This window comes from Pinus tabuliformis, chromosome 1_1 (assembly GCF_031772625.1).
Source record: "Pinus tabuliformis cultivar Carrire ecotype Pingquan chromosome 1_1, CPIR1, whole genome shotgun sequence".
NCBI lineage: Eukaryota > Viridiplantae > Streptophyta > Pinopsida > Pinales > Pinaceae > Pinus > Pinus tabuliformis.
The window spans coordinates 146,120,513-146,408,870 of NC_142297.1; the positions used below are offsets into that span (position 1 = coordinate 146,120,513).

Genomic DNA, 288,358 nt, shown 5'->3' on the forward strand with positions numbered 1-288,358 from the left:
TTTCGGTCGAAGGCCAGTGATGTCAACTTATTTCCAGAAGCGAGAAACTTGCCATTAATGTATGCAAGCCTCAAGGTACTAGAAGGGTGTTTCTAAGTTAACTTCCTGGATAATGTGTTGATATCGACAATAAGTGACTCATCGCAGGAGGGCCTTGATGTATCCCACTTCAATGTCACGAAACGAGTGTAATGATTTTGGAGACAGAATTTGACTGACAACAGAAGGCTCAGGAATGGCGGTCACGAAAATAAAGGTTTATGAGTATTGCAAATGATGAATTTTAACTAAGAGACTTCTCTTGAACATGTCGACGACACTGAAATGAATTGGTAGCATTGACCCAAAACAAAGTGATGGATGGTGTGATATACCAATGGTATGATAACCATCAATCTGATAACCCAACCCAAATAGTCATGGTGATGAAGTGAAAGTGTCATATTCAAGAGAGACCTGCTACCAAAAGTGGTTTACCCCTTTTTCCATTTTCCCCGGTCATTGTTGACCAATACCTCTTTATTTTTAATCAAGCTTGAGGAGGATAACATATGCTTGTTGTATAATTCCACCCTTTAGGTGAATCCATCGCTATGTGATGTTTTAACGAGTCTAGTGAAGGTGAAACTCGGTCTTATCATGATCGACAAGTTTGTCGCTATTTGATGTTTTAACGAGTTTAACGAAAAAGATAACTATTGGGTGCAAAAAGGTATCTTTTAAAACTCTTAATTACCTCACATTAATTATCAACCCGGGCAAGTCATCTTATTTCAAGAGTGTACACAATATGTGCACGCTATAATCCCAGAGAGTAATGTTTCTTAAATTGCAGTATAGATCTTTCAAATACAAGAGTAAATGGATGCTTTTAATAAATCCCACTTGCAACTAAAGGAAACTCAATGCTCTAAAACTAAATCATTCATTCAACAAAGTAACAGCAATTATCAGTCAAGGATACAGTAGCAATAACTCATTCCTCTTTTAACTGATGTAAACTACATCAAGCACAAATAAGATCCCCAATCTGAGAGCTTTGATAGCAATAGCCAATGTTATTTACAGTTGTTGACCTCACACACAACACACTAAATAACCAAATTGGAAATGACAATGAAGTAAATCAACAATACCACTGCAGATGATGTAAATAAGATAATTATGTTAACTGTAAGAATGCTAAAAGGAAAAACTAGATGATTGCAGAAAGTAAATGAGCAGCAAAGCTATATAATAGAAATGAACAACAAAGCTTATGTGACTGTAATGAACAACAAAACTAAGTTATTGAAATGAACAATGAAGCTTTGTAATTAGAATGAACAACACAACCATATACTTGCAGAAAGCAATGATCTTGTTATGATGGAAATGAACAGCAATGCAATTCAATTGCAGAAGGTAATCATTTAAACAAACCACACTTGCAGAAATGAGAAATTAGGCAAACCACACTGTATGGTACAAGAGCAGCAAGTAGATCCACCAGGAGCCGGGCCCTTAGCCGTCGGTGAATACCACGGGATTACTTCAGGAGATGCGAAGAAACAACAACTGTTTTTATATATTAATCATTACATCAAGTTCGTGCTTTGCTTCAACAGTGAGAGTCAATGATCAAAGTTACAATCTCAATAGTAATTCTTCCATTCCTCCTATCCTATCCTATCTATCTTTAATCTAATAATCCATCTAATTCTCCATAATTCCCCTTCCTCCCTCTTTGATCTCTGTTTTCATTTAAATACACAAAGAGCAGAGAGAAGTTACAACAAAGATGATTACAAAATGATTCTCATTACAAAATTGGATTGTTCGCAACAAATTGATCAGCAAGATCATATCTGAAATATCTTTCCATCAACATTCAACAAGAACAGGTCGAATTTGATATTGCAACTAAGATAATTTGGAAAACGGCCACAACAACGAATCTAAGAAAAACGTCTTCAGAGAACCTTCCGTTTATCTTAATACGGACCGAATTTGGGAAAACGGCTCAATAAAAAACTAAATTGGTATGTTTTGGACAAAACCCATGTTTCAGATTTTCCATATTCTTTTCCATTTTCCCAAAACTTCCAATGTAAAATTGTCACTTCTTATTCCAACGAATTTCTAAGTTGGCACATTTAATGATGAGCTGGAGATCAAATCTGCAATATGGAAAATATCTTGGAGGCTAAAATGGTGAGTGATGTTACAACCAATTTATTAATAAACCATCATTGGTAAAATCATGCATAATAATCATCAATTTATTAAAAATAAAGGAGAAGAAATAATATTTATCCATAAGAGCATAAATAATTATAAGATGGAATTATATGATAAACCATGACAAATGACGTGATAAAGAATGGTAGAAATGGGTGAAATAGGCATTAAAGAGTGATAATAATAATGACATATTAGCGGCCCAACATACCCCCAAACTGAATATATTGCATGTCCTCATACAACCCAAAGACTCTGTGTTAACTAAGCAATGAATTCTTCCTCAAATAATGAATATTCCATTTTAGCAATGTTGATGAAGGCGTAACAATTTTTCATTGACGTTCAACTTATGTGTATATGAAGTTGCAACAAAATATGATATAAGTAACAACAAACTTCATTAACCATTTTCTAAAAAACTACAAACCAGATTTTGCTGAAATTTTGCAAGTAGATTTATAATATAGTAATGCTTCTATGATTCAAAAATCAGATCGTTTTGATGCACGGATCATGAGATATAAACAAAAACGTTGTAGGTGATAGTGCATGATTTCCGAAATTTTATGAACTAATTTAACTTGAAATTATCCGGGTTTGTGTATTTTAATGATACGTCTTTGTTTTCCAGAAATCACAAGAATTGAGTTCATAGTTTTAAAAATATATGGAAATCAATTTCTGTACTGTATGAAAATGAAATTGTATGCCTTAAATGAGAAAGAAAGTAGAAAACATCCATCATGCGTAGCAATTCCTCCCCTAGACTGAAGAATTAGCACGCCCTCATGCAATGCTAGAAAAGAAATTGAGGTGGTCGCTACCATCTGTTGAATTCTATGTTTGGTGTAAAACAACATGGAAAAAGGGAGGTGTTGAGAATGAATAAGAATATCAATGGATGATAAAGAATATTAATGACATTGTTATAACAAATAAATGAATGAAAGCAACACTCCCCCAAACTGAAAGATGATATATCTTTAAAAAATGGGAAGTGGTAAAGATGTGGAATGAATGATGATAAATAATGCTCAATGGATTTTCATGAAATTCTCCTAAATTTGTAATAAATCAGAAAATTATGTTATTTTACCTCCGAAAAAAATGTAGAATGACATGTATGCACTGGCATTTGTTGAAGTTGATGTAGGCAGAGTTGGTGCTGAAAGTGATGCAAAAGGTGGAATCCAGGCAAGCACATCATGTCTGAATAATTATGCACGTTCGCGAGTTGCTCGAGCCTCTTTTGTTAGTTGCAATAGTGTGGTCGTGCTTCGAATAGAATTCTGCCCATACTTGTTGTTCTCCTGTAAACAAATCACTATTTTGCATACAATGTTCTTGAATTCATAGTGTTAGTTTTGAATAGCAACAAATAAGATGCATGCAAAAATTTCAATCAGAAAAACATTTTTTTATATCCAATACTAATATTTTGTCAAATCAACAAGTTGTGGCGGAGTACTATAATTATATCGCATGTTATCCCATAATGCATACATTCCCCCCTCCAATTAAAAAAGGGATTCCATGACCATAAAGCATATGAAAGGTGTTGTGCTGATGACAAGGCAAGGAAATGAACAATACGAATGTAAATGAAATAGAGGACACATATCAATGATAGGACGACGAGAATTATGGTTATAATGAGAGCAGAGTGTGTAAAGATAGTTATGAATAAGAGATAGGATGCTTTGGAGTGATGATAAGTTATGCGAAAAAATAAAAAGGACAACAATATGCCAAAAAGATGCTTTGCTGACAGTATTCTAGCTCAAAATGATGCGATTGATCATAAAACAATTTCTCATGCGTAAAGGTTCAAAACAGGGAAAAATTAAGGAAATAACTTTTCCGATAAAAAGAGAGAATAAGAAAAGGGTATTATAGTAATAATTGACGATAAGATATAACTTCAATACCATAAGCAGAGCCTCTGCTGCCAGCAGGCGTCCATAGTCTCGGCATGGTTGCTTTTTAACCCATATGAGCTAGGATCCTCAATTTATAAATGGAAAGTTTTAGTGTTGTTCTACAGAAGAGATCAGTGTGCTGGGGTGGTAACCAGATAACCACACTGCCATTCACTGGGATGTAGCAAAAGTGATCAGGTCGGCTCGTGATGAGACCTTCTGTTCCAAGGATAATTTGGCTATCCAATGGATCATAACCCTGGTGTGGTGGCAATAATGGGAATGTCACTTTGTTACAGCCTTATGAACATGGTAAGTTGGCTCATAATGAGACCCCCTATCCTCCATCTGCGAACAAAATTTTGCTTACACATTTTTATGATAAAAAGAGGGAGGCTCAGTACTCCTTAAGAGCGGGGATGGTGGAAGAAGTTGAAGATGTCAATAGAAAAAAAATACCCATAATCTCATTTATTACAGACAGAGAAGATTATAACCAGGAAGGGTGGAACCAGCATGGTATTAAGATGATTAATTAGAATCATGTACAACAGAAAACAATGCAATAAAGAAGTGCATAAATAATTGTGTCCCTTTTGAAAATAATCTATCATCAAGGAGCTGTCATGTTAAAGATCATAACGTTAAGGGTATTCACCTGCCTCAATAGACTCCATAGTTCTTGTCCTCATAAAAGTAGTGTACTTCATGCTAGGAAAGGGAATCAGTAAAATGTGGTTGAGATGAACTAGGAATAATCCCACAAGAGGAAGGAAAGGTTGTTCTCGAAAATACTCCCAAAGTGTTGTTCCCTTGAAGGAACAACAAAAACACTCGAAAAATTGTTGTTCTTTGTAGGGAACAGCAAAGGGGATGCACGCTAAAAAGTGTTGTTCCCTATAGGGAACAACAAAAATAAAAAGTATGCGAAAAAGTGTTGTTCCTTATAGGAAACAACAAAAAATACACACAAAAGATTGTTGTTCCTTATGAGGAACAACAAAAGAATGCATGTGAAAAAGTGTTGTTCCCTAAAAAAATGCATGTGAAAAAGTGATGTTCCTTAAAAGGAACAGCAAAAAATACACCCAAAAAAAGTGTTGTTCCTTAAAAGAAACAACAAAAAAATGCATGCGAAAAAGTGTTGTTCCTTAAAAGGAACAGCAAAAAATACACCGAAAAAAGTGTTGTTCCTTGAAAGGAACAACAGAAAAATGCATGCGAAAAAATGTTGTTTCTTTTAAAGAATAGCAAAAAATACACCCAAAAAAGTGTTGTTCCTTAAAAGGAACAACAAAAAATACACCCAAAAAAGTGTTGTTCCTTAAAAGGAACAACAAAAAAATGCATGCGAAAAAATGTTGTTCCTTAAAAGGAATAGCAAAAAATACACCCAAAAAAGGTGTTGTTATGTTATTCCTTAAAAGGAAAAAAGTGTTGGCCCTTAAAAGGAACAACAAAAGAATGCATGCGAAACTGTTGTTCCTTAAATGGAACAACGAAAAAACAAACACATGAAACTATTGTTCCTTAAATGGAACGGTTGATATTCCTTAAGAAGAACAACAACTGTTCCTTAAATGGAACAGCAAAAAAAGAAAGAAAAGTTTATATACAAAATTCAAAAATGAATGAATTGTTCACTGAATTGATGCTGAGGATGGGTTACAATTTGAAGGAAGCAACACCTGAAACACAAAAACATAAGAGAAATCAGAAAATAAACAACACTTTATTTAAAAATAGTATGTAAATAAATAAATTAAGTTACAACAGCTATGATGTTATTTCCTAAGGCAAAGAAAAAATGATCTCTTTGAAAAATGTTTTGGCAGCAGTGACATGACATGAATCTTCAAATGGAAATCAATTCTTCATTTCTTTTATTATGAATCCGTTGGGTAATGAATTGGATGAAATTCCCTTGTTTCATTAAAATTTCTTTCAAGAATCGCTCGTCCATAAATTGACTTTCTTTATTCTTCTAGGACTTGCAAAAAACGAGTGTCTACCTGCATTAAATCATGGAGAAAGAGAGGTGATCGAGCTCCCCTAATCCAAGAATTATGCAAAAAAACAAGTAGTTACTCTGTATAACAAATCCACGGAGAAAATAACAAAGTAAAATTTATTTGTCACTTGCGGGAGAGCAGTGGCCAATCATGCTAACCTACAGTGTTTTAATCACAACTTCTTTGTTTTTCGTCCAAATTGAGTGATTCCAAAGCCATATGAGAGCTAATTTAAAGGTATATCTCCAATAGAAACATGTTTTAAAAATTCAATGACATGATATGTCAATTTTACTTAGAATAACCTGCATAACAGAGTCATTTTCGATTACCCCACTTAGAACAGCAATGGATATTTTAAGCATAGATTTATCGTTTGATGTCGGATTCGAATGATTCAAATTGGAAATTCCAACGAATTTATGAATTGGCACATTTAATGAAGAGCTGGAGATCAAATCTGCAATATGGAAAATATCTTGGAGGCTAAAATGGTGAGTGATGTTACAACCAATTTATTAATAAACCATCATTGGTAAAATCATGCATAATAATAATCAGTTTATTAAAAATAAAGGAGAAGAAATAATATTTATCCATAAGAGCATAAATAATTATAAGATGGAATTATATGATAAACCATGACAGATGATGTGATAAAGAATGGTAGAAATGGGTGAACTGTGCGTTAAAGAGTGATAATAATAATGGCATATTAGCAGCCCAACAATAACTCGGTCCTTTTCATGTTTAGAGAGTTTGAAAATGGACAAAAAGAAAACTCCATAAGTTCTTTTTCGTAGATTTGTCTCTCAAGCCTAAAAAAGCGTAAAACAATACAAGAGAGAACCTATTGACCATGTTCGGTCAACGTATTCCTTTTTCGTAAATAATCTATCTCAGCCCAAAAAAGGGTTAAACTTATACTAAGTAGATGTCATTTTCAATCCGTTAACAAGCTAAAAAGAACAAGCGCTCGACAATCTTTTCATATTTCGAGAGTCTGAAAAGAGCTTAAAGAGGACTCCATTTTGAGGAACGAGTGGTGTCTAGGATAGCAATTGGTTCCGATGATATTGGAACTTCTCAAAACATATTGATTTATGTGAAGAGGTTGGCTAATAAGACCACTCATTGCAACTGTTCCTCAAAAAGGGTAAACCAACCAAGTGAAAGCGTATGATCAGCCAAGCAAATAGTGACAATGGAAGGAGAAAAACCAAGGCTCATTTGATGGAAAAGGCTGATAGAATGACAATCACGAGGGTTAAAATGGAAATGGGTTCATTTTTACACAAGCTTGAAACAAAAAACTATGCTTGGATTCAGTTTCATCTCTAGACAAGCTTGAAACGAAGAACTATGCTTGAATTCAATTTCATTTTTACACAAGCTTGAAACAAAGAACTATGCTTGAATTCAGTTTCATTTTTACACAAGTTTGAATCATAAAAGACTATGCTTGAGATTGGTTTACATGCCCTCAACATGATGACTCGATTCTAGGTGCATGCCCCCCAAGCTTCATTACATTCACCTAAGTAGGCTACTCGTGGCTATCTAGTGGATGGAATGAAGGTTCAATTACGAGATCAAGTGAAAGACTTGACTTGGATTTTACGAGATCTACTCAAACACTCGAATTGGAACTTTGCTCAAGGGGCCTTGTTTCATTTTTAATGAGCTTGTCACAAGACAAGGAACTCTGCTTAGATTCCTTGTTTCATTTTTTAACGAGCTTGACACAAGACAAGGAACTATGCTCATATTCCTTGTTTCATTTTTTAATGAGGTTGACACAAGACAAGGGACTATCCTCATATTCCTTGTTTCATTTTTTAACGAGGTTGACATAAGACAAGGAACTCTCCTCATAAACTTTGTTTAATTGTTTAACGAGGTTGACACAAGACCAGGAACTATCTTCATGGGAGTTGTTTCATTTTTTAATGAGGTTGACATAGTAAAATATCTATCTTCATATTCCTTGTTTCATTTTTTAACGAGCTTGACACAAAATAAGGAACTATGCTCATGCCCTTTGTTTCATTTTTTAACGAGTTTGACACAAGACAAGGATCTATCCTCATATTCTTTGTTTCATTTTTTAATGAGCTTGACACAAGACAAGGAACTATGCTCATGCCCTTTGTTTCATTTTTTAACAAGGTTGACACAAGACCAGGAATTATCTTCATATCCTTGGTTTCACGACCCATAAAAGGTCATGACTTCCAAGAGGTTCTCATCAATTGGAAGAACAATGCTTTGGAAGGGATAATTAGAGAAATTTGGTTCCAATGCCCCCAGTACATAATGTACAACATTACAAAATGGATTCGTCAGTTGATGTAGCCATGGAATGGGTTGCCACATAATTGACATATGGCGGGGAAGATACCATTGGGACAAAAGGACCATTCAAGGAAGATGGTTGACTGGAAGCCATATTTGGACCGGGAAATGAAAGTTTGTCAACGGTGACAATTCTGCCTTCATGCGAGAAACAAATCACTCGAAAGAGTGTTAAAACAATAGCTCCCATGTCATAAACATAGTCATGCCCAAGAAGTAAATTGTAATTTAAAGGGCCTGGGACTACCATCACATTCAGATAAACGATTTTTCCTCCCAAAGTAATAGGCAACTGAGGAAGGATCCCTAATGGTTGACAGGTTCCTCTATTAAAAGCCAACAGATTTTGGGTAATAGGAACAAGTGGCGACGAATCGAGTGCTTGCCAAGCAATGGAGAAAAGGATACTCACATATGCACCTTCATCTATAATAGTGTTAGATACAATCATATTACAAACCTGTATTATGATCTGGAAGGGCACATAAGAAGGAAGACGACATCCTGCCAGTTGATTCCAATCAAAGGAAGTGACTAGACTACTTGGAGGAGGTACCATAGAAATGAGAGTATTACCCCCTTGAGTTATGAAAGCGGGAGGATTTTCCTCCTGTCTTGATGGAACAGGAGGATTGCCCCCAAGCTCATTGGAATCTGAAGAAACAAAAAGAACCTGAGTGGTATCATACTCACTCTCTATGGGAAAGATACGATTATCTGAAGGTGAAATTGGGTCGACTATTTCCTCAACCTGCGATTGGTCAGGTATAGACTCTTGGGATTCACATTCAGAGAGAGTGGGTTTGACCGACGGTTGATTTTGGTCAGTCAATTCATCAACTAGTGAAGTATTAAGGGAGAGTCTCCTGTAACCAGATGGAAGTCGTTGCGGAGAAGCAGGACGGTTATCCAACACTTTTTTGGCTTCATCCAGATAGGTATAAAGGTGAATGGGGTGATTCCCTTCACACCCACAAGGAAACTTAACTTTACCCTTCTTTACATGAACTTTACTACCACTAGTTGATGGTGTGTCACCAGCATGATCTCCAGAAGTTGATGACACAGGACAATGTGAATGAGAAGACCATTCTTCTAATATCTGAGGAATATCAGGACAATTTCGAATAAGATGGTCTCCCGTACAAATTTTGCATTCATATCGAACTTTGTGAGGCTTATGGGATGGTTTTTCATCAGAAGTTGCATTTGAAGCAATGATTGTTTGGTTGCCCCCTGCTGAATTTGCTTCTTCTTCTTCTTCTTCCCTTTCTTGTTCTTCTTAGGCACCTAGTTACTAGTATCAATACTTTCACCAGGCGAGGAGGAAGAAGGGGAGGAAGAATCAACCGACGAAGAAGGCAAAGGGTTAACATTAGGATACTCTGGAGGTTGATTTTGTCCAGTTGGAGGTGTACTCTATTGTGAAGAAATCACAACATTTTGAACCAAGGAGGTTGAAAACAACCATACTGGTAAGCCAATGGTAAATCCCGGTAGGGATAATGTAGCCATATAAGGAGCACCAATATTTCCGAAAGGAGGAAAAGGACTAGGATTCCCATAAAAAAGAATTCCTTGATCGGTGGACTCCGGATTTGTCGCCATATGTTTCAACCTAAGATCAACTAAGGAGCGAGCATGGAGGATGTTATCTGCAGTCAATTAATTTTATTTTAATCAAAATAACATAACAAAACAAAAGAGTGATGATCAAAGAAAAATGATTACCAAGCAACTGTGAACTATAGAATACATCCCTGTGAATCGAGAAGAACAGGTAGGCAATCTCCCCGAATGTTGTGTTTGGTGTATCACAGTGTACAAGGTGGCCGACTCGGTTACCTAAGGATGGATAACAACCTAGTGTTGTCCTCCCATATATACCTGAAAGTATATGGAGGCCCAATCTGTATTAGCGCTGTCTAATGCAAAACCGCATAGTGAGAGCATTCCCATATACTTTACGTACTGTAACACCACCCTATATACCCAAAGGTATGTGGACGAGCTATGATATACTCACTTACGTGGAATGAGATATCACACTTGTGATGTATTGCAGACAAGTTAGCGATAGCTACTATGTTTTACGACACTAGAACACGTCTCTAGCCTAGAACCTCTAAATGTTATGCGTTAAGTTACAATGCTCCATTAAGTTAATTAAGATGAATTTTAAGTTGATCTTCTTAACAATTTTTTTGAAACCACTCAGCCATATTAAACACACAGCAAATTAACGCACAATAATAAAACCAGCAACACACAAAAGACAAACTGGCAGAAAGGCAGAGAGCCATCATGTGGTCTCTCATACTCATGTAATTCCCTCTTATTCAAATAATTTAATAATACATTTAAATACATGAGCAAGTGGTCTTAAGATAGTGCGTCTATCTTAGACTCACTTGGTTGAGACATTTTCTCAACTTACACACTAATTTAGGAAAGCTAGTTGGAGAGAATCTCTAATCCAAAACTAGAATCCTTGGTTTGAGGAATTCTCATGATTTTATTTATTTAATTTAATAATTGGATTTATTATTGATTTTTAAGAGAGTGAGGCTAACATTCCCCCCCTCAATGATAAATCCAAAACAAACAAGGAACCATCTTCCAAGTTCTCAAGTTGATCCTCACAAAAACATTTGCCTGAAAAACTGCCAAAGTTGGATGCTCAAATCTGAAGAGAACATGAATCAACTACATGTCTGATTCATCTCTGAATGTTGCTTGACAACTCCATCATGTGCTAAGCTGCAAAAGGATCCAACAGTCCTTTGCTTGAAAACAGCATCCGATCTCCACTGACACAATTTGATGAATGCCCACTGGCGTATTTGTTGATGATGATCGCCCACTGGCGTATTCGCTGATGATGATCGCCCAATAGCGTATTCGTTGATGATGGTCGCGCAATGGCGTATTCACTGATGATGATTGCCCACTGGCTGCTTCGCTGATGTTGTCGAGACTTTTAGTTTGACAACCATTTGCCAATTTCATTGACATTTTCCCCCCTTTGTCAGCTGAAAGGAGAGGCAATCTTCTCCAAAATATATCTGAACTCTGAACTCCCCCCTTCAAGTGTAAGAGAGTTTCACTGTGGTACTCCCGCTTTTAGGTGCATGAGAGTACCATATCCAATTGACTGTTGGCTGCAATATGTGTGAGTGAATCCGATTGTAAAACATGTAAAATCTTCTGGATATGGATGACCATTCCCAGGGATCAATCCATGAATAATTTATCTTCAATCTGGCAGGTTGGTCTTGTTTGCAGCATTTCTCTGATGAATGATTCTACTTGCCACAATGGTGACAAGGATGGAGATCAAAACACTGATCTTCCAGATGACCGGTTCTTTGACAATGAGAACATGTCGGTTTGTCTGCAACTTGAGTTTGTGTGCATTAACGTCGGTCTGCAAGTTGCTGAGAACTTGTTGAGGTGATTTGTTCAAGTAATCCGGCACTGACGAATTGAATGGGCTTTGAATAATCAGGGATATGTAAGTTTTCGTTATCTTTGACATATCCTAAGCCGCGTCGATTTCGATTACTTTGAATTTCTTCCCATGGCTTGATGATTGGTTTGGAAAAAATTTGAACTGGAGAAACTTCAACACTTGAAGCTGGTTGGATGAATGAAGTCGAATGATCAACTGTCTCTGGATTGGTCAAAGACTTGGAAGCAACATGCTTCTCTTGCAACTCATTTCTCTGCAATTGTGACTCCAGTTGAAGGAACTAAATTGTTTCATGTGCATGTTGAATACGCACTTGAATGTCAGCAAGAGTGGTTTTGCTGATGTGCACCATGTCACCGGTTGATGATAAAATTAAATTGTTAATAATTTGGGACAACTGAATGTGTGTTGCCATGTTGCCTTGCTTACTTTGAAGTTAGGCTTGCTTGGTGTAGAAGTCGTGCTTGAAAATTGCACACTTGAGTTAATCACTGAAATGACGGGCTCGCTTGTACTATGTGTTGATTGCTGATGCTTTAAACACTTTCTTGAATTGTTGACTTAACGCTCGCTTGATGACGATCACCTTGCTTGAAAGGAACTTTATGAATGTTGTAATGAACTTTACACAAGCTCGCTTGTTGTGCGTTGACCTGTCACACTTGATTTGGTCATTTGACACACTCACTTGATCTTAGTGCGCTTGCAGCAGAGACATGCTTGTTTTAATGCTTACTTGAAGATTAGAAGTCACGCTCGTTTGATGATGATTGCTTGCTCGATTATTTTATGAACACACTCGCTTGCTTGATTGTTTTTACTTGAAATACTTGTTTGTTTGATTGTTTTTAATGACATGCTCGCTTGTTGATGATTGTTGTACTTGCTTTAAACACCTATTGTCTTGAACTCTTGGGTGATTACTGCACTTAGTGATGCATTGAATGTGCTGAAAAATGATGGGTGTCGAACACTGTCAAAAATGCACCCAAATGACAAATGATAAATTCAATGTTCAAGTAACAACTGACTTGACTTAATGATGCACTTTAACAAATCAAATGAGGGTGTCAGTTACAACCGAAAATGCACTCGGACAATTTAGTTAAAACATTGCAAATGATATAGAAAAGTGTTCATAATGTTGATGTCGTTTGGACTTGAAATGCTTGAGTGTGTGGCGTCCTTAACTTGATGGCATGAATTAGCTGTTGTGAAATGTTGTTGTAGAATATTGCTTTTATCAAGTCGATGATGTGACATGTTGTGCTTATGAACTTAATTGATTATGGGATCTTTGATTTCAGGAGCTTGATCGATGACATGTATATGTAAACTTTTCTTATGTGCATGTAGTTGCTTTGTTGAAGCATAAGAAAAAGAGCATTTTTACAAAAATGACACAAGTCATGCAAGCACATTCACGACACAGTGTGTACCTATGATCTCCTTATTCAATTTCGGGCGGATCTAGGACACGATCACCACAAAAAGATATGTTTTTATTAATATTCAAGATACATCATCATGACAATGGCTTCAGTGAGGCTTCTCAAGCACAGACTGAGAACTCTTTGGCATCAATTTGTCTTCAAAAATTGACTCGACCGCTTTCTTCAATAAAATAGGAAAATGACCTTCTTAACAAATACACCTTATCACTCCATTACAAGGAAATAATCCCTTTCTTTATAAAAAAATCTCACTTGTCACTCCACACTTAAAAAAATATTTTCACCTTATTACTCCACAAAATCACACTTTATACCCTTTTAGACTCCCATTAAAAAATAATTAGTGAAGTTCCTTTTAAAAGTGAATTAACTTTTATAAAGTCACTTTTTCAAGTAAACGAATCTCTTAAAAGTCAAAACACTTTAAAAAATCAAAAGACACTTCAAATTTTTCATAAAGTATACCTTTTCATTGGAGAAGACAAACTGAACATCTCCTCTAGCATTGTAAAAGTCTCAGAGATCTTTTCTTGAACTCCATCACTTGAAATGTTGCTGTCCTGATGCAATCTAACAATCAATCATTCCAAAAGGTACAAGAAAACACAAGAGGATCATCCTTCGAGCTGGAATAAGAAACCCCAATATATATTCAAGGGTTGATATTTTAGCCAATTATACTCGACACCATAGAAAACACTGCAGAGCACCAACGTGACATTCTGAATGTCTCACCAGTTTGCTTCTTTCAAACGTCAATTAGAGGCACTGCTTCATCTGTCCTAATCGAAGCAATTTAAATGCAGTCCATGCGTCTGAGGTTCTTGAATTCGCGAAAATATCGCAGATATCTTATTTGATCAGTGGAGATGAAAAAGCTTACGGCATTGTGGAGAAAAGACTCATGAAACTGCTATCATCTCTGCAGCAAGAAGGAAATGGACAGGGGAACCGTTCTTGATCCGAGTTAATGGGTCACTCTCGCATCTAAAAGGTGAATTTCATCAGCTCCCAGTTTCCTGCATTTAAATGATCACATTCAATGGAATTCACAAGGATTGCAGCTTCTTTATTGTTGATCCTCTGCAATCTTTCCAGACACGCTTCGGCCAACGATTCTGATATCATAAAGAAGGCATTTCTGAGTGTCTCGGGATTCAATATCTCGGACGTTTGTGGGACCACGAGCGGCTGTGACACCATCCGAGCAATTAAATTAAATTCTCGGAACCTGTCAGGAGCTGTGAACTGGCGAGTGCTCGCTCAATTAGCCCATCTGCAAACCCTTGATCTCTCAAACAATTCCCTCTCTAGGAATATAAAGCAGGACCTATGGACTATGAGCAATCTGACAGACTTGAATTTGGCGAAGAATGTATTCGGTGGAAGCCTGAACTTCAATTGGGCCATCGAAAATCATCCAATGTGCTCAACTTTACAGGCTCTAATACCACATCTTGAAACCACTCAGCCATATTACAAAGCCATAAAACCATATGTACAGCAAATTAACTCACAAATAATAAACTGGCGGAAAAGGTAGAGAGCCATCATGTGGTCTCCCATACTCATGTAATTCCCTCTTATTCAAATAATTTAATAATACATTTAAATGCATGAGCAAGTGGTATTAAGATAGTGCATTTATCTCAGACTCACTTGGTTGAGACATTTTCTCAACTTACACACTAATTTAGGAGAGCTAGTTGGAGAGAATCTCTCATCCAAAACTAGAATCCTTGGTTTGAGGAATTCTCATGATTTTATTTATTTAATTTAATAATTGGATTTATTATTGATTTTTAAGAGAGTGAGGCTAACAAATTTGCCTTTCAAAGTTCACCATGTGATGTATGTGAAATTCCTAGAATGCAACTAATATGATAAGCATTCTTTTCATTCAATTTTAACAATGAAAACCTCAGCTAATAGGGATAGAGCAATCAGATTCTTTTAATCAAAGAACAAAGAACACATCTAATGCAATTTCCCTAAACTATTCCTATGAGCACACACAAACTTTTTCAATGCACGATGCAAGTTTTTATTTTCAATTCCCTTAATGTTATCATGAACAAAAGGAAACTAATGCACATACAATCAATCAATCTTTTTACAAGAACGAAGACTTTACGACAGTTCTGTTTCGAAGGAAAATAAGACTTTTACGACACTTTCTTTTGAACAAAGATTAATCGACTATAATCTAACTTTGACGATGAATCAATAATGACAAATAAATCATTTAAGAAACATTAATCAATCAAGTCAAAGTCAGGCTAGCAAAGGAAATAGAAGCTTGGTTTCAGAGATGTGACAGTCATTGATCATTCAGCAAGCAATAAAACATAAGAAATTTAGTGAAAAACCCTATCCAAAGGTGTAAAACTGATCCAAGGAGGATCAGCACAGCCCTGAATGAGAGACAGTGCGCTTTAGAGCATTGTCCCTAAGCCAAGGGTGCTCTGCAACACACAATGTCCCTCACAAGCCTGCACTGGTGACAGTAAGCCATGTCAAGAGGCAACTAAACACAGTTTTTGACCAAAATTCACTTCAACAAGACTGAAATACAATCAATGAAAGGGAGTAAGGTCTGCTAGAGTGTCCTAGGATATGATAAGCTACTTGAAACAAGGATCGTTCCCCAGTGGAGTTGCCAATTTTTTTATGAGGAATTTGGTATCTATGGATAAATACTAATTCCCTAAACAATAGCTATATTTAGAACAACAATTTAAAGCATTTTAACCTTTTCCTATAAACAATAGATAAGACAAAGAGAATGAGAGGACCTACTTGTACTTTCGCATTCTTCTTGTCTCCTTTGTATCAGTCCTGACGCTCCTTCCTGTACTTAACACGCTTGAGAAGTACCTGTAAACATCAACAGAAGACAAAGAACCAATCAAAGCAAAAGATCTATTGATTACAAGTAAATGGAATTAGATACATTCACACATATAAGCATCACATATCAAGATACGCATATGGAAAACGACGCAAATACTTTATTGAATAGAAGGAAGAATTACAATCATGAAGCTTGATTCGAAGTCACTCCTTGAGCATTGGTTCCATCCACATCACATCATAAGCATGACAATCCAGCAGCATAACGACACTTACAATAGTTTCAATTCGCAAACTAACATTATCTTCTTACAATCATCAAAGTCCAACCCCTTGATCACCCCTTGATCACTTAGATGAGTGCTCAATTTATAGGAATATGGAGGAGTTTTTGTCATCAATGAGGGTATTGAATGGCCTTCCATACTTAGAATTAGTTCCATGGAGGAAGGGATGAGAGGATAGGAAGTATCTTAACTCATTCCTCATCCATTTTCAAGCTCATAGGAGATGATAAGTGTGGGAATATTCTAGAAGGCTCCAGAAGATAAGAATATTCCCCAAACCCTATGTGAATTTCGCTCAAACTCGCCCAATGCAGGTCAAAGAGGGCCTAAGTGCTTTGCAGAGCACCCTGGCATGGACTTAACTTCTTTGCAACACACCCTTGCATGGGCCTAACTACATTGGTCCCTCTAGAGGTCATTTCAGGATGTCTTCAAGCGATGAAATGGTCTAGGAAGGAGGCATTCAAAAGGTTGACTTGTTTAGAGCATGTAGCAACTGAAATTAGGGTTTGATGAGCCCTAAAACACTGATCTGGATGATGGGAGTGATGTGACCAAATGGATCTGTAACACATACCCAACAACATACTGTATGATTCCAATGGAAGCACATTCAAATGTGTTGATGTAGGCATACCATTCAACTCAAATGCACAAGCTCTTACCTAGTGATGAACACTCTTCTTAGTACCTGTAGTCGCCTGCACTAACCAAGACTCTGCATGCATTTCTTTATTCAAACCATACTTATCCACCATGTTAGGGTTAACATAGCTATAATTAGATTCAGGGTCAATCAAAATAGAAACATCTTGATCACAAAGCTTACCGTCCATCTCTATAATAGAAGTTTGGTGATCTGCTTGCATGCTATCCAATGCTGCATAGATTCGAGGAATGCTCTTCCCAACATACCCAATTATCTGTGCCTCTTCAGCACTATATATATGAGGCCTACCACCCTGATACTACAAGAAATCCTTCTTGAAATGTTACTTTCCACATATCCAACACTACAACTGTCCCTTACCATCACCTTTATCTTGTTGCCCTCCAGGCTGTGACTCATGTCACTGTCCAACTACATTAAAATTCTTGTAACAAACCACATTATCTTTTTGACCTGCATCTTGAGGTCTTGTTCACTTTGATGGTCATTTTCCCTTAGCTTTGTATTTCCGTTTCCAACCTTGTCAAGACTTTGTCTTATGCTTCGATTGCTCATAACAATGTTTCAACTTTCTGATGGATTCCTCCAATGATCTAGGCTCATCAAACTCAATCCTTCCTTTGAATACTACCGACAACCCATTTATGAATCTCTGAATATTTGTTTTCTCCTACTATACATAAGGCACATACCTCAACAACTCCAAGAATCTACTAGTATACTCCTCATCAGTTATAGACCCCATCTTCAACTCATAGAATGCCTTTGCCCTGCCATCATAGTATCTCTCAGATAGATACTTCTTCTTGAAAACTCTTTCAAACTTCCTCCAAGTTAACTTCTCTTCTCAAATTCCTTTGACGTTCTTCACATCTTCCCACCAAATGTTTGCTTTACCTTTAAGACTGAAGGTAGCTATCTTGGCTTTCATGTTCTTTGAGTAGTCATGCAATTTGAAGAACTTATTCATTCCAAGCAACCAAGCTTTTTCATCCTATGATTTCTTCATTTCTCCACCAAATGTAGGTGGCTTTGATTTCTTGAACTCATCCGAAAAATATTCCCTGTCACTCCTCTTGTAAGGATGATATTGATGATGACCATGGTACTTATTTGAACAAGAACTAGAATAAATCCCATGTCCACTGCCTCTCCTATTAGGTGTGTCCAAGAATATGCCATTCCTAACAGTATCATCCATGTCTGACCTGTGCCCATCATGAGATCTGCTACCATAGGCTCCATTAGTCTTGTCCTCCGATTCATGACTGATCCTAAGCGGTCCATGTCTCTGCGAATCTTACAAACTCTGAAGGATAACTGCATTGAACTCTGCATGTTTCTCCTGTTCTCTAGCAAGTATTTCTTGTGGCTGAATTATCCTGTCATTATCTGCTTTGCAACTTCTTATCTTTCCCTTCAAACATCTAAAAGTGTCTGCTATGTGAGGGGAGTACTCATCACCATGCTACTCATATAATCTGTAGGGAGAATCTCGTGAACTATAATCCATCATTTTTCTAGTCTTCCTTGATCCTCTTCTTCCTGCAAGTATATCATGTCAGCTTAAGAAAAATATAAACATAACTGCCATACCTCATTATAATTCAAGGGAGGATATCTCGTCTACAAGATCGACAATATTAGCAGAATACATGTATAATCATAATCCTAACAATATATAGACATAATCTCAATCATCATCTAATTACCATGGATGATGTCATAAACTATAACACCAACTAGACACAATGAATGCATAACAACATATATACACTAACATGTATAACAAACACATATATCATCGACATGCATTCACGACAAACACATAACAACGTCATCAACTTCTATATGACAACAAAATTGTCGCAATGACCATCACCATACATACACATCAAGCACATATACAACCTACATGCATGCATGACAATCACATTCTTCCCATCCAATCCAAGGGGTGAACCATGCTCTGATACCACTCTATGACACCTTCCTTCCTCCCACACTAACCCAAGATTATCGGTCCGTCGCGGTAAATATGTGATGAACAGTTACTATGATATGATTCAACTCCCCAAATCACCTTAAGGAAGTGGAACCGATGAACCAAGACTTTACAAACCTCCCTCGAGTGCTACAGGACCCCCAAAAGCTAACCAACCACCCCAGCGGCCCAACCCTGAGTTAACTTAGCCTTTCATTGAAATAAACTCCCAGTCGCTCCTATGACAAGGCCTCCATGCGACTGAAACCCTCTAGGTGCTCCCACAGGCCTGCTTCCTAGCAACTGGAGTCTTTTCTAGCTAGTTCCGTGTCAGCGACCACGAGATCTAAGCCACTTTTTCAGGGCTAAGATGCAGACCTCTGCCCAAAACTTGATGAAACACTCAGAAGTGATAAATAACAAGAAGACACGACCTCTAATGAAAAAAATGAACAAGGACCTAGCTTGACCCATCCTAACCATGACAATCATTTCATCTAACACATCATGCACATGTAATGTACAGGTCATAAATACACATATGAACATAGGGGCCTCATACTTATCTAAGATTTGTCAAGAAGGTTTGATTCCTTCTCGTAATAGCTACATTATCATTTATTAGGTCATACATTCATTAACATTTCATCTACTAATCAAAACATGATGAGAGCCATAACTCAAGTTTTTTATTAGCCATGCTTATAACCAACATATAACCAGAATAATAACTATGATAAAACAACCATCAAAGCCACATAATAGCAAGTAAATTTACTCATAAAATACAAGGGACAAAGAGCTCTTATTAACATAAGTAAAATCCAACCAAGTCAGGGATTTCCACGTACCACCTGACCATAGATTGGGTTGAACCAAATCCTTCTTTCAGCCAATCACCCCCGTGCCATATTCTAAGAATGAATGTGGGACTCACAATAAAACCAACCAGGGCTTCTTAGGCTTTACCGTGTATCCTGCCATTATTGGTCAAGGGGTTCCTAGGCCCAAACAAAGAAAAATACATTACAGGCTTTATCGCAATCCTGTCATATATCGATCAAGGGATCACTAGGCCCTAATTAAGCATGGATTCCTCTAGATCTCTCCACCTAAACCGTGAGGAATTTTCCAATCTCCACCCTTAGGCTTTACCGTGTATCCCACCATTTATCAGTTAAGGGATTTCTGGGCCTTTGGGAATTTTCCTAAGACCACCCCACTCAATTTCGAAACCATCCGACCATCTAGCTCAACCAAGTAAAAGTACTTGATTACTCCATGGCTATCCATAAATGGAAAAGTAAGGTTGAAACCATTGTCACACCTGACGAAACCCATGAAAAATCACATAAAGAGAACTAAATACACACATGCATGTACCATGCATGCCAAAACTAGTAAGGAAATCATACATGCAACTCGATACTTACAAAAAATCTCGTGGTAGCCGCTTGATCCAACTCTTCCTTGCTTGATCTTTGCTTCCTTGTCCTTCCTTTGCTTTCATTTCTCAAAAACTAGAGTGCTCCAAGAATGCTCTAAATGTGTAAGAGTATGAGAGAGAGAACTCCAAAACTGAACTGGCAAAAGGTTAAGCTAACAAAAGATGTTATTGATCCTCATAAGCCTTTTTATTAATGAGGCCTCTAGTTTCTTCAATTTCCTCTATTTTTCCTTCAATTTCTTCCTCACATGCAACCTATGACCTTTCATCTTCCTTTTCTCCCAATTTCATTTATTTTCATAAATAAAATGCCAATTAATGCCTCCTTTCCAAAGCCTTTGTCATTGCCTTTTCCAATTTCCCCTTGGCCATAATAAACCAAATGAACACCCACTAGGATGTTTTCCCAAAATTTAGCTTGGAATACGTGTCCCATTTTCCCTTATTAACTTTATTACATGAACTTTTAACTTGAGGATGTTGCAAATGATAGAACTGTCATTGAGCTAGCAAGAAAATAAAATTTTAACATTAAGACAACAACTTCAAACTCTCAAAATGCATAATCAAGGAAGAAATATAGTAACTAAGAGTGTTAAATCTCATAAGTTTTATTCAACCTCTACTTGTCTATCTCATGTAAATGCATCTTGTTGAAAACATTTGACAAAATCCATCCTTTCATTCATATATATGTAGAAGAGACTGTGGGTCTAGTTGTATGTGTTGTTTCAAAGTAATATAAATCCTTAAGAATGTGGGGGACCTTTTTATCTCAAAAATTTGAAACATCCTTTTTCAAGTATTTAATACTCAAGTTATTCACTATGACCAATTTTCCATGGACATGGTTCAATTTATTGATTGATTTATCATGGAGTTCACTATGACCTATATTTTATAATTAACTATGTGAAGTATTCAACACTTCAATTATTCATTATGACATCGTTTTTAATGAGCATCATTCATTAATGGAATTCAGTATAACCCATCCCCCGCGAACATCATTAACTAATGACCAATTATTCAAGGAATCCATTATGACCCATATACAATAAGTGTATCTAATAAAACTCTTGGGAGATTTACCCATTTTCATATGGCTCTAGCTCAAGCACATTTAACCATGAAGTTTTCCCCTATAGTCAAGTATAAAACAACTTTGACCCAAGTACACTTAACCATGGAGATCTCCCCCATAGTCAAGTTTAATATAACTTTAGCTTAAATGTGTTTAATTATAGATTCACTCCCAAATAAGCAACCCTCCTAGCTTACTACCCTATATGCAAAACTTTAGCGAGTATGCACAACCTTCTCAAGAAGTACTGGTTACTAAGTGCCAATTTTGGAGTGACGCTTGGGGCATTTGATTCATTTTTTTAGTTTTAATCCTACATCTTCACCTTGTGAGCATTCATATATTGGTGCAATGAGTTCTTAGTTCCTATTCAAGTTCATAAGAATTGAGAATTGGTGAGCGCTCATGAAAGATGGACCATATCAAATGACTTGAGTAGTATTCAATCTCATAATAAATTGAGAATTAGTGAATACTCATGGAAGATGGTTCATAGTAAATAAATTTGAGTAATATATACTCCACATAGTGAATCTCAAAAAGTGTTTTTTCTTAGAAACAAGATAAAAGAGGCCAACCAAAAGTGAGCATCATCCCTAGCTAGGTCCCGTAGTCAAATCATTGAACAAGCCTAATCATAGAACCTTTTCGAGGAGGACCAAAGTCCTCTCGAATCACCAACAAACCACAACATTGGATATGATTGACACAAAACTTGCAAGAGTGTTGGAAAAGAGCATATTCATTTGTGGACAAACTTAACCTGTTAGGCCCCTATACTACTAGCATAACCCCCTATTGTTATTAGTACAACCCCCTTATTATATTGATGTACCCATGTAGTGCCCATATTGTTACTATTGTGCCCCATAGAATCCCACTATTGTTATTATTGTGCCCTTACATTATTATTGTTATGTCGGCTTTGATTATATTATGACCCCTTAGAATCCTATATATAGAAAGGAGGTCTTTTCATTTGTATCATCGGAGAATTGTTCATTTGTGTAATGTAAAGGAGGTTGCCCCCACGAAGAGGCTAAATTCTAAGGCGTTGATCTATCTTTTCTATCTTTTTGTGAGCTGGTTTCATAACATTTGGTATCAGAGTTGTGGATTCTAGGGTTTCGCTTCTCCAAACAGGTCATCGTGGGATTTTTGCTATAACTATTTCGCTACGAAGTTTCAAAAGCTAAGAAAAAAAAACCATTTGGGACGAAATTGCACTGAACCTCGGGTCCGAATTTCAGAGCTTTTCGCGCTATATTTTTGGAGATATGATCTGAGGAAGTTGGTCTTTTTGCAGACTCCTGAATTACATTCCAAACAGGTGACCTGGGGAAAATTGTCATAACTTTCTCTCTGAGCATCAGATTGAAATTTCATAAGAAGGTACAGAAAGAGGACGAACTGTAGTTTCTTGTATATATTTTTAAGAGCCAAAGGTCGAAATAGTGACACATGGCACCTCATACAAGTTCGCTCTACTGAACTAGTCTATAATCAGGTCACTGTGGGAGATTTGGCATGACTCTTCCTTGGAGAATCCAATTTGGATCAGACTAGTGGCATTGGAAGGAGGACGAAGAGGGCTACTACAGGTCGCAATTTCAAAACTTAAAGATCCGAAAGTACAGAGTTACAGTCGTTTCAAGATCGAGCTCCTAAAATCAAGAAAAAACAGGACGAGGAAGTTTGATGGCAAGGATCGGGTAAATTGGATACTTCAGATGGAGCAATATTTTGATCTACATGGTGTACCACTATTACAAAAGGTATGTATTACATCTTCATATTTAGAACCAGATCAATTTTTATGGTATAAAGGGCTTTGTTCTCGTAAACAATTTGTTACGTGGTCAATTTTCATGGAGGAAATGATAGCACATTATGAGGATACAGAGAGCAACACCTTCTTTAGAGTAACACCAAAACAATTGGAAAGAGTAAAAGGGCTTTGTTACATAGTGGAAAGTAAAATTATGGCAACAAGGAAGTCTACCCCTCACAACTATAAAGATGGAAGTGTTGTTTCTTCTAGCCTTCCACAACCTACAAGGGTTACACCACAACAATTGGAAGAAAAAAGAGAAAAAGGGCTTTGTTACAATTGTGATAGAAAATGCACTGAAGGTCATAAGTGTACTGAGAAGAAATGAGTATGAAGAGGAGGAAGAAAAGGATCAAGAAACATCAAAAGAAGAGGACATACGCTAGGACCCAACCCTAGAGAAAGAAGAAATGAATTAGACCATATCTTGTAAAGCATTGGTAAGAATTACCACTCCTCAAAATCTCAAGATAGAAGCACATGTCAAGAAGAAAAAGGTGCAAGAAGTGAAAGATCACATCAAGAAAGAAGAAATGAATCCAACCATATCTTGTAATTCATTGGTCGGAATTACCACTCCTCAAACTATCAAGATAGAAGGGCATATCAAGAAGAAAAATGTTCAAGAAATGAAAGATCACATCGAGCATCAAGAAATGAATATGACCATATCTTGTAAAGGATTGGAAGAAATTACCACTCCTCAAACTCTAAAGATAGAAGGACACATCAAGAAGAAAAAGGTTCAAGCAGTGAAAGATCACATCGAGCATCAACAACAAGTTCTCCAACTTTTAAAGGATAACACCACTTTGGTGCAAAATCGAATGAAACAATAGGTAGATCAACATTGTAGTGAAAAATGTTTTGATGTAGGTGATTAGGTATTTTTACTGCTACATCTCAAGCAAGCTATTTATGAGAAGGAAATGTTGGCAATACTATATGCACTTAAGAAATGGCGACCTTACCGAATGGGAAGACACTTCAAGGTAAAAATGGATCATGATAGTCTTAAATATTTTTTAGAACAACTATTATCTTTAGAAGAACAAAAAAAATGGGTCACAAATATGCTGGGTTATGGCTTTGACATCATCTATAGAAAAGGGAAGCAAAATTTTGTTGCAGATGCGCTCTCAAGAAAGGATGAGGATGTGGAAGCATTGTTTTGTGCTATTTCTATTATCCAACCAGATTGGATAAATGAAGCAAGGGATGAATGGAAGAAGGACAAAGAAGTATGGCCACTTATTCAAAAGTTTCAAAAGATCCCAATTCAAACAATATTGCCAGAAATTAAAGAGGAAGGAAAAATCATATTAGAACCTGGAGCAGTCACAGAAACAAGAACCCGACAGCTACGAAATCGATCAATTTCAGAGTACCTCATCAAGTGGAAGAACTTAACCGCTGAAGATTCCACATGGGAGGACAAGAATTTTATACAGAAGCATCAAAAACTACTCAAGCGTTGAGGACAACACTTTTTGAAGGAGAGGGGCATGTTAGGCCCCTATACTACTAGTGTAACCCCTTATTGTTATTAGTACAACTGCCTTATTATATTGATGTACCCATGTAGTGCCCATATTGTTACTATTGTGCCCCATAGAAGCCCACTATTGTTATTATTGTGCCCTTACATTATTATTGTTATGTCGGCTCTGATTATATTATGACCCCTTAGACTCCTATATATAGAAAGGAGGTCTTTTCATTTGTATCATCGAAGAATTGTTCATTTGTGTAATGTAAAGGAGGTTGCCCCCTCAAAGAGGCTGAATTCTAAGGCGTTGATATATCTTTTCTATCTTTTTGTGAGTTGGTTTCATAACATAACCTTTTTTGTAAGTTCCTTTTTCCCCACTTAATTCATTATTTTGCCCCGATCAATTCAATTTTTCAAAATTTTAAGGTTTTAGGTCTTCGTAAAAAGAACCAAAACACTTTAAGGTAGAATTCTATTAATAAAGTTCCCTTCAATTAAGGTAAAACTACAAACTCCAAAAATAAGTTTTGCAAAATTGTAATAAAGTTTTCACTATAATAAGGATGGGTTTGTCCACAATCCTTTAACAATACACTAACAAACTAAATAGACATATTCCATAATAAAACATACCTAAACAAAAACCATATAAAACTTTAACTATGAAAAAAACTCCATAATTAAATCAAACAATAAATATTAAAATTAGATGAAAACTTAACTATAAAGTAAACTATATAATTAAATCAAACATCACCTAAGATAATGATTGTGTTCAACCATTTTCATTATAGAGAAAAACTTTACAATTGAACCAAACATCACCTAATATAATAAATGTCTCCATATTTATAAACATCCAAGTATGTAATAAATGCCTCCATCCTTCTGAGTATCCCCATTGTAATGAGTATGAGCTAGATCCAAACATCATAGAACCTTTGAGAGGAGGATCAAAGTCCTCCGCAATCACCAATGAACCACAATATTGGATATGATTGACACTAAACCTGCTAGAGTGTTGGAAATGAGCATATTCATTTGTGTACAAACTCGAATTTTCTTATAAGTTCCTCTCTCCCCACTCAATCAATTATTTTGCTCTGATCCACTCATTTTTTCAAAATTTTAAGATTTCAGGTCTTTGTAAAAAGGACCAAAACCCTTCCAGATAGAATTCTATGAATAAAGTTGCCCTCAATTAAAGTAAAACTACAACTCCAAAAATAAGTTTTGCAAAATTTAATAAAATTTCACTAGAACTAGGGTGGGTTTGTCCATAATCAACCAAATTAAATGAACATATTCCATAATAAAATATACTTAAACTAAAATGATATAAAAATTTAACTATAAAAAATCTCCATAATTAAATAAAAAAACAAGTAATTAAATTATATGAAAGGTTAACTATAAAGTAAAATTTATAATTAAATCAAACATCACCTAATATAATAAATATGTTTGTCCATTTTCATTATAGAGAAAAACTTCATAATTGAACCAAACATCACCAATACAATAAATGTCTCCATATTTATAAACATCCAACTATGCAATAAATGTCTCCATCCTTATGAGTATCCCAATTGTAATGAGTATGAGATAGATCCAAACATCATAAAATCTTCCAGAGGAGGATCAAAGTACTCTCCAATCACCAATGAACCACAACATTGGATATGATTGACACAAAACTTGCAAGAGTGTTGGAAATGAGAATATTCATTTGTGGATAAACTCAACCTTTCTTATAAGTTTCGTTTTCCCCACTCAATCCATCTTTTTGTCGAGATCCACTCATTTTTTCAAAATTTTAGGACTTTAGGTCTTCTTAAAAAGGACCAAAACCCTTCCGGGTATAATTCTACGAATAAAGTTCCCCTCAATTAAAGTAAAACTACAACTCCAAAAATAAGTTTTGCAAATTATAATAAAATTTCACTGGAACTAGGATGGGTTTGTCCATAATCCACCAAACAAAATGAACATATTCCATAATAAACTATACTTAAACTAAAATGATATAAAAATTTAACTATAAAAAAATCTCCATAATTAAATCAAATAACAAATAATTAAATTATATGAAAGTTTAATTATAAAGTAAATTCTATAATCAAATCAAACATCACTTAATATAATGAATGTGTTCGTCCATTTTCATTATAAAGAAAAACTTCATAATTGAACCAAACATCACCTAATACAATAAAAGTCTCCATATTTATAAATATCCAACTATGCAATAAATGTCTCCATCCTTATGAATATCCCCATTATAATGAGTATGAGCTAGATCTAAACATCATAGAACCTTCGAGAGGAGGATCAAAGTCCTCTCCGATCACAAACGAACCGCAACATTGAATATGATTGACACAAAACTTGCAAGAGTGTTGGAAACATTGCATATTCATTTGTGGATAAACTCAACCTTTCTTATAAGTTTCTTTTTCCCCACTCAATCCATTATTTTGCCTAAATCCACTCATTTTTTCATAATGTTAAGATTTTAAGTCTTCTTAAACAAAGACCAAAACCCTTCCAAGTAAAATTTTATAAATAAAATTCCCTTCCATTAAAGTAAAACTACAACTCCAAAAATAAGTTTTGCAAAATTATAATGAAGTTTCACTAGAACTAGAATAGGTTTGTCCATAATCCACCAAACTAAATGAACATATTCCATAATAAAATATAACATAAAAATTTAACTATAAAAAAAAAATTCTCCATTATTAAATCAAAGAACAAGTAATTAAATTATATGAAAAGTTAACTATAAAATAAGCTCTATAATTAAATCAAAACTGTTAGTCCATTTTCATTAGGGAGAAAAACTCCATAATTGAACCAAACAACACCTAATACAATAAATGTCTCCATATTTATAAACATCCAACTATACAATAAATGTCTCTATCCTCATGAATTTCCCATTGTAATGAGTACGCGCTAGGTCCAAACATCATTGATTCTTTATAAAGAGGACGAGCATGCCTCTAATAGGTCCATGACCATAATTCTTTTTTTTCTTCCAAAAAAAAAAAAAAAAACTGAAAAGGACGAAAATTGAAGGCATAATAAAAAAAGAGACGATAAAACATAAATGGTGTCCATTCATTTTCTTTAGTACAATATAAAGAGACTCCACTTGTAGCGAAAAATAATCCCATTATGACTTTAGAAATGGAAAGTAGTTAGGGAATTAATACCTCGTTACTAGATTTGGCAGAAGTTAGATTTGGTTTCACTAACTAGAACGCCGCTAGCTGTACTTGATGAATGTATTCCCTAGATCATCGACGATTTAGGGGTTTCCGCTTGTTTCCCCATTTTGAGAACTAAATTTAACCATGGTTAGTGAGCCCTCCAGCCAACGGAACGGAAAACAGACCCGCCCCCACTACACTTCAATGCCCGTGACGGAAAGAGCTAGTAGGTGTGCGGTCGCTGTCGCTGTCTGTAACGTGAAATTTTAGATGCCGGCGTAACAGAAAATTTCAATCGGTGCCTCGACGGTGGCTGATGCGCGCAGTTTCCGCGCAAATTTGGTGGCACTTGACGTTGAGTCGTCGGAAGGCGGAGTGATGTGAGGCTTTCGTGCAGGACCGCGCGACTGGGTTAACGGAAACGTTTAAAAGACGTCCCTCCGATGAATTCGACAGTGGAGTCCACAAAGAATGATGCGTACGTTGAATGCCACGTGTCTATAGTTTGCCCATACCTTTCAAACATACTCTGTACGCAGATCGGCGGACCTGAAAATTTTCTTCGTATAAATCGTCTGTGTTAAGGATATTTGACCATCGGTCCGAAAGATGCGACTGTCCGACTGCATCTCGTCTCCGGTAATCTTTTTTTTTAAATTTATAAAGATTGTTTTGCATTATTATTATTTATCATGTTGCGTAGAATCTGGTGAGCAGTATTATTTGTCACTTTGTGTGGAATCCCTTATGAAAATATATATTTATTGCAGAAAAGTATTTTAGGTTGTCAAATTGTGTGGAATCTGGTATAAGTGCCTGTATTTATCAGACGTATTATTTGTTAAATTGTGTGGAATCTGGTGTAAATTTATATACTTCGTGAAGAAATGTATTTATTAGCAGTATTACTGGTCAAACAGAGTGGAATCCTGTATAAATTTATCATATTTAGGAACAAATGTATTTATCAACGTTATTATCTGTCAAATTGTGTGGAGATGCGATGACTTTAATTTTTTGATAGTAGGCGGAGCGTATAGGTACGCTGTAGTAGTGTAGACTGGCATGTAGAGTACAAAGTTTAGATATTAACCTAGATTATTTTTGCTATTCGCAGGCTATCGCGTACTCATGGTGAAATGCGTACAGTTTCAAAGTAAATGGTTGATGTTGAGGTGCAGTGGCGGGGGCAGACACACAAATAGGAATCGGAGAGCGAGAGTACTGCAGCAATTGTTGTTTACTTTTTGAGCAAGACGAGGATCAAAGAAGAATAAGGAAGAGGCCGAGAGAGGGAGATTATCGTCGAGCAGGAGAGGGAAAGAAAGAAAGAAAGAAGGAAAGAATGGGGCGAGGGCGCGTCGAGCTGAAGCGGATCGAGAATAAGATTAACCGTCAGGTCACGTTTTCGAAACGCCGGAATGGTCTGCTGAAAAAGGCGTATGAACTTTCAGTGTTATGTGATGCAGAGGTAGCACTGATAATATTCTCAAGCAGAGGAAAACTCTATGAGTTCGGAAGCGCCGGGTATGGTATTGAAATCTCTGGACTTTTTTCTGGGATTTTGTGTTATAATATTAGAGTTGGAGAAGGCTGTGAGGGAGAGAAGAGAGGTTGTAAAGTTTATTCCGTGATTTGTTTTAAAGGAAAATCTTAAATTAGCTAAAACTTTTGTGCACGTTCAAAAGGCCTTTAAATTTTCTCTCCAGTTGAGAGTATTTTGAGAAAATAAGTCGAATGCGCCTGGGAGCCACACAATTGTAGCAAGCTTCAGTTTATTTTCAAAGCATTTCTCCGAATAAGCTAGAAATGCTAAGAATTTTGTGAATCGGTAAAGCATTTGTAACATATAGCGCAGATATGAAAAAAATAAATAATTTATCGGTAAAGTGCTTGATAAGATAATCTAGACAAGTTAAATCTTCAATATTGCCTGTAAGACACTTGGAAACATCGGTAATTCTATCAATATTTAATGTATTGTCGACAGCACAAAGTCCATGCTCGAAACGAGCATAACCCTGCGTAGACTAAAGAAACCGTCACTGAAGTATTTTGACAGGGTAGATAATCTTGTTGAAGGTCTCCAGCCACGCAGAATGAGCTAATCCTTTGACAAGTAGGGCTTTGCTGCGTCTTATTTGCCTTTAAATTGATAAGCTTGTTTGATACGACTTATCAAGCGAAAACTTTAGATACCTCACCTTTGTCTTTCAACAAAATCAAAATATTTGAGCCAAATTTCACAGCCGATTCTAGTGTTTCAGCAATTTCTCCGTTTTGAATCAAATCTAAAGTGAAAGTCAAGGCACAGCAGGAAAATAGCACATTTACATGTCGGCAATTGCTGAAACGCCAGTTGTTAAGATTTGGCGATATTCCTTTCTTAACTGTGTTAAAGGCCTTTTCGACAACATGCGTGCGAAGCTTTGTCTCGTCACATATCACCACCGGTACTCATAGGACTAAATACAGAGTCCAGGCTATTGTGCACCTTCTCTGCAAACCCTAACCAAGCTATTAACTCCGTCTTCCAGTCTTTCCAGTAGTTTCACGTGTTTGCTTTGCTTTTCAGCGCACTGTACAGAAGTACTGGCAGAATCGACGAATAATGCAAGATGACTTCACAGACATAAAAGTGTTTGGCCATACCCATTAGCCTTCTGAATAAACAGGGCAGAAATTGCTTATCTGAAAATTATTAACTAGCTTTCAAATTGTTTAGAAATTTTTTTGGCTAAATCACATAATTGATCATTTGTCTACGTCTTTCGAACCAACTAGTGTGGTTCATCGTCAGGACAAGTTGAAGATACAGATCCAGTATAGCGAGTTAAATAGTCCAAGCAGAGACTCCAACGGTTAAAAAAACTAACGACTATTTTTCAACTTAAGGACCCAGTCAAACCCTTCAAATTGTTTAGCTTTCAAATTTTCATTTGCATTGCGGAAAATGCAAATTCTGCCCGAAACCATTGTGTGAGAACTGTCATATAGTCTGAACAAAATCAGAAAGTGAACGCCTCAGATCATATGTGAATACCACAAGTATGACGATTCTTGATGCCTCTGATGTCAATAGAACCCCTTTTTATGTCAATAGAACCCCTTTTTTTTCACAGGTCGCACAGGAATTCTTGCTTTATGCCTCCTCTGCCAATAGAACCTATTTTTTCTTCTCAAGAGAGGGTTACGGATTATCTATAAGCAATTAAGTAAGGCCACCAAAACCTTGATTGCGAAAACATTGATTTTGGTATACGCTGTCAAAGTAAAGCAACCCCAAACCCTGTGTATTTAATTTGGATGGATAATTAAAAATGCTTAAACCTGGATTGCGAAAATTTTGGTTTGAATATTTTTATGGAGAGTATCAACATCTGTATGATATATAAAACTTATATATATAAAAGATAGATTAAAAATTAAAATTAAAATTTTGGAAATAAAATATTTTTACGAGAGAAACCAATTGTAATCCACCATGTTGAAAAAACATATGTATGATAAATAAAATTTAAATTAATAAATTATATATATATATATATAAAATGATTAAAAAATAAAATAATATATTTTATAAAAATATGAAATATATATAAAATTAAATTTATGTTAAAATAATTTTGATATTAATAATAATTAAATTATATAGATGTATTAATATAATGATATAAATAAATGTTTTTCATGTAATTTTTAAATAAAAATTTTAAGATTATCAAATGATAAATAAATTATTTAAATTATTTATATAATTGTTAATTGGTTTTAGATGAGTTTATTATTAAAAAATTTATTATATTTATAATGAGTTTATTATTGAAGAATATATTTACATTTAGGAATTTATCTAGTTTCGGTTGAAATTTAAATAAATAAAAATAAAATTTAAATAAAGTATAATAAATTTAATATATAAAGAAATATATTCCTGTGTAAATAAATAGTTTAAACATTTCATAAGTTTTTTATTTACTTTCTGCTCAAATCAGGTTATATAATTTTTGTTAAGATCTTGAATTTAAGTGGTTTAAAATGTATTTTTGAGTATATATAACTTGTCTAAAATGTATTTTTCAGTGTATAAATAATTTTAACTATTTAGAAAATCCCTAAAATACTAGATTTTTGTAAATTACATTACTGAAACTTAAAATTTCAAAACTTCTTTACCAAATTTCTAAAATTAAAGGAAATAATTACCTTAACAAAAAAAAACCAACATTTAAACTTCCTTATTTAATATATTTCTATTTACAAATATATTTTATTACATAATATTTCGTTAAGTTCACAAAATACATTTTTATAATCAAATAGTTAAAATTAATATTATATATATATATATATATTAGAATTAAAAAAATATAAATTTTTTATTTAAAAATATAGATTTGAATTTGTTAAAATTTCATTACATGTTAATCTAATTTTCCATTCATTATAATCTATGCTATGCTAAACATGCCATTTTACTATTTAATTTAATGTATAACTTAGTAACACGTGGTGGAGGTTACTATTCAATGTGGTGAGAAAGAATGTATAGATGAATTAAATGGTCTTTATAGGTAAATGCCAGTTGCGTGCAAATACCTACATATGAAGAAGAATAAACAGGCCATCTGGCACCAGGTTTTTATGTTTTTATGGGTGATTTTTTGATTGTAAGTTTATATAATTATTAAAGTGTGATTTATTATATTTATATTTAATTTTTTTTGGTCAAATAATTTATTATTTATTGAAATGATTTTTTTTCTTTGCATTTTTATTAATCAGGTTTAAGATAAGTAAACAATTCTATTGTAAAGATAAACTGTTTTATGGGGCCCGAGTGAAATAATGTTTAAGCTACTTGGAAAGCTTCTTCTTTACAGGTGAGTAACTAATTCTACTTGCTCGGAGAGAATGGCAGAGATAGCTGTTTTATTGGCTTCCAGGGTAAAGCATATTTAAGCTATTTGGAAAACTTGTTTACAGTTTTTGAATGCCAACTAGGTAAAACATTTAGAAAAGGGGTTTAGTTTTTGAAAATTTTGAATCTTTTTCTTTATTACTATATAAATGAAGGTGGGAGAAGTGTGGAGTAGGGGTGAGGGTAGAGACTAAAAATTGTAGAGTTTATAAATAAATTAAAGTGAGAGAAGTATGGACTCTGGAGTAGGGTGAGAGTAAGGTGAGAGTAGAGACAAATTTGTGAAGTTTATTTCGTAGGGAAAAGAGAGAGAGGGGTGTGGAGGTTTGCTTTGACGCCAAAACTTGCAGGTATTGGTAAACATTACAATCCAGTAACTAGGATCCCTAGGGTGGAAATTACGGATTCTATAGAGGTGCGGTGATTCTTCCAACAAGGGGTTGCAAACCCTTGAAATTTTCAATTCTTTTCAGTGTATTATATAAATGAAGGTGGGAGAAGTGTGGAGTAGGGGTGAGCATAGAGACGAAAAAATTGTGGAGTTCATAAATAAATTGAAGTGAGAGTAGCATGGACTCTGGAGTAGGGTGAGAGTGGAGACATAAATTTGTGAAGTTTATTTCGTTCTCAGGGGAAAGGAGAGATAGGGGTTGCAAACAGGAGAGCTGGGTCCAAGCTCTGATACCATGTGGAGGTTTTCCGTTAACATTACAATCCAGTAACTAGGATCCCCAGGGCGGGGCGGAAATTAGGGATTCTTCCAACAAGGGGTTGCAAACGCGTGAAATTTATCCTTTTCTGTGTTATTATATAAATGAAGGTGGGAGAAGTGTGGAGTAGGGGTGAGAGACGAAAAAATTGTGGAGTTCATAAATAAATTGAAGTGAGAGAAGCATGGACTCTGGAGTAGGCTGAGAGTGGAGACATAAATTTGTGAAATTTACTTCGTTCTCAGGGGAAAGGAGAGATAGGGGTTGCAAACATGAGAAGTTTATTTTGATATTTTTTAAAATTTAACTTTAGATTAAATTTTTTCTAAAAAATTATAGAAATTTTGGTAAGATTTTGATAAAATCAGGTAGGGATTCGTGTAAATCTAAGTTATAGTTGTTAAATTTCAAGATCTTGGGTGCCTAAAAGTTTTTGATGGTGCTGAATCTATTTCCACTATCAAAAATATAATTCAAACACCTTAATTTTTTGATTTTTTTAATCCAGATTCTAACCACTTTTAACTATCTAAACAATTCCTTATCTAAACAATTCCTTAACCTAAATCTCATTTTTCAAAACCTTGTCCTTCAAGTTCACAGGCCTTGGCCTTTTGGCATGGAGAGTATTTTGAGAAAATACTCTAAATACGGCCCAGAAGCACACAATTATCCCGAAGTTCGTTATTTTTGCAAAGCATTCCCAACGTATAATGTTGGGATGAAGGGTCTACCGTTGATAGTTTAAATGAGTAAAGGGTATTGGCTTTATATTCGACCGTCTCTGATACTTTGTCATTTATAAAAATAAATTAATTATAATATAACATTTCAAACAATTAATTATAATATGTATCTTCAATGTTGCATATATTGCACTGAGAAAAATCGATAATTCTATCGATCACTGTATAGATAATTCTTTAATTCTATCGATCACTGTATAGATAATTCTTGAAGGTAATGTAATCCAGGGTAGATTGAAGAAATCATCACTGAAGTAGTGGAAAGACTAGCTTTTGTAAAAGATCTGGAGCTATGCAGACTAAGGCGGTCTCTTAAGTAGGGCTTTGTTGAGTCTTGTTAGACTTTATAGTTAAAGAAGTTCATGATAAATTTCCATACTGTTGTATCGTGGAAAACTTCAATAGTTTGCCTTTATCAAGGTCTTATATAATATACTATGCTTCAACACTATTTATCTAGCGAAAACTTTGGGCAGCTGCTCCTACCTCTGGCCGTCCTTATTGGTGATTGCTGTGAGGATTGGCGACGTTCCTTTCTGAACTTTGCTAATGCCTTTTCGCGCACAAGCGTGCGAAGCTTTGTTCTGTCACATGACACCGCTGAAATCACGAGACTTACTGACAAAAGTCATTTAAATGCGGTCTCTGCTAATGTCTCTACAATTCTAACTACGCTATTAGCTCGGATTTTACGTCTTACCACTTACCAGTAGTGTCACGTGATTGTTCCGTTTTCACCGTTCCGCAGAGAATACTCTATGAATGATGGAAAATAACTTTATAAACAAAACTTCTCTGCATTTTTGAACGAGGAATAACCATTTGACCAGACAATGCAGAAAAACGTATTTTTTTTACACTTATCTAATTTTAAGAAAATAGGACAGTGACCTCCCACATCAACATTTTCCTATTGTAATTTATTATCTAATCTCCCTACAAAAACCCACCTTTACATGAAAATGAAGAGCTGGCGTCTCCTACATGAAAATGGAGAACTGGTGTCTCCGGGTGGGAGGATTGGGTGGTTGTCTAGATGCTATTCGTCTACCTGGTTTCAAATTTCAAATCTTATTGGGACACTATGATTTTTCACAGTAAAGTTGGAAGTAGTCACTAGATTTCATCCCTAGGCCTCGTCCATATTATTGTGATGAATTACCAATTCACTACTGTTTAAAAATTACCAATTCACCATTGTTTAAAAAAAATAGAAAACCAGCCTGCAATGACCTTCATTCAATATGAGCACATCTCACAGTGATAATTAGAAAAATGGAAAACCAGCCTGTAGTGACCTCCATTCAATATGAGCACAATCTCACAGTGATAACTCTAATGCCAGAAATCAAACGCTAAGATCACTGGTATGTTAGTAATACTTGGCCTTATTTCTATTGGTTTATGGCAGGCTTTGATTTAGATACATAAAGTCTTCCAGTATTTTGTGTTCGATGATCTAAAACACTGAATATTAGATTGGAAATGGGCATGTTAGCCGTTATGCACGACCTCACTGACGGTTTATTTTCCCGTGTCGTTAAATTTCTGTTTTTCAAAAAACATTTTAAGCATAAAAACCAAAAATTAAATTGCACATGACGTGCATGATGTAATAGTTGGGGCGGATGGCTTTAGCACCCCTCAGCCATGTTCGATTCCTGGAAAGGTGCATATTTGATGACCTCCACGCTATGGAGATGTTTAAACGATATTTGTAACGGCTATGCTGTCTTCGACCATATGATGATTTCTCTCTTGAAAAAAACAAAAATTAAACAAAAATTAAATGACACTATGATTAACAAAGTTCTGTTAACATATAATATAATATATAGGAGTGGTCTAATTTAAATGACACTCTAATTCACGAAGTTTCCGACGAAATTAGTTTATAAACCATAGGAGTGGTCTAATTTAAATGACACTCTAATTCACGAAGTTTCCGACGAAATTAGTTTATAAACCACATATTATAATGCACAATTAGCATGTTTGGATAACAGCAGTAAATTGCACATATTCTCACCCCAGGATGTGTTATGAGGCTGCAGAGATGCTAAAGAAATCAAATAGCACTAAACTTGTAGGTTTAATTTGGACCTTCTTTCAAATTTCAATTAAGAGCTATTACGTTCCACCATTCAATTTTCAATTAAGATAAAGGACTAGTTTTACTTAATAATGAGAAGGAAAAATTAAAAAGTAATGATAAAGATAGTAACAACATACAAGATTTTGGATTTAAGAGATCTGTGGCTTGTGTTTTTTGAATCAGTGATCGGAGAATCCACAGTTTGAACATCTTTATACCAACGTTTCAAATCCCAAGTGGGATCCATCATCAGGGTTGAATCCACAGTTTGAACATCTTTATACCAACGTTTCAAATCCCAAGTGGGATCCATCATCAGGGTTGAAGAATGATGAAGCAAGAAGAGCAAAAAACCCTAATAAATACTAATTTATTAGGGTTTTTTTGCTCTTCTTGCTTCATCATTCTTCAACCCTGATGATGGATCCCACTTGGGATTTGAAACGTAAAGATGTTCAAACTGTGGATTCTCCGATAACTGATTCAAAAAACATACAAGATTTATCTAAAAAAATTTAAGATAATTATTATTATTATTGATTTAATAATATAATAATAATTATTATTATTGATTTAAAAGCGGTTATTAAGTTGGTCAACACCTTGGCTTTCATCAAGCAGGCTAAGGTTTCAACTTTAACACATTATAGGGAGTATCTTTAAAGTTTTTAAAGGTTTTAAGTACATGTAATACTATGGGCCACCTATACAATGAGTCAACCAACTGTGAATATAACAATTTTGACTCATTTATCCGATCAAATTTACTTAACAATCCTTCGTTAAACTTCTTTTGAGAAATTATGCTCCTATTCCCTATCACCCAGGTTGCAACCATGGGTAAACATGCCTAACAAGTGTTACAATGGTACGCAGATTTATATATAATTTAAACAAAATATTTCAAATTTTTTTTTCTAGACACTTATTCTGCCATTCTATTGCCTGTGGACTTGCTCACACTGCTGGCTCTTTCCATGCACCTTCATCGCAACCAACATCCTGATATGCTTTGGTCTTTGTCTCTGCATCTGCTTGCTAAACCAATTATCTCATGTAATCTCAACGCTAGTTGTCCATGCATTGCTCTTGGCCTCTTCACAGCTTGATCAAATCGAACACTACAGTTATTTCTTCACCAACAACAACTTCTCATTTTCGGTCCTGAGTGAGAACCGGGTTATTGTTTGTTGGATTTGCTTTCCTCCACAATCCGTGTTGAGTGTGGGTTAAGGGAAAAGCTTAAAAGAGGGTAGAGGGAGGGTAGTGGAAAACTGCTTGGGATATGTAGAGATTTTGTGTTGGGTTGGTTTTCCATCCCAACTGGAGTCAGAAACATTTGGGACCATGGTTTTGGATTTTGAAAACTTTGCGGCTTTTTTGGGCTTTTGTTTATGATTACAAATTAGAGTAGGAGAACCGCTGATGAGAAGTTTGTGTTATTAGAGTGGGATAACCGCTGATAAGAAGTATGAGGGAGGGGAGACCTCAGACTGATCTGAAGTTTACTCTGAGATTTTTATAAAGGAAATCCTTGAAGTAGCTCAACCTTTTGATAATGTTCAAAAGGCTTTTAAGTTTTTTAACTTAAGCCCAATACGCCCGAGCAGAACACAGGTGTAGCAAAGCTTATGTGTATTTGCAAGGAGGTCGGGGAATAAGGTAGAAGTGTTCATAATATGGAGAAATTGGATATATATATATATATATGTATGTGGCGAAATTGGATATATATATATATATATATATATATGGGGCTTATATTTAATATAGTTTTTTAAAAGAATTTTAAAAGTATTTATTATAAAATATTTTTTATTTTTATTTTTGATATTTAGTGGAATTGGCAATGGTGGTGATATCATATTCTGCGTTATATGGGGTCAAATCCCACTTATAACCCGGGGAGAAACCGCCCATCCGGCAAGAACAACCCTCAGGTTAAAACGAGACTTGAACTTGTGACCTGTACAACGGAACGAACGACTTAATAGATCGTCCGCTAGCCACGAGAGTAAATCCCTGCGCGCATTTATTATAAAATATTATTCATAATATAAAATATAAATAATTTAAATTTGATATAAAAAGTTTAAATGTAAATAGTATAATTAAGTCTTTAAATATATTAATTTTAGTTATAGAAGTTTTATAGGATTATGTGAAATTTAATATTTAAAATATTATTATGTTATTATTCTTATTATTATTATTAAATAATATATATAGTTTTACATTTATATTTTAGTTATAGAAGTTTTATAGGATTATGTGAAATTTAATATTTAAAATATTATTATGTTATTATTATTATTATTATTAAATAATATGTATATTATTATTATTAAATAATATGTATAGTTTATATAAATGTAAGAATAATTTTTTTAATGTTTAATTATTATTATATATATTTTTTTAAATTTTAATATTTTAATTTAATAAATTGATTTTAAATTAATTATTTTTCAAAAATTTTAATAGTTTAATTTAATTAATTTATTTTAAAATAAGAAAGTTAGCATAATGTTAAATTGAGATTTTAATATAATCAAATATTTTTGAAGATTGTATTTGTGGGTATATAACTTTTATTAAGAAATAGGAAGAAACAAAAGTATATTAGAAGTTAAGTAGAAGTTAAAAAAACAAAATTAGGATGTGTAAAGAGGATAATAACAAAAATAAAATAATATATTATAATAATAATATAATTTTAAGGTTACATATTAAATTGGTGTATGAGATTTTTTTTGTTTGTGGAAGAAGGGATTTGTTTCCCACAACTATTTCAGTGCTAAAGTTTAAGGAGGTGTATATACTTTATCTCTTTTGGATTTGACCCTGTGACCTCTTAGGATGAAACAAATGTTCCTATAGGTTTATTTTGACTAGTTGGATAGAATCATTGTTATCTTCCCTACCCAAGTTTAATTCCCACAAATGACATATTGAGCTCAAGGAGAAGTACTTTTGGCTCTTCTATAGTAACTTGGATAATTATAATTTATGTGTCCACACACATGGAATAACTTACGCATGCTCTTTCAAAAAATATAAGCTTCATAAAATGCCAAATAAAAAATCCAAACCAATACTTCTTATAGGTTTTTTACATAAAATAACATGTCATCATTTATCAAACCATCTTTGGTATACTCAACTTGTAAAGGAATTTAGAGAAAAACAAAAGAGCATAAATGAATTGGTGGAATTCCACATGCTTATGCTTCCAAGTGATGTGGCATCCAATGCATACTAGAAGTACTGAGGTGCACATCCTATCCTCATAGCTTCTAGCATTATCAAAGGACTACTTCAAACAAGTGCAACAATATGAATAGTTTGAGTGTTATCATAATCCTAGATTAGGTATGTAATATACTTCTACCACTACTTTTGTGCACATCCAAGGAATTTGATTGACATAACATCCCCCAAATCCTACATCTTGATACACTAGGCACAACTCTAGCCTTGCATGGGATGTTATCTTTTTGATTTGTTGCCCACCACCAATTGATGATGATAGATCAAGGTCACAAGTGGCATATGTGGCACAAAAAACCTTCTAATAGTGTGGAGGTCTAACCATAGTGTGCAACACATCTTAATGGTGTCAATATCCCACTAAAGACCAATGATTCCGTAAGAGGATTTACGTAGTGATTAAAGGCTTTGTTCATGGTTATTGACTCTAAGAAATTTTGTCATGGCCTAAGGTCCTTGTTTTGCTTCCTTGGCCATAGTAGAGGTCTTGAGACCCATTTTTATTATGTAAGACATACTAATGGTGTACATATTCCTAGTGGGAGGCCTTGTTCATTGCCATTGAGCTAAACAAGTTTTGTTTAGGGCTTAAAGACTTTATTTTCCTTCCTTGGCCATGTTATAGGCCCCAAGCCTCATATGTGGTGCAAAAATCCTCATAATAGCACTCATACCCATCACCTAGAGGCCAAATCTCCCTTAGAGAGGGATCCATGTGGTGTTTCAAAGCCTAGTTCATTGTTGTTGATCTCAAGCAGCTTCATTTAGGGGGAAAGGCCCTTGTTTTCCTCCCTTGTCCATGGTATAGGTATGAGACCCATTCTTATAGTGCAAAACATGTTGATGGCACCTATCTTCCCAACTAGAGGCCAAAGATCCCATACACATATCTTATGGTTGTTCAAGGATTACTTCCTGAAACTTGATCCTAAGAGCATCCAAATAAGGCTTGACCACCTTTGGTTCCTTTTGTGATCATGATCAAGGCTTTGAGTGCAATATGTCTTGTGCAAAACCTATTGATGGCGCTAAGGTCCAACCCAAATGCCCTTAAGACCCAACTATGATGTGCAACACTACCTAATAAAACCTATATCCTACACCAAGGATCAAGATCTCTTAGAGAGGATCTATGTGGTAGTTTGAGACCTTGGCCCTTGAGCTTAAGAAGCTTATTTTAGGGCTTAAGGCCCTTGTTTTGTTTCCTTGACCATGGTAGATGCCTCGAAACCCATTTTTATTGCATAAAACATTCTATGGCATCCATATTCTAAATCAAAATTCTTGTTTTTGGTTGTTTAGCTTGAGAAGATTTTTTTAAGGCGTAAAGCCTCTATTTTCCTCTATAGGCCATGGTACAGGCCTTGAGTCCCATACCTTGTGGGAAAAGCCTCCTAATGGCATCCATATCCCACCTAAAGGCGAATGATCCATTAAAGAGGATCTATGTGATTGCTTGATGCATATTTCATAGCCTTTATGCTCGAAAAGCTTCATTTAGGGCCTAAGGTCTTTGTCTATTTCTCTTAGAATTATACAAAACCCAATACCCGTTCTTATCATGCAAAACATACTAACACTGCCCATATTCCTAGTGATAGGCTAAAGTCTGCCACTATAAAGATCTTGTTTGGTTGTTTCAGGACTACTTCATGAAGCTTGATCCTAATATGATTTGTATAGAGCTTTATCACCTTATGTTTTAACCTTGACCATGGTCAAGTACCATACATAGTGAGAAAAACCTCCTTATGGCATTGAAGTCCAACTCAAAGGCCCCAAGACCCACTTGTGGTGTGCAAAACCTCTCAATTATACCCATCACTGATTTTGGAGGCCATCCTTTAGAGGTGATCTGTATGGTGTTCCAAGGCCAAATTCATAACCATTGAGATTGAGAAACTCATTTAGGTCTAAAGCCCTTGTTGTCCTCCCATAACCAGGGCAAAGCTCCCAAGATTAATTCTTATTGTGCAAATTATGTTAATGGCTCCCACATTCCCATTGGGAGATCTTGTTCATGGCCATTAGCCATGAGGAGCTTTGTTTAAGGCCTGAGGCCCTTATTTTCCTCCCCAACCATGATTTAGGCCTCAAGTATCATACGTGGTGTGAAAAGCATTCTAATGGTGCCCATATGCCACTTGGAGGCCATAAATTCCTTGGAGAGGAACTATGTGGTTGTCCAAGGCCTAGTTCATAACCCTTAAGCTCGAAAAGTTTCGTTTAGGGTGTAAGGTCTTTGTTTTCCTCCCCTGATCATGTTATAAGCCTCGAAACCAAGTTTTATTGTGCAAAACATATTAATAATATCCATATTCTTGATTGGAGGCCAAAGGTCTTGTGTGGTCGTTTGAGGACCACTTTGATCTATAGAGGCTTCAGATAGGGTCTAAGCACCTTAAGTTGTTTTTTTATCATGATCAAGGTTTTAGTGCCATATGTCATGCATAAAACCCCTTGATGGTGTTGAGGTACAACCCACAAAACCTGAAATCCAATTGTGGTGCACAAATCCTTCTAATGGTGACCACATCTCACTTGTAGACTAGGTATCCCTTAGAAAGGATCAATGTGGTGGTTTGAAGCCTTTTTCATTGTTAAACTTAAAAAAACTTTGTTAGTATCAAAGACCTTTGTTTTTCTCCCCAACTATAATAAAACTCTAGAAGCTAGTTTTTATATAGTAGAAGTCTAGAGGCTAGTTTTTATATTATAAAAAATAATGAACGATAATAATGAGAACTTCACTAAATTCTCATCATAATCCTATCCATTATAAGCTATTCCAAAATATACCTTTTTCTTATAAAACAATGAAGAATAAATGACCTATTAACACATACACAAAATCAATGAAAACTAAATGACCTATTAACTCAAAGAATTTAATGTACACATATTCCATGGAAGCCAACTTGAGAGACGACTTGGCAAGTTTGAGTGATAGTTAAAAAAGACACATGCCAATGTAAAAGAAATTTGTGCAATGGCTGTATACACTGAACTTGAGAATACGATAAATCCATTCAAATAAAAAATATATTAATAAAAAATAGTTAATAGAAACGGTCAAGTACTTGCAGCCCAGACGAGTTAAGTCTTCAATATTGAATATATTACACATTGGAAAATTCAGTAATTTTGTTTTGTCTTTAATGTAATGATGATAATACACTTCGCATTTCATGAGTAGTGGAGAGCCGTAATCTCGTAAACGGTTTGAAAATGATCCGTAGCTGCCCTGCCTTTTCTTCTGGCAGTCTTTATCGGAAAACCTGAAGCACCGGTTTCGGGCAGGAAGCGACTTACATCAAAGGCATTTAGGGCACCACTGTCCTGGATATTTGTTGTCCTTCTGAGAGGCCAGCTGTCAAAGTTGGCCATGTTCCTTTATGAGCTGTGACCACATGCATGCGAAGGTTCCTTCTGTCATTTGACACCACCTACTCTCATTGATTGCACGGTTGATTTGAAATGGAGTTTTTATCTTTGAAAACCCTAATGACGCTATTAACTCCCGTATTACCAGTAGTTTCACGTGATCGCCCTGTTTTTCATCTCTCTGCACAGGAGTACGGTCAGAAAACTAGGAATGGTGAAAATAACTTCATAAATAAACCTTCTGGGCTTCTCTGTCTTTTTCCATACGGATTAACCTTTTGAACAGACCACGCAGAAAACGCATTGTTTAAATAATATTCACTGACTTTCAAGTCTTCATTTGCACGTTGCAAGTTGCAACAGCAATAATGATACTTAAACGTCCATTGATTATGGGCATCAATCAATGACATCAAGGGTAGGAAAAAATTGAAGAATTACTTAAAAATCACTTTATCATAAAATTTTAACTTTAATTTTTAATTTTTAATTTTAACTTTACATAATATTTCATAACTATTAATTTAACTATACTTTAATTAGCATTCACATTTAATATGCATTTTTCATATAATTTAACTATGCTTTAATTAACTATTAATTTAACTATAATTAGCATTCACATCGAATATGCATTTTTGATATAATTTAACTATGCTTTAATTAACATTCACATTCAATATCCATTTTCCCCGTTCTAACTTTTAACTTCTATCTTCCGGCCACATAAAAATGACTCTGTTTATTTGAATATAGCTTTAACTTTTACGGAGGCGATGTCTAGAGTATATCAATGTCGCTGTTTAATTTATCATCTTCCTGGCATACAAAAATGAATGCCTATCTGTAGATGGATTTGGCGATGTGGTAGGTAATAACATGAGATAGGAACACAATTTTAATTTTTTTTATAAATGGTAAGACAAGTGTTTTTAGCTTTCAAGTCAATGTATCAATTTTTTTAGTTTTTATTTTTATTTTTTATTTTTATTTATTTATAACATGTTTGGTTATTTACATACATATTCTCTGTTTTTGTTTTTTTAATAAAAATAAATAATAGGCTTTCTGTACCCAATACATGAAAGAGATATTTTCACTTAATTTTATATTAACTTTTTAAAAATAAATGTCAATTAATTAATGAAAATAAATAATAATATTGAATATGTTTACTCAATTAAATTTTTTAACTATAAATCTATCAAGTATCTAAAAGAATCAATTTTTTTTTAGAGTGAAAAGAACTTTGATCCCTCTAGAAGAGTTAAGATGGATCTAAGTTTGTGAAGTTTAGATTGTGTAACTCCAGTAATTATATAAGATACCATTTTTAGTTAAAATTAATTAAATTAAAAATTTAAAGATTATTCCAAAATCTAGATGAGGGAAGTTAATTGTTTGACATAGTTGGTATGGAAAAAGTTGTATTGAATATTTGACTTCCAAAAAATTCATATGATAAGAAATATAAATCAAACCACAATCAAATGATATGGATAATTAGGTTTTATTATGGGTTTGGAGTATGTTTTAAAATTACACTGTTTTTGTTTAGTTAAGAGCTAGTGTTTTTTGGACTTAAGGAAACAGGGTAACAGCCCAAGACCAGACACATGGAGTTAAAGACCCAAAAGTATATGGAGTCAAAGTCGACCTTCTTAAGGATTACAATCTAGTAATTCCAGATAACATAATTTTCCTTGAATAACAGTAATGAGTTAACTTGCCTCTAGCAATCAATGATGATTAGCTCCACTATTAATTTAAAAAATCAATTATAATAAGTTTTCCCATTATTTTATAAAATAAAAATAAAATTAAGTTATATTATAAACATTTTATATATTATTGGAGGGAGCATTATGCTTGGACGCCGAAATTTTTGGCGTGAAACACATTCCGGGGAATAAGAACATGTTTGATAAGAGCAGCAAATTGCATCCCAGGAGGTATTATCAAGGCTGGAGAGATGAATCGAATGCAGAAGCAAGATCCCCAAGGAGATATTCACTGGATGCGAGAGAAGAGGAAGACGCAGGCAGCATGAAGGAGATGGCAGCGGGGAGATGTGTCGGGAGTGTACGAGAGCTAGTGTGTGCGAGAAAGGCTCGGACAAATGTCGCGATGGTAATAGCGGGGACGCGGCCTGTGATAATCCGTATCGGACGAACATAATGGGTCGAGCATGTGATATTTGTCTGTACAGAACTGTTAGATGTCTATGTACAGAAATTTACAGGTGCATACACACTGCATGTTTGTGACATTCATTGCAGTTACGTGCAGTGTACATATCTTTACATTTTTGTGTATATAAATTGAAGAGCGTATTGAGTTATCGTACATGCTTTACAGTTTGAACGTTGATGTGTATTATTACGGAAGGCGTGCACTGAGGTTTAAGTAAGATTTATGAAAACATAACACTCTTAAACTGAAGTGTCCCGAGAAGAAGAGAAGAGTAGCTTTGGGATGGAAAAAGAGGAAGTTGTGCTTAGAATCTTGCGAGAAGCCGCAGAAGGTGGGCAGGTATGTTGTAAGATATTTGTTTTGTACAGTTTAGTGAGAGAGGAGTTGGTCGTCCTGTAGGCACCGAGGCTTTGGTCATATGTGGCAGACGTCGTTTGGAGAGATATATTAGTTGTGATTGTGAATGATATCCAAAGAGGTGGCTTAGCATATGTCCGTGGAGGGGAGTTGAGAGTCGAGACTTGACAGCGACGTTGAGACGGTTGGGGGTGTGAGAATGTGATACGACTTCTTAAGAGGGGAGTTCTCCCTCCTCCTTTTTGAGTGGCCGTAGGTACACTTTAACGTGGTATCTCACATTTGAGTGGCTGTAGGTACACGTCAACATGGTATCTCATATTTGAGTAGGCTTTAAGGACACTTCAACATGGTGTAATGGGAAGATGGCAAAGAGGGTGGTTTTTGTTCACTAGTAGTGACAAATTGATTGGGCTAGTTGTAAATCTTCTTTGCATGTTTTCAGTTCCAAGTGGAGAGCGTTTTGATTTCAAGTTAGACTACCTACCGATTGTTTCATCTTTTTCCACTAGCACAATGCAACCTGGACGCCGCCATTTCTAGGACAATAATGCTAGGTTAGAAAACGGGCAAGATATTAGAATGGTAAATTAGACAGAAATTACATTCACAAGGCTAAATTGGGCATTGGAGTAGAATTGTACAACCCGAAGCATGTTCCATTGAGAGGGTTAATAAGGAGATGTTTACAGAGAAGCTTTTAGCATAAATAATATTTAAGAGGTTGTGTTTTTTAGGTTAGAGTTTAGGATGATATTTAGATATTTAAGAGTTAGTTAAGTTTAATTTGGTCTATGTGTTTATTAAGTAAAAATGTATTTTTTAGTGTGTTTTTTTAGGATGCATTAGTTGCATTATGATAGGATGGTCACTATATGTTCTAGACATAGAGAGATTAGATTAATCATATTCTCCCCCATACTAATGGCTATTGATTTGTGGTTTAACATCCAATTGGTCCATGATCTCTATTTAAAGAGCATGGAGGGCCTGGCTAGATGATCAATTGTGAGAAATCACTCATACAACTTTTTTTCTATTCACTTATGCAACTTTTTTTCTTTTGCATTAACAAAATTGCCTCAGATGACTACCTTAGATGGGGCCTCCCACTTAGAGGGTTTTAACCATGTAAATATATTGGTCTTTTTATTTTTGATCTCGTTGTGTGAGTGGTTAATGAAGGTGTTGGTCCTATACATAATACCTTGTTTACTCAAACATGGTGTCACAACTTGTTTGAGAAACTACTCCCATTGGTGATCAAAATCTTAAGCCTATGTTGTTGCATTTCCAAGATCTGTTATTTCTATATTGTTCTGGTCTGAACACACTTGGGAATGTACTTCCTTTATCGTTTGGACATGAGGACTTAGGAATGTAGGGTGTGGGCCTAGGAGACCACTTGATGTCAAGTTGCTAAAAGTCAGTGTTGACAAAAATTATAATGAAATTCGTGAGGGCATTATCATCGTATCATGATTTGACATCAATTTAGTTCCAAATTTATAAATATGTTGAATATTTACATATATGCAACTTTTTTTTGGTGTTTTTTGATGGTAATTATGTACCATATCCACTAGCACAAATATCTGAATTAAAAGTTCCCTCTTCTACTTGATGCTCTTGAATTCTAGAAGGCGATAAGGATTTTTAGTACTCAACTCTTGGGTTTTTAATTCCAAAGGACAAGGTGATTTTTAATAACTACTTTGTAACATCCAATCAATACCACAATTAACCAATGGGGTGTTTATCAATTTCAACGAGTATAAATATGAGATCTGGATTATTGAATTGAATTTGATGAGAACTAAGCTTAGTGGAGATTGTAGCATCCCTTTAGACATGGTATTCTTATAAACTTATAAGATTCTGTGAAATTTGTTGGTCATGTGTGTAGTTTGTCATACTAGTTTCCTTCAATGCGATTGAAGATAGAGAAGATATAGATATCCTTTGTCTTAGACATGTTTAGGTAAGGCATTGGGTTGTCATTGGTTCCTCAGCATGTGTATTATGCTTTGGTTCCTTTGTTCATTGGAGCTGTAAGTTAAATCTATCCAAGCAATTGGTCTAAGCTAACGGGGAAGTGTATGGCTATGAAACACTAGTCAATATTAATTATCACATTTGTGTGAGAGGGTAAAAAAAATCTAATCATAATAAAGAGAAGGTCAATATTTCTATTTTTGAAAAGGTCAATTTTGTATCTTCAAGCAAATTTAATTAGACAGAGTTAACATGAAGAGCTTTTTAATATGCAAAGCCCATTGTATAGTTATAAAAGGGTTATTCATACACAAAGTTTTTTGGAGTTATATGTTAGAAAGAGTTATTAATTATTTTTCATGTGATAGTAGAAAGGTTTTTTTGTGCCTTGTAAAGGGTTTGGATTAGAAAAAGAATTTAAGGAAGGGCATTTAGCAACAATTTAGGATAATCTTGCGGGCGAATGTTGATACGGTAAAATTATGAACTTTAGTCAATCGAGATGAATAACTTTCTTTGTTCCTAGGATTGTCGGGATGTAGTTGTAAATGAGTTCATAAGACTAGATCATGTAGCCATACATGCTATGACAAATACTCAAAAAGCTCAATTAATTGAAAATATAAAGGAGGATTCAAAGGCACTATGACTTATTCAACAAGAATTATAAGGTCTAATTTTTTCGAAAGTTGTTACATTAGATTATGCGAAGCAAGCATGGGACACTTTATAAGTTCTATTAAGATGCTGATAAAGTAAAAGTAGTAAAGTTGCAAACTCTTAAGAGGAGTTTTGAGAATATGAAGATGAAGGATTTTGAGTTTGCTGACCAATTTATGACTTAGATGATGGTGTAGTAAATTGGTTATGAACAGATGGTGAAGATATATTAAACCAGAAAGTTGTTGAGAAAATTTTGAGGAGCTTGCTGACCAAATTTGATGTTGTAGTTGTTACTATTGAAGAATTGAAGGATCTAACACAACTTTCGATAGATGAGATGATGGGATTCCTACTATCCCATGAGATAAAGATGAATAAATATGATGGTTTCTTGGAAAATTCCTTCAAATCATAGGCATATCTTACCAGAGGTAGAGAAAGCAATAGTAGAGGCAGGGGTAGACATAACAAACTCAACTCACAAAAAAATGGGAATTCAAGATCAAATCAAGGTGATATGCCACAACAAAACCCTTAGAGCTTAAAGGGGGGAGGGTAGCAAAGATCATCAACCAACAAGACAATATGTCAAATCCAAAGCTCAATATTGTTATTATAAAAGGTATGTGCATTGCGCTGATGACTGTAGGAAAATGCATGTAGATGTAAACAATGATAAAGTGAATTTTACCTTAGAAATTACTTTCTAGTTTGTGTTTATTAGTTGTGATGTTTTCCAAGAGAGTAGCAAAGACCTTTGGTTGCTAGATAGTGGTTTCAGTAACGATATGCCCATAAATATGAATTTATTTGCAATAGATAACTCTGTTAACATTGAAGTCAAATTGGGTGATGACAATATTGTTAATTTTGTTGGCCAAATTGGGTGATGACAATATTGTTAATGTTATTGGTAAGTGTATAATTAATATGTTTACTATACAAAGTGAAAAGAAAATATTTTAAATGTATATTTAGTAAAGGATTAAACATAATCTTATGAGTGTTGGTTAACTTACCCAAATGGTCTTACAATTATTTTCATCCACAGTATTTTTACTATATTGAACAAATTTCTTAGTAGGAGACTATGAAAATGAGTAGGATGTATCCTTTGACTATTAAAATGTCAACCAGTCAACCACATTTGCCTATAAAGTAACTAGCCTAAGTGAATCTTGGTTTTGGCATTTGAGATTTGGCTACTTGCATTTTGGAGGACTCAATTTGTTACAACAAAAGAAATTGGTTAAAGGCCTACCAAGAGTACATGAACTATCTAGCTCTTGTGAGAGCTATATAGTGGCAAATCAACACATATACAACTTTTCAGCTAGTGCATATTACAAGGCAAAGGCACCAATGGAGTTGGTGCACACTGATTTATGTGGCCATATGATAACCTAATCTCTTGGATGAAACTTTTATTTCTTGACATTCATTGATGATTTCAGTCAAAACACTTGGCATGCTTCTTAAAACTCATATATGAAACTTTTGACAAGTTGAAGGAGTTTAAATCCTTGGTTAAAAAGTAGAATGGTCAATATATTCAAATCTTGAGATGTGATTGATGAGGAGAATATGATTCCAAAGAGTTTACAACATATTGTAAACACCATGGAATCAGAAACAATTCACAACCACATAGACACCACAATAGCATGATGTAGTAGAAAGGAAGGATAAAACAATCATGGACATGGCTAGATGTTTGTTAAAATATAAGCATTTATCTGTGCCATAAGATGTCTGGAGCGTGTGAAGTTTTGTTTATCACATATTAAGGTGTTTCCATCTATGGCATATGCTCATATACCTAGACAACTAAGAAGAAAACTCGATGGCAAAAGTGAGAAGTGTATTTCCATAGGTTAGAATAAGTAGTCCAAATCATGCCTATTTACATTCTAGTGACAAAGAAGTTTATAATTAGTAGAGTTGTAGAGTTCAAATAAGTTAAAACTTGGGATGAAATTGCAGACAAAATTATGAATATTGGAGCAATGATTCCTTATTGACAAGTTGATGTAGAAGAGAAGAGTGAGCAAGAAGAAGAAAAAGATAAATAAGCTTAATCACTTTTTTGAGGGTCTCCAAAAAGGACTCCAAGAATTTAAGTTCAAGGAGAGTCATCAAGGCAATTAGGTTAGCCTACTCCTAGTCCTTAATGACGTAATGATTTGTACCCAAATACTGAAAATACTAGAAGCTTGCAAGAAATTTATGAAGAATTATATAATCATTCAAATGTTGCATTATTTACATGTCAACCAAAAAGCTATAAAGAAGCTATCAAAGAAGAGAATTGGATCCAAGCCCTGAATGACGAGATAGTTTCCATAGAAAATAATAATACATGGGGTCTGCTGGATTTACTAGCAGGTAAGAACAATATTGGTGTGAAGTGGGTTTATAAAACCAAATTTAATGAAAAGCGTGAAGTTGAAATATTTAAGGCAAGACTAGTAGAAAAGGGGTTTGCACAGTAACTTGGAATTGCTTTTGGAGAAAAATTTGCACTGGTGGTCCTATTACATATACTAATGGAAATTTTAGAAATAATTTCTTAAACTAAATGGATGTGAAATCTGTATTTTTTTTTAAAGTTCGGCTAGTGAGAAATGTCCAGGGGGATTGAACTTATGATCACTTGGATTCACAAGGGATTGCCAACATGCTTTTTCCCAATTGTGCTATTGTTTGTGGATGTGGAATTTGCATTCTTAATGACATTCTAGAAAAATAAGTTTATGTGCACCAACCACTGGGATATGAGATAAAATACGAAAAGGTAAGGTAAATAGGTTGATGAAATCCCGTTATGGGCTCAAGCAAGCTCTAATAGCTTAGCGAAATAGAATAAACTATTATTTTATCAATCATGTATTTAGCAGAAGTAGCAACGAACCCACTCTATATACACAAGTGAACCAAGGGGAAATTCCAATTATTTGTTTATATGTTGATGATATGATTTTTACTAAAAACCTCTTAGTAAATCAATGTAAATCAGTTAAGAGACAATAATTTGAGATGACCTATTTGGGCTAGATGAAGCACCTCATTTGCATAGAGATAAAATTAATAAAATTCTAGAATTTTTATATGTCAAACAAAATATGCATTGTATTTGCTGAAAACTTTTAGATTGGTGAATTGCATGGTAGCATCCATACCAAAAACTCATATTAGAGAAATAATGGTTCAAATGTAGATCCTACATTGTTCAAGAGATACGTTAGCAGTGTCATGTATCTCACTTTCTGGATGTGAAGTTGGCTCTATGTTAAGAGATGTTGTAGAAAAGGTTTGATGTAAATCAGTTATATTTTGAAATCTTTATATATCAAACAAAAAATGCATTGAATGTGTTGGAAATGTTTAGAATGATGAATTACAAAGCAACACCGACACCATTAGCAACAATAAAAAACTTAGCAAAGAAGATAAATGTTCAAATGTAGATCCTACATTATTCAACAGATTAGTTGATAGTCTTATTATATCTCACTTAGTTGATGTGAAGCCATTCCTTTGTAAGGAGATGTTATAAAAAAGGTTGTGACACCCCCTTGGAGGTATTGCAACCTTGAAAAATAATGTAATCTCTTTTGGCTATGGTATCCCACTAGTTGATTAGGTTTTCACTTTGCTTTATAGTTAAAATTTACAACTACACCCTTTTAATGCATTTTCTACATTGTAACCTATGAAATTCAAGGCATTATAATCATGATTCATAATTTCCATCATTAAAATTGTTGTTTTATATGTGGAATTGAAACATATCATTGTGAAAAAATATTAATAACTATATATATTGATGAATCACTTATATAATAGGAGCTCACAGTACTTAACTAAACCTAGTAGGTGGCTTTTGTTAGAAGTGTTTCTAAGAGTACTTGAATGTGGTGGGTGTTACCTATATGATTGTCAGTACTGTCAAGGAATTTTCATCAGCTGCAAATATCCCTCGCATGTAGAAACCAATGTTGAAAACAATTTCAATTTTGTTAGTGGTTTCTCTTTGTGTATGCATACCCTGAAATTGATGGAGTTTTTCAGCCCAAGTTTCATAAAATGGTCATTTTTCTATGGGATATGGCTAGTTGAACATTCAAATTCGAACCACCTAAGGCTCAAATATGATGGCCGATTTAGGTGAGTGAATTAAATGAATATGCATTTCCAAAGAAGTTGTAATTTGTGACAGAACATTAGTTGTACAAGACCATTAGATTTAATTCTTGTATCATCGTTGTGTGCTCTCTAGTTTTGGCTCAATCACTTCCTCTCCCCTTGTAGCAATTCAATTCAATTGGAAAAATTATTTTAGAAGTAGATACCAACACTAGCTCTCCCAACCTCAATGTCATAACGCAAAGTGATAACAAGATATTGTGACCAAACAAATTAAAAAACATTGTCAAAACATAAATTACTAACTAATTTCCAAAAAATAATTATAAGAAAAACATAATTAACAAAAAAAATAAATATATACATACCTCTCGCAGTAAAATTGAAATATATATTATTAAATTTAAAAATAATATACATCTCATAATAAATATCTTATATATTAAATATAATATATCTTATCTATTAAATACTATATCTATTATAAATTATTAGATTTAAATACTTACACCATTAAATTTAAATACTTTTAAATGTAATCTAATAATATATATTTATATAGCCCCACGGGGTAGGTGAGTTGGTAATCACATCGCGGGAAGTCGTTAGAAAGGCGACTCCGCACTGAAGGTCACGAGTTCAAATCCCCTGGAGGACGGAGCTGTGGAGAGGGGCGGGCGCATGCTCCAAGTGGTTATATAGGTAGCGATCAGAATCGACCCCGTGTAACGCGAGTCGCGAGGCTGCCCCTGTTGCCGATTCCACTGTATAAAAAATAATAATAATATATATTTATATATTTCGACATAAACCTTATATATTTACTGCACTAAATGCATCTATTGTTTACCAACAAATTACAGTAGAGTAACACAAATGAGACTAGAAGGAACACAATTGATATGTAGTTTCTTAAAATACTAAAAAGATATCAACAGTTCAGAAGTTTTATTTAGTACTAATATGACCCCTTTAATGCCTTCAACGTCAATAGAGTAGACACAACTGCGACTATAAGGACAACAATTAACATGTACTTTCTTAAAACACAAAATATATCAATAATTGAAAAGTTTTATTTAATAATGATACGACTCCTCAAAAGCCTTGGCCAGTATTAGTTGGCAAAAAATATATATATTATATTATGTTTTACATTAACATGCTTAATAACATTTATAAATTGCATCTTTTCTCAGCCTAGAGTTTTTATAGGTCAAAGAAACGTCCAAGTTTCTTTTATTTAACATAAATTTGAAACTTGCTCCATTTCAATTTCTGTTTAGGGCAGTCATATTTTTGCCCTTGGTTAACGATAAAAACATGTCATATTCCTATTTACGTGTTAATTATTGGGAAGAGGCTATACTCTCAATTCTTTGAAAAGAATGCATCATTGGATTGATGTATTATTTGTTCTTTTTATTTATTTATTTGAGTTTTTCTTCTGAAATGTATGCAAATATTTATGATGAGAATAATATAGGGCTTATTTAACATTAGGAGAAGAGGTTATACTTTAATTTTTTTTTGGGAAAAGAATGCATCATTTGATCGATGTATTATTATTTTTTCTTTATTTATTTGAGTTTTTTTTGAAATGTATGTAAATATTTATGATGAGAATAATATATGGGTTATTTAACATTAGGAAAATTGCAGAGGATTTGGAAATTTGATTGTAAGAAAGTTTGATTAATAAGGGTGGAGATTTTTTTTGCGGAGGATTTGGTAATCCGTATTTAATTGACAAAGTAGAGATGCTTTTTATGTAGAGGATTTTGAGACTTAGTTTCTGTGAATGTTTAAGAAATAAGGGTGTAGTTGCGTTTTGCGTTTGAGATTTTTAGATTTTTGGTTTTTAGTATGCTTGATTAATAAGGATGTAGATGCCTTTGTATGGATTCTTGTCGTGAGTATTGAATTTTACTTGTAATTTATTTTTGAGCATTGGATTTTATCAACATATATTGTGGAATTGGTTTGTGTCTCTCTTTAATAAATGCATTTTAGTAAAAAAAATTCAACATTGTAAAATGGAAAGAATTAAAGATGACAATTGATGAGCAAGGAGTGAAAAACGCTTTTCATATTATATTTTTTCTATTGTTTCATCTTTGTTGATGCCGTCCCTTACAATATGACACATACAAACATTATTGCTCCACAATTTTAATAAATATATTTAATAACAGTTTTAAATATACTACCACCACATACAAAACATAATGTCTCCATAATTTTAATAAACATATTTAATTTCATTTTTAAATAGACGGTCACAACAATCCACAATAAAATTGAAAACAAGCATAAGCACATTATAATATAAACCACTCAACACAAATAACCACACAATTTTGAAATTCAATTGAAAACAAACTAAAATATCACAACACAAAATATGCACTATTTATTAAATAGATTGGCCAAAATCTCATGCTTCCCTCATATTCACAAATGCATAGATTTATGGAATCCACAACGATCAATGTTACACAACCAAAATCAAGAAAGATGGGGTTTTTCTCATTCACAATTTTCATATTTATGCTTGCGTTGTTTGGTCTCTAGATGTCATTTCTTTTACCATGGGCATCTTCCCAACTTTTGAAGCTAGCCACAAAAAAATCATTATAATAGCAACACAATATTTCCCAATTTTAGCTTATTAACTCGCACAATTGAGTCAGTGTCTCTAGTAAAGACCTCAAAATAAAGCCTCAAGGACCTAAGATTATACCGACCAAGGTTCCTTAACTTGGTAATAATGGCATCCCCTTGAAGCTAATAATCCCCATAATATCATTTTTTACACATAGAGAACACAATTTTCAATGTAATGTACACACTCCCTTTTGCAATATTCTCCACGAATTTATTTTCTTCTTTTGCAATTCTCTCTTCCACTACAATATCGATATCAACATTTTTACAACCTTCTCATGTAGATTCTTCAACACCTCATCCATCATGACCTCTATCTAATTTTGTCAATGAGGCACACTTCGCTCACATGTTCAGGAAACTATGTAGCATCACACCTTTGATGGATTCATCTACACTTTTAATACCCAATATATATGAATCTCTAGGTCTCTAGATGTCATTTCTTTTACCATGGGCATCTTCCCAACTTCTGAAGCTAGCCACAAAATAATCATTAGAATAAAAACACAATATTTCCCAATTTTAGCTTATTAATCCGCACAATTTAATAAGTCTCTCCAATAAAGACCTTCAAAATAAAGCCTCAAGGGCCCAAGATTATATCGACCAAGGTTGCTTAACTTGGTAATAATGGCATCCCCTTGAAGCTAATAATCACTATAATATCAATTTTTAAACATAAAGAACAAATTACAACAAATGTAGAAGAATCTATGACAGAAAGATATTTAAAAGAAACAAGACATTAAAATAATAATAAGACAACCATGGTAAAGAAGAAAAAACTTTTTTCCATCATGGGCAAATTATTGTCCACCTTATTTCCGATTCATTTACAAACAATGTAAAAACATAGAAACAACATTACTCCTAAATTTAGAGATATAGTTTGGAAATAACTATGCTTCAAAAATACAAGAAGGAAATGGTTCTAGAGGTTTCTTTACATATTCCATATAAAAATGGAAATTTCTAGTTTCATAGACGGTGTAATTAAAATATCTTAACAACATTATCTTTGATATATTGATTTTTCTTCGATTTTATTCCAAATTTACATGTATGGAACATATGTTTTTCACAAATTATTATGTTTGGTGTGATCCACTTCAATAAGTTTATGAGACATGAATTCCCCCTTGCAACTCACCTATTTATGTTGGTTTATAATGCTCTTAGGTGTCTTCTAGTAATATTTTTGCTTTTTTGGGTCATATACTTAGTTTGTGATTGGTGGAAGCAGCAACTAGGGTAGTCTCGTTGTGACATTGGGTCAATTTCCTTTGTTATCACTATAACCACTAGTTGCACCACACCTAACCCTAATGTGGACACATGTTAATTAGGGGAATGAACTATTGATTTGTAGTAGCATCGGATGTGTTCTAGCCATGAAAATTGGTGGAGAGGCTAAAGCACATGAGATCTCCAAAACCCAGAAATCGTTTGGAGAAATTCTACTCGGATGAGGAGATATTAAAATAATTAATATTTTTAATGGGATCCTAAGTATAAACTTAGGAAAATTAAATATTAATGTGTATTAATATAATTTTGAGTTAGAAGGTTCCAAGAGATGAGGGTCAAGCCAAATATAATCTTAGTTGTTGATTAGAGGCTTAATCTCGGTCGTTGAAGACTCAACAAGAAAAGTATAAGAAGAGGCTTGAGGGTCAGTTGGAGATACACTAAATTGATTAGTTAGTTTGATTTTCTGGAGCGGGGTTTGTTGAGAGAATCGAATCAGTGATTTGTTGCATCGAGGGGCAGTTTGGTAGAAGGCCAAGAATACATAGCAGAGAGGCAGAGGTAATGCCAAAGAGACAACACAAAGCCTGGGAAGGCTGATGCAGTGGCAGCTGGGACTGGAGCAGAGGCTGAGGAGGCTAATGTGGGTGACGCAGACGGCCAGAGTGCTGACACAGAGGCAGCAGTAGCTACGCAGGGGATAGCATAGGGCTAAGAGGCAACGTTGGATATTTTTCATGGGGCAGACTGAGCGCTTAGAGGTAGATGCAAAATATAAAAGGGTGGCACAATCCTTGGAGGGTGACACAGTTCCAGAGAGGCTTGGATCAGTTTTCACTGTCTAGCTAAGGAATTGTCGAAGTTGCTGTGGGATCAATCATTTAGTTGCTAATTAGCCGGAATATTTGTCTCCGAGGAGAGGTACTTCTGCCAAGGAAATTCCTTGAAGGGTGAGCCATTTCTGGCACCCTAGTTGTATTAAAAAAACTGCATAATAATAAAACCCTCATATCTGCTGCATTGATTTTCCTGCATTGGATTTTTCTGGGGACGATTGTCCAAAAATAATGGTGTCCCTTGTGTGATTGTCTCAGTTATTTCAGTTGTTGATTTGTATATGTGTTGAGGTTGCATTTGTGTTTACTTTGGTATTTATATTTATAAATAACTTGTTAATGGAAAGAACAAGTAGGAGATAATAAACCAGATAATGCAGTAGGAATTTTTGACATGTCAGACTTAGAAATTTCAACATGAACCAAGGACCTCATATTATTTCACATAACACATTTACATGATTTTCCAAGTGAACTACCCTCAGGGATTGTGTGTTCTAGCAATATTTGGGAAAGGTATTTAAATGCTAGAGGATAAGTTGATTTTTAATGGTCGCTTTCTTGATTATCGAATGCTTTCCATTGCAAGGGAGGTGAGACTTAGTCAATGAGAAATTGAGTAGCTCAAACACATTCTAACAACTAGTGAGCATAAATTTGAGTTTGGTTTATTCCACTAGATGAGATTTGGGCATTGTTGGATTGGTCATAAAGGAGAGTGAGATTGGGGAAGAATGGTTGGCCATTGAGAATTAAGTTTTATGTAAATACGAGAAGAGGTCTTGACACTTCCAGAGAACCACGTGAGAAAAAATTGCCCATTGAGAATTTACCTTAATAAGACAAGAAGACATGACATTCAAAAAATAGATATTATGGAGATCATGACACTTTAAGATTACCCGAAGAAAGAAACGGGATTGAGGATTTGTTTTGACAATATATGAAACCATAGAACTCAAAGAAGACATTTTAGGATTGTTAGCGACCCAAGTGGGTAACCCATAGGGAAACAATTTCCCTTATTTGTTTAAATTGCTTGCTAGCATCACTATTATGATCCACATATATCTAGCCCAAGGCCTTCCATCCATGCTCTGATCAATGCTTTATTTCATTTAGCTTACTCATTAGGAGAAGGTAGGTCATTGTTGATCTTTTTTCCTATAAGGTAAAATGTCAACCTCATAGAGCTTGTTTCCAAGGTCCCTCTATGTTTTTATAGTGCTAGTACTCATATATTGATCACAATTTGATATACATATAGCTTGAATATTAAAAAGAATAAACATTCAACACATGCACCTGTGAGTGAACCAAGTGTTTTTTAAGGTAAAAGTAAAATGATAATAAAATAAATTATGTACTCACAATACCGTTCCACATTGTCATCCATGAACATACAAGAAGAACCATAATTGAAGCAAATTCATATAGAAAAAATAGAAAGTATAGCGCCAGATACTTAGAGAATTATAAAATGATATCACACATTTATTCATGAGATTCTTCTTATTTGAAAATTAGTTTCAGAATCACAAATGACGTCTTCCAAAAATAAGTTGTCTACAAGAGTTAAAAGAAAAAATTACGGACTTATAGTTTTAGAATAAAGTCGAATGGTTAAAGCACATTCATAAAATTCAATTATTTACATGTAAAAGGAAATGCATTAGTCCCTAAGGGTCTCCCATAGATCGGGATTGGGCTCCCATGGACCAAATAGTAATGATAATGATACCTGGAAGAAAAAAAATGCATTTAGGGATTGACTTTAGAAAACATGCATTAGTTCAACAAGTTTGGATTAATCAAAGACTGAAAAGAGAAGAGAGAATCACTTCAAAGGAAAATAAACACTCACAAAATTGCTTTTCTCGAATTTAATTTTCTCCTCTTATAATCTTGTTTTTATCTTTGCAAATACTTGACGATTAGGTTTTTCATCTTTGTTTTAAATGAATAAGATAAATTTTTAGAAATATGAAGTTATGAATTCACCCTCCAAACTGGGTCCCACTTAGATTCCAAATTTCTCTTTTTTATAAATCATTTTCAAAAATAATTTGGTGATAGTTCCAATATAGGTTACAAATTTTCTTTAAATTTTTCGAGTTGATATCTATAATTTTATCCCTAGAGACCACTCCCAATGTGTTCTTCATTCTTCTAGCCTTTCTACAAGCTCTTGTTTGTCGAAAACAAACATCAAGAACTCATGTTATGGTCTTCAAAAATTTATGACTCAACCACCATTGTTTTACTCCACATAAATCTTGTTTTTTTATTATTTATAACTCCACCCTACTCATCCACATGCATTATGAGAGGGAATTTATAATTATTTATAATGAATTTGACTCTTCATATTATTTGTATATGAAGTAGAAAGAGACATGGTACTTTGCATATCTTATACATAATGTAGTTTTTGGTTACTACCTCATTGCTTAGTCATTGTGCTAAGTTATTGCCAAGTCATTTGTGTCCAAGCAATGCCTTTCAAACGTCCTAGTGGAATTCCACGTGTCATAAGGAGATATGCCTAAAGAAATTAAGATAAACATGATATGATAAATATTAACAATGTGAAGGTGGCATGTGGAAAATTGAAAAATAAGCTAAGTGTGAAAAGTAAAAGTAAATAACTATATAATTGACTAAGTAATAAAATAATTGTGCGCATAAAATAAATAAAGCTAAAAATGTTAAGTAATAAAACATGGAGTGTGAGAAATTTGTGAAAGTTAGGTTGTGCGGAGGTAATGGTTTGTGGAAGATGTGGTATGCAAAATTTTATGCACATCCTTAAAAATTCTTAAGTATATAATATAATAAAATGGTTGTGTGAGGAATGTGGAGAGGAATATGAAGTGGGGAAATATGTCAACACAACTTAGAAAATGACTAATTAAAAAGGGAGAATAGGTAAGATAATTCTACGTGAAATAATAAATAGCTAGGAAAATGGAAAATAGAAAAATAATATGAATAATAGAAATAATGATAAGTGGAAGTAATGGAGATATGTGAGGGAAAATAGTGATATCCTTGGCAAATGGCCTTTATTTTTGATTCTATAAAATGTTCAATGACCCTGACGCATAGTGCTATTTAATGAGAAGATGAAAATGAGCAATTTATTCCTTTATGATGTCTTTTATTTTCTTCTCTTTGTTAAAGAGGAGAAACCATCCTTGTTGGCCTTGCATGAAGAAGAGTTGCATAATTAAGATTGATTAAAAGCTTGTTGTTTTAGAATCACTCTATTTGATGTGTGACATGAAAACATATAAACAATCATCTATTATAAGATACACTAACCATTTTTGTAATCAAGTGCTTTTAGTTAATGTTTAAGGGCATTCTAGTATCGATCACAGGTTGAATTGGATGATAGACTATTTTTGGTTGTATTCTTGTTCCCATGCTTCACCTTAGTGGTTATCCTTTGCCCCTAGTCTAAGACCTTTCTTTCCACTATCCGAGACATGCACAAATAAGAGGCATTAATTGATTTTAGGGATATAATTGCAACCATTTTGCAGACATAGGGAAATGAAGGGGCATAGATTTGCTTTAAAGTTGGAAGTTTGTAACACCCAAATTTTGGGAAATATGGTTAAGCACCCCTCTTAGATATAAGTGGAGGCCACAAGTCAATAAGGATCATCTCATTAGTAGAAAATATATCATACAAATGATAGCTAAGGTTAGAGAATGAAGGATTGAATGATGAAGATAAATTTGGTCAAGTGATCATTTTGCAAGTTGCCTTGGAGAAGTATATGGCTAGGGGAAGGCTTAGTAAATTTTCAGGGTATAGCAGAATCATTCAAGTGTTTAAAGAAGTGGAGTTTTAAATATTGTCAATAGTGAACAACTTAAGAAAATGGTTTCTTCATTGTTGAAGACCAAATGATGTTGATGTATGAGTTGTGGTGACGATTTTGGATGTGATTGTTGTCATAGTGAGGGGTGCCTAGAGTCATTTGTATCTATGTTCACGATTACATTGGTTGGTGGAAATTTTCTTTTGTAAGATATTGTAAACTTCTTTTTTATTAATAAAGTTTAGGTGTCCATCTAAGGCACCACCTTAACATTGGTGTTGTGGCTGCTTTATGATTGAATGGTTATTTAAGTTACAATATGATAAGATGACTAAGTGATAGAGTTATATTTGTCAAATGTTTTAGATGGTGGTTGTTGGAAATTGCCTTGCATGATTGTTAGAGTTGTATCACTGTAGATGTAACCGAATGGTATTGGGTTTGGTCCTACTTGAACATACATAGTTTTATTACAACTGTCTTATGGTGAATAAGTAATTAAGATTGAGGTAAGTGCGTGACATGCACCTGGATACTACAAAAACAAAAATTTGGTTGGACCTCTCTAGGGCCATGATAGGTGGTACTAGAGCTATTTTAAAGAAAGTTTTGAAGCTCTTCACCATTTGTTACCTTTGTGATAAGGAGTAATATACATGAAAATTACTCTTCACCATGATATTTTGGAGATAATAGGTGGTGTTCATAGTGCAATGAACAATTCTTGAACATTCTCCTCCACATAATGTCATTGGTGATAGGTGACATCAATGGAGAACAATATGGGCTAAATTAAAGTTCAATGTCTCAGAGAAGTAGAAATAGTTGGAATGAGTTACTTGATAAGGATATTCGACAAGCCATTTTTTGTTGTTTTAGATGGAATATTATGCATTACACTGAGGTAGGAAAAATTCTTGAAGACTGTGTTTAAGAAGACTTAAAGTAACAAGGAAGGGTCACTTCTAAATGTGGCTATGAATGTGAAGGTGCCAATGTCAACCTTAGATGGTTAGACATTGCCATAGGTTCCAATCATGAAGAAAATGATGGTGGTCATACTGTGAGGGTTGTAAAGACTAAGGTGAGGCTTCTTACTTTGAAGAGGACAATGGATCAATTTCTATAATCCTCCTAAAGGTAATCAGAATTGATAGAAGTGGAAATTGTTAAGGTTGATCTTTGGGATGAAGATTGACCTAAATCATCAAAGTTTGTAAAAACATTGTGGTAGAGTGCCATCAAATGCCAATCTTGTGGTTAGAAACAAAAATGTTGTCCAATATCTTGGATAAAAGACTTGGGATGATGAAAGACTTCTTGAACTTGGTGGTTGTGAAGGTGCACAACCAAGAAGAACCCATGAGTATATTGAAACAAGTAATTTCTAATGGTAGTGGATTGGTTTCCCCTATGAGGATTAACATCAAAGAGCCAAAATTTTATGATGGAGCTTGTGACAGTAAGTTACTTGGTAACTTTTGTCGCTGACATGGAGTAGTACTTGGAATAAAATAATGGAAGTTTTGATGAGACTAAGGCGAGTCATGTAACAATGTTCTTGAATGAGATCTAATATTCTAAACCCTACACTATTAATTGATTTACTTACATTGTAAGTCAAGTAAGATCTAATAAGCAAAGGTAAGATTTTGGATTCAGGATTTGAAACGTTGACGGAAAAATGGTTTTTACTGTGGATTCTCCGGTAACTAAGTCAAAAGATATAAACCATATATGTCTTAAATCCAGAATCATTTCTCTATACGGAGGGGATACATAGAGTGAAATCATTTTACTCGAAAAATTTAGAGTGAAGATAGCAAGAAGAGCTGCATCAATTAAGCTCTTCTACTATCAACATTCAAGAAGTCCCGATGATGGATCCCGGTTGGGATTTGAAACATTGACGGAAAAATGGTTTTTACTGTGGATTCTCCGGTAACTAAGTCAAAAGATATAAACCACAGATGTCTTAAATCCAGAATCATTTCCCTATTCGGAGGGGATACATGGAGTGAAATCATTTTATTTGAAAAACTTAGAGTGAAGATAGCAAGAAGAGTTGCATCAATTAAGCTCTTCTACTATCAACATTCAAGAAGTCCTGATGATGGATCCCAGTTGGGATTTGAAACGTTGATGGAAAAATGGTTTTTACTATGGATTCTCCAGTAACTAAGTCAAAAAGTAAGATTGTCTGAAAATTACATCGTTTGATCATTACTTTATTGTAATTCAGTTTTCAAATGTATACATTTCTTATAAAACTAACTTAATAAATTATATTTTGAATATTAAAAAATGTATTCAAAACTTAACATTGATAGAGGAAAATGAAACTGAGATAAATATCATGTTTAGAGATAAATTTAACAAAAATATTTACTTAATAAACTTGTCTACTTATGTTTATTAACGAGTTTAAAATATATGCAACCTCCAAAATATTACCCAACATAACATATGAACAATCATATCCAAAATATTACCCAACATAATATATGAACAATTATCAATATAGTACAAGTTAATATAAATTAAAACTAATTTGATTTGCAAAACTTTCTTGGTCCTAAACCATACCTTTATTTGCATAAAAGCATCATCAGAACACGTGTGTTTCAACAAACTTAAAACTTGAGCACCAAAAATGGATTATATATTCCAAAACTGGTCTATCATGGCAACGGGGGCTTTTCACTAAAAATCTTAAACTTGGAAAGAAAGTTAACACCAAACAAGCCGCGCCCAATTTAGTTGACAAATGGCCAATTCTTATATGCTTTTCCATTGAAGAGAGAAACTCACATGTCTCTCGAATTCAAGGCAAATGAACATCATGCAACTTACGAAGAGTTCATTGATGAGGCAAATACTGGAAATGGAACAGATTCTGAGGTATTAAAGTAGTCATACAGACCCTACTTTGCACTTTTCCACTGCATTGATCAAGTGAAATACCAAAAGAAATATGATGCATTCCAAGCCAGTTTAGCTAAGCCTTCCCCTAGCCCTATACTTCTCCAAGGCAACTTATACAATGGGTTAGTAAATGGCTTAAACTTATACATTGAATGACGACACTTATCTATCTAATCATTTTATCAATTTACAAACACTTTAAATAAACAAGTAAAATGAAATATAAATATGGAAACGATTTAGTAAAGTTTGTGACCAAAAGCGTGCAGACAATTGCCTATGTATGACTATGGATGGCATGACTATTATGTTTTGAGACCAGAAGCATGTTATGTAATTGGTTGGCTATGTCTAAGGGATGACATACTTATTTATGTTTTGTATAAATTTCTTGGTTACCTCGCTTGCTTGTTAGGTTGAAAAACTAAATTCAATGTCGAAAAGTAACCTAGAAAGTCACTTAATCAGTATATTATGGTGTGGGAGGTTCTCATACAATCTGTGGAGATAGCCCAGTGAGCCTAGCTAACCATCATGAAACTTTTCTCCCAAATTTTCTATCATTGTTGTTGTGTTCCAAAGGCAAAGGTTTATTTCCATGTCTCCTTTCTCGGTTTTATGAGGAAACAAGTCACATAAATTTTGAAAACAGTTAAATAAAACCAGCTTTCAAACAGTTAAATAAAAATTGCAGATTATATATATATATATATTTTGCAATGAAAATAGATATATTTCTAAATTATAAGTTTTTAACAATAAATGTTTGTAGATGTATAAAGTTCACATTTATTAATCCATGAATATTTGGTATTTATAGAAAAAATATAATGTTGTTTTCAAAAAATAGTAATTTATATATTTAATATTTATATTAAATGTGGATTTCAAAAAAATAATAATTTATATATTTAATATTTATATTAAATGTGGATTTTAATGTTATTATTTATTTTACTATACGTGTGTGAGTGCAAATACATGAATTTTATATCTTATTTTGTGATTGTTTAGTATGGATAGAAAAAATATAACATTTTTTCTAATTATCTGGTACATATAAAAATTTATAAGAACGATTAATTTAAATATTTTTGTTTATTAGAAAAAGATGTTGGGCCATTAAAATTGAATCAATAATTATAAAAATACTAAATTTTATTAACAATTCAAACTATGATTTTGGAGTTTTATGGAATTGAATGATAAATATATAGAGAATGATGTTATTGGTAAAAACATTGTAACATGTGGATATTAATTTGGGCACACAAATAAAATTATATGGAATCTTCATTATCATGAACATGTATTAGTTACACATTAGATGCAATATTTTTTGTTAATTTATACCAATATGTCTTCTTCTTCTTTTATTGCTAAGGTGACTTTCATAGGTGTCAGATCCATACTAGAATAATAGAATAATGTCTGATGGTATGCTTATTCCCATAATATAATCAAATAAAAATTATGAATCTTGTATTGGAAATTTAACATAGACAAAGAGATCTCATATCAATAGTTCTTTCTAAATACTCAACCCTTCCTTTAGAATTCTAAGGGCACACTTGAATTATCTAATGCAAACATTACTTCTCTCAATTACTAAAATTTTATAGAAACTTTACTATGAGGGTATGCATTAAATCATCCAACCCAAATGCCAAGATGTTCCACAAGTGGAATAATTGCATGCCATATTCATTTATCCCTAGATGGAAGATAAAAGGTTTGTTAACCCTTAGACCCTATATCACAGCACATGGTCAAGATGCCTTATAAATTTAGTAATATGGATTGAGATACTTATAAAAGTATTAATATCATCAAACATGTAAAAACGAGTTACATAATCGATGGTGATCAACAATCATAGTTAAATAAATGAAGGTGGTTTTCACTTATCCTTTTTATCAACCAACGTAAACCATGAAAAAACACATCATGTTGAAGAGTGCTTCTATAATCTACTGTAATATTGTCGTATTAAAAATAAAATGAATAATGTCTTATCATTATTTTATGAGTAATCCTCTACACATATAAGACATGATTGCATGCATGTGTATTCTATTGGGAGTGAAAATAACAATACTTTCCATTTATAATGGATGTGTGTACACACATGCATCAATCACATTGAGAGTGAAAATTGGAGTGTATAATATTTTTTTTCACATATGTATTAGAGAGAAGTTGATTTGATAGAAAGATCATATTAATCTTGTTTGGTAATTATATTCAACAATAAATAAGTGGAAACTCTTATACATTGTGTATAAGAGGGAAATGATTTGAATACAAGGGAGCTACTTTTATATGGTTCTAGCTTTTACTTGTTTTTCAATCATTCTTCAAGACCGATCATTTGTCTTAGTGTATGCATTAGTTTGCCATTCTTGTTAGTTATGAACATAACTATTCTACTATTTTGCATCTTCAATATTAACTTTTAAACCTCATTCTTAAGCTCATATTAGGCCTCTTCCATATAATAAATTTCTCCTTTTGGGTAAAGGGTAAACTATTTGTGAGATGAAAATATCTACAAATAAAGGCACACTAGAATGGTCTTTAAGTTGCTATATCTAGAATCTATATCTAGATAATGATGATGGTATTCATCATTATCTACTTAAGAAACCTACATGTTCCCTCATCATAAGTGTGAGAAATTCTACAAAACATTGTGTTGTTGACATACGTTAAAAAACTTTGAGTCAAAACAACTATTTGTTGTTGATCATACATCTCTTTGATATGACTTGTAGAAAGTCGAACCCTCTTTATAACATATGCAAACAAGAAATTGGGCACTTTCACCTCAATTTCTAACTTTGTTATTGATTTATAGCTTAAATGAAATTCTAAAAGCTAACTACAAACTTAACAAAATTCTAAATTTTGTTATCATTGCGGTTATCTTATACCAAATATGCAATTATAAATCCAAACCATATCAAAGTTGTGGCTATTTGAACATGCTAAGTAAATTTCCTACTATCCATAAGCAATCTTACATTATAGCTACTACTACTCCCACGTCAAAGGCATGGAATGACACTGGAAATATTCTCTCTCTTTCTCTCTATCGAAATGCTCATAATGTGACAATATGATTTTCTCTCCATAATGAATCCATCCTCCAAGGTCCACTCTCCAAGTAATCATGATGAATGGAGAAAATTGAGTCCCTACAAAAGGAATAATTTTCTTCCCATCCATAAGTAATCTTACATTCTATCTATTGCTACTCCCAAGTCAAGGGCATAAAATGATACTAAAACTATTCTCCCTCTCTCTGAATGCTCTTAAAGTCCCCTATAATTTTGTCTCCATAATGAATCCATCCTCCAAAGCCTATTATCTAAGAAATAATGATAAAACATAATAGAAATCTACTTACATTAACATTGGATGGCCAAAATTCGTAGGCCAAGTCCACTCAAATTAGCATTGGATGCCCATAATGCTTAGGATAGAAGATTTAATCCCATATAAGGAGTCATGGATCATGAAGGAGAAATTACAATAATATGGTGAAGAAAAAATCCCCATTCCAAATAAATTTAATCATATTCTATACTTAATAATGTTTTGTATTTAATTATATTTTCTACCAAATGATATTTTATATATATGCCTAAGTCCCATCTTAAGTACCTAGGAATTGATATTCATCACAAGCTCAACTGGAACTATAGCATTGAGAAAAGGATTAATGGGGGATGGAAAGCTTATTTTGGTCTTGAAAATATTGTAAAATGACAAACCTCGTAATGTGGGATAGAAAGAAGTTCCTCTTTGAAACTTTAGTCACTCTGGTTATTTTATATGGATGTGAGATTTGAGTTTGTAGCATCTCTAGAGAATCCTGGAGAAAGATTGAGCAAATCCAGAAGCGTTTTATAACGTATAACCTCAAAATTAAAAGCAACACACCCTATCCTATTCTCCTTATAGAAGTGGGTCTTTCCCCTTTCGAGAGCCTAGCTATGACTAGGCTTCTGTTGTACAAGCACAAACTCAATAATATAGGAGATCATACACTTCGTAAGCTAGCTTTAAATTCCAGCCAAAACCACCTAAGGCTCAAACGAGCTTAGTATAAAGACACCAGGGCCTAGTTAAACCATTGGGAGATCGAGGAGAATGTTGCATTGAAAAACATTAATAACATTAAAAATATTGTTACTTCTAAGTTCGAAGAAAAATGTGGTGTGAGAAAGATTTAGCAGCTAAAAGAAAATTAAGATATTATAAGGAGGTCATCAACCCCACCTTAGAAGATCAAAAGTATCTCTCTGTTTTATCTAGCTCAAAGAAGAAAATTAATATAGCCAAGATTAGAAAGAACTCTCATGAGCTCCATAGTGAAATGGGTCATTGGGCAGCTCCTAAAACACCATGGATGGAAAGGTTCTGCCATCTCTATGAGAATACGAACATCGAGGATGAAAATCACTTCCTCTTAGAGTGCCCTGTGTACAACCACATTAGATCTTAGTTTCAAAATCTTTGTTGCAATACTGACCTTTCTAGCCTTTTACATTGTCAAAATTACAGTGAGCTCGGGAGGCTTCTCTCCAAGTTTTTTGAGCATAGGAATAAAATCTTAAATCAAACTAAATAATTCGTTTATTTAGGTCCGATAGACCAAATTTTGGTCTCAATAGACGTTAACCATCATCATCATCATCAAGAGTTTACATAAAATTAAATCTCAGCGTATTCACTGAAAATATATTCCCAAAATAATAAAATACTAGATGTAGCCTCTCCTACCACGGGTGCCTCCTTAATTGGTTCATAAACGAGTGCTTCATAAAGTGTAAAAATCGGAACAACCTGGAATGTATCATAATTCGGAACAAGTGTTGATATACCAAAAGTTGAAACTCTCATTAATATATCACTTTATGTCCAATTCCTTTACCGTGCATTTATTCAATATTCATCACTATACTAGAACTTAATATAACCAATATTAAACACATATACTACATATTAATTACACATTTGTTAATGAGATCCCATATTAAACACACATACTACATATTAACTACACATTTGTTATTGAGATCCAATATTAAACGCATACATACTGCATGTTAATTACACATTTGCCAAGTGAGATCCAATCCTAGGTCCTTCACTACGACCTCAATATAACCACTTATATGTTTTCGCATACTTATATTATTCATATATCAACGACAACATTAACTCAATATGAAGATAAAAATTAAAGCTACGCATAAATCATGTGGTCCACGTCCAAATACAATAAGGTCAAAGTAAGGTGTGAAATCCATATAGTTATGGAGTGTGGACCAATGCATTGAAAAGTTCACCCCCAAATTGCTCCATAATTGTACACTGAGTTATGAAAATAACACTATGTTTCCACCCATAACTTTTTTGCAATCGAAAGATGTTATGAAACCAGCTCAAGAAAAGATAGAAAAGATAGATCAACGCCTTAGAATTCAGCCTCTTCGAGAGGGAAACCTCCTTTACATTACATAAATGAACAATTCTTGGATGATACAAATGAAAAGACCTCTTTTCTATATATAGGAGTCTAAGGGGTCATAACATAATTAGAGCTGACATAACAATAATAATGTAAGGGCACAATAATAACAATAGTGGGCTTCTATGGGGCACAATAGTAACAATATGGGCACTACATGGGTACATCAATATAATAAGTGGGTTATACTAATAACAATAAGGGGTTACACTAGTAGTATAGGGGCCTAACATGCCCCTCTCCTTCAAAAAGTGTTGTCCTCAACGCTTGAGTAGTTCTTGATGCTTCTGTATAAAATTCTTGTCCTCCCATGTGGAATATTCAGCGGGTAAGTTCTTCCACTTGATGAGATACTCTGAAATTGATCGATTTCGTAGCTGTCGGGTTCTTGTTTCTGTGACTGCTTCAGGTTCCAATATGATTTTTTCTTCCTCTTTAATTTATGGCAATATTGTTTGAATTGGGATCTTTTGCAACTTTTGAATAAGTGGCCATACTTCTTCGTCCTTCTTCCATTCATCCCTTGCTTCGTTTATCCAATCTGGTTGGATAATATAAATAGCACAAAATAATGCTTCCACATCCTCATCCTTGAAGAGTCTTCCCATTCGGTAAGGTCGCCATTTTTTAAGTGCCTGTTGTTTCGTTTGATTTTGCACCGAAGTGGCGTTATCCTTTAAAAGTTGGAGAACTTGTTGTTGATGCTCGATGTGATCTTTCACTGCTTGAACCTTTTTCTTCTTGATATGTCCTTCTATCTCTAGAGTTTAAGGAGTGGTAATTTCTTTCAATCCTTTACAAGATATGGTCGGATTTATTTCTTGATGCTCGATGTGATCTTTCACTTCTTGAACATTTTTCTTCTTTATATGTCCTATCTTGATAGTTTGAGGAGTGGTAATTTCGAACAATGAATTACAAGATATGGTTGGATTCATTTCTTCTTTCTCGATGTGATTGTTCACTTCTTGCACCTTTTTCTTCTTTATATGTCCTTCTATCTTGAGAGTTTGAGGAGTGGTAATTCTTGCCAATGTTTTACAAGATATGGTCTGATTCATTTCTTCTTTCTCTGGGGTGGGGTCCTGGCGTATATCTTTTTCTTTTTTTGTTTCTTGATCATTTTCTTCCTCCTATTCATATTCTATGTAAAATAATTTCTTCTCAGCACACTTATGACCTTTAGTGCATTTGCTATCACAATTGTAACAAAGCCCTTTTTCTCTTTTTTCTTCCAATTGTTCTGGTGTAACCCTTGTAGGTTGTGGAAGGTTAGGAGAAACAACACTTCCATCTTTATAGTTGTGAGGGGTACACTTCCTGGTTTCCATAATTTTGCTTTCCACTATGTCACAAAGCCCTTTTACACTTTCCAATTGTTTTGATGTTGCTCTAAAGAAGGTGTTGCTCTTTGTATCCTCATAATGTGCTATCATTTCCTCTGTGAAAATTGACCACGTAACAAGTTTTTTACGAGAACAAAGCCCTTTGTACCATAAAAATTGATCTGGTTCTAAATATGAAGATGCAATACATACCTTTTGTAACAGTTGTACACCATGTATATCAAAATATTGCTCCATCTGAATTATCCAATTTACCTGATCCTTGCCATCAAACTTCCTCATCTTTCTTTTTCTTGATTTTAGGAGCTCTACCTTGAAACGACTGTAACTCTGTACTTTCAGATATTTAAGTTCTGAAATTGTGATCTATAGTAGCCCTCCGTGTCCTCTTTCCAATGCCACCAGTCTGATCCAAATTGGATTCTCCAAGAAAGAGTTATGCACAATCTCCCAAGATGACCTGATTATAGACTAGTTCAGTAGAGCGAACTTTTACGACGTGCCACGAGTCATTATTTCAACCTTTGGATCTAAAAAATGAATACAAGAAACTACAGCCCGTCCTCTTTCTGTAACTTCTTACGAAATTTCAATCCGATCCCTAGAGAGAAAGTTATGACAATTTTCCCCAGGTCACCTGTTTTGAATGTAATTCAAGATTCTGGAAAAGGATCAACTTCCTCAGATCATATCTCCGAAAATATCGTGTGAAAATCTCTGAAATTCGTACCCAAGCTTCAACGCAATTTCTTCTCAAATGGGTTTTTTTGCGACTTCTGAAACGTCACAGAAAAAAAGTTATAGCGAAAATTCCACGATGACCTGTTTGGAGCAGCGAAACCCTAGAATCCAAAGCTCTGATACCAAATGTTATGAAACCAGCTCAAGAAAAGATAGAAAAGATAGATCAAAGCATTAGAATCCAGCCTCTTCGAGGGGGCAACCTCCTTTACATTACATAAATGAACAATTCTTGGATGATACAAATGAAAAGACCTCCTTTCCATATATAGGAGTCTAAGGGGTCATAACATAATCAGAGCCGACATAACAATAATAATGTAAGGGCACAATAATAACAATAGTGGGATTCTATGGGGCACAATAGTAACAATATGGGCACTACATGGGCACATCAATATAATAAGTGGGTTATACTAATAACAATAAGGGGTTACGCTAGTAGTATAGGGGCCTAACAAAAGAACTACGGTGATAAGAAAATTGACTTCATTAGATAAAGTATTTTGTTTAATCAATTTGAAAAAAACATTTCCGGTTATTTAACCAAACACAATCAAATTAAAAATACAACAATAATGTTAACATCTTGTGTATGACTTAAAGGCCCCAATAGAATGTGTATCATTGACATGCCAACTCCAAAAAAGTGTATACAAATAAAAGTTTCTGATAAGATTGTATATAGATCACGGCGTCCTTAAAATTTTTGTATGGCTCTATGACCCTATTCAAAATTCATTTTCTTTGATTTCTTAGGTTGTCAAGTTAGTTCAACACTTCAGCGTATCTCACCATTTTGATCACAAAGTGTTGGTGATTGACTTGGCTTTCACTTTTCTATATATTGTCTCCTAAATTTATTTATTCTTCAATTTAAGAGATATTATTCTCATTGGTGTGTTAAATTTGACTATATCTAACAACTTTCTGGTAAATGTTAATCCATGGTTATTCACTTTAACTTGGTTCCTGTTCGTCTTCAATATTTATTCCTTTGCAAAATTAAGAAGTATATATTTGCAACTCAAATCTATGCATATTATGCTCCATCGCTCTTTTAATTTTTTCCTCTATGCATATTTTAATTTGTGGATCTCTTCCCATTTTAACCAATTTATGCACTTATCAAACTATGCAATATTACGTTTCACTTTGTGAATATACATTATTTCATGTCAAACATTTTTATAAAGTTAAATTATGTCTTCACTACTGTGCCTTGGTAGTTTTGTGATCAACTTCTCAAAATTGTAATTTACCTTACACTTCACTAAAGTGCCTTTGTAAATTTGTGATCAACTTCTAAGTCTTGCAAAATTGTAATTTACTCTATCCTTATGCAATTTCTTTGAAAAATGAAAATGTATTTCAACATGTTGTAGCACTGCAACACCCTCCAAAATTTTGGTCTGCATCCAAATTTCAGAGCCTTCCTTAGTTTTTACCTTGTTGGTTGCAAACACTTGAGCTCATCCCATGGGCTATTGTTGAGTTTTCGCATTCTCTTTGCTTGATCGATCATCGATTATCTTTTAGCATGTTGATCGATATGTCATGCTTGCGAGTTTGTTCTAGCATTTTGAAGGTTTGTCTTTGTGTGTATGAGTTGTTTTCGCTCTATCGACATCGGTCACATTCACACACTAAGTTGTAAACATTGTCGCGCAAGTGTCGTCACAGTCATTCGAAGACATATTTCAACTGTCGCACTTGTCGCTCTGAAGAGTCAGTCTCACTAAGCAAATGTTGTCTTATTGGTTTGAGGTTTCTTGTCGTTGAATCATGCTAAGTGTGTGATCACATTGTCGTGTCTGCACGAGTACACTTGCTATCACACTTAGTTAATTTTCCTGAAAATCTATTGATCGGACAACCCTTCGTCAATTGAACCCAATCTCAGTGACCTTGCATTGCTGCCCAGAACTGCGCAAAGCTTGAGGTTGTCCTCCAGGCAGCCTTCTTTACGCAATTCTGGAAATGAGTCAACTGACTAACTTCCATAACTGCACAAAAGTTGTCCCAAAAGCTGATCCACTTTGCACTTCTCGCAAGACCTTCCATCAAGCCTCCTGTTGGTCAACCGGAGAAAGAACTTGAGCTGTGATCTTGGGCTGTACTGAGCTCCAAAATTGCGCAGAGCTATCCTACCATGCCCATCTTGCCCGCTCTGCAGCCAACCCAGGAATTGCGCAGAGCTGTTCTGTCCTGCCCTTCCTGCCTGCTCTGCAACCAACCCAAGAATTGCGCAAAGCAGTCCTGTCATGCCAGCCCTTCTTCCTCGCTCTGCAACCAGCTCAAGAATTGCGCAAAGTTGTCCTGTCCAGCCCTTCTTCCCTACTCTTCAACCAGCTCAGAAACTACGCGAAACTGTCTGAGCCCGGATTGTCTCTCAGGATTGCGCAGTTTTGACCAGCAGCTCCTGCAACCCGACTTTGTGCTCCTCTGGAAACCTGCACAGCTTTTCTGCCAGTGCCTCTTGCTGCGCACACTGTCCTCCTCGAGGAAATTGCGTAGATCCCATCTGGGTGACCTACCCAATGCTCCCTTGAAAAATTACGCAGATTGGCCCAACAACTCCCCGACACCCCGCCTAGCCTTCCTCTCGGAAACTATGCAATTTTGCCTCCTAGCTAGGTTTTGTCCTGCAACTCTCATTGTTGCCCTAGATTGCAAAAACCTGTCTCTGAGTTACATCTGCGTATTTTTCCACGAAAGTGATATGGAGCCCTGCATCTCGACCTATGTTACGCTCCCGCAATCTCAGCACCTTGTCCCTCTCCCGATCACCTGCATTGAAATGGAAAACAATGTATCATGGTAGGCTAGGGGATTTTTGGATTTGATGTCGTCTCATCACGAGTGATTGTAGGAACATGTACATCGATGAAACATGGCGTGATGACGAACGGGATGGATAAGAGGTGCATGCTAGAAGACTTGCTTGTGGTTGAACGAACAAATGAAGCACATCGAGCAAGTGAGCGAAAGGGACACATGCACATACACCATCAAGCAAGACCAAGACCATTGAAGACCCCGCACACTTTGTCATGCAGAGGTGAAGTCATGTTACACCGAGAGCATATCATCACTCAGCGACACATCAACTTGACATGGACACCACAGCCAGCCATTACATGTTAGCAATGTCATGTCGAGTTGTGTCATGAATTGTCTCGCCCACATCACTACTACGAGTCATACTTGTTGTAATCAATGTAATGTAAAGTGGAAGTCCAAGGGACCCACATATGAAATCGAAGAGTCATGTAAAGTCAAACAGTCATGAGGGAAGTCAAAGAGTCACAAGGGTCATTTATACCCTTGGCTATATATACTACCCCCTCATTGTATGAGAAAAACTTTTCCCTTGGCTCCTCCTACATAGCCTTGAGAGTCTGCAATCTGTTCTTTGAGGAGCGAGGAGTGACTCCATTGTCCCACTACTGGGACTAGTGATGTATGGTGTAGAGATGTGTTTTGGATCTTTTTCTTAATTCAGAAGCCTGTTTCAGGCCAACACATTTTCATGCATGTTTTGTATACGTTTGTAAAACTACTCTTTAAACGTTTGTAATGCATGCTTGCTGAACCTGTTCAGAGATAGTTGAACTACTTCGGTTATTTTAGTACTCATATTTTTGAAGATGTGTTGTATTGTTTATCACTGTTGTCTTGTCCATGTGCACTACTCCGCTAGAAATTAGACATACCATCTTTGTGTATTTCTTCGTGTTAATGACTGTCACCCCCATGTGGACTATTCCGCTGGATGGCGTACGTGTTTTCCCTTGAGCTTTGGTTTTCACGACTGCCACATCCTCTTTGGACTATTCCACTGGATGATGCACAAACCTTTCCTGTTATTTGCATGTGTTTATTCGTGGGTTGAGACTATTCCCTCTCATCAAGAGGCTCACTTTTACCTCCCTCCTTTTGACAGTAAGAGAGCCTGGACAAAAAGTTACATTACACACTCACCATGCACACTCACCTCTCTTTCTTGAAGTTACAAGCATAACACTCTCATGTGCTGAACAACAAGAGCTAAGACAAATCCCTAAGATAATGGCAACCGGGCCATCATACCGAATGGGACTCCTACATCAAACGGTGTGAGGTCTAGTTGGGACTTCATACCCCGAAGATCCCCTAAATGTTGGTGGGTCCAGCATTGTCAACATTTCTGGCGCTAGATGGAGGGGCGCCAGCTGTTTATGGCTGAATTTCCTCTCAACCCCACGTATCTATCATTTGGTCAAGGCCGTAACACGAACTCCCTCTCTGCCACGTGCAACTCTGAAGTTGGTTACTCCTCACCTCCCACACTTGAACAAGAAATCTCATATTATTACCTTCGCTCAGTCCCTCCCATCACTTGTTAGTTTTCCAAAGCGTTTGTATTGGTCTCAGGAGTACATAACCTTCCCTCTTTGCAGAGGAAACAAAAGACTACACCCACAAGAGTGGTAGTCTTGTTTGTTGAAGAAGTAATCCTCGCCACTCTTGAAGAGCTAGTTGAAGCTATTGAGAACGAAGAGGAACCTCATGTTTTCTTATAAGGAGAAGAAGTTAACACCACACTCTTGGGCTCAGGTTCCAGCGGAGGTAGCAGAGGGTAATGCAACAGAGGAGGCGGAGGCGGAGGCGCAGACGAATCAACAGATTCAGAGGTTGAATCGTTTGATTTAGAAGAAGAGGAAGAGTACGAAGAAGAAGAAAAAATTGCCGATCAAAATTTCGAATGGATTACACAAGGCCCATTGGAACTCCATGGTTCCTTGCACAAGATGCAAAGGCTCACAAAGAAGTTGTTAACAAAATATGACCTTAACAGAGCAGTGAAGGCGGAAGACCATATGGACACATTCTACCTACATCTATAGATACTCGAGGTACGTTATGATGATGTTGCATGTAGATTGTTTCCATATACCTTGGATGGTAGAACCAACTATATGGTACCACAACCTTCCTGTCTACTCCATTCAGAACTGGGGGATGTTCAAAAGAATTTGTTGATGACAAAACCCCCGCCATGTTGTTGAAAGAGTTGGGTAGTCTTAAGATGGAGTCGAAAGAGAAAGTGAAAGACTTCAACAAGAGGTTTAACCATATCCTGAACAAGTTCTCTACAGATACTAAAACTCGTGACCCCATCAGAGTCGATTACTACACATCTGCACTGCCGACCAGTATTACGTAGTTTGTCAAGCAAGCTACGAAACCAACACTATACGAAAATTCCAAGAAGCAATTGATGTGGAGAAGGGCCTGCGTGCGATTAGACTCAGTATAGATGATGAATCGAAGAAGGATTCCAAAGACTCAGGCAGAAAGTCCCAGGCTGTTGTGAGTAAGGTGAAGGAAAATGAAACAAGTGAAATTAAGACCCTTACTCGTCTCCTTAAGTCCTTGAAAACTAAAGTAGAAAAGCTCAAACAACAGACAAACGAGACAATACTGAGCAGCAGACCTTCCGATTTCGTGTGTAGAAAGAATGGGACATCATGTAGTAGCAGTAGTCACCTGACTAAATCTACGCAGAGTTCAAATATTGTGTTCCAAGAGGAACAACTTGGTAAAGATAAGTTCTGTTATTTCCACCAAGCGCGGTACCCAGAGAAGACCTGTACATATTGGAACCGAGTTGTGGGCTTCGTGGCTTCAAGAATGAACAATCATCTTAGTGCCAGTGAGCAGGTTCAACCAGAAGATGAAGTGATGAAGAGGATGATGCATCTAATGAAGCTCCCAATTTTGGGCACGTGGTTAACATCTATCAGTGTCTAATGCTGCCCAAAAGAAAACAACCACTGAGAAGGAAGCCCAAAAACAGAACGGTTGATATAACTTAAGAAGTCAAGGGGATCCTACTGTGATTGATGTACCGAAAGAGAAATTCAAGCAAATGTTCAGAAAAGTTGAACCACTGGTACCCTCAACATAGAAAACAAAAAACAAGTCCAGGAAGACAACTCCAACAAAAGATATGTTCATGAGCAGCTCACTTCAGAACACTCCACCAGATAACACAAACACAAGTCTTCCCTCGGACAGCTCAGTGAGCCTTCCTGCTTTAGACTACAATCTTGTCGAAGACATGAAGAAGACCCATGCAGACATTTCTCTATACGAACTCACCAAACTCATGGGTCAATGGATATTTTGTTGCGTGTAATGGGGAAAAATTGCACAGATAATGCTCCCTCTTCTAACACGGGATCACGTAAGTCTCTCGGATCACTTGCATCTGTACTCAATGCGCTTCTCAAAGAAGAAGAAAACTCGCTCTGCCCACCATTTTTGTCATCTTTCAAAATTTTCAACTTCAATGTCCATAACTGTTTGGTTGACTCTGACGCATCTGTCAATGTCATGCCACTCTCCATTGCTAAAAGGATCAATGCGCAATGGAGTAGTACAGCCACAGAGATCATCCAACTTGATCGAACATGTGTACCATACATTGGTGAACTCCGGGATGTCATCATCCGGTTATCATCCGACGGATGAGTTCAACAGTGCATCAATGTTGTGATAGTGGACATACCAGAAGCATACAACTTATTGATCAGTAGAGATTGGTCCAATAAATTGCAAGGATATTTTTCTATAGTCTGGTCACATTTATGGCTTCCGTATTTGGGCAGAAGAAATCAAGTTTGAGTGTTGTCCGAGAGCTATATGAAGCACAACATTACTCCCTTCGATGGTTAGAATGAACTGTTGGATTTCACAGAACTTTTGTTTGGAAATTTATTTTTGGAAACATAGTTGGGGTGCTATCTTGCACAACCAAGCCCCACCCCACCAGATACATAGTTGGGTCTCCTTCCTTGCCCAACTAGTGAAAATGAAACTTCTACAATACTTTGTAATAGTAGTAATGATAGTGTTAGCAGTACTAGCGTGGAAAGTGACCCTTGTACAGATGATTTGTGGACCTTGTATTTTGACGGATCAAAAACACAGGATGGCTCTAGAGCTGGGTGTGTTTTGATCGACCCAAGGAAAAGAAAGCATTTAGTCTCAAGTTGCTTGGAGTTCGAGTGCACAAACAACACTGCTGAATATGAAGCACTTGTCTTGGGTTTGCACAAAGCCCTTAGCCTCAATGTCACTATGCTTAAAGTGGTAGGTGATTTAGAGATTGTGGTATGACAGGTACATAACACCATACATTGTGTCTCACCTCGTCTTAAAGGTTACCAACAAGAGGTATGGAAGATTATTTCTAATTTTCAAGCTTTCAATATCATATTTGTACCAAGAATGCGCAATGCAGCAACAAATGCTTTGGAAAATGTAGCTGCTAGGATGACATCGCTTGGGGATAGATTTAGAATTGAGATTTTGTATAAGCCATCTATCCCTGACAACATAAATAATTTGTGTGTTTTTTATTACGATGAACAGATACTGCACTTTATGGCCAATGTTGATGTTTTCAAAGACACAACCATAGATAAATACGTGCACGAGTAGTCTCTACAAGACACACCTAATGACAGCAAAGGTAACCCCATCCCCAAGGGTGTGGTTTTGATGTTGATTTAGACTAGACAACATCAAATCCAAAAATCTCCTAGTCTACATCAAAACCAATGTACATATGTGTCTTGGATCTTTTTCTTAATTCAGAAGCTTGTCTCAGGCCAACACATTTTCATGCATTTTTGTATCCGCTTGTAAGACTACTCTTTAAACATTTGTAATGCATGTTTTCTTAACCTGTACTAAGATAGTTGAGCTACTTTGATTATTTTAGTACTCATATTGTTGAAAATGTGTTGCATTGTTTATCACTATTGTCCCATCCTTGTGGACTACTCTGCCGACATTAGACATACCATATTTGTGTATTCCTTGGTGTTAACGACCATCACCCCCATGTGGACTATTCCACTAGATGGTGTACGTGTTTTCGCTTGAGATTTGGTTTTCACGACTGTCGCATCCGCTGTGGATTATTTTGCTGGATGATGGACATACCCTTCATGTTATTCGTGTGTGTTTCTTCCTGGGTTAGGACTATTCCCTCTCATTAAGAGGCTCACTTTTACCTACCTCTTTTGACAATAAGAGAACCTAGACACAGAGTTACATTACGCACTCACCAGGCACACTCACCTCACTTTCTTGAAGTTACAAGCATAACACTTTCATGTGCTGAACAACAAGAGCTAAGGAAAATCCCTAAGATAATGGCAACTGACCATCGTACTGAATGGGACTCCTACACCAAACGGTGTGAGGTCTAGTTGGGACTTCATACCGTTGAGATACCTTGAATGTTGGTGGGTCCAGCACCGTCAACACAATGTTTCCTATTAGCATGACACATAAATATTCTTTGTTAATTAAATTTCATTCTAATTATCAAAAAATAAAATAGTATGAGTTCTTATATAACTTTTAGATTCACTATGATTTATCTTAGCTAAATTACTTTACATGTTGTAGTTGCTTCTCCTTTATCTTCATCTTAATAAAAAATAATGTAGCGATATATTACTTTTTCTTGCTCAATGAAATTGTTGTAATTCCTTTTGAAATACATAGTTTGTAGTTGTTTTAAGGGGGTTATGAATAGGAATTAGAGGTGAATACATAGGTATCAACTTGATACTTTTTTGGACCAGATAATGAACCATTATCATGGGTAGAAACAAGACTATCTTCTTAGAGCGAACAAAAGAAAAAAATGTGCCAAGAGATATTATGTAATTAATCATTAATGAGAAGAACCTATCAACATAATATGAAACTTAGAAGGATGAGTTCTTTATGCAAAAGCATCTAGATCTAATCAATCATTGCTTGATAAGTGCTTGTTTTAAATGGTAGGGCATTTTGAGTCCTTATTCTTGGGTCATTACTACTATTATATTATTATGGTCATTATTGGTCAATTATACTAATTTGTAATTTTTCCTTTGTTTCCTTTATATAACAAGGATATGTATTATAGGAATTATCAAGAGTTGTTTGTAAACTAAGGTTTGAAGTGATTCTCCCCCATGAAGTAACATTGTTATTCATTCTATTTTCGTTATTCTCAAGGAACATCATTACTTATTCTATCTATTTTCTATGCTATTTGGGTTGTTCGGTCCATAACAACTATTATTTTTTTATTACCCATTTTGAAGGTAAGGATGGATCACTATTGCTGTTACACTAACGTTGGTCAATGTTGTCATTAGCCAAGGGATTGATCCCATAAATAATCTAGTTTGGTTGTTATTTGATTTGGATGGCCATATCCTCGAGCTAATCAATAACTATGACTCTAATAATATGGATGAGAGAATGATCTTGTGGGACTACATGGCCAAACAATTCTTGGAAGCCACATGGATATTGTGTGGTGAATTTAACAACATGAATACGCAAGAGGACAGGGAAGGCATGGTATCGTATCGAGTCCCTTAAATGAATAATATCTTAGAATGACTAGAAGGATAGACTTGGGTTCTATGATTTTAATAATTTTTGGCCAAGAGACTCTCGTGAGCTTTAGTTTTTATCTTGTGGAATTTCAAAAAGGGTACTAATAAAGTGTTGAAATGAATTGATAGAGAAATTTTTATTGAAAATGACTTTTCTATTTTAATTATAATGGAAGAAAACCAATGTAGGTTCTATTTTCACAAACTCTAGCATGTTAATTCAAAGCCTTCACAAGGCACTACGAATAGTGTAACATGGAAGTGATTCAACTATCATTCAGGAAGCAACTTCCCTCTCTTTGGTAAAGGATGGATCATATATGAGGGAGACTTCCCTAGTAGCTTCTAGGTTTCCTCAAGAAAGAGACAATTACGTCTAAGGCTTCCTATGTAGCTACCAAATATCACCACTAACTAGGTATGTTTAGCAAGTTAAGGATTAGGTATTTATTAAAGGAAAATTCCATATTTTAGTAAATGAAGAAATAGTGTTATTTAGAATGATTATTACTTCAATATATAATGCAAGATAATCCCCCAAAAATACAATTATAGGAATACTATTAGATGTAAAATTTGAAATAAAATGATAAATTACAAAAACATAACAAGATATGATAGTTGTTGGGTGTGTGTTATATTCTTTCCACGACTAGTCGCACACATGGGGGGGTCACAACCCATCAGGGGATTTTCAGGAGAGTGGTGGTCCCCTGCACGAGGTCTGGGGTAGTGCCCTGAGTTTTTTTTTTTTGACCCTATAATAGGTGGGCAAACCTACCTATGGTTTTGTGCATGGGTTTTGCACATGGTTTTGGGCATGGTGGTTTTATGACCATAGTATTTTGTAGATCAGGTCAAGGGAACTACAATTATGTTCTAATCCAAGGTTAATGGATTGGGGTTTATGAATGCTTCGACATGTATATATATGTATTGTAACATTGAAAGGAATATGATGAAAAATCAATCTGGTAATCTTGGTTTTGGGATCTAGGGGATAATCTTTGTGTATATTTGTTTTATGTTCTTGCCTTGTATATTTTCTATTTTTAAGAATTCGTTTACAGAATTCTTGTATAGGGTTAAAACCCACCTATGGTTTTGTGCATGGGTTTTGCACATGGTTTTGGGCATGATGGTTTTACGACCATAGTATTTTGTAGATCAGGTTAAGGGAACTACGATTATGTTCTAATCCAAGGTTAATGGATTGGGGTTTATGAATGCTTCGACATGTATATATATGTATTGTAACATTGAAAGGAATAAGATGAAAAATCAATCTGGTAGTCCTCGGTTTGGGATCTAGGGGAAAATCTTTGTGTATATTTGTTTTATGTTCTTGCCTTGTATATTTTCTGTTTTTAAGAATTTGCCTATAGAATTTTTGTATAGGGTTAAAACCTAGAATAGAAACAATAATTCATTCCCTTACTCAAATAATATACCGGTAAAAGCAGGATTAGATGATGGATAAAATTAGGTTTTTGAATATACAACGATAACAAAATTTTTAAATGCATATAAGTACTAGAAACCTTAGATATCTAGCTCTAAATGGGCCTAAAATAAAATTAGCATATGCAATTTAGGGTTTTAATTAGACTTCCAAGTCAATCATGCATAATTATCATAAGATCCTAGCCTTTTATGGCTAAAATGAAGATATTTCTATTATAATCCCTAACTATACCTTAAAACAATAATTTAAAAGTTAATTTTGGGTTTTATGATTGACTATAGGGAGAAGATGATCACCTAATATTTTTTTTGGGGCATATGGAGTCACCTAAGGTTATGTCTGGGGTTGTCCAATATAAAACCTCGAAGATCCACCTTTACAAGCTTCAAGATAAACTCAAGGGAAGGTTCCCCACTAGAAATATTCCTAGTGTTTAAAACTTAGGATTTATCCAATAATAATATATAAAGAACAAACCCTCACTACAAGATAACATTTAATTCTTTAAACCCAATTACAAATTTACTGTCTCAATAAATAATCAAAGATCTAAAACAAACAATGCTTTCTAATATGATTTGTAACAATCAATATTTTGGGCATTTTGTTACAAATCACATGAAATAGAGAATAACATAAATATACCCTGGAAACCCTAGTGTGGGGAAAACCAACATACATTGGGCTTCTTATTCTGCTTTAGTAAATATATTTCTTTTATAGTAGTCTTACAAGAATTCACTCTGACAAATACACAACAAAATATCTTGGCCCAGTCTCTCTCGCTTGGTTCTTGTGCGACCCACATGCACGACCTAGCAAAAAACTTCTACGTACAAAAAAACTCGGTCTTTTTGTTGATCTCATTTGCCCTAATATTGCTCTAGTTACCTTAATCTATCCTTTTCTCACTCTCACTTCCAAATATTGCGTTCCACTAAATCTAAACTCGTTCCAATCAATTGTATCTCTCCTTTGGGTCAAACCTCCTATTAAAAAGTTCAAAGCCTAATCTCAGGAGAAATCCCTAATCTCAACAATTGAGATTAGATCTCACTTTCTTGATATCAACGGTCATGAATTAATCTACCATTAGCTTGTTTTACCTTTTATAAAAAGGTACCCAACAATTAAATTAATTTTTTGTCTAAAGTCTTGACTTATGAAATTCATTAATTAACTATTGCATGAGATAATTAAGGTGACTTTTTGCATGTCATGACACCTGATCCATGCAAAGTCACCTTCCAAGCTACAATCTCAACACTCCCTCTTATTGAGGAAGGTGTTATGCAAAACAATCAACTTATCCCCGAAGAATAAAAATTCCCCTTATATCAAGGCCTTCTTGAAGATGTATACTACTTGCTCATCTATGGGAATGTACTGCAGCTTCATTGCCCCCTTCTACACACAATCTATAATGAAGTGGTACTTGAGCTCAATATGATTCTTCTTGTCATGAATACTGGATTCTCAAAGAGTTTAATACATCTCTGATTATCATAGTGAATGAAAATTAGATCCAACTCATGATAAAAAATTCTAATAAGGATTTTATGAAGTGAAATAGCCTCTCATTCCACCATACTCAAAGCCAAGTATGCGGCCTTTGCAAAACTTAGTGCAACTAACCTCTTCCTCCTCCTATACTAAGAGACTGCTCCCAATCCTAGACTGAAACGACATCTAAGAGTGTTCTACTTATCACATCTACTTCCTACCCAATCCACATTAGTGCACCCCTGTAAATTCAATCCAAACATGCTTTACAACTACCTAGTGCACTCACTTAGGCTCTATCATAAACTCACTGAGTGTGTTCACTGCAAAAGAAATGTCTGACTTGGTGTTGACCAAATACATGAGAGATCTAATCAACTGTTCATACAAGGTAGGGTTCATTGCCTCTGATATGGAAGTATCGATATTCTTCCAGTTGGCCAAATACATGAGAGATCTAATCAACTGTTCATACAAGGTAGGGTTCATTGCCTCTGATATGGAAGTATCGATATTCTTCCAGTTGGCCAAAGTGGCATAACCTTGGGTCTATATTCCTCCATCTTGAAACACTTCACAATACCAACTGTGTATTTCCCTTGTCCAAGGAAAATCTCTCCTTTTCTCTGCCACACCTCCAACACCAGAATGTAGTGCATCAACCCCAAATTTTTCATCTCAAGCTCTTATGCAAGATCCTCTTGCAGTGTGCTATGAGATCCTTAGACCTTGTGAGAACCATGCCATAAATATATAACACCATTATGAGATGCTCACACTTCACTTGGATATATTACAAGTTTGATTCTTCCTCACTCTTGGTGAAGACCACTGCCTAAAAATAACTATTAATCCACACATACCATGCGTGGGGAGCTTTCTTGAGCCCGTACAATGCTCACATCAACTTGAACACATGGGAATCCCTCCCATGCATCTCAAAACCCTTCGGCTACTCTATGTAGATCTATTCCTCAATAATACTGTTGAGGAAGGTCATCTTGACATCCATTCTGTGAATCCTCTAATTCATCCATGCTACTATAGAAATCATAGCACTAATGGATCGGTCTTTAGATACTAGAGTGAAGGTCTTGTCATAATAAATCCCTTCCTTTTGCAAAAACCCCTTATCCACAAAACATGCTTTGAAATTCTCCATCCAACCATCTGTAACATGCTTGATCTTGTACACCCATTTAGAGACAACCATTGAATTTCTCATTGGTCATGGCACAACCTCCCATATGATGTTATTAATGATGGAAGAATACTCTTCCACCATGGCATCCATCCAAACTTGATGCTCAGAGGCCTCTTGAAAGCTAGTAGGTTCAACCTCAATCAATTCACTCATCAATGCCATATACCTAGAACAACGTTGAGGATCCTTTCTTTATGTGACTGAATATCTTAGAGTACCAACATACTGTTGGGCCTCTTTTATTTTCTTCTCTTCCCACTTGGATTCCTTCCTCCCTCTATGTGGAGTCTGAAGTTAGGTGTGAGGAATCCATTGTTCCTCATGCCAATCTTTTTTGCTTAGCATGCTCACTCTTCTCACCAACCTATGTGACTATACTTTGAGGAATAGATGATAACTCAATCTTTGTTGCCTTCTCTTCATGAACCTCAAGAATAGAAGAACTCATGTTGTCAAACTTCCAAAGAGAGCTCTCTTCTTCAAACATCACATCCCTTTGCACAACTATCTTCCTGAGAGCATGAATGTAAATACAATAAGATTTTGAAGTCTCATTATACCCCACAAGAATACTTTCCTTTGTAGTAGATTCCAACTTAGTCCTTTTATCCTTAGTAACATGGAAATACACAAAGCATCCAAATATACAAATTTGCCTTAAATCTGGTTTCTTCCCTGCAATCACCTCCTTTGGTGATAATCTGCCCAACACCTTGTGTGGGATTCTATTTTGTAGATATACAACAACATTGTGAGTTTTTTCCCATAAAAGCCATTGCAAATCCTTGTCATGGAGCATGGCCTTAGTTGCTCCAACAATAATTTTTTTCTTCTACTCTACAACCCCATTTTATGGATCGTTGTAGAGAATTGTCAACCCCTTCTTGACACCTTCCTGTGCATAGAAGTACTTGAAGGAATTAGATGTGTACTCACATCAATTTTCTAACCTCAACATTTTAATATTTCTCCCTATATGATTCTCAAATAGAGCCTTGAACTCCTTTAATCTATTGAAAACCTCATCCTTATTCTTTGGAAAATATATCCAAGTCTTCTTAGAAAAATAATAAATGAAGGTAACATAATACTTACAATCACTCAAGGATACTATTGACATGGAGCCACACATGTCATAGTGTACTAGATCTAAAATCCCTTTGGACCTAATGTCACTGCTCGGAAAATTAGTCTTGGCATATTTATCGAGTGCAAAACCCTTGCACACCTATGCTACTCAACCTTCAATTTTAGAAACCTTGTCACTATCTCTGGTAGCACATTAAGTGCTCCATGATGAGGATGTTCCATCTTCCTATGATGTTAATCTCCCAACCATTTTCTACAACTCACCAATGCATGTGTTGGATCAAATTGCAATCAAAGCAAGTTTCCCTTCCTAACCCCTATCACTTTCATTTTCTTGGAGTTATTAGGCCAAGTATACACTTTACCCTCCTCAAAGGTCACAATGTAACCCTATTCCTCCAAGGTAGCCACTGATATTAGGTCCTTTGTCACACCCATACCATACAATGCGTCCTCCTCTAATAAAGGTTTGCTAGACTCCCTTTGATGCCAATACAATTTGGATGAAACTTGTCATTGTTTCCAAGATCTATGTAGAAATCCAAATCCTTCTCCTTCAAAGTGATGAAATACTCTTTTACTCCCATCAAGTGGCAAGAAGTCCCACTACCAATGTACCACATGTTGGTGGAAATTGATCTCGAGAGACATGCAATGAGTAAAAACTCATTCTCGAACCATGTTGCACACTCATCCATCTCTGTAGTAGCAACACCTTTCTTCTTTTGCTTTCCATTCTTCTTATTCAGGCACTGGTTGGCGTAGTGACCCAACTAATGGCATGCAAAGAATTTAACCTTTCTTAGATCCCTCTATTTCTCCCTCTTGGAAGAGGACTCCTCACTTGACCTTTTCTTGGTCTTCTACTTACCCTTGCTTTCCAGAGCAAGGTTCTCCTCTTCTTCGAACCTCTTCCTTTGATCTCCACTTTTGCAGACCACTTTCTCATATCTCCTCTTAGAAGAAATCATCCCAAAACCTCGCCCAGTTAGGTAGGTGATCTCAACCCATAATCGAATTGGAAAATACCTCCTAGTGTGTCAAAAAACCATTCAAGGCTATACACACTATCTCCTCCTTGGAAATTGTCTCGCTAACAATAGCTAACTCATCCTTGACCTGTGTGAGTCTGGACAAGTAAGATGTCATGCTCTCACCCTTAGAAATTCTTGTGCCATGCAACTTTTCCTTGAGCATCATCTTTCAACTCTGATAGTTGCTTTGATATAGCTTCATGAACGTATCCTACATATTCTTCAAATATCCTTCTTTGACAGATGGGGTATGAGATGATATTTGACCTCATCAAGAATAATCCTCTACACCTTGGCCTCCTTGAGCTCATGTAGATCAATTGCAATTGGAATTGAGCTTGGTGGCACCGTTGTCGAATTAACAAAATTCCACAGCTTGTTCTCCTCAAGAACAATTGAGATTCAAATCTTCCATTACAAATAGTTCGAGGAACCCTCAAGCCTTTACTAATATCGAACACTACTTGCAATTGTAGAATAAAACCCTTGAAGAGACCTCAAGCCTTTCCTAATATCAACCATTACTTTCAATTGTAGAATAAAACCCTTGAAGAGATTTGAAAACTGAAATCTAAATTTTTGATCCTAAAACATGTGTCAAGTATGCTTGGCTTCGTATTCAAAGTTTATACCTCTAACGCCATGTTAAATTATTTAAAGCCAGTTACAAATTTACTATCTCAACAAATATGAAATAAATAATGCTTTCTAATATGTTTTGTAACAATAAATATTCTAGGTTTTTAACCAAATAAATAACAAAAGCAATTTTTTTTTTCGAAACTAATCACATGCAATAGAGAATAACATTGGTATACCCTAGAAACCCCAACATGGGGAAAACATGAAAACATTGGGCTTCTTATTCAGCTTCAAGATAGATATTTTTTTACAACAACTTTACAAGAATTTACTCTAGAAAATTTAAAATAAAATATCTCGGTCCACTCCGTCTCACCTGGTTCTTGTATGACCCACATGCATGGCCTAACAGAAAAAGTATATGTACAAAGAATATTGGCCTCTCAGCCCAAGAGAAAACTCAACCTCTCTATTGATCTTGCTTGCATTGATCTTTCTCTATCTAACTCGATCAAGCATTTTCTCACTCTTGCTGCCAAATACTACACTCCACTAAATCCAAACTCATGCCAATCAATTGTATCTCTCCTTTGCCTTGAACCTACTATTGAAAATATAAAACCCTAATCTCAAGTGAAATATTGAGATTAGATCTCACTTTATTGAGATCAATGATCACAACTTATTATGTCATTGACTTATTTTTCTTTTTGAAAAAGTTACTGAACAATTAAATTAAATTCCCTCTCAAGTCTTGACTTAGGAAATTCATTAATTAACTTTTGTAGGAGATAATTAAGGTGACTTGTTGCATTTCATGGCACTTGATCCATCTAGAATCACCTTCCAAGCTACAATATCATCAGATAAGTACATTTGAACTTAATATTAATCCTAAATAAATCGAACAATACTTAGAGAGACCGCTTACATAAGAAATCATGCACATATATAAATTCTAGCTATGAAAAATGGAAGTTTAAGAGTCATCCGAAAATCATCTCCTCAATTAGGCACATTTAGTCAACAATCCATAACTAATAATAAGAGTAAAAGTAGACAAGTAGTGATATATTTCCACAAGTAGCCATGATATACAAGTAAGGAATGCTCCCCCTGTTTATATGAAAGATATAACAATTTCTCATCCACTAAAAACCCAACAAACATAAAATAATGGGTTCATATCATACAAACCCTAGAGATAAGGCAAGGACACATAAATATCCACGATATAAGAGTAGATAGGTATCAAGCCCCAGCGATGTCTCATAAATGAATAATAATGTCCAAAATATCAAGTTGTCCTCATAAATGTCCAATCCAAGGCCACATATGTGGCATAAATGCTATTTGAAGTTGGATGATTAACTCCAAGTAATGTGTAGGGGCTCCAAAAGTGAAACATTACCTTAGAACGTTGCAACATTTTATCATCAAGGGTCACATAAAGATCCAAAATGTGTGATATCATCATCAAAGGTATACAATCATCATGGAAAGTGCTATATCGAATATCAAGGTGCAACATACATAATCAAAAGATGCAATATCTCATCATAAGGGCATAATATCACCTCCAATATGGGCTAGTATGCCTCAATAAGGTGTCATGTCATCATAGAGTCAAATGTTCTCAAGTAAGTAAGGAACAATTCATCATCAGTATCCTCTAATAAACCACACCTACGCAACCATCGTCATCAAATAGGGGCTACAAGCATCCAAGTGTGGGCATATGACATAGTTACAAGAGTCAATGCAACATAAAAAGTGAGCCAATTCCAATGTAAAATTAATTGGGTAGATCACATTAGGTATTTTCTTCAAACTTCACCCTAGCTCATGAATTTATGCAATTTCCAACTTGAGGTATGGGAGGATCATCATAAAACCCTAATAGGTGTGTCAATACCCATGTGTTAAATTTATCTAAACCTAACACCCACTAATTCATTAACCTACCAAATTGTAAATCTATTGAATATATGTGCAGTTAAATGCTTAACACATTTAACAAAATAAAAAAATACACCAATCTTAGTCACAAGTGATACATACAGATTCTTCCCAATCAACAATTCTTCATTAATATCTTAGAACCCACTTGGGCTCCTGTCTTGATATAATGGCCCAACTAAAGAAAATTATAGATACATTATACGTTATATCTGATCTATCATATCATGCCCTATATCTATCCTTGATGTCCTTCGCTAATTTGCATCTCCAATGCTACACTTTTGCACTTCCTTAGATGTGATAGAATTACAGGGGCTTCACTGGAGGAGCAATAACATACCACGTGGGTTCATATTGTGGGATATATATTGAGGAAAAAATGACATAATATATTGGGGGATATATAGGGGGTAAAGGGTTTCTATATTGGCAGGTATAAAAAATGGACCTTAAAGTTAATGAAAAAATATAAAGGGGTATAAAAAATGTTAATGAAAAAATGGATACCTACAATATCTACTGAAAGTGGGGGGTTTAAATTGGGAAGGTGTATTGGTTTCATATTGGTAGGGGGGTAAGTAATGTGAATTTTAGAGGTATTTTCTAATATGTAGTCAAATTAGGGGTATTTTTTTGTATGCCATGAACACACGTGATATGTCAGAGGTATAGACACACTAGATTATCACATTCCTCTCTTGAGAGAATCCCACTCTCAAAGGCTAGTTCCATTGTATGGTTTGTCTCTCTCCCCTCCTTAGCCTTAATTTTATAACTTTACATGGAGCTAAATCCATAACCCTAATTTTCAAAGCGATTGACAAGCGAGATTAGATATTGTGTCACTTAAGATCAACGATTGAGATTAAAAAATAATCACTAAATCAAATTACTTTAACTTTCCTAAGATTGTTTAGTTCAATTAGCCAACATAATAATTATGTGCTTTTCCTAACTTAAAACTTAGGCTAAGTTACATTAGCAACTTGATCACACTTGAGCAAGTGTCCAAAGGATACCATGAGTGATTTTTACATAGCTAAACACTTAGTCTTGTGTAGAAGTACTTGCTCAAGCTACAAATATCAACCCTCTCTCTTAATGAGGGAGGTACTTCTGCACTTTGGAACTAGATTTGATCTTAAAACTGCATTTTCTGTCATGGATTCTCCCTCTAAACTAGAAGCTTTCCCTATCAACTAGTATGGAAACATACTTGAAGTCCTACTCCACTTAGACTAGTTCCTAGAAGCCTAATGCTCCTAAACATCTTGTAAGCTCATCTCGTACCAAGAGACCTTCTTGATAGACTTGGAGGAATATGTTTACTTCTCCTCTCCACTTGAATCTAGAGGTTGAATCCCTTTGAGTTACTCAATCTTCATAGCTTCCCACTTCTTTTTCTCAGTCACTTCTCTTCTTATTTCCATCGTTTGAATGGGTTATCCCTTTAGCCTATATAGTTTACTCTCTCTAACTCAAATAATGTGGACCTTGTCAGAGTGATATCCCATGGGCTTGATCAGTGCTTGCTTGTCCTAAAACACTACATATAAACCTTTCTCCTCTATCTTAGATACTAAGAGAAAACTCCACTTAAGTTCTGGCACCCATAACATGTCCTTTACCTCCAACTAGCCTCCTGACTCAAGCTGCAATCTCACCATTCCAACCTCCTTCACTTAATGTTTAGTATCAACAAGAAACTCCACATGTAGTTATGATTCCCTCTCGGTTATATTGTCAAACAATTATCGTGTCCCTATTATATGATGTGTGGTTCCACTATCTATTAGCCACACACCAATTAATAAGGTGCATGAGGAAAGGTAGGAAACAAGTGAGAACTCAATTTCAAAATTCCTAGAAAATGCTTCTTAAGCTTTTACCAATGTAGCTACAGTTGACTGCATGCCTTTTCATCCTTCTTCCTTTTTTGACAGTATGAAGTATAGTGTCTTATATTATGATAAGAAAAACACTTGACCATAGTTAAATCATTCTTCTTTTTTGGTTGCGAGGTTGAATCCTCAACCCCACTTCTCAAATGTTTTCCTTTCCTCCTCATTTCTTGACTGGAAAGAACAAGATTCTCATCATCCCTACTATTACGATATCTGCTACACAATGGATTCTCCTAGATTTCCTTATGAGCGAACTCATCCCATAGTATGCATTAATCAAGTAGTTTCTCTCATGGTAGTACATGAGTCACAAAGGTATCCATGATTTTGTGAACCTGCTCAAGGTTGTCCTTACAAGTTTCTCATCTAACATAGCGACCCCAATAGCTCAAAGATCATCTAAAACTTGTTGAATCTTAGTGATATATGATGCCATTATGTTTGATCTAGTTAGTTTTGTATTCCTTAATTTTTCTTTAGCACCATTTTTCGGTTCTAGAAATCACTCTGGTAAAAATTCATTAAAGCAATCCACATCTCATGGTAATTATTCTTTCTTGATATGTGAGATATCACATGATCCTTCACCACATTCATGATGATAAATTTGGATTTCACATCCTTTAAATTATGGGTGGTTAGTGTTGTTGCATCTATAAGAGGTGTAACTTGAGTTTATGCAAACTCCCATAGACTATTCTCCATGAAAACCAAAACTATTCTCTTCTTCCATGGATTGAAGTTATAGCCCCCCTCCAACCTATCCTCAAAGCTTAGAATGGTCACTTCCATCTCGAAATAAAATTCAAAGGTTTTTCCTGGTATTTGTTGTCCCACCTTTAATCGATATGGTCTCCCTCTCTCCCTCTAAGGGTTGACCTTCACCAATCATGCAAGAAACTTTGTACACTCTATTCACTCCACTATAGAGAATTCCTATACAACTACATTCAAACACAATAGTTGTAGCTATCGTTGGTTCCCTTGACCAGCCATCACACTTGTCTTCCCATACTTCCACACATTGTTCCCGAGTCTTATTTGGTGCAAGCTTCCCTTAGCCAACTAATAGCTTGTGGTTTGCACACCTCTATGGAATATACAATCCATTGATGCACGATTCCTTGGAATCAACTAGAGGCTACAAATTTTGTCTTGTGGTTCCCTCATAATAGTTGGGTGGCTGATTTTATGCGGCCTTCCTTCTCTGTAGCCTGACATCTAATTTCACACATTATGGATTTAAAAACACTTTGTCTGTTGGTAATTATCTTGCCCAGTGTCTGTAGTCACAAATTTTTCTACAATTACTGAACTTGCACAATTTTTTTGCCTCTACCTACTAGCTTTCATCCTACTTCCTCTTGTTCTTGCGTACCATACCAATCAAAGCTTCCATGTCTCAGCCACATATTTCTTCATCCCCATGTGTGGTGTGTTGACTTCTTGTAGCCCCGTGATGCTTGCCGTAGTTAGTCATGGGTTAGTTGTGCATGCTATCAACTAGCCTATCAACCACCACATCTCTCGATTCCTTGGCAGCTGGCCCACCGAGTCACCTCACATTGTTTTTATTTTTATTTTTATTTTTTATTTTAATTTTTACTTTGATAGTCAACCATTGGAAAATTTTATTTTTTCCCCTGCAAACTTCCTACATTTTTCAACATTGTACTTAACCCACATACAATGTATAGCCCCTAGTTCTCAACTTGAAAAAAATCACATTGTACAATCACAAATGAACTTGGACCAAACGATCCTTTGTACAAACTTGGCTTCTTGCATGATTCAAAGATAATTTTTCAGAGTTTCTCATACTAATAGCATGCTAAATTTATTTGAACCTTGCACTTAACAATTCATTAACTTAGTAAATTGCATATCTACTGAATAAATGCATAACTAAGTGCTTAACAAATTTAACAAAACAAAAAATTACACCAATTGTAATCACAAATGGCACGAAAAAATTCAACCCAATTAATGGTTCTTCATTAATAACTCAAAAACTACTTGGGCTCCCATCTTAGGATAATGGCCTAACTAAAGAAAATTAAAATTACAACATACCCTAGAATTGATTTAGCAGATCAAGCCCTAGATCTATCCTTGATTTCTGGGACTAAATTGGATCTCCAATGCTTCACTTATGCACTTCCTTAGGCCCAACACACTAGAATATCACATTCCTCAATTGAGAAAATCCCTCTCTGAAAGGCTAGTGTTGTTTTACGGTGTGTCTTTATCGTTTTATGAGCCTTGATTTTATAACTTTACACTCAACTAAATCCCTAACCCTAATATCCAGTGATTTATGGTTGAGATTATATATCACCTCACCTGAGATCAATGGTTGAGATTAAAACATAATCACTAAAGTAAAGTACTTTACTTTTCCTAAGTTTCTTTAGAGTTTAATTAGCCAACATAATAATTATGTGCTTTTCCTAAGTTAAAATTTAGGTTAAGTTATATTAACAACCAGATGAAACTTAAGCAATTGTCCTAAGGAGACTACGGGTGAATTTTGAATGCTTAGAAACTTAGGCCTATGTAGAAGTACCTTCCCAAGCTACATATATCAACACCACAAAGCGGAGTATTCCCTGATAAATTGATTAATGTGTAAGTGTAAATGGAAATAATATGAGTTGGGGTTTATTTCATGGGAATGGTGTCATTGACATGCAAGGTTACATAGGATATTCATCCTCATGAGTGATTTTGTAGAAGAAGCACTTATGCTTTGAGTTATTCTTTCCTCAACACTATGCCCTAGAACCTATTTTATTTCCATTTTATTATATTTTTTATTTTGATTTACAAGCTTCAATTTATTGTATATGTGTTCTAGTGTATATAGGTTGGGATGATTTAACTTACTCCTTCTTCATTTATGCATTTTATTGCATAGGATTTGGGGTAGTGGCCATATATTGAGGGGTTATAACTCAAGCTTAATTTGAATTTGAATTTATCATTAGTATCGTTTTCATTTTTAAATCCATATCATTCTCTTTCATTTTTTATAGAACTGCATCCACCTCAAGCATCCAAGTCCCTTCTTCTCATGGGATTATGAAGCATGAACCCTTTTGGGGTACATGTAACATCCAACCCAAAGTAAAGGATAGTAGGAAGGGGAATAGGAGTATTGTAAGTATGAAAATACATGGGAATGTTACCCTTATCAAGCTCCCTTGGTAGTGCCCCTTTTCCAAAGAATGGAAACACTTATTAGAATATCAATGATAACCACCAAGGTCAGACAAGGAAAAAATGCATAACTTAAAAACATCATGATTCATTATATTATTCAACCTGTGATACCCATTTTCATTCCATATACATTTAATGTAAGCACATAGTATGAAGCCATGGACAAATGTACCTCATATGTGTAGTGCACGAATGTCATGAAATGATTGAGCTAAGTGTGATGTGAGAGGCATATCTGGGATGATGCCTATATAGAATATTGAATGTCATCACCAGGGCCACTATATATGATGTGGAATATCTCATAAAATATCATATAGCTACCCATATAAGTGAAGGGCTAATAGATACTATTAGATCTTACCATTTTAGACCACCAATTGATTGTTTTTGTATCTCCTAAGGAAATGAAAAAAATTAATTCCCAAAAATTGGTTCATGATTATTTTTTCTCGTATTAGGTAGACAACTTGTATTAATGAAGTCATCAAGAATATATTTAATTTAAATCATATTCCCAAAGGAGATAAGAGATGACAGATATGGTGGGAAGGCACTACCAAGTAGTTTGTAACCTTTCTACATGGATATGGAATTAAATTTAGTATTGTTTTTTCCAAAGATAAAAAACCATAATTTATATTAATATAAATAAAAATTACATTCTTAGACACACATAGTCTGTGTGCATATAAAGTCACTCAAGATACTTGGATAGATACAAAAAGAAATATGAGAAATGGAATGAGGGTTCATAAAACACAATATGCTTCAGAATATAAAACGAAAAATGACATAATATGGGAAGGAAAATTTATGGCTGACTTGTGCAAATGTTTTCTCTTTTTCCTTTACGCTTGTGCACTTTTTTGCCAACTATCGAGATTTGGTTCAACAAGAACCAAAGCCAATTCTTGTCCCACATGAGGAACATCTTTTTCAGAATCTGAACTTTCTGAGACATGTGCTCTTTTAGAGCCTCCAGATCCATTTAGCGTCATAGAGTCTTTGAGTTCCTTCTCTGCCTGTTATACAATACCAAGGGTCGGTGGAACCAAAGCACTCCCATCTTGAACAACTTCCTGTAGGTATGTTTCATTAGTTTCTTCTTGTTGTGGGTGCCATTTTTTTTGTCATCTTATTCATCCTTAGAAAGATAGTTCTCTATAAATTGCCATCCTTTTGGTCTATTTGATTATCTCTTCTTCTGATTAGGAGTATTCCTTGCCTGGGGGCATGAATGTTGTAAATGACCTATTTGATAACATATATGACACCTAAATGTCATGTTTTTAGAATCTAAAACTTGTGACCAATATAAGTTTTGATGTTTCATATTTATATGATCGGGAAGTCATTTACCGAGATCATTATCCACACATATTCTAGCATATGTGAAGATACCATTTTATGTTATTTCCAAATCTAATTTTTTGAATTTGTCTAGTGTGTCACTTATATCTTCAATAACTTCATGATGCCAAAACGGAAGGGGAATATTTTGGAGCCTCATCCAAACCGACATAGTAGAGACCACCACAGAGTTGGCATCAATCTTAGGGAACCAAGGTGTAATGAAAAGCCAAACTCTACCTGAAAACCAGGGCCCTGCATCTAGAACATTGTCCAAATCATTATGTGTTTCAAACTATACTATGAAAAATCCTTTTGAGAATAAAACATTTCAAAATCCGGAGTTTAGGTTGAGATTATCCATTGAATAAGTACTTATGGTTTGGGCTAAAACCCGTTAAATCTACATATGACTTCTTTTGATTGTAGAACAAAGAACATGGAATTAACCTCAGGAAGTTTTACTTCCATAGAAGGAACTTTATCCATTTTTTCAACTATATATGGGCTCGAAATATTATGAGACTATTTGCAGGGGCAATAACCTTTCTTTGTGCAATTTCTTTAAAGGACACATAAAACCCATTAGTTTATTTTGGACCAGGATCCCCTCCACGGAGTCTAGTGTTCAGAATAATGGTTGAATATTTTGATATGTTATAGTCTTTCAGCTTGGAGGAGTTTGTTAAAACCTTCCCATTAAATTGAAGGCATTGGTAACAGATTGATATACCCCAAATTGATTCAATGGATTATTTTATAGAGAATATAGGAGTTGTTAACCCATATAAGTTTAGATTTTTCACTGAATATTTTAATGAAAATTTGAAAAGAGGGTGCCTTGCTGGTCCCTTACAAAGGCGTACATGTCTCAAAATTGGGCCATTTTTTAGGGGGCACCATACTGGAGGTCACTGGGGAAGTCTCAGGAGACAAATCCACTCCCAACTTAGTAGAGTGTATGACCAGAAATTTAGGTGGGATGACAATGAAAGGCACAAAGGTTGTCGAGCACACCACTAATAAACGCTCATTTAAAAAATGGAACATCCACACACCAAAAATGCAGACCATAGGAAAAGTATGTGAGTGTGAGCGACAAATAGAAGTTACTGTGGCAAAAAGATGGTACCAACTGAAAGAATGCCCATAGTCGCCAGTGCAGGACAAAATCCCAAGAGATTTTGAGTATGCAAATTTCCTTGAAGTCGTCTACATCAAATAAACTTCTTCTACAACCTCAAGGTAGTCATATGTCCCCTCACGACTCCATAGATACATTGTATGGGGAGAAGCATAGTCTAGGAACCCTATGATGACTCCATGAGAAGAAACAACAATAAAAATAGTGTTAGCCTCTGTCGCGCGAGCCATCCCTCCATCCTTTCATTAAACTTGCTATTGCTACAAGACATAGGGCACACATTCATAAGTTAGAACAATTGGCCAGACAACTACAACTTAGACCCTTGAGTAGATTCTAGCCCAAGTATATAAATTGAGACACTTCCAAGATGAAAAGCATGTACAAATCATAAGGTACACAAATTTGATCTAGAGTGCATTAGATTAAGTTGGATATAAGATTACTAGATTATTTTCAAAGTTGTGGCCATGAAGGAGGTGAAAAAGCAGAAAAGAGACCTAGAAGCCTCTATGAGGTAGGTGACATATTTTAAAGAGATTGAAGTGGACTTTTTCAATCATCATAAGTTGGAATTTAAATTGTAGTGAAGGACAAAAGAAATAAACATGGTCATGCAAACTATGTTCATACATGAGTCCCTCACCCATTATCACTTGAACAAATTGTCTCTATGAATAAGAGATGACCTTGGATAGATTGAGAAGTTTGATACAAGAAATGGTTGATTCTAATTTATAAGGCCACGATGGATCTTTATGCAAGTTGGATAAAAACACATGGAAATTTGTTGGTCCCTTCCTACTACAAATATATAATAAATTTGTATAGGCTCACTAACTAATAAGTTACATCAATAAAGGGATTATCGTTTTCATACAAAAGCTTAAGGACCTTGTGTTGATTACCATATGGTGTATAAACTTTGTTGAACATGTCATATAAAATCCTAGCCAAAGCTTTTGTGTTGTGCCTAAAAGACATTCACCCTAAGATCATCACGTCTAAGTAGACATGTTTTACTTGAGGCTAATACACTCTTCATAATATAATTGCAATTAAGGAAGGGATAGAAATGGAAAAGAAGGTTATGATAAAGTGTAATGGTCATTCATCATTAACATGTGTTAAACTCTTGAGTTTGGGATTTTCTTCATCAAGGTAGTAAACACTCTATTTGTAGAGGCTAACATTGGTTCTCCTCAAACCAAACATGATATGAATAACTAACCCTCTATAGGTCTATTTGACAACACTACCCTCTTGCACTAACTACAATAGTTGTTGAAGCTCTTGCTCCTTTAGAACAAGATGGCTCAAGGACTTATCAAAGGCATCCTCCTTTAAAGGCTTGATAGTGAGCAATTTGGTAAATACCTACTTTGTAGAAAATTCCTTTTTGTTTATTTTGGAGGAAAAGGAAACCCTCTATAGTATGATGGATTCGGTGCAAATCTAAGTATGAGGCCTCTTGGTTATAACTTTAGAGAGATAAAATTCAATACTTACATTTGAGCTAAAAGGAGACATTGGATAATGTTTTGCTCCAAAGATGTGCTTGGATTCAACATGACGAAATGTTTAAGTTTCTAGGTATCCCCTTTACCTTCCATGCATTCCCATTAGGAGTTTTAGGAGGTTGTGCTTCACATAGTAACAAAGAAGATTAATAAATGGTATAATAAATAGATTAATAAATGGTATAATAAATAGTTTATCAACTTATAACCCTATTTATGTCAAATCCATGATAAAATGTTAGAAGCCACTCATGTGTATTATTATTCAACATATTCGGTTTACTATGGTGTTAGGAGTTATATATGAGAAAATTTACTTAAAATAGGGAAAAAAAATTATTGAGTCATTTGCAACGTTTGTTGTGACTATAAAGATCAGGGATGAGAGTGATCTCCACTCATTCTCAAGCCCTTTGTGTTAAATCAGTTATCAAGGTACTAGATGGACATTACGCTTGGAAAAGTATTAGAACTTGTATTACTTAGACGGACATTACGCTGGGAAAAGTACTAGAAATTGTATTACTTAGAAAAGATGTGGAGAAACTTGACTCTACATGTCCAATTGACCACTCCAGCCAATTATTAAAAAAAAGACACGTATAGCTAAGAGCGTTTGGAATGTCTTGTACGGGCTATAAGCTTAGGGCAACGCCTAACCAGCTATCTATAGAGTTTTTAATGTGCGGGGATATACACCCAACTTAGCCCGATAACACGGGAAAACCCAAATATTATTTAATGCCGAAACTCCACGCTCCTGTGTTATCGCATTAAGTTGCGTGTATATCCCCGCGCATTAAAAACTGTATAGATGGCTGGTTAGGCGTTGCCATAAGCTTAGTGATAGGATAAGATATAAAATGAGTCAAAAGTTTGAAGTAGTACAAGTATACAGAGATGGTTATAAATAGGTGGATTTCAAACCTACGTTGGATGTAAAGCTAAATAAGATTTGAGGTTTGAATCTAAGCGATCACAGACCGAAATTCATCCAGAAAGCTCTTTCGGGAGACCCTCTACTTAATTGAAGGTGTCCTGCTTGTGGGCCAAACACTGGAATATCTAAGTGTTTTGCAGCTTAAGCGTCCTTCGACAAGGAAAAATGACACCATGAAACATTTGTTATGAGCTCGGAAGTTTGCTAAGTGTACGATGGGATTAGGCCCAAAAGCTTTGCAGCAAGTTTGCACTGTCCAACATTTCCCTGAAATTCAGGGTTTATGGAGATTCTCCCTGAAATGTATACCATTTTCCGGAAATCCACCATTTCGGGAGATTGTCTTCCTTGGGCAGTGGACTTTTGTATTGCACGGCAACTGAGGAGTTATTTGGAAAACACATATTGAATCTATGTTCACAAATGCACAATGTAACACTCTTTTTACATGACATAATGGCTTCATGATCTGTGGCTTCATGATCTGTGAACATCCAAGTGTAAGGGATAGAAAGTAATGATGGAGATAGAATAATTAAGTAGATAATGGAATTGTATTGGAGGTTTTAGATTGAAGTAAGTATATATTTTTAAAATGTCAAACCAAATTGGACCAGGAATTTTGGTTTAGTAAAAGGAGAGTACATTACTATAGTGGCAACAACAATGGAATCTAGAACTTGAGTCAGATACATGAAGAGATATATGGCCAAATGTGTTTTGGGTAAGACAAGCAAATGTTTGAGTACAAAATCATCAACCATCTCTAGCTTATATAGGTACGCTAATTGATGTACTGCATTCTGTTTATTCAAGTTGGTACCGGTCGAAATGGAATATGCACCTAATATAGTCAGGATGGCGAAGAGACTAGGAATCGTCACCATAACTCCTTCAGCAAGATGAATTAGTGTTAAGAAAAGGAACATTGGAAAAATAAGACCGTAATGTGAAACACCAATGAAGAATGGTTGGTTCACTGTATTAATCTGGTACTAGTTATGTTCAAAAACAACATCTATCTATTATTTCTAGAAATTTTTAAGAATTAAAGTAGAAAATAACTCTACTATTTCTAGAAATCAAAGTAGATAATAATCTTACAAACAACGATATTGTAGTCTTAACTTAGAATAAAGATAGAAAGGAAAACAACAAACCATCCACCGACTTAGAATATAGATAGAAAGGAAAACAACCAACCATCCACTACTGCATGTGAGCGTTATTGCATCCAAACCCTTATTCGAGAAAGTGCAACATTCCGATAGCCATGAGATATTTCTTCCCAACGATACAGTATGTTCAAGTGTTTCAATAAATGCACATGGTATAATAATAAATGACTGTATGTAGAACTCAACAGTTAGCTGTACGTGAATTCCATCTTCGACTCGACCAATGTTGCAGCCACAGCGTTTTGAACGAAAAACATTCTCATTTATAATAAGTTGTAATTATAACGCACGAGGAAAACCATGCCCCTGGGGCTGAAAACCCTAGAAAATATTGCTAGAAGTGTGAGAAGCTCAATCAAGCTTGAAGGTCCTTGATAATATACAATAATGTCCTGTAACCAAAACACCAACTTTTTAGTTTTAAAAAGGGGTTATGTATAACTGCTCATGTAGTGTTATTGGTTTGTAAAACAGTTGAAAATAACAAAATTATTTTTAGTGTGATTTTTGGATTTTTTGGTGTCAGAATTTGGTGGAAAAAATTTAAGATCAAATCTTGATTTGTGTTACTTAAACTAGTTTTTTGACAGTATATATGGATTCTGCATCCTAAAAAACCCGTAGGGCACATCAGTTGTTCAGAGGTTACCCATCAAACTTGTGATTTCAATAAATTACTGCAGGATTTTAGAAAAATTAAACAGAAAAAACCCACTGGAAAAACTTCCAAAAAATCTCACTAAAGACTAACCAGCCTGTCAATAAGTCATAAATACACAGAGCTGTATATACCCACCCTTAAATTTTGCCAAACCAGTGATCCAACTGCCCACACATAATTCCATACATTTATGGCCATAAGCAAGCTGGTTGTTTATGGCCATAAGGAAACTTTGATATGACTCATCATAAAAATCAATGGAAAGGTAACTCATTTTCAAGAAATTTCAATCATAGTTATTTGTTGCCGTGCAGAACTGTGAAGCCTGTCAGTTTCAGTTATGACTTCTCATAAAATCAATGGAAAGGTAACTCATTTTCAAGAAAATTTAATCATATGCAAGCGTGACGGCCGCAGCAGATTGTGAATGATAATAAGCATGGATAGGCGCGTCAGTACTGTACAGAGCAAGAGAAATTGTCCCGTAAAATACGTTGAATGGTTGACAAATATGTAAACTCTGAACCAAACATTTTGAACTGAAACAGGCTGTAATGGGTGTAAATGTTATTAGTATTGTTTTTGGTGTGATTTTTTGGAAGTTTTTTGGTGGATTTTTTTTGTTTAATTTAAAAGTGCCGGTGCTGAATCATATATATAGTTAAAAAACTAGTTTAAATAACATCAATCAAAATTTCACCTCAAAATTTTTACTGAATCACTAAAAACTCCAAAAAAAACCTCACTATAAACAACTATCCAAAGGCGGTTAGCGAAATAATTTTGTGATACGAGTCCACCCTATCTCGGATTTTTTGAAAAATATTTAATGGGAATTGAACCTGGATTTCTTCGTGCATTTGTATAAAATAAACGTGACGTTAAAATTTTGTTTCAATTAACAAAAGTGTATTGGTTAACAGTAATTTTAGAAGTATTAATAATTTTAAGATTAATCTTAATGCAAGAGTAAATAGTTCTGAAAAAGAGAGGGAATTTTGTTTTTGTTTTTATTTTTATATTTATTTAAATTTTGTAGGTATTAGATGGGTAATTAACTTTAGTGATAATATTTTTATTTGTCTAAATCTTATTGTTATATTTTATAGTTTTTATATCAGGTTTCTATATTAAAGTTGTTTTTTTTCAATTCTATAAAAGACAATTTTATTGTTTTTCTTTCAATTATATAAAGACATTTTTAATTATTATTTCTCATTGTAAAATTGTTAAGCCCTATAGTATGTTAGCATTAGGGTTTGGATTTGGCTTACATTTTCCCTAATTCTATGGAGATCTTTTATGGGAGACTTGAGAAATCTTAAATTCAGTTGATTTAGAGAGGCAGTTATGAGTTTTCCAGATGGTGAAAACCCCTCCCACAACAAGGTGGTATTTGGTAACCAACAAAGAAGGTTTGGCAGTTTTGACAACCCGGGGGGTAGTGGTAACCATATGGAGACCCCAATTTTGGGGGTGCAGTGGTAGTCTAGACTTAGGGAAGATGTATTCTCAAGGTGGAAAATAACCCAAAATTTGTGATCCCCCCCAGTAGTTTGGAGGAACATCAAAGACGGATGAAGGACCATGCATTTATTTGTAACCTCATTGGTGGATGGCTGACATAGAAGGAAATTGAGAAGTGGATTCAACTAAAGTGGCAATCGAAAGGAGAAGTAGACCTAAGGCTTGGCCCAAAGGTTTCTTTATGGTGATTTTTTCAAACCTAGAGATTAAAAATAGGGTGTTTGAGGGGGTTCCCTACTTTATGAATAATGTTGGCCTATACATGAGACATTGGGAAGAGTGTTTTAACCCACATGAGGAAATTTTGGCTACTCCTATATGGGTCAAGCTTTATTCTCTTCCGAAAAACTTATGGATTCTAGAAATTTCTGAAGGTATTGGCAATGCCATAGGAAATTTCGTCAAAGTTTCGAAGGTAACCAAAGGGGGGTGGAACATGCCATCTGCAAGAATATGTCTGTATATGAACATCTCAAAACCTGTCTTGGAATCCATTGATTTAGAGTATCAAAATGAGGTGTAGTAGCAACGCCCTAGATTATGAACATGTGCCATTCAAGTGTCATTGGTGCCATGAGCATGGTCCCCTGTTCCGGGACTACCCACTAAGGAAAAAGGAGCAACATGGGATGGGACCACAAGAGATAGTTTCACTAGAGTTGTGAATAGACATTGAAACCCTAAGGTGCAAAGGCCAAAGAAACAACAAAATAAAATGGTGTAAGAAAATACTTTACAATTTTGGAAGACATGGCTGAAGATTTTGCATTGCCTAAAGTCATTACTATGATGGAATCCACTTTGGAGAATAATGGGGATAAACAAGCCTAAAAAAGAAAAACCTTGGAAGAAGAGTCAGGGCCGGAATGCTTCCTGAAATTACCAAGTGTTGGGGAAGTCATGTCCTAGATGAAGGAGGATTTCGAATATCTCAGAGAGGTGGAAATTTTCTTGGTGACTTTCCTCAATAGCTAAGTGCAACAATACTTGTCAGAGCTTCCATCAAACTAGAAGGAGCAGTATGCATAGGTATATCTGCGCTAGAAAAGTCAAGGAGGCTCGTGTGAAATTAGTGGCAGCGACACAACAATTTTGAAGGGTTCAAAAGAAAAGGGTAGAGATTTAATGGCGAAGGAGGTTAAAGGGAAAGGGCGCATAATGACGAAAGAAACCCTTCAAAATATGGGAGAACACCTGATTAATTCTAGTCAAGTCACAACTATCTCGGAGATTTACCAGTCCTCCCAAAATCCATCACAATGAAAATTATATTGTGGAATATAAGAGGGATTAATATCAAAGGGAAACAAAGATACTTGAGGGAAAGGATCCGCATGGAGAAACCAACCTTGCTTATTTTGCAGGAAACTAAGGTTTTAACATAGAAATCTAGGAAATAAGTGGTAACTGTTGGAAGGGCTACAAAGTCATGGCCTTGGATGTTAGGGGTAGTGCATGGGGATTAAAAGTCTTGTGGAATCCCCTTGAGCTGGATTTCCAAGGATGGATGGCTTGCCCCAGGATGTTGACTGGAAGTTTTAGACATCTTGAGTCTATCTCTTTCTTAGAGTATATTCATAGTTAAGGTTAGTTGATGTCCAAAGAAGCAATGGAGTTTTCACTTGGAATAACTAGAGGGGAGGAAAGCACCAAGTTGTGAGCATGTTAAATAGATTTCTAGTCTCAGAAGAGGTGATGGATAAAGTTATTTTTATTGAGGCCAAAATTCTCCCTTTCCTTAGTTCAGACCATTGGCATGTTCGTCTTGAGATATAGCTAAACAAAGCCCCAAAAGATAAGCCTTCTTGTTTTGAATGTTTTTGGCATTAAGATCCAAATTTTGTAGAAAAAACGAGATCATGGTGGGAAGAAATTCATGTGAGAGGAAGAAATAAAATGCACACACTTCAACTAAAATTAGAAGAGCTCAAATCTAAGATTAGACAATGGAATAAAAAGGAGTTCGGTCATATTCATAAAGAAAAATAATTTTTGGAAGGTTGGATGTAGGAGATCCAACAAAAGAAGATTATTGAAGGTAAATCATAAGACCTAGTGTTGGAAGAGGGTATTACTCTGAACAAACTACAACAAAGAAGGAAATATGAAGAGACATTATGGAGAATGAAATCAAGATTTCATTGGCTAAGGGAAGGTGAGAAAAATTCAAAATTTTTCCACATGTCTATGATAAATCACAAACATCACAACAAAATATTCTCACTGATCGACATGGATAGGTAGAGGAAGCCCCATCATGAGGAGATAGAAGAGGAACTGGTGGATTTTCATTAAAATGTTATTTCCGAACCATCCTTAAGAAAGAAAAATGTTATTAACAGGATTACAGAGTGTATACCGAGATTAGTAAGTAGAGAACATAATGGGGCTCTAATGAGGGACATTTAGCTGCAAAAGGTTGAGGATGTAGTGTCCACTATGCCTTGAAACAAATCTCCTAGGTCAGATGGATACATGGTGGACTTCTTTAAGCTTTTTGGAGCTTCTTAGGAAAGGATGTTCACACAACTATGGAGGAATTGATGAAATTACAAACATTTTTGTGAGGAATAAATGCTACGTTCCTAACATTAATACATAAAGATAGGAAAACAAAGGACCGTAGTGGTTTTATACCCGTAACTCTATGCAACGTCGTTTACAAGATCACTTCCTCAATCATTGTAAATCAATTAAAACCTCTGCTGAAGGAACTTATTGCACTAGAACACACAGGTTTTGTGGAGGGTCAGAAAATCACTAATGGGATAATAACTGCTTGCAAGGTAATTCACTCTCTAAAGTTCCATAAGAAACTAGATAAGTTGATGAAATTGGATTTTTCTAAGGCCTGTGATAGACCGAGTTGGGACTATTTGTCCCAAGTCCTAGATACTCTTGGTTTCTCATGGCAATGGATTTCTTGGATTAGATCCGTCATTTCTTCCCCTTTCTTTTCTATTTTGATTAAAAAATTTCGTCACGTACTTTCAATTCGTCTATAGGCTTGAGACAATGAGACCCTCTGTTCCCATTTCTCTTAGTTTTGGCTACGAAGGAGTTGGGAAGATTACTTAAAAGTGCATGTTATAGGGGTGATTTTAAAGGGCTACGATTTTTTGGGAACTATCTTCCATTGACTCATTAACAATTTGTAGATGATGTACGTCTATTTGGGCAACCAAGTCTTAAAGAAAATAGAGTTATTTACTCTTTGGTCTTAGCTTTTATGGATGCTTCAGGTACAATTATAAATAATTATAAATCAACCATTTTCCTTTTTAATAGCATGGAGTCGACTCCATGTCACTTGGAAAGGGTATCAAAGTTTTGGATCGATAGTCTTCCTTCAAAGTCTCTGGGATTGCTCGTGGTTTTTAGTCTAAAAATGTCTTCTTGTTGGTAGGAGCTCTTAAAGAAAATCTCCAATAAAGTCAACAAGTGGGGTTTTAGAGCTCTCAATTTGGTAGGAAGATTAGTTTTAACAAAAGTGGTGCTTCTGACCGTTCCAGTCTATGAAATGGTGGTCTTGTCAATGCCTAGAGAGATTGCTAAGGAACTCACCTCCATATGTAGATAATTTTATACGAATAGGGGCTAATAAGGCAAGTAAATGATCTCTAATGGCATGGGAGAAGCTTTGCCTTCCTAAGAAGGAGGGGGGCCTTAGGTTTGAGAGATATAGAGACCCTCATTGAAGAACTAGGAGCCAAATTATGGTGGTGTTGGGTTCTAGGAAGAAATGAGATTCAGAAACAAATATGGAGAAGGAAATACCTACCCCTGGATTCTCAAGAAGATCGAATGCATGATTGCTCGATAATTCTGGGGTCATCCATATGAAGGTGTTTGCAGGATAATGGAAATAATGTAAAATAGCATGCTTTCTCATAGATCGGGCGTGGAGATTCTGCCCTTTTTTGGGAAGATGAATGACAACAAATCCCAAAATTAAAGGACATCGTAGAGTTGAAGGAATTAAAAATTATCACTACACGGGTTAGGAGGTATTAGGGTGAGGGATTTCTAAAGAGAAGCTCAAGGATTAGGTATGTGGATATCTTGGAAATCAAAGGAGGAATGGGTAAATAGTCAACAAGATTAGTCATGGGAAAGCTTAAAGGAGGAGCTGCTAGAAAGGAGAATCTCAATCGTCGAAGATCTAGATAAGTTAAGATGGGGTGCATAACCCATTGGGTGTTCTATTTAAGAGAAACGTATTCACTCCTATAGAGACACAAGAACTTGGAGAAATACACATTTTGGCTTAGGATTTAGTCTAGAAACCTATGTCCCAAAGTATTACTTTTTCTTTGGTTGGTAGGAAGGAGAAACATCTTAACTTGGTATTGCATTAGAAGAAAAGGCTTCCAAGTACTATCCTTTTGTTGCTAATGTTGGTCACAGGAAGAAAATATGGAGCACATGTTGAACTCTTGTCCATTCACTAAGGATGTGTGGTCCTTTGTCCCAACTCTCTTTGGAAAATCTATTCAAAATAAGGAAGATGTGGTGGTTACCATTAGCCAATGGAATCTGAAATCATTCTCAAATCTTATAGTCAGGAGACACTAGTCTTTGGTTGGAGGCTTTCTATTGTGGACTATATGGAAAGAGAGAAATGCTAGTATTTTTAGAAATAGGAAAAGAAAACAAGAGGATTTATGCCAGGGTATCAAAAAATGCATTAGAGAAATAATACTATCAGGTAGGTGGTTGGCAGAGGATTGTAAAGTAGAAAGTTTGGAAGCTGATATTCTAAAGAAACTAGACTTGGACTAGGGGATAGTTCTCCCTAAAAAAGAAGGGCCTTTGGATCTAATTAAGAAATCACATGATTGCTTCATTCCTCCTCCATGTGGTTTCATCAAGTTTAATTTCAATAGCGCATCGAAAGGAAATCCTAGATGTGCAGGGATGGGGGGAATATTCAGACATAGCAATGCAAACACATTGAGAGTCTTCTACTAAAGTTACGGATCAACCAGTAACAACATGGTGGAGTCTCAGGCGTTAGAGCAAGGACTGAAGATTGAAATTCGAGAAGGGTAGAGTTTCCTACAAGTTAATGGCAATTCCCAACTTGTAATCAACTGCATGTATAAACTAACCTATGGGAAAAATGCAAGGAAAATAGAAAAGCATTTGAATCTAGAAAGCCCTATTATTAGTATCCATGAGTTGATCATGCATATACAATATGTCATAGTGCACCAAAAAAGGAAATTAGGCAATAAGGTGGTATATTTCATGGCCAATCCGGGGTGCCAAAGTTGAGAAGTTGATATTAATGTATGCTGGACCACTCCTTTGCAGTCTAGTTGGGCAGAGCCCCTTCAAGCCTTGTTGAATATCAACATGGCTTCCTTTGATGGGGGTGTTAATGTGAAGGATACAGGGGCTTTGGTGACAATTCCCACCACCCCCTTGGGCATGATGGGGAATTAAGACGATGAGGACACAACATAATATCACATGCATCAACATGCAAGGTTTAAAGTTGCCTTTGTTATTAATTAGGTTTGTATGGAGGTTTCTAGTTACATTGTTGGGGGTTTGTATGGAGGCGAGGGTAAAGCCTTGACCTACTATTTCATCCATTATCTCTTTCCTGGGCTTGAGAAGATCCACACATTGAGTTCAAAGTATGAAATTGTTGCTGAGAGAGGTAGAGCTGATGGTCCGCGAAGGTGGTGGAATATTCAACATTTTTTCTTGAATGACTAGATCTGTGTATCACAACTAACATCTTCCATTGGGATGACATCTTCTATTTTGGAGTCTTAGGTCAAGTTCTTTCACTGCCTAGTTTTCTTGGTCATTTTGTTTTTCAATAGTTTAGAGTCTTTTGTTGGGGTCTTTGTGTCTAAAATTATTACATTAGGCTACTGTTCAAGGTGGGGATATCGTATTTCTTTACATGTGGTCCATGATTTTGAGTCAACGAATTATTTTTGAATCTTGGAAAACATATATTGTATGGTTTGAGGTTCCTGGAACATCGATATTCCAAGGTTTTGACAAGTTTCGATAGGCTCAAGTGGTCTCTCTCTGTGTTGAATGGTGTCAGGTTTTGAATCTTATGTATAGGTTGTGAATCCTTCTACCCCTCTTGATGGATTCTATGTTGAGTTTGGCATTTGTGTTATAAGCTACTTAGATGACTTGTTACGTTGGCATCTTGGTCTTATTGCTAGTGGGTCTGGTTTATTTTCTTGTTTTTTTACAGGGAGAGGAATTCAAAACAACTGTATGAGGTGTGATCTTGGGGTTTTATCCATGTCACCAAGGCAAAGAATGAGATGCAGATGGTGGGGAGGTGGCAATGCTCCTTGGGGTCAGTGAGGAGCAAGACTCTTTTCTCATGACTTGGTTTCCACCTATTTTAGTGCGGTTTCGCCAGAGATTAGGAAAGATATTTGAAAGCTCGAGGCTCAAGAAGGGATTGAAAGACAATCTCATCCAGACTTAGAGATCATGGAGGAAATGTTTGCATGGGTTCCTGACCCCGGTCACACCAGGGATAGGAAGAAGCAATACTTGAACTTGGTGGCTTTGCATTGGTAGACAGAGAGCCTCTTGAGTATGGTTTTGAAAGACAATAAAATAAAGAGATACAATGTCTTCACCTCTTTGGAAGGCATTAAAAGGATGCTCAAGAACCAATGATTTTGTCGAGACAAGATTGATTCCTGCATGGCACATGTTGAAGGCCATATTGCTTGTGAATTAGACAATGGATATTTGATGGACCCTCTAGGTTCTAGTGCAAGGGTCCCCACAACAATATCCTCCTCAAAAAATTATCAATGATCAAGTTGGATGGCTCTTCAATATGGAATTTTTGATTCATTCTTTGGCTTGAGATTCAAGGCATGTTTTATTTGAATTCTAGTGGCTTGTTCCTGAATCATATTGTTGCAAGCATACACCTTTTTTGAAGTCTCTGAATATTGATGTTGTTACGACTTTCCCTATTGCATGTCTTTGGTCTTCCTATTATGGGGAAAATTATTTTATTAATGTCTATTCTAGTGTTTTACCTAGTGTGTTCATGGGTCTTACAATGTTTTGTTGGCTAAATTCCTCTATGAATAACCTCGATGCTTATGTTTTATAATTGCATAGTGCTAGTTGTTCCATCATATGTGTATTCTATGTTATTTTTTTTAGCCGAAAACACAGTGGGATGGGGGGAAAAGATCTTGTCATTGGCTTGGGCGCATAGTTATGTTGAGTCTCCTCTAGAGTGAGGTTACATAAGAGCTTTAGAGTCTATGTTTTTTTCTTTTATTGTAGATGTTGGGAAAAGAGAAATGAACCCCTGAGGGAGTAGTCTAGAAAATCTATGTAATCGTGTTTTCCGACTAATACAAAATGCTTGAATTCACAAAAAAAATAAAAAATTATATAAAGGCATTTTTATTTCCATTTGTATAAATATTTGGCTAATATATAATAATAATAATATTATTATTATTATTATTATTATTATTGAAACTAACATCTGATGACATACACAACATTCATGTAGGTGGTAATATCTATATCATATTGGGTTATAGAAGTAACATCTTTCAATGTAGTGAGAAGAAACAATCATAGATGGAGAAGAATTAATAATCATTGAATAGGAATTGGGTGCAACGTTTTTGCATGTAAAAAATGAAGGCATGACCTTGTGATAGGATATGCATGAGAAGTTGAGATGAATATGATGAGTTTGTTGCTTTAACTTAATTTGGTAAGCCTAGTTATACCATCTGCACCAAACTTTGGTTCTCTACTAGCAATGTGGCATTTACTTTCCAATATAGTCACCACAAGTGTTGTCAATTTAGCACTTTCATATTTTGGACCCATTCCAAGGATAATGAGCTCAATAAGAACCACTTTCCAACATGTAAACCCTTTCAATGACTATTTGGAACAAAAATACTTTCACAATGGAGATAGAGATCGATGTTAAGACATTTGATAAATCACTTGATGCTACATAGTTGGACAATTGTTTATGTTTTCTTGAAGTGTGCTTCACAAGCAAAATATATTAGGGTTTGTAGAATGTTTAGGTGCTAAATTGAAGATGGTAGGAAGTGTGCTATTTTGATGGGAAATTTCTAGCACAAACAATGGCACAAATGTTTCTTATGACAACATGGATCACAAATGTTTCTTATGACAATATATAGGGATTACCACTATTAACACTAGAAGATCTAATACCTACAAAAGCCATGAAATTTAAGGGAAGTTTCTATACTAGAAAGTTTCCTAGGGATTTAAAGAAGGGTTTTATTCAATAAAAACCAAGTGAATGCACTGTCGCCATTAGACAAATAAAATTACACTTAAATCACCCATGAAAAAATCCAACAAGATCATCCATGAAACTCTAGCCATGGAAATCCATAGAAAATGCAAAATCATATAGTAAAATCATCTCGACAAGAATTTACTCTAGTCATCCTTCCATAGCCTTTTTCATAATGAGAAAAGTAGACAAGTAGTAGTATAACTCCACAAGTGGGCATGATCCAAATGAGGAGAGTGATTACTCTATTTATTTGAGGAAACCAAGAATTATACCTGTAAAATAAATAATATCCAATAAAACCCCTAAAAACACATAAAAATCCATGCTACAAGGTAGATAGATATTGAGAAAAACTCTGCGGAATTCCTCTACAATGAATAAGAATGCTCAATCATCAAGTCATTTTCAATAAATGCTCCATTAAATCCACATGAGTAGCGAGAGTGAACAAATGAGGATGATATATCCTCCATAGTTGTGTAATAATTCTACCAAAGTCTTGTCTCTTCACTAGAAAGTGCAACACCTCACTCAGAAGTCATGTATCATCATAAAAAGGTACCAAATCATCATTCATCATACTAGCTCAGTTAACGTATAGTGATATGTTATCAAAATGGTGCAACATCCTATCACAAATGCAATTTTCTTAAGAAATAACATGATATCATCAAGGAAATTGGCTCTATGACCTCCCTAATGAGGTATAGTGACATCATCAAATGCTACATCATCATAAGAAGGCTCAATGTCTATCATCAAAGGTAGGACATCTCAACAAGTCATCATGTCATCTTAGGGTCCCAACATTGTTTAAAGGGTGTGAAATGTCCATAATGATGCGTGGAACAAGATCATGAGAGACCTCCAAAGGACTACATTTGTGTCATAATTAGCAAGTAAGGTCTACAAGAATCAAGTGAGAACAACCAACATATATGCAAGAGTCATTGTAACATAAAATTTTAGGCATGTTTAATATAAAAGGCATCAAGTAGATCACATTAGGTATCTTTTTCAAACTTCACACAAGCTCATCACTTATGGCATAGTATAAATAATATCCATTTATTTAATAAAATTAATGCGTTCAAATCATTAGTATTTTCATCATCATGACAACTTGTGTTTCTAGGACAATCTGATTCCTATGTGTTTCATAACAAGGTAAACACCAAGGAATCCCTTTCGGGTTTATCATATTAGCTAACACAAGGGTGTAAGGAATATTTTGTTCGATAGTAGGTATATTAATTTTACACCCTTAATTTCCATTTTGATGATTATTATTAAAATGAGGCTTAGGAGGGAAATATTTTTGTTACGATTTTTCCCTTTCTAGGATAGTTACTTTATTATAAGGGATACTTGGGTTTGTAAGATCTTAGTTGTAACTTAATCAAAATTTTGCGCTAAATCTATTTTAAGATCTTGGATTGGGTCAACATTATTCATGGCTCTAATCTTGGTTTTGAGTTTGGAATGAGGTGCATGGAACAATAATACCTTAGAGGTCGAGAGGTTTTCTTCAATGTTAGCATCCCATTATTTTGCTTCTACAAGTGTATTTGAAAAATTTTCCCTAAGCATGAACCCAAATTGCCCTTTAATGGAATTATCATATTGTAAAATATTTTCTTGTTTCATCAAGGGTCTATTTTACTAACTTATAAATATTTCATCAAAATCATGTACTATTTCATTATCTTACTTTTTCATTTCGTTAAACTAGGCAAGAAGGATCTACCATCCTTCTTAGTTCCCCATCTTTTCATAAAAGTATCATGGAAATATTTCTAGCAATTAATGTTATTATCAATAAGACAATTTACCATGTCCTTGGATTTTCCACTAAGCAGGTATAAAATAGCTTCATAATCACATCCTCATGGCCATTGTTTATCACTAGAGACAACACTGCTTCCAGAGTACCTAAATAACCACTTATGAAATTTTTCAGGCATATTGTGAGGGTATCCTTGAATTCCATACATTCCTAGAGGATTAAAAAAAATAGTAACCCTTGGTTGCAAAGCGATTAGATTTTTTTGTTGAGGATTTCTAGAGAGAGGTGCGAAAATAGGAGTTGTGAGGAAATCAAGTCTTTTATGGAATTTGTATTTTTTAATAGGTCTTTGGTTGGAACTTTCAACACGTGAGTTCTCTTGATGTGGAGTTTCCAAATGAGTCAACTAGGTTAGGATTTTGTGTAGGCTCATCAAAGTTTTGGGTTGAAGCATATACTTTGGGTTTTCAAGGAGAATGACTCAATTCTCCTTGACAATGATGCCAAAATGTTATCACAAAATATAGCATGTTAGTGAAAAGAATTTCAGAAGGGATAAGAAAAATGTAAAATGGAAATGTTACTGATGTCACCTAATTAACCCCTTATATCTCTTCTACTACTAACCTTAGAATATTTACATAGTAACCTACCAAATCCAAGAAATTTAGGGGAACTTTATCCATTACAAATCTTCCTAGGGTTTTAAAGAAGGGATTTATTCAATAGAATCCAAGAGAATGCACCATTACCACTAGAAAAATACAATTACACTAAACCATCCATAAAAAATCCAACAATATTAGAGAGAACACCTATTAAATCAAGATCATCCATAAAAAACTAGCCATTAAAATCTATAGAAAATGCAAGATAAAATAGTAACTTCATCTCCAAAAGAAGTTACTCTAGTTATCCTTCCATATCCTTTTTTCATAATGAGAAAAGTAGACAAGTAGTAGTATAACCCCACAAGTAGCCACGACCCAACTAAGGAGAGCATTTCCTCTATTTATGTGGAGAAACTAGTGTTATACCTTTACAAGAATTGATATTTGCTAAAATCCTTAAAAACACATAAAAAAACCATGATACAAGGGATAGCTCTAGATTGATCCCCCAAAAATTCCTCTACAATGAATAAATAATGCTCACTCATCAATTTCTGAAAAAATGCTCCATAAATGTCACACATGTGGGGAGAGTGAGCAAATGAGGGTGACATCTCCTCTAAAGTAGTGTAATAATACCCCACAAGTTGTGTCCCTTCACCAAAAGGTGCAATATCTCACTCAAAAGTCATGTATCATCATAAGAAAGTGAAAAATCATCATCCATCATGGTAGGTGATCTCAAGTACAGTGATATGTCATCATAAATGTGAAATATCCCATCACAAATGCAATATCCTCAAGCAAGGGCATGACATCATCAAGGTAAGTGGTTCCATGACCTTTGGAAAGAGGTATATCATCATCATTAAGTGTTACATCATCATAATAAGGATTAACATCAATAATATAAGGTAGGGTGTCTCATTAAGTAATATTGTCATCTAAAGGCCCCAACACTGTTAGAACTTACAAATAATCACAAAGAGATTGATAAGGTGTGTGATACACTATTTATTCATATGATAAACATAAATACAATTTCTTCTGACCCTTGGTTTCATCTTCCAAGAGGTCTCTTGGATTCCTCAAGAGTCTTCATGTTCACTTTTGGATTTTTACCTTCCTCACAAGTGAAAATCTAAATTTACATAATCCTTAAGGATTGCATTTCAAACATTCCCCCTACATTCGAAGGGGTGTGTGTGAGTCCAAGAAGAGAGCTAAAATATGAATGTGAATAATATCGATTGACTACATGTCCTCTCTAAATATGGTTGTTTAAGTAATATCTCAAATGAAATAGGGTAGAAAGAGCTAAAGTCTTCTATTGGTGGTGGTTTAGGGCTGACCACCAACTCTAGAACTTGGCTAGAAGAAATTCCAAGAACAACTATGAATTTAGCTAGAAGTAAACTTCTTCTATAAAATGGAAGTGTTCTATAATGATGGTTTAAACATGACCAAAAAATGTTGAAATGGTGGTTTGTAAATGACCACAAACTATTGTCTAGGAGAAGGTGTAAGTGTTTTAATAAGTGGTGGTTTAAGGAGGACTACAAAATGAATAATGCTCATGAAACACGAGTCTATCGTTGGCTACAACTCTAACTCTGGCTTTGGCTAACATTGACTCAAGGCTATGGTTGTTGGATCTAGTTTTAGATGTGGTTCTTGCTTTCTTGATATGACTTTGATACTAGTAGTTGACTATCAATTCCCCTGTCAGATACAAGATGAGAAGAAGACAATATCTTCATACAAGATGTGTCAATACTCAAGAATGGACTCTACAATATGAATGCTATATCTCATTAGTTGTTTATTTTCATTGCTAAGAAGCAATCCACACATTGTGAATATTTTCTCTTAAAGAGTTCCTATGACTAGAACATATGTCTTAATGATGAGTATGCTTTCCATGATGCTCACAATAGAGATGATCCAAACATTGATATTTCATGTTTCCAACTCGATAACAATGTTGACATTGGGAATATGACATGGATGTGGAGCAAGTGAAGATGTTATTTCTCGAATAAACCTAGCACTCTAACTATATTGGTTTGGAGTAGTCTGGAATGTGAAAGGTTACTTCCTTTTCATATCCAATACTAGCTTTGCGCTTATTTTATATGACTTCTTCCCAAGGTTTGATGACAAACTTGGGAAGTGCAAGTGAAACTTTTGCATCTTCATGTGAATCTACTCATGAAATGACATCAATAATATGATCATGTGTTGGTTACTGACAGGAATCAATCTCAAATAGATAGTTGATCTGAACAAGCAATAACTAAGAATGTTGATTCCTTTGTTGTAGTTCATCTTCTTGAAGTTGTGATTCAATGTGGAGAAACTCGTTCATGTCTTGTGCATCTTGTAAATAGATTCAAACATCGGTGATAATTGTTTTGTCAATTATAACTATGTTTTCAACCATAAAAAATATTATATTATTCAGTAACTCTAATAATTGATCAGTTCAAGCCATTTTCCAATCAATTAGGGATCAAAAAATGGAGGGTGTTGTCCTGTATCTAAAATGCACTCACAAACTTATAAAAAATATAGATAACTTACAATGCTAGGTAGCTATAACTGCATAGAAAGTAGCATGTTAGGCCCTACAAAAATGAACAAATCCTCTGATTTGTGAATGAAGTGAATCCAAAAATTGTCATACACAATATATTCAACGCCTTCACCATAAATGGACAATTAGGGAACTTGTATCCTTGCTCTGATGGGGTACAATTTTCAAAAAACTTATATAATCTGTATCACTGTGTTGAAATTTCCATATAAATTAGAGGATTTGTTTCAAGGATGCAAAAACATTGTGTGTCTCTATATAATACATATAATTTTATCTTCTATTACACTCAAATATTAGCACTTTTGATGTTTTTAGGATAGAAAACCAAGAACCTATAGTATTAGTAATGGATGTTTGTTATACTAAAACATATAAGACTAATATAATCACGATCATACCATATATAGTGTCAATGGCCACCTGAGCATATAGTACTCAACAACTTTTTCTTTAAAGTCTCCACAGGAATCGAATGTGCATTAGATAGGTAGTAATCAACACAATAAAGGAAAGAATCTGCAAAATCCATAGGAACCTAGGAAAACACTTCTACCCCTCTCTTAGGTCCACTCCTCTCTAACAACGTCCTTGGCTATCTTCTGGAGCACATTCCTACACAAATCAAATCCACTATTATCATCATAGATGATAATTTTGAATTTATATTGGATGGCGAGTTAAGTGAATCCTTGGCTATATAGAATTCCAAGAGTCAAGCCTCTTCTCTATCTTCTAGAAATTTTGGTCATGTCTCTCTTGATAATATTTTTTAGGAAAAGCTACGTTGACATCTATCTCTAAGAGTGGATGCTTCATCACCACTATGTATATTTAAAGTGAAATCCTAGGCTTTTATATTGCAAAGGAAGAAAGTCCACCAAGTACTTTTTTCCTTTTGTCATTACTTGGAAGAAACTACTCCACAACATTCTTTATAAGGCATGCTAAGATTCTAAACCAAACTTGCGTAGCCATTAGTCGATTGGCCTAGAAAACACATAAAATGTGTTTTATAATGCTCAAACATCCATTGATATGGAATCACAAATCAATGTAATGAAGCTCACTAAGTAAATTAGGAAGAGGAAGATAAACCTCAATCTAAATCAGTGTTAGCCCCCTAACAAATCTTCAAATGCACTCATGTGGCTCTGTCACAAAAGCCACCAAACAATTCCAGTGTACCCAAACAATTGATGACATAAACCTTGTCAAACCATCATGGTTCTAGAAATAACATGAGTCCGAGAATGTAATTCCTAATTATCTAACAAAGTTTGAAGCAATCCATGATGTGCATAGGAATACAATGATATCTGGTAGAGTATTTCAATCTTATAGGATTTCTACAATTTGAGAGTTGAAGATTGTCGATAAAGCAACAAGAGAGAATGAGAGAATGCATAGTTGTAGAGTTAATGGTATACCTATAGATTAGATGACATATTCATCCAAACCAAAGGCTAGGTTGAAAGATTCATGATTTCTCCCAAAGTGTTTGTAGAGGACTAATAACAACACTGCTGAAATTACCCATAAAAATGGAAGTAAGAAGAATCATTAGTACAAGTAAGAGATTCAAAAATATTGAGACTAAAGCAAAAGCGGTCTCATGGCATTATTTTGCAATATATATGTATGATATGGATTCATTTCCATTCTTGAATACATGACCATCATCCCTATCACCAATAACTTCTTCACACTACCATTTCTATCTCTTTGTGCACCATATACACTTAGCAAGTTTGATTTCATTGAGAGCCAAAGCTTATTTGACCATGACCATGAGCCTCTCAAAGTGAAACAAAATAGGTGTGGTAAGCTCAACAATAATGGTGCTCAATCATTGTTCCTTAGAGACGAATAATGTTTACAATAAATGAGGGTTAGTAATGGAGCCTAGACAAGAGTTTCGATAAGAGAGATACAAAATTTGAGCACCAAGGGTTTCTAGATCAAAAAATATGGGTGCTATAACAAACTAAGCAGATGAACTGGGTGCAAGGAGGTCACTAACAAGGATGGAGAGACCGCATGGGTTTCTAAAGCACCCAACAGAGAGAAGAGGTCCACAATACTTGTGGTTCATAAATTCGACATAAAATTATGTAAGGTCATTGGCCATGATGAATAAATACTAAGCCATTTTTCATTGTGGCTCTTAAATTATGTTTGTGGTTTTCTATATTTTATGGGTAGTACTTCCCTCCTAAATCTAGGTCCTTCATTTTAAGATGTCAAATCACATCAACATAACTACATTTATTCCCAACAACATTGCAACGACAAGTTAAAGTAGCCCTTAGAGCTAATTCGAATCTATATAATTAGACTTTTCAACTCATTATACACATATAATTATGATTTAAACTATATGAAAAATGATACATTAAAAAGACTTAAAACATTATTATCACATTTTTAAAAATACAATACATTTAATCTTTATTCACCTTATTTAGAAAGTGTATTTAAAAAATGTATTGTAAACCATACACAATACAATAATGCATATTAAATTTAGGTAGTTGTAGGTCTTTTAAGTAAAAAAGATAAATTTTTACTAAGTATATAAAAAACATATCATTATAGTATACAAATATACATTAATATAATAAATATAAACATTTAAAAATAATAAAAATATTATTTAAAATTTCATACAACAAATATATGCTATGTCAATAAAATAAAACATAAATTTAATAATAAAATAAACCATAAATGTAACCCAAAAAATGTTTATTAATATATAATATAATAAATATGAATATCTATAAATAAAAATGATATTACATATAATTTATATCAAAAACATATTAATATCATATTCTATGAAATATTCAATATCATATTCTATATTTCATAATGATACGTTAAATAAATCTTTCCAACACCATTAAAATTTCATTATAAATAAAATATAATATATCTTATATGTAAATGATATTATATAAAATTTTATAGGTTAATCATGTAAATAAAAACATTAAATCAAATTTCCAAACTTCACTTTAAAATTTCATTATAAATAAAATGTAAGATATCTTATATCTAAATGATATTATATAGAATCTCATAAATTAATGATGTAAACAAAAACATCAAATCAAATTTCTAAACTTCACTATAGCTTAATAATGCACATCACTTCCAAACTTTTACTATAACTTTAATTTAAATAGTATCAACAATATCATTCAAAACTTTATTATAACTTTACTTTTAAATATTATTAAAAATATAATATATCTTATATGTAAATGATATTATATAAAGTTTCATCATTAATCATATAAATAACAACATCAAATCAAACTTCCAAACTTCATTATAACTTAATAATGCACGTCACTTCCAAAACTTTTACTATAGCTCTTATTTCAAAACTTTATTATAACTTTATTTTTAAATATTATTAAAAATATAATATATCTTATATGTAAATAACAACATCAAATCAAACTTCCAAATTACATAACAACATCAAATCAAACTTCCAAACTTCACTGTAGCTTACCTCACTTCCAAACTTTTACTATAGCTCTAATTTAAATAGTATCAACAATATCATTCAAAACTTTATTATAACTTCATATGTAAATATTATTATTCAAATCTTTATTGCAACTTTAATTTAAACCAAGCTTATTATATATAAATAATGTTATCTAAAATTTTACCAAACTTTTAATCTAAATAATGTACATTATAATAAATTTTTGAAGTGCAAACTTCTTTTAGAATAAAAATAGATTTGACTGACTTTGGATAGATCCAAAATTAACATAGATTAAAATTAATAAATAATACACAACTATATATAAATAACTTTATTATAAACCATGCACATTATATATCATAATAAATAATATAAATTATTAAAAAATATTATTATAAATAAAATTACTCTATAAAAACTTTATTATAAATATATTTAATAAACATTATAAAAATTTTAAATAAATATTACACATTGTAAAAGCTTCTCATTGTGAATAGTGCAAATTACATTGTAGAATGCACAATAAACGCATGATAGAAACGTCTCATTAGCTATACATTAACTTAATATAGTGGAAGTAGATAACAAATTTATTTATTAATATATAATAATAAATATGAATATTTATAAATAAAAATGATGTTACATACCATTTATATTATAAACATATTCTATACACTGTAAATATATAAATAATTCTTTCAACAATATTAAAGTTTCATTATAAATGAGATATAATATATCTTATATGTAAATAATATTATATAAATTTTTTTTATTAATCATGTAAATAACAACAATAAATCAAACTTTACTCTAGTTTAATAATCACTTCTAAACTTTTTCTATAACTTTAATTTAAAGAGTAAAGTTTAATAATCACTTCTAAACTTTTACTATAACTTTAATTTAAATAAATAAGATGAACAATATCATTCAAAATTTTATTATAACTTTATATGTAAATATTATTATTCAAACTTTTGTTGCGATTTTAATTTAAACTAAATTTGTTATATGCCAATAATGTTATTTTAATATACGATATATAATAATATATAAGGAAACTATTTAAAATTTTATAGTCATGAAGAGAGGCCTCTCACTAGGTATGGAAGATAATAAGATTGTTAAAATTTTATTGTTAGGAGGGAGAGACCCTCTCAGCCGTATAGAAGAGATGTTGTAATGTGTTTTTCTTGTCGTGTTATGTAAACATTTTGAGTCAATCAAATTACATAAAAATAAAATTGAGATAAAATAGTGAATTTAGCATTTGTTTTTTTTGGGCTTTATGTTTTAACAACTTATGATTTTGTCAATAGTATTCTTTTGTAAGAATTTATATAATGAATTAATTTAAATCTATCTTAACTCCTGATCTACCAAGTGTGTATCAATTTTTTTGTAATACAAATAATTAACATAGATCTAAACTAGTAAACAATACTATCATAAACAATATACATTAGAAATCATAATAAATAATACATTATAAAATAATATTATTATAAATAAAATTACCCTATAAAATTTTTATTATAAATATAAATATATTTAATATACATTATAGAATTTTTAGTAAATATTTTGTAGAATGCATTTTCTATTATTACATCCGATAGAAAAACCTTTTTGACTTTGTGGAATGCATTTTCTATTATCATGTCTGATTGAAAAACTTTTTTGACTATGCATTAATGTAATAGTGCAAAAAGTGGGTCAGATGACATTGTAGAATGCACACTAAACACGGTAGAAAAGTCTCATGGGCTACACATTAATGTAATATAGTAGAAATAGGTCACAGAAATATATTTCAAATATTTCGGACATTGTAGAATGCACAGTAAACATTATGTATGCTCAAAACCAGTCTTATTGATTATACATCAATGTAATATTGTAATTGTTTTGTGAGGCAGCTCAATTAAAAAAATGTGAGATTGTTGAAAGTCAAAAGATCCAAATTGTAAAACACCTAATAACATTAGATAAACAAAACCCCCATTGACTATACTTTAATAATACCGTGGTAGAAGTGAGTCACAATAATATATTTTATATTTGATCCGAGAGAATTGGATACAAACACTGGTTTTAGAAAGTTCCATTTGCAAGTCTGTTCAGCTAGAGGCTCTCACTTAAAGATCCCTATGTTGTTCCCTGGATTCTTCCTCATGGAGTAGCCAAAAGAATCGAACTCCGTGTTATGTACTGGTGGAAAGGTTTCACAATTTGAATGCCAATAGTTTTCAGGTAGGCTAGCCACACTATATCACCAGAGTATATCATGCTGACCCTGTACATATGTAAATAAACTTCTTGCTAACCTAGGATGGAGCAAAGTGTTCTGGTTAACATCGTGTGAGATGGAAAGATGGAATCATATTCCTGTATTCTTTGGAGGATAGGAATTCAAGAATCTTTTATCTTTTATCGTTAAATCTATGATTAAAATGACCTCTTGAACCTCTCAGAGCATCCGTTTCTCTCTTCTCAGATTTACCTTTTGAACCTGTCAAAGCATTCGGTTTCTCTCATCAGATTTGTTTGAACCTCTCAGAGCATCCTGTTCTCTCTTCTCAGATTTACCTTTTGAACCTGTCAAAGCATTCGGTTTCTCTCATCAGATTTGTTTGAACCTCTCAGAGCATCCCGTTCTCTCTTCTCAGATTTACCTTTTGAACCTGTCACAGCATTCGGTTTCTCTCATCAGATTTGTTTGGTTAGTATGATCATGAAAACATTATAATAAATGGCCCTTTATTTTTAATTTGTAATTATATAGATTTTAAGAATATTTTGGAATTTACACAGTAACTAAATTAATATTTTTTATTTGTGATAGATAGATTTTAAGAATATTTTGGAATTTACACAATAATATTCTAAAATTTAATAGATAAAAGCTGAAGCTAAATCTATTATTTAATATGGTTCCTATTATTAAAATTATGAAATATTCCCAATAGCCATTATAGATACTAGTCATTGAAAAACCAATTACAAAATCAACTGTTGAATCTGTGACTGTCTGGCTGATCGTCGTTGATTTTGTGACTGTCTTATCTGATGACCCAAATCTGGGATTGCAGTTGATGGGTCATTGGCCAAGTCAACAGGTTGACCACACGGTTGGTCAATTGATTTTACGGTTGGTCTCTTTGATAAGCCAAATTTGCAATGAAGTTGAGGATGTCTTCGGCTTATTATAATGTTGTTGGTGTTATATTAAAAAAATAAGTTTAAATAAAGAAAACTAAATGTTCCGAAAGAACTGGTTAATTTAACTTTGTGGTTGGGCTCTCCAGTGACTCACATATCAATTCAGGTTAAACAGCATATCCTAGTAGCATGTGATAGGTGTTCATGAGGGTTATATAATTTCTTGAAATGAATTTCTTTTAGTGTGTAACATAATGTTTTGTTACGGTCAAACATGTTTCAGATTCAAGTTTTTAAGCTTATGATTCAACCTTTGAGTGAACGGGGAGAACGACCAGGCCCTTCTCCGGCCTCCACTGTGATTTCAATCTCATCTAGCACGGGCTGACAAGGCTTAATCCACAAAAGATTCACCAAACCTGACCACAGGTCGGTCCAAAACATTTGCACAGAGTTCTTCAAACAACCAACCAAAGTTCCTAACGTGGTAGATTCCATCGGTAGATGTATATTCAATGATGGTGTCAGATTTCATCGTTCATTCAAATCTAAATTGTACTTAATAAAAAATAAAATAAAATTATACATATATAAAAGGCTAATTTGTATTAGCCAATAGTAAGTGATGACTGTTCTATCTTTAGTTTAATAAGTCATGATGATGGGTGGAATGTTTACATGTTGGAAGATTGTGAAACCCTACACAGTTTTGCATTCAAAAGGATTGCATCAACAGCCTAATACCAATTATGAAAACCGAAATATTTAAAAATTATGATAAAAAAGTCAAAAGTCAAATCATATTGAAAGAGAGGAGAAGTCGTTTCAACCCAGGATCTAATAATGTTAGCCAGCCTGATGGGCTGTGTTCCTTGGAAGAGAAATTATGATAAAAAAGTCAAAAGTCAAATCATATTGAAATTAAAGCCAAAGTATGAATAAGGTGAGAGAGGAGAAGTTGTTTCAACCCAGGATCTAATAATGTTAGCCAGCCTGATGGGCTGTGTTCCTTGGAAGAGGTATCTTTGTGTCTCATGAAGATTTATGTATCAACATAATGTATTTATAATGTATTCAATAATTATGAAATAAAGTTATTTGTTAATTTTGTTTAATATTAATTAAATATTTAAATTTACAACCAACATAAACTCAATTCTTGAATTTTTTTCTCCTAAATTATAGAGAAAAAATCTTAAAGTAAAAAACTAACAACTTAAAAGTCACTCCAAAAACAAAATCCCAAAAACCAATGAAACAAAAAAATACTCTACCTCATAATTTTGCTCTACTAAAAAATATCATGGTGGAACTTCTTAATCTATCAGACTTCTTAATGTTTCTCTATTTGAAATCTTAATCATAATGGGTAATGTGAGACTTTTTAATGTCTCTATATTTGAAATTTTAATGTTGTGAGATTTTTTAATGTTACTTTATTTTGTCTCTTAAGCCTTGAGGGTTAGCTCAATTGGTCCAAGGGTCTCTCTATTTGAAATCTTAATCATCATGGTTAATGTGTGAGACTTTTTAATGTCTCTATATTTGAAATCTGAATGTTGTGGGATTTTTTAACGTTACTTTATTTTGTCTCTTAAGCCTTGTGGGTTAGCTCAATTGGTCCAAGGTTGGGCTCAGAAGGAAGAACTTATAGTGACCACAATAATACTTATTGGCATCCTTATATCCATTGCATATTTCAGGAATACTTATGGGCATATTGCAGATTTCAGGAATCAAGAGATCTGCAAACCACATACATTTATCAACAATCTACACAAATTTAGATAGTTTAGATGTTCATCAAGATTAAAATAATTTTGACCCATTTACAATAAACTGTTAATTTTATATATGAAAAATGTTAATCTCTCAATTTTACTCCATATTTATTGGATACTTTATCAACCATTCAATAATATTTATGGGTATCTTTATGCCCATGACAGATTTCAAGAATATCCTGGAATCTCAAAGTTATACAAAATCATGAGAGATATCAATAGATTCCAAAATATTTTTCAAATCTACAAACCACATACATTTATCAGCAATCAACATAAATTTAAATAATTTAAATGATCATCAAAATTAAAATAATTTTAACCTATTACAATAAACTATTAGTTTTAAATATAAAAAATATTAACCTCACAATTTTACTTGGATACTCTATCCACCATTTAGATAGTTGAGGTTGTCATCACAATTAAAATAATCTTGACCGATTTATAAATAAACTTTTAACTTTGCATATAGAGAAAGTCAACGGGTAATTTGCTTCCTACATACTCTACCAACAGTCTACATAAATTCGGTTAGTTGAGGTTGTCAACCTGATTAAAATAATCTTGACCAATTTATAAACAAACTGCTAATTTGGCTCTATACTCCATGTAACAACTTGGGGAGGAGACATTGCTATAGATTCTAACAAGTGAACCATGATTCATAAGCTTGGCCATCGTGAGGAGTGAAAGACTATGCACCAATGATTAGTCTGTAAGATAAATCTGCATATTACGGTTGAGTTGGGAACGATGCATTTCAACCATGGACACATTTCTTAGTATTAAGATCCTAACTTGATAAGTGCAAGAATGAGCATAACTTCGACGTAACACATTGTTGAAAATGAAAAAAAAAAATATTTGCAGATGACATGTACACTATTGTGCATATAATCGATGCTGTAAAGGCATATTTGTCCCGGGAGCAACCCATTAAATGCCAAACAGATGCAACGAGCCAGTGTTACACAATCGTGCATTTTAGAAAGAGTAGATTCATTTGAGGATTTTCATTGCGATGTCATGGTTTCCAAGCATCCTAAAGAATGGGGAGGTGAAGTTATGTATTTTTGTGAGAGTTTTGCACTCATGGCTTTAAACCGCTCCAGTATCCATTTCCTTTAGCATTTAGTCTTATACAGCTCCAGCATCCATCTCCTTTATCAGGGCATTTTTAAGTCCTGATTCCCCGAATATTTGGGGAATTAGCAATCGACTTAATTTCAGGGCCTTTAACATATGTAGCAACTAGCATTCATGGTTTTCTTTAACATATGTAACCGCTAGCACCCAAGGTAGGATTGGACAAAAAAATATATATGTATAATTTTTTTTTCCTTTTTAAATGATGTGATTTAAGATATTAATCTGAATTTGGTAAGACAACATGTACTTGCTATATAAAAGACTCAGGCAGATTATCTAGTTGTATAGTCAAAAATCAAGTAGATAATCTAATTACATAGTTAAACATGTCATAACATAAGATTCTAATTATGCTGTGAACCTTGTCTAATGAAATATGAAATCCAGTGAATTACATCTCAACCCAAAAATCAAGAATCAAGTAGATAATCTAATTACATAATCAAATACCAACCCCAAATTACTGCAACTATGTTCATTACCAGTATCAGAAATTGCTGTGAACCTTGTTGAGTGAATTATAGCATCTAGTGAATTACATCTCAGCCTACAATGAATTTCAGTGTCTAAAGTTCGTCCGGCTTGGGAGTTTCAGAGAGAAGGCTCCACATATTGCAGGGCCACTACCTCTGAAGTCAACTTAACTCAGACTATTCTGGAATCTCTGAACTCAAATATTCTGGAATAGTATGGAGGTTAAAAAATTGATCTCACTCCTCCTTACCTTATTTTTTTTTCATCTTATTTAAGGATTTACATCTTATTTTCGAAATTTTCCAAGCTGCTAGTACATAAAAGTTAAGTTTTGAAATATTTTGGAAATTTGTGAAAATTAATTAAATTAACTATTTAATTTTATTAGTATTAATGAAATTTCCAAAATATTTCAAAATTTACCCACTAACATAGCTGAACTCCAAAATGATTAAAATCGCCCCAGAAAACCCTTTCAATATATTTCTTATAAGGCACTGATCTGTTGCAGTGGCCTTGCAAAACGAACAATAATGAAATGATGCCTCAACCCCACACCTGGTGCAATAGAATTCCACCATATTGCGATGAAATTTCTACCCAGGATTTCAGCAGTTTCCATCGGAATGAAGCAGGAAGTGGCATGAGAGAGACTTCCCATTCACTAGCTGATGATATCTGAAGGAACAATCACAAGCATGGGTTTTTGTTAAGCATTCTTAATGGAATTGATATTTTATTTTATATTTTTGAATGCTATTTAATTGGATTATAAATTTTGTTATATTGTGACCATTTTAAGATAGTTGATTTTATATATTTTTATTAAATTTCTAAAATATTTTTCATTTATTTTTATTAAAATTTTAAATATTTTTAAAGTCTTAATTTATAAGTTAGATATTTTGGATATTTTTTTGAGCTGAGAGACTCATTCTACAGCAGAGTATGATGTGTAAGGATGTTACTCAGTGATCAAAATTGAAATTTTGTCCATGTAAGTCAAAATAAAAAAATTTAGAAAATCTTAAAAAAAAAACTATACAAAACATTTAAATAATGTCTGCTCATAAAAAAAAAAAAAAAAATGTATGTGAAGAAATTAGATCTGTATTTAAAATGGATCTACGCTGGTACTTATTTTCCAGTAGAATTTGTCAAGAATGTTAGATCCTTATTTAAAATGAATTTACGCTGGTACTTATTTTCCAGTCGAATTTGTCAAGGATTCGTCAAATATTTGTTGAAGTCACAAGTTTGTATTGTGAACTCTCCACAATCCATGTACCTTAGGATTTGTCAGGTTGTTAAATAGATATATACAGTCAAAAACCCAATTTAAACAACACAAATCAAAATTCCACCCAAAAAAATTAACCAATCAAAAACTATTACTTAAACAATGTATATTCCTAAATTTACATTTCAGCATAAAGATGCCATGTATTTATTTTTGACCTAGATAATGGTTTAGCAGGTCTCACACACCTGGCTGGTACTATTTATTTTCAAGCCCTTTGGATGCGGATTTTTGCTCTTAATTAGTTTTTATTAAGTAGAAAGTTTGATGAACTTTATCAACTTTGTTCTGGAATTTGTCAAGGTGCTGAATTCATATATACAATCAGAAACCCAATTTAAACAACACAAATTCAAATTAAATCTAAAAAATTAACCAACCAAAAATTATTACTAAAACATTTTTGCCAAATATTTATTTTTGACCTAGATGATGGTTTAGCGGGTCTCACACACCTGGCTGGTAGGATTTATTTTCAATCCCTGGATACCCATTTTTGCACTAATTGGTTTTTATTAAGCAGAGAATTTGATTAACCTTATAGAAAATATTCTTACTTAGTTTATTATGTTTCACTAGGATGCTCAAGACTCTGGAGCGATATCAAAAATGTTCATACGTATTGCAAGACGCGACTGTATCGGATAGGGAGGCACAGGTAATAAAAATCTGCCACATAAATTATGTTTTACAACTGCTCTTTCTATTTTTATGAAGAAGCACAATGACTTCTGCTACACAATGTATAAATGGCGCTGCATTTTAATTAACGCGTTGCCAGGATGTGAAATGGAGATTCCATTTAGAGGATAAGGGATTTTGACCAACCAAGACCTTTTCCCCCCTTTTTATGTAGCATTAGTAAGAGGATATTATCATATAAATATGTGTGAATTTCACTTTAAATTTAATTTTAAATTTAAATTATCAACAATTTCAATATTTATAATATTTTATAAACTGAACTTTATTTTTTATAAAATGATTTATATTTATAATAAATTTTATAAACCAATTATGTTTCATAATTATTCTTATTAAATATTTATGGTTTATAAAGGGAAATTTTCAATTTCATTTTATAAAGGAAAAATCTTGTCATTAAGTGATGTCCAACTATTATGGGATGTGAATTATTTTAGTTTTTTTGTTAAATGATATGAATAATTTTAATTTGAAAAAGTTTCCAATCTATATGGTTTAGTTTGAGTAGACTTTTTAGGGATCTCTATACAACTCTCTATATCCTAGGAACGAATCACAATTTAATCAATAGCTTCATTTTCCATGAACTAGTATGGTTCTTCAACTTGCACCCTCAATAAAAGGTTTATCATAGGGTTGATATCTCTAAAGCTTTGAAATAATTTCTTTACATTTTAGGGGAGGTTAAGTCATCGAAGAACTAGCACACTAAACTAGTGTCCCCAACTTAATTCAGGTGTCATTGTTCTTATCATTGAATAATATATTGAACCTCATTGGGTAAAGTTGGGACCCTCATTCCCCTAGCCATTGACCAATAGCTCAGGCCTCTCAAGCCTCATCATGGACATCCAATGATATGTGGACAAAGACTGTTAGAAACATGAATATTTTGAAGACCTAGTAGAAACAACTATTTCGTTCAGTTCATAAGTTTTTCATAGCTTGGTAGCCCACTGTTGGGCCACCTAAAAGAAGCTTGTTATTCATGATACCAAAAGACCCTCCTAGTAACTCCCAAACCACTATTTAATAGGGGTTGGGGTGGGGATCATCAACCTTGGTCTGTAGCCCCAGAGTTAGATGATTATCAAACAGTGGGGATCCCATAAGAAGGCAAGAAATAATGATTTGAATGCCTACATCTTACCTTCGTAGCATAAAGTGAACTATTCAAACCCCTTTAATGCCTTACCAAGGTGAAAATGTGACAATATAATGGATTTTGTAATTGAAGATTCTAAATAAAGGTAGTATCATGGAATGAATGAATAATCATTAACCCTCAATGTCATCAACCCATGTCTTGGAGTGTAAGGAATGTTCCTTTCTGGCTTGATATTTTATGCTCATAAGAAAAAGTTATTGAATTCATTCATAGGATGACCATTCATGCCCAATATGCTTGGCCGTTTGTTATATGACACATGCCCTCTATGTAACCTGTAACCCCTAAGGGCATGTGTCATGGTTGGAGGCCTTCTCACAATGCTTAAGGCTTAGAAGGTTCATGTTCCTACGTAAGGCCCTTGTTTTCTTTCCTCAACGTTGGTCCAAACCCTCAAACCCATCATTAATTCCTAAAACCAATTAATGGTGGCCCTATCTTATTTACAAGCCAAATATCCCATACAAAGGTTCTATGTGATGTTTCAATTAGTCTTTCACCACATTTGAGCTTGAGAAGCTTCACTAAATGTCCAATGCCCTTCTTGTACTTCCTTGACCATTTTCAACATGCAAAGACCCATTAGTGTTACTAAAAGCATCATAATGGCCACTTATAAATTATACATAGTTGAAAGATGCCTAAGTGATGCAATTTTTTGTGGATTTTAGGTGCCTTTTACGGTAATTAAGACTAACAAGCATCAATTAGGTATAAGGTCATTGTTATTGTCCTATAATCTTGGTTAGAGTATTTAGACCAATTATTTGTTTACAAATAATCTGGTCATGGTGCCCATAACACCCTTGGAGGCAATTGATAACTAACAGAGGTCTAATGTGGTGGTTCAAGGACTTATTGATGGTGCCTCAACATTAGAAGAAAGGTTTAGCGATAGAGGCTCTTATTTCACTCTCATAGTTATGGTCATAGAACCAAGACCATCCATGATTCCCAAAACCTCATAACGGATCCCATTTTCAACTTAGATTTGAAATACCCTTTGGAGAGAGACCATGTCATTATTTTTAGGTGTTGTTCAAGGTGATTCAACACAACAAGGTTAGACTAGGGATTAGACATGTTACTTTCCCTTTTGACCATGTTTATGTTACAACACACACTTCCAGTGCACACAAGTCAAGCTCATGGTGCTTGTATCCCGCTAGATGTATAAAGCCCCCTACAAAGTTCCGAACATGTTGGTTCAAGTAATTTTTCAAGGCTGTTAATCTTAAGAAGTTCCTATGTAATTGTTTTTAGTCTTTGATTATGGTGAAAGCTAGTAACCATCTATACTCTTGTTTGGTGGACTAAAGACATGTTCATTGTGCTTCATCTTGAGAAGCAAGGTTTAGGTATAGAGTTTTTTGTTTATCTTTTCCAACTATGGTCATGATCCAAAGATAGATATATGATTCCCAAGACCTCAAAACGGCACCACATTCAACTTCAATGTGAAGGTTTCTAGGGTTGGTATCATGGCTCCTAGGTGTTGGTCAAGGTGTTTAACCTCAATAAGGTTTAATAGGACTTAAATTTGGTGTGTCCCTCATAATTATATTTACTCTTTGATAAATATATCTAGTACATTAAAAAAATACATCGTTCTTGTACCCCACTTAAAAGACAAATAACCCTTACGAATTTCCTACATGTTGGTTTAAGTACTTGTTCAATGCTCTAGATCTTGAGAAGCTTTAATAGGATCCTAAGATACTGGATTTTAGTCTTTGAAGATAATTAATGCCTTACAATCCATCCATGCTCTTGTGTGGTGTTATAAAGGCTTGTTCATGGTGATTGAGCTGAGGATGGTATTTTTAATGTTTGAGGTTGTTGTTTCCCTGCGTAGACCAATGTCGAGCACTTAAGGATTTTGTTTCCTTGCCTGGACCAATGTCAAGTGCTTAAGGATTTTGTTTCCCTGCCTGGACCAATGTCAAGCGCTTAAGGATTTTGTTTCCATGCCATGGCTATTATCAACACCTTGAGACCCATACATGGCTCATGAAACATCTTAATGGCAACGATATCTAACTCCCAAGGAAGTGACACCCTAATGAGGGCTTGTGTCATTATTTTTAGGGTTTGTTGATGGTGCTTAGGCTCTGAAAGGTTCATTTATGGATTAAGGCCCTTGTTTTCCCCAATAAACATTGGCATAATCTTACTCACAACATTTATGTCCCACTTGAATTCTTTTCAAGAGCACTTACAAAGGATTCATGTGTTGTCATGAGGGACTGTTCAATTCTCTTTAGCTTGAGAATATTAAACAATATTTTGAGGCACTTATTTTCCTTCCTTGACCATGTTCATGGCCCTACAACTAATCCTCAATGTGAAAAAACTTTTAAAGGCATCCATGTGTAACAATTATGCCAAAGTCCCCCTAGGGATGGTTCATGTTATGATTTGAAAGTGTTGTTCATAACAATTGAGTACAAGGAGTACTTTTTAGAGCCTAAGGCCCTCCATTAACCATAGTGTTAGAGATATACAAGGTTCATTCAAGGACGATGCTTATTATTTCCAAAACTAACCATGTTTATACCTCAAAGACCATTTCTATTGCATAAAACTTATGGAAACCATATCACACTTGAATGTTAAAGAGCCCTTATCATGGTGCCAAGTTGAATGATCCACAATGTTGTCTTAAGACTCCTTCTCATTTAGGGAATTTGATGCAGTTTAATCATGGAAACCATATCCCTTGAGTACACTAAAGACATTTTACAATGGTCTTGTGTGATCATTTGAAGATGGGTTCAACACTATATACATAGAAATGTTATAGATAGAAGGTGTCGTTCATGGTGATTGATCCAAAAAAGAATTATTTGAGGAACAAGGCCCATTATTCTCACCATGTGACCAAAAATAGATATATAAACACATTTTTATTGCACAATTAACCTAATTAAGACACTCATAACACCATCCAAGGTGATTATTAACCAAAAAATGTTAGACATGGAGTTTTGAGGACTTATAAATGGTTCTTTATCCTCAAAATGAAGGTTTAGGGCTAGTGTTGATTGCTTCCTTTCTTTTGCTATTGTCTCAAACTTGAGACCCATCCATGATGCCCAATACATTATAAAAATGTTCATATTCAAATCATATGTCAAAGACTCCTTAGAGAGTGATAATGTCACCATTTATAGGTATTTTTTAAGGTGATTAATACTAATAATGTTCAATAATAATTAAGGATGGTGTGTCCCATTTGACCATGTTTATTCCTCAAAATATTTATGGTTCACAAAATCTACTCATGTCACCCATATCTCACACAAATTTTAAAGAACCTTGACCATGGTTGTGAGAATGATTAGGTTGTGGGATTGGGACACATTCTATTTTAGGGCATGTGTTTTGGTTCAATGATGGCTCCCATATCCCTCTAATAAGATAGAGATACAATAGAAAAGGCTTGTGTGGTCATTTGAGGATGTGTTAAACACTATAGCAATAGATTTTTTATGTGTAGTAGGCATTGTTCATGGAAATTAATCCCAACGAGTGTTATTTATGGAATAAGGCCCATTATTCTCCTCCAAGGACCTTGGATAGAACTATAAACACATTCTCGGTGCACGACTAAAATACTATGGTGCTATAGCAACCTTAGAGGTGATTGTTAACTAAAATAGGTTAGATGTGGATGTTTGATGACTTGTCCATGGTGCTTGAGCATTAGAATCAAGATTTAGGTCTAGAGGCTCTTGGTTTCCTCCCTCAACTAATGTCAAGGGCTTGGAAATTTTGTTTCCATACTGTGACTATAGTCAATTCCCTGAGACTCATCCATGATGCTTGAAACAACTTAATGGCACCCATACCCAACTACCAAGGTAAATACCCATTAGTGAGGACCCTTCACACCATTTCTAGGGATTGTTCATGGTTCTTAAGCTAGAAAAGTTCAAATTAAGGATTAAGTCCCTTATTAACACCATTAAACATGTTTAGGTGTTTTAACCAATTTTCTACCTAAGCCTTTATTTGCCCCTTAACCTTATTTATGCATCAAAGCACTTACCTCCCTCTTATTTGTGTGTGAGATTTATCTATAATGTCATAATGGTCAAATTTTCACCTAGTGTAATATGAACATGCACACAGTCCTACATGTATAAAACAATGAAAAACATAAATCCCAAGCTTATTGTCTCTAAAAGGTAAGGTTTTGCTAAAAAAAATAGAGACATTTCTTGGGAAATACTACTATTGCAGAACATTTTTATGTTTCCTATGATTGTGGAGACAAATTTTGTCTTCTTGCTTTGATCCTTGTGAATATGGGAAGTGTATTTAATCAACCATGCAAATATGATAGGAAGGAGAAAACCCTTAAAAACTTCAATGAACTAAGGGCAAAGAAAACTTTGGTCATGGAAAAAAATAGGCATACATTAGTGGGAACCCCAAATCTTTCCATAATGGATGCTACAGAGATGTCTACTTTGTCACCACAGGTGAATTATATGGATCCAATGGAGGCCCTTCTAATTCTGATACATATCATTCACTTGTCATGATCAAGAACACAAATCATTAACATGAATCAAGATTTAACACACATACACATAGATTTATATAGGGGAAAACAATTTCTCAAAATCGCTTACTATCTGTATTGCATTAATCAAAGAATATGGATGAATGCAATATGGTCTACTCAAGCTTGAGCTCAACCTGCACCTGTATCTTCTATCCTTTGCATGACTGACTCACCTTGACCAATACTTATCCAATTTTCCTAGCCTCCAAGCTCCTAATTCCTTGTGTTTTTCCTTAAGGAATTAGGCCCCTATTTAATAGGAATTTTCCTCCATTGGATTTCACAATTCATTTAGGTCAATTCTCTAATTGCATGCACCATCTATACAACATTGACTAGTTTACAACTGATAGTACACTTCCCTTGAACTATAATCTCAACTGGGTAACTCAAATTCTATGCATGCATAAGTTATTTTAGACTAATTGATCAGTTAACTAGATGATTACTCAGGGTGAAAAAAGTTACACACCCTTAACTGAACCTCCACTAGTTCTACCAACAGTGAGAACTAGTTACATTGACAATAACTCAAATTAAATGAAATAGATTGCTACAAATTAGTAATCAATCATGTAGAACTGAACTCAAGTGTATCCAACTTGACTTTACTAAGATAATTGAGTGACAAGAGCCATGTCACCTCAGTTAACTACCTCCAAGTATTATGTTGAAATTGAAATTTCTGCTAATTTAATCAAGAGAAAATTAAATTAGGATTTTCTTGTTGAATTTTCAACACTCCCTCTCAAAAAGAAAGGGATTCACATCTACCTCGATCTAGAACCTTTGGAATGTAATGCATGAATACCTCTCACTGTTGTTGATTCTACTGCAATATCTGCAACTAAGAAGTATAAAAAAAAAATTGAAACAATTGTGTCTGCAACTGTCTACTGGGAAAACTGTGTTGTTGCTGAATTTTCTACTGAGCCCCCTGCTCTACTGTTAACACTGCTCTGCACTCCTTAATATCTAAATGAAATTGATGCTCCTACTACTCAATATTGTGGGCCCCTGTAGCAAGGTAATAATCCATGAGACAAACAAACCTCAATGCACCTTGCCCAAATTTCTGCAACTTTTCGACTAAGGATCTACATCTCTCCACATCGCTCCTAGAGGTATAGTTGCATGTGCTCCCTCTTCCCACTTGGCTCGAACTCGCCTCCTACTAGATGTCTCTAACTGGTCCTCTTCATCATCACCCCCCTGGTCATCCAAAATGCCAACTAGCTGAGGCTTCTGCTTGAGAGCTAAATGATGCTCCCTCTCAACCACAACATCTCTAATCCCTTCCGTACTCCTCAAGGTCATGCATGCATCTTCCTCTAATTTGTAGAGGCTCTTAATCCTTACACCAAATTTCTTGATTTGACATGAAGTAAGATACTTGAGGTAAACCTTCCCATATCTGAAGACTACCTCATACCCTTTGTCTTGAATCCTAAATTTCTTCATCAGTTCAAGTTTCTTGGCTTCATTGTTATTTCTGAATAGCTCATTGAGATTCTTCCACCTAGAAAAGGGAGCCTCATTTCCATGTAGTTTAAAGACTATGTGGTCGGTCACACCCTCCAGTATGATCCTCCTGATCTAGCTACACACTTCTTCCAATTTGCTAGATCTGAGCATCAACTGTTGTCATTTTCTGGATATCATTATCAATGAATTCTTTCAATCTATTATCTTCTATCACTGCCTCCATGTGGTCCTTCCAAGAAACATAATTCAATCTTCCCTCAATGGCATACTCGAGTCTTAGTCGATAAAAGGCCATCTTGCTAGATCTAAAGAAATGATCCTGCACGTTCGATCCTCTTGCAATAACAAGTTTGAAATCTCTTCTCTATTATGATTCCATCTCTAATACCATGTAGAAATTATGGTGTAGATTCTAAACTATTCATGAAATTTACTAAATCACAAGAGTAGAAGGTACTCTACTCATATGCGGAAGAAAATTCACGATCGAGAACACAAATCATTAACATGCATCAATATTTAATACACATACACAAACATTTATCTATGGAAAAGTACCGACTCAAAACCATTAATATCTATGTTGCATTAATCAAAGAATTTGGATGAGTACAATATGCTCTGCTCAAGCTTGAACTTAACATGCACCTATATCTTCTATCCTCTGCCTCACTGGCCGACCTTGGAAAATACTTAGCATATTTTCCTATCCTCCAAGCTCCCAATTCCTTACATTGTTCCTTGAGGAATTAGGCCCCTATTTAATAGGAATTTTCCTCCATTGGATTTCGCAATTCCTTTAGGTCAATTCTCTGACTGCATGCACCATCTGTACATTTTTTACTAGTTTACAACTGATAGGACACTGCCCTTGAACTATAATCTCAATTGGGTAACTCAAATTATGTGCATGCAAGAGTTAATTTAGGTTGATTGATCAGTTAGTTGGATGATTAATCAGTGTGAAAAATGTTACACACCCTTGTCACTTAGTGTGAAAAAAGTTACACACCCGTGATTGAACCTCCACTAGTTCTACTAACAGTGAGAACTAGTTACATTGACAATAACTCAAATTAACTGAAATCGATTTCTACAAATTAGCAATCAATCATTTAGAACTAAAATCAAGTGTCTCCAACTCAAATTTACTGAGTTAATTGAGTGGAAAGAGACATGTCACCTCAGTTAACTACCTCCAAGTAGTTGTTGAACTTGAAATTCGAATTTCTACTAATTTAATCAATGGAAAATTAAATTAGAATTTCTTGTTGCATTTTCAACACTCCCTCTCAACAAGAAAGGGATTCACATCTACCTTGATCTAGCACCTTTGGAATGTACTGCATGAAACACCTCTCACTGTTGTTGTTGCTATTGCAACATTTGCAACTAAGAAGGATAAAAAAACAAATTGAATTGAAATTGTGTCTGCAACTGTCTACTCGGAAAGTTGTGCTGCTGTTGACTCTGCTACTGAGCCTCCTGCTCTGTTGTTAACACTTCTTTGCAATCCTCAATATCTGACTAACATTGATCCTCTTGCTATGGAATACTATGGGCCCCTATATCAAGGTAATGATCCATGAGACAAACACACTTCAATGGACCCTGCACAAATTTCTGCAACTCTTGGACTAAGGATCTACATCACTCCACATCACTCCTAGAGGTATAGCTACATGTGCTCCCTCTTCCCACTTGGCTCGAACTCTCCTCCAATTGGAGGTCTCTGACTGGTCCTCTTCGTCATCATCCCCTTGGTCATCCCAACTGCCAACTAACTGAGGCTTCCACTTGAGAGCTAAATCATGCTCTCTCTCAAACATAACATCTCTAATCCCTTCCTTTCTCCTCAAGGTTGTGCATGCATATTCCTCTAATTTGTAGAGGCTCTTGATCCTGACACAAAATTTCTTGAGTTAGTCCTTCCCATCTCTGAAGACTACCTCATACCCTTTTTCTTCAATCCTCAATTTCTTCATCAGTTTAAGTTTCTTGGCTTCATTGCTATTTCTGAATAGCTCATTGATAGTCTTCCACATAGCAATGGGAGTCTCTTTTTCATGTAGTTTAAAGACTATGTGGTCTCTCCCACCCTCTAGGATGATCATCCTAGATCTACCTACACACTTCTTCCAATTTGCTAGATCTAAGCATCAACTATTGTCATTTTCTGGATATCATTATCAATTAATTCCTTCAACCCATTATCTTCTAACACTGCCTCCATGCGGTCCTTCCAGGAAACATATTTTGAGCTTCCCTCAAGGGCATACTCAAGTATTAGTCTAGAGAAGGCCATCCTGCTAGCTCTAAAGAAATGATCCTGCAAGTTCGATCCTCCTGCAATAACAAGTTTGAAATATCTTCTCTATTGTGATTCCATCTCTGATACCATGTAGAAATTATGGTGTAGATTCTAAATTGTTCATGAAATTTACTAAATCACTAGAATATAAGCTACTCTATTCATATGCGAAAGAAAATTCGCGATCGAGAACACAAATCATTAACATGCATCAAGATTTAATACACATACATAAAGATTTATCTAGGGGTAAGCAACAACTCAAAACCCTTACTATCTGTATTTCATTAATCAAAGAATCTAGATGAATACAATATGCTCTGCTCAAGCTTGAGCTCAACCTGCACCTGTATCTTTTATCCTCTGCCTAACCGACTGTCCTGGCCAATACTTAGAAAATTTTCCTAGCCTCTAAGCTCCTAATTCCTTGTGTTGTTCCTGGAGGAATTAGGGCCCTATTTAATAGGAATTTTCCTCCATTGGATTGCACAATTCCTTTAGGTCAATTCTCTTACTGCATGCCCCATCTATACAACTTTGAATAATTTACAATTGATGGTACAGTGCCCTTGAACTACAATCTCAACTGGGTAACTCAAATTCTCTGCATGCAAGAGTTAATTTAGGTTGATTGATCAGTTAACTAGATGATTACTCAATGTGAGAAAATTTACACACCCTTGTCACTTAATGTGAAAAAAGTTACACACCCTTGACTGAACCCCCACTAGTTCTACTAACAGTGAGAACTAGTTACATTGACAATAACTCAAATTAACTAAAACATATTGCTAAAAATTAGCAATCAATCATGTAGAACTAAACTCAAGTGTCTCCAACTCGAATTTACTGAGCTAACTGAGTGACAAGAGCCATGTCATATCAGTTAACTACCTCCAAGTATTCTGCTGGAACTGAAATTCGAATTTCTCGTAATTTAATCAAGGGAATATTAAATTAGGATTTTCTTGTTGCATTTTCAACATTCAACAATTTTAAGTTCTTTGATAAATATACTACTTATTATATCATTGATCCTTGTTGCAATAACAATTGATTCTTGTAGCATATGTATTGTTTTCAACCATCCTACTTTTACCTATTTTATTTTTTTGGTTGAGGGTGAACCCTGTTGATTTTTAGGGAAATAACTTAAACTATATACTCGAGCAATGAAAGTATTTAAATCATTTTTATAAAAATATTCATCATGTTCAAAATCCTTCTACGAACACTTCGTAAAGTTGGAAAATTTGTCATACTCATAGTTGAGATGATTTTCTCGGCTTCTTCTAAAATAATATCTAGTCACTTATTAATATTTTCTGTGACATGCTATATCACTCCACTAACTAATTTAACAACTTTATTTACTTGTGTTGATGTCCCTGGTGTATTTCGAGGCATTTGATCTAGAGCAACAATATTAATGATTCTATAAACAAAGGTTTAAGACTTAATGCATCCTCTAGTTCATGTATCCTTCTTTCTAATTTAACATTTTCAATATCTTTATCTAAAATAGAACGAGCAATAACATCCCAGTAGTCATATGTAATTTTAAGAATATATATGGCCCAACTCCCAAAACATCTAGTTCTGAGGTCCAATTTTGATTTATTTTCTTAGTTTTCACATCGACCTTTCCATCCTACAAATTCCTTTCTTCTTTATTATATTGAGCATTACGCCTTTTTAAATATTGTTCTTCAAAAACATTGGTTCCCATTGAGCCAGTTATTTTGTTGTTCTATGGATTTCAACAGTTCTCAATGTTGCCTAGTCAGGCATAGTAGCACTATTTACTTTTGTATCATAATATCTCTTGACCCTTTATAATTTTGTAAACCTTTTTTTCTTTGGCTTCTCTTCCTTTTGTACGATGGTATTGTATATGTTTTCTCAATGCCTATATAGGGGGATCATCTCTATCACCTCCTACAACATGTCCATCAATATTCTCTTCTTTACTTTTATTCAAGTCTTGATTTATTTTAAGTATAGAAGGAACTTCTACGTGCTTAGGGGGAAGAAGAATATTGTCTATTTGGTTGCATTCCCGCCTCTTTGTTTTTCTCTATCCCTTTAACATTGTGAATTGATACTCCCTTCAGTTATTAAATCTTGATTGTAATAATTTGTTTCTCTTTTTAGGAGTATTTTGGTCAATGTCTCTAATTCCTTCTACAATACCGATGAAAATATTATTCTACCTCATAGATACCAAATGCTTAAAAAATAATCCTTTAGGATTAAAACTTTTGAGCAGTTTTGTTTCCCTAGGCTAAATGTATTGAGCATTTCAAAATAATTTTGTATTATAGGTTCATGAATGTATTCAATAGGAAAATGTTATCATTTCTAAACACTTGTAGAAACCATAACTTCACCAATATTAAATTGGCTAAAATATTACAGATCCCTACAAAGCAAATTCAAAGCACATTGGTTGAGAGTGAGAATGCTCAATTTTTTAACGATTTAAATATTTACAGGAACAAACAGGTGTTGCATTCAATTTTCATGCTATAGATATGGATTATGTGGAAATTGTTTTGGGATACCCTTGGATGAACTCAACTAGCACAATTAATATTTAAGGTGTAAAAGAAATTTTTGAAGCTTTGTCTAAGAAAAATAAAATTAGATTGTAGAATATTTATCTTACTAAATAATAAGAACCCAAGGGGGTACTTGCAAGGGTCCTCGTCAAGAAACTAATTGCAATACCTATTGACACATTAGATGAATAATTCAATGTTGAATTAGTGGAATAATCTAGTTAAATACACAGACACAATCTCTATCAAGGGCATAAAACAACTAAATAATCAAAGGAACCACATGTTCAAAAGTCAAAGAAAGAAGAATTGATAGTTAAGGTTGTTGTATATCACAACTCACACCACTTAGAAAAACAGAAATCCTCAAAGAAAGGTCGTGAATGTAAGAAAACTTACTTTGAATCAACATGACATTAGAAAGGAACCCATCATGGAACTACATGGAAGATTAAAATCAATGCAATGAGATGTCAAAATAGAACAATGACAACAAGGAATGCAATGAGCAACCAAAGTCAAGATTGAGGTGGTAGGGATATAGTTGGAACTCATGGCCACATTTCACTGGGGTGGATGGATACTTATGTTTAGTACCACTTGATTACATTGCTTAGTAGATCATATTATATAGCTTCCCTTTATATTCTGGGAACAAAGATGTGAAGGACGATGGAATGTAATGTACTTTGTGGAGGATAATACTAGGTACATAGGGAGGCATTCAGGGAGATAATGAATGTATTATGGCCATCAGCATGGAATATATTCACGTGGTAGTAGATGAGTAATAAATAGTCACACTAGGTGCTTAAAGGAAATAATATAATAATAAGGGGTAATTGGCATAGATCCATAGAAATACTCATGAGAAAGTGTAACACAAATGAGTATCATTATATTTAGCATATTGGATGTATTGTTTTGTGATAAGCATTACTTGTGAAGTGATTCCTCACATAAAGAGTAATTGATGGTGTTACCCTACCTTAAGGGTCTTTATTTATAATTTCTTGTTCTTTATATTATATCTATCAATGTGTACTACAAGAAGTGGTCACTATGTAAAAGAGGTGCAACTAAGTGTTTAACAAGGTTAAGCATGAATACTTGAGACAAAGATAATGACAAATGGTTGTGTTATAGTATACTAACTTCTATCCAAGGTATAACATAGGGCTACAGAAAATAAGTGAATAACATTAGAGCCTTGTATTTTGAATTTAGTAATACAATTATATAGAAAACCAAAATGTTGAAATTGCAAGCCGTATATATTCAATTTCACAAGGATCAAATTTTCACCATGAAACATCAATATTCATTCAAGTCTCACTTGAGTAAAAAACATGATCTTTATGTAATCTTGAACCAACAAAAAAATATAGGGGGTTACTAGACAAGCCATGAGGAAAGAAGACCAAACACTAAATGAAATACAAGGAAAATACGATGTAGACCAAAAAGAGGGAGATGAAGGAGAGAGTTAACAAAGTCATAAGGGAGTGCTTGCTAAAAACAAAATATACTTTTCTACAATGGGGAGGTCTTGGTCATCACTTAAGTTCTTTGAGATGATTTACAAGCCCAAATTCACAAGCCCGTATATGCAGAACAAATAAGTGAGGAGATTGTGAACAAATATGGGGTTTCTAACTTCCTTAAGAACTATGGCATGGAATAAACATGTTGTCATCCTTAGATCTACCAAAATGATGGGATTGTCAAGATAAGATATAAGTTAAGAAAAGAAAACACTAAATGAAACGCAAGTCAAACACCATGTAGAATGAGAAGAGAAACAATGGTGAACCACAAGGTAGAGGAAATGAAACCAGAAAAGAATGTTTGGTAAATGACATTAAAATGATCAAATAAGTAAAGGTCTTGGTCACCTTTTAAGTTTTCCTAGATGACCTGTTGGCTGAAATTGGAAATCCCAATTGTACACAAGGAATAACTAAGGTAACCTCCATCAAATTTTGAGTTTTCCTACTTCCTTGACACAAGTGACATGTAATAAACAAGCTACCATTGTCACGACTACTCAAATAAGGGATTTCCAATACAAACCACAAGGAAAGAATACCAAACACTAAAATGATTACAAGGCATATTAGGCAAAATGAAAAGATAAAGACAAGGGTAAACAATGAGGTGGAGGCAACAAAATCGTAAGGGAGTGCTTGGTAAAAAGACAATAACATTGTTAAATAAGTTTTTGGTCATAAATTAACAAATTATGGCCTAATTAAAGGACATATGTAATTCTTGTAAGTTATTTATGGCCATAATTTTACACATCTTCGACATATAACATGAATTTGACTTTCTGGTAGAGAATATGTGCCTTACTGCCTAGATTTAAGTGTATCTTCTTGCAAAAGATGTTCATGCCAAAAAATAACAATCAAGTTACAAATAGTTTAAGGTAATGTTTATGACATATTTTTCAATTGTAAAATTAAATACATAATCAATAAAAATATAAAAAATTGTACTAATTTCATCCAAGAAACTATCTTAAATATTATACCTTGTTAGGTCCAGGCAAGTATGCTTGTAATGAGAGCAGTGATGTGGAACAACTAGGTAGGAATGATAATGGCTAGCTTGGCCAAATGTCATGGATGGTCTAAAATTGGTGTAGCCTAAAGGACCTACATCTAATGGTCTAACATCATGATGTGGATATCTATGGGAAGTTTCCATAATCACACCATGTTGAACTAGACTGCATGTGAAGGACAATATCCTACTGGGGCAAATCCTATCTTTGAGTTGAGGTGGCTTTGTTGAGAGTGAACCTAGATTGGACCTAATTAGCAAAAGCACACTCACATTAAGTAGAAAAAATAGGGTGAAATTGATAATGGTCGGGGAAAAATAATAAAGCACATTCACATGATTTTTTTTTGACATTAAGGAACACACATGCTTTTAACACATGTAATTAAATTATGCACATGTTTCTAACATGCATTTAAAATAAAATAAAAATAACACATGGAAATTGGTTTTACACACAACAATTTCTTATATGTAGCTTTGACAAAGGTTGAAGCTATTAGCAATAGTGCATCTTCCCACTACAACAAAATTAGGAACCACCTTTATACACCCACCCATATTTGTACCTATCTGTATATGTATACATGTGCATACATACATACACACACGTATGTTTGTGTGTATCTAAATACACATATTTATGTATATATTCATATATCCATACATATGTATATACATATTCATTGTTTCACCCATCCATATGTGTACCTATCTATATAGGTATACATGTGCATACACACATACACACATGTATGTTTGTGTGTATCTACATACACATATGTATGTATATATGAATATATCCATACATATGTATATACATATTCATTGTTTCTCCCAAGAAACACTTTATGGAGAAACTCTCCAACAACCCTTTTGCTTTATGTGATAAAGACATCAAGTGAGTCACACAATCTACGTAGCTAGCTTTGGGGAGCATCTTCAAAATGTCCTACATGAAGCTTAATGCACTCAATCATTCTAGCTAACTCATTGAGCTACACACATATGAGTTATAACATGAATGATACACATCTCCCTCATATTAAGGTGTAGAATGACACCCCAATTCTCATGATATAAAACTTTAACCAAAGTTCTTGCCTTACAACTAAAATATATGTTTTTGAAAATGATAAATGTAACAAGATCAATGGTAAGTCATTCACAATAGTTTATTGGGATTATGATGTATTAAACAGATATAATTTTCATCCTCAAGTTCTTTTATCACAATTTTTAAAAATTTACTTTCAGCTATTCCTATGCCTAATTACATACTATGTAAGTTATAAGACTTCATTGATTTTGATTATCTTCATTTATATTTCAATAATTAAAATAAATTCTAATATCTATTTTCAAATGTTTGAGATTATCATTAAATATCATATTTAATATTAAAATTTAAAATGAATCATGCTTATTCCAGAAGAGTTTAACCTTAATTTAAACAATTTAGGTTTATATTCTAATTCTCCCATTATGTGTGAATCCTTAGTTTAAACAATTTCTTTCGGAAAAGGAAATTATTTGGACAAGTATCAACATGCAGTTCCGTGGTTTTAAAAGAGTTTTGTTTTAATTTGTTTCCTGAAACAGAATTGGCATCAAGAGGTTGGCAAATTAAAAGCCAGAGTTGAACTTTTACAACGATCACAAAGGTACAATTATTTATCAAGCGTTGAATGAATTATATTTGCGTGTGAGCAAAATGTATAATTTGGATTCAAATGGCAGGCACTTATTAGGTGAAGACCTTGGTCCCCTGAGTATTAAGGAGCTGCAACAACTGGAACGTCAACTTGAGGTTGCACTGACACATGTTAGGTCAAGAAAGGTATGTCTGGAAAAAAAAATCATTTTTAGAATTTGCAGTTTCAAAATAATTATAATCCCGCGATATATATATATATATATATAAAATCAATGTTTTGGTTTAGTAAATTTGAATTGACAGTACTTTTACAAAAATCAAATTTGTTGCTCGGAAATCCAGGCATAAAATTAGACCCAACTGTTTTACAAAATAAAATTTGTCTTTTTTAAATCATAGCATAAAGTTACAGTTGCAAGGCTTTATTTGGCATTCTAACATTTAGTTACTGTAACGATCATTTATAGAAGATTATAGGATTATATAATATATTTTTTTATTAAAATATAAGATCCGGTTAAACTTTAAATTGTTATTAGAATAGAGTGCGTGAATAGAATAATAAAGTTAGTTAATGTTTATTTATATCAAATTTGGTTTATTTAGTTTTAAGAAAAGAATGATTAAGAATTATTTTGATTTTTTAATAATTTTATTTGTGAGAAAAATATTAAGAAAATTGTTCCAAGGTTATCATAATTTAGAGTTAGAAGATTAAGAAGGGTGGTATTTTGACAACTTTTTTGAAGGTGAAATTTAATTTGGGTATACATAGAATAATTTAAGAGAAAGTTATTTTCGTTTTCAATCTTTTTAATATCACATAGATAGATTATTTCATCATAGTTTTAGTAGTTGTCCAACACCTAGTTTCAGTATAAAGCTTATAATAACTTGTCCTTATTTTAACAATGTTAATTTAACTTAGAATTAATACTTACAATAATATCTTTGCAAATTTAATCTGTTAATTATAGAAATCTGTTGAGAGAATTTGTCAACCATATTCTTTTTTATTAAAATCTATTCGATCTCATATACACTATATATCTGTGATATATTTTGATTTCAAAAGTGTAATATATTAATAGTTTTTGAATGTATTATGTCCACTATCTCCAATTTCAATTTCTTTGATCGTATCAGAGCTTCTGGGAAGATGAGAGAAACTTGAATGTCATTGTATCAGAGCTTCTGGGAAGATGAGAGAAACTTGAATGTCATTGTTACTGTATATATATTAGTGTGAATCTGTTTATAGTGTGACTGAATTTTATTTTGAGGTGTAGATTTATTCCGTGTGTCTATGTCGTATGCACTGGAGAAAAGAGCCACCAGTAATATCTCCGGTTGCTTGCTGTCATGGAATGCCACGGACTGCTGCCACAGGTCATGGCTATCCTGTAATAATCAAACCGGGGGTGTTGCGTGGATCTGTTGTTGAATGTGCACTATAATGTCCACCATAGATTATTTGGAGCTCGAGAGATCATCCAGTCTTGAGTTCTCGACAAAGCTTGGGATTACTCAGTGGACTTGCTTTTCTCTGTACGAGACTGATTTTGGTTGGGGTCGGGCCTATTGATCTCTCACATAGTTTAAAAAATAATACATTATTTAGAATTTTTTATTTAATAAATTTAATAATATCTATATATATATATATATATATTTATAAAAGTTGATTTTTGATTGGTCAAAATAATAATTAAAATTTATAATTAAATATTATTTATTGATTATGTCCAAGGTGTAATTATAAGAAATAAGTTAAATTGGAATGAAGTTGGTCTGCAAATTATAAAAATGAAAGAAAAAAATTACCCTAAAGAGATTATAAATTTATTTTAATGGTAAAAAAATTTCAAAAAGAGGGAAGCACAAATATAAAAATCAAAATCAAAATATTTTTACTTTGTTTTATAAATTAGACAAGATTTCACGTAAAAACGTAAACATTGAAACACTCTACAACCTAGTATGGGAGTAGATCTCACTAAAAACTTAACTTAAACATGTAAACTTAAATTTAAATGTGATGTTTAACATTTAGCATTTTTAATCTAATGTCAACCCTATTTAAAAATCAATCTAATTATTATTATTATTATGTATAAACACAATATAAATTTAAAATATAAAAAGGTTTACAGATACTCAAAAAATATGTATGGTAAATAAATAAAAATATAAATAAAGAAGAGATATGGTAAATAAATAATTTTTTTTTTACATCCACTACAAAAATATGGTAAATATATAAAAATATAAATAAATTAGAGGTATGTTAAATAAATAAAACCCTTTTTTTATATTTACTCCATTAACCTTTTTATATTTACTAAAACTCAAAAAAGAGATTTTATTTAGGTGAAGCCTATGGGCCAAATACCATGAGACGAATAATTATTAATATCATGGGCCAAATATCATATTTATAAAAGAGGTATGGTAAATAAATAAATATAAAAGATGTATAAAGAGTTATGGTAAATAAATAAAAATATATCAAATAGGATTAGAAATCAACATCTAATTATATACAAAGCCTATGAGCCAAATACAATGGTAAATAAAATAGATATGATAAATAAATAAAAATATAAATAAACGAGAGGTATGGTAAATAAATAAAAGCTCTTTTTATATTTACTCTATAAACCTCTTTATACTTACTAACACTAAAAAATACATTATATTTAGGTGAAGCCTATGGGCCAAATACCATAGGCCAAATTATTATTAATACCATGCAAAAAATTATTATTAACACTAATATTATTATTAAACTATTATTAAATTTAACAACTTTGGATTAATACAATATTAAATTGTTATATTATAGTATATATCAATATGTCATGATATATATTAACTCTAGATATATATGGGAGGGAAGAACAAAGACATAGAGTGATATTAGTGGAGAGATAGGGGGAGTGACAAGGGAGTGATGGAGATAAACTGAAGGAGAGGGGAGAGGAAGAATGAAGAGAGAGGGAGAAGAGTGAGAGAGGTAGAGAAGGGTAAGAGAGGGAGAGGGAGGTAGTGAGAGGATTGGAGGGAAAAGAGAGAGAGAAAGAGAGAGAGATGGGGAAATAGAGAGAAAGGTAGGAGAGAGAGGGAGAGAGAGGAAGGATGAGAGAGAGGACTTGTGAGAGAAGAGGAGACATGGAGGGATATAGAGATGGAGTTGCATGGGGAGAGAGGGAGGGAAGAAGAAAGACATAGAGAGTGAGAAGTGGAGAGAGAGAGAGGGATTGACAAGGGAGAGATGGAGAGAGAGAGAGAGAGTATGTTTAGGGGTGAGATAAAGAGAAAAAGAAGTGGAAATAGAGAGAAGAGGGGAGAGAAGGAGAGATGAAGGGATAGAGTAACATAGTTGGAGAGAGAGAGAGAGAGTGGTGGGGTAGAGAGATGGAGATAGGAGAGAAAGGGAGAGAGGAAGAACAAGAGACGAGAATTGAGAGAGGGGAGGAGAGTGATGGGGGAAGAGAGAGGATTGGAGGGTAGAGAGAGAGATAGAGAGAGTGTGTGTGTGATGGGGGAATAGAGAGGGAGGTAGGAGAGAAAGGGAGAGAGAGGAAGAACGAGACATGACTTGAGAGAAAGGAAGAGAGTGATGGGGGAAGAGAGAGGATTGGAGGGTAGTGAGAGAGATAGAGAGAGAGTGTGTGTGATGCGGGAAGAGAGAGGGAGGTAGGAGAGAAAGGGGGAGAGAGGAAGCACGAGAGAGTGGACTTGAGAGAGGAGGAGAGAGGGAGGGATATGGAGATGGAGTTGGAGGGGGAGAGAGAGAGGGAAGAAGAAATACATAGAGAGTGAGAAGTGGAGAGAGAGAAGGAGTGACAAGGGAGAGATGGAGAGAGAGTGTGTATGTTTGGGGTGAGATAAAGAGACAAAGAAGGAGAGATGGAGAGAATGGGGGAGAGAAGGAGAGAGGAGAGAGGGAGGGATATAGTAACAGAGTTGGAGGGTGAAGAGAGATAGAGAGAGAGAAGTGGGAGAGAAAGGGACAGAGAGGAAGGAATAGAGAGAGGATGTGAGAGAGTGTAGAGAGGGAGGGAAAGAAAGATGGAGTTGGACAGGGAGAGAGAGGCAGGTAAGAAGAAATAAATAAAGAGATAAAGGTGGAGAGAGAGAGAGGGAGTGATAAGGAAGATGGAGAGAGAGGGAGTGAGGACAACGAGAGGAAAGATAGATAGAAGCCGGGAGAGGGAGAGAGAGAGAGAGAGCGATAGATAAATAGATTGGATAAAGAGAGTGTATTTTTTGGGGGTGATATAGAGAGACAAAGGGAGATAGAGATATAGATGGAAAGTGAAGAGAGGGAAGAAGAGAGAGATGGAGAGAGGGAGGGAGGGACAGAGAGATTGATATATATGGAGTGAAAGAGCATATGTGTTTAGGGAGTTGAGATAGATAGACAATTAAGGAGAGACGGGGAGAGATATAGATATAGATGGAAGGGGGAGAGAGGGAAGAATGTTTTTTGTACTAGATGCATTGATTTCAGTTTAGATGGTCATTTCTAATCCTATTTGATTGCTTGCACTAGATGCATTGATTTTAATGTAGATGTTGATTTCTAATGATATTTGATTGCTTGCACTAGATGCATTGATTTCAATGTAGATGGTTTCTAATCCTATTTGATTGCTTGCATTAGATGCACTAATTTCAGTGTAGATGTTGATTTATGATTTGATGTATGATGGTACATTAATTTTAAAGGGATTGGATTAACATTGTGCATTGATTTCAATGTAAGCACAAAAAATAATTGACAATTTACATTGATTTTTGTGTTATAGTAATTCAACCTATTAATATTGGAGAGAAAGAGAGACAAGGTATGAAATTTAGTACAATAACTCAAGCTAAAGATTTAAATGGTTTATGATTCAACCTGTCATTTTCGTATAATCGATATGAAAATATAACAATCGATAGGAAAAGATGACAAAAGTAATGAGGGTGACAATAAGAATAGTAGAAGAAAATAGTAATCACATTTAAGACTATTTGTAATTGACTATATATTCAAAACTATTACATTGTCACTTTACATTCAAAAATTTTATTTCATCATTTTTCATCATTAAAGTTATTAACAATATTTATCATATCAACAAACTGAGGTAACTAAGCAAATTTAAAATTAAAATGACCAGATTAATCTGAGACATATTTAGCACATTTAAAATCATTATATTAATATTATATGAATTTACATATTATTGATAAAATTAATCATATATTCATTATTTTTTCTTTGACCGCAAATGACTGAAACCAGCTTAGATCCATCTTAAATCTGGATCCATCAAGAGCCGAGAGGGATAAAATATCTCGAGGTCCAGACCTTTCCTCAAGTTTTGCACTCAAAGAAGAAGTTTGCACCTCGAGAGATTTGATCACTCTCTGTGCTTGATAGATCTAGAGTTAAGATGGATCTAGGTTGGTTTATAATATTAACAGACATATTATTAATGGGAGGAAAATTAATGGATCTAAATCAAATGTGAAATTACAATATATATAAATGTAAAAATGGAGAAAGGAAAAGCAAGAGATAAAAGGAGCCAAATGGTAATTTTTTTTTAATTATTAATACCCTTATTTTACTAATTATGATAAAATGGTTAAATTGGAAGGGTAATTAATAATCCAATTCAAAATGATATAACGAGGAAAAGAACTACCTAAGAATGGGAATAATTAAACTTTAGAATAATTGGAGGAGGATGGGAAAAGGGGGGGAGGGCGGTGGTTTAGGATAACAGAAAATTTAAAAGAGGGGAAGGGTTGAGATGATAAGAAATGGATGAAGGGTTTCTAGGATTAGCTTAACTAGTATCCATCATCCCGATTAAAATTATTAGGGTGCTTTTCAATTTCAAGAACCTCCCTGATGTTCCAGTTGGAATGATAAGGGGCAGAAGCTAAGATTTTGGTTTTCTCAAAACAAATAACGTGTTTGGTTGAATGGGAATGCTCAACAATCACAAATTTTTCTATTCAGTTGTGGAAGGTGTCAACTATTGAGTTGTGTTATATTCATTGGACACTATATTATGTGGTCAGACTTACCTATGGTTTTATGCATGGATTTCGCACATGGTTTTAAGCACAATGGTTTTCTGTAGATCAGGTCAAGGGAACTATGGTTATGTTCCAATCCAGGGTTAATGGATTGGGGTTTATGGATGCTTCAGAATGTATATATATGTATTATAACATTGAAAGGTGATGGGAGCAGGATCCCCCAAGGGCAGTTTTAGGGCTAAAAGCCCATGTTTAAGTCAATTTTTGTAATATTATTGTAAAGACTCCACATTTTGTGGTCGCAGAGCGCGAAGGTGTTATGTTTCATAAAGGGTAGTCCGCCCTTAGTTTTGTAAAGTAAAGTTGGTTGTAAGAGATCTACCCATGGTCCACGGACCATGGGATTGTATAAAAAGAGCTAAGCTCTAAGTAGTTAGAAGAAGATAGAATGACACAACATATAAGAGAGTCATAGATTTAGAGCAAGAATTCTAAGTCTCGGGTTGTAGCGTAGGTAGAGGCTTTGTGGTTGAGTGTGCAAAGGCCTAGGGTGGAAGTCCGCAGCTGAGTGCGCGAACCCCTACAACTATGTGCGCAGGCTGGATAAAGTCTATAACACTTTGAAATATTAATAAAAGGAGTTATTCTGCAATTTCTGTGTCTTTGTTCTGTTGATAGGTTTGGATATATTATGTATGAATTTCCTTTACTATGCTTATATGATGCGTGAATGAATGAAATTACAGTAAATAATTGAACACAATCATGAATATCTACTTACCCGGTGATAACTTTAAGTATTTCACTAGATAAGCAAATCACTTAGGATAATTGAGGAATTTGCACAGCACACTGCCATAGCAACGAAAGTACTTGAGCCACAGGATAGGGCTACGCGAAATCAAATGGCATCACAACATCTCAGGGTGTGGAAACTTGGTTCCATCATCCCCTCCTAGTGCTTCGGGTGAGACTTTGGTCCGTGCTCCGTAGGCTGATGCTGAAAGGGTAAGTAGTGTAGGGATTTATTTGGATAATTAATGATGAACCTGGGTCAGGACCCCTCAAGCCAACAAATGGTTCTGTTGTCGGGATTGGAATCTGCATAAGGGATGTGTGATGTCGTATCATTGGAATCCAACTAAGAAGGAGATTAGAGACTAGTTGAATAGAAAGATCCACGAATTCGTGGCACAAGAGAACAAAAACCCGAGACTGACAAAAGAACAGTGGTTGGACAGATACCTATATACAGAGATCAACGAGATCTTTTTCTGCTCCTTCCCTATTGAGCTATACGATTGGATCGCAAAGCTAGCAGATAGCCAAGGAAGGTGGAAACTTGACAGTCCTATTGTGTGCACTCCGGAGCTAGTGCGGAGGTCAGAAGCATCAGAGGATAAGATCGCCCACGCTATCGATCATTGGCTTGATCATGTCATAGGAGGATTTATGACTGAATTCGCAGTCGACACCTTAGTCAGCTACAGCGAGGCGGAGCGACATTTTTTCAAAGGACCGCGAGGTAAGTACGTAAAATATTTGAATACCTGGATTAAAATTCTATTATGTAAAAAACGGGTTATGTAGCTACCTTGATGTTCGAGACTATGCGAAATGGAAAAGCTTACAGGAACAAAGGAAAAAAGGGTCTGGAGTATAGCCCTTGATTTCACCTCTGCGAAGTGACGAAGAAGGGATAACGAAGGTTTCTCTGTGAAGTGTTATTCAGTTAATAAGACAAGGATTCCCGCGAATACCACCTCCACCCACACCACCTCCAACTTCACCACCCTCACCTCCAACTTCACCCGTACCACCTCCACCTCCACCATGGTTCAGTATGGCAAATACAATGAATTTGCCTTTGTTCAAAGGCTTGGGAAATGAGGACCTAGACCAATTCTAGTTTGTTGTGAGGGCTGTATGGGAAGCTCAAGGTGTTACAGATGATCATATAAAGAAGGTGACACTGGTTAGTGCTCTGCAAGATCGCGTACTAACCTGGTATATTAAGTACTCTAACAATAACCCGAATGTTGGAGTAGCAGACATCCAGGCAGCACTAAATAGGGAATTTAGTAGGCCTAAATCTAAGGCGCAGTCGATTGTGGGATTCAAAGAGATCGCGATGCAACCAGGCGAGACACCTTGGGAACTAGATCAGAGGCTGAAATGTACAATCCGTGAAGCCAACATGAATTTGACAGATGGACAACATCGCGAGTGGTTTGTGGCTTCGCTACTACCACACTTAAGGAGTGCATTGTTGCAACAGAAGATAACAACTCAGGCAGAGGCCTTGGAGATTGCCATGAGACTACATGAAACTTCGATGCAAGATCCTAATCTAGGAGTTCAGCAGATCCATGCGCAACTGAAGAATCTATGCCTTGAGATGCAAAGTCTGAAGCAAGACAAGATGGTTCGACCAGAGGTACGCGAGGAAGTATGGTGCTTGAAATGCAAGATTCAGGGTCATGAAAAATACCATTGCCCGGTCTTTGCAAACTACATTGCAGGAAGAGGACCGATGCCTTTAAGGCCAAAAGCTCAAGCAAGACCTAGCGCGGGGCCTGCATTGTGGTGCAATATCTGTCAGGTAGCAGGAAAACATACCACATATAACTATCACTTGCTACAAAAGTATGTACAAGCACCGCAACAGCTGTTCTGCAACTTTTGTAGGTCGGTAGCGCATGATGAGTGTACTTGCAGGAGCTATGAATTGATGACGAATAGAACTCCCACCTATAGGGTTCAGGCTGAAACGCGGCCTCTTGACCAGAGCACAGGAATGGCGCGAACAGGATTTTAGGGGCGCGGACGAGGCCGAGGTAGAGGAGGACCTGGCAGAGGTCGAGGATAGTTGATTTGCTACAATTGCGAAGGATCAGGACACTATGCCTACGATTGCACTAATCCAACACGTCCGTCGTGTAAGTATTGCCTACTGTTTGATCATGAAACTGAAGATTGTCCTACGCTGATAGCTAGGATACGTGACAAAGGGGTGCTACCACCTCTGCTGACTCAAAACCTGCAGATGATGAGGTTTGAGCCATGCGAGGAAGATCCTAAAGTAAATATAGTGCCCAGAAGTGGAATCACGAGAGGAGATGACAAGGGGAAACAGCCAGAAGGTAGTACATAGGTTTTCAAAGCCCCGACAAAGGAGGCTGAGTTCGATTTGGAGCACACACATGAAACCTTCATGGAAGTTAAGAAGAGCTTCGCAGAGGCCTCCACCTCAGGAAGCAAGGATAAGCCTGAGCAGAAGATGGACCCCTCTATGATCACAACTTTCCTGGAAACCTGTATGAAGTTGTTGTGCGACAATAAGGTTGTGAAAGGATTACAATAAGTCATCAATAGATGCGTTGGAACTGCTCCAGGTGAGTCGCGCATAGTATGAAATATTGGCAAACATAAAAAAAGGACAGGACGGGAGATGAGACTGACCACACAGATAGGAGAGTATGAAATGGATCAGGTCGTTTTGGATCTAGGGTTAGACGCGAATGTTCTACCAAAATAGACTTGGGAGCGAATGGGGAGACCTGCACTGTAATGGTCTCCAATTCAGCTAAGGATGGCGAATCAACAGAAGATCATCCCCATGGGGTGGTTACAGGGGGTGACTGTGGATATTGATGGAGCGAGCATGGTGGCTGATTTTGAAGTAATAGAGATAGTGGATGACAACAATCCCTATCCTGCGCTCCTGGGAATTGACTAGGCCACTAATATGAACAGGGTAATCAATCTAAAGAAGTGAAAGATGATCTTTGAGAAGAAATCGTTGCGTGTAATAGTACCCCTCGATCCTGCTGAAGGATCACACTATACTGACCCTTCCTGCGATTATGAGAGTGAGGACGACCTGGACTGTATCTATAAGATAACAACGCGAGACCAAGATTGGGTGAATCCCAGTGCGGATGGATGGATTACATGGGATCGTGAGAGTTCCTGCACTTCGGACTCCGATGAAGAAATAGAACACTAGCAGAATTAGTTACATGAAGTAACTATGCTGAATCGCAACATGATGACCCGGTCGCTGCATTGTGTGTCGTTTGAGGTAAGAAATCTGCCTACTTATGATGGTCTGAATGAGGTACATATCTTTTTGGATGCATTTGAAAAGGAGGTACCAGAAAAGCATTGCTTCCAGGCCTTGGACTAGGCACTGCGCACTACACTCGCAAGATGGTGGGGTACACACAAGGGAAGATTTGACGATTGGCACGAATGTAGGAGGATGATGAGAACATGATTTGGGAAGCCTAAGATGCAACTGACAGACAAGTATGCAGGGAAGAATGATTCGTGTGCACATCTGGCCAAATGGACCCAGGCTTATGGAGAAAAGCCCCAGCTGAGTGGGTGCACCTGTTCTGTCATACCCTGGATGTTATCCGAATGAATTGGTATATAGAAACAGAGCTTCGCCATGGGACAAGCGAATGGGATATCCTACGTGAAGGATCCATGATGACCTTCAGTTTTGAGGACGGGTTTGACAATATTGATGAAGCGCTACAAGAGGTGAAAGCAGTTATCTTTAGGATACCACAAGATCTGAACTTGGAAGCATTGAGGTGTGTGAAACAGCTGCGCACTACTCTGGGACATACGGGATATTACAAATTTTTTATCAAAAGCTATGCCCAGATCACTGCACCTATGGAGAAATTGTTGAAGAAGGATGTCACTTCTGCTGGAATGATGACTGTAAGAAGAGCTTGGACATATTGAAAGAAAAGATGGTTACCGCGCCCATTCTAGTCTTCCTAGACTGGAAGAAAGAGTTTCATGTAATGTCGACACGTCATGTATAGCATTAGGAGCAGTATTGACACACGCTGGTGGAGAAGGCTTGGACCATCCTATCGCGTTCGCAATCCGCAGATTATCCAAAGCAGAGAAGAACTATTCTACCACTGAGCGCAAGGGGCTAGCTATGGTGTATGCACTCCAGAAGTATAGGCACTACTTTCTACGAGGCCATTTTAAGATGTATACGGACCACTCCACGTTGAAGTACCTGGTCAATAAGCCTGTGTTGGGGGGTGAATCTGCAGATGGCTCTTATTGTTCCAAGAGTACGATTTTGAAGTTGTTGTGAAGCTTGGATGATTGAATGTGGGACCAAACCATCTGTCGCACATCGAAACAGGGGAGGATCTTACTAACTTGGAAGAAGGATTGCCTGACGCGCAACTATTTGGAGTGCATGTTTCGGATGGTCATTTTGCGGATATAATACACTTCCTAACAACATGAACTGCACCGAAAGGATACTCTGTCCAGCAAAAGAAGGAATTAGTGGTGTGTGCGGAAAATTTCTCTATCATTGCTGGGCATCTATATAAGATGGGGACTGATGAGATATTGTGACAATATGTACCTGAGTTTGAACGAAGCATCATCCTTGCGGACGCTCATGGGGGCACCGCAAGAGGACATTATGCAGGGAGAGCAACCACGCAGAAAATTCTACGCGTAGGGTTGTGGTGGCCAACCCTTCATTAGGATTCTAAAGCATATTGCAAGGCATGTGATGTATGTCAAAGAATGGGTAGGCTATCGCATAGGGATGAAATGCCTTTGAATCCACAAATAACATTGCAACCCTTCAACAAGTGGGCGATCGATTTTGTAGGACCCATTCAGCGACAAGGAAATACATGATCAAGATACATTATCATTGCGACGGAGTATTTGACTCGTTGGACAGAAGCGCAGCCGGTGAAGGATTGCACGGGTGTGACTGGTGCGAAGTTCCTATTTGAGCATGTACTGACGTGATTTGGATGTCTGAAGATCTTGATGAGTGATCGTGGTACACACTTCTTGAATGAGACGATCAGCACATTGACAGAGGAATTTCAGGTATATCACGAGAAGAGCACACCTTATCACCCATAGGCTAATGGGACAGTGGAGGCATTCAACAAAGTGTTTGAAAACACGCTGACCAAGGTTTACAATGCTCAGCGAAGTGATTGGGACTTACGCATACCTGTAGTACTGTGGGATTATCGGACGAAATGCAAGAAGTTGACTGGACAAACCGCTTTTAGGCTCATCTATGGTGTGGAAGCAGTAATGCTTATGGAATGCATCGTACCTAGTTTGCGCATAACAGTGTTCATAGGTATGATGGATCTCAGAGCCCTGAAGGAGAGGCTCGCGCAGCTTGATGAGCTCGAAGAAGAGAGATTTTTGGCTGGATTTCACTAGCAAGTCCAAAAGCAGCGCAAAAAGGCATGGCATGATCGACACATCAAGCTGCGCACATTTAAGGTAAATGACCTGGATTTTTTATATGATAGTAAGTTTGATAAATTTCTAGGAAAATTTAGGATGCACTGGTTATGGCCTTATGTTATTAAGGAGATTACTGACGAAGGAGCGGTATAGCTGGTCAAATTAAATGGAGAACCCTTCCAAGGAAAGGTGAATGGCAGTCGCTTGAAGCCATACACTGGCGGTCTAGCCATGTGACTAAATGAAAGAAGCATAGTCTTAGTGCTCTAGGAAGCTGAAAGGAGGCACAGGACTATAAACTACACTGCCCGGATTGGAGAGTTGCGCGATTGGAAGATGGTGCGGAGTGAGGACGTGTCACGGGGTCGTCAACAGCGCGGAGGGAGCTACGCTACCTAAGGAAAAATCACACAGGACGGCTAGAAAGTGACCATTAAAGTCATTATTCATGAAAATACAGCAGAAGTGAGGCCAAATGGAGCGAGCGGCTGACATTTAAGATGAACTTTATGGCTTATATCCTTGAAAATCTGCCGCCAATCCAGCATTAATGAACCAATTTTGGGGGGAATGGTCGGATTTGAATTCAAAATGCCCTATAAATTACAAGTGGCTATCTAGCAAAAAACACTTGGCATTTTGAGAATCGAGTTGTTGTGCTCTCAGGTGCACATGGACTATGAATTCTTTCAAGATCTAGTAGCGAGTCTGGCATTTAAACAATTTTCAAAGGAGACACAAGCACTAGTAAATAGCATCATGTCGATGCACGCAGAAGCTATGAACATCAAAGGAGTGGCAGTCGAGGAGAATGTGCAAGAAATTGATATGGGGGTCGAAGTAGTTGCCCTGGAAGTGGCCGAAGTATTGGCGGAGGTCCCTACATCCCCGAGAACGCCAAGACCGAAGCCAACCCCAACCAAGGAGACCATGAAAGATAAGAAGGGCAAGCAATTTGCCATACCGATGTGCACGTCACCAAGACGAAACCCACCAAAGCCCACTACCCAGGAGAAAGGCAAGGCTATAAACCTAGAGGGAGAAGAGGACGATAACAAAGACATACCCATGGATGATGAGGACGTGGAAATGGAAATAGAGGAGGTTGAAGCCCAGGGTGTGGACCCTATCACGCGATTTCCGGAGTATGTCCCTCGGCGCAAGCCTAAGTCCAAGGTCCCAAATGACATGGATGAAAATAAGACTCCCCTGCAAACCCCTCTACTACCAGATGAAATCACTTTTGATGGTCTGCATTTGGCACGGGTGCCGATTTTGAAGCTTGAAGAGTAGGACTTGGCAGACCATGAGAAGTTCCCGCACCTGGCGACTGAATAGTTGATGCGCCGCATCATAGACATGAATATGGGGATGACTACACTGGAGCCGCGGAAGTGGCTCAGAGGAGTAGAGAAGGCAGGATTACTCAACCTGCTCTGGGTGTCGCACTATAACCGCACCCCCTGACAGTTTTGGTCATCAAGCAGTTGTTGTGCTTGGTGCATGATGGGTTTCTATGGTTGGAGGAGCCAATACCAATCACTGATATGTTGATTCACAGAATAACGCGCCTGCCGTATACAAGAGAAAATCTAGCTATGATATTTGGCAGCAAGGGTGGCGAGCGGCAATGAAAGAGAATTTCAAACTGGTGAAGAAGTCGTGTGGGTACGAGCTCTCCAGCATCTGCGACCCCGCTGTGAAGGTGGCAACACAGATCCTTGTAGGGAAGGTGATGCAAAAGTGCCACACCGATGAGGTGCTAGCGCCTATCATCGTGCTCGCACAACAATGGGCAGAAGGAGTCCAGTTTAACTAGTCAGACTACCTTCGTGGAGAGTTCCTGGCAAACTGTCGCGAAGCACAAGAGAAAAGCAAGACCTTCCACTACGCGTGGATCTTGCTTTTGATCGTGTTGGTAGCATGGGAGATACCATAAGAGATCCAATTCCCCTCGGTCATGCCAGACCTTCCTGAAGCAGTGAAGTACGCTTCACTGTGGGTGACCAAGGACACGGAGCGCGTTCGGTACAACAAGATATTTTGGATCTTTATGGAAATGAATATTAGGATGGCCATCAATCACAAGCTGCGATTGTCGCCCACGGTATATGCTAACTTACATAGCTATGCCAAATTTAAAGCTAATTTCCATCGAATATCAATCAGGACGCGGAAGGACCCTACACAGAAGTGGTATGATTTGCCATACCTAGCCATAGATGATGCCATCGATGCGGTGTTAGATAAATGGTCGGCGGAGTGGCGCACCACCATGGACTTGACGGTGGGTGGAAACAAGTCTGTCGCACAGAAGAAGAAGGAAGAGGCCAAGCTGAAGATGGCACAACTGGTTGAAAAGAGGAAGAAGGAGGCCGCTGAGAAGGCCCAGGTAGAACAAGCATGAAAGGAGGCAGGAAAACAAACAGGTGGCACAAAACGGGGCCTTGAAAAACGCGCACGGTCACCTTCACCTGAGACTAAAGAGGAAGACAGAGAGCAGCACGGCGCAGACCCTCAAGAGACGTCTGCCTGCATTAAGCGCCCTAGAGAGCTAGAGAAGGGACCGTCCAAGAAGAAATCCAAGGCAACCAAGACCTCACTAGACCTTATTACATTCACAGAGGGCGACTTATATGACATCGGGGACACAGTCAGAGATGTCACTGTGGAGGCCCTATAATAATTCGAAAAGCAACAGCAGATCATCCGAGGGGCCATCCAGACCGGGCTATAGGAGTTGCATACCCGCGTGTCGCAAGCTGGTACGGTGTCTACCAGGCTATCGGCACATCAGAGGCTGCCGATATGCTGCGCACAAAGGCTTCCAGTGTGCTAGTGTTGCCAGATGGAGCACTGAAAACAGAAAATGAAGCTAACAGGCCCATTGTTATCACCTTGAAGGGAGTTGGACTGAACCTGGTAGTGCTCCCGTGTGAAGCACTCCACCTCTTGTAGGATGGAGTAATTGCAAAGCGGAGAGCCCGTGAGCACTGTGCCCTTTAGGTGATCAGTGAACAGAAGATAAACAACGAGCAGATGGAACTATAGAGGAATGTTGCCATCATCACTGAGGCCGAGGTGACCAGCCAGAGCAAGAAGATCATACAGGTCATGGAGGAGGCATGCAAAATGGTCCTAGAGTTGGCCATTCTGGAGGAGGAGCCAGTCGAGGTCCGCATCCGCAAATTGGCCACAGGGGTGCGCGACACTTGGATAGAGATGGCGCAGGTTTAGTTGGAGCTGAACCTACAGATTACAGAGCTCCAGTTGAGGGCCCAACCTTCAACACCACCAAAGGTAAAGGAACAACGCACGGCCGTTGTCACAGAAGCAGTTGCGACGGTGGAGATTGCAGTAGCAGACTACACACTGTTTTTCGAACAATTGTTTGAGTTCCTGACCAGCTTGCAGGAGGACCCAAACATCGAGAAGCTAGAGACGGAAGCACACGAACTCCAACAGCGCTATGATGAAATAAAGGGCACAACGCGAATAGTCACGTTGACATAGAGGTTACCCAAGCTGTAGGAAGCCAAGCAGCTGAAGGAACATGTGGATGCAACACTGCACAAGGAAGCAGTGTTGAAGGCGTGACTCAAGCCCTAGCTAGAGGAAGCTTACAAAGTCATAGGAAACATTGAAGGCAAGCTTGCGACTATGCAAGTGATGCAACAACGAATTCAGGCTGACAGCGCAGGGGTAGTAACCGAGAAAACAATTGAAGATGCGAAGTAGGCAGTAGCTCAATGCACAGCCGAAGTTGCGGTCGTCAAGGATGAGCTGGACGAGTTTCACGCAAAGATCTCTGTGCCTACCAAGTGACTCGAGGGCGAGTCACGATATTTGTGTTGGGGGCTTGTTGGGAGTGGGATCCCCCAAGGGAAGTTTTGGGGCTAGATGCCCATGTTTAAGTCAATTTTTGTAATATTATTGTAAAGACTCCGCATTTTGTGGTCACGGAGCGCGAAGGTGTCATATGTCATAAAGGGAAGTCCACCCTTAGTTTTGTAAAGTAAAGTCTACTATAAGAGATATACCCATGGCCCGCAGACCATGGGATTGTATAAAAAGAGATAAGCTCTAAGTAGTTAGAAGAAGATAGACTAACACAACATGTAAGAGATTCATAGCTTTAGAGCAAGAAGTCTAAGTCTTGGGTTGTAGTGTAGGTAGAGGCTTTGCAGCTGAGTGCACAGAGACCTAGGGTGGAAGTCCGCAGCTGAGTGCGCGGACCCCTGCAGCAGTGTGCGTAGGGTGGACAGAGTCTATAACACTTGGAGATATTAATAAAAGGATTTATTCTGCAATTTCCATGTCTTTGTTCTGTTGATGGGTTTGGATATATTATGTATGAATTTACTTTAGTATTCTTATATGATGCGCGAATGAATGCAATTACATTGAATAATTGAACACAATCATGAATATCTGCTTACATGGTGATAACTTTAAGTATTTTACTTGATAAGCAAATCACTTAGGATAATTGAGGAATCTGCATGGCACACTGCCATAGCAATGCGAAAGTACCTGAGCCACAGGATAGGGTTGCACGAAGGTCGACCGTATACTTTCGCAAAGGTATTGAAGGTTGAGATGGAGGGTTTGTCTTACAAGCCCTAAAGCGAGACCACCTGCACGAAGGCAAGGATAGAAGAAATCAAACGAAATCACAACCATCTCAGGGTGCGGAAACTTAGTTCCAGCATCCCCCCATACTGCTTCAGGTGAGACTTCGGTACGCGCTTCGCGGGCTGATGCCGAAAGGGCCAGTGGTGTAGGGATTTGTTTGGCTAATCAATGTTGAACCTGGGTCAGGCCCCCTCAAGCCAATAAAAGGAATATAATGAAAAATCAATCTGGTAGCCTCGATTTTGGGATCCAAGGGAAATTTTTTGTGTATATCTGTTTTATGTTTTATGTTGTCGCCATTGTTTATATTTTGTTTTTAGAATTCGTATGCAGGTAATTTCTGTACAGGGTTAAAACCTACATTTGGTATCATAGTTGTTTGGGCTTCAAGGGGGCACCTTTGCTGTTGAGGGGTTTTTCTCGGGCCTGTGGTAGACCCTGTTCAGTGGGAGATCTGCGAGATCGATCCTTGTGGTGAAAGAAGATGGCGAGCAGTGGAAAGATAGAGATCGAGAAATTTAATGGTCAGAGATTTGAGTTGTGGAAACTCAAGATGGAGGATCTGTTGGTGGATAAAGATCAGTGGATCACAGTAGATCCGGGTACTAAACCAACAACCATGTCAGCTGAAGACTGGGTGAAGTTGGATCAGAAGGCAAAGATCACAATACGATTGTGTGTCTCAGATTCAGTGTTGCTGAATGTATCAAGGGAAGCTTCGACGAAGGCTTTGTGGGACAAGTTAGGGACATTGTACCAATCTAAGTCTCTAGTGAATAAACTGTTCCTATGGAAAAAGTTGTATAACCTGAGGATGAAAGATAGAGACTCAGTGACAGGGCATCTGAACACCTTTAATACTATGGTAAGCCAATTATTATCTATTGATATTAAAATTTCAGATGAAGATAAGTGCATCAGTTTGTTGTGTTCTCTACCAGATTTGTGGGATAGTTTGGTTGTTGCAATAGGTAACAATGAAACTGCCTTTCAGTTTGATGAAATAGTCTCATCCTTATTGCCAGAGGATATGAGATGGAAAAATATGGAGGGTTAGAATGGTGATGCCTTCTCTGTACGAGGACCGTCCCAAAATAGAAATAAAAATAAGTCCTCGAGTGGGAGATCTAAATCTAAAGGGAGATATAAATCTATAGGAAAATCTATAAAGGTGTGATGGAAATGCGGAAAGGAAGGGCACTTTAAAAGGGACTGTAAATCTAAAGCTCCTGAGAAAGGAAAGGAATCTGATGATTCTCCTTCTGTAGAGGTGAAAACCACCTTAAATGAAGGTGGGGATTTGTACCTGGCTTATTCTTCAAGTACACATGTAGATCATAGGAATGGTCGATGACTCAGGTGCATCCTTTCACTTCACTCCCCACGGGGAGTGGTTCTGCGAGTATGAGAAATATGATGGTGATGATGTCTTCTTAGGGGATGACAAGAAGGCTAGAATCATCGGTCGCGGAAAAGTCATGTTGAAGTTACAAGGTGGAAGGATTAGAACACTTCCGGGTGTTCTGCATATTCCTGCATTGGCCAGAAATTCGATTTCTGTAAGTAAGTTGGATGATGCAGGTGTAAAAATAGTGTTCGCGAAAGATACTTGCAAGATGGTCCGGGGAGCACTGGTATTGATGCGGGGAGTTCGAATTGGAACTCTGTACAAGCTTCATGGTAGCACTGTTATTGATGGGTGCAACAGTTCTGTGGTTCCTGAAAGTGGAGCAGAAAATCTAGTGATCTCTGGAGAAAAGACCATGCTATGGCATCAAAGGCTTGGACATATTAGAGAGAAGGGCCTTTGAATACTTCATGGTAATGGTATGGTAGAAGGTATGTCTAATTTCTCTCTAGATTTTAATTTTTGTGAAAATTGTGTATATGAGAAGCATAATCGAAGGATTTTCCCCTCTAGTAGTAAGAGAGTGAAACAAATACTAGAGCTTGTGAAAAATGATGTGTTTAGATTTGTGTCAGTTCCATCACTGGGAAATTTTGTGTATTATGTATCATTTATAGATGAATTCTCAAGGAATACATGGATATATTTCCTCAGGAAGAAATCTGAAGTCTTTGATAGGTTTAAAGAATTTAAGGCTTTGGTGGAAAACCAGACAGAGAATAAGGTAAAGGTGTTGAGGACAGATAACTGTGGAGAGTTTTGCAAGAAGGAATTTGAAGAGTTATGTAAGAAGTGTGGTATAGCACGGAAGAAGACTACTCCATACAAACATCAACAAAATGGAGTTGCAGAAAGAATGAACAAGACGTTGATGGAAAGGGAAAGAAGCAAGCTCAGTGGTGTCGAGTCAGGACATGAATTATGGACAGAGGCAGTGGAGACTGCATGTTACCTGTTCAACATATCACCTTCATCAGTGTTGGAAGATAAGACTCCAAAAGAGGTATGGACTGGTAAGAAACATTCTCTTTCACATCTGATGGTATTTGGATGTGATGCATATGTACATATTCCAAAGGAGAAAAGAAAAGTTGGATAGTAAATCTGGAAGGTGCATCTTTATTGGATATAAAGATGGTTTAAAAGGTTATAAGCTTTGGAACCCAGAAACAAGGAAGGTTGTGTACAATTGAGATGTGGTGTTTAGAGAGGTGAAATATGTTATTAAACATGAAGTCCTACCAAAGGAAACTGAGAAGATAAAGTTAGAGATAAAGGAGGAAGAATCAGACTCTACAGCAGAAGATGAATCAAAAGATGAAGAGCCACAAACTCTAGCTGTGAGAAGATCAGTTCGAGAAAGAAGGCAACCCGAAAGGTATAGTCCATCTGCTTTTTGTTCAAATTTTTCTTTATCTATTATTGATGATGATCCCAGAACTGTGAGGGAAGCAGTAGATTTAGAGGATAGAAAAATATGGAAAGGGGCCCTGGTTGATGAAATGACATCTTTGCAAAAAGATGAGGCTTGGGATTTGGTGGAGTTGCCAGATGGAATGAAACCAATTGGAAAAAAATGGGTGTTTAAGAATAAGGTGAATGCAAAAGGAAAGGTGGAGAAATAGAAAGCCCGGTTGGTAGCAAAAGGTAGAATAGATGGATGTGAAGACATCATTTCTTCACGGGGATATGGAAGAAGAGATCTACATGAAGCAACCTAAAGGCTTTGCGATGAAGGGTAGAAAGAACTGGTATGAAAGTTAAAAAAGTATTTGAATGGGTTAAAACAATCACCAAAGATGTGGTATCATAAATTTGATACATTTATACGCGGACTTGGCTTCACCAGAAGCAAAGTATATCATTATGTGTATTTTAAATCAATTGGTGACGGTGTTATTGATGTGTATGTGGATGATATGTTGCTGGTTGGAAATGACAAAGAAATTATCTAGGATTTGAAGACCCAGTTGTCCTCCAAATTCGACATGAAAGATCTTGGTGTTGCAAAGTATATTTTGAGCATGGAAATTAAATGAGATTGGGCAAAGAGGAAGCTCTGGTTAAACCAGAGGAAGTATGTCGAGACAATACTGCAAAGGTTTAATATGCAGGATAGTAAACCAGTGAAGGTTCTTATTCCTGTAGGTCTAAAGTTATCTGATGAACAGTGTCCCAAGACACAAGAAGAGGAAGAGGACATGTCCCATGTTCCATATGCAAGTACAGTGGATAGCCTAATGTATGCAATGGTTTGTACTAAACCAGACATTGCACATGCAGTGGGAGTATTGAGCAGATTTATGTCAAAACCAGGGAAGGAACATTGGACAGTAGTGAAGCGGGTTTTCAGGTATTTGCGTGGCACTAGTGATTATGGTTTGTATTACCAAGGAAGATAAGGAATGGGCATAGTTTTGGATATTAGTGGCTTTTTTGATGTAGATTGGGATGGAGATCTGAATCAGAGAAGATCTACAAGTGGGTGTGCGTTTAACCTATTTGGAGGTGCAGTAAGTTGGATGAGTAAGAGACAGTCTGTAGTGGCACTTTCAACTACAGAGGTTGAATACATGGCAACCACTAATGCAAGCAAGGAAGTAGTTTGGTTGCAGAGATTGTGTTCAAGTATAGGGTTAGTACAATGAGCTATAAGGATAGACTGTGACAACCAGCAAAAAGCCATGTTTATCATTAAAAAATAAAGCACATTGATGTTCAGTATCACTTTGTGAGGGATATGGTTGAGGACAAAAAGGTGTTGTTGGTAAAGGTGGACACTTTGAAAAATACTGCAAATGCATTGACGAAGTTTATGAGCACTAAGAAGTTCTCTTAGTGTACAGAAACAATGAGTGTTGTAGGGCTAGATCAATGACTAAGCTCTCCTATGCCCCATGTGGAAAGAAAATAACAAATGGGAGAATGTTGGGTTGTGTTATATTCTTTGGACCATATATTAGGTGGGTGGACCTACCTATGGTTTTGTGCATGGATTGCACACATGGTTTTGGGCATGATGGTTTTCTGTCCATGGTATATTATAGATCTGGTCAAGGGAAATACGCTTATGTACTAATCCAGGGTTAATGGGATGGGATTTATGGATGCTTCGATATATATTGTAACATTGAAAGGAATATAATGAAAAATCAATCTGGTAGCCCCGATTTTGGGATCCAGGGGAAAATTTCTGTGTATATCTGTTTTATGTTTTATGCTCTCACCATTGTTTATTTTCTATTTTTAGAATTCGTATGTAGGTAATTTCTGTACAGGATTAAAACCTACATCAACCATGGGCTCTTTCAGTCGAGCTCTGAAGGATCTTCCGGTTTTCCCTACGTAAGGCTTTCCACAGGACCAGGGAATCTCATACACTCTGAGACCTAACATAGGGTCATTTTTATCCTTAGTTGATCTTAAAATTTGACTGAGGCTTTTCTGGGGCTTGAAGAAGGTTTTTATATTATTTTTAGAGAGGATCTTAGATAAATGATCGGTAACCCCTTGAATGTAAGGAAGGGTTACTTTGACTAAGGGAGGGGGGTGGGAGGAGGATAGGGATGGTTTTTGGTATGGGGATGGAAACTAGAAAGGAAGGCTTTGTTAATATGGGCAAAGGAGTATCCATTGGATTTAAGATCTTTGGAGAGATGGGATTTTTCTTTGGGAAAGGATTGGGAGGAGGAAATACAAATGGATCGGGTGACCAGGGTTTTGAGGACAAAATTTTTTTTAGCAGGATGGTGGTGGTATTTGACATGAAGGTACCTATCGGTATGAGTTTTCTTTCGATAGACTTGGTGAGTAAGGGAACCATCAGGGAGCCGAGAGACAAGGACATCTAGAAAAGGAAGGGATTAATTCTCTTCAAGCTCCATAGTGAATTGAATTTTGGGGGTGATGTTATTAAGATGAGAAAGAAAGTTTTGGAGTGCGGGTAAACCATGGGACCAAATGACAAAGGTGTCATCAACAAAGCGCTTTCAACATTTAGGTTTAAGATGGAAGGTTTCAAGGGCCTTGGCTTCAAAGTGATCCATAAAATATTAGCAACAACACGAGAAAGGGAAGAGACCACAGTTGTGCCCTCTGTTTGTTCATAACAAACCTTGCCAAAGGTGAAAAGGGTTGAGGTAAGGAAAATTTTTATTAGGCTAAGAGTTTCAGGATCAATAAGCTTGGAAATGAGATCAATGGCTTTAGGGATAGGAATTTTGGTAAATAAGGAAACAAAATCAAAGCTAACCATGATGTCATTCTCATCAAGCTTAAGGTTATGGATTTGTTGGATGAAATCAGATGAATCTTTAACGAAGGAAGAAGAATGGCCAGAAGCAAAGCTTCTTGGGTAGGTATTTGGAAAGGGAGTAGGTGGGGTCGTCGATGGCCCTAAAAATAGGTCTAAGGGGAATTTTTGCTTGTGAATTTTAGGATGGCCATAAATTCTAGGGGTAATAGGGTTAATGGGAATAAGAAGCTTTTGGGTTGCAGGCTCAAGGGAAGAGGCTTTAATGGCTTTGGATACCTATTGGCAACAAATTGGAGGGGGTTCTTAGATAGAGGTTTGTAAGAAGAGGAGGCAAAGAGATCAAGCATCTTATGATGGTAATCCAAAGAATTCATAACAACTGGCGCATTTTCTTTATCAACTTTAAGAATTAGTATGTTAGGGTTGGAATTGAGCCGACGAAGGGCCAAAAATTGTTCCTTAGATAGGTCTTTTTTTTTTTTTTTTTACATTGTGGTTCATGAACATCCTAGTCAGTGAGTGGTCGCTACATCCACGGGAAAATCTGGGCTAATCTCCCCTCGGCCTACTAGTAAGACCTAACCCAAGGGCTGCGGGTAGAATCGACCCTGTGACCTCCCAATGGCGAGGCACAATTTTTGACCAACTGAGCTAACCCTTGGGGTTAGTTCCTTAGATATGTTAGGTTTAGGGAGCTTGGAGTTACGAAGAATGCGACCGCATTCTTGCCGAAGCTCTTCCACTGCATGGGATGGAAGGACGTGGGAGATGGATTCAATGGAAAAAATAATATCCTCAAAGGGAATGGAACGAGGAACTATGGCAAAGTTGAAACCTTTCTCAAGAAGGCTTAATGAGGGGGCACCAAGCTCAACAGGAGAGAGGTTAACCACTTTGGAATTAAGGGAGGAATGAGGGGGATGATGGGATTGACAGTCAATATGGGGGGAAGGGGAAGAGGAAGCATTGAGATCGGAATTATTATCGCATGAGATAGGTTTAGAAGAAGAAGAAGAGAGCGAAGAGGACTCAAAATCAGAATTAACAAAGAACTCCTGAATATGAGAAGAGGAAATATTAAGATTATTAAGATTATTTAGATTAAAAGAATTATTAAAACTAGAGGACATAGGGTAAGGGTTTTTTTTAGAATAAGAATTAGAATTAAGGTTAGGATGAAAATTAGAAGAAAGGGTTGATTTAAAATTAAAAGAAAGGGATGATTTAATATTAGGGGTATACGAATGATTAATAAATCATTTGAATTATAATTATGAGGAGAGAAATAATTATTGGAATTAACGCAAGGAAAGAATTGAGGAGGGAATGACGCATTGATAGAATAAAAAATGACGTTGAGCAAGGGAGGAGCAAGTTGGGATTCGATGATGGGGGATAATCAGATCTGGAGATGCTAGTGGCAGGAGGAATAATGCAAGGTGAGGACGGGTCAACCGAGTAAGAGGAATATGCTATGGTTGCTACGGTATGAGGCACCAGGTTGGAATGCGTCGATGGGAGCATTATAGGCGATGAATGTGAGAGGGGAGATAATCTGGAAGACGGTTGACAGAGGAGACAGACTGCAATTGGTAGAGGCAACTGAAGAAGCAAGTTCAAAAGTGCAAGAGAAATAAGATAAGGAAGGAGATTTTACGTCGCTGGGAGAGCACGAGGCATTGATAACCTGCATGTCAGCAATGAGGGACTGCGCTGGCAGAAGTCAACTGTAGAACAAAAACAAAGGCTAGACATGCAACAGTTAGATTGCGGGTTCAACGATAAGGGACTGCGTTAGCAGGAGGCAAGTGTAGAAGGGAAACAAAGGTTAAAAGGGCAACGGTTAGATTGCGGGATTGGAAGAGATTTGGGAGGTGAAAAACGGAAGGAATTTTGGAGGTGAAAAACGGAAGGAATTTGGGAGGTTATCAGGGGATTGGAATTATCCAAAGACAACGTAGAGCGATTAAGTGAAGATGGCCAACATGCCTGATTTTGGTTTAACGATTGAAATTTATGGATTTGTTTTCTATTCAATGATCCTTGAGAATTGGAGGCTGAGATAGCATATGTGCTACCTCTAATAACCCAAATATCAAACCTTATGATAGATGACAACTTCAAATGCAATTTATGTAACTAAGATGATAACAAGGATAAAACTGACCTGTTATGATGAATTTCAGCCCTTTTAATAACGGAACTGGTACGAGAAACAATGTGAATGAGATCAGGCATATGTGCTCGAGGAGGAAATCGAGTAAAAATTGGAAGAATTGAAGCATCTCGATACCTCTTCAAAAATGTTACGTCAGCAACTCTTCTAGCAATTTTGGAACGAAGCTTCTCAAATGATTTGGTCTCAAAGAGACAATCCTTTCCATGGAAGGAAATAATTATAATATGTATGTTTCCGCAAACAATAACATATTGGTGATAAGTTTTGGAATCCTATGTATATTGTTTGAAGAGCCCAATATTTCAAGTGAACACTTCACCCATCTTCAGAGACAGAGAACAAGCTAATAATAAGAAGAGTACTTGACCAAAATATATAGAAAATAGAAAGTAAAATTAGTAGTTAGAGATAGAAAAATTAGAAAACCATCTCAAAATAATTTTAACCAAACCTGAAGAGAGAAATTAATGAATAAAGATTTAATTATATTTAATATAATTCCTCATAAATGAAAGAAAATTTTTAATAAATTAAAGATTAACTTTTGAGCTCTTCCTTTATGATTGCATCATTACTCTTCCTTTATGATTGCATCATTGTATGAATACACTTTGAAATCATCTTGATTTGCAAGAAAAATTTAACGTATTGGTTTAGTTTTCCTTCCTCATTGTGATAATTAAGACTCCATTTTTGTTTTCCTCCCGGTGGTTCAATATGATAATTAAGATCCATCGTGGTATTGATGCCATGAAAAACATTGTTGTTTTTATTATTATTTGTGTGTAGCTATGTATAATTGGAATTTAGTTAATTTAATAATATTTTAATATTATTATTATAAAATTGAATAAAAGAGAATTTTGTTAATTTTATTTTAAATTTTTCAAAATTAATTCTTAGTTTTAAATTTTTCCTCATATTATGAATCAATAAGTTATTTTGGGATGCTTCAGAGGTGATCTTTTATTGGAAGGCATTGGCTTTAAAATGTTTTATATCAAATAGATAGATATTTTAAAATCAAGCACATGAAAGTGTAACAAAAATATTAATAAAACAGAGTTCTGAAATAAAAATATGAACTTTGGAATTTTTCCTCATTTGAGATACTATTACACGGGTATTAAGCATTGTTGCCCGTACTTCTTCTCGACTAATGGCTGATTCCTAAATTTCATGTAACACTTGAATTTGAAATAAAGACGAGTTAATGGATTTTCAAGTGCTATACATCTCAAGTGTTTGAAATACAGATGGATTAGGTTTTTTTTGAAATATAGATTGGTTAGTAGGTTTTTATTTGAGGACATTTAAAATTCATATTTTTTCCTTTATTTTAATATATGTGTTTCACTTTTTACTTTGCAGACTCAAGTCATGTTGGAAATGATGGATGAACTACGAAGAAAGGTATGAAATATATGTGGGGTATAATTATATAAATTTTAAAATGTAAGCTTATGGAAATTTTGAATGTATAATAATTTAATATATTAGATTTATTTTATATTTATTGATGATGATGATTAATGTTTAAGATTAACATGGTTTTGTTGAGTTAAAAGGTTGAGAAGGTTGGTAGTGTGACAAATATTTTGAAATTTAAATTTAATTTAAGTATAAGACAAACAATTTAAAAGAAAGTAGTTTTTAAAAGAAAATGATTTTTATTTCCTACCTTCTTAATGTCACAAAGATGACAAACTCTTTAGTTCTATAATGTTTTGGGAAATGATCGATGCCTAGTTTGAGGATGGAGCTCATGAAAATTTGTTCTTATTTTACCAATGTTTGTTTTCTTCTCTACACTAGTCTATCTAGAGAGATACTTCTATTTGATTGATCACCTCTTTATAATATCTTAGTTTCATTTTTCCCTTTAACTTTTTATAACCTCACAATTTTTCTTTAAATTTTCATGTAATAATATTTTTAATATTGTCTTTATTCTACATAATGATCTCCTCATTTATCCTTATATAGTTTAGTATTTAACTTGTGATTCATAAAAATCAAGAATTCGATTCCTAATTAAAATTCGAATAATAAGAAAAGATGATATTCATTCAAACATTTGAAAAATTGGTAAACATAATTCAATGAAGATAAAATTTCAATGTAAAAAATAAAAAATAAAAACAAAAGTTTTCCTTATTTGAAAGACGGTCAATATTTTGAATTGTCAATTAGATCTATCGAATTTGTTATGGGATGGGGTGTTATTCTATCCTCCCAAATTCTATTCCCCTTAGCTTCAAATTAAGCTCATATTAACTATAGTTAATATGAGGGCTTCAGGGCCTTTTTACCTTGATATCATCTTTGAAATGAAATGAAGGGAAGTAAACTCTTTGGGTTGCAAAATAAGGGATTAAGAATATAATAACAAGGCATAAACGAAGGTTCTATCGAGTTGAGTTAAGGGTTTTCTCTGAACTTTTCATTCCATACAAAAGAGATAAGATTTATATATTTTAAGAAGCATGTGAGAAGAGTTTTGGTAGGCTCATAAAAAAATATTCTAGACAAGGAAGTTGTAAATTGTTCTAATACATTAAAAGAGGGTTTGTTGTAAAAGTTAAAAATAGAAAAATATGTAGCAAATGGAATATGAATATGTCATGAAGTAAAGGTAAACCATTACTAACTTAAAAAAGCATGTACACTAATTAATGAAATTGAAATGGGAAATAATTGAACAAATAATTAATTACAATATAATTAATTTGATTTTCATTGTAGTAAGTACAAATAATAAATTTATCCAGAAAGGGATTTTGGTGTTAACTAATCCCTCGACTAATATAATGTATTATGTTTATTTTATAAATTATGTTTCTAAGTATCACGTGCGCAACTAAGAAAGGTCATTCAAAACGTTAGGAGAGTCAAGAAGGTTAGGAGAGTCAAGAAGCTTATATAGTGAATATCTAAATATAGATAGACAAAATCATAGAGTGAACTTGGGAACCAAAGAAATGGTGTAACAGAAAAAAAGAAAAAAAAAAGTATGTGAGATGTTAAACATAGTAGAGAAAAGAAAATATCATAAACAATGAGATAGGTTTGGTGTTTAAAGGAATGCATAGAGTGAAATGTAGTGAATGTGATGTGTATACGAGGGTTTCATTCAATTTATCTCATATCGCATGCATTCGTGGCATACTAAACAATACCCCTAATTTGACTACATAATGGAAAATAAATCTAAAAATCATATTATTTAACCCCCTACCAATACGAACCCAATACACCTTCCCAAATTAAAAAACTCATACTTCACTAGATATTGCATGTATCCATTTTTTCATTAACATTTTTTATACCCCTTATATTTTTTTATTAATTTTGAGCTCCGGCTTTTATACCTGCCAATATAAAAGCCTTTTACCCCTTATTATATGCTCAATATATTATGTCATTTTTCCTCAATATATATCCCCCAATATGAATGCACATGGTATGGTATTGCTCCCAAGTGAAGCCCTCGTGGATGTGTAAGGTTGTTGCAACAATGCAAAGGGAAGATGAAGAGTGATTTATTAAAAAAAAAAACCTCTTCTAATGGTTTGAGAAGGTGATAGAAAATCAATTATAACAAAGCCTACAACATATCTAAGGAAGAGATTAAGTTTGTAAATTAGAAGGAAAGAACCCACACTAATGCTAAATGTGAGGATAAGAAGAAGGCTAAGAGGGAACAAACATGAGAAAGATAAAAGAATAAGAATATTGATGTGATGAAGCAAGTAAAGGAGGATGTTATAGAGATTATAGAGAAGGCTAAAACATGGAGAAATGTTAAGGAACATGATTGTAATTTATGTGCAAATTATAGAATAATGATATTGAGTAGGTCAATTCACTCTTCTTGAGTGTTATTACATGTTTTAGTTGTTTCTCTCTTTCATTTAAACATGTATTTAGGAAACTTAATTTTTTGTTGTTGCATAGTTAGAAATGAACTTTCAGAGAAATTAGGCTCAATCCATGCACGAGTAGGAGAGGGGGCCCATTGTGCATTCCCCTACACTATTTGGTAATAGAGCAATGAAAGAATTTGATAAGAATATGAGGGTAAATAAACTCATAATTTGATAAGTTAAGTGGAAAATGAATTCAAAAATGGCACATAGAGGTGGAAGAACTATCATAAGAGAAGAATTGCAAGAACTACAAAGTAGAAAGGTTTGTAAACCACAAAAAGAGATGAAAATGAAGAAGTTGATTATGAGATAGAACTAGAAGAAAATGAAGAGAAGAATATTTAATAGCACTATCCCATGTCACAATCCATTAAATTTTAAATAACAAAGGAAGTGCAAGACTTGATGTACCTTATTATGATTACAACCTGAAAAATTGATGCATCAGTTGATTGGCTTGAAGATTATGGAAAGGTACTTCAAGTTTGAAAGGATCTATATTCTGCCAAGATCAAAGTTAATTTATTCACATGGTTGAAAGGAAATGTGATAAAATTGTAGGAGTTTTTGCGATAAATATAAAGCACAAAAATGGGGAGAAGAACCACACTTGGAGTAAAATGGTTTGAAATTGTTTGAATGTTTTTTTTTTTTTTGAGAAGATTATAATCAAACATTGTTCCAATAGATGTATAATCTACAACAAAAGGAGAAGAACGTTCAACACTAGATAGAATTTTTTCATGATCTTTCAATATGCATTAAACAATAAGAAGAATGAGAAGAAAGAGTTTTAGATATGTGAATGGTTTGAAATCACCATTCATGATGACATAAGTCTACACCATATGCATTATATTAAAGAAATATATTGATTAGCACTAAGAATTGAGGAAATCTGATTGTGCAATGAGATCAGAGACATCATGATACAACACACAAAGATGAGTATGTTCATGGAGACAAATTATATGCACTTGTGGAATATGGAGACTCTTCTAGATATTTGCTTAAATATATCATGGAGAAACATTTTAACACAAATATGCGATAACGAACATAAAACCATTTACTATTTCAAATACATATATCAAGGCCACAAATCCTTTTATTTTGTATAAAGGAATGACACACAAAACACTAAAGGTAGAGGTGATAGCTAACACAAAGAGAGGAGTCTAAGGATAGGAAAAGAAGCACAATAGTAGCACTAGAAAGGGGATAGAACCCAATGATGTTTGAAGGCATATATGATTGCATAAGAAAAACATAATCTAGAATACGATAAATCACTAAGAAAGAGGTAAGGCCAAAGGGTAGGTTTTATAAAATCATAATAGAGTTTGGTAGTTTGGACAATATGATTAGAGTAGTGATGATAAAGAAGGTAAGATTAGTAAGATAGAGGCACCCCCAAAAGTTGTTTTGGTTCCAAAATGGCTATTGAGTGATGGTGATAAATAAAAGTAAGGTATCTTTTGGCATGGATGTATAAATGGATGAAATGTTTTGTGATTTCATTCCCATGGATGCTTGTTGATGAGCCCCAATATCTTAACAAGAATGTTGAGACTCCCAAGGCTATTAGCTTTAATTATCAACCCAAGGTTCCTACAAACTTAGAGGTGAAAATGTTAGATGTGCAGTAGGTCAAGCTCTACTCATGTCATCTTCATTCAATGAATTAGGTCAGGGCATACAGAGACCACTCCTTTTATTAGCTTTCAAAAAGAACTTGCATGTAAAGATAAGACTCTACTCTAATTGTGGAAAGGTAAACAATATCCTATTTGTAGAAATGAAAGTGTCATTCATCAAATGTAAATATTAACTAAAATTACAGGAAGGTAAAAGACTAAACTAATTGCATAAATGAAATATGATAGTCTACTTGTAGATGCAAATCAAGATTCTACTTGTGAAATGTAGATCATTACTATGCTTGTAGAATGTGAAAAATTGCTTGAAAAAGGAAACTTGATCTAAAGCGCATGACTAGAAAATCTAAGAACATAACTTCAAAAACTAGGTCTAATATACTTGCATTGAAGAGTTTCCCTTCTTATCACTAAGTTAAAGATAATTTAGCTTTAGTAACAAAGTCTTTACACATTGCATAAGAGAACAATCTTTGTGATTCAAATGTGGAAATATGTCTACTAATTCTAATTGTTGTGTTGTACTTGCAATGAAGGAAGGATGGGTCTAAAGTGGTCCTTGGTCCTCCCCAACCATGGATTCAAACTCTAGAGGTCATTATTCGATCCCAAGGTACAAAAATCAAGCTCTCAAAGAAAATCTGGTAAAGTTCAGACAATGCTACAGGATGCTATAGGATTGCCCTGTTTTGTTGCTGGATTGAATCCAAGAGTATCCTAAGGGTTGGAAAGGTGTCTCAAAGGTGGGAGAAGGTATATGAAGGTGTATGAAGGATATGTGAGGCCTTTTTCCAAGATTAGTGTGGCAGGGTGTTTGCTTTTATAGAGTACCAAATACACCTTTCTTGGAGTTGGTTGTTCCCTACAAGGATATCACAATAAATCGGTTGTTGTTAGTGGACAAACATGGGTGAACAAAGCATTGTAAGAAATGAAAAAATGCATACAAAAATATAACCTAAAAACTAAGAAATAAACACATAAATAATGCTTAATGAAGCAAACACATCAACAAAGTAATGGAAAAGGGTTCCCTTTATTGATTGCTAAATGTAGAAGAGATGCAAAAGATGAATAAAAAGACACTTGGAGAGAATTGTTTGAGAAATGGTGCTAAAAACTCCTCAACAAGGAAGTAGATTCCTCTCTCTTTCAAATAAGTATGAAGACTCTCTCAATGATGAAATCCTCTTCTTAATGAAATGCTTGATTGCTAGGGAGAAATTTTGGCAGCATAACAATGTTTTGCTTCTTCTTTTCTTATCTCTCCTAGAACTTGTATTTATAGAGTTTCTTGGACACTCCTCCTCCCCTTGGCTCATCAATGTGGCGGTTCACCTTATAAATGAGATGATAGCTAACAATTCCTTGCCTTTAAGGCTTCTTGAAGCTCAAGGCTTGAATTTTCCAGCCCATCATGTCAATATTTGGAGTGCTACTCAAGTAAGTTCGCGGCCCAAGGTGTTGATTGGAAATTTCCGTGAGTGTGCGGCGATCTAAGAAACAATTGTGCAATCGCTAATTTCCAGTAATGGTGCACTCACATGGTCCAATTTTTTAACTTGAATGTTAGGAAAGATTTTGATTTTTGGTCTTCATGGTGTTTCCAACTAAAAGTGTCACTCATGTATGTGTTGATCACTGACTTTGAGTGTCTCTTAATGCGTAAAAATGGGTTTACAATTTCCATACGATAACACTTAACACGAAGCTGGGTATCAAGGATTTTGAGTGGAATTTTGTACTCAAGTACCACGGTTGTCTACACAAGTACATCCAGGATGAGAAGGAGTTCCTAGACATCTCCTTGCTTGGCGCTGCCTATCGATACGCTATCAAGATCAAGTTGAAAATTAAACGGAATAAGTGAGACTTTGGATTTGAAGTAAGGGAAAGGCGCCCCCAAACCACAAAACAAAGGAAAAATCCAAGGCGGGGTGACCCAGGACAACCTTCTAAAGCCGAAAGCAAAGAAAAACACCACGAAGACAAAGAAGGACATAGGGAAATAATGTGAGTTCCATAAGGGCCCCACTCACAACACGAGTGAGTGTTGAGCCAAGCAGTCACTGGTGGTCGAGCTGAAGGCTTCCAAATGAGATGCATATTCTGACTCTGAGTCATAAACCAATAAGGGGAATGACAAAGGAAATCGGATTATTGATGTGGGGCCTAGTGCCACCATTGCCACCACCAACATCTAGAAGGATGAGCCCGAAGATCTAGAATAGGGGGGCCGACTCTTCCACTGATAGATGTGGGTGAAGGGTTCTCCACTATAGTTCATTGTCGACAGTGGGAGCCAAAGGAACCTCATTTCAATAGAGGTCGTGAAGTGATTGGGCCTACCGACCACACCACACGTGCAATCGTACACCATTGAGTGGATTCACCAAGGGAGTGATCTCAATGTCAACCAACAATGTCTCCTTCCCTACAACATCAAGCCCTTCACAGATGAGGTACTATGTGATGTTGCTCCCTTGAAGTTTGTGATGTATTATTAGGCCAACCATACTTGTGGAAGCAACATACTATGTATCTGGAGAACCAAATGAACTAATCTATCAATGCTCTGTTATGGAGAACGATGAAAACAAGAGGAAAATTTAGAAGTTGTTGCAAAAAGGGCACATCAAGCCAAGTTCATCATTCTGTGGGAGCCCAATTGTGTTGGTACCAAAGAAGGACGGGACCTAAATGAAATGGATCAAGCCAAATCTAATCTTAGACATTGATTAGAGATGTAATCTCGGTCATTGAAGGAACAACAGGAAAAGTACAAGAAGAGGCTTGAGGGTCAGTTGGAGAAGACACCAGAGTGATCAATCATTCAATTTACTAAAGCAGGGTTTCTAAGTAAAGTCGAATTAGTGATCAGCAGCGAGGGGTAGTGAGTACTATACAGAGAGGTAGATATAGTTCCGAGACACCAGCGCAGAGTCAGAGAGGTAGACGCAGAAGCCAGAGTAGACCACATAGAGCCCAACATAGACAACGCATAGGCTAGAGGACCTGTGTCATCCACGCAGAGGGAAACAAGAGTGACACAGAGGGTCCCAGAGGCAACGCAGTGCCTCAGAGGGCTGACGCAGAGGCCAAGAAGGCTACATAGTGCTTAAGTGTTGTTGGTGAGGGTTTCGTGGGGCAGGGTTTCTAAATACCTGCTTTCGAATAGAGAGGTATTACTGCCAATTAATTTTTCTTTGTCAGGTGAGCCAATTTGGCACCCAATTGTACCCAAGCATATACTACATAATAATATAACCCTCAGTATTGTTGCACCGGTTTTCCTGCATTGAATTTTTCCAGGGACGAGTTGTCCAAAAGTAATTGTGTCACTTGTGTGTTTGCTATTTATTTCATTTGTTGATATATAGATGGTTGAGATTGTATTGTGTTTATTTTGATGTTTATATGTTTAAATAACTTGTTTATAATTAAAAAGTAGGAGAATTAAACCAGAAGAATATAGATAAATTTTCTAACAGGTAATATCTATAAATTTCAACATGGTATCGAAGTGTGGTTGTAGATCACAGGAGAGTTAAAGGCATCAGCTAAAGTAAAGCATTTGCAGCAGAATCAGTTGTCTCGAGTGAGAGAAGTTGATCCTTGCAGAAAGTGACAGAAGAACGGTTCATGCAGAGGGACTACATCATCAGTATGGGCCAGAGAGAGGTCAGTGCAGAGGCTGAGGAGGGCATAAAAAGGCTCATGCAGAGACTAGGAGGGTTGATGTAGTTGGATGAGCGAGCTTTTTTTCCAGCACCAAGATTGCGCGGAGCCTAGAGGCTCAACCCTTCAGTTGTTGGGGCATAGGAAGATGTGGGAAGTTTGCGGGAGTGAAGTTGGTGGGGTACTCTGGGCAGAACAGTACCTAACAGGGCAAAACCAAGGTAGAGGGAGTCGCTACCTAGGCGGATTTCCAGCCAAGAAATCCATATCAGTGTTGCAGGTGCACAAAAGATTGGAGAGGTGTGACTTGACAATTGGTAGGGGGATTTCCAGAAGGGAAATCGTGACTCAAAGGGAGCCTAGCAGAGAACTTCCAGGCGGGAAGCAGAGAGACTCAGTAGGAGTCGAAGAGAGAACTTCTGAAGGGAAGTAGAGAGAATCAGAGGAGTCGACAAGAAGAGTAGAGAGATGGCCATGAATAGGCTGAGGGATCAGGACAGGCTAGATGGGATGTCCAACTTTGTGGTCTGGAAGGCCAGGATCCTGTCCATTCTAGATAGAAATCACATCAAGGCCTTCGTCTTGAGAATAGTGGTGATCCCAGTTGACCCGGATGATAATGAGAAGTATGAGGAGGCAATGGCCAAGGGGAAATGCATCATCCTTGATGGGGTCAAGGATCATGTGGTCCAACATATTGCTGAGAAGGAGACAACAAAGAAAATGTGGGACGCCTTGAAGACATTGTACTGGCATACTTTCATGAAAAGGAAGATGTTACTCGAGAATCCGCTGTGGTCATACTAGATGCAGAAGGGGGATTAAATAGATCACTTCCTCAGTCAGTTGAAGGAGATTCGGGACCAACTGACTTCCATAGGGGCCATGCCAGATCAAGAGTTGATGGTGAGGACCACACTAAACATAGTCTCTGAGGAGTGGGAGACATTTTTCCAAAGCATGTTAGGCATGGCGAATATTCCAGATTGGGAAGAATTGTGGGCGGATCTTCGCTACGAAGAGATCAGACGGCTATCCAAGACGGGAAGTAGCAGCAAAGGAGTCTAGATCAAGAAGGAAGAGGAAGAGGATGCATCTCTGGCATCTGCGGGAAAGCAGGAGAAGAGTAAGAAAAAGGACCTCTCCAATGTCAAGTGCTTCAACTGTGGGGAACTGGGTCATTATGAGAACTAGTGTCCGAGGAAGAAGAACAAGGGAGAGGCATATAACTCTAAGAAACGCCAGAAAAGGCGGAAAAGGAGGTAGAAGAGGATGACGATTATGCCATGAGTTCTCATGTACCTCTAGAGAAGAGGTCGAGAGACATTAAGCAGTAGTCAGGAGGACTACAGGCGATGAGGGGATGGATCCTCGAGGAACCCAACCTCTTGGATTATACCTTGCTACGGGAGCCCCAAAGAGAGAGTAGCAGGATTGGCGGTTGTCGGTAGAAACGGATGCGGATGAAGTGGTAGAGAGTGCTATAGTGCAAGAGTCCTCGGGAAGCACGAGGCTAGCAGGTTGCAACAGTGTGACAAGCACAGAGAGTGTTGAAATAGTGTAGGATGGACTAGAGATGTTTGTAGTGGTGTGAGATGCAGGGAGTTGTTGCAGCAGTGTAGAGGCAGTAGAGGGAGCACTTGTTAGTGGGAGAGAGAGCTTCAGAATCGGAAGTGTTTTTCAGCCTGAAAAAGACGTCAGTAGTTGGGTGGATTAGTTATTTACTTCTCAGTAACTAAGTTGCAGTGCAATAGTAGTATGCAATAGCACAATGCCACATGATGAGAGGGGATTGCAGTGCAAATGCAATGTTGGGAGAAAGGACCAGCAACAACACGGATCCAACAATGGGAGTGGCAGGGACATGGGAAACAATATAGCATCCAACAATGCAGAGGATGTTGGGTGGGGAGGCCTGGCATCAGCACATGTATCGACATCATATAATCAGAGTGATGCTCAATGTGGAGTATTACTAGAGCACAGTCCTCGCTAAGAGGGAGTGTTGATTTTGGGTAGCATCGGATGCGCTCTAGCCATGAAAATTGGTGGAGAGGCTAAAGCACATGATATCTCCAAGGCCCATAAATGGTTTGGGAAGATTCTTCCTGGTTTACGAGATATTAAAATAAATAATATTTTTAATGGAGTTCCTAAGCCTAAACTTAGGAAAATAAAAATATTAATGGGTATTAATACAAAACTAGGTTAGAAGGTTCTAAATGACATGGATCAAGCCAAATCTAATCTTAGTCATTGAAGGACCAACAGGAAAAGTATAAGAAGAGACTTGAGGCTCAGTTGGAGAAGACACCAGAGTGATTAGTCATTCGATTTACTAGAGCAGGATTACCAAGTAGAGTCGAATCAGTGATCAACAACGAGGTGCAATAAGTACTAGACAGAGAGGCAGAGATAGTGCCAAGAGACCAGCGCAGAGTTAGAGAAGCAGACACAAAAGCCAGAGCAGGCCACACAGAGGCCAGCAGAGACAGCGTAGAGGCTAGAGGGCCTGTGTCATCCATGCAAAGTGTAGCAGTAGTGACACAGAGGGTCCTAGAGGTTGCGCAGTGCCTCAGAGGGCTGACGTAGAGGGTTCTGAGGCTGACACAGAGGCCAGGAGGGTTGACACAGTGCTTTAGTGTTGCTGGTGAGGGTTTCGTGGGGCAGGTTTTCTGAATACCTGCTTCCAAATAGAGAGGTATTACTGCCAGTTATTTTTTCTCTGTCGGGTGAACCAGTTTGGCACCCAGTTGTACTCAATGATATACTGCATAATAATATAACCCTCATAATTGTTGCATCGGTTTTCCCACATTGGGTTTTTCCGATGACGAGTTTTCCAAAAATAATGGTGTCACTTGTGTGTTTTCTATTTATTTCATTTGTTGATTCTTATATGGTTGAGACTGTATTATGTTTATTTTGATGTTTATATGTTTAAATAACTTTTTTCCATAACGTTAGCATGATCTAGATCAGGGTCAACAGAGCACAAATCAGTGCATGGATTTCCCTCAGATTGTTCCAAGGATTCTTCCACAAGTTCATCAATTGGCATGGCAGTGGCAGGTTGATTCTGTAAGATATTGTTAATAAGGTCATCTTCAACAAGCTGCCTACCTCCTACAACAATGTCTAAAGTACATACTGGGTGGAGGGATGTCTGAATAAATTATCCTTCCCCATCCTCTATCCACAAGGGAAAGTCATGCTCAATAGAAGTTTGAGAAGGGGGATACAATACGAGCTGCTTTGAGAGATGCCCATTCTTGATGGTCATGTTCCCAACCCTGTAGCTAATGTAGGCAACAATTGTGGCGAACCAAGGTCTTCCTAGGATGAGAGGGTAACCATTAAACTTAGTTTTGGGTTGGAGGACAAGGATACTCCCATGAGTCGATGGAGACCATCACATACTCAATAAATCCTTCAGGGGATACTATGGAGCTATCTAAAAGCTACAATATTGTGGTGGTTTTTCTCAAATCTCCTTGGAGGTTGAGCTTGAGCATGGTTTCTTTGGTCATAACATTGATTGTAGCCCCAAGGTCAATCAAGATATTAAGGACCATAATTCTATCAATGTGCACATCCACCACTAGGATACCAAGAACCAAGTACTTTGGGGATATCACTCTCCCAAGAATAGGTCAAACAGTTTCCCAACAACATTGATAGTGGGGGTATCTCTTCTTCTTCTCCCATGTCTTTTAAAACATTCTTCCTTGATAAGCTTGTTCTAAATGGGGGCATATTTGATGGCCCAAAGAAGGGGTATTTCAACACACAAGTTCTTCAATCCTCCCAGAAGTTCAACCTCTTCCAGGGTGTGTTGTTTAGGTTGGACCAACCTTTCAGGATAGGGAGGTGCATTGGATTGAGCGGTACTATCTTACTTCTCATCTTCTCAAACCAAAGGTTAATCTCTTGGATTTCCACAACATATGTAGGATAGGATGTCTCCCCACTGTAAACCTATTGTGCCTTTTTATTGTTAAGGCAGGAGGTTTGGCTTCCTGAGACCTCCATCCTTGTGATGGGTTGCCCCATTGAGGAGGTTGAGATTGATATTCCTGGAAAGGTGGGTTGATAGGATGATGGGGATACTGAGGAGAATAGGACCAAGGAGAGGGAATGGACCATGATAAATGAGTTTAAGGGTACCAAGGTTGGAAATTTGCATCATGATTTGGATTATAAGGAGGATATTGTGTACCTTACATGCCTTGTTGATATGGCCTAGGGCCTCCTCTGGTTGATGAAGTAGAGTTTATCCATGCCATTTTATTCCCCTTGGTATACAACTTTTAGGCCTGACAGAGAGGGCATTTGTCTATTGTATGATTTTCCTCATAGGCAAAGAAAACTTCTAAGGTGTGCAATGGACATTCATTTCTAGGATGCCTCTTAGTGCATCTAGGGAAAAAGATAGCTAGTTCCCTTTCTGCTTCCTCTTGCTTCATTTCAATCTGCATCGTGTCCATATGTAGAGAAAAATCATGCAACATTTAATTCTTTAAATCCTCCAACATGCTCCCTATCTCATGTTTGATGGTTGAGTCAGAGAAAGACGAGTTAGTCAAGCTTTGGTTGGACCTTCCTTTTTTCCCAGTAGCCATGGAATGGTTCTTGAACATTGTCTTGATGTCATCATAGGTTAGCTGGTAAATTTCTCCTTCAGATATCATATTGAGGGTCTCCAATACATCCTCCCTAATCCCTTAGAGAAGTACTAGCTTGAGTGACTCAAGGTCAAGGGTACAGTTTGCCCTCCTATAGTCAAGTTGGAATATTTCCTCATAGTCCTCTAAGGATTCATCTGGTCCTAGGGTCATCCTAAAGATCTACTCTTTTGTCATTAGGTAGTGATGTTGCCTCCAGGTAAGCCCATAAACCAGCACAAGGTTGCATCTTTGAGGGTGGATGGAAACAAATTCAACTTCTTTTCATCAGAGGTATAGTCATAGGTCCTATAGACAACAAAAAACTCAAACATGAATGTGTCAGGGTTCTTAGAGGTTAAGACATGGAAGTTTGGAAGGTAGTAGGGATGATATTTTTCATTCTGGCCTCCCCATTATCTTCTCGAATGGCAAAGAACTCATTTGATCTATTTTCAAGCATATCTTGGATAGGTGATATAGGCTCTTCCTCCTCTAGGGGTTTTTCAAAGATTTCAAGTTCCTCACCCAAAGGAATGTCTAACTCCCCTATGGTAAGAGAGGGAAGTTCACAGTGGCCAAAGAAGAACAATGGTTGGATTCTTGAAGGGGTGGGGTTTTTGGTATGTATTTCCCTTGATTTTCCCTATTCCTACAAGGCATGAAAGAAATAACTCTATTTTTTTTTTAATTTTCTCCCTTTTTTTGAAGTTTTCAAATCAATAATACAGATGCAAAATATAAAAAAAAAGATAAGAAACTTCTAAGTAGAAACAACACCTACTTGGAGACCTTCCCGACATCGGTGCCAAAAAAGTGATGACCCTAGTATCTCAACAAGAATGTTGAGACTCCCAAGGCTACCAACTTTATTTATCAACCCAAGGTTTGTACGAACTTAGAGGTGGAAATGCTAGATGCACGTTAGGTCAAGCTCTACTCATGTCACCTTCAGTCAATGAATCAAATCAAGGCATACAAAGACCACTCCTTTTACTAGATTTCAAAAAGAACTTGCATGAAAAGACAAGAGTCTACTCTAATTGTAGGAAGGTAAACATTATCCTATTTGCATAAATGAAAGTGCCATTCATCAAATGTAAATACTAACTACAATTGCAGGAAGGTAAAAGACTGTACTAATTGCAAAAATGAAATATGCTAGTCTACTTGCAGATGCAAATCAAGATTCTACTTGTGGAATGTAAATCATTACTCTACTTGTAAAATGTGAAAAATTGCTTGAAAAAGGAAACTTGATCTAAACTGTATGACTAGAAAATCTAAGAACATAACTTCAAAAACTAGGTCTAATCTACTTGCATTGAAGAGTTTCCCTTCTTATCACCAAGTTCAAGATAATTTAGCTTTAGTAATAGAGTCCTTACACATTGCATAAGAGAACAATCTTTGTGATTCAAATGTGGAATTTTTTTACTAATTCTAATTGATATTATGTACATGCAATGAAGGAAGGATGGGTCTAAAGTGGTCCTTGGTCCTCCCCAACCATGGATTCAAAGTTTGGAGGTCATTATTCAATCCCAAGATACAAAAATCAAGCTCTTAAAGAAAATATGGTCAAGTTTAGACAATGCTACAGGATGCTATAGGATTGCTACAAGATGCTACAAGATTGCCCTGTTTTGCTACAAGATTGTATCCGAGAGCATCCTGAGGGTATTAAAGGTATTATGAAGGTGGTAGAAGGTAAATAAAAGTGTATGAAGGATATGTGAGGCCTTTTTCCAAGCTTAGCACCCCTCAGAGGCCCATCTTTCACAAAATTACATGCTCACGGTGTCCCCCAATGACCTTGAAAAGATGATCTCGGTGGCAGAATTTGAGAGCAGTATGAGGTGTCAAGGAGGAGGATGGTGATGACAAAATGGATGTAGGATGAGTGTGCCAATCCTTGCAAGTCACTAGTAGTACCTGCAGACTAACAATCAACCCCTTCTTACTCTTGGAAAGAACATAAATCTAGTGATCAAATTGCAGCAAAATAAATCAAGATGGAAAGGATGAGTTGATTTTTATTTCATCAAGAGCTACTTTATCCTACAACATGCATCTAATCCATATGCAAAGACATGATCTTAACTTCTATGATGCAGAAAAAGAGTATGTAAGAGAATTATAAACCAAAGCCTAACAACTTTCAAAGGAAAACAAACACATATTTTTGGCTTGTTGTTGTAGACTCCTCAACCACACTTCCCATAAGAGAGGTGGTAATTAGGCCTACAACCACAATTTTTGCAATCTAACTTCTGCCTAAACAAGGAAAGAAATACCACTACTCAAACAATGATAAAATAAAATACATAAGAGAGACTAGAGCCTCTGGGTTGGGCCCTAACCCAAGGGTCTCAACCCTCCAAAAGTTAACTCAAATATAGACCAACAATGAACCTTTCATTAATAGGAAATGGAGTTCAAATACATCATATCAAAACGGAAATAACAGTGTCATGCACTTGGCTCTCAATAGTTCTTCCTAGCTCCAAAAGTTCGAAGCCTAGTGAGATCTTGGGCTCGTTTACTTATACAAAATATGTCTGGGGGGGAAATCCCTTGGAAGGAGGATTTCTTCCCTCCAAAACCTCGAAAATAGTGGATCTAGCTCCCTTAGATCCTCGCATGCACTTGATTTCATCTGCTACCAGTGGACCTTGAGTTGTTGATGAGTGATTCTAGGAATCAAGTCGAGTTTGAGGAGAGTAAATGCAGTGGACAAGTCTCCTACATCGCCTTTAGATGCCTCTAACGTGCATCTGCATAATAAATGTACTCAAAAATGTTATTTTTCCTGCACATTAACCACATTAGATGATCCAAAATGGATCCTAAAAACCCTCTAAGTCTTCAAAATAAAAAAAACTATTGCAAAAGAAGAACTCTTAGAAATGGTAGATTACACTATCGGGAGTGAAAAAACATGAAGAAGTAGTGGAAAAACAGAGTATCGGAGGTCAAAGAAACGATGCACAGGAACTGTCGGATCTGGCTGATCAATGGTCCAGATCCTATCGGCATATCGCAATCGGCAAAGGCTATCGGAGGCTATTGGAGGCTACCATATGAAATATGTGAGAGCAATCAGCGTGGGTCAACAAGGACCGTCGATCAAGCGCACAGATCGACAACTCAGGTTAACCCGCAATATCGCGTCGGCAAAATACAGTGGAGCACTTATACAAAGGCCCGGGGACTATGCGATGTGCGATTGCGATATCGCAATATCGCATCGGAGCAATGCAAAGGAGCGGGGCCGATAACAAATGCGACTGTGATAGCCAGACCCGATAGGATTATGGATGAAATTTAATATATTTTGAGATCCGTAAAAAGGTGTTTTTTAATGTAAATTCGTGTTTTCGTTAAATAAACAAAAACCAAAGGAAATGCGAATTGGGCGATATAACGGACCCGAAAGGGTTTTTAGACGCCACGAAATATGTTTTGAGTTCTGAAATGAGTGGGATTTTGGGCGGGCTGTAGGCGGTAAGTCGTATTGGCTAGGCTCCACCCGAGCCCATACACTGGCTGCCACATGGCTAAGCACCAGAGAGAGAAAACCACCCTTTTCAGGCGGGTAATCTCCGGGCACATAAGCCACCCGAAATCGATAATAACAGTTGGATCAACGATGATTTGCGATAACACCCAAAGACGGATCCGAAGGGATTATAGGGCGGAATCGATAGTATTTGAAGTCTGAGAAAAGGCGTTTGGGAAGATTTTTACAATGTTTTAGTGTATTTCTCTGTGTAAACAGAGAATGACTATTTTGAGGATTTCAAAGGCGCTGATGGTCCTTCCATTATAGAATAGATGGCCACCATCCCTGAAGGTGTTTAGCAATGATTGCTAACACTCAAAGGGGGATTTGAGTGGATAAAGGCCAGGAGCTAGAGAGCCTAGAAGAGGAAACGAACAAACAACACCGATTGGCTTAAAATCCATAGAAGACAGAAGACAGAGACAAGCAGTGTTGAGACAGAGAGAAAACAGAGCCAGAGAAGGAGAGAAAGAGTCTGTGTACTCAGAGAGGCTTGAGGGATTCAAGCAAACTCCTGCTGTTTTGTATATGTTGTGTTGAGACTCAAATTGAGCTCACATTTTGTAAAACTCTGCTCTTGAAGACATAATAGAGAGGTCACCACTGAAGGCTGGACCAGGAGACGTAGCCCAAGAGTTTTGGGTGAACTCCATATTAAATTTGTTGTGTTATGTGTGTTTGTCTATTATGTTTCTTTAACTGCTTCCTTGTCTATGTTATTCACAATCTTATCGATCCATTACACTAAGTAATATAGGAAAATCCATGCACATGAGTATGTAATACCTTAAAATTAATCTAAGATTGTCATTTTCAGATCATTAGACCACGAAGTATGACAAGCACCCTTTAGTCTTCCTACTAAGCACATTATAGCCAAAAAATGTAAATTAATGTGAGGAAAGAATATTTTTATAGGTTGGAGGATAGAAAAATGGGCCTTAAAATATACTTGTTGATGGGACCCATCACTTGTCACTTGTTGTTGGAAAGGCCATGGTAATTTGTTAGAAGTGTAATACATGACAACATGAACAACACGTACATTGTTATGAATAATGGCAAGCACACATAATTAAAGAGTGAATGTAAGACAAATGAAGTCATGTTGGTGATAATGAAAGAATCTGCAAATTTGGCGAAAGAGACAAATGAATGCTATGCAATTACGAAAAGAAAGTAATAGGGCATCAACACAAGAATGTGATGAAAAAGAAAAGTGTTTTATGAAGTATGAAGTTCCTAGTGAAGTAAAAAAATAGTTCTTGAATAGTTTAGATATGTTGCACAAGAGGATGGATCAACAAGACTATTGTCAAAAAGGAATACTTTGTACGAAATTGACTTAATCTTGATTGTGAATTTTCATAATCAAGTTACTCACATGGTGAGCTCACTTAAAATATAAGAGTTGAGAAAATAAGGATTCAAGTTGTTGTAAAAAGGTTTGATTAGCAAGAGTATGACCCCATGTGTAGTTCCAATCCTAATAGCACCAATAAAGAATGTCATGAACCCAAGAAGTTGATTATATGAAGTTGAGTATATATGTAATAAGTTCAAATGCATATGCAATAAGGTATCAATTGGGTGTATCTCAAATCGTTGTGAGAAAAAATTATTAACCTTCCCACTTAAGTTCAAAACCCATATTTTAACAGATATCCTCTTATTGAATTATATATATATATATATATATATATATATATATATATAGAGAGAGAGAGAGAGAGAGAGAGAGAGAGAGAGAGAGAGAGAGAGGAGTGTATTTAATTATATTCTTCCATGAATTACACCACTTTACTTTATATAAGTCATCAGTGCATAAACATTGTTTTATCGGGCAAATATTAAACATCATCCAATGATTTGATGATTAACTCACTGCTTTTCCATCTTGTCTATTAATATTAAATAAAAATAATATGATATTCAATAACGCCTATGAAAAAGAAGTGAGATAATAATTGACTTCTGCCTAATGTTCGATATTTTATCAGTTGCATTGGAAGTTAATTCAGATCCTACTACCTCTCTATGCAGTGGCATTCAATTTTCTGTCACTGAGTTCTTAGACACCGCAACCTTCACTGCTTTGTTGATTTATCACTTTATAGGGGTAATTTTCCAATCAAATTCAACCCCCCAAAAATTATGCAGGCCAATATTCTGGTGTTAAAATTATCAGACAAGGCATTAAGGTTGCATAAACCGCATGCCAATATTTTGTGTGTTAGAATTATCAAACAAGGCACTAAGGTTGCATAAACCATCAAATTTAAGGAAATTCCTATCTCCTATTTCCAACTCTATAGAAAAGTAAATGCGCTTTGACATGTGAGGCACCTTATTACATATATATTTGTCATGTTTTATACACATTTAAATCATCTATGTGCTCTTGGGGTATTTTAAAAATGTTTTCTTTTAAAGATTTATAGTTAAAGGTTTTATATTGATAAAACAAAGTAATAGGATTTCTTTATATTTTTAGTTTCTTATTGGTTCGTGACAAATTTAGTTTCTTATTTGTTATTTCATTGTCATGAGAATGATCCATCCATACAAATTCAATTTCATTTAGTCTTAAAACTTAATAGTCGGTTGTTTCATACTTTTTCTTTTAATCGATGTGTTTGTGTTATGACTTCTTTATTTTATTATAGTTGGTGATCTCTGAGAATATCATGTTGAGTAATGGTTATATGATACCATGTGCAATGGATATTGATAACTATTACTTCTTCCTTAGTAATATTGATGTCAATTCTTTTGTCTTTCTTGGAAATGAGGGTGTTGATATGGTTTCATCTTTGATGGTTTTCCTTCATTTTGCACACCCATGTCATTAGTCTTCTTTTCATAGACAATGACATCCTCTAACCTTTGTGCTTGGTGGTTGATTACTTTGGACTTTGAGATAATAACATCACATTTAACATGTACATCCCCAAGCCAAAGCTCAACTTATTCAAATATTTTATGATCATTCTTGAATCTTTTATTCCTTCTTCTATACTTACAATGTGATGCCATCCATTAAATTCTTACATTCTTCTTCAATTCCAAATTGCATTTCTGATTTTACCTCATCAATATCTACTATTTCTCAACCTTCCTAAAAATTTCCTCTTCAATTCTTTAGGGTTATATTATGTTCACTTTTTTTGATAATTTCTTCATCCTTATTCTTTGATTCAAACTCTTAAAGGTTGTTTTTCATATTCCTAACATCTTTAAGCTTAGTTCTTGAGTATGCTTATGCAACTATTTTATTTCTTCATCATTGCTTTTCAATATTCCCTTGACTCATCGTTTTCCCACTTTTTGCTAATATTTTCTTGTTCCAATTTGTGAGCCTCCTTAGGAAGTGCTTCATTAAGGATCTGTATCTTAGACAATGTGTCACCATTCTTTTTTATTTTTTTCTTTCTCCTTTCAACTCATCTTGAGTTTTATTCATCACGTGGATTTTTTTATTCCTTGATCCATATTTTTAGAAGTTTTTTTCAAATTCCTCTTGCATGGTCCGTAATTTGATGTTTCCTTTGTAATTCTCAATAATTTATTAACCATTAATGAATATCAATTTCATCTCCACTCTACACTTATCATAGCTATTATTATTAGATATTGCTTAGGATCTAACCAAACCCCTCAACTTTCAGCATCAATATATTAGCAACTTAATCTAAATTAGTTATTTTTTTTTTCAAATGCATACCCTTATGTTTCCTCTCCCCAGTAACTTTTGAATCACCTAAATTGGATCCTCCAATCAAAAGTTGTGCTAAGATTGAGCTAACATGTCGTTTAAAATGATGATTTGGAAATTGTCTTGCTTATATACATTCAATCTATTATAAATTCATGAAGTATAAACCTTTACAATATATTATTTGAGATATTATTTTAAAGGTCCTAGTAGTCCCATTCAATATGGATCTTTCACCCAAAAAAAATCATGTTTTTATCACTAGAACTTTCTATTTTTCCCTATTTCGAGTGGAAAAAAAAATGCATAGACTTCCACATCATCAATACTTTTCTTCTAAGTATGAAATATGGATATCAAATATTTTGGTTCATATTTATCCTAATGCCACTAGTGAAACTCAATTTGGATCTCTCTAGCTTCATATATAATTATTTTAATGAGAGCTTATGTTTAAAGCTAGTTTTAGGACAAGTCAAGAAATTCTAACTTCCATTGCTTACAAATCCAAAATTATAATAATCAAAATATGAAATTAAAGTATATAATATTTCATTATCTTTTTAACACCCTAATATTTCATTATTTGTTTAACACCCTAAAAGTTTCACTCTTAGAAACTTTCTAATAAAAAAATAAAATAAAATTAGAGGGAAAAGCTAAAATGACTTGTTTATAGGAGCCAAACCAAGGAGCATCCTCTCTAATACCAAATATTTGAACCAACTCCTTGAAATGAGATAATAAACTTTACACAAGATGTGAACTTTAAGGAACAATTACAAAATGGATAAGAATGATGAGTTATTGTGTAACTCCTTAAAAATAAGAGAACCCATCTACATACACCAATAAATTCATAAATGCAAAACACATCTCTATCGCTCTCTCACTCATACACACACATAACTATTCTCACCCATTAACATACAATTAGCCAATTACATATACATTTAACTCCACATCCACTTTAAGGTCATATAAAAAATACCTTCATATGAGTTAGAATAAGTTGGAAGTTTCATATACATACAAAATCTCATTGGTAAATAATAAATAATATTCAACATCTAAGTAATAAATAATATTCAATATCCATGGCCTTTTATATTGTTGCATTTATATCTTCGAGTGTCATTTATATATTCATTGCCCAAAATATTTCACATAAGGTGTCTATAATTCCATAAGTTGGAAGTTTCATATATATCTGAAAGATTTTCTCATTTTTAAGTAATAAAGAATATCAATATCGATTGTTGCAAAATACTTTTAAATATTATTCAAAATATTTCGCACAAAATACCTAAAAAAATTATATTAAGTTTTATATTCCTTATTCATCCTCTTCATAGTGAAAATTAATCTCAATTCCATGGCATTGTGACTTTCTCTATTTGTAATACCCTCATCATACCTCAAAACATTATAGCATACTCCAAATTTACCTACACACCTCCCATTAATATTTATAAGACTCTTCCTTTCATATCACTTTGCCCGGAATCATAAATACCTTAAAACACTATACTCCATATATGAGTAATCTTTGTAATGTTTCTTACTAAAAGTTTTTCCACTAAATAATAAAATGCTCAATTTTATGGAAAAACATTTGTTCTTGGAATCTAGCCATTTTTTTGTCAAAAATATCTAACCATAAGAGTGTTTAAATTGTTTTTTAATCATGGAAATAGATTTAACACCATCAAAAACCCCTAGACACACAAAAATCCTGAAATTTAACAGTTATAATCTAAATTTCAATAAATTTCTACTAAATTTTGATAAAAATCTTATGAAAATATCTATTATTTTCTAATCAAAATTTTGACCTCATTAAACTATTCTAAAAATTAATATAATTATATTTAATACATCTTATAATAACTCTTAAAATCTCACTAAAGACAACTCGTTACGACACTGAATTAGCACACTTTATTACTTTGTACCATTTAATGCACCACTCTTATAATAGTTTTATTGATTTATGGCAAACACTGAATTAAAAAAAATCTATCACTTCATACCTTTTTGCAAATTGAAAACATGGATAGTCACTGTGCCTTTTATAGATTGAATCAGCTATTTTTGCAAATTGAAAAGCAGTCTCTATTGGAGATTTTGAAGCACTAAAGATTAGCAGTCGCATTTCAATCTCACACAGTTTTTTTGTGGATGATATTCTATTGATGGGTATGGTAAACAGGCAAAATGGTTATCACTATCCATAATCATAAAGAAGTTCGGGGTTGCTACGGGCCTTGTTCAAAACAAACTGAAATCTATTATCCTTTATGGATCATGTGCCGAGGATGATATCTCTTTTATTCAGAGTTGTTTTGAAGTGAATGCAGAAAATATAGAAAAGGGTATGAAATATCTGGGCTACCGACTTAAGCCAGGCAGCTATAAAAATGCAGATTGGATGTGGCTGGTGGAGAGATTTTATATGAAGATTAAGGGATGGGAAAATAGATGTTTATCTATGGGAGGCCGGATCATCCTTACACAGTCAGTGCTGACTCAGATGGGGATTTATTGGGCTCATCTTTTTTGTATTCCTCAAACGATTATCAATCTTCTGAATAGAGCAATAGCAAGCTATTTATGGTCTAGAGCTAGTATGAACAGCAAGTATCATTTAGTGAAGATGGAAAAGATCACTAGACCCAAAATCTTGGGTGGCTGGGGTATTCTTAACTTAAAGTTTTTTGGATGGGCTCTAATTTTGAAATCACTATGGAGGGGTATCAATAGTCGAAATATTTGGGGAGAGTTGCTCCGTTCCAAATATTTGAAGAATAAGGATTTTGCTTTCTGGGCTAGACAAGGAGAAATCGGGAAAAAAGGCAGATCACAAATCTGGAACAGCTTTCGAAAGGTCAAGAATATTCTCTTACAAAACTTAAGGTGGTTTTTGGAACTGGTAACAATATTATTATAGGAAAAGATTGTATTGTAGGAGCAGGTGAGGGGGTCCCAGGGACAATGAATCTGATAATGCACCTGAATAGAAGAGGGTTTTTTGTTTTAAATCAACTAATCTGGGAATGGAAAGGGAATATTCCAATATGGTGTGACTTTTCCCAGTTGAACTTGGCTGATCAGTATAAGCATGATTGGTTACAGCTGATAAAAACATTAAAGGAGGCAGGCATAAGTTATGACAGAAAGGGAGATCATTTGACATGGGCTGGAAAGAAGAAGATATCAGGAGAAGTTGAGGTGGCAGACTGTTACCTCAAAATTTGCATGAAGGAATTTCCTAATGGTGAATATTGCTGGTTTTTCAGATTTTGAAAGTAAATATTCCAATCAAAATAGTTACCTTCCTCTGGCTAGCTTGGCAGAACAAAAATCTTACATGGGCAAACCTACAAAAGAAGAACCACCATGGCCCTGGGATATGTTATCTATGCAGGAATAATTCTGAGGACAATGAGCACCTTTTTTTACATTGTCATAGATCTGTCAGCATTTGGAAACATTTCACAAACAAGAGGCAAATTCCATTCACCCAATTTAGTACAATAGAGGAGTGTTTAAAATGGTGGAGCACTCAGAGTAAAAGCAGGAGGATGCTTGCTTTGGTCACTTTTTGGGAAATCTGGAAAGATCGGAACCATCTGATTTTTGGTAACAACAGAGGGAGGGGAAACTCAATCTATGAATCCATAGAATAGTGGGTAGTTTTAGAACAGAATGAGAATACCAAGAAAAGTAAAAAGAAGAAGACAAAGAAGGGGAGAGTCCTAATTACAAACTACCTAGTGAGGTTCTTTGACGAAGCAGTTCAAGGAGCTAGATGTGGGAATGGATTTTGTTTAAAATTGACTGAAGAGCAGGAATTCTGGAGTCACTGGTATGGAGGAGAAGGAACAAGTATGGGGTCTATTATGGTTTATCAGTTTCTTAGATATCCCTCAAGTACTTTTTTCTTGGGGATTCCAAATGCATAATAGACCATGTTAATGGAAAGAACAACATTCAACAAACTTCACTACAAGGGTGGTTGAGTCATATAAAATGTATATGGAGTTGCTTTCAGAATTATTCCATTGGGCACATCGACTGGGCAAATATCAAAACAGCAGATGAATTATCGAAAAAGGGACTACAGGACACAGAAAAAGGCATGCACGTCATGATAAAAGTAGGAGCAGAGGAGACAAAAGTAGAAATTCTAAAAATGCCGGTATGGTATAGATCACTGAAGTGGATAAAAAATGCAGAACCTCATAGCAGATATGTTTATATTATATTTCTGTCTCTTTTTTTTTTGAAGTTTTGTATAATTTTGTAACTAATTTTGTATAGAAATCATACAAAAAAGAATCCATTAGGTATGAGATCTTCAGAAATGTGAAGGATCTGATCCATTTTTCAGATTCTATGTAAAAAGCAAAATGGATGAAGTACCATAATATTGTATCTTTTAGATTACTGCACAAATGAACTGTTAGCATATCTATCATGCTGTGTATATCCCAGGTTTATGAGGACAATCTGTACTTCATAAAAATGTATTGTTTTATTTCATAATAATAAAACAGACGTTTTTTTCTTGCTGAAAAGAAAAAAATTACTTGTAAACCTCAGGATTTTTCGTTGAGGCAAGGCAGAAATAGAATGGCCGGCTGTCGATTTCCCGGGTAATACAAGTAAGAAAAGAACTACGGGTAAAAGTCTCAACTCGATCGATTCTCAGGGCCGCAAGTGACTCCAGTTCAATGCAGAAGTTATTGATGGATGGTTCGTCCTAGTCATCCAACGATAGCAATAGAGCGGCCTGTTTGATCTTCACGGGGATATATTGGGGAGACCTGGTTTATTTGGTGTTCTAAATTTGTGACTGCCGGATATGGTGGATATGAGACGCAGTTGATCGGATCGTAGTTTATTTATCACTGGCACATAGGAAAATTCCGGAGTGGTCATCTTTTCGGCAGGTTTCCAGACTTTTCTTCAGGTGTTTTCATTACACCAAAAAAAATGTAGATTCAGTTTTTCAAAAATACTTGGGTACTTAGGTTCTTTGATGATCAAGAATATATTTGTCAAAACAAATTAACAAATTAAATCTAAAAATTGTTGGACACCTAATCCTAATGGGTTAGTGTGGAAGTCGAATGGACAAAGCAGTCCAAGAGACCTTGGGATCTGAAACCCAAGAGTCACAACATTGTATTATAAATGTACATCTGATGTTAATAAAAAAATGAACTCACATGATTTATCTTTCCTATTCTATGTTTTCCATGTGTGTTTAACATGGTATCAGAGCCGCTTGTTTTTCTGTGGCCTTTTTATGTGCATGTCAGTGCTGCACCTCTACCCATAATCCTGTAATAGTAAAACTGGCGTGCTAGATCTGCAAACTCAAATATATCAGTGTGGTCTTCATTACCTGTGTCTGAGCTCCCTTGAATAGCGCTGGCCTGGTATTCATTATCTGTAACGTTCCACGCATACTTGACACTACTGAGCACCTTGCCTTCCTGCACCTCTACTGCCTGACAATGTCTGCGCTGCTACTCCATATAATTAGCCGCTACACTGCATGCGCTCTGTCCTGAGATAATCTGGCCAGCACTACACATCTGTCCTTGTAACTCCTGGTCTGCTCCACTGCTCAGAGCGCAGGTCCCAGGGTAACAGTCTTCACTGCTATGGTCAGTCATCTGCGCATCTTTGCCATCATTCTCTGTGCATTTTATTCTACCGTTGAAGAATCGATTCGCTGCATTGAGGCATCCGAATCTGGTGGTATGAATTCCCTTAGCTACGCCTCCACCCAACGGCTCTGCAGCTCCAGTCTATTGTAATACTCTGTGTCAGACAAAATTAAATTGCGGTCCTTGGAATTTTGGTCGTTTTCAAATTGAAGCCCCTGGTTATGACCTTCATAATCCGCGTGCTGCGATTGCTTGACGTTTAACCTTCTGTGACAGCGTTTGTTGTGCCCTAGCCGGAGGTCACTGGGTTCAAACACATCCGCGTGAACCCATTTATCCATAACTGGTTGCTCTCTGGAAGAGTTTTAAATTGTATGCGCTCCATGTTCCTGTTTGTGTCCAGGGCCACTTCCAACGAAAAGTTTTCATTCGCGAAATCTCCCGCGATGTGGTGCTCGAGTAATGGCTGCAAGGCGATTGATTCAGGGTTCTAGCTGTCACTAAATTTTAGAAGCTCTTGTGATGATTGTGGAAACCTATATATCATTTGCGGCTCACTTTAGAACCTAAGGCTCGTTTTGCCTCTCTATTCGCTGTAATTCACAATGATGGGCACTTGCATTCTATGGCATTCACAATATTAATCTATGTAATTTACACAGTGACTCTATTTGTATTCATAGTGATCTCGCTCCTACATGTATGGTCTGGCTATCATATATAGTGATTCACATAGTCCTCACATTGGTTCATTTGCGCGTCAATCAAAGAGAACCGTTGCTTTTATTGAATTTGCTTCCATCGGTCTGAATGGAAGATGCGTGGATTTGATGCAAGAATTCACTTGCCGCTGATAATCACGCACAGCATTGGCAGCAGCCCCGCCTGAAAGGACAGCGTAATTTTTCCACAAAGCTCACGAGAAGAATATCTTTCGAGATCGGGATTCAAAAGGCCGAAGGCACTGATATCAAAACCTGAAGTGAAGGCGAAAAAGGTCAGAACATTGGATGCTTTAGCCGGTTAATAATGTCACTCAAATGCAACAGTCGAGGTCGGGTAGCAATTTTATTAAGATTGATATATTAGTTCTCTGCTCTAAGTTAATGCTTGCAATGAGACGTAAACCATAAGAGCATTATAAATATTTACACATAATGTTTCAATTTGTGGATACGCTGATTTAGATTATGATCCAATATTTTATCATTGCTGAGATTAAGTTTGATGAACGGCCACTATGTTTTACATCATTGGTTATATATATTTCTGCAAAATGGCACAATGGCTTCGATATAACAGTGGCACAATAGTCTCGGCATAATAATGCCTCAATAGTCTCGGAAGAGCTCAGTGGCAGAGTGTTCTCAATCTGTTCCTGGAAAGGGTTATCTCTGTGGAGCATCTATTTGAAATTGCTTGCGGCCCCTCTAAGCATATATCACCGAGTCTTGCAGCCCTTTAATCTCTGCGGTCGTGTGAATAATTTGAACCTATTTTAGACTTGTGTCATCATACTTCAGTGACAGAATCCACGTTGAAACTTTTTGCGGCCTAAAGTCTGGGCTCAAGCATCAAAGAACCAAAGTTTGTCTTACATCCTCACGGTCTTTATTTCTGCGAATTTTTAAGGTATAAGAAAGAACCTACATGAAGGGCATTATCACTATATATGTAAGGGTAGATCATTAGTCTATTTCCGGATTGATATAAGGCGGAGATCTTGTGTAATTGCGGCCTAGAAAAGAGAGCCGACCTTAAATGATCTGTGCAATCCAAGAATTTAGTCCAGCATATACTTGAGGCATTCGTATTGTCTACCCTCTGCGGCACATCTCAATTTGTCAACACAACATTGCAGAAATAAAGCAACATATCTGAAACTTTGGATCTTGATCATATGGGCTTTGACATCATCTATTATTGGCATCAGTTAACGACACTTGTAGATGTTATGAACCTGAAATAAGATCCATACTAGAAGACTTGAAAGAGTGATGCTTTTGATGCAGTAAATATTCATTGTTGGCCTTGCTTGTATCTTTATTTGATCAGTCATGGGGACTGTTTATATTCTTTAAAGTTGCAGCAATTTGGCATTATTTAAATGTGGTGTATTGTGCGTTGTATTTGAATGCTGGACTTATAAAACAGCATAGATTATTCCAGCAGAGAATTATATGTGCCCTATATCGGTTTGGTTTCTACATTACAAGTGATGTTTTTTTATATTTTCAACAAGATGGGATTTGTCTAGTCGTGTTAGACAGCTAAGCCTCCATTTCCATTCATCAATATTGGCGACAGACGAATATACACTGGGCATTCAGATAAATCATTATCAAAAGCATGTGTTGACACCTCTTCTGGATCTGGAATCAAGTTGATAGAGCAGAAAAAAGCAGTGCTACCAATTTCTGCCAATGGTTGATGTACATCTCTAGCCTCTTGCTCAGACTCTCTGAAGATCCAGCTTGAGGCAGCTGGCTTCTCTTCTCAGTTGCAAATGTTGCAGTTGCTGCTGCCCCAGTTGTGGAACTGTATTTAAAACTCATTATAGTTTCTGTTCCTTGATTCATTTGCTGCACATTTTTCTGTGTCTTTGTACTGTGAGTGGGCGTCATTTTTACTCATTGGGTCATAGTTGTAATCAGTGTTTTAAATGGGTGTAATTTTGACAATGAAGAATATGCCTCGAATTACTGAAATATTAGAGTTATTAAAAACTCTGATATATTCCTCTAATCATGAAACATTCCAAATCAGCAAAGGCTCTCTCTCAGAAATTCAAACATGTCTACAATATGCACAAGAGAAGATCGATTTTTTGCAGCTTGAATCACAGCTACAGCAAGAAGAGCTACATAAAAATAGACACCATTCTGAACCTGTTTCTGTTCAAGACATTGATACAACCACCCATCAGCAGCAAGTCATTAATGTTACTGTTCATTCCAATAAAGCAGCAGTTGTATATGCAGATGCAGAAACTCAGTCTGCACTTCCCAAGCCCATCATCAGACCTTGGGAACAGCTTGTCCACAACAAGCACAGAACTGGTCTTGGATATGACAAGGACTTGTCCTTTCATATTCCAGACTATGCCAAGCCCATTCAGTTTCAGAGTGCTGGATTCATTCATGACAGTTCAGCTTCAGCTGTTCCAGACTCTGCCCCTCTTCTACAACAACAACAACAACAACAAAAACAACAGATCGTGAAATTCCAACACTGTGATCGAGTTGGCCATCTGAAAGATCACTGTTTTGATCTTCATCCATGTGAGCACTGTCATAAAACCAACCATTCTTCACACAGATGCTTCAAAAACAAACGTCCTGCAAGAACAAAGATTCATCTTGGATGGATCGCTTCTTGGCAATGGGCATCAACAGCCAAGAAGATATTCCAAACACATGTCAGAACTTGTTCCAGAGTATTGAACAGTCTTGCAGTTGAGTTTTCTCCATCTTCTCACCTTGTATCTGACAGGGGGGGAAATGATGGTCATCTACAAGCTTCAAAGTCACATCAAGCGAGCCTGAGCCACAACCTGCCACACCAGTTTCAGAGTTGTAGCCAGAGACAAAGATGCCTAAACATGCCTTCAGTTGGCAATCTGGGACACTTCCTCTAGCAGAAGACTCCAGCTTCTTGCCAGTTTTGGAAGAATTCTAGGAATTGCAGAGTTGTTGGTCATCCTTAAACCATCACAGATTAAGAACACTTCCTCTAGCAGAAGACTCCAGCTTCTTGCCAGTTTTGGAAGAGTTCCAGGAATTGCATTAAGCATTCCAGAGTTGTTGGTTATCCTTAAACCATCACAGGTTGAGACTTCCCTTTTCAGGTTGAAGTTTTACCTTTTATGTGGGGTGAGACCTCCCTTTTATGGTTGAAGGTTTCTCTCTTTAAAACAATAGGATCACTTCCTCTAGCAGAAAACTTCAGTTTCTTGCCAGTTTTGGAAGAGTTCCGAGAACTACACTAAGCGTTCCAGTGTTGGTGGTCATCCTTAAACCATCGCCCTTTATACCAACATTTCATAGAGCACATTCAGCCTAGTGCTGCCATGTATTTTTTACACATTTTGTATTACAGCTCTTTTCTTGGACTCATACATAACCCTTCGGATTAAGGGGGGGAATGTTGGACACCTAATCCTAATGGGTTAGTGTGGAAGTCGAATGGACAAAGCAGTCCAAGAGACCTTGGGATCTGAAACCCAAGAGTCACAACATTGTATTATAAATGTACATCTGATGTTAATAAAAAAATGAACTCACATGATTTATCTTCCCTATTCTATGTTTTCCATGTGTGTTTAACAAAAATAAACCAAAAAAATTCTGAAACCACATTTAAAAAATATTCTTTTTTTTTTTGCTGCAATCAATAACCGATACCTTTTTCTACATTAAAACCTTTCAATTCCGTTCTACCATCCATAGTAGCCGTTTTTATTTCCAACGGGATTCAACTTAATTGGCAGTCCAGGTATTTTTGCAGAAACATTTACCAAGGTGAATGGTAGGTGAAGATTCATGACTTATGTATTATGAACATAATTTTCGCTGGTAGATCCTCGATCCTACATAGACTCATTTTGTTTTTGTTATAGCATTTAAGTTTACTTTGCCCAAGATAGTCGTAACGAAGCTTCTGTACACTTTTATTAAAATAGTTTGGCTGGGCTTTTGAGTCTTTCGATGGTGGATTTATCATCTCGGAATGGTCTGTTCCTACATTTTTTATTAGTTGGGAAGTTGTTAATGGAGGGAGTAAATTTGTTTCGGGAGTTAAAATTTAGTTATTTTTTTCTTAAAAAATCAGATAATAAAAGTGGTTGAATTTTGTTTTTGATGATGTAAATGAATTTGGTACCATCAAAAACTATTTGTTTTTAGTGAGATTTTTTGGAAGTGTTCTGGTGGGTTTTTTCCGTCTAATTTAGTAGAAATCCATAGGAATCATTGAAATCACAAGTTTGATAGGTAACCCCTGCACAATCAAAGTCCCCTAGGGATTGTTTAGGTTGCTAAATCCATTTATACAGTCAAAAACCAATTTAAATAACACAAATCAAGATGTCACCTCAAATTTTTTTGCCGCACCTGAAAGTCCAAAAAATAAGACAACTCCCCATCAAAAATCCCAAGGGCACCAAAAATCTTGAAGTTTGACAACTGTGCCTCAGATTTCAAAAAAATTTGCCATAGACTACCCTTTTAGTTGGCGTTAGACATTCTGAAGCTGTCAGCCCCTCCTCTTTGTTATTGTGCCAGGTTGATGGTCTCATGTTTTCTATGGGCTCTGAGGTGTCATAATGAATGAAATATGGGATCACTAGCTTCTTTGTTTTTTTCCTTTTGCAATTCAATCCTCTTATTATTCAAATTAATGATGAGCTGACCCAACTTATTAACAGTGCCCTCACTAAAAAGACAATGGCAATGCCAAGGAAACGATGTTAACATATTGTTGTAACTTTCTCTAATGTCTCTGAAAGCAACACATTCCAAAATGAAATGTTTTTCCGATTCCATTGCGTTAGAAGTGCAAAAGGTCTTTTCCACTTACGTGTTTCCCACCATAATTGATGAGAGTTAATTCTTAATTAAGCAATAAAGATCTTTGCTCTCCATGGAATGCTAGTTGCAATGTACTCTTTTTATTGGAGATCACATGTAGGATTGAATTCTTGAACATAATACATTTTTTTTCTATCAACTCTTTTCCCTATATATTTAAAAAAAAATTCTCCATAATATCCTGGCTATTTGTAAAACATGTATTGATGTAAAATATCCCTGTGTTGTTTTATTTCGTATTTATTAGCTCTTAAATTGTGGGGTATTAGCTCTTAAATTGTGGGGTTGTGAGAACAAGTTTTTCTGGCATGGTTTTTTCTTTCTATCTGCAATCCGTCGGCGGGGACAAGATTTGATCACACTTATCTTGATCTCTTTATGTTCGGATTACGGGGCTGGTTCGTTGGTCTTGTGGGGTTGTCGTTGCTGGTCGCGTACGTTCTGAAACCTGGAGCGGACATGCAGAGTTTCGACACTCCAGAGATGGAAGAGGTGATCAAGATAACAGTGGAAGTTGATAAACTGTTGAAAGATAACATATCCCAACATAGAAAACTGACAAAAGAAGTTCCAGGATATAGACACTGAAACTGAGTGAAAACTTAGTTGAAACAGAGCTCAAAAGGATTCAAAAAACTGCAGAGTATGATGTGGATTTAGGAAGAAGAACCTATATTATAAAAAACCAAAATTTCTACCATTTTAGGCCCTGGAAATGGAAATCCTGGATCTAGTAGTACTTTAAACCGTATGAAAACGTTAAAAATAAAAAGCCAGTCGCTAACATCACACAGATAATAAATAATTTTTCTATTAAAGCACGCAATTTGAAAACTTTTAAAATTCACTTTCCTAGATGTTTAAGGATATTTAAATTTGTTTTTAATTGAATGTTAGAGGATAAGAATCATATATCAAAATCCCAAAATCCAGAAGCCACTCACGAACATGATAGAGACCATAAAAGTTTTGAATAGTTATTTTTAAGGATGTTTAACATTGAACGTCATATTTTGTATTAAATTTTTTGGTTATCCTTTTCACGAAGATGATAGATATCATAAAGCTTTTTGACTGGTTCTTTTTTAAGATGTTTAACTGCAAACGTCATATTTTTTCTGAAATTTGTTGTTTGTACTTTCCAATTTCGTACCTAACCTTATGGAAATAACCAGAATTATAAGTTATTCAACGTTGAATCAAATGAATATAACCCGACCGAAAAAACGTAAATTTACAAGCCGATGAATCTGTCAAATGAACTTAGCCTTATCAAAATGAATAAATTATATTGAATCAACTAAAGAAGACTGGTCGATTTTTGAGTCGCCACATATTTGTTGCCATTGAATTGGAGTCGCTAAGCATTAAAAAGTTCTTTTTCCCGTTGGAGGACATTCACATTAATTCTAGGAAAAATGTCACCATCAGGAAGAAGAGGGGTCAAAATTCAAGAAGGTGTCTTCATGCTCTCCTCTATCATCTGCTTTGACCTCTACATTCCAGGAGGCATAGGCTGGCTTTATTCTTTTTCCTAGTGCGATAGTGGATAATGAAGCTTTTGGTTCCTAGGTCCTTAAAGGGATTTCACCCATTTTAGACTTGTCCCCATGATTATTATGTCCATTAACATTAGGGGTTTGGGTAATTCCCTTAAAAGACATTCATTTCATTGTCTTATCTGGATGCAAAAGCCCACAATTATCTTTATACATGAGATTATGGTGCTTCGGGAGAAGGCATGGGCCTTTTTATTAAAAAATTGTCCCAAATGGAATGTTTGTGCAACTAGTGTTGTTGGAAATTCAGGGAGATTAGTAGTGCTTTAGAACCCTCGAATCATTAATCTTCGAGCATATAACTCTTTTGCAGCGATTATTCTTTCACGATTTACAAGAGGATCTAATATCTATCTTCATATTCTCAACATTTATGCCCCTTATTCTGTTAGAAGGGTATTTTGGAATCGCCTAAATTGTTGTGGTTTGTTGAAGTTAAGCTCCCTCATATTGGCTCAAGATATTAATTTGATGATGTCTGCAGATGATATTTGGGGAAAAAGAAAATTAGATACGGTGGAGGATTTTTTCAAGGAGGTGTTTGATCACAATATGTTAGTGGACATCTATCCAGACCCGAAAAGGCCTACTTGGAAGAATGCCCACATCAGATTAGATGGGATCTCTAAGCAATTTGATCTTTCCTTAGTTCATGCGTGATTGGTTGAAAGGCTAGGGAATATGCAATCATGGGTAACAAATTCCAATACGTCAAACCACGATCCTATTTTTCTGTAGTGGATTGGGAAATGTGGCAAGAATGGTATTGCATTCAAATTTAACCATTCTTGCTTAAAGGGACAGACTTTTGAAGCATTGGTTAGGGATTCATGGACCAAGCCTATATCTTCTGTAGTGACCTCCGGGATGTCTGTCACAAGTTATCAAATTTAAAGCAGGAGGTGCGAAGATTGGGAAGAGGAAAAAAAGAGCATTTAAAAGAATTAATCTCAATAGACATTAATCTAAGGGCATTAAATGATCTTACAAATCCAGAATATTTCTCACAAGGTTCTATGCATAAGATTATGCATCTTGAGGAGCACAAATGATAGATCTTAAGGTTTCAAGAGGAGGAATGTTAGCTGAAAATTCATGCAATATGGGGTGCTGAAGGGTATGCAAAATCATAGTGTAGTTTTCTTATTTTTGCAGTTGTCTATTTTTGGCAATTTTCAGGTCCTGAACTTTCCAAGTCATTTTGAGGCCCTAAACAAAGTTTTTTGGGGAAACAAAGTACTCAAAAGTTGTTCTCCTTGGATATACCTTTTTAATGGCATATTGTGTGTGTGAAATTGAGATTGTATGCCAAAGTTACGACCTTGGGAAGTTGACGTTCCAACTTACCCCCTCTGGGCCCAAAAGCCTTTGGTGCTTCATCTTCTAGGGTTAGAGTTTTGGATGTTTAGGGTTTCTTATTGTTTCTTCATGATAAAAATATCTTTGAACCTCATTGTAATACAGTTCAAAAGGTGCGTAGCCATCACATCTCTTCTCAGAGATAAGCTAAAACCATTCGAGTTTGTTTGCTTTCATTTTGCATGTAAACAGTGTCAACATCCTTATTTATTAATTGAAGTTCGAATTGGATGTATCTCTATATTTTGATTTTAAATATGTATTTCATTTTGTTCCCTTCTTAAATCTAGACCAACTTGTCTCTTATGTTCCTTTGAAGGGTACAATTTGGGCTATAGTCGAATCCCCCTTGTGAGAAACCAGTATGGATTATGATAATCTCTTATGTAATATCTAATTTTTGAAGATAATATAATTCATTCAAAAAAAATATACATTTTAAATTTTAGAGTTTCTTAATGCAAAACATAGGTAAACACACATCCATCTTCCCACCATGGCACACAAAAAAAAGAAAAAAAATAAAATAATAATAATAATAATTAAATAAATAAATATATTTTAACTTTACCAATAATATAATTAATTTCTACAAATATTATTATAAGTATATTTCTATTTGAGAGGAAAAATTGTATATATATATATATATATATATATATATATATATAATTTATGAAATATATATATATATAATTTATGAAATATGGGAATCAAGTGTGAGGTTATTTTGTTCCCAACTTTATCAATACACCATCCTAATAACATCTCATACTAATGACAGTATCATAAATCATTTTTCCATTCGAGATGAACAAAAATATATAAAACAACTTAAACGCCTTTTATTAATTTGTACACTCATTTTTCAAAGCAAGTCATGTGCATTATGTCTTATAACTGAGTTCTTTCACAGGAGCGAATTTTACAAGAAGTAAACAAATCTCTGCGCAAGAAGGTACATATTATAAGTAGAACTTTTATATAATCACCATTATAGTTGTTTTGTATACGAAATAACTATTTCGTAGAAGATGACAATGATCTAAATGGGCAAAATCTGTATGTATATTTCAGTTGCAGGAGGCCGAGGGACAGGCATTCAATGCCATGCAACCTCCCCCTCATGCATGGGATTCGCATGCAGTAGCAAATAATGCATATGCTATGCAACATCCATCAAATGCTGTGGATTGTGAGCCCACATTGCAGATTGGGTATTCATCAATATCTTCATTTCTTTATCTAGATTTTTTAATATACTTTGAAATTTGTTATAATTGTTTTGAATAGTAAACTTTATATGCAGACACTGGCATATGGATCACAATTCACATGAAATATTTGAACTGAACAATTATGTGACCAATTTTGTTGGTATGTTTATTGAGCAGATACCAATATGCCCCTCCTGAGTCCAGCATGCCTAGGCATGAGCAAGCACAAAACAATTACATGCAAGGCTGGATGGTATAATGTACCACCAATTTCTACTGACAAGCAGAAGTATTAATAAATGTCTGTATATATAGCTATGAATTTACAGTTGTATTGTACTTCCATTTTAATTCATGCTTTTCAGTAGTTTGATTGTAGTAACTTCACATTTTATTTTTCCCAAACCCTAACAACTTTGACTTTTAAAAAGTCACAATTTTATGCAACAATATTTGTGTTTATATATATAATTGCTTTTCTGTTTTCCAATAGAAATTACCTTTGTTTCTTGCAATTTATCTCATGGTTTATTCCACATCATTTATATTTTTCTTTTTATATTTAAGTTTATTTTATGTTTGAGATTTTTCAAAATTATAATTTTATATATATATATATATTAATTATTTCTTTTTAAATATTAAAATGGTAAATAATAGATGGTGATTGGGTGTTTTGTTAAGGTACTTTTTGATAGTTCAATTCCTTGATTAAGGTGATATATTGGACATGATGAAAAGTAGACTTGCCAAGCTTACAAATTTTTTTGTTGATCTGGTACAATTAAATTATTGAAAAATAAAAATTAACAACGTTAAATCTATTTATATATTTAAAAGTATAATTTTATGTCCAAAGGAGTTGGATTCAATGGTGATAAGGAAAGAGTTTTCTATAGTTGGACAAGGTGCTCAATTCCCTTGATGGCTTCCCTAAAGCCTCGAGGGCACCTTGAGGTAGTGGTCCAATTCAAGTCTCCGGACACATGTAGTAATATTCTTTACAACCATTGCTATTAAAAAAGTAGGATAACGAAATAAGATTAAAGTGGGAAGGAATCAAATATCTTTTCACTCTAAAAGGGGTTTGCAACTCAAGAGAAAGAGTTGATAAGATGGATCTACGTTGGTTTAATTATTAGCCTTTAAATAGGCCACATTCAAGAAGAATACCATGGAAAAAACAATAGAGAGGCCCAATTATGGGGAGCTGGAATTTTATTGCTTGTCATTTTGAGGGTTTTTCTAAGGTGATCATTATAGGTTGAAATAATAATGTTGTGTTCTCAAATCTATTCTTAATTAATTATACAAATAGGCATACCTATTTTGGAATAGGGTTTCCACCATTTTAATTTAATTATCAATAATTATTAGGTGGGTGGTAGGAATTTAACCTCCATAGAATATTCTTATTAGTATACACAAATCAAAGATTGAGATTATTTCCAAAGTAGTTATGTGTTTTTTCCCTTTTAATTAAATTCATCAATTTAAAGAAATGCCATATGAACAAGCAATATATGAAATGAGTTATGTTTTTTTTACCATGTGGTAGCGATGAGCAATAGTATTGGCTCATAGTATTGTGACAAAACTTATTTATAGATTAAGAATCTACATGATAAAGTGGGGTTGAAACTTCATGATTAAGAATCTTGTTACATAATTTTTTTGAATGTATATATATATATAACTTTATTATTATTACTATTATAAAAAAATTTGTAATTTAGTTAATTATTATGATTTGTTAACTTTTAGTAATTTGAGATGTATGACGAAGTAAGTGTTTTGATGCTTATTATAGATTGATGCCTATGGGTATTTACTAACCATTTAATTTATATGGCTACGCTAGTTTAGGTTTATTTACGTAGGGTTTCTACTAAAGCTTTGGATATTCTTCATCCATTTTCATCATTTATAGGCCATATGAAGGATGATAAAACTTATATGACAACTTTATTACCTCTCAGTAAATCAAATATGATAATCTTATTATTAGTAGTGATCTAAATCAAAAATTGAATAATAGAGAAATATGGGGGGAGGGGTAATGCTAAGTTTGATAGACTATTGATTTCTTTGATCACAATTTGAATCTTCCAAAGGGGTTTATAATGAACCTATAACCTATCAGACTAAGACCCACTTGGATTAATGATAGATTTGGTCAAGATGTAGTTGCTAAATGATGTAGATTGAATTATAATATTAATTTGCATCTATCTCAATGCTTTTAGAGCTTTAGCTAAAACCGCTTGGGGTTGATCTACACTTAGATAAATTGCCAAAGATGCAAAAATTACATCAATTGAAGCTCAAATGCAAAAGTTATGCCTCATGCAAGTTGACCTGACCTGTTGACTACCATGGTAAGAGAGGATGTCACTTCGGCCCTCGTTTCTCACACATATGGATTTATTATTTAGTTTCATACTTAGTGTTGACTTGTTGCGGCCTGACCCAGGTTCGGAGATGATTTAGCCAAACAAATCTCGGTATTACTAGCTCTTTCGGCAATAGTCCTTGGAGCGCAGACTGAGGTCTCACCCGAAGTAGTATGGGAGGGTGCTAGAACAAGGTTTCGACACCCTAGGGATGTTTGATGGGTTCCAAGTGGTCTGCGGTTTGACCCTGCGCGCACGTCGCTACGCACACTTATCAGTACCTCACAACCTAAGATGTTGCCTTCGTGCAACCCTGCTCGGGGGCCGAACAGTGTTATTACCCGAATCCTTGCAAGAAACCCGATATTAGTTGACTAACTTAGCCTATCTGTATGCTTTCATTTATACTTAACAATTTTCACCATTCATACAAATGCGTGCAATAAATAAGCAGTATAATTGCAAATGATATCATACAGGTAACAACACGAGAACAGATACACAGGATCCAAATAAAACTTCTCTTTATTAGTTTCTTCCTTCTGTTACAGACTCGACACTACCCTGTGCACTCAGTTGCTGACTCTACTAGGTCTTTGCACACTCAACTGCAGAGTCTCTTCCTACTACTATGACCCAAGACACTTAGACCGTTGCTCTATGCTTCGCTCTCTTTTAGACCCCATCCATTGATTAACTAACTTAGTTTTTTTACAACTTAGAGCTTCACTCTATTTATACAATCCCATGGTCTGCGGACCATGGGTAGGCCGTCACTACATTCAAAACTAAGGGCGGACAACCCTATGATTCTAACATACAATTTGCACTTTGCGCCCATAATTCACAGAGTTTTTACAGCAATATTACTCAAAACTTGGGCTTTGAGCCCCAAAACATGTTGTGGGGGGATTCCATGCCCAAAAGGCCCCCAAGAAAAACATCGTGACTCACCCTCGAGTCACTCTGTCAGCACAGAGTCCCTCCATCTAGTCCTGAACAGTCGTGATGTCTGCAGCACACTAAGTTATTGCTTGTTGTACCTGCTGCATTCTCTCTTTTGAGCCCTTTGTTTTCGGCGTGTTGCACTGCATCTGTGCATGCATCCTCTGAATTTGCGCAAGCTTTCCTTCAATATCTGCTGTGATTGTGAAGGCTTCGTCAATCCATGGCTAGAAGCATGCTTTAAGAACTGCTTCCTTATGGCGCGTTGTGTCCACCTGCTCCTTTAGTGCCTTGGCTTATTGCATTCTTGCAAGCTGCTGAGTAAGGACTACTATCTGCACAGTCCCTCTAATGTTATCGTACTGTTGCTGGAGTTCGCGTGTCTCTGTCTCTAGCTGCTAGATGTTGGGGTCCTCCTTGATCCAGGTGGATGTTGGTGACCACCCGCTAATTCCACTTGGATCCCCACCAGTGCTTCTTTCAGTTTTTCAGTTTCCTTAATTATAGCACAGTTTACTATTTTTAGCAGTTTTTCGGGTCCTAAACCTCTGAAGCCATTTTGAGGCCTTAAACGACATTTACGACGTTTTTTGGGAAATCTACCGCTAGAGATTTTCTGCCTAAAATCGTCTTTTCCGTCATAGTCCTCGGAGATATCTTTCCAACGGGCTATCATGCGCATCAAATGGAGATAATATGACCAATTCGCGACCCCGGGAAGTTGGCTGTCCAACTCACCCCAACGGGGCCCACAAACTCTTGGTGTTACATCTCTTCGGGTTAGGGTTTTGGTTGTTTAGGGTTTTCTCTTATTGCTCAATAATAAAAAGGCCCTTGAGCCTCATTGTAAGACAGTTCAGAGGCATGTAGCCGCCACATCTCTTCTCAGAGATAAGCTATCATTGCCCTAGCTGGTTTATTTACATTCTTGTTTGTAAGCATATTTCAGTATTTTACATTAATGAAATGAAATATTATTTCCGCTGCATCTCTATGTTTATGGTTATCTCTATAATTTGTTGCGTTCTTGTTTAAATCCGGATCAGTGCTATCAGAGTGGTTTGCTTTTCATCTCTGTTTTTCTTTGCATGTCCCCAACGAGGTCGAGATATAAGGAGTTAGGGCTTGAACTGGTCGAACCTTTGCAAGACCAACATCACAAATCCCGACAGCCTCCCATGGCAGATGAAAAGAAAGACGAGGGGGCAGGAGATCCTATCAAAATCTTGCTCGAAGAAGCCCTCGAGTGACAAAGGAATGCGATGATGGACAACTTTGCCCAGATCCTTCAGCGGCTACCCAGGGGCGACGCATCGGCTTCCAACAACAACTCTGGAAACGCCACACCATTTAAGGTACAAGTTAATTTTGAAATCCCCATATTCGAGGGTTAGATAGACGCAGATGCCATCGATAAATGGTTAAATGTGCTAGAGGGTTATTTTTCTGTTCATGATTTTTCCAGTCGGGAAAAGATTATTTTTGCTCTTCTCAAAGCAACCCCCCATGTCAATGATTGGTGGGAAACCTACTGTAAGCAGAAGGATGAAAGTACAGGCTCACTATTTTTAGTCACACCGACTTGGAATTCATTTCGGGATGCCATCAATTAGGAGAAGTACTACCCTGTGGGAAGCTGTGAGGATCAATACATAAAGTGGACCACGCTATGGCAGGGAAGGGACCAAGACGTACTGGAGTTTACTAATATTTTCCATACCCTTCGCACAAATTTGGGTATCAAGGATACATAGCAGCATTTGGTACTCAAATACCATGGCTACCTGCACAAGTACATCCAGGAAGAAATAGAATTCCTGAACATCTCCTCGCTTGGCACAGCATACCGATATGCCATCAAGGTTGAGCAAAAGTTTAAACAGAAGAAGTGAGACTTTGGGTCTACGAATCCGAGACAAGGGAAAGGTGCCCCCAAACCGTAGAACAAAGGACAAAGCCAAGACGGGGCGGCCCAAGACAACCCGCCAAATCTGCAAGTAAAAAACCAGCACCACGAAGCCGAAAAAGGACACAAGAAAGTGGTGTGAGTTCCATAAGAGTTCCACTCACAACAAAAGTGAGTGTCGGGCCAAGTAGTCACTGGTGGCCGAGCTAAAGGTTTCAAAATCAGATGCATGCTCTGACTCTGAGTCAGAACACGATAAGGGGAATGACAAAGGGAAGTAGATTATCGATGCGGAGCCCAACGCCACCGTTGCCACCACGAAGATCCAGAAGGAGGAACCCGAATGTCCAGAGGAGGAGGAGCGTCTCTACCACTCCCAAATGTGGGTAAAGGGCTCCCCGCTACAGTTCATTGTTGACAGTGGGAGCCAAAAGAACCTCATTTCGGCAGAGGTCCTGAAGTGGCTAGGCTTACCAACCACAGCACATCCACAACCATACACCATCGGGTGGCTGCACCAAGGACAGGATCTTTGCGTGAGCCAACAGTGTCGCCTTCCATACAACATCAAGCCCTTCACGGATGAGGTATTGTGTGACATTGCTCCCCTTGAAGTTTGTGATGTGTTATTAGGACAACCATACTTGTGGAAGCAACATGCTGTGTATGAATCAAGGCCCCGTGCTGTTATTGTTACTTTGGGAAATAAGTTGTATAGGATACAAAAGGTAGCACCGGCTACCGCCATCTCTTTGGTTACTGAAAAACAATGCAATAAGCTCATTTCCAAAACCGGGAAATTTGTTTTCCTGATGATACACCCTCAAGAAAAGAAGAAGACGGTGGCCATGACCTCCAGACAGGGCCCCTCCGCACGACAACTACAGATGGACAAGGTCGTGGAGGAGTACGAGGACATCTTCACCTCCCCCGCAGGGGTTCCTCTGCACTGTCATGTCAAGCACTCCATTGACCTGACCCCAGGTGCACCACTGCCCAATGGACCAATCTATTGGCGCTCTGTTCTGGAGAATGATGAAATCAAGAGGCAGATCCAGGAGCTGCTGCAAAAAGGTCACATCCATCCGAGTTCATCACCCTGTGGGAGCCTGATCGTGCTGGTACAGAAGAAGGATGGGACTTAGAGACTCTGTATTGACTATCGGGCACTGAACAAGATCATTGTCCGTAATAGGTACCCAATCCCACAGATTGATGACCTCCTGGACCAACTAAAGGGGGCAAAATATTTTAGCAAGATCGATTTGAAGTCAAGATATCACCAGGTATCAATCGAACCCTCCGATGTGTGGAAGACTACCTTCAAAGCCAAGGAGGGCCTTTTCGAATGGTTGGTTATGCCTTTCGGATTGACGAATGCTCCTGCAACCTTCATGAGGCTAATGGATGACATCTTGCAGCCATTCACCAACTCATTTGTAGTGGTATACTTGGATGACATCTTGATCTTTAGCCAAATTTGGGAAGAGCACCTCCACCACATCCGACAGGTTCTCCACACACTGTGGCAACACAAGTTATGTGCCAATTTGGAGAAATGCACTTTTGGCATGACCCAGGTTCAGTATCTGGGACACATTATTGATGAACGGGGGGTACATGTGGATCCAACCAAGATCCAAGTCATTCGGTATTGGCCATCTCCAACCACTCTGACGGAGCTTCGTAGCTTTCTAGGCCTTGCCAACTTCTACCGTAGGTTCGTGTTGGGATTTTCTTATATCACTTGGCCCTTGAGTCAAGTCACCAAGGGAGGAGCGAAAGAAAAATTCTTTTGGTCCAAATTTCAACAGAAGATATTCAAAGAATTGAAAGATCGCCTCTGCTCGGCACCAGTTCTTGCATTACCAAACTTGCAACAACCATTTAAGGTCGAGACAGATGCCTCTGACTATGCTATTGGGGCAGTCCCTACTCAACACAGGCATCCAGTGGCATATCACAATGAGACACTTACAAACACAGTCGAAAAGTATCCCACTTATGACAAAGAGATGTATTCCATTGTGCAGGCCTGCCGACAATGGAAGCATTACATTTTGGGGAAGGAAACGGTCATCCACACAGACCACCAACCCTTGCAGTTCATACATACCCAAGGGAAATTGTAGAATGATTGCCATTAGAAGTGGTCCACATATGTGCAACAGTTCCATTTGAATATCAAGTATAAGAAGGGCAACACCAATAATGTTTCAGATTGCCTTAGTCGACCACTGATCATGGCGTTAACCACCGTGCTCAACTCTTGTGGGCACGAGACTTCTGATTGGCCACTGCTCTACAAAAGCTACCATGAATTCGGCCAAACATACCAGACACTCTTGGAGGGTCAGCATGTTCCAGATTTTCACCTCCAGGATGACCTGTTATTCCACCTGGGTCACCTTTGTGTTCCTTTAAGCAAGTGTGCCAAGATGATTTGGGAAGCACACTACAGTCGGGCTGTTGGGGATTTCAGGGTCGAAAAAATGGTGGCAGTATTGTAGAAGTATTTCTATTGGCTGAATCTTCGACAGGATGTTGGGAAGTATATCAGATCATGCACTTCCTGCGCCATTGCCAAACTGACCATCAAGAAGCAAGGCCTCTATACCTCGCTGCCTACCCCTAGTTGACCTTGGGAATCCATCTCCATGGATTACATGTTAGGCCTTCCTTCCACTAAGCATGGAAATTACTGTGTTTTTGTGGTCGTCGACAGGTTCTCGAAGATGGCCATTATGGCGGCCTGCAAGAAGAATATCACAGCAGAAGGCACTGTTAAACTCCTCTTTGAACGAGTATGGGTACACTTTGGGATCCCACAGTCTATCATCTCAGATCGGGACAGCAGGTTCCTCGGTACATTTTGGTCCAGTCTCTGGTCGATGCTGGACACAAAACTCACTAAGTCCACAACCTTCCATCCTCAAACTGATGGCCAGATAGAGGTCATCAATAGGATGATCGTACACATTTTGTGCATGTACAACTCAAAGCATCCACGCACATGGGACGAGAGCCTCCCATGTGGACCATTACTTCCTAAGGGGGGAGGAATGATCCAGGTGGATATTGGTGGCCACCCGCTAATTCCACCTGGATCCCCACCAGTGCTTCTTTCAATTTTTCAGTTTCCTTAATTATAGCACAGTTTACTATTTTTAGCAGTTTTTCGGGTCCTAAACTTCTGGAGCCGTTTTGAGGCCCTAAACAACGTTTTTTGGGAAATCTACCACCAGTGATTTTCTTTCCAAAATCATCTTTTCTATCATAGTCCTCGAAGAGATCTTTCCAACGAGCTATCATGCGCGTCAAACAGAGATAATATGACCAATTCGCGACCCTAGGAAGTTGGTTGTCCAACTCACCCCAATGGGGCCCACAAACTCTTGGTGTTACATCTCCTCGGGTTAGGGTTTTGGTTGTTTAGGGTTTTCTCTTATTTTTCAATAATAAAAAGGCCCTTGAGCCTCATTGTAAGACAGTTCAGAGGCATGTAGCTGCCACATCTCTTCTCAGAGATAAGCTACCATCACCCTAGCTGGTTTATTTGCATTCCTGTTTGTAAGCATATTTCAATATTTTACATTAATGAAATGAAGTATTATTTCCACTGCATCTCTATGTTTATGGTTATCTCTATAATTTGTTGTGTTCCTGTTTAAATCTGGATCACTCCTGCAACATTCTGAGGACCTCAAGCACTTGTTCCAACATGTTTGTACACTCGCGCACTGCACCTCCAATCTCTTCCAACTTTGTTTTAATAGCGTTGGCACACTGTTCTTTGATTTCAGGGGGAGTGGAATGTTGTGCCTTCAACCGCAGCTCGGTGATCTGGAGATTCAGCTCTAGCTACATCCTTGTTGTCTCTTCTCTCACGTCGCGAACTCCCCTGGCCAAACTATGGATCCGCACTTCCACGGTTAGATCTGTTGCAATAGCCAGCTCTAGGACGTGTCGGCAAGTGTCATCTACCATCTACACTAACCTTTGGTTCTGCGACACCAACTCGTCGCGCTGCAAGATTAGTTGCTCCCTAGCGCACAGCTCTGCTGTTATTCCATCCTGTAGCAGATAAAGTGTTTCCCGAGGAAGGGTAGCTAGATTAAGGCCAAGGCCTTTCATCATGCTAACCATCATTCGGTCCATTGCATCTGATGATACTAATGCTCCCTTGGGCAGCACTATTGTGTTGGCCATCCTCGCGCGCAGCATCTGCTTTGCTGCTGAAGTGCCTGTTGCGACGTGGGTAGACAAGGTACCTTCCTAAGGGGGGCGCACCTGTAATCCCTACAGCTGCGCCCTGAGGGCCCCCAACACAGTCGAGTGCTCCGTCATAAACTCTTGAAGCACTTTGTTGGTGACGTCGCGGACCGTCTCACCAATTTCATGGAGATCACCTTCGGTTAAGGTGATCGGGTCAATGGCCAGCTTCGAGGCCTTGACCTTCTTTTTTAGACCCGATCTCTCTGTGATGCACGACCATTTGAGTTGTATAGACACGGTCCCTGGGTCTGCTCTCCCTTCTGCTATTTTTGTGTCCTCTACCTCCTACCTTGAGGATGTTGCTTGGCCCTCCTCTACCTATACCGTTGCTACCTTTGCTGTCTGCGCTGCTGCTGCTGCTTCTGCGGCCTTCTTCTGCGCCGCAGCTTCCTATTCCACTTCGCGGACTGCTCTTACCTCCGCTGTCACTTTTTCGTTCTGCCTTCTCACGGCCAGTTGGGTGACGCACAACTTTGGCATCATCCATCTTTTTCTATGCTACCACTTTCTCCAGTTCCACCAAATCTGGGGCATGCCACTTGGGAGGCCATGTCTCCAATACTGTAAAGATCGCGTCGTTAGTGTTAGGACCTATAATATTAGCGACTCCCCCATTACTATTTTTATTGTATCCCTTATTGTTATTATTGTGTCCCTATTGTCCCCATAGTGTTATTAGTATGCCCCAAAGAAATCCACTATTGTTATTTTTGTGCCCTTATGTTATTAATGTTATGTTGGCTTGATTATATTGTGACCCCTTAGACTCCTATATATAGAAGGGAGGTTTAGTCATTTGTATCATCCAAGAATTTTTCATTTGTGTAATGTAAAGGAGGTTGCCCCCTCAAAGAGGCTTATTTCTAAGGCGTTCATCTATCTTTTCTATCTTTTTGTGAGCTGGTTTCATAACATTTGGTATTAGAGCTTTGGATTCTAGGGTTTCGCTACTCCAAACAGGTCAGCGTGACATTTTCACTATAACTTTTTTTTTCTGTGACATTTCAGAAGATAAAAAAAAACATTTGAGGCAAAATCACGCTAAACCTCTGGTCCGAATTTCAGATCCTGTCTTGCTACATTTTCAAAGATATAATCTGAGGAAGTTAGGGTTTTTGCAAACCCCCGAATTACATTCCAAACAGGTCACCTTGGGAAAATCATCATAACTTTTGCTTTGAGCATCAGATTGAATTTTCGTAAGAAGTTGCAGAGAGAGGACGGACTGTAGTTTTTTTGGGTATAATTTTTAGAACCTAAGGTTGAAACAGTGACCCACGGTGCGTTGTACAAGTTCACTCTATTGAACTAGTCTATACTCAAGTCATCGTGAGAGATTTGGCATAACTCTTCATTGGAGAATCCAATCTTGATCAGACTTGTGGGGTTAGAAAGATTACTTATAGGGTTACCACAAGAAGAACTTTCCGACCTGGGAGATCCAAAATTAAAGAGATACATCAGATTCAATATTGAGCTCCTACAAAGTGAAAAAAGGTGTATAGTTTTTTAAAATTTTTGCATAAGCTTGGTTTGAAAAATTAGTTTGAAAGAATTCAAAGGGCATAGTGAAGCATTATTATCAGTAATTGATGCCCTGAAGAAAGAACTAGTAAGCAACTTGAAAGCTCTAGCATGACTCATGAAGAAGAGGAAGAAATGCAACATGATATATCAAAATTATGAGACCAAGTGCAACAAATTTCACTCACACAAAAAGTAACAGAAAATAAGATGGATGGTTTAAAGAAAGGCATAGAAGCTAAGTTAGATGGTTTAAAGAAAGACATAGAAGCTAAGATGGATGGTTTAAAGAAAGGCATAGAAGCTAATATGAATGACGTGGAAGCTAAGATAGATGGCGTGGAAGCTAAGATGGATGGCATGGAAGCTAAGATGAATGGCATGGACGCTAGGATGAATGGCATGGATGATAAGATGGAAGAATTGAAGATAAATTTGAATAATTTTCTACAATAAATGGTCACTAATGGTGAAAGGGTAGTAAAGGAAACTCGTGATGAGAACAAAAGAAATGTTCATCATGATTTCATAGACTCTAATGTTGGATTGAAGAACCACTATGTTCCAAAAATCGATATGAGGAAGTTTGATGGAAAGGATCCCAGAACATGGATACTACAGATGGAGCAAATTTTCTATCTCCATAATGTGCAAAACACACAAAAGGTATGTATTGTAACTTTATATTTGGAACCAAATCAATTTGTATGGTATCGATGGCTTTGCTCTCGTAAACAAATTGTCACTTGGGCAATTTTTACGGAAGAAATGGTAGCACATTATGAGGATACAAAAAGAAACACATTTTTTAGCCAATTGATAAATCTCAAACAAAAGGGTTCAATGATGGAGCACATTGAGGACTTCCAAAAATTGAACATAAGGGTAAAAGATATTCTAGAGGAGCATAGGATTGATGTGTTCATAGCGACTTTAAAGGATAATATCCAACATGAGGTTTGCCTTTGGGAACCTAATTCATTGGAGAAGGCATTCAGGTTAGCAAGAAAAATGGAAAGCAAAATTGTAGCAACCAAGAAGCCTACCACTCATAACTATAAAGATGGAAGTGTTGTTTCCCCTAGCCTTCCACAACCTACAAGGTTGACACCACAACAATTGGAAGAAAAAAGAGCAAAAGGGATTTGTTATAGTTGTGATAACAAATACACTAAAGGTCATAAGTGTGCTGAGAAGAAATTATTCTACATAGATTTTGAAGAGGAGGAAGAAAAGGAACAAGAAATGTCAAAAGAAGAGGATATACTCTAGGAACAAACCCTAGATAAAGAAGAAATGAATCCGACCATATCTTGTAATGCATTGGCTGGAATTACCACTCCTCAAACTATTAAGATAGAAGGACATATCAAGAAGAAAAAGGTAATAATGTTGATCGATTCGGGAAGTACCCATAATTTTATTCATTGTAAGATAGCAAAGGAATTGAATTGCTTCCTATATCCATCACCAGAGTGTTAAGTGATGGTTGCAAGTGGAGGAACCATAAATTGCTCTGGAAAGTGCCATAATATCAAGCTATCCATGAGAGAATATGTATTGAATAGCCCAATGCTTTCCATTCCAATGAGTGGTGCTGATGTTGTACTAAGAGTCCAATGGCTACAATCCTTGGGTTCAGTAGCTTTTAATTTTGAAGAACTTTTCATGAAATTTTGTGTGGAAGGAAAGGAAGTTGAATTAAGGGGCGTTGCAGGGAAACCAGGAAAGATAATCATTCCTAACGATATGACAAAGCTTCTAAAGAAGGAACAACGAGGTGTAATTGCACAATTATGTTCACTAGAGGTTCCCACATCGAAATCATCTATTTCTCCAGATCTCCAAAAATTCTTGGACAATAATTCCAAGGTATTTGAGACTCCTAAAGGTCTCCCACCTATTCGTGATTATGATCATGCTATTCATTTGATTCCAAGACGTGTCCCTCCAAACATAAGGTCGTACAGATATCCATATGCCCAAAAGAGTGAAATTGAACGTATGGTTGCAGAAATGCTAGACGCTGGTATAATTCAAACTAGTCAAAGTTCTTTCTCTACTCTAGTACTATTGGTGCAGAAGAAGGATGGATCATGGCACATGTGTCCAGATTATAGGGAGCTCAACAAGCTCACTATTAAAGATAAATTTCCCATTCTTGTCATTGATGAATTTTTGGATTAATTACATGGATCAATTTACTTCACCAAGTTGGATCTTCGTTCAGGATATCATAAAATCAGAATGAAGACTGAAGACATTCCAAAAACAACATTTAGAACTCATGAGGGTCATTATGAATTTTTGGTCATGCCTTTTGGCCTTACCAATGCACCTTCTACATTTCAAGGTTTGATGAATTCCATTTTCAAACCCTTCCTTAGAAAATTTGTGTTAGTATTTTTTGATGATATATTAATCTACTTCAAGTCTTGGAAGGATCATGTTGAACATGTTCACAGGGTGCTACAACTATTGGAGGAGAAATAATTATATGCAAAAAGATCCAAATGAGAAGACACTTCAAGGTAAAAATGGATCATGATAGTCTTAAATACTTTTTAGAACAAAGATTATCCTCTGAAGAGCAACAAAAATGGGTCACAAAGATGTTGGGTTATGACTTTGAAATCATCTACAAAAAAGGGAAGCAAATTTTTTGGCAGATGCACTCTCAAGAAAGGATGAGGATGTGGAAGCATTATTGTGCGCCATTTCTATTATCCAACAAGATTGGATAAACAAAGCAAGGGAGGGATGGAAGAATGATGAAGAAGTGTGGGCACTCATTCAAAAGTTACAACAATATCCCAGTACATCTAATACATTTAGCTGGAAAAATGATTCGTTATGGTACAAAGATCGCTTATACCTATGTAAGAATTCCCAACTCAAACAAAAGATTCTTATGGAATTGCACACTTCTCCCTTAGGAGGGCACTCAGGATTTTTTAAAACTTACCACAAGGCTAAGAAGGAATTTTTTTGGGATGGCCTTAAATCAAATATTCAAAATTTTGTGGCAGAATGTTTGGTTTGCCAACAAAATAAAGTTGAAACAATTAAGACCCCAGTTCTATTACAACCTTTATCCACTCCAAGCCAACGTTGGGAGGAGGTTTCAATAGATTTTATCACAAGTTTACCCAAGTCCAAATGAAAGAGTGTCATCATGGTGGTATTTGACAGACTTACCAAGTATGCACACTTTTGTGCATTATCACATCCATTTAAAGCCAATACAGTTTCTACTGCATTTATGGAGACAATTCAAAAGCTACATGGAAATCCAAAGATTATTGTAAGCGACAGAGATCCCATTTTCACTGGAAATTTTTGGACGGAATTATTTTCTTGTCTCGGTACTCAATTAGCTTATATCTCATCTTATTATCCTCAATCTGATGGGCAAAACTGAGATAGTAAACAAATGTTTGGAAGGATATCTTCGTTGCTTTGTATCTGATAAACAAACACAATGGGTCAAATGGTTGCCTCTGGCTGAATGGTGGTATAACACTTCCTTCCATACTGCAGCAAAAATGACCCCATTTATGGCACTTTATGGATATCATCCACCATCCATCACATCATATTTAAGAGAAAATTCTAAGGTTCAAGCAGTGTAACATCACATCGAGCATCAACAACAAGTTCTCCAACCCTTAAAGGATAACCTCACGTTGGCACAGAATAAAATGAAACAACAGGTAGATCAACATCGCAACGAAAGAAGTTTTGATGTTGGTGACTGGGTATTCCTACGGCTACAACAATATAAACCAATGTCCCTCAAGCAAGCTAAGAAGGATAATAAATTATCACCAAAGTATTATGGTCCGTACAAGGTGTTGCAAAATATTGGTACTATGGCATACAAATTGGAGCTTCCTGCAGCTTCTCAAGTGCACCTAGTTTTCCATGTCTCATGTTTAAAGAAAGTTATAGGGGACAAGCTCCCAGTTCAAACAATATTGCCAGAACTTGACGAGGAAGGAAAAATCATATTGGAACCGGAAGCAGTCACAGAAACAAGAACTCGACAACTACGAAATCGATCAATTTCAGAGTATCTCATCAAGTGGAAGAACTTATCTGCTGAAGATTCCACATGGGAGGATGAGAATTTTATACAAAAGCATCCAGAACTACTCAAGTGTTGAGGACAACGCTTTTCGGAAGGAGAGGGGCATGTTAGGCCCCTATAATACTAGTGACTCCCCCATTACTATTGTCATTGTATCCCTTATTGTTATTATTGTGCCCCTATTGTCCCCATAGTGTTATTAGTATGCCCTAAAGAAACCCACTATTGTTATTTTTGTGCCCTTATGTTATTACTATTATGTCGGCTTGATTATATTGTGACCCCTTAGACTCCTATATATAGAAGGGAGGTTTAGTCATTTTGTATCATTCAAGAATTGTTCATTTTGTAATGTAAAGGAGATTGCCCCCTCGAAGAGGCTTATTTATAAGGTGTTGATCTATCTTTTCTATCTTTTTGTGAGTTGGTTTCATAACAGTCAGTGGATACACATCGTAGCTTCGTCCACTGCTTTGTCAGATCCTTCCGCGCCTTGATGTATATGTTGTGCATATCTGCCTTGAAGTCTGCAAAACTCTGCAGACTATTGTGCACCGTAGGTGACAAGCGCAACCTCCTGTTGATCCACATTCAGATGCTCGCCTCCATGAGAACCCAAAATTGTTTTATATCGCGAATCCATTTCACATCCTTGGTGGCCCAGAGCAAAGCATACTTCGCAGCCTCTAGTAAGTCTCGGTCAATGTTCGGGAACTGACTATCCTCTGATAGTTCCCCCGCTACCAGCAAGATGGATAAGAGCAACCATGTGTAGTGGAAGGTCTTACCCTGCTCCTAGGCTTCGCGACAGTTTAACAAAAACTCCTCACAGAGGAACTCGACCCAGTTGAACTGGACCCCCTCCGCGCATTGTTCGGCCAACGCGAACACCGGCGCTGCTACCTCATCGGCGTTGGTACCTCATCGGCATGACATTTTATCATCACTTTACGGCCAAGAGTTGGGTGGCTATGCGCACCCCCTTATCCTTGATGCTAGAGATGGCGTAGCCCCTCTTCTTTTTCTCCATCTTATACTTTTCCTTCATGGCCTCTGCGAGAGCCAAATCGCTGATTTTTTCAGCTATCGTCGCGGGGTCCTTTCCTTTATAGGGAAGCTGAGAAATTATGTGGATGAGGTCTGTTGTGATGGGAATAGGCTCCTCCAGCCATAGATACCCATCTTGCACCAGGCAGAGCAGTTTCCTGATGACGAAAATGGTGATGGGCGCGTGATGGAAATGTGGTTTCCATAACAAATGTAGCAACCTGGCCTTTTCCACACCGCGCAGCCATTTTCACGGCTCTAACGCTATCACCAACCCCTCAGTATTCTTCTTCATCAGATCCGTCATTTCTAGGTGCGGGAACTTCTTCCTGTCCGCGAGGTCCCTGTCTTCAAATTTCATGGTAGGCACGCGGCCTAGGTGCGAGCCCTCAAATACAATACCATCGAGGAGGAGCTGGGTCTGGAGTGAACTCTTCGTTCCAGATCCTTCAGTACTTTGGCTTGCCCTTTCCGCAGAGGGACATGCATGGGCAGTTTCGCTGCAAAGTGCAATGGTTGGATGTCCTCCTCCATGTCTTCTTCTTCTTCCGCGTTGGCAATCAGGGCCTACAAATCTTCTTCCTCCTCATCTGTTTCAATCGTGAATGCCTTCCCTTTTTCTTCCATTGATAACTTGTTGTGTCGTGGATTCCTCGGGGACATGCATACTCATCCCATTGCCTGCTTATCCTTCTTCAGCCTCGGTGTCCATGGTGATTTGGGGATTTCTGTCAGAACCCCAGTGCCTTCGGGAACATCCTGTGCCATGGGGGTCTATGCAGCCTCATCGGCAGTTCCTTCTTCAATTCCCAACCCATCCTTAGTGGCCATCATCATCTCTACACTATATGTTGTCTGTCACAAACTCAGGGGCTCTATTTTCACTCATCTCTCAACACTTTGTGCTCTGCTCAACCGCTCAATGCTCAAATGACCAAGTGTTGTCCGCTGGCTAGCCCTTTGAGTTTTATAGCACCTTTTGAATTCAAATTTGACCGTTCCCTCCAATTCCAGGCCATTAATGCTTTCTTGGTGGCAGATTTTCCCAAATCTTTCCCATAAATCGTGTCTTAAATGCCCGTCGCCCACTCCATTTGTCCTCAAATCGTACATCCTGTCATGAATAGTGACACCAACGGTCACTTCCCAGCCAATCCGCATGGCAACACAACCCTTCCTGCGTAGTCACAAACCCTGCGACGTCCTGCTCCTGCGCGCATCTCTCATATCGTGCAGCCCCCAGGAAAAATATTTTACAGTCTCGCGCTCCCTTTCAACTGCCTGGAGCGCTAAGAGTGTTCTTCCTACGGTTAGTTAGGTGGTTGCACCACCCATGCGGGGCTTTATCTCATCCTCCATCATGGTTCACGGAGAATCCCCTTCTTCCATTGTAGTGATCAGCATTGTGCACTCTACTATTTGTATTGCATTGCCCTAGTCACCACGTTTGACGAGATGCGGTCTCAACCATGGCAGCAGACTAACCAATTCACGACGATAGCTTTCCAATTTGTTACTATGACTGTATGCACCTTGCCTTTCCATCCTCGGTTTTTCGACGAGAAATGCTTCCTTTATTTCATTTTCCAGCTTCTTGACCTCTGCGTTCATTAACACACTTTTCTCCCTTAGTCGTACCCGGACTTTTTGAAGCTTGCGAAGTTTAAATTTTCCCCGTCAGATTGCTTCTTCAAGTCTTATATGTTTTGTTTCACGCAACTGTTTGATTTCTTCATTCCAAACTATGCAGCCCATCATATCTACAGGTGCTGTTATGCGCAGACCTGTCTTCACATGCTCCACAAGGACTATAGCCCCTGTTTCATACTTCAGCTTCAGAAGTGCTTGCGCAGTTAGAGTTTTTCACATGGTCCTATAAGCCCATACAACTGTTGGTACACGCAGGTCCCAATCGATGCGCCTCACATGGTGGACCCCGTTCAACACTCTGCACACCTTTTCAAAGGCTTCCCCGTGTATGATTTTTGGCGCGCTAGGTTTTATCATGTTTCGTCATCCGCGCACTTGTCTTGCCTTCTTCTGATTGTTGTTCACATTTCCTATCGTGATCGCGATGTGCATTCATGTGGGCTATGTACCATACGCCTGTACCCATCTGGAAAGGTGGGCGCGTAAGCTGTCTCGCCCCTCATAACCGGTTCTCATCCATAGCTAAGGTTTTCCAAATTGTATAAGCATACCCCTTTTGCATTCACGCCAACTCTCAATACTTCTCTTATGCATACCCCACCACTTTGCGGCCATCGCACGCAGTGCCCATTTTAGAGCATCGAACTGCTGTTGTTCTAGCACTTCGCTTCAAATTTGTTTAGGAATTCATCCACCACTGTTAACCCGTCATACACAAGCAGATCCCTTACCTTTGTTGTCATGCAACGCACTGATCTTACCATCATGTTGCAATTGAGCGTGGTTACCTCATGTAACCGATTCTACCATCGTCATGTTTCCTCATTTGAATCTGATGTGCAATATCTTTTGCACTCCCACAAAATCCGGCCATTCGTTGTAGGATTCACCCAATCCTATTGCCGTGCAGTTATCTTGTAGAAATAGTCTAGCTCGTCGTCGCGCATTGGCTCTGTGTAGCGCGCTCCTTCCGCAGGGTCTAAAGGCACACTACACGTAGTGAATTTTTCTCAAAAATCATTTTGCACTTCTTTAGATTTATGACTCTATTCATATCAGTGGCCCAGTCTATTCCTAGTAGCGCGGGATTGCTGTCATCGACAATCTCTATCACCTGTAAATCTGCAAGCGCGTTCGCACCTTCGATGCCTATTGTTATCCCCTGCAATCTTCCCATTGGTAGGATCTTTTTCTGGTTCGTCATCTGTAATTTAATAGGGGACCATTGCAATGCGGGCCTACCCATGCACTCCCATGTATGTTTTGGCAGCACATTCACGTCCGATCCTAGATCCATAATTACTTGATCCATTTCATACTCCCCAATTTGCGCAACTAATCTCATTTCCCTTCCTGTTTGTGATGTGTGCTTTCCGAGCTTTCAGACTACGCGCAGTTCTCTTGAACCAACGCACCTAGTGATAAGTTCCTCCAGCCCTTTCACAGCCTTGCTGTCGTGCAGCAATTTCATACATGTCTCCATAAAGGTAGTGATCATTGAAGGATCCATCTCCAGCTCTAGTTGATCCTTACTACCTGAAGTGGAGGCCTCCATGAAGCTCTTCTTAGCTTCCATGAATGTCTCCTTCGCGCGCTCTAAATCAAATTCAGGTTCCTTTGTAGGAGCCTTGCGAACCCACGCACTTTCTTCAGGCTGCTTACCTTTGTCATCTCCTGTCATGATACCGCTTCTAAGCACTATGTTTACATTCGGGTCCTCTTCGCGCGACTCAGACCTCATCATTTACAAATTCTGAGTCGGGAGGTTGGAGTACCCCTTTCTCGCACAGCCTCGCTATCAGTGTAGGGCAGTCCTCTGCCTCATGATCAAAGTGAGTACAGTATAAGCATTATGTTCTCGTCGAATTTGTACAATCGTGAGCATAGTGCCCTAGCCCTCCACAATTGTAACAAATTAGTTCTCTGCGACCCCTTCCTGGTCCCATTCCACCTCGACCTCATGTGCACCCCTGAAATCCAGCACGCGTCGTTCCCGCATTTGGGTCAAGGGCTTGTGTTTCAGCCTGCACTCTGTAGACAGGAGTCCCATCCATCATTAGCTCATAACTTCTACAGGTGCGCTCATCATGGCCTACCGACCTATAGAAATTATAGAACAATTGCTGGGACATCTGCGTATACTTCCGCAATAGATGACAATTATTCGTAGCGTGTTTTCCTCCTATCTGACAGATCGTGCACCATAATGCAAGCGTCGTTTGGTCCTACTTGTGCCTTTGGTCTTAATGGCATTGGCCCTCCTCCCACCAAGTAATTCGCGAAGACTGGACAATGGTCCTTGTCATGCCCCTGGCCTTTGCATTTTATGCACCATACCTCCTCACGCGCTTCTGGGTGAGTTGTCCTATCCTGTTTCAAACTCTGCATTTCCAAACACAAATTTTGCAATTGCGTGTGGATTTGTTGGACCCCCGGGCCAGGATCTTGTATTGGGGTCTCGTGCAGTCTCATTGCAATCTCCAAAGCTTCGACTTGGGTCAATAACTTCTATTGCGACATCATCGTTCTTAGATGCGATGTTAGTGATGCTACAAACCATGTGAGGTGTTGCCCATCTGTCAAGGTCATGTTGGCTTTGTGAATCATACTCTTTAGTCTCTGATCCAGATCCCATGGGGTCTCACCTAGAAACATCGCGATCTCCTTAAACCCGATAAATGATTGTGTCTCCGACTTTGGCCTGCTAAATTCCCTGTTCAGCACGGCCTAGATATCTACGATCCCCACGTTTGGATGGTCATTAGAATGCTTAATGTACCATTTCAATGCGCGATCCTGCAACGTGCTCACCAACGTTGCCTTCTTTATATTTTCATCCATGACTCCTTGTGCTTCCCATATGGCCCTTACCACGAACCAAAATTGGTCTAGATCTTCATTCCCTACTCCCCTGAATACTGGCAATTTTATCACGCTCACTGTATTGAACTGTGGTGGTGGCAGAGGTGGTGTGGGCGGAGATGGAGGTGAAGATGGTGAGACTAGTGGCGGTGTAGGTGGAAGCGGTAGGCGCATAATTCACTGCCTTATTAGAATGACCGCGCTTCTTGGAGAAACTTTCGCAAGCTCTTCCTTGCTTTCCCGCCAAGGCGAAATCAAGGGACTATTTTCTATCTCTGCACTACTTTTGTTTCTATAGATCCTCCCACTTTGCGTAGCCCCAAACATCAATTTATTCGCATAACCCGCTTTCCACACAATAACATCTTAATCCAATTGTTCAAAGATTTAATGTACTTACCTCGCAGTCCTTTGAGGAAGCATTGTTCCGCCTCGTTGTAGCTGACTGTCGTGTCTATCACGAACTTGGTGATAAACCCCCCTATAATTCATTTGAGCTAGTGGTCCACAACGCGCACGATCTTATCTTTCGATGCTTCTAGTCTATGCACTAATTCTGGAGTCCACACACTTGGTTTGTCGAGCCTACAACTTCCCTGACTGTCTGCTAGCTTTGCGTTCCACTCATACAACTCAGAGGGAAAGGATGCAAAGAAAATTTCATGGATTTCTGTATATAATTAGCGCTCCAACCAATGTCCCTTCGATACTCGCAGATTCTTGTTTTCCTGCGTTGTGAACTCGTGAATCTTTCTGTCTAACCACCCTTCAATTTCTTTCTTCATTGGATTCCAATGACACGACATCAGACATCCCTTATGCAGATCTCAGTCTCAGCAACGGAACCATTAGTTGGCTTGTTGGGGCCTGACCCAGGTTCGGAGATGATTTAGCCAAACAAATATTGGTACTACTAGCCCTTTCGGAAACAGCCTGTGAAGAGTGGACTGAGGTCTCACCCAAAGTAGTATGGGAGGGTGCTAGAACCAGGTTTCCACACCCTGGGGATGTCTAATGAGTTCCAAGTGGTCATCAGTTTGACCCTGCGCGCATGTCGCTATTCGCACTTATCAATACCTCGCAGCCTGGGATGTTGCCTTCGCACAGCCCTACTTGAGGGCCGAACAGTGTTATTACCCAAATCCTTGCTAGAAACCCAATATTAGTTTACTAACTTAGCCTATTTGTATGCTTTCATTTATACTTAACAATATTCACCATTCATACAAATGTGCACAGTAAATAAGCAGTATAATTGAAAATGATATCAAACAGGTAACAACACAAGAACATATACACAGGATTCAAATAAAACTTCGCTTTATTATTTTCTTCCTTCTATTATAGACTCGACACTACCTTGCGCACTCAGTTGCAGGGGTCCACGCACTCAGCTGCGGACTCTACTAGGCCTCTACGCACTCAGCTACAGAGCCTCTTCCTACTACTACGACGCAAGACACTTAGACTCTTTCTCTATGCTTCATTATCTTTCAAACCCCATCCGTTGGTTAACTAACTTCGTTTTTTTACAACTTAGAGCCTCACTCTATTTATACAATCCCATGGTCTGCGGACCATGGGTAGGCAAACACTACATTCAAAACTTAGGGTGGACAACCCTATGACTCTAACATACAATTCTCGCTCTGCGCACGCAATTCGCGAAGTTTTTACAACAATATTACTCAAAACTTGGGCTTTGAGCCCCAAAACATGCTATGGGGGGATTCCATGCCCAACTCTTAATGGTGACCTGAATTAGACATTGAATAATAGAGAAGTATGAGGGGATATTGCCAAGCTTTATAGGCTTGTTGATTTCTTCTTATCACACTTTGAAGCTTCTAGATGGGTGGATATTGAACTTGTCAAAATAAGACCCACCTAGGACAACAATGGATATGGTCAAGATGCAGTTGATAAATAATCCATATTGTATCATTATATTATTTTCCATCTATATTGTCGCTTTCAGAGTTGAAAAAATGGAAGAATTGCCTTGAATGGTTATTTTAACAGCATGTCCTCGCTTTGAAAGTTGAGTTTTGAAACCTTATGGAAACATTTTGACACATCAAATGGAATTTTTTGGGGTCAAAAATTTCTTACCTTTAGCTAAAACCCCTTGGTGTTGGTTTGCACTTAGTGAACTTTTCAACAGTGCAAAAATCACATCAATCAGATCTTGTATGCAAAACTTAAGCCTCCCACAAGTTGACCTACCTTGTTAACCACCATGGTATGAGAGGATGCCACATTAGCCCTCATTACTCACACATATAAGGATACCATGTGTGGAATTTCAAGAATATTCTACAAGGTCCAAAATCATAACTCTAATTTAGCATTTAGTAAGTGAAAACCTTACCCTCAGATGGTTATTGGTATCTTTCATAGGGAGGGTTTGAAGGAACTAAAACAATTGAATATATGTGATCCAAATTGTTGCTAGATAAGGATCTGGATTGGCATATGAAAATTAGGGCCATATCAATCGAATTTGGAGATTGAAACACTAAATACTTCCAAAAAAATTATAATCATATGAGGAACATTAACACCATCTGGGAAATGACAAACTTTGAAGGCAACAAGGTTAGAAGTTCCAAGGAGGTACAAGATCTTGGAGTTCAACATTTCAAGGCCATTTTTGAGGAGGGTGTTGTAGATAATATTGCAGCAATTTTGAAGGTAATTTCCCTTTTCCCTAGGTGGGTTGTTGATGAAGACAATGAAAGGATATTCAATCCTATCTCTAAGGAGAAGTTACATCATGATCTAACTACTTTAAGCATGGCAAGAGTCTAGTTGGACTATTGAACTCTATATACCTTCTTCATATTATTGTGTGAATATATTATTTAGGTGGCTAAGGAGGTTATGCTATGAGGGTAGGTTCCAAGGAATATAAATAAAACATGTATTGCTCTAATACCCAAGGTAGACTACACTAAGTTTTTTAAGGATATAGACCCATAGTTTATGTAATTTTCTCTACAAGCTTATTATGAAGATTTTGATTATCAATATCAAGCCTTCATTATCAAAATTTATCTCAACGGATTATATATAAATTATTGTGGATATTTCACTATAATAATAATTCACAACAAATTTGATAAACACTAAAATATTTATAGTGAAAGTTAATTTCCTTTAGATCTCTGAATCTTTAATTATTGTTTTCCTGCGTAAACATATAAAATAATTGAAAATGCGAAAAATAGAGAAAACACATACAATCTACAAATAAACATAAGATTTATCCTCATAATCTCATATGAGAAAAGAAAAAATCGAGCTAGAAGGTGTGGTCAATATGATCTCTTTTCTTTGGTATGGAAATATGTAAATACAAACAAAGAGATACTCTTTGTGGAGTTAATTGAGGCCACATCTGGGCATATTTTTGGGTCAAATTTATCTAAAATCCGATAGAAATTTGTTAGAATCACAAATTTAAAGTGTGAAATCTGAACAATCCATGTGTCCTAAAGATTGACATTAAATCCATTTATATAATCAAAATAAATTTTAAATAACAAAAACCATAATCTCACCAAAAATAAATTTTCTCCCCAAAAAAATAAAAACTCCACAATATAAACTAGCTGAACAGCCATGTCTATTTTTAATATTTTTCCATTACCTAAAATTATATTATTTTCAACTAATCTAACTTATCTGTATGTTTCAGTAACTATTTCGATTTAGAGCCAATATGAAGAAGTTTGAAATTTCGATTGAAAAGAAATGCCGAAAAAATAACATCACTGAAGCATAAAGTGGTAATTTTTCAATAGTTTAATGTAGGTTATGCCTTACCTATTATATATTATTATTTTTTCGAAGCATATTTGAAATTCTACGTAATAATGTATTCATGTATTTATTTTTAGTTGTGTATAAGTCAAATTTTTTGAAAAGTTTTTTGGAAACTCTAATTTGTCTAAAATCTGATAGAGATTCATTAAAATCATAAGTTTGATGGGTGAATTTTTCATAATCGAAGTGTATCAGGGTTTTTCCCACAGGGCATAGAATATGTTATCACCAAAATAGGACCCTGATAGGCTGCTGATCAGACTATCTCAGTGTAACTATTTCAAACCAGTCTTTTGGTTGAGGCTTAGCCTCCTCAGCCTGAGAGGGCTCTCTCAAAAGGTTAATGATATTGATTAAAGATATGGATAGATGGCTAACTCTATGGTTTGTGATTTTATAGGTTTATAGGTTGAAAGATGAAGGCTGGCTACCATTGGGCTATGGAGTCAAAGTATGTTTCAGTACCTGAGCTAGATCAGCTTAATGTGAAAGTCAGGGCATAGAGAGTTTTTATACATCAACAAAACAAAGATACAATGCAAGGAAACACAGTTTATAAATACATGAAGGAAGTTAGAGCATCATTGATGAGTTCTAAGTAACATGTATTCATACCACTGCAAGTAAGTGAAAGAGGAAAGCCATGAGACAATAGGACATTAAAACTCTCTTTGAATCCTGAGTGGTGAAGCCAAAACATTCTACCTAGCATGGAAGTCAAGGCATTATAGAGTTCAAGTGCAGAAATGAAAATATAAAACAATGAAACACAGTTAGTTTATCTATGAAAGAAGTCAGAGCATCATTGATGAATTTTGAGTATCATAAGTAAACACCACTGTAATGTAAGTATTGGAAGATGCCATCAAAACAAGAACATACCAGAACTCTTCATGAATCTTGAGTTGTCTAAGTAAAAATTCTGCATTAGGTTAAAAATATACACAGTTTGCACATAGAGCAGCTGCTGAGCCAAAAAGTCTCCAACCCTTTGCTAATTCGACCTCTTACTTTATATATAGAATTTAAAACATGTATTCCTTCATCCATCATCAAGAGAATTCGAATTTTCTATGAGTGACACCTATTCTAACCATAAAACAAACCATTAATTAGAACTAGCTGTTAACTAGCAGTGCTAGTGACCTAATACAACTAGGAGTGTAACTCCTTATTATGATTACAACAACCTTATCTAAACATTGAAAGCATTCTTTGACAGCTGCAACCTCATGAGGTCGAATTTCATGAAGCCTCCCACGTTTTCACCTTACCGCTGATGATAAACCCTAGAAATTAGGGAACATGTTTCCCTATTTTTAGGTTTAAGATCCTTGAAAATTGACACGTGGGACAGAGCCTTTATCTTCTCATACATGACATATTTTAAAAAAATGGAGGAGTTTTTTATATTCCATGCTGTCTATAACAAAAACCTCTCTTGTTTTTTTAAAAAACTTCTCCAGCTGTCCAGAATTTGTCCTTGAAAAACACGTGTAAAACAGGAAAAATCTGTTCTCTGAAATTAGGGTTTCAAAGAAAGCTTAGTATCTCCCAACTGAAAACACTTATGAAGAAAGTGAGATAGGTTATTGTATCTGGAGAGTTGATGAAGAGAAACCTCCTTCAAAATTACGAAATACCTTTTCATGTGACCAGAAACGGATCTTGAAAAAAACCGCTCAAACCAGAAGACAAAGCTTGACTTTCAGTAGTTTCGTAGCGCAAGTTTAACCATAAATTCCTCCCACCTCAGAACGAATTGGAAGAAAATGAAAGAGGTTTTTGTAGTTCAGTATGTTAGGAAGAAAAGCCTCTTTCAGTTTTCAAAATTGAGTTCTCAACTGCTCAGGAACCCTTCTGGAAGTTGACTAGTAAAAGCAGAAAACAGAGTCTTTTATGCTGAAACGGGCTTTTTCAGGGGTTTCGTAGCGCGCTATGAAAATTCCTAGTTCAATGATTTCATAGCGAAAAAACAAGCTTTTTACACTATTTTCACTATGAAAACATGGATTCGTAGCTAATTTCAAAATTTCTTCAAAATGATGTGAGATATGACGTCTAAACACATGGTGAGGCTTTTAGGACATGGAATGAGGCTGTCAAACTTTATTTGGAAAAGAGAATGACACTATTGATGTGAGATGACTCAAAACCTATTATAATACTATGACTAGAAACAAGGCGAACTTTCCAAACTTTAGAAGCAAAAATTTTAGGGTGATAACAGTGGCTCCACTAGGGATAGTGTGCCCTTGTGGTACACTAAGAACCTGTAGCTCCAGTGTCGCTATCCATCCTCTAGAATAAAACTCTGAACTTTTGCCCAATCTGCTCCTCAAGCCTTTAATGATGTCTGTAAAAAGAATTCAAATTGCACCTACTAAAATAGATGCTTAGTCAACCTACCCTGAGCTTATTTGCACATTCCTACCTACCCTATCAGCTGCAATCTCCACTTGTAGCTCAAGGAACATGAAATTTCCAATGAAACTAGTCATCGATCTGATCTGACACTTGAATCTCTTGACTGCATTCAACCTCAAAATAACCATGATAGTGAGATGACCAAATCAACTTATAATGTATATGATCTTCATAATGCAAATGAAAATGAAACACTGATGTGCAAAACTTTGCCATGTATTCATTTATAGGGTCAAAGAGGACATGGTTATTTTGATGATCATCATAACATTCTATATCTTCAGACAACTGATTCTCAACCACACAAAATTTATTTGATATGCTATCCAACTACTTTTCTGAATGATTCCCACAAACAATGTAATTTTCCTCATTATTATGATCATTCTTTGACGTAAGCTGCTACAAGGAATTACGAAAATGAACAACCTTTTCCTCTGCCTGAGGGTTATAAAAAAATTCTTCCAGTATTTCTTCTTGGTGTTTGTAATCATTTTCATACTCTTTATGATCAAAAGACTGGCAAGTTTGTTGCATCTTCACATTAATCTCAGAGGATGTAACATGGTTTTCATAAGTAAACCCCTGCTGATTTTCATGCTGCATTTCATGGGATGTTATCCTTTCTTCTAGTTGTTGAAATGTATTGTTATGAAGAGCCTCTAAAATTTCTTCATCCATGAATTCATCATCATCATAACAATCCTCCAAATATTGAATAAGACTCAAAGAATGTTTACAACAATTTTTTACCAGCAACAAGGAAGGATGACATTCTTTATACATCTCATAGAATTCATCATGAAAATTAGCAAGCGAATATATAGAACCATTTTCCAAGATTTTATACCAAGACCATGCTTTTCCTTCTAAAGTGGTCATAAACATCCTCATGAGACAATCTTCAGGGAACTGAACCTTAAGACTGCGTACATGCATATGGAACCTAACCAAATGAAGAGCAACATTGTCTTTCTTTTCATCTTTGAATATTGGAAGATCATCTAACCAATCAACCTTTGGCATAGGATTTGGAAAACCAAGGATGTGAGACTGATTCATAGGGGCATACCTGGCATTCATTCTTGCAATAGAACTCATCTTGAAACTTCATCTAGCTACTGATCTTCTAGCAGTGGAGTCACCTTCCAATTTGTTATTTGATGTGTGGAGTCACCAAGGTAGTTTTGCAGCCTCAAAAAGATGTCGGAGCTCCTGCTACCTTCAGAAGTTCAGCTTCTTTATTTCGGGAATGAATAGACTTCAGGCTCCCGGAAGACGCACCAAAATGTTATCACCAAAATAGGACCCTGATAGGCTGTTGATCAAACTATCTCAGTGTAACTATTTCAAACCAATATTTTGGTTGAGGCTTAGCCTCCTCAACCTGAGAGGGCTCTCTCAAAGGGTTAATGATATTGATTAAAGATATGGATAGATGGCTAACTCTATGGTTTGTGATTTTATAGGTTTATAGGTTGAAAGATGAAGGTTGGCTACCATTGGGCTATGGAGTCAAAGTATGTTTCAGTACCTGAGCAAGATCAACTTAACGTGAAATTCAGGACATAGAGAGTTTTTATACATCAACAAAACAAAGATACAATGCAAGGAAACACAGTTTATAAATACATGAAGGAAGTTAGAGCATCATTGATGAGTTATAAGTAACATGTATTCATACCACTGCAAGTAAGTGAAAGAGGAAAGCCATGAGACAATAGGACATTAAAATTCTCTTTGAATCCTGAGTAGTGAAGCCAAAACATTCTACCTAGCATGGAAGTCAAGGCATTATAGAGTTCAAGTGCAGAAATGAAAATATAAAACAATGAAACACAGTTAATTTATCTATGAAAGAAGTCAAAGCATCATTGATGAATTCTGAGTATCATAATTAAACACTACTGCAATGTAAGTATTGGAAGATGCCATCAAAACAAGAACATACAATAACTCTTCATGAATCTTGAGTTGTCTAAGTAGAAATTCTGCATTAGGTTAAAAATATACACAGTCTGCACATAGAGCAGCAGCTGAGCCAAAAAGTCTCCAACCCTTTGCTAATTCAACCTATTGCTTTATATATCATTTAAAACATGTATTCCTTCATCCCTAATCAAGAGAATTCGAATTTACTATGAGTGACACCTATTCTAACCATAAAACAAACCATTAATTAGAACTAGGTGTTAACTAGCAGTGCTAGTGACCTAATACAACTAGGAGTGTAACTCCTTATTATGATTACAACAACCTTATCTAAACATTGAAAGCATTCTTTGACTGCTGCAACCTCATGAGGTCTAATTTGATGAATCCTCCCATGTTGTCACCTTACTTCTGATGATAAACCCTAGAAATTAGGGAACATGTTTCCCTGTTTTTAGGTTTATGATCCTTGAAAATTGGCACGTGGGACAGAGCCTTTATCTTCTCATCCATGACATATTTTACGAAACTGAAGGATTTTTTTGTAGTCCATGTTGTCTATAACAAAAACCTCTCTTGGTTTTTTAAAACACTTCTCCAGCGGTCCAGAATCTGTCCTTGAAAAACACGTGTAAAACAGGAAAAATATGTTCTTTGAAATTAGGGTTTCAAAGAAAGCTTCATATCTCCCAACTGAAAAGACTTATGAAGAAAGTAATGTAGGTTATTGTATCTGGAGAGATGATGAAGAGAAACCTCCTTCAAAATTCCAAAATACCTTCTCCTGTGACCAGAAACTGATCTTGACAAAGACCGCTCAAACCAGAAGACAAAGCTTAGCTTTCAACAGTTTCATAGTGCAAGTTTAACCATAAATTCCTCCCACCTCAGAATGAATTGGAAGAAACTGAAAGAGGTTTTTGTAGTTCAGTATGTTAGGAAGAAAAGCTTCTTTTAATTTTCAAAATTGAGTTCTTAGCTTCTCAGGAACCCTTCTGGAAGTTTACTAGTAAAAGCAGAAAACAGAGTCTTTTATGCTGAAACGGGCTTTTTCAGGGGTTTCGTAGCGCGCTACGAAAACTCCTAGTTCAATGATTTCGTAGCACAAAACAGGCTTTTTACACTGTCTGTGCTACGAAAACATGGATTCGTAGCTAATTTCAAAATTTCTTCAAAATGATGTGAGATATGACATCTAAACACATGGTGAGGCTTTTAGGACATGGAATGAGGCTATCAAACTTTATTTGGAAAAGAAAATGACACTATTGATGTGAGATGACTCAAAACCTATTATAAGACTATGACTAGAAACAAGGCGAACTTTCCAAAGTTTAGAAGCAAAAATTTTAGGGTGATAACAGAATAGACGGATATTGGGGTTATTGTTAAGTCACTCCGTGATGTGAAGGTCACTTGTTTGAAAATCCATGGGCAAAAATTCAGCCATGTTAAGGGTTGATGTGGCCCAGGCCGGGTGCGATCAACAGGGGATTTTGACAACTTAGATGCCCTTGAATCACGACTTCTCAAGCTTCAGGTTAAGTCTGATGTAATCTATGAAGAACTCAAATAACTTGACAAACAAACAAAAAACGTTGAATCCATATATATAGTCAAAAAAATTAGTTAAAACAACACAAATCAAAATTTGAACACAATTTTTTTTATATTCCAACAAAAAAATCTACTAAACAGTTCAAAAAATCTCACAAATAACCAACTCCATTAAAACTTATCATAAAAAAAAATAAAAAAAAAATTTAAACTTCGGCATAATAATGTATTATTATGCATCCTAATGTATCCATGTGGTCATTTATAAATGGCCATGAAAAATTATGTAAAACGTTTGCTTTAAACATGCTGCATCAACGATTAGATTATTTTTTTTCTTCGTGAGATGCCAATTAGGTAGTGTTGCAATGATATGTTTTCATCCCATAAATTTCAGACTTTTGGCACCACATTTGTCGCAAAAAAAAAAGAGTTTCTATTTAAAAGAAATCTTTTTTCATTTAAAAGAATGCAATACATTATTTTGAATTCCCTTTCATCCGTGAATTATTTAGTGGGTAATAAAAGTTTGTTTAGAATTTTACAATTAACATTTTCTTTGTAGTGTGTTGTTTTGGAATTTTTGTTTTTTTTATTTTTTTTTCAAATAGAAAAACTAAATATTTTATATCAATATATAATAGTTTATATACATTACATCATATTTTTTATTTTTATTTTCAAATAAACATAAAATTGATTTACAGTGTTTAAAATGTTTCTTGTTTCTTGTTATGTTCAGTGATTAATTCTAAGTTTTTTAAAAGTAAAAAACTAATTAATAGTGGACAAAAATTGATAGCATAAAATTTAAGTGCAATTTTCCATCTAGTTCAAATTATAGGTAATCTTTCATCAACAACTCATTCCTCTTTAACAAATTCTTTAATGCAAATATATCTCTGTTGAAAATTTGACCTTTTCTTTGATAATTCATCTGCACCATGATTGATCTGCTTATTGATCTCCTTATATATGTGTAAAGGATATACAACTAAAGGATTTAATAAGATCTCGGACCCTATCCTTCCATTGTTCCAAAGAGGAAGCATTTAGAGCACCCATCTCATTTTCCCAATCAATCACATTTTTTGAATCCCCAAAAACATTTAGTGAAGTAATCCCCATTTCCTTTGCACATGTTAAAGTTCCCCATAGTGTACTTAGTTCAACCTTTGTGTTTGTGCCAACTCCCCCATTCCAGTGTATCTTATAGAAGTGGTTCCTCTCCTTGAAGATAATTTCCTTTTTATACTTTAACCATATAAAGAATATTTATTTAATAAATAATAAAAATAAATATACAACCTATTTATGAATTTAAATTTAATATTAATATTGGATTTATTTTAAATATGGAAATTAATGAAGTTAGAGGCTCTAAGGGTTTAGCCTATTACTCTGTTGGATGACAAGGTTTAGTTCATCGACTATTCAAATGGTCAATTATTGAATATCATAGCTTTTACTTCCTAATAAGTGTAGTATCGCTAGTGGAGAGACTATTGCAATCATTGGGTGACGATGACGCCTCCTTGCATGACCTAAGAAACTATGCCAAAAGTAATTTCTCTAATATTCAAATCCATGACACAAGAGAGACATAAGTTATTGATAACTCTACAGGATTTGGCCAGTTTCGGGAAAATTTTGAGGTCCCTCCAACACTTACCACACCTTCTAGTGTACCTTCATGTTTAGGCCTTGATTTATTGCATATGATTGTCTTGAGATGTGAGAAATATCATGCAATCTCAACCTTCCTGGAAGTATGATTTGTTGATTCGGTTGACGATAAGGTAGTGTCAAAGTCCAATAACTCGATTGGCATTGTTGGTTTTGGATTTGTAGTGTTTATGATTAGTATTGAGCACTTGCAAGAAGGATAATGCAAGCAACTTGATGAAGGACCCAAAATATGAGAAAAATAACATCATAAAAAGTTGTGGAGGGGAGGTCGCATTAGTGGTGGGGGAGGACATTATGTTGAATCAAATCCATGATCTCTCCAATCGTACACTGGTAGGAAAGTTCTTTGGTACAAGAGAGGGGATGAACTATTTATTGTCCTGGATAGAAAGCCATTAGGGTCCTAGTCTAGAGTACACCTTGAAGGCATATTTTTTAGCCATAAGTTGGATCGTATTAGTGTTTATATTAGAAGATGTTATGTTAGTTCTTAAGGAGGATTTTCTTAGTAATAAGTCAAACCTATCAGTAAAACCGTGGCATCCTTTGTTTCATTTGAAGGAAGACCCAATGTCTAATCCCTTGGTCTAGATTAAAATGTGAAGAATTCCCATGGAATTTTGGATGATGCAACCTTATGGACCATTAATAACCAGCTAGGGAAGACCATATTAGTTTATGAAAAATATTAGCGAGGGATTCAAGTTCGTAGCTCGTATTTTGGTATACATAAATATTAGCAATGATTTATTACAATCCATCAAATTGGTCTTTAAGGAGAAAAGTTATTCTCATGTCCTAGATTTTGTTAATATGTCATTCCATTACTCTAGGTGTCATTTGAATGAACACATCATGAAGGATTGTTTGAAATGTTTCTTAAAAATTATTTGTAGGAGGAAAAATAATTTGAAAAGAGTCAATTATGAGGAGAAGAGGTCACTTGAATTTGAGGAAATTTTTTATCAAAAGCTAGTTACTAAAGTAGCTCTTGTAAATTATTCACATAAGAAAGTAGGTAAGATAAAAAAAATCATTATTGGGGATCTATCATCACCTTTAATTATTGGAGAAATACACGATAAATACCAGTTTTCGGGTGCAAACTAGGAATTAAAGACAAAGAAGGTTCAACTTTACAACACAAAGTCTCCTCGCATATTCCAAGAGTCTCAAAGGAAATTGTTAACACTTGTGTGGATGATGCAAGTAAGTTGAATCTTTACCATTCTTATTCATTCTATATCAATAATTTTTCGATGGTATCGAAGGGTTGGGTCTTACACTCTCTATTGTCAATAAGAGATCTAGAGGCGAGCATCCAAAGTTGACCAAAACTTATCTTTGTTCTAATATCCCTCTATTTAACCTAATGGATGGAAATGGCCCATGTGAGTAAGAAATTCTCAGCTATTGTAGGAAACCATGGTAAAGGGGGACATATGATCCTTGAACTTAAAAATTTTATGGGGAGTTGGCATTTTATTGTTTATCATTTTGAGGGTTTTTCTAGGGTGGTCATTATAGGTTGGAAAAATAACGTTGAGTTAGCAAATGAATTCCTAATTAATTTAGGTTTATTTACATAGGTTTTCCACCAAATCTTGGGATACTCTTCATCCATTTTCAAATGAATTATTGAACCTCTAGGACAACTTTATTACTTGTCAATGCATAAAATATGATAGCCTTGTTATTAGTGGCGATCAAATATAAAACTGAATAGTAAATAAATATGGGGTGATTATGGAAAGCTTGATAAACCTATTTATTTCTTCATGTCACAATTTGAAGCTTCCAAATGGGTGGGTATTGAACATATCATACTAAGACTTGCCTTGGTTAATAATAGATTTGGTTAAGATGTAGTTGCTAAATTATTCGGATTGAATCATAATATTATTTTTCATCTATCTCAATGCTTTTAGATTGGAAACAATTGGAGAAAGCAGCTTGCATAGTCATTTTAACAAGAGGTCCCAACTTGGAAAATTGAGGTTTAAACCCTTATTTAGCCACTTTAAAGCATCAAATGATATGTTTTGGGGTCAAAAATTTCTTAGCCTTAGTTAAAACCCCTTGATGTTTATCTACACTTAGAGAAATTGTTAATTTCTTTAAACATATTTACAAATTTATTGTCTCAAAAAAAATCACAGATCTAAAATAAACAATGCTTTCTAATATGATTTGTGAGAATAAATATTTTGGGTTTTAACCAAATAAACAACAAAAGTGAAAATACTTGAAATCAATCACATGCGATCACATGCAACAGAGAATCACACAAATATACCCTAGAAACCCCAATGTGGGGAAAACCAACAAATGTTTCACTTCTTATTCATCTTCAAGGTAAGTATTTTTTTTATAGCAAACATACAAGAATTTTCTCCATCAAATACATAGGAGAATATCTCGAACCTTTCACTCACTCAACACTTGTACAACTCACACATGTAGCCCAACATAAGAGCTTTTGTGTACAAGGAAATCTCGACCTCATGGCCCAAGAGAAAACTTAGCCTACTCACTCAAGATAACCTGGCCCACATGTGGCAAGGTAACTAGGCCTCTCTATTGATATCACTTGCCCTGATATTGCTTTAGCTAGCTCGATCTATCCTCTTCTCACTCTCGCTACCAAATATTGTGCTCCACTGAATCCCAACTTGTGCCAAATAAATTGTAATCCCCCTTTAGCTTGAACCCCCCTATTGAAAAGATCAAACCCTAATCTCAAGAGAAATCCCTAATATCCATGGTTGAGATTACATCTCACTTTTCTAAGATCAACGATCATGAATTAATCTATTGTTAACTTATTTTACCTTTTATAAAAAGGTACACAACAATTAAATTAAATTTTCATCTAAAGTCTTGACTTAAGAAATTCATAATTTAACTATTGTAGGACATAATTAAGGTGGTTCATTACATGTCATGGCACGAGATCCATGTACAGTCACCTTTCGAGCTACAATCTCAATAATCCCTCTTAGAAAGGAAGGTGTTCGATGCAACACCAAACGTATCCTTGAAGAATATAATTTTTCCCTTCATCAAGTCCTTAGTCAAGATGTTTGCTACCTGCTCCTCTATGGGATTGTACTACAACTTCATTGTCCCCTTATACACACAATCTATGATGAAGTGGTACTTGATCTCAATATGCTTCAACTTGTCATGGAATACTGGATTCTCAAAGAGTTTAATACAACTTTGATTATCATAGTGAATGATAGTCAAATTCAAATATTAATAAAAAATCCCAACAAGGAGTTTCTAAAGACAAATAGCCTCGCATGTCACCATACTGGCAACTATGTACTCGACCTCTGCAGAACTCATCGCAACTGAATTATGTTTCTTATTGTACCAAGACACTACTCCTGATCCCAGATTGAAAGACGTGTTATTCCTTCAGTAATACCACCTTCCCAGTCTGCATCGATGTACCCCTCCAGCTTCACTCCATTATGTTGAGTGTATCTCAACCCATACTTAATTGTGCCTCAAAGATATCTCAAAACATGTTTTGCAGCTACCCAATGAACTTGCTTAGCCTCTACTATAAATTGACTGAGTGTGTTCACTACAAAACAAATGTTTGGCTTGGTGTTGACCAGATACATGAGAGAGCCAGTTAACTATATATACAAGGTAGGGTCCACTACCTCTGATTTGGAGGTATTAATCTTCTCTAGGTTAGTCACAAGTGGTGTAGCCATGGGTTTGCAATCCTTCATTCTGAAATTTTTCAAGATCTCAACTATCTATTTCCCTTGTTCAAGGAAAATCTCTCCCTCTCTCTACCACACCTCAAACCCCATAAAGTAGTGGATCAGCCCCTAATACTTCATTCAAACTCTGTTACAAGGTCCTTCTTGCAGTGTGCAATGATCTCCTTAGGAACTGTGAGAAATAGGTCATCAACATACAACACCAAAATGAGAGGATCAACCCTCACTTGAGTGTAGTATATTTTCAGGTATGTGTCACTCTTGGTAAATTCCATGCTCTACAAATAACCGTCAATATGCACATACCACACCCTTGGAGTCTGTTTGAGCCCATGGAGTGCTCTCCTCAACTTGCACACATGGGAATCTCTCTTATGCACTTCAAATCCCTCTAACTGTTCTATGTAGATCTCTTCCTGAATGATACCATTGATAAAATTCATCTTCATGGCCATCTGGTGATTCCTCTAACCCATTTGTGCTACTATAGAAATGATAGCCTTAATGGATGAGTATTCGACTACTAGAACAAAGGTCTAATCATACTCGATGCCTTCATTATGAGAAAATCCCTTAGCCACAAAATGAGATTTGAATTTATCCAATCTGCCATCTGCATCATGCTCAATATTGTACACCCATCTAGAATCAACCACTAACTTTCCCTCTAGTCATGGAAAAACCTCCCAAACCTTGTTTTTCATGATGGAAGAATATTCTTCCACCATGGAATCCATCCACACTTGATGATTGGACATCTCCTTAAAGATGATAGGTTCAAACACATTAATTTCACTCATCAATTCCATATACCCATAATAGTGTTGAGGAGCCTTAATCTATCTGATTGAATATCTCATAGTACCAACATACTCATGGGCCTCTATCAGTGTCTTCTATGCCCACTTGGCCTTCTTCCACCTTGTGTATGGAGTCTAAGCCTGGGTGTGAGTAATCACATGTTCCACATCTTGATATTTATGCTTGGCCTACTCCCTCTGCACACCAAACTGCGTGATCATATTCTAAGGAATCTGTGGTGAATTAATCTTTGGGGCCTACTCATCCTGAACCTCAATTGTAGACAAAATCATGCTTCCAGACTTCCGAAGAGCCCTCTCTTCTTCGAACTTTACATCCCATGTGCATTATTTTCTTCTTGAAAGCAGGAATGTAAACATGATAGGCTTTTGAAGTCTCATTTTACCCCACAAGGATACCTTTCTCTGTAGTGCATTCTAACTTGGTCCTTTTCTCCTTAAGAGCATGACAATACACAAAGCATCTAAATATGTGAATGTACCCCAAATATGGTTTCTTCCTTGTAAACATCTCCTCTGGTGTCAATCTACCAAAAACCTTGTGTGGCATTATGTTATGAAAATATATGGTAGAGTTGCAAGCCCCTTCCCATAGAAACAAATATAGATCCTTGTTATGGAACATGGCCTTGGCCAGTCCAACAATAACAATGTTCGTCTACTCTGCGACCCCATTCTATTGAAATTTGTATGGAATTGTTTGTAGGTTTTAACCCCATTCAGAAATTACCTGCATACAGATTCTAAAACACAGAAAATAAACAATGTGAGAGCATAACACATAAAACACATATACACAGATATTTTCCCCTGGATCCCAAAATCAGGACTACCAGCTTGATTTTTCATTATGTTCCTTTCAATGTTACAATACATATTTATACATGCCGAAGCATCCAATACCATGGACTGAAAACCATCGCGTCCAAAACCATGGACTGAAAACCACCGCGTCCAAAACCATGTGCATAAACCATGCACAAAACCATAGGTAAGTCCGCTCAACCTAATATAGGGTCCAAAAAAAATTTCCCTGGGGCGCTGCCCCAGACCCCGTAGAGGGCGACTACTCGCCCCCCTCAAACCCCCCACTGCATAATCGGCGCAACGAAAGGGGGGCTCCGCCCCCCAGATAACTACGTAGGCTAGTCATGGAAAGAATATAACACAACCCAACATGCTCCCACTTGTTGTTTTCTTTCCACAGGGGGCCACAGAAGAGCTTAGTCATTTATCCAGCCCTACAATGCCCATTGTTTCTCTACACCAAAAGAACTTCTCAGAGCTCACAGATTTTGTCAATGCATTTGCAATATTCTTCAAAGTGTCCACATTTACCAACAACATCTTTTTGTATTCTATCATATCCCTCAAAAAGTGATACTGAACATCAATGTGTTTTGTCTTTGAATGATAAGCAGGGTTCTTTGCCAAGAAAATTGCACTTTGGCTGTCACAGTCTATCCTTATAGCTCCTTGTACTAACCCCATACTTGAACACAATATCTACAACCAATCTGCTTCCTTGCTTGCATGAGTGGTTGCCATGTGTTCTGCCTCTTTAGTTGATAGTGCCACTATAGATTGTTTCTTACTCATCCAACTAACTGCACCTCCAAATAGGTTAAACACATACCCACTTGTAGATCTTCTCTGATCCAGATCTCCAGCCCAATATGCACAAAGCAAAGCCATGAATATCCAACACTCTATCCAATCCTGGCCTTCCTTGGTAGCAAAAACCATAATCACTAGTGCCACGCAAATACCTTAAAACCCGCTTCACTGTTGTCCAATGCTCATTTCCCGGTTTTGACATAAACCTGCTCAATACTCCCACTACATGTGCAATGTCTGGTCTAGTACAAACCATTGCATACATCAGCCTACCAACCGCACTTGCATATGGAACATGGGACATGTCATCTTCCTCTTCTTGTGTCTTGGGACACTATTCAGCAGATAACCTCACACCTACAGGAATAAGAACCTTCACCGGTTTACTATCCTGCATATTAACCCTTTGCAATATTGTCTCGACATGCTTCCTCTGGTTTATTAGAGCTTCCTCTTTGCCTGATCTCTGTAGGTTTTAACCCTATACAGAAATTACCTGCATACGAATTCTTAAACAAAGAAAATAAACAATGCGAGAGAATAACCCATAAAACACATATGCACAGAGATTTTTTCCCTGGATCCCAAAACCGGGACTACCAGCTTGATTTTTCATTATGTTCCTTTCAATGTTACAATACATATTTATACATGCCGAAGCATCCAATACCATGGACCGAAAAACCATCGCGTCCAATACCATGTGCGAAAATCATGCACAAAACCATAGGTAGGTTCGCCCAACCTAATATAGGGTCCAAAAAAAAATTTCCCGGGGCAGGGGGGCTACCCGCCCCACTGCGCAATCGGCACAATGAAGGGGGGCTACCGCCCCCGTTTAACTACGTAGGTTAGTCGTGGAAAGAATATAACACAACCCAACAATCTCCCACTTGTTGTTTTCTTTCCACAAGGGGCCACAGGAGAGCTTAGTCATTTTTCCAGCCCTGAAACACCCATTGTTTCTCTACACCAAGAGAACTTCTCAGAGCTCACAGATTTTGTTAATGCATCTGCAGTATTCTTCAAAGTGTCCACCTTTACCAGCAACACCTTTTTGTCTTCTATCATATCCCTCACAAAGTGATACTGAACATCAATGTGCTTTGTCTTTGAATGATAAGCAGGGTTCTTGGTGGGCTCCAGTATTGTAGCAATAATGCTACAACTCCTGGAGCTCCCTATCTCTAATTTTATCAACCCGGTAGTTCGTACAAACTTGGAAGCGACGGTGCTATATGCACAAGTACTAGCTCTTGTCGCAGCTGTCACTTGGTCAGCTGGCACAAGTCCGCTAGGGCTCAAGCCAACTTCTATATGCTCTCAGAAGAAGCTTGCTAAATGATGGACGAAGGCTATCTTAAAGGAAATTAATCTATTTTGCAAAAATGAACTGAAAGCCAACAAAGCATGGAAACCCTAATAAACCCTAATTTGACTAGCTTGACCCTTACAATGCAAAAATGTGAATGAAACTTCTACCAATGATGCCATTACTTGCAGTGAGTTGAAATACATGAATCTAAGCTACTTGCATCTGAAAAGACATGTTTTTGTATTTTTTCATTAAGTGGTTGGAGTTATTATGATGGTGCTTTTGATTAGGGTTTGACTGTGCAGGAGCGATTGGAAGGGAAGGAAAGCATGGGAAAGGTCAGGGGGGGCTAGGAGAGGTCCCAAGGGATCCTTAGCATTAGTCTACAGAAGTCTACAACGTTTGGATGCTCGGCAACCAAGTTTGCAGGCTCCTACAGGATGTCTGCAGGGGATCCTACAGGAAACTCAGGGATTTCTACAGGAAGTCTGTGAAATTCTACAGGATGTTCGACCGTGGGAGTTTTGGGTGATGGTGAAGTGATGGAGTGGTATGGATGGATAGGTAGGGTGGAGATGGAGCTTGTGATGGCTCAGGGGCAGAGAAATAGGACAGAGGAAGAGTGCACGAAGTGGTTGGTGGATAGAAGGATGGGATCAACGAAAGGTCAAGACAATGGAGCTACGTGAATCATGGAAGAGCTGGAAGGTATACGAGCTGAACAGAGGTCGAGTAGATGGCTTTAGGTGTGGTTGACAAGAAGAGGAAGGAAATGGAATGATGTGGAGCAGTGTAAATAAAACAAATTGCTTATGAATGTCACCAAAAACGAGAACTCATTAACCTATGCTACCTGTGATATAAAATCAATGAACAGCAATGTAAATTGTGAAGGAAACTCGTGCATGGAAGTGAAATGAAGAAGTAATGCTCAATATCAAAAGTGCATGGATGGATCTTCAATGAAAATGACTATGTTGCAGCTTGCATGGAAGTAAAAGACTGCGTTCTTTTTGGTGGTTGATATGGACTGCACCCCAATCCCTAAATAGAGATGGCAGTGAAGACACTAACAACCCTTTTCTTGGAGCTCCAGTGATTACAAACTCTCCTACCCTGCTCTACACAACTGAAAGTAAATTAACCATAAACTAATCCTACTCAATCACATAAAAACTAAATCAGCAGACTGTAAATTCGAATTGCATGTCAAAGTAAAGAAACAAAGTGCTGGAACGAAAGGCAAATAACACTACTAAACAGAGGAGGTCTATTGCTCTCAGGTTGGGCCCTAACCTGAGAGCTATAGCTCCCTTAGAAACTCAGAATTAGATCCAAATCTGCTTGCCTTTATTCATAATCAAAAGTCTAATGTCATGCCAAAGCTGGCTTACAAAACAACAAAAAACCCGAGCTGTGCTCAGAGATTACAATAGTAATTCCAAAAGTCAAAAAGCTTCTCACAAAGGCTACGGCCTTCATATTTATACAAAATGAGGATCAAGCTGGCTGCCTTCATTTGTGGAGCTTGGCTGTCCAACTGAAAGTCAAACTGCTGTAAGACTGCTGATCCTGTAGAACGTGTTGGCTGCCTCTAAGCTCGGTGGGGAGAGCTGTTAGAGCTCAGAGTTAAGGTGAAAAGCACGAGGGAAGTCATTTAAAGCTGTAGACAACCTCCCTATAAACATGCAATGCCACCTTTGTTGTCTCCTTGTCTCCTTCTGTGTGGTCTTTTGCTCTATTCAATGCCAAAAACCTGAAATCATCATGTATTAGTCACGTAGATATAATGCCTGCCCTTCTTCCTACAAACAACACAAATATACTAAGAAATGAATGCATAAGTGGTAAAAGATGAATGGTTGAACAAGGTAAGTAGGCCAATATGAGCCCAAATTGTACCAAAAATTGGGGCTCATCATCACCCCCCAGCTGAAATATTTGCTCATCCTTGAGCAACTTAGTCCAAATCTTCATCCTTCATTGCTTTTACAGCTTCCCTTACATCCCAAGCCTCTGTGGTAGTGTCCTCTTTGCTGATATGAAACCCTGCTTTCCTGTTCACCTCTTCCCATTGTTCACTGTTATCCTCCTCTGTATTGCCTTCAGTCAACCCTAGCAGTAGTGGTGGGCTGAGTTTAAGGCCAATCCATCTGGCCTGGAGGCTTTGCATGGATTTCTTGTAAAGGTCTACCCTTGCCAAAGCTTCCCTCATCCGAATTGGGGTATGGTACTCTCGGATCTTTAAACTGTGTGCCAAGGTATTCCATCTGCATGCACATGCTTGGGCAGCAGTTTCTCCTAGCAATCTTTCCATGTCTTCAAAATGGGCTATGGCTTGGGCCTGTTGGTCCATAAATCTCAAGGAAGTTGTGGGATTAGTAGACAAGCGTTGGTGTGCTGAGATGAGGGCTACTGGATCCTCCGGTTCTGCTCGAATGAGCAATGGTTCGTTTATTTCTCGGCTCATGACCGATTTTTCTTCTGTTGCTCTTTGATCCTCATGGTTCAACCATGAAGCGAACGCCATTAATTGCATATCACCCAAGGCAGTATTGGGATCCCAGGAGACTTCATTAGGCAAAACCAAATTGTGGAGGTAGAACTCTGCTAATTTGGCCTTGTCTTCTGACGAACTAGTGCTGCACAATTTAGAAAATTGTTGGGGGTTTTGTATCTGAGAAATACCTCTTTGTGACAAGGTGTTTATTTGGAACTGCAGCCATTGGCCTTTCAAGTACAAAGCATAGGATTTTGCAGGTTGTCTGCACCTTATTGCCTCCATGGCCCAACTGGCCATGCAGGCCAATTGTGCTTCTTTTTGTTGCAGCTGTTCTTTTAGAGCTTGCACTTCAATTTGGCCTTGTTGTTCTGCTTCCTGTAGAAGTGTCATTGGCTCCTCAAGACTGGTGGCCAGCTCCTTTTTGCCCTGTTGTTCTTCTGTGGTGTCTTTGGAGGATGTACCTACCCCTGCCCTTAGTTCCTGTAGCTGCAATCTCAGCTTCTGGTTTTCTTCCTGTAGAAGCACACGTTGGCAATTAGCCACATGCTTAGCCATGGCGAATTCACTCCTGACCTCCTTGAGTTGCTCTTGTAAGGGACCTATGTCCGCCACACCCTTTGACTTGGCGATCTGCATCCATGTGTGGGAACGGACTCTTTCCTCCTCTAGTGCAAAAAATAGAGGCACAGTAAATTTCTGCGGTATGATTTTGCCCGCCTCTAAAAAGGTGTAGTATGAACTCAGACTAGGCGAAGGGCTAGGTTCTGGTATATGTTCTCTTTCTATCTCTTCAGGTGGCTCTACCTCACCCTCCCTTAGTGGTGATGAGGGTCCTACTCCTTCCCTCTTTTCTGTTTCCTGTAACCGGGGCAGAGTATCCTGTAGAACATTTTCGGCTTCCTGTAGCCGAGTTTTTTCAGTCAACAGGTCTAACCTTTCTTGCCATGTATTTTTCTTTGGACTCCCCTTTTCGTAGGTGACTGTTATCCTTGAGGGGGACTTTTCTTTGGGAGAAGCAGGGGTATCTTCAATGACAATTGGGCTGCTGGACGGAGGCTGTGGCTTGCCCGTCTTTATCCTAACACTTCTTCGAGCTTTAAAGTACAAAGGGGTCTCCCTCTTCCTCTTTCCTTTTGGCTTAGGTGGCGTGCTGAGGCCAGCTAATACAGCTGCTGCCTCCCGTGCCAGAATATCCACCTTCTTCTCTTTGGGTTTCACCTTTTCGGGGCTTCCTATAGAAGCCCCTGTTTTGGTAATTCTCGGGCTTCCTGTAGAAGACCCTTTTTCTGTTTTCGGGCTTCCTGTAGAAGCCTGTTTCTGCTTTCCTGTAGACACGGGTGTCTCCACCTTTGCTTGCTTAGCTGCATGGGTTTTGCTTTTTGGTTTGGTGGCAGGTGCTGACGAGGTACTTGGGCTGATGTGGACCACCTCAGCTTTGTCCGTTCTGCTCTTCAACCTCTTTTCTCTTGCTGATAAGATGGGTGTGCCACCTTCTTCTTTGTCATCCTTTTCCTCGTGCCTCTTCTTTTGTTCTTTCTTCTGCACTGTGGTCGGGGTCTTCTGGCCTTTTTCTCTCTTTCCCTCGGCCACTGCTGGAGGAACCACTCTCCTCAGTGAGCATCCTTATGTCTCCATCTCTGGTTAAATTCCTGAATGATTCCCATGAGAGGGGAACCTTATATGAATGAAGTGCATCCTCCACAAGAATTTTGATTAACCCATGGTGGGCTATCTGATCTGGTATGCCCTCTTTCAGTTTCGTAGCACACTGCATCAAAGACTGTAGCAGGAAGTAAGGAATGCTAAGTTTCTTTTCTACAGGAAGATCAATTTGGTGCCTTAACTCAGTGAGCAACCGAAAGTGATACCCGTAGACGATGCTATAACGGCCTTCACATGTTATATATTTCATGATCTGCAGGCTAACTTCGTTCCATGGTGGCAAAAGACTTGTTCTTCGCACCCCATTCTTGTCCTCCGAGAATTCCTCCTCAGGTGGAAAGAATTCTTTCTTGGCCTACTGGCTCAGCTTCCGTTCTTCCTTATCCCACGGCAGACCCATTGGAAGTTCAGTGATTCGACTGATATACTGCAGGGTGAGCTTGAGGCTTAGGCCCCTGAAAGTCACTGTGGCTAGTGTCTTGGATTTCGGCCTCAGAGCCTGCAAGAATTCTTCGACCACTTCATCATCGTAACCCTGTAGCTTATCACAAAAGGATATCCATTGTGCTTGTGTGAAGAGCTCTACCACCCCCTGGTTTTCCCTTAATTTGGCTGAATCAGTGGGTTCTCGCCTAATAAACCCACCCGGCATGATAACATAGTTTTGTTAACCAGAGGTGGTGACTGTGGAAGAGGTTTTGGTTTACTGAGACAGAGCGTAGGATATCATGCACATAACCCACAAACTTATCCCTGAGGAACTTTAACACAATTTAATTACTAGTCATCCTGTAGAATGACAGTACAGGCACAGCAGACAACAATTTCACCGTTTTTCTATGACCCGACTGTGGACAACAATTCCGCCACCTTTAATAACCAGTTGCATGAAGAGTTTAGGGTTACCTCTTTAATTGGCCACCTTTTTTCGTGAGGCACCCGCTTTCCTGTAGAAGACTGCGTTCCTTTAGGATGACAACGTTCCTGTAGAATGACAGCGCGCGATTTTCGGGAGAGACTGCAGTCGGTCTGCACCTTGGGTGTGCTTCTCAATCGTTCTGATGGCCAAAGGCTCGGCGTATCATGCTGCAGAAGGATCAGTATCGCCGCTCGAGTTCAAACGGTGGTTGATAATTGCATGAATGCAATCTAGCCGATTAGATTTTGAAATCGGCGGAATTCGTGGCACGGGGGGTGAGCTGTCCCCGCCAGACCGTTGGGTGACGTCACCCCATCATACAACTGCGTGTTCACTTGCTGCCGCACTAATTCCCGCAGATCTGCCGCCGCCTCTTGGGTTAAACTCGTTCTCTTCGACGGGATCGTTCTCACGTGCATGCTACCCATTCTCTTTGTCATGGCCGCCATCCACACATCCAACTAGACCATTAACTGGCCGATGTGGCCAGCCAAATGGCCACACAGTCGCTCAACCAATTCACCTTTACACTTAGCAATCATTCAAAGTAACATTCATGCAGTCTGATGGAAGGAAGGGTCGAGACACTTACCTGCACGGCTACACACGATGTTTCGGCTCTTTGGACGTTGATGAGTCGATTTACCTGCTGCTGGCGAACTTACACAGGCCCGGAGGTCCATGTTCATGAGCTGTCGTCAATGGATGGGACGCTTCAGTTGCATGCGCCCACGTTTCTTTGCATATGGCCTGTGCTGTGAATGGCATCCACTCTAGCAGGCTCAACTGTTACAGGACTCTCGCGGGATGTCTTGGAACAGTTCTCCCTCCTTGGGTGCATGCTGCACGACGATGGATGGCCTCACGATCATGCTCTCGGGGCTTCTGGCTGGCTGTATTGAATATGGTGTGAGATCTCTAGTGCTTTTTCCCATTTACAATTTGCTTTTTCTCGGGACTCATCATTTTGCTTTGCTGGTGCAGGTAACTTGGTTGCATGTCGACAAGGATGGTGGAGCAAGATAACAGCAATGTGCATGGTTGACAAGAGTGGCATGCATGCGTCCAAACCGATCCTTAGCCTTTAGATCTCTTCATGAAATGAATTCTGGGCCGTTCTGAGCTTCTACAGGAAGTTTCCTGTAGAAATACAGGGCTTCCTGTAGAAGATCTGCATCTTCCTGTAGAAACTGTGCATCTTCCTGTAGAAACTGTGCATCTTCCTGTAGAAAATCTGCGTCTTCCTGTAGAAGACTCAAGCTGTAATAAAATTGCACATACCTTGGAAAAAATGAGTATTCTTGGAGGGGGTGCTGGTGAGGTGTCCTGACTGCATGATGAGGACCCTTGGCTGTGAGTTGAGAGGCTTCCTCTCCTCCATAGAACACCTGCATGCAATTTTACATAATGAATTTGCTGACCTTGTTTTTTTCTCTTTTTTTTTTTTTTTTCTTTTTTTTTTTTTTTTTTTTTTGAAAGATAACAGGGGCGCCTCAATGAGGTTTTCACCCTTGCCATCTGCCCTGAGCGCCTCGGAGAGGTTTTCACTCAAGGATCTTTTCAAATCTTTATATTTTTTTCTTTTTTTTTTGAAAGACAATAGGGGCGCCTCAATGAGGTTTTCACCCCTACCACCTGCCTTGGGCGCCTCAGAAGGGTTTTCACCCAAGGATCTTTATTTATTTATTTATTTATTTTTTTTTTTTTTTTTTTAGATTCTTCAGGGTATGCCCAAAACAGGGGCAGAACCCTTCTCTATGACCAACACTGCCTTCTCCATAGTTTTGATGAACTCTTGTCTTGAGAGAGGCTTCCTGTAGATCTTCAATCGATGCCCATTGACAAGCATGGGGATGGCTTCCTCATCAATGGTCCGAATAAGAACAGATCCATTGTCATGACATTTTTCCACTGAATATGGCCCTAGCCATCTGGTTCTCAGCTTCCCCTTGAAATCTTTGTATCTGGAGTCATACAACAAAGCCCAATCTCCCGGCTGAAATTGCTTGTCATGGAGATGTTGGTCATGCCACACCTTTCTCTGAAGTTGAACCACTTCCGAGTGAAGGAGGGCCTGCATTCGGTGCTCATCCAGTCCATTAACCTCCCTTGTTGTGCATGGCTGAGATCTAGGTCCAGCTGAGTTTCCATCCTCAAAGTGTTGTATTCAAACTCAATGGACAGCAAAGCTTTCTTCCCATAGACCAGCTCATAAGGTGTGAAGCCGGTGGTGGTCTTCCAAGTGGTGTTGTAAGTCCATGTGGCTTCAACCAGGCGATCTGCCCAGTCCTTTCTGCTGCTGCTCACCACCTTAGTCAAGATCCCTTCTAATGCTCTATTGGTGACTTCCACCTGCCCATTTGCTTGAGGGTGATAGGGGGTGGAAGTCCTATGCTTGATCTTGTGATGAGCTAGTAGATCTTCAACCAGGTTGGATGTGAACTGGCTCCCTTGATCGGTGACCAGCTCTCTTGGATAGCCAAACTTATAGAAGAGGTTTTCTCTTAGAAACTCGGCCACCTTTTCTTCTGTTGCTGCTTTGATTGCTTTAGTCTCTGCCCACTTTGTCAAGTAGTCAGTACACACAATGATGTAAGACCTTTGCCTCGAAGGAGGGTTGATTGGGCCCACAAAGTCCATGCCCCACTTCTCAAATGGCTCAAGAGTCACTTGAGGTTGGAGAGGCATCTCATCCCTTTGGGTTGGTTTCCCCATTCTTTGGCATTGGTCACACTGGCTGACATATCTTCTGACATCTTGATGAAGTGTGGGCCAATAGTAGCCTGCCTGCAAGATCTTGAAGGCAGTTCTCTTTGCTGCAAAATGTCCTCCACAAGGCCCATCATGACAAGTGAGGAGGATGTCAAAGACTTCCTCCTCCCTTACACAACGCCTTAAGATCTGATCGGGGCCAAGCTTGAACAGATTGCCCCCGATCCAAGTAAATGAGGCACTTTTTCTGATGATTCTGCTCTTCTCTCTTGAAGATAGGTGCGGAGGGAACTGTGCTGAAACAAGGTAGTTTGCTATATCAGCAAACCATGGAGAGAGTACTGAAATAGCAAACAGATGTTCATCGGGCATCTGATCATCCACTGTTCCATCCTCATCTGCAGACAAATCCAATCTAGATAAAAAGTCAGCAACAACATTTTCTCTACCTGGTTTGTCAACAATGGTCAAATCAAACTGCTGCAATAAAAGTAACCATCTAATAACACGAGCATTCACATCTGGTTTATTCATTAAATATCTAATTGCAGCATGGTCTGTATGTACAAAGGTTTGGTAACCAGTAATATAATGTTGAAACTTGTTCAGTGCATGGACCACGGCCAAGAATTCTTTCTCGGTTACAGTGTAATTCAGCTCAGCTTTGGACAGGTTTTTGCTAACAAAGTAAATGGCATATGGGAGTTTTTGCTCAACTTGTCCTAAAGCTGCACCTATGGCTTTGTTTGAGGCATTAGTGTGGATGTGGAAAGGTAGGGCCCAGTTTGGACCTCTCAGGATTGGGGCTGACACCAACTTGTCCTTTAATTCATTTAAAGCCCTTTGACAATCGTCAGTCCACTTAAACTCCACATCTTTTGCCAACAGGCCAAACAATGGCGAGGCTAGCTTGCTGAAGTCTTTAATGAATCTCCGGTAATATCCTGCTAATCCCAAGAAACTCCGGACATCCCTCACCTTTTGAGGAGGTGGAACCTTCTTGATGAGAGCAATTTTGTTAGGATCCACCTGTAACCCTTGGCAAGAAATGGTATGGCCTAGCACTGTCCCTTCAGTCATTAGGAATTCACATTTTTCAGGACTAAGGGACAAGTTCATCTCAATGCATTTGGTTAGGACTTTTCCCAGATTGGACAATGCTTCCTGGAAGTTGGCCCCATAAGGAGTAAAGTCATCCATATAGATTTCCACTGCATCATGGACCAGCTCCGAGAAGATGCTCAAGACGGCTCTTTGGAAGGTGGCAGGAGCATTGCATAGCCCAAAGGGAAGAACTCGGTAGGCAAAGGTACCCCAAGGACAAGTGAAGGTGGTCTTATCTTGGTCTGTCGGGCTGATTTGGATTTGGTTGTACCCGCTAAACCCATCCAGGAAAGAGAAGAACTTCTTTCCTGCCAGTCCATCCAACACTTGATCTATGAAAGGTAGAGGGAAATGGTCTTTCTTGGTAGCTTTGTTCAGTTCTCGGTAGTCCACACAGATTCTCCATTTCCCATTTTTCTTGGGAACCAACACCAGAGGGGACACCCATTCACTATCTGAGATGGGGTAGATGAATCCTGCATCCAACAGTTTTTGCAATTCTTCCTTGACAATGTCCTTAAGAGCTGGATTCATTCTCCTCTGGGGTTGCCTAACCGGTTTACAATCCTCTTTGATGTATATGTGATGGGTACAGACCGAAGGATGGACTCCTTTCATTTCCTTATAGCTCCAAGCAAAAGCATCTAGGTGGTTGGCCAACAGGCTACACAGCTCCTTTTCCTGGGAAGGAGATAGGGAGGAGCTGATCTTCAATGCTCTCTCAGGGCCGAACTCCACATTCTTGACTCTGGGAGTAACAGGGTTGGTTGTACAAAGATCCACTAAGGTGCTAGCTTGGGCATCCTCCACCAGTTCCTCTAAGGGTAGTGCACTGGAAGGTGGATTCTGGATCAAGGTCTCGATCAAGTCATCCTCGGTTGGGGGGTCTCTTCTAGTGGTATCTAAGGTGCACAGAGGTGATGAGTACACCTCGTCTTCCTCTCCTTCTTCCAACCAGAGTGGTAAGTCATGCTCTAAGGAGGGTTGGGTAGGAGGGTATAAGACTAGCTGCTTGGACATGGGACCATTTTTTATGGTCATCTTTCCTGCACGACAACTTATGTAAGCATCTGCAGTAGCTAACCAAGGCCTTCCCAAAATGAGAGGATATCCAGTAAGCTTTGCCTTTGGTTGCAGAACCAGGAAGTCTGCAGGGTACTCCCAAGAGTCAATAGAGACCAAGACATCCTCCACAATCCCTTCAGGAATCACAGTGGAGCGATCTGCTAGTTGCAGTACTGTCGAGGTCTTCCTCAAGGAACCCTGAAGATTAAGTTTGAGCATGGTATCCCTGGTCATCACATTAATGGCAGCCCCCAGATCAATCAAGGTGTGAGGTATGATGGTGCCATTGATGTGTACATCTACTACAGGACTTCCAGGATCTAGGTACTTTGGGCAGATGACTTGTCCTAACATAAGGTCAGACAGTTGTCCTATGACATTAATGGTTGAGGCATCTTTCTTCCGCCTGCCTGGGTGTTTGAAGCACTTTTCCTTAACCAGTTTGTTGTATATTGGCACATCCTTGATGGCTTGGAGAAGTGGTATTTTCACACACAACTGCTTGAGCTCACCCAGAAGCTCATCCTCCTCTGGGTTGGGTTGTGTGGTGGCTGTTAGTCTCTCAGGAAAGGGTGGAATAGCCTTTGGTTCACTTTCCTGTTTGTCTTCCTCATCCTCTGGGGGAGGAGGTTGGCGATCTGGTAGAGTCTTTCCAGATCGAAGATTGATCTCCTGGATCTCCACAGCATAGATAGGGCATGAGGTTTCCCCAGTGTATACCTGTTGGGCCTGTCTATTGTTGGGGTTCGGGTTCGGTTGAGCAGGCATTTGAGGTTGCCTTGGAGGAGCAGGAGGTAATGACGGAGGTTGAACTGATGGTGGAGGCAAAATGGCAGGAGGAGTGTTGTATTGGGGCCTCCACCCCGACTGAGGTGCATTCCATTGAGGCTGAGGCTGGGCATGCGAATGGTAGGAATGAGAAGTAGGTTGAGTAGAGTACTGAGGTGGATAAGACCATGGAGGAGGCATGGACCAGGAAGGATGAGCAGGGGGACCCCAGGAAGGCATAGGAGTCGATTGGTTGGGGCTGTAATAAGCTTGAGGTACCCCTTGCATTCCCTGCTGATAAGGTCTAGATCCTTGCAGCCTCCTTTGGTTGAGATAATAGAGAGGTTCAGTGGGAGCTTCTGTCCCTTGGTACATGGCTTTAAACCCTGGTAAGGTTGGGCACTGATTTGTGGGATGGTCCTCCTCACAAACGAAACACACTTCAACCGAATGCAATGGGAATTCGTTCTTAGGATGTCTCCTTGTGCACCTAGGGCAGAAGACAGCCAAGGCTCTCTCAGCTTCCTCTTTCTTTTGCTGGATCCTGAATGTGTCCAGCTGCATGGCAATGGTCTGTCTCACCTCACTCTTGAGATCTTCTAATTGATTTGCAAGCTCATGTTTGGAGAAAGGGACACTGCTGGAGAGGAGGTTTCCTCTACCTCGTTTCCGAGCTGCCCTGGAGTGGTTTCTAAACACAGTTTTGATGTCCTCATAAGGCAGTTGGTAAATGTCCCCCCCAGCTAACATGTGAAGGGTATTTAATAGGTCTTCAGGGACTCCTCGGAGCAGGACCAACTTGAGGGATTCAGGGTCAAGTGTGCACCTGGCCCGCTTATAGCTAAGTTGGAACCTCTCCTCATAATCCTCTAGGGACTCATCATTTCCCATGATCATCCGAAAGATTTCCCCCTTGGTTTCCTTGGACCTACAGTAATCCCTGTACTTGGTATTGAAAGCTTGCTGCATCTGAGCCCAAGTGGTGATACTATTCCCAGGTAATCCCATGAACCAGCGCAATGCTACATCCTTAAGAGTTGAAGGGAAGAGTTTCAGCTTTTGCTCATCTTCAGTATAGTCATAGGTTCTACAAAGGACAACAAACTCAAACAGGAAAGTATCAGGATCTTCAGTAGTCAGTCCATGGAAGTGAGGTAAGGCGGAGGGGCTAATGTTCTTCATTTTCATCTCTCCATTGGTCTCTCAGATGGGGAAGGCACCTTCTATTCTCTCATCTTCTCTTCTATTGTCAGCCATAGCTTCAAATGGAGTGGTCTCTAACTCTTCTTCTTCTATAGGATCTTTGTCTATCTCAGGATGTTCACCTATAGGTTCTTCTGGGTCACTGTCACCAAAGAAGAGAGAAGGGTGACTCAGTGATGTGGTGGGGGTGTTTGGTAGGAATTTGCCTGATTTATCTCGGTTCCTATGAGGCATGAAAGGGAAAAGACTTTCTTTCTCTTTTGATTGCTTTTGCTTTTTCTTTGGTACCTGCAAAACTGAAACAAGTTGATCTACAACTAACTATAAAAGATGCAGAATTAAACTGAAAGCAGGAAAGAACTAATCTAACTTGCTCAAATGAAATTGCAGAGAGGAAATTCTAATCTATGAAAGCAGGAAATGCTAATCTATGAAAGCAGGAAATGCTAATCTATGAAAGCAGGAAATACTAATCTATGAAAGCAGGAAATATCTATGCTACTTTTGCAGAATGGAAATGAAATAAACTACTGAGCAGAAGGTAAGAGTAAGAAAATGGAAGAAAAGCAACAATTACTAATACTCTGACGCTTCCCCGGCAACGGCGCCAAAAAGATGGTGGGCTCCAGTATTGTAGCAATAATGCTACAACTCCTGGAGCTCCCTATCTCTAATTTTATCAACCCGGTAGTTCGTACAAACTTGGAAGCGACGGTGCTGTATGCACAAGTACTAGCTCTTGTCGCAGCTGTCACTTGGTCAGCTGGCACAAGTCCGCTAGGGCTCAAGCCAACTTCTATATGCTCTCAGAAGAAGCTTGCTAAATGATGGACGAAGGCTATCTTAAAGGAAATTAATCTATTTTGCAAAAATGAACTGAAAGCCAACAAAGCATGGAAACCCTAATAAACCCTAATTTGACTAGCTTGACCCTTACAATGCAAAAATGTGAATGAAACTTCTACCAATGATGCCATTACTTGCAGTGAGTTGAAATACATGAATCTAAGCTACTTGCATCTGAAAAGACATGTTTTTGTATTTTTTCATTAAGTGGTTGGAGTTATTATGATGGTGCTTTTGATTAGGGTTTGACTGTGCAGGAGCGATTGGAAGGGAAGGAAAGCATGGGAAAGGTCAGGGGGGGCTCGGCAACCAAGTTTGCAAGCTCCTACAGGATGTCTGCAGGGGATCCTACAGGAAACTCAGGGATTTCTACAGGAAGTCTGTGAAATTCTACAGGATGTTCGACCATGGGAGTTTTGGGTGATGGTGAAGTGATGGAGTGGTATGGATGGATAGGTAGGGTGGAGATGGAGCTTGTGATGGCTCAGGGGCAGAGAAATATGACAGAGGAAGAGTGCACGAAGTGGTTGGTGGGTAGAAGGATGGGATCAACGAAAGGTCAAGACAATGGAGCTATGTGCATCATGGAAGAGCTGGAAGGTATACGAGCTGAAAAGAGGTCGAGTAGATGGCTTTAGGTGTGGTTGACAAGAAGAGGAAGGAAATGGAATGATGTGGAGCAGTGTAAATAAAACAAATTGCTTATGAATGTCACCAAAAACGAGAACTCATTAACCTATGCTACCTGTGATATAAAATCAATGAACAGCAATGTAAATTGTGAAGGAAACTCGTGCATGGAAGTGAAATGAAGAAGTAATGCTCAATATCAAAAGTGCATGGATGGATCTTCAATGAAAATGACTATGTTGCAACTTGCATGGAAGTAAAAGACTGCGTTCTTTTTGGTGGTTGATATGGACTGCACCCCAATCCCTAAATAGAGATGGCAGTGAAGACACTAACAACCCTTTTCTTGGAGCTCCAGTGATTACAAACTCTCCTACCCTGCTCTACACAACTGAAAGTAAATTAACCATAAACTAATCCTACTCAATCACATAAAAACTAAATCAGCAGACTGTAAATTCGAATTGCATGTCAAAGTAAAGAAACAAAGTGCTGGAACGAAAGGCAAATAACACTACTAAACAGAGGAGGTCTATTGCTCTCAGGTTGGGCCCTAACCTGAGAGCTATAGCTCCCTTAGAAACTCAGAATTAGATCCAAATCTGCTTGCCTTTATTCATAATCAAAAGTCTAATGTCATGCCAAAGCTGGCTTACAAAACAACAAAAAACTCGAGCTGTGCTCAGAGATTACAATAGTAATTCCAAAAGTCAAAAAGCTTCTCACAAAGGCTACGACCTTCATATTTATACAAAATGAGGATCAAGCTGGCTGCCTTCATTTGTGGAGCTTGGCTGTCCAACTTAAAGTCAAACTGATGTAAGACTGCTGATCCTGTAGGACGTGTTGGCTGCCTCTAAGCTCGGTGGGGAGAGCTGTTAGAGCTCGGAGTTAAGGTGAAAAGCACGAGGGAAGTCATTTAAAGCTGTAGACAACCTCCCTATAAACATGCAATGCCACCTTTGTTGTCTCCTTGTCTCCTTCTGCGTGGTATTTTTCTCTATTCAATGCCAAAAACCTGAAATCATCATGTATTAGTCACGTAGATATAATGCCTGCCCTTCTTCCTACAAACAACACAAATATACTAAGAAATGAATGCATAAGTGGTAAAAGATGAATGGTTGAACAAGGTAAGTAGGCCAATATGAGCCCAAATTGTACCAAAAATTGGGGCTCATCAGTTCTTTGCCAAGAAAATTACACTTTGGCTGTCACAGTCTATTCTTATAGCTCCCTGTACTAACCCCATACTTGAACACAATCTCTGCAACCAAACTGCTTCCTTGCTTGCATGAGTGGCTGCCATGTATTCTGCCTCTGTAGCTGATAGTGCCACTACAGATTGTTTCTTACTCATCCAACTGACTGCACCTCCAAATAGGTTAAACACATACCCACTTGTATATCTTCTCTGATCCAGATCTCCAGCCCAATCTGCATCAACAAAACCATGAATATCCAACACTCTGTCCAATCCTGGTCTTCCTTAGTAGCACAAACCATAATCACTAGTGCCACGCAAATACCTGAAAACCCGCTTCACTGTTGTCCAGTGCTCCTTCCCAGGTTTTGACATAAACCTGCTCAATACTCCCACTGCATGTGCAATGTCTGGTCTAGTACAGACCATTGCATACATCAGGCTACTGACTGCACTTGCATATGGAACACGGGACATGTCCTCTTCCTCTTCTTGTGTCTTGGGACACTGTTCAGCAGATAACCTCACACCTACAGGAATAGGAACCTTCACCGGTTTACTATCCTACATATTAAACCTCTGCAGTATTGTCGCGACATACTTCCTCTGGTTTAACCAGAGCTTCCTCTTTGCCCGATCTCTTTTAATTTCCATGCCCAAAATATAGTTTGCAGCACCAAGATCTTTCATGTCAAATTTGGAGGACAATTGGGTCTTCAAATCCTGGATAATTTCTTTGTCATTTCCAACCAGCAACATATCATCCACATACAAGACCAGATAAATAACACGGTCACCAATTAATTTAAAATACACACAATGATCTGCTTTACTTCTGGTGAAGCCAATTCCCCGTATAAATGTATCAAATTTCTGATACCACATCCTTGGTGACTGTTTTAACCCATACAGAGACTTCTTTAACTTGCATACCAGTTCTTTCTTACCCTTCACCACAAAGCCTTCAGGTTGCTTCATGTAGATTTCCTCTTCCAAATCCCCGTGAAGAAATGTTGTCTTCACATCCATCTGTTCTACCTCAAAATCAAAAGCAGCAGCAACAGATAAAAGTAATCTAATAGAAGCTACCTTGGCAACAGGAGAAAAAATATCACCAAAATCAATTCCCGGCACCTGGGAATAACCTTTTGCTACCAACCGAGCTTTGTATTTCTCCACCTTTCCTTCTGCATTAGTCTTCTTCTTGAACACCCATTTGCTGCCAATGGGTTTCCTTCCAGCCAGCAACTCTACCAGATCCCAAGCCTCATTTTTGTGCAAAGATGCCATTTCATCAACCATGGCCTCTTTCCAGAGTTTTCCATCCTCTGAATCCACTGCTTCCTTCACAGTTCTGGGATCATCATCAGTAACAGACAAAGCAAAATTTGAACTGAAAGCAGATGGACTATACCTTTCTGGCTGCCTTCTTTCTCGACCTGATCTTCTCACAGCCGGAGTTAGTGGCTCTTCATCTTCTGATTCCTCCTCTGCTGCAGAGTCTGATTCTTCCTCCTTTGGCTCAAACTCTATCTTCTCAGGTTCCTTTGGTTGGACTTCATGTTGAATAACATCTTTTACCTCTCTGAACACCACATCTTGGCTGTACACAACCTTCCGTGTGACTGGGTTCCAAAGCTTATAACCCTTTAAACCATCCTTATACCCAATAAAGATGCACTTTTCAGATTTACTATCCAACTTGGTTCGTTTCTCCTTTGGAACATGTACATATGCAACACATCCAAATACCCTCAGATGTGAAAGAGAGGGTTTCTTACCAGTCCATACTTCTTATGGAGTCTTATCCTCCAACGCTGATGAAGGTGATCTGTTGATCAGGTAACATGCAGTATCCACCACCTCTGCCCAGAATTCCTGTCCTAACCCGGCACCACTGAGCATGCTTCTTGCCCTTTCCATCAACGTCTTGTTCATTCTTTCTGCGACTCCATTTTGCTGAGGTGTATATGGAGTAGTCTTCTGCCGTGCTATACCACACTTCTTACAAAATTCTTCAAATTCCTTGCTGCAAAATTCTCCACCATTATCTGTCCTCAGCACCTTTATCTTCTTCTCTGTCTGATTTTCCACCAGAGCCTTAAATTATTTAAACATGTCAAAGACTTCAGATTTCTTCTTAAGGAAATATATCCATGTATTCCTTGAGAAGTCATCTATGAATGATACATAGTACACAGACTTACCCAGTGATGGAACCTTCACAGGTCCAAACACATCACTATGCAAAAGCTCTAATATCTGTTTCGTCCTCTTACCACCAGAGGGGAAACTTACTCGATTCTGCTTCCCACACACACAATTTTCACAGAAATCAAAATCCAGAGAGCTATCATTCATACCTTCTACCATACCTTTACTATGAAGTATTCGAAGGCCCTTCTCTCCAATATGTCCAAGCCTTTGATGCCACAACATGGTCTTCTCTCCAGAGACCACTAGATTTTCTACTCCATTTTCAGGAACCATAGAACTATTGCACCCATCAACAACAGTGCTACCTTGCAGTTTGTACAGAGTTCCAGTCCGAACTCCCCACATCAATATCAGTGCTCCTTGAACCATCTTGCAGGTATCTTTCTCGAACACCGTCTTTACACCTGCATCATCCAACTTGCTTACAGAAATCAGATTTCTGGCCAATGCAGGAATATGTAGAACACCCGGAAGTGTTCTAACCCTTCCACCTTGCAACTTCAACTTTACTTTTCCCCGACCAATGATTCTAGCCTTCCTATCATCTCCTAAGAAGACATCACCACCATCGTATTTCTCATACTCGCAGAACCACTCTCTATGGGGAGTGAAGTGAAAGGATGCACCTGAGTCAATCAACCATGCCTCATGATTTACATGTGTACTTGAAGGAGCCAAGTACACATCACCACCTTCATCTGAGGTGGTTTTCGCCTCTGCAGAAGGAGCATCATCAGATCCCTTTCCTTTATCAGGAGCTTTAGATTTACAATCCCTTCTGAAGTGTCCTTCCTTTCCGCATTTCCAGCACACCACCTTTGTAGGTTTTCCTGGAGATTTAGATCTCCCTCTAGATTTAGATCTCCCACTCGATGACTTATTTTTTGTTTCTGTTCTGGGACCGTCCTCGTACAGACAATGCATCACCATTCTGGTTGTCCATATTCTTCCATCTCATCTCCTCCGTCAGCAAGGCTGAGACTATTTCATCAAACTGCAAAGCAATTGCATTGCTACCTATTGCAATAACCAGACTATCCCACGAATCTGGTAGAGAACACAGTAGACTGATGCACTTATCTTCATCTGAAATTTTAATATCAATAGATAATAACTGACTTACCACAGTATTAAACGCATTCAGATGCTCTGTCACCGAGTCTCCATCTTTCATCCTCAGGTTATACAGCTTTTTCCGCAAACAATTTATTCACCAGAGACTTAGATTGGTACAAAGTCCCTAACTTGACCCACAAAGCCTTCACCGTAGCTTCCCCTGATACATTCAACAATACTGAATCTGAGACACACAATCGTATTGTGCTCTTTGCCTTCCGATCCAACTTCTTCCATTCTTCATCGGTCACTCCCGATGGTTTAGTACCCGGATCTACCGCGATCCACTGATCTTTATCCACCAACAGATCCTCCATCTTGAGTTTCCACAACTCAAAATTCTGACCATTGAACTTCTCAATCTCGATCTTTCCACTGCTCGCCATCTTCTTTCACCACCAGAATCGATCTCGCAGATCTCCCACTGAACAGGGTCTACCACAGGCCCGAGCGAAACCCCTCAGCAACAAAGGCGTCCCCTTGAAGCCAAAACAGCTCTGATACCAAATGTAGGTTTTAACCCTATACAGAAATTACCTGCATACGAATTCTTAAACAAAGAAAATAAACAATGCGAGAGAATAACCCATAAAACACATATGCACAGAGATTTTTTCCCTGGATCCCAAAACCGGGACTACCAGCTTGATTTTTCATTATGTTCCTTTCAATGTTACAATACATATTTATACATGCCAAAGCATCCAATACCATGGACTGAAAAACCATCGCGTCCAATACCATGTGCGAAAATCATGCACAAAACCATAGGTAGGTTCGCCCAACCTAATATAGGATCCAAAAAAAAATTTCTCGGGGCGCTGCCCCGGACCCCGTAGAGAGGGGCTACCCGCCCCCCGCTGCGCAGTCGGCGCAACGAAGGGGGGCTTCCGCCCCCCTCTAACCCCCCGTTTAACTACGTAGGTTAGCCGTGGAAAGAATATAACACAACCCAACAATCTCTTTTAATTTCCATGCCAAAAATATAGTTTGCAACACCAAGATCTTTCATGTCAAATTTGGAGGACAATTGGGTCTTCAAATCCTGGATAATTTCTTTGTCATTTCCAACCAGCAACATATCATCCACATACAAGACCAAATAAATAACATAGTCACCAATTAATTTAAAATATAAACAATGATCTTCTTTGCTTCTGGTGAAGCCAAGTCCCCATATAAATGTATCAAATTTATGATACCACATCCTTGGTGACTGTTTTAACCCATACAGAGACTTCTTTAACTTGCATACCACTTATTTCTTACCCTTCACCGCAAAGCCTTCAAGTTGCTTCATGTAGATCTCCTCTGCCATATCCCTGTGAAGAAATGTTGTCTTCACATCCATCTATTCTACCTCAAAATCAAAAGCAGTAGCAACAGATAGAAGTAATCTAATAGAAGCTACCTTGGCAACAGGAGAAAAAATCTCACCAAAATCAATTCTCGGCACCTAGGAATAACCTTTTGCTACCAACTAAGTTTTGTATTTCTCCACCTTTCCTTCTGCATTTGTCTTCTTCTCGAACACCCATTTGTTGCCAATGGGTTTCCTTCCAGCGGCAACTCCACCAGATCCCAAGCCTTATTTTTGTGCAAAGATGCCATTTCATCAACCATGGCCTATTTCCAGAGTTTTCCATCCTCTGAATCTACTGCTTCCTTCACAGTCCTGGGATCATCATCAATAACAAATAAATCAAAATTTGAATAGAAAGCAGATGGACTATACCTTTGTGGCTGCCTTCTTTCTCGAACTAATCTTCTCACACCTAGAGTTTGTGGCTCTTCATCTTCTGATTCCTCTTCTGCTGTAGAGTATGATTCTTCCTCCTTTAGCTCAAACTCTATCTTCTCAGGTTCTTTTGGTTGGAATTCATGTTTAATAACATCTTTAACCTCTCTGAACACCACATCTCAGTTGTACACAACCTTCCTTGTTACTGGGTTCCAAAGCTTATAACCCTGTAAACCATCCTTATAACCAATAAAGATGCACTTTTCAGATTTACTATCCAATTTTGTTCTTTTCTCCTTTGGAACATGTACATATGCATTGCATCCAAATACCTTCAGATGTGAAAGAGAGGGTTTCTTACCAGTCCATACCTCTTGTGGAGTCTTATCCTCCAACGCTGATGAAGGTGACCTGTTGACCAGGTAACATGCAGTCTCCACCGCCTCTGCCCATAATTCATGTCCTAGCCCCGCACCACAGAGCATGCTTCTTGCCCTTTCCATCAACGTCTTGTTCATTCTTTCTGCAACTTCATTTTTCTCAAGTGTGTATTGTTATCGGGAAAACTAGTGTCTATGCAGAGCTGCTAGTCCCACTAAGGCTGGTAGCTACCTTAGAAACAAACACACTAAAAGCTAATTTCGTTTTCCTTTATGAGAAATAGATGAGAGAAGAATAAGGAGACCAACCTCTATCTTGCGCTTGGTTCCTTGCTCGTTTCCTCTCTCTTCTTATAGGTCTTTTCCACTCACTTCCTTGTCTACCCAGCTTCAAAGAGTACCTGTGGAATCAAAGCAGCATAACACTATCCAAGAACATAGATCTATTATCATAAACAATATAGGATCAGATGTACATTGACCACACAAAATGCATAAATCATCAATCACACAAGAATGTGGAGGAAAACTTGAATAGCTTTATTGATAATCAAGAAAGAGCAAAGAGGATTACAACCAATTGTTTGACCCAGCATCATCCTCTCAGCAAGAAAGCCCTTCTTCACCTCATGAAAAGCTTAGATCACCCAACACTATGATATTGCACCAAGAAACCAACAACACTTCCTTACAAGATACAAAATTCTAACCTCTGGATCTCTGGGATGAGGGATCCATATATAGATGTTTGCAAGGGGAATGAGTCAGCTTTTGATATTTGATTAGTGTCTTCTCTCTGATAGTTCTTGATTCCACTTGGAGATTTATGATCTCTTACTCATCCCTGGTCGAATGCAGAGAGGCAAGTGTCACAGGAGAAGTTTCTGGAAGATTCCATGCTTCTCCACCTTGCGGATTGACCCTGCCATTTATCCACTCTCGCCCATCGCACCCCATAGAAGGGTTTTTTGACATGTATCGCACCTACTGTGTGTTCAGGCAGGATGCAACACACATTGACTATGGAGCAGGTGAAATGGTCCAGTTTTGACCAGTTCTGAATAGTTTTTCATGGAGAACTTCTGGGAGATGCTGTAATCAGTTGACCTTGTTCTTTTAGGGGTTGGAACAACACCTTTAGGGACTTAGGAGCCCTTGGTTTATAGACATTTATGCTTGGTGTTGCAGTGCCCAAAAATGTCTATAACAGTTGCCCCCTAAAGCATGAGGTCGTTAATCTTTTGAGGTCGAGTGAAATGCTTTATCATGAGGATCCAAAAATTTTTCGAGCTGGAAGGCGACCTGTAATAAGATACAATACAATACATTATCTTCATAATATTTTCATGATCTAGCTGAGGCGGGCATTCCCATGCTCAGCTTTATAAATTAATTTTCATGTACATAGGACAGACAATCGTCTGAGTGTAGACTGATGATTCTGGTAGAGCCATCATCCCTTAGATTGGATGATTATCTGTGCAGGAATGATGTAAATTTGATGTCTTTATTTTCCTGAATATATATCGCAGCTCGGATGGATGAAACTAGATCCGGGGTCTTCAATCTCGTTCGATCTTCACTCAAAGTACAGGTCGATCCATGTGAGAGATGTTCTGGAGTCGAACATGGAAAGACATCGCCTGATTACCAGCCAATGATGTAAGTTGCTAACAGGCGCAAGAGGAATCACCGATAATGATGATGACCCTCAAGGTACTGCAGTACAATTCACGTGGTGTGAATAAGGGACTTGCCGTCGAACACCACGCAAAATCTTTCGGTCGAAGGCCATTGATGTAAACCTGTCGCCGAAAGTGAGAAACTTTCCATTGAGGCATGCAAGCTTCAAAGTACTGAAAGGGTTGTTCCTAGATCGACTTCTTGGATAATGAGCTGATGTCGACAAGAAGCGATCCGTCATAGGAGGGCCTTAGTGAATCCCACATCAATGACATGGAACGGAGCAAATGATTTTAATGGAGGTGAAAACGATCTGGTGATATAAGGTTCAGGATGGCGGTCATGAAAGAATGGAGTTTAAATGTATTGCAGTGGGTGAGACACAGGTGAATTCTCTGAGCGACTTCTCTTGAACATATCGACGACACTGACATGATGGATTGGTAGCATTAACCCCAAATGTGGATGGTGTGATGGAACCATGGTGATGTGACCAGTGAATGGAACAACCCAACCCGACTCGGATGCGGAGTGAAAGTGTCATGTTCAAGAGCGACTTGCTACCAACAAAGTTTCTTCAAGTTTTCTTCCCAATTCTTCCCCAGTCATTGCTGACCAATACCTATTTATTTTTTTCAAGCTTGAGGAGGATAACATATGCTTGTTCTATAATTTTCCCTTCGGGCAAACCCATCGCTATGTTTTAAGGAGCCTAGCGATAGTGAAACTCGTTCTTGTCTGTTATGGACAAGTTTGTCGCTATTAGGTTTTAACGATTTTAACGACAAAGATAACTTGGTCCTTTTCAGTTTTAGAGAGTCTAAAAAGGGACGTAAAGGAAACTCCAAAAATCCTTTTTCGTCATCTAATCCCTTAAGTCCGAAAAAGTATAAAATAATACAAAAGGGATGAATTTTCAGTAATTTTAACGAGCCGAACAAAACAAGCGCTCGAGCTTTTTGTGTAATAATCCCTCAGGTCCAAAAAGATTAAAATCTAAAGGAGGGATAGCACTTTCGGTCACTTTAACGAGCTGGAGAGGCCAATGGCTCGGCAATCTTTTCATATTTTACGAGTCAGTTGAAAAGAGCTTAAAGGAGACTCGTTTTTTAGGAATGAGTGATAGATTCGGGTAGCAGCTGATTCCAGGTAAGGTTTGGAATTTTCCAATCATGGCAGTGTCACAAGGATGGCTAACAAGATCACTCTTCGCAGCTATTCCTCAAAAGGGGTAAAAAATCAAGTGGAGGTGAATGATCGGCCAATACAGAGTGGAGGTGATGATGAGAACACGAACAAGGCTTCAAAGGCTGAAGTAATACATTCACGATGGTTATTTACCGAAAATTGGCTCATTTTTTATTTTTAAATGAGCTTAAACACTGGGGGAAACACTTGCTCATTGCTTATGTTTATTTTTAATGAGCTTGAAGTCCGCGTTAAAACTGCTCGAAATAATGGTCATTTCTTGACTTTACCATTAATAACTTTGTTCCTTCAAAGATTGTACTGCATACTCAATTGCTTCATCAAACTAGTTAGAAATGAACAATATATGTTTGAAAAATGAGTTAAGACACTAATATTTTACTTGAATTATGTAAAAAGTAATTTAAAAGTGCTTTTACCCCTCATTTTACCATTTCATTTGAACCTTGGCTTGTTGGAGCTTTGGAGGTGCTTTCCCTCTTGATTTTCACCAGCTGATTCCAGGAGATTCTGTGGACGATTTTTGGTGCCGTCTGGACCAGGTAGGAGCTAAACCTGAGATCTTCCATTTCATCCTTTCCATTTTTCATTTGAAGCCTGATTTCTGGTTTTTCTGAGCCTCTAGGGTTTGAAAAACTCGCCCTGGCTCCATCGCACCCTTTCTGTATCGAAAGCTGCATTGCATGTTGGCCTACCCACTGGACAGTTAGCATGCAACGCACCCAGAACACTGTTGGGGGTGCGATGGGCACAAGGAGGGAAATTTGTGCACAGTTTTCAATGGAAATGTTTGCCTGTTTTTCACCAAATCAGGATCTAACTCTTCTCTTGTTTGTTTTCAGAGATTCATTGGAGCAAAATGCTTGTTACATGGCGAGAATGTGAGCATGAAGAAGATGAAATGCTTGCTTTACATGATCCAGTTACGGTAAATGCACTGCGGAACTGTGGCCTGTTCAAGTTTTTCCGCATCTCTAGCATTAGGCAACAAATCAACTTGTTGCAGTGTTTGCTCAATGCCTGGGACCCTACCAGCCAGGTGTTCCAAATTAGGGGTAAATCCATCCCCTTGACTATCGTGGACATCTATTTTTTGACCGGCTTATTGAGGCGGGGTGCCCTTATCTCATTATCAGGTTCGGCTCGTGGGGGTGAATCTGTGAGAGATTAGATTCGCAGGTATTGCAGAGAGGGATCTCAGCCGAGTAAATACAGCAATATCATCATCCGAGATGTCACTGACAGGTCCCTGAGGACCATTTTGTTCACCTTTGGTAGGATGGCTAGTAGTGCGGCCCTTCATGTGGCCAACCGGTCTTATATGCAGTATGCCTTAAAATGCCTCGAACCGAAGGTGTTCAACTGGTGTGATGCAGTACTCTTTGTGATGAAAGAACAATTGACCAAGGTGAAAAACAGAAGATTGAAGAACTTTGGATATGGTTCCATTTTGACCGCCTTTGCCTTGGAAAAGATCCCGCTGATGTAGCCGCAGTATATTTCACTTGGTTTACCTCCACCGACTGAGCCACGGATGCAAAGATGGGTCGACCATATGTCCAGACATGCTGGTCAGTCTCAGGTTTCCTTTTCTGATACCTTCTTCGGGTGGTTCGATCGTCAAGAGATGGTTTTTTCTGAGTATCCATATGCTGGTATGGATTTCCGGGGTGACCCGGATTTGGTACTGTCGGCTGGCGAGCAGTGGGGTGCCATTGGTAAATTCTCTGACCATATTTTTGTTTATCATTTCTCTTTATAATTTCCTTGTGCTTTATTCTGTCAAGAATAATCAGAACTCATGTGCTCATGCAGGCATTGGTCCCGTTCAGCCAGTAGTACGCCTGAGAGTGCCAGTTGCCGCTCCAGCAGGAGAGGCCGTGGGAAGGGCTATCCTTCGTGACCTCGATGTGGCCGAGACTCTTTCAGCATTATAGGATCAGGTCAAGGGCCTCACTCTTGGTATTCCAGATGTGAGGACTGACGAGCTGCCTCTGAGGTTGCAGCGACATACTACTGGCGTGCCAAGTCGATGGACTAGGCTTTTACGCATGATTGCACAGGCGGTGACTTGTTATCACCAGCATCATTAGACTAGGGTGCCCCCTAGCATTTTGATTTTTGGGTCATTTGACCAATTTTTTCTTGGTTACAGAACATTATGTGTAGACCATAAACAGTTTTATATATATATATATATATATATATATATATATATATATATATATATATATATATTATTTTTGGAGTTTCATTTTGGTTGAGTTACATGATCCGAATGCAAATATTGATGAAATGCTTCTTTTTATAAATGTTGAAAATGTCTATCTAACACATAATTTGCCAATGAGTTAGTTAATGTGTTTAAGCTTCTGGAAATATTTTGATATTGAATAAAATCAAATTGCCTTTCCAAAATCTTGACCCTTAGGAACATGCAATAGATAGTTGGATTTCGGACGGAGTAGATACCAGTGAGTTGTAGTATGACGAGCTGTGAGTCTAGCCTAACGACAAGTCAGCATATGCCATGTGTGATGGCATCAGAGATAAGTTCTATCAACGCGCTATATTCAGCGATGTTATTCATTGATCGACCAATACATACCCCTCTGAAACTTACTAACTCGCCGCTTCGATGAAAAATGGCCCAGGCCGCAAAAGATAGGTTCCGCGAACTACGACTTGCTCCGTCAGCATATCCAACATAAGATTCCAATAGGTTTGACATCTGCGACAAATGTAAAAAGTGGATTACTTGACCAAAACGACTACCCTTAGCGAAAACAAAAATGTAACAAAAGCATATGGGTTACCACACTGAATCATGCATAGTAACGCTTAAGGTACAACCCGTTACGGGGTTGCGCCAGTGGAATTCCGTCGTAATACATTAACTCGTAGGCTCCTTTTGCTAATACACGTTTAACAATATAGGGGCCCATCCATAAAGACTTGAATTTACCTGCTCCCAATTTATCGAATTCTTGGTCGTAAAGTAAGACCAAGTCACCTTCTGAGAAGACACAGGGTTTGACATTCTTGTCGAACTACGCCTTGACTTGTTTCTTATGGGCTTCGTTAGCCAAGGCGGAATCATGACGGGTTTCATCCAATTGGATTAGTTCCAAGAAACGAGCCTCCTCCTCTGAAGTTCCGGGGAGAAGGTTGATTGCGAGTTTGAGGGATGAGATTTCACACTGAATTGGTAAGATTGCTTCTAGGCCATACACCAGTTGGAAGGGTGTAAACCCGGTTGCGTTCCTTACTGATGTTCGGTATGCCCACAAGACTGAGTACAGGATCAGGTTCCAACTCCTTTTGTGGACTCCAATCATCCTTTGCAGCATGTGCTTCAGGACCTTGTTGATTGTTCAACTTGTCCATTGGCCTGTGGGTAATATGGAGTAGAGCTATCGTGAGACAACCCTAATTTGGCAGCTAATTCGGCCATCATGTGATTGCGAAAATGTGATCCATGATTTGTGACTATAGCCTGTGGAACGCCAAATCTGGCGACTACATGATTGAAAAAGAAAAGGGCAGTTGTTTCACCAGTGTTATCTAATGTAGGCATCGCCTCGGCCCATTTGGTAAAATAGTCCACTGCGACTATGATATACCCATGCCCCCCAGTTGAGGTGGGGTTACATGTCATGAAATCAATGCCCCATTTGGCGAATGGCCCGACAACAACTATTGGTTGCAGAGGTGCGGGTGGTCTTTTGGTTTTGCTATCGAATATTTGACAGGCATGGCAACTTTTGACTGCAGTTATGCAATCTTTGAACATTGTTGGCCAGAAGTATCCTGCTCGTAAAAAAAAATTCGCGGTAGCGTAACCAGATTGATGCCCCCCACAGGCGCCTGAATGGCAATCATTCAGGACTTTTTTGGCTTCCTCATGAGTGAGGCACCTCCTCAGAATTATATCGACACCACGACGATAAAGCATGTCACCGACGATCATGTAGTCTTTTGATTGGTATCGAATATGTTTTTGTTCGGAGCGGGAGGTATTAGGCCTATATTTTAGGGTTTGGAGATAGATGATTATATCTCCATACCACGAATTTCTTGAAGATATCAGAAACAAAGATTCATCCACGATTGTTTCATCTTATGTTTCATCGTTGGACGATGATGGGAGATCGCATAATAATTCCGTAAAAACCAAGGCTTTCTTAGATTTGGATTTTACAAATTCCAGATCAAACTCTTGTAGAATTGCTATCCATTTTAAATATTTGCCCCCCAGCAACTGTCGCGACAATATATAAGTCAAGGGTTGCAATCTGACAGAATGGTAGTTTTTAGAAAGAGGACATAGTGTCGAAATCTCTATATCACTTGAACAGCTGCGAGCGCCAGCTTTTCAACATAGGAATATTTGCTTTCTGTATCATTTAAGTTCCTACTTAAATAATATATAGGATGTTCAATTCCGTTGTCTTCTTGAACTAAAACCATTGAGATGGTTTTATCCACTGCAGCCAGATACAGGTTAAAGTCTTTTTGATAATCAGGAGCGTACAATAATGATGCTTTCATTAGGGATTCTTTTAAAGCATCAAAGGAGGCTTGCACGACCTGATCCCAGACGAAGGGCACTTCCATTTTCAATAGACGTGTATAACCTTTAGCAAGTTCAGCGTAATTTGGAATGAACCTTCTCAGAAAGTTTGCTTTCCCTTGGAGTTTTTGAATCTGAAGAAAATTTTAAGGTGGAGGAAAATTTATGATTGCCTGAACCTTACATGGGTTGAGATGAATCCCGTCTTTTGAGACTACAAAGCCAAGTAAACGACCAGAACTGACACAGAACACAAATTTGTGCAGATTGAGTCGTATATTGTAGTGTCGGCAACGTAGAAATATCGCTCTCAAATGTTGCGGATGATCGGTCCGCTTTTGCGAATGAGCCAGAAGGTCGTCGAGATATGGTTGAATGATGTTTTTGATGTCATGGAAGGCATAATTCATTGCCCTCTGAAATGTTGCGCCTGCGTTCTTTCAACCAAAGGGTAATTTGTGATATGCGAATGTGCCCCACGGACAAATGAATGCAGTCTTTGACTGGTCCTGTGGGCAGATATTTATTTGATTACACCCGGAGAATCCATCCATGAATGAAAAGATTTCACATCTGGCACATTCATCAATTATCTGGTCAATAAAGGGTGTAGGATAGTTGTCTTTTGGACAAGCTCGATTTACATCCCTATAATCGACGCACACTCTAATCGTTCCTTGTTTTTTCATTACAGGAACAATGTTCGATACCCAATTGGTTAGAGGAACCGGGTAAATGAAACCAGCATGGAGAAGCTTTTCAACTTCTGCCTTGATGGTAGTGGATTTCTTGGGGTGCACCTGCCGTAGCCGTTGTCGTACTGGTTTGACATCTGGATACATCTTGATTTCGTGTTCAACTATACTCGAGTCAATGCCTAGAATTTCATCATATGACCAAGCAAAGACATCTCTGAATTCACGAAAAAGAGCGTTATATATTTCCAGTTCTGAAGGAGAACAACATTTGCCAACATAAATATTCTCTACAACATCTGTTTTGGTCGAGATATTTATGGCGATAGTCTCTTCAATGTTGGACAAGTTTCGCTCAGAATCCACCGTGTTTACAGTATTTGATAGGAAATCAAAAACTGAAGGATGATGAAGGTCATCAGGAGTATCTTCTTTACAATCTGAAAGATGGGAACGATGGTGGTAATCTTCCCATGGCACCCCTTCAATTACCATTGATTGAACAATTCCTTTGTCGGTGTAATGCACTTGTGACCAAGGATCTGAAGGGGTGCCATATTCCTTAGACCTATCTATCCAAACGCTTGATGAGCGTTGATTCGGGTCTGCCTCCCATGCCAAAACATTGATTGCTATAATATTTCTATTGGGCTTGGAGGCAATACCTGCGTATGATCCATGTTTATATCGTTTTCTGAGATATTTTGAATCGAAGATATCATATTGCAGGTTCCTACCATCGCTACTTCCGTCAGATTGATGGGAGGTGGAAGGGCAAACATCCCCATTAATATAGGGTCTTTTAGTAGGCCTACTCCGATATTTTGAAGCGTATGGGGGCTTCCATGGATCATTGGAATTCTTCCCGTAACTTGAGAACTATTCGAGAGAAATGTTTGTTGGTCGACGATCGTAATTCCTCCTTGAAAAGGAAATGAAATCTTCCTAAAGTAGGTCGACACAACTGCAGCCATAGCATATATCCATGGTCTTCCCAGTAGGATGTTGTAATCGAGGTTTCCGTCGATTACTTCGACATCTATTTCTACTGTTTTCCCTCCTAGTTCAACTTGCAAGTTACTTAAAATACCATATGGGGTATACGTTCGTCCATCAAATGCTTTTAATGTTGTCGAAGATCGCAACAAGGTTGGAGATCCTAAAGTTTTCTAGCAACTCATCGACATAATACATGTAGATGCCCCCTCATCAATAATTGTTCGATGAACAGTTTTGTTGAGGGCTTTCACTTGAATGAGGAAAGCTAGTTGAGCTAGTAACTGAGGATCGTATCCTTTATGATTAAAGGACACAAGATTAGAATCCTTTGGGTCTATCCCACCGATAGCTGATAATAAAGCCTGCTTTTGGGATGGGAAATTTTGCAGTACCTCAAGTGTCGACATAGAAGATGGTGATTGGGCCAAATCTTCCACTATATTATAATGTTGTGCTGCTCTGGCATGAGGATTAAATGTTGACTTGTGTACTACTCCCTTTGGCGGTTTTATTGTTATCTCAGGAATGATTGGCAGAGCAACTTCTATTGAAGTTGTTGTTGAACTACTAGGTTGATCTTTATCCTTGTTGTTCGACAGCTGTGGATTCCTGTAATCTTCGTTCCTTGTTGATATCAAAGTATCATTTTGCTGTTTCGAAACCAACAACATCAGTACTTGGGACGGGGAAGCATTTTCACTAGCAACCAGATTTGTTCCTGGATTTGGAAACGGATCAGTCAATACTTCCAAGGTTTTTGAATTCTTGATGAATCTTTTAAGCTCAGCCTTATGTGGACAATCTCTTGTCCAATGATCCTCATCACATAGTATTCATGGATTTTTTTGTTTCCTATCTCCAGGAGGGTTTGCAGAAGATTTTTCAGGTGATGATTCCTCCTGTTTCTTCTTCTTCCCTTTGTTTTTCTTCTTGCCTCCTGGTTGCTTGGTTTCTTTGCCCTTATCTGTCGAGACGACATTTACTTCCAAGGCGAGAAGTTCTTCTTTTTCATTTTGACTGGAAATCTTACGAGCCTTTTTAGATGTAGCCTTTGTCGATTTCGTGTCTGTTGTACCAATCACGCCATCGCCAGCATGAGAGTCATTGTTTGATTTAGGAGGAGGGGGGATGGAAAATTCCGGTCTGGGAGCATCAGGGATTTTATCGTAGAGCGTGCCAGACTGAGTATAAATCAAGTCTAAATATTGCGCACGAGCAATAACTTGCTCTTCAGTGACGACTCCTCCTTTTGCCACATCTTCTGTAATGGAAGGTAATAATGACTTAATAAACCATTCAGCTAAAAGTTGATCAGGAACATACGTTTTTACCATTCTACGACGACGTCGCCACTCATGAATGTGATCGGATATGTGAGTGGCCGTTGTTTGCTTGAAATTGGTAAGAAGTTCTGTTCCCGTTTTGTACCTTAATGGTAACTGAAAATGGGTTAAAAAGGTTGTGGCTAGGGTACTGAAGTTGTCAAACGAAGCTCTGGGTAACTCGATATACCATTTTGTTGCCGGACCAGTTTACGTCCTCTGGAAAAGGCGATGCCTAATCGAATCATCGTTTAGGGTGTTTGATGAACACCACAGATGAAATGTCATCACATGATTCGATGGGTCTTCACCCGGATTTCCATTAAACTTAGGTATATCTGACGGAATTTTATGTGGAATCGTTGGCCACCAAGGGGCGTAAGCAGTTGGATCATTTGTTAACCTATTTAGATCTGGTAACTCCAAAGTTGCCACAAAGGGTAACTGTTGATTCAGGTTGGGCGAAGCATACCCAGGATAAGATGGTATTGCCTGAGTAGTTGGTCTTCGCATACCAGCATAACGCATTTGATGATGGTAACTTTAGTAAGGTTGATGGGCGTAACCATTGTAGAATGGTTGATTTTGACCGTTTTGAATGTACGGCTGCCCACTATTTGCAAAGATTTGTTGCTCAGATCCTTGGTATACTTGTTGGAATTGCGGTTGTTGGTATTGCACTAGCCATGGTTGCGAAGCCATGTGCTGTTGTCCAATACTGACTGTTTGACCAAGATGAGGGGTAATTGTACCCGTTTGGGCCTGTGTCATTCCACTAGTTGGCGATTGTGGTTGTGTCGCAGGGACAAGAGGCTGTTGCATTAAAACCTGAGAAACCTGAGGTTGGCATACAATGGGCAGCGCTTGTACTTGTGACACCGTCACAATAGCCGGCGTAGTTGGCATATTTGACATAGGTAAACAGTGTTTCATCGAATATACAACTCTTGGTTGTTGAGGTAGTATTGCTACCCAATCGCTAGATGTAATTCCAGCATAACCTGAATTTTGTTGTGAACTCTCGTATGGTTGTCCTCCCGAAGGAGTCATTGAAAGGGTATACTGCCCCCCATACGGCGGTAATCCGGTACTTAAAGGAATTGTTTGCCCTTGAGGACCGGACTGCCCAAATTGACACCCTGAAGGATCAATTTGTTGAGACTCAACATAAGAGTTCTCGGATACTATTCCGGATGAACAAACAGGAATGGACCATACTGTTGAAATAGCCCCTGATTGGGCCCCGTCTAGCGATTGAGAGCTAGTTGGGACAGATGGTATGTCGGCAAACATTGTTGGAGTGATGGCAGGAAGTTCTGCCGTCGCTGTGTCGGATGACACAGTCCTAGATGTCGACGGTTGTTCAGACATTTCTAGTCTATCCAAAAGATTGCCTAGCGATTCTACAGGAGCTTCCGATGGCGGTAGACTAATTTCTGACGAAGAAGGATATAGAGTGATCCCGACTCCAAATCGCGATGGAGTACTAGATGGAGGATCCTCCACAATCTCTTCTATAGCAATCAGACCAGGTGGAAGAGGTAGACCGTTAGGTCCGTAAAATATTTCTGGTGCCGAAGAAGTTATAGAATCTGCAGCGACAGATGTTTGGGGAATAACACCTTCTGAATCAGCTGTAGATGGAGCTGGCTCAATAACACAAGTGTTTACCTTCACACTAGGATCAATTCTACTGTCCTTTGGTGGCTGCTGAACTTCTTCTGTAAAGGCAGGGATACCAGAAATGTTTGGAGTAACCGGAGTCTCCGATGGTGTTGGAACACTTGTTCTAACTTTACCAGGGGATTTGGAACCGGTTAAACGAGTTCGTTTTGTCCATAACAGTTTCGACTCTGGAGACAAAGATGGTCGACTCGTAAGCCTCCGCGAACGACGGGGTTTCAATTGACTTTCTTCCACGATTGCGGATTACTCGATCAACTAAAAATCAAGGGTAAGTATGTTTCTGAATTAGATGAATTTTAGACGCTTTGACACAACTTGTTTTTTCAATTTTTAAGAGTCGAGAAAAAACAAAAGATGACTCTAGTCGCCTTCAATTTTTAATGAGCCTGAAGTGACAAGTGCTCAGATGGAACTTTTCCGTTAAGGAATCTGAAAAGGAACGAAAGGGACTGCTCTGGAAATCTAGACAGAGGGATTACCAAACCAATCACAAAACTGCAGAATACTTTTTACAGTACGACAGTCAATCTTCCCGAATGTTGTGTTCAGTGCATTGCGATCGATAGGGCGACAGACACGGCTTCCTATGGATAAAGGATTAAGCCTATTGTGGTCTCCCAAAATATACTCGACGGTACGTGGGAGCACAAGTTCGTACTGGAACTTATTGTCTCAAAGTGGAGGAATCACCCAACCAACAATGAAAACAACAGTTACCAGGCTTTACGACACCGGAATACGTCTCTAGCCTAGACTTCTAGATGTTGTGTGTTAGGTTCCAAAGCGTTTTTAGATTCATTAAATTTATTTTATAGTTGATCTTGCTTAAGAAATTTTCCTTTCAGGTTCACCGCGTGATGTAGATGTACAATTCCTAAAATGCAATCTAAGATGATAAACAGTCATTTTAATCTTCTTTTTGCAATGAAAATCCTAGCTACTAAGGAAAGAGAGATGGCATTCTTTCAACAAAGAGCAGAGAGCACACACTATATGCACTGTCCTAAATCAAACCAACAAACAGTCTAAATGAAAATGCACATGCATGTATTTGTTTTCAGCCTTCTTAATGTGTGAATGATAAAAAGAAAGCTAAGCGCAAATCTGAATTATTTTTCAAAGCGACAATTACTAATCAAGTTTCTTTTCAAAACAAAATGAGGACAATGACAACACTTTGTTATTTTGAATTGAAAACTTGCTTTCGACACTTGAAAAACTACTAATTCAAATCAAATACAAGATTAACAGTGTAATCGACTATCAAGAACAATCAGATTCTCTTCTATGACTGAAAACGACACTTGCGACACTTTCAAATCAAGAAACGACAGTACAATTACGCTACTTCTTTGTAAATGAGAACTGAATATGACTCAAAAATACATAAAAACATTTACAATTCTTTGCACAATGGAGGCGGAATAACAGCAAGGAAAGGGGTTTCAAACAGAGGTGTACTGACTACAGGCAGCGAAATTCTTGAATAGAGCTGAAAAGAATGAACACAGAAACCAAAATTTAGGAACAAGGCCTTGTCTGATCAGCGCCAGTGAAACTGAAATGCAATGCACCTACTACACTCGGGAAGTGCGATGCATTTGAAGTTCACAGAACAGACAGTGCGCTGGACCAGGGACGAGACTTTGATTGGGTTCCGGGTCACAGTTTGCAGTTCAGTTCAGGGATTTTAGGCCGAGCAAGTGGTAATCAGTAAATCAATCACAGGGGTAGATCTAAAGAGGTTACTAGAGCCACCACAAGGGCAATAAGAGAGCTTTGTAAATCAATTGTTTAATTCATAAACAAAACCTAGAGATAGACTGAAGCAGCGTTGATCTACTTTGCACTTGCATAGCAAATGTAGTTCGAAGGCTAGCTGGCTTGACTTCCGACTCCGTCTGTAAGTTTATAAAGTAAACAAATGTAGATGAACAAACAATCTATTCGCTCCCCAGCGGAGTCACCATTTTGTTATCGGGAAAACTAGTGTCTATGCAGAGCTGCTAGTCCCACTAAGGCTGGTAGCTACCTTAGAAACAAACACACTAAAAGCTACTTTTGTTTTCCTTTATGAGAAATAGATGAGAGAAGAATAAGGATACCAACCTCTGTCTTGCGCTTGGTTCCTTGCTCGTTTCCTCTCTCTTCTGATAGGTCTTTGCCACTCGCTTCCTTGTCTACCCAGCTTCAAAGAGTACCTGTGGAATCAAAGTAGCATAACACTATCCAAGAACATAGATCTATTATCATAAACAATATAGGATCAGATGTACATTGACCACACAAAATGCATAAATCATCAATCATACAAGAATGTGGAGGAAAACTTGAATAGCTTTATTGATAATCAAGAAAGAGCAAAGAGGATTACAACCAATTGTTCTGACCCAGCATCATCCTCTCAGCAAGAAATCCCTTCTTCACCTCATGAAAAGCTTAGATCACCCAACACTATGATATTGCACCAAGAAACCAACAGCACTTCCTTACAAGATACAAAATTCCAGCCTCTGGATCTCTGGGATGAGGGATCCATATATAGATGTTTGCAAGGGGAATGAGTCAGCTTTTTGAGATTTGATTAGTGTCTTCTCTCTAGTAGTTCTTGATTCCACTTGGAGATTTATGATCTCTTACTCATCCTTGGTCGAATGCAGAGAGGCAAGTGTCACGGGAGAAGTTTCTGGAAGATTCCATGCTTCTCCACCTTGCAGATTGACCCTGCCATTTGTCCACTCTCGCCCATCGCACCCCATAGAAGGGTTTTTTGACATGCATCGCACCTACTGTGTGTATTCAGGTGCGATGCAACGCACTTTGACTATGGAGCAGGTGAAATGGTCCAGTTTTGAATAGTTTTTCATGGAGAACTTCTGGGAGATGCTGTACTCAGTTGACCTTGTTCTTTTAGGGGTTGGAACAACACTTTTAGGGACTTAGGAGCCCTTGGTTTATGGACATTTATGCTTGGGGTTGCAGTGCCCAAAAATGTCTATAACATGTATGGAGTAGTCTTCTGTCATGCTATACCACACTTGTTACAGAATTCTTCAAATTCCCTGCTGCAAAATTCTCCACCGTTATCTGACCTCAACACCTTTATCTTCTTCTCTGTCTGGTTTTCCACCAGAGCCTTAAATTCTTTAAACTTGTCAAAGACTTCAGATTTCTTCTTAAGGAAATATATCCATGTATTCCTTGAGAATTCATCTATAAATGATACATAGTACACAGACTAACCCAGTGATGGAACCTTCATAGGTCCAAACACATCACTGTGCACAAGCTCTAATATATGTTTCGCCCTCTTACCACCAGAGGGGAAACTCACCCGATTTTGCTTACCATATACACAATTTTCACAGAAATCAAAATCCAGAGAGTTATTGCTCATACCTTCTACCATACCTTAATCATGAAGTATTCGAAGGCCTTTCTCTCCAATATGTCCAAGCATTTGATGCCATAGCATGGTCTTCTCTCCAGAGACCACCAGATTTTCTGCTCCACTTTCAGGAACCACAGAATTGTTGCACCCATCAACAATAGTGCTACCTTGCAGCTTGTACAGAGTTCTAATTTGAACTCCCCGCATAAATACCAGTGCTCCCCGAACCATCTTACAGGTATCCTTCTCGAACTCCTTTTTTACATTTGCCTCATCCATCTTGCTTATGGAAATCAGATTTCTGGCCAATGTAGGAATATGCAGAACACCCGGAAGTGTTCTAACCCGTCCACCTTGCAACTTCAACTTTACTTTTCTGTGACCAACTATTCTAGCTTTCCTTTCATACCCCAAGAAGACATCACTACCATCATAATTCTCATACTCGCATAACCACTCTCTATGGTGAGTGAAGTGAAAGGATGCACCTGAGTCAATCAACCATGCCTCATGATCTACATGTGTACTTAAAGTATCCAAGTACACATCCCCACCTTCATCTGAGGTGGTTTTCGCCTCTATAGAAGGAGCATCATTAGATCCCTTTCCTTTGTCAGGAGCTTTAGATTTACAGTCCCTTTTGTAGTGCCCTTCCATTCTGCATTTCTAGCACACCACCTTTACAGGTTTTCCTGGATATTTAGATCTCCCACTCAATGACTTATTTTTGTTTCTATTCTGGGACCGTCCTCGTACAGACAAGGCATCACCATTCTAGCTCTCCATATTTTTCCATTTCATCTCCTCCATCAGCAAGGATGAGACTATTTCATCAAATTGCAAGACAGTTGCATTGCTACCTATTGCAATAACCAGACTATCCCACGAATCCGATAGAGAACACAACAAACTGATGCACTTATCTTCATCTGAAATTTTAACATCAACAGATAATAATTGATTTACCACAGTATTAAATGCATTCAGATGCTCTGTCACCGAGTCTCCATCTTTCATCCTCAAGTTATATAGATTTTTCCATAGGAACAGTTTATTCACTAGAGACTTAGATTGGTACAAAGTCCCTAACTTGTCCCACAAAGCCTTAGTTGTAGCTTCCCCTGATACATTCAGCAATACTGAATCTGAGACACATAATCGTATTATTCTCTTTGCCTTCTGATCCAACTTCTTCCATTCTTCATCGGACACTCCTGTTGGTTTAGTAATCGGATCTACTGCGATCCACTAATCTTTATCCACCAACAGATCCTCCATATTGAGTTTCCACAACTCAAAACTCTGACCATTAAATTTCTCGATCTCTATCTTTCCACTGCTTGCCATCTTCTTTCACCACCAAAATCGATCCCGCAGATCTCCCACTGAATAGGTTTTACCATAGGCCCGAGCGAAACCCCTTAGCAACAAAGGCATCCCCTTGAAGCCAAAACAACTCTGATACCAAATGTAGGTTTTAACCTTGTACAGAAATTACCTGCATACGAATTCTAAAACACAGAAAATAAACAATGCGAGAGGATAACACATAAAACACATATACACAAATATTTTCCCTTGGATCCCAAAACCGGGACTACCAACTTGATTTTTCATTATGTTCCTTTCAATGTTACAATACATATTTATACATGCCGAAGCATCCAATACCATGGACTGAAAACCATCGCATCCAAAACCATGGACCAAAAACCATCGCGTCCAAAACCATGTGCGTAAATCATGCACAAAACCATAGGTAGGTCCACCCAACCTAATATAGGGTCCAAAAAGAAAATTCCTCGGGCACTGCCCCAGAACCCGTAGAGCGGGGCTACTCGCCCCCCTCTAACCCCCTGGTTAACTATGTGGGCTAGTCGTGGAAATAATATAACAAAACCAAACATTGTCAACTCCTTCTTAATGCATTCCTATGCACAAGATTCCTTGAAGTCATTAGATGTGTACTCACCTCCATTGTCTGACCTCAACATCTTGATATTTCTCCCTTTCTGATTCTCAACTAGAAACTTGAACTCCTTGAATCTGCTAAAGACTTTGTCCTCATTTTTCACGAAATAGATCCAGGTCATCCTAGATAATTCGTCAATGAATATCACATAATATTGTTACATATCAAGGATGTTGTTGACATGATCCCACATGTGTCTACATGTACTAGATCCAAAATCCCTTTGGACTTGGGGTTATTGCTTGGAAAACTAGTATTAACATATTTAGCTAGTTTGCAACCCTTGCACATCCCATGTTGTTTGACCTTCATTTCTGGGAACCCCGTCACTATCTCCTTGAGCACATTAAGTGATCCATGATGAAGATGATCCATCCTCTTGTGTCATAACTCTCACAGCCCTTTACTACAACTTACCAATGCATTTTCTACCTCAAACTACAATCAAAATAAGTTTCCCTTCCCGACCCCTATCACTTTGGTTGTCTTGGAGTTATTGGGTCAAATATACACTTTAACCTCTTCAAAGGTCACAATGTAAGCTTTTTCCTCCAAGGTAGAAACTGAGATTATTTTCTTTGTCATACCCGTCACATACAACATGTCCTACACCAACAAGGTCTAGTTGGACACCCTCTGAAACTTGACCATGTTTATACTAGCTAGATATTACTTGCCGTTGTCTCCAAGCTCTATGTAGAAATCCAACTCCTTCTCCTTCATAATGGTGAAATACTCATTGAATCGCGTCATGTGGCAAGAATCCCCACTATCATTGTACCACACATTGGTGGCAGCTGAGATCGAGAGACATGCAATGAGATAAAAATCATTCCCAATTCATGCTACAAACTTGTCCACCTTTGGGTTAGTAGCAACCTGCTTCTTCTACTTTCCCTTCTTATTATTAGGGAATTAGTTGGCATAGTGATCTAGCTAATGGCATGAAAATCATTTAACCTTTCTTAGATCATTCTTCTTCTCACCCTTGGAAGTAGATCCATTACTTGGCTCTTTCTTGGCTTTAGATTTACACTTGCTTGCTAGGGCAAGGTTCCCCTCTTCTTCAAATTTATTTTTTTTATCTGCATGTTGGACCCCTACACAAATCTCTTCCTGGATGAAATTTCCCCACATCCTCTCCGAAGAGGGAAAGTGTTATCAACCAAATACACATTTTACGAACACTTCCCACTATTTTGTAAAGCCATTTAAGGCAATACACACTAACTCTGACACTGGAATCAAGTCCCCAACAACTTTCATATGATCTCTCAACTATGTTATCTTGGTCAAGTATGATGTCACACTTCACCCCTTAGAAATTTTTATGGTATGCAGCGTGTCCCTTAGCACCATATTATGACTTTGAAAATCGCTAAGGTATAGCTTTGTGAGAAAATCCCATATATCCTTCTTTAATAGACGGGGTATGAGGTGATATTTAACCCCATGGAGAATAATCCTCTATGCCTTGGCCTCCTTGGCCTCATGCAGATCAAGACCAATTGGATCTAAGCTTGGTGGCCAACTATTTTATTAGCTAAATTCCATAGCTTATTCTCTTTTAGAACAACTGAGACTCGAACCTTCCATTGCAAATAGTTTGAAGAACCCTCAATCTTGTCCTCATATTGAACACTTGTAGCCATTATAGAACAACCCTAGAAGAGATTGAAATGATAAACGATGAGCCTTTGTCCTAATATTGCGTCAAACCCCTAGGCTTCGTATTCAAAGACTACAACTCTGATACCATGTTAATTTCTTTAAACCCAGTTACAAATTTACTATCTCAACAAATAATCACAGATCTGAAATAAACAATGATTTCTAATATAATTTGTAACAATAAATATTTGGGGTTTTAACCAAATAAACAACATAATTGAAAATACTTGAAACCAATCACATGTAATCACATGAAACAAATAATATCACAGATATAACCTAAAAACCCCAATGTGAGGAAAACCAACAAATATTGGGATTCTCATTCAAGTTTAGAAGAAATAATTTTTTGCAACAAACTTACAAGAATTTTCTCTGATAAATACACAACAAAAGATATTGACCCTTTCTCTCACTCAACCCTTGTATGACCCGCATGTGTGGCCCAAAAAAAGAGATTTTGCACACAAGGAAAGCTCGACCTCACGACCCAAGAGAAAACTCGGCCTACTCACTCAAGATAACCTGACCCACAAATGGCAAGGTAACTTATCATCTCTGCCGATATCACTTTCCCTGATCTCACTTTAGTTGGCTCTATCTAGCCTATTCTCACTCTCACTACCAAATATTATGCCCCATTGAATTCCAAATTGTGCCAATTTAATTGTAACCTTCCTTTGGCTTGAACCCCCTATTAAAAATATCAAACCCTAATCTCAAGCGAAATCCCTAATCTCAACGGTTGAGATTAGATCTCACTTTACTAAGATCAACAGTCACAAATTAATATGGCATTGACTTATTTTCCCTTTTACAAAAATATATCCACCAATTAAATTAAATTGTCATCTAAAGTCCTCACTTAGGAAATTCATTAATTAACTATTGTAAGAGATAATTAAGGTGACTCATTGCATGTCATGGCACTTGATCCATGCAGAATCACCTTCCAAACTACAATATCAATATAAATTTCCAAAGGCCAAAAACTTGTATCAACCGAAGCTCTTACACAAAAGTTATGCCTCCTAAAAGTTGACCTACCTTGCTGACCACCATGATATGAGAGGATGCCATGTCAGCCCCTGTTACTCACACATATGGAGCTATTATTTAGTGTTATATTTAGTTGTGATCTGAACCCAACATTGAATAATAGAGAAGTATGGGGGGGTTATTTCCAAGATTTATAGGCTTGTTGATTTCTTCTGGTCCCTCTTTGAAGTTTCTAGATTAGTTGATATTGAACCTGTCAAACTAAGATCCACCTAGATTAATAATAGATACGGCCAAGATGCAATTGATAAATGATCCATATTGGATGGTTATATTATTGTTCATCTATATCTATGATTTCAGAGTGGAAAAATTGGAGGAATCAACTTGATTGATCATTTTAACAAGAAGTCCCAGGTTCAAAAATTGAGTTTCGAAACCTTCTAGAGACATTTTGAGGCATCAACTGGCATTTTTAGGGTAATTTTTTTTAACTTCAGTTAAAACCCCTTGGCATTAGAATATTTCAACAACGCAAAAATGACGTTGATCAGATCACATATGCGAAAGTTATGCTTCCCGTAATTTGATCTACCTTGTTGACCACCATGGTATGAGAGGATGTCATAGTAGCCCCTGTTACTCACACATTTGGGGCTACCCGTGTGTGGAATTTCAAGAATATTCTAGAAGGTTCAAAACCATAACTCAAATTGAGGGTTGAGTAAGTTAAAATATTACCCCTAGATGGTTGTTGGTTATGTTAAATATTGGGCTTTTAAGAGGATTGGAGGTTCTATTTTATGTCATTATATTTGTTCCATTGTTGAGAAGACAAAAAAGGAGGTGGAAGCTAGAGAGTAGAACAAAGGGGGTGAGATTCTATAGTAGCCTTATAGGCAACAGATCTTAGGTAACTTTGCACAGAGTACCATTTTTTTTTATTTGCATATTTCCATACAAGAGAAAAGAGAGGATAGTGTCCTCACCTTCTAGCAAGGTTTTCTCTCATACAAGCTTCCCAAGATAAATCTTGTGTTTATTTGTGGATAGAATATGTGTATTTTTTTGTTCTCTATTTTTTGTCTTTCAACTATTTCATAAATTTAAGCATAAAACCAGTGATTAAATAATATAAGGTCTAAAGTAAATTAACCTTCACAGTAAATATGTTAGTATTTTATTAGATATATTTTGACAAACTATTCTAGTAGAATATCCCTGCCAATTACAGATCACTAAAATATTGGATTGATTTTTGGTTTAGGATATGATCATGTAGAAGACGGAAAATTTCAAGGCTTGGTTGGAGCTATCGGGCTCTCTGATCCCTACCCATATGGTTATAATTTGACAATTTGGGATCAAAACTAGGAGGCCCGTACAAATTTAAATTGAACTAGACTATTCAGGATGAATTTTTTATTATAATTTAGGATAATTGGTGTCGATACGCCTTTGATCCATAATAATTTTTCTTTGAATAGTTCTCCCTATCTTTGAAACATGCAAAGGAGAAGGTGGTAACTTGGACAAGGGAAGGTCTAGAAAAAGATATGCTCAATTGGATAAGGTTGAGAAATTCATGGAGATTTTCATCTTGGAAATTATCAAGTTATCTCTCAGGAGGAGAGTTTGAAGGAACCGAAACAATTAGAAACTAT

General features: G+C 37.0%; 1 protein-coding gene across 2 annotated transcripts; it reads left to right on the forward strand.

Moving 5' to 3' along the window:
* Positions 1-28,307: 28,307 nt before the first annotated feature.
* Positions 28,308-207,316, forward strand: LOC149212045 (MADS-box transcription factor 6-like). Of its 2 annotated transcripts, none has more exons than XM_089391660.1 (9): positions 28,308-28,937; positions 29,416-29,825; positions 128,941-129,019; positions 145,335-145,396; positions 145,473-145,572; positions 171,562-171,603; positions 206,503-206,544; positions 206,664-206,803; positions 206,981-207,316. In XM_089391660.1, the coding sequence occupies exons 2-9, from the start codon at positions 29,644-29,646 to the stop codon at positions 207,060-207,062; spliced, it is 729 nt and encodes a 242-aa protein (XP_089247786.1). In that variant the 5' UTR covers positions 28,308-28,937; positions 29,416-29,643; the 3' UTR covers positions 207,063-207,316. The 2 variants fall into 2 exon arrangements, with proteins under 2 accessions (XP_089247786.1, XP_089247787.1); XM_089391661.1 differs by lacking the exon at positions 28,308-28,937 and adding an exon at positions 29,203-29,338.
* The last annotated feature ends 81,042 nt before the right edge of the window (positions 207,317-288,358 follow it).

Bases quoted from the DNA above. Each gene is read 5' to 3' on its own strand.
- LOC149212045 (XM_089391660.1), top strand. From the start codon at position 29,644: ATGGGGCGAGGGCGCGTCGAGCTGAAGCGGATCGAGAATAAGATTAAC. The intron at 29,826-128,940 runs GTATGGTATTGA...ATGTTTCACTAG, and splicing joins TATGAGTTCGGAAGCGCCGG to GATGCTCAAGACTCTGGAGC. The intron at 145,573-171,561 runs GTATGTCTGGAA...TTTACTTTGCAG, and splicing joins CACATGTTAGGTCAAGAAAG to ACTCAAGTCATGTTGGAAAT.